General features: G+C 38.1%; 17 protein-coding genes and 4 long non-coding RNA genes across 31 annotated transcripts; 12 read left to right on the top strand and 9 right to left on the bottom strand.

Annotated features, from left to right (window-relative positions):
* Positions 1–318: 318 nt before the first annotated feature.
* On the bottom strand, positions 319–8439 carry LOC692795 (chaperonin subunit 4 delta). Its single transcript, NM_001046642.1, is given in 11 exon segments — positions 319–920; positions 1450–1649; positions 2493–2775; positions 4586–4790; positions 5203–5342; positions 5428–5636; positions 6009–6150; positions 6768–6935; positions 7471–7560; positions 7669–7721; positions 8228–8439. Coding segments are annotated over 11 exon segments (1614 nt in total). The 5' UTR covers positions 8334–8439; the 3' UTR covers positions 319–902.
* A 4564-nt stretch (positions 8440–13003) lies between these two features.
* On the bottom strand, positions 13004–27071 carry LOC101735375 (rab3 GTPase-activating protein non-catalytic subunit). Of its 2 annotated transcripts, XR_009974509.1 has the most exons (10): positions 26594–27071; positions 25594–25805; positions 24255–24504; positions 23739–23910; positions 23430–23579; positions 22366–22618; positions 18917–21436; positions 18058–18255; positions 14415–16554; positions 13004–13811 (listed from the first exon to the last, which is right to left on the bottom strand). XR_009974509.1 is itself a non-coding variant. In XM_004925533.5 (9 exons), exons 1-9 carry the CDS (start codon positions 26673–26675, stop codon positions 16381–16383), a joined length of 4011 nt encoding a protein of 1336 aa, XP_004925590.1. In that variant the 5' UTR covers positions 26676–27051; the 3' UTR covers positions 13004–16380. The 2 variants fall into 2 exon arrangements, 1 of the variants encoding a protein (XP_004925590.1); XM_004925533.5 differs by having other exon boundaries at positions 13004–16554; positions 26594–27051.
* Positions 27072–27499: 428 nt separating this feature from the next.
* LOC134199853 (uncharacterized) lies at positions 27500–28706 on the top strand. Its single transcript, XR_009974502.1, has 2 exons — positions 27500–27860; positions 28353–28706. It is a non-coding gene; the product is annotated as an uncharacterized LOC134199853 (long non-coding RNA).
* Positions 28707–29764: 1058 nt separating this feature from the next.
* Positions 29765–32089, bottom strand: LOC134199852 (uncharacterized). The gene is made up of 2 exons (XR_009974499.1): positions 31288–32089; positions 29765–31200 (listed from the first exon to the last, which is right to left on the bottom strand). It is a non-coding gene; the product is annotated as an uncharacterized LOC134199852 (long non-coding RNA).
* Positions 32090–33212: 1123 nt separating this feature from the next.
* Positions 33213–34948, top strand: LOC101741347 (transcription initiation factor TFIID subunit 7). Its single transcript, XM_004925492.5, has one exon. It carries the CDS (start codon positions 33358–33360, stop codon positions 34495–34497), a length of 1140 nt encoding a protein of 379 aa, XP_004925549.2. The 5' UTR covers positions 33213–33357; the 3' UTR covers positions 34498–34948.
* A 2677-nt stretch (positions 34949–37625) lies between these two features.
* On the top strand, positions 37626–41023 carry LOC101741206 (cytoplasmic dynein 2 light intermediate chain 1). 3 transcript variants are annotated; one of them, XM_004925491.3, is made up of 4 exons: positions 37626–37870; positions 38467–38821; positions 39922–40172; positions 40765–41023. In XM_004925491.3, the coding sequence occupies exons 1-4, from the start codon at positions 37766–37768 to the stop codon at positions 40951–40953; spliced, it is 900 nt and encodes a 299-aa protein (XP_004925548.1). In that variant the 5' UTR covers positions 37626–37765; the 3' UTR covers positions 40954–41023. The 3 variants fall into 3 exon arrangements, with proteins under 3 accessions (XP_004925548.1, XP_062527509.1, XP_021203243.1); XM_062671525.1 differs by having other exon boundaries at positions 37632–37870; positions 38507–38821; XM_021347568.2 differs by having other exon boundaries at positions 37632–37874.
* On the bottom strand, positions 41006–50080 carry LOC110385074 (tetratricopeptide repeat protein 8). 2 transcript variants are annotated; one of them, XM_021347565.3, is made up of 5 exons: positions 49683–50080; positions 44387–44635; positions 43329–43753; positions 41694–41868; positions 41006–41189 (listed from the first exon to the last, which is right to left on the bottom strand). In XM_021347565.3, exons 1-5 carry the CDS (start codon positions 49968–49970, stop codon positions 41034–41036), a joined length of 1293 nt encoding a protein of 430 aa, XP_021203240.1. In that variant the 5' UTR covers positions 49971–50080; the 3' UTR covers positions 41006–41033. The 2 variants fall into 2 exon arrangements, with proteins under 2 accessions (XP_021203240.1, XP_021203241.1); XM_021347566.3 differs by having other exon boundaries at positions 41006–41182; positions 49683–50058.
* Positions 50081–53969: 3889 nt separating this feature from the next.
* GPA2 (glycoprotein hormone alpha 2) lies at positions 53970–56001 on the top strand. The gene is made up of 3 exons (NM_001130903.2): positions 53970–54092; positions 54236–54402; positions 55812–56001. Exons 1-3 carry the CDS (start codon positions 54005–54007, stop codon positions 55902–55904), a joined length of 348 nt encoding a protein of 115 aa, NP_001124375.1. The 5' UTR covers positions 53970–54004; the 3' UTR covers positions 55905–56001.
* A 3568-nt stretch (positions 56002–59569) lies between these two features.
* Positions 59570–63034, top strand: LOC101747031 (vacuolar protein sorting-associated protein 54). 2 transcript variants are annotated; one of them, XM_062671517.1, is made up of 3 exons: positions 59570–59824; positions 60105–60325; positions 61454–63034. In XM_062671517.1, the coding sequence occupies exons 1-3, from the start codon at positions 59730–59732 to the stop codon at positions 62662–62664; spliced, it is 1527 nt and encodes a 508-aa protein (XP_062527501.1). In that variant the 5' UTR covers positions 59570–59729; the 3' UTR covers positions 62665–63034. The 2 variants fall into 2 exon arrangements, with proteins under 2 accessions (XP_062527501.1, XP_037870221.1); XM_038014293.2 differs by having other exon boundaries at positions 59571–59824; positions 60105–63034.
* Positions 63035–66426: 3392 nt separating this feature from the next.
* On the bottom strand, positions 66427–78335 carry LOC101740964 (UDP-N-acetylglucosamine--dolichyl-phosphate N-acetylglucosaminephosphotransferase). 4 transcript variants are annotated; one of them, XM_004925490.5, is made up of 7 exons: positions 72627–73600; positions 71228–72296; positions 70773–71110; positions 70565–70611; positions 69079–69292; positions 68532–68763; positions 66427–66948 (listed from the first exon to the last, which is right to left on the bottom strand). In XM_004925490.5, the coding sequence occupies exons 3-7, from the start codon at positions 70807–70809 to the stop codon at positions 66462–66464; spliced, it is 1017 nt and encodes a 338-aa protein (XP_004925547.1). In that variant the 5' UTR covers positions 70810–71110; positions 71228–72296; positions 72627–73600; the 3' UTR covers positions 66427–66461. The 4 variants fall into 4 exon arrangements, with proteins under 4 accessions (XP_004925547.1, XP_004925546.1, XP_062527498.1 ...); XM_004925489.5 differs by lacking the exon at positions 72627–73600 and having other exon boundaries at positions 70565–70679; XM_062671514.1 differs by lacking the exons at positions 66427–66948; positions 68532–68763; positions 69079–69292; positions 70565–70611; positions 70773–71110 and having other exon boundaries at positions 71327–72296; positions 72627–78335.
* Positions 78336–78596: 261 nt separating this feature from the next.
* Positions 78597–93439, top strand: LOC101740819 (exocyst complex component 3). Its single transcript, XM_038014291.1, has 11 exons — positions 78597–78766; positions 79409–79557; positions 83188–83383; positions 85561–85815; positions 86447–86728; positions 86825–87007; positions 88029–88187; positions 88960–89067; positions 90084–90263; positions 91046–91438; positions 93101–93439. Exons 1-11 carry the CDS (start codon positions 78674–78676, stop codon positions 93347–93349), a joined length of 2247 nt encoding a protein of 748 aa, XP_037870219.1. The 5' UTR covers positions 78597–78673; the 3' UTR covers positions 93350–93439.
* Positions 93440–93861: 422 nt separating this feature from the next.
* On the top strand, positions 93862–105365 carry LOC101740585 (uncharacterized). Of its 2 annotated transcripts, XM_004925486.5 has the most exons (7): positions 93869–94050; positions 99984–100196; positions 100601–100726; positions 101481–101616; positions 102063–102247; positions 103155–103232; positions 105218–105365. In XM_004925486.5, exons 1-7 carry the CDS (start codon positions 94011–94013, stop codon positions 105298–105300), a joined length of 861 nt encoding a protein of 286 aa, XP_004925543.1. In that variant the 5' UTR covers positions 93869–94010; the 3' UTR covers positions 105301–105365. The 2 variants fall into 2 exon arrangements, with proteins under 2 accessions (XP_004925544.1, XP_004925543.1); XM_004925487.5 differs by lacking the exon at positions 103155–103232 and having other exon boundaries at positions 93862–94050.
* A 1643-nt stretch (positions 105366–107008) lies between these two features.
* On the bottom strand, positions 107009–111091 carry LOC101740452 (uncharacterized). Its single transcript, XM_004925485.5, has 2 exons — positions 110494–111091; positions 107009–109125 (listed from the first exon to the last, which is right to left on the bottom strand). Exons 1-2 carry the CDS (start codon positions 110741–110743, stop codon positions 107843–107845), a joined length of 1533 nt encoding a protein of 510 aa, XP_004925542.3. The 5' UTR covers positions 110744–111091; the 3' UTR covers positions 107009–107842.
* Positions 111092–114330: 3239 nt separating this feature from the next.
* LOC101746756 (E3 ubiquitin-protein ligase Ufd4) lies at positions 114331–152070 on the top strand. 2 transcript variants are annotated; one of them, XM_062671511.1, is made up of 45 exons: positions 114331–114539; positions 115645–115670; positions 117130–117269; positions 117349–117464; positions 117544–117662; positions 117749–117888; positions 118010–118185; positions 123519–123649; positions 123990–124123; positions 124508–124749; positions 126050–126214; positions 126302–126437; positions 126798–126972; positions 128552–128717; positions 129556–129774; positions 130541–130673; positions 130744–130874; positions 131482–131594; positions 132199–132328; positions 132571–132711; positions 133079–133274; positions 133988–134204; positions 134544–134843; positions 135186–135383; positions 135545–135822; positions 136189–136342; positions 136439–136577; positions 137448–137629; positions 137703–137807; positions 138739–138851; positions 140069–140204; positions 141049–141189; positions 141573–141762; positions 142193–142430; positions 143046–143125; positions 143507–143696; positions 144045–144185; positions 144863–144986; positions 145213–145411; positions 146323–146447; positions 146627–146742; positions 147270–147483; positions 148279–148520; positions 148845–148989; positions 150126–152070. In XM_062671511.1, the coding sequence occupies exons 3-45, from the start codon at positions 117130–117132 to the stop codon at positions 150261–150263; spliced, it is 7008 nt and encodes a 2335-aa protein (XP_062527495.1). In that variant the 5' UTR covers positions 114331–114539; positions 115645–115670; the 3' UTR covers positions 150264–152070. The 2 variants fall into 2 exon arrangements, with proteins under 2 accessions (XP_062527495.1, XP_062527494.1); XM_062671510.1 differs by having other exon boundaries at positions 135545–135837.
* A 7816-nt stretch (positions 152071–159886) lies between these two features.
* LOC101746472 (histidine-rich glycoprotein) lies at positions 159887–160663 on the top strand. Its single transcript, XM_004925528.3, has one exon. The coding sequence runs from the start codon at positions 159887–159889 to the stop codon at positions 160661–160663; it is 777 nt and encodes a 258-aa protein (XP_004925585.2).
* A 5866-nt stretch (positions 160664–166529) lies between these two features.
* LOC101746334 (histidine-rich glycoprotein) lies at positions 166530–167261 on the bottom strand. The gene has a single exon (XM_004925527.1). It carries the CDS (start codon positions 167259–167261, stop codon positions 166530–166532), a length of 732 nt encoding a protein of 243 aa, XP_004925584.1.
* A 4656-nt stretch (positions 167262–171917) lies between these two features.
* LOC119629278 (uncharacterized) lies at positions 171918–172847 on the top strand. Its single transcript, XM_038014521.2, has one exon. It carries the CDS (start codon positions 172023–172025, stop codon positions 172644–172646), a length of 624 nt encoding a protein of 207 aa, XP_037870449.1. The 5' UTR covers positions 171918–172022; the 3' UTR covers positions 172647–172847.
* Positions 172848–175132: 2285 nt separating this feature from the next.
* On the bottom strand, positions 175133–175858 carry LOC101746045 (histidine-rich glycoprotein). The gene has a single exon (XM_004925525.1). The coding sequence runs from the start codon at positions 175856–175858 to the stop codon at positions 175133–175135; it is 726 nt and encodes a 241-aa protein (XP_004925582.1).
* Positions 175859–202038: 26180 nt separating this feature from the next.
* LOC105841542 (uncharacterized) lies at positions 202039–230724 on the top strand. The gene is made up of 6 exons (XR_005245302.2): positions 202039–202279; positions 203180–203361; positions 205264–205345; positions 206002–206122; positions 206376–206529; positions 230189–230724. It is a non-coding gene; the product is annotated as an uncharacterized LOC105841542 (long non-coding RNA).
* On the top strand, positions 211091–219935 carry LOC134199850 (uncharacterized). Its single transcript, XM_062671522.1, has 2 exons — positions 211091–211888; positions 217521–219935. Exons 1-2 carry the CDS (start codon positions 211860–211862, stop codon positions 219412–219414), a joined length of 1923 nt encoding a protein of 640 aa, XP_062527506.1. The 5' UTR covers positions 211091–211859; the 3' UTR covers positions 219415–219935.
* On the bottom strand, positions 228056–229988 carry LOC105841543 (uncharacterized). Its single transcript, XR_001139619.4, has 4 exons — positions 229756–229988; positions 229241–229530; positions 228789–228934; positions 228056–228715 (listed from the first exon to the last, which is right to left on the bottom strand). It is a non-coding gene; the product is annotated as an uncharacterized LOC105841543 (long non-coding RNA).
* Positions 230725–232995: the final 2271 nt, after the last annotated feature.

Genomic DNA, 232995 nt, shown 5'->3' with positions numbered 1-232995 from the left:
CTTACCACAGCTCGTCCATTGCCGATCTCCCGACAGCCACTAGCCTTTTAATTTCGTTAATGCATCTGCTATTGTTAGAGATTAAAGCCCGGAGATATATGTAACATCGGATCACGTTGCAGCTTCCTATTTGAGTGGAAGTGTCAAGCAATTTATTTTTAACGTGATCGACAATATATAAATACTTCTCTATTCAAGGACTATATTAGAAACATACTGCTTGTGTCATGCACTTCGAGTAGTCTGACATCATTGAATAAATTATATTTTTTTCTTACCTTTAGAACTTGAAAAGATAATAAAGAAATAAAAAAACCATTAATTTTCAGAATTTTATTTTTAAGTATTTATTAATGGCCTAATAAATTATGTAGCATGTACATGTGAATTATAAGTAAAGAACTAAAGAAAGAAATTTGAAACAAACTGCATCATAATGTAAATAATCAATTGAAAAGGGTTTTAAATTTTATTGTTTACTTGCTATTTGAAAATGCGAAATAATACTATTTATCCAATAATAGAAGCAGTTGCCCAGAAAAGGACATCTTTGTGGAATACCGGTAGCCAATCGCCTACGAAGTTCCTAACTACATGATTAGACAAACTAATATTTCCCACTCAGTAGATGAGTAAGATGGATTTATTCCCCTTACTATGCGATAAATACGTGCTTTTCGATAGAGAACACCCTGCTGGACGTTTATGCGTCGCCAATATTGGTTGATCACATCGTATCTTGCTGAATATCTTAGAAATATCTTCTCATGCTTCATTTTATTGGTGGCAGATTGGTGTGTTACTTCCTACTTAAATATCAAGCTAAGTTAAAATAATTATGTTGTGGATTAGCAAAGATTAATACTTTGTTAAAATACATTTCCTCGTCTTCACCTTTTTGGCTAATTCATTGTATTTATCTGTAATATTAAAGCATTAAGAAATTAAGTTTGGTGAAATAAATATTTCTGAGTAATGTATATTATACTTCAATAAAATATATTTAAACAACACTTCTGGTGATTTGAAAATATCCATCAATTTTTTAGTACTTTAATGGGAACTTGAATTTTCATTGAATCTTAAGAGCAGGTGGTTACACAATAATTATAATTGATGAGAATAATAATATTCCTCTCTCTGAAGTTCCTACTGCTTCTTCCCCATCACCCATTAGCAATTTATCTTCATATTACGTTCCTATGTAACTTCCTCTACTTTTTCCACCAATCCCAATAATAATAGGCAATAGGACATCTCGTCAGACTTTATATTTTGGTACCACCAACTGGACATGAGTGCAATGACAACTCTTTAAAGGTGGATGGCGACACCGTTTTCGATGAAGAGTTTTTAAATGTTCGTGGACTAAAGTAAATAGTCTCACAAAGGCCAGACAGTTGTTTAGCAGTCTATATTCATTAAACTCTACTATAGTAGTATACTCACAATGTCATCAATTTTGAGTATAGCACGCACAGTTTCGGTTGCGAGTGCGAGCGCGGAAGCTGTAACATGAAGCGGTTGCAGCACATGCTCCGTGCGCATATCTGTAACTCGTCCGCGGCGTACGTTGACACCGGCGCCACCGCCAGCGCCAGCAGCGTGAGCGGCTCGTAGCTCAGTTACGGTCTCAATTGGGTTCAAACCTAAAACAAAATCATTATTTCATCACATTCTTTTTATTCAATAAGACTTGATTCTTGTTGAAGTTATACTTTTTTAGGCGCGTTATGAAAAATTGATGAGTGAAATTTTACGATGCGCGCGCACCGTGACACAAAATTAACAGAAATGAAGTTGCCCACTAAATTGCTCATTACAATACGACCGACGTAACTTGGCGCAGTCTGAATATAGCCGCAGGTGAACTTTCCGAGGACCGTACTGAGAATTACCGAATTTATACGATGTTAAGAAAAGGGATGTCCAATGCGTGTTTGGGGATGTTGTTTATTGTTTTTTTTTTCAAATTGATTAAAATTTCAATAAGAAAAAAATAATAATAATAAAAATAAAGTATAACTTCTTACGCGCGTACATAAGTACACGCACCCTTTTTTTCTAATATTTCAATGATAACAATGTAGACTTGTACTATATAAAAGGGTATTTTGCAACAACAAACCCATTTTAATATGTTCATATACTAAGTGGTCGGTATATAATATGATTGGTTTAAATTCATTTTGGGTTTACTGTATTTGATGAGCTATATTATTAAGTTATTAGTTTTATTGTTTCAATTTCAGTAAACATTACTTCACATTTTATCTTTTTTCACACAGTAATGATATTATATGGATAAATATGGTAATTTTTAATAGTTCAAAAAGGCGCAGGTAACATTATACTACACTATAAACATGCAGGTTAACATTTTATCAAACTTGGTGGTTCTTTTGGTACGGTCAATTTTTGACTACATGAATAACTTTAAAATATTATTCTTGATCAAGTAGGGTATTGATGAGTGTAATTGTTCTTGGTACCTGCATTCTCGGCAAGCGTGGAGGGTATGACTTCGAGAGCATCGGCGTAGGCACGTAGACAATAGTGATCGGCTCCGGGTGCTGCGAGAGAAGCACGCGCGAGACTGGCCGCCGCTGCAGCCTCGGGAGCGCCGCCGCCGGCCAACAATGCAGGGCGGCGCGCCACACAGCGCACGGCACATAAGGCGTCGTGAAGAGATCGCGCTGCCTCTGCCACCACGGCGCCACTCGATCCGCGAACCAATACGCTCACTGTGCGACCGCCCTGACCGCAACCCGTCATCTGCACGAAAATATAATATAATATGCTTCTTGAACTGTATTCGATTGCCTTGAACGCAACCCTCGACTGTAATGTCAAATTTAAATTCGACTTTAATCTGTTTAGATACCTAAAAATACCTAAAAATTTAAATGACTTAATTTAATAATTAACCTAGTGGTTAACCTTATCCTATTTAAACATATCGGTGACTGTCACGCTCAATGTTAGCCCATACACATTTTTTTTCTCGCGCCATTATCCGAACCTCTTACGAGGTCCCCACACCTAGGGGGCGCGCGGTGTATGTGGGACTTGAGAATCTGTAGATGCGGGCGCAAGTATATTTTTAGGGACCCACCGCATCAAACGACTCCTCTGCACTCTAGACAACCGATGTCCGATCTCCACCCCGGGTCAGCACTCAGTCGGAGTAGGGGAGTTCCCGCTGTTGGTGTTAACTAGACTGCCAGACCAGTCACATACACACACACACGCCACATTACAGTACCATGGATAGCTCATCCTTCATACTGAAACTTTTGCTACTTCATGGAAAATATAAGCATGGTAGTGGTGGTACCTACTCTTTCAGGCTCATAAGAGGCCGCAAGAGCATCCGTAATTATGCGAATTATAATTTTTGGGAATAAGCACCGGCACAATCGTATCGCTCAATACGAATGTACCAGGCATGATCCTTTAGTTTAGGCCATGACAGTGCCGATTCGGTTTCTTGAAAATGTCTGTTTTTTAATGCAGTAGTTTTTTATAGTCAATAAGTTGCAAAAATAGCTAATTTACTTAAAAAGTTCTATTATATATAAATTTGATTATTCCCGCGACTTCGTCCGCGTGGAACAGCTACTTTGGGATAACGCTAAATTTTACCCGTGACTTCATTTACATAGAAGGTGAAAATGTTTTTGAATAATAGAATGTTAAGAAGCTATTTAAGGTACGAAAATCACGCTTTTTAGCCGACTTCAAAAGAGGAGATTTTCCTCCACCGATTTCTCGATCTAAAAGGGTAGCTGTTTCGCAACATCATTAGTGGCTCCTTATACCAACTACTTTTATTATAAACTACTAAAATTAATGTATTTGAGTTTCATGGTAATATTCTCTGATGGTTGAAGATAAAATTAGAAAACATTTTTAAGGTAGTTTTGAAATGGTTGGTTTTTTCTTTGCAAATACTATAATATATTATTGCATTATCAATATTTATCTTTTTTTAACTGGACAAGACTGGATACACATGTCTCTATCACTCATCTGTTATCAACTGCATTGAAGTTTGGCCTTGATCTTTCCAAGACCAATGAATTGTGTAAATTATTACAAAACCTATTTCCCTTTAAAGTTTTGTTCGAGCAAAGAAGAGAAGTTTTTAGAAGTCGTCGTGGCCTAAAGGATAAGACTTCCGGTGCATTCGTATGAAGCGATGCACCGGTGTTCGAATCCCGCAGGCGGATACCAATTTTTCTAATGAAATACGTACTCAACAAATGTTCACGATTGACTACCACGGTGAAGGAATAACATCGTGTAATAAAAATCAAACCCGCAAAATTATAATTTGCGTAATCACTGGTGGTAGGACCTCTTGGGAGTCCGCACAGGTAGGTACCACCACCCCGCCTATTTCCGCCGTGAAGCAGTAATGCGTTTCGGTTTGAAGGGTGGGGTAGCCGTTGTAACTATACTAAGACCTTAGAACTTATAACTCGAGGTGGGTGGCATCTAAGCAATAAAAAAAAAAGTTGATTAAAATATATTTGAGAAGAGATATTTAAAGCAAAGGCCACCTTTAACCACCTTAATTTACCTTTATATATTTTCCACCAGGTTCATTTATTTCTTCAACCAAATCAACATTGACTAAATTTTCAGCTGTAAAATGATCCAAAGAAGCAATTGGCCTGCATCCTAAGGTTTTGCAAACAAATTCAATGTCTTCACGTTCAATATCTTTAATGACCATTGTTTTAATTTTGTCTAAGAAATGTACAGCCAAGTCACTCAGGGCATCTCTGAAAAAAATAATTATATAAGATACTGTTTGATGAAGACAAACATGACATTTTAGGTTCATTAAGTTACTGTTTAAAAATTGTGTTCTCGGTCCTCATCTTGAAAGATAAATTGGTGCATTCTTATTTTTGTATCATTGTCTTTATATTAGTGGCAATAGTATTAATTATCAAAACCAAAATGAAAGAATGCCAAAGTAAATGCAAGAGCTATATTACCTCTTGCACAGATAGATACTACCACCATGATGTTGATATGTTCAAGTTAAGTGAAGACTTATTTAAAAAGGTGACATCTATCCATATAGTGCAATAACAACATGGTAAATATTATGGTGAGAATTTCATAATAGCAGACTAATCCTAATTCAAAACTTGAGAAGAAAGGTTTATAACATCTCGATGAACTCACCTTAATATAGATTTTTGAACTAAAAGTACATTACAACCAGCTTTTTTGATCTGTTTTACAATATTCAAAATATATTGGCGTTCTTCCTTCAACACACGATCCATTGCTGCATAATCTGATACAATAACATTGTGGTCCATCTGATTAAAATTAAATGTAAATTATGTAACATTTTTAAAAATTTGACATAAGTAAGTAGTCTTTGACATATCTATGTATACATACATCAGTTTTGGGAGGCGAAATGCAAAATTGTATAAGACCAACTTTAGCCTTTTCAATGCGATGAGGGCCATTCACATTGGCTGCACGATGCGGAATGACCAATCCTTGGATTAGCTCAGCATCTTCTACAGTTCCACCTATACGCTCAATGACTTTCACATCTCTGAGGTCAACTCTTGCACCAACACCACTAACAATAGGTTCCATTACTAGAACAAAAAAATTATTTTTATAAAATAAAGCACTATGGTAATCTTTACACAACACAGTACTGTGGTTTTTCTCTAGATAATAACACAAAATAATTTATCAGACTTTTTTCATAATATAAGACCAATATCTGTTGTAAACAGAAATAAAGAAATTTAAATTAAAAACTTTTAAGTATTACAAACGAAATTATAAACTTTTATTGAATGGGATATTAACACAATTTTCACATTTATATAACAAGTTCCTCATATTTAGCAAAATATTACTTTCAGTTCTGATGAAATTAATCAGAGGAAGTGAATGGCTACATTTATAAAGTTTAAGCTCTACTCTCATCAATTGAGATAACTATTAAAAATGAACTCTACCTGCTCGAATTGCTTGCACTGCAATGGGTGCCAAAATAGTTGAGTGTTGTGAAACTACTTTGGAATTTAGTGATGTTGCAGCTGCCTTGAGCAAAGCATCTTCATTATTCAAGTCCACTGGAGTTGACATATTTTCGACCACCTTAGGAAATGTAAAAACACAAAGTTTGAAATATATTCTTAGTACGCTTTTATTAGCTTCATGAGTATGTTATTATGTATATAACGGAATCTTTGATCGTGATTTTGACCCCCTTCAAAACCCTAGTTAGGTCAGTTATTTACTTTCAGCAGTCAAAACAACAAATTCATTTGAGCACTTTCTTTTTTTCACTTAGCAAATTGGAAATTGTTATATTTGTGTGAATGTACTGAATAATTTATGATTCATAATGCTACTTTAACTAATCTGTGAAAAATAAAATATACTTTAAAAAAAAATACAAAACAGGCTTTTATAGAAAAAGAACCTAAAAAATAGAAAATAAAGTTAATTTTAAAAGTGTGGGGTGTTTTTTTAAAGATATTATCAATGAAAATGATATGATAATCAATCTACTCAAAACTGTCAATAAAATATTTATAACTATTGACAGCATGCACCCACCCTATAAAAGTTTGATTTACATTTTTGTTACTAAAGTGTACTGTGGATGCCAATGCTCTCTACTTGAACTTTCAAATATGTTTTTTTTTAAAGTCTAAAAATTACTTTAATTTTTTTAATGTTTTAGATTAGATATTTGAAATTATGTTTACCTGTAAAGCCAATTGAAGGGCTTTTTGGAAACCATCAGAAATTACAGTTGGATGTATGCCTTTCTGAAGAAGTTTCTCAGCAGAATCCAACAACGCACCAGCAATAACAACTACTGATGTTGTTCCATCACCAGCTTCAATATCTTGAGCACGAGATAATTCTACCAACTAAATCCGAATACAAGATGTGGTCATTTAATATCAGGAAATTAGAGAAACACATTAACATTTCATCAGTATGCAGTTTTAAAAGAGTAATGCAAAATAAGAGTTAACTTAAAAACATATATAGTATATATGAATCGTCTATTATCAAAGGTGGCAATCTGTGCATTTGGACAAAAATTTTTTATTGATATGTCAATACAGATTGATTTGAATTTATTCGTCTCCTTCAAAGAATACGGTTCAAAACCTGCGTTAATTAAATAAAGGTTAACAGTTAACCTGTTATTTATCTAAGATGTCGTTCCGAAGAGTTTTGTGACTGCCAATGGAATACAAAGTCAATAATTCGTTTTTCTGATTTACCAATAATTGTCCAAAAGTCAGATTGCCGGCTTTGATAATAGTCGACTCATATATATTTTTCAGCTCTTTGAAACCATTTACAAATTTTTTTTACAGAATTCCCATTGAGATTTTGACACCTATGACAATGAGACCCTTATTACTACTGTTTTAAACCAATGTATGCACTGACCATTTTTGCAGCTGGATGAATAACACTCATTTGTTTCAAAATTGTTGCTCCATCATTAGTTATTGTAACTTCTCCATTGGCTGCTTGAATCTGTAATTATTATAAAATTAATTGACAAGCAAAGCAGTGAGTGATTGCTCTTTTTTGAAACTTTATTCTTTTGTTTTCTTATGGAACTCCAAGCATTAAAACACTTACCATCTTATCCATTCCACGAGGCCCTAAGCTTGTGCGGATGGCATCAGCAACAGCTGAAAAAAGGAAAGTTAGTTTTAAAAAACTTAATTAATATTTTGTTAATTGATACTCATTTAAAAAACAAGTACACAGCAAAAGCAAAAGCAATTTTTAATACACTGAAACAATGCTAACATTCCAAAGTTTGTAATTCAGCAATTCCAAAAACAATCATTGCATTGCAATTTCAAATTAGTGATTTTCTTTCAAAGATTGAATGGAAAGTGTTAAGAAAAAATTATACAACATACAGAGGTACTTTAACTTTATAGAATACTTGGATTTGAATAATGTATTAATTAAATCGATTCGTATAATCACTGTAAAGAAAACGCGAGTAAAATTGTATGAGAGAAGAGTTGTTTTAGAAAGTTTTTTGTATTATATTAAAGAAAAAAACATATGAAAATTAACAAAATATAAACAATTTTCAACTAGAAGGAAGCAAAGAAAAAGTTTGTGGTACATTTTCGCCGGATTCAATAGACAAATCCTGGTTGAAATATCAGATGTATCGTACCTTTTGCGGCATTTATGTTGCTCAGTCTGATGTCTGTAGGTTTACTTTTATCTTTATATACTGAAGAATTAGCTTTAATAGCATCACCGCCAGCTTTCGGAGCCATTATGTTAATATTTAGGCGTTCAAAATATTACAGTAAAGGTATTGATTAAATTCGATTTCTCTAATAATCAGTATTAGCAAGTAAACACAATTGCCTAGAAACTTTCAATTAGACAGCTGTCAAAAAGTCAAGTGACTTATGTAGTCAAACTAAACGACTTCTATAGTTTATGACTCGCTTTTTGAAAATAGGAAAGGCGACGGCATTCTACCTTAAAAAGTTAATGACGTTATGCCAATAATGTGAGAAATAAAATTGCAGCGAATGAGATTAATATATCTCAAGTTAATTGAATTTGTGGCGGTAGCTAACATAGTAAACAAGATACTTGACAAATGCCTGAATCTCGCTAGCGAAATTTTTAGCGATAAACTTACATATATATAAGTTCTAAATAACATTCGGATCCTCCGGTCCGAATCGGTTTACCATGGAATTTCACCCTCTCGATATAAGATTTTGTTGTTAACCCCTAAAATTATTTTTTATATTATTTTGACGTGACAACGTCTTATAATTCGATGGAGCCGGCTGCACGCACGAAAAAACATGACTCATGCGGCGTTACCTCGCTCTGAGGCGTATTTTTTTATGACGTTGTCACGTTCAACTATCGTCAGTAAACAGACTTTACAGACAACCGATTTTTTTCCCTTATTATTATTCTTTCCTTATTCAATTGACTGATGGATCAATCACGTTCGTGACCCACTGACCTACGTGAACCATGAACCGTGCAACCGAACCAAAACAAACACGTTTCTCTATTTTGAGAGTTACCGCTTCCCTTGGAGATTATGACGTTCATAACCAAGTGCGGTTGGGGTTTCGTTTCCAGAGATCATTTCTGCAACGTACCAACCGACCTTGGAATGAGCTCCTCTCCTTCAAACGAGGCATGTGGGGTACTTAACGCCAGGCGGTGGCTTGGATCTACTCTAGGCATTGCTGACGTCCATGAGCGAAGGTAACCACTAACCATCAGGCGGGCCGTATTATCGTTTGCTTACAAGGGCTATAATATAAAAAAATAAAGCTACGGTTTACATTTTATTTTAGTATCATAGATATCACTTAGTATTTAAGATTTTATATGGTCCTAAAACTCATTGCAATACGGATCGAACCAATGTTAATCGATCAAATTTGACCGACACAGTCTTAAACGAATTGTAAAAGTTAAAGTACATCTTTGTAGTACAAATTTAAATCTGAAAAAATACTTAATTTTCGAAACGAATGGTACAGCTTGTCTTCTGATCTGATTCATAGATATAGGTACACTGACTGACTCCCACCACAAGCTGATCTCGTTAACAACAGCGTCAGGTGACTTGATTTTCAGTATGGCAAGATTGGCAAGCGTTTCAATGCTATTGTTGTCAGCCTAAAGTTTATAAAATCGTGTCGTTAACTGACTTACATTATAAGTACATATTCCTTCGATCAACAATAGTAACTAGATAAAGGGACACGTACAAAATCAAAGCAAAAACTGTCCGCGTGAATATACACATACATAGCTATATTGGTTTACAACAAACGGAGAAAAAAGTTTTGAAACAGTTTTAAGTTCAAACTAATTACAACTATGGCACTTGGTAATAAAGTCACAAATCTCCAAAACATTATCTAATACTTACGATTTTTCGTCACAAAGCAATAAATTACTCCTGTCACTTAAAAATGAAAAGACATATGTTAAATAACTTTTAATGTTAAATCAACCTTAAATGTCTACAAATAAAGTAATTTTTCCCGTTATAGCTTTGAGAACTAACATGATTTTTTTAATTTTTATTTGCTACTTGAAATTTCGACTCCTATTTACTACAGGAGGTAAGGGAGTCGCGTCGAACACTAAAATAATTTATTAAATGAATAAAAGTACAAGTTTAGTTGTTTACTTTTTATGTTTTGAGAATTTATGTTTGTTAGTATCTATACATTACTTATTATTTTATTAGCGCTACGTTTTGTGTAATACATATTTTTATAGTATATTTTTAGTTTTCGCGACTAGTACACATAATAAAAAAACGTTTAAACGGTTTTAAGCGCGATATTTTTATTACAATGCTTCGGCCACGTTTAGTAGCCGTGAGCACGGAAGGCAAAGATTTCCAGTGTCATCCAATGAGTCGAGTTCTTAGCTTGGTTATAAAAGTAATCTCTTCTTTCTCTGGCGACAATCGAGATCCATTCCGGACACGTGATTGCTAGGAAAGCTAAGTATCTAATAAGAGTCCAACAAACAGACAAAAAAGCAGCATTAACCAATTTTAACTAACCAATTTTGAAGTACTGCTAACAAATTTTTAAAAATGATTACAACACAAATCTACTCCATGCACTTACTCTTCTGTTAAATAAAAGTTTGTCCAAGTGTTGGCGAGCCTTGGCCAACTTTTGTAGCGGTGGTTAAAAATCGGTAATTTTGTTTAAAATTTAATATTATTTATTAACTTAAAGCTTAAAATATAACTTATACTTCATGTACTTACCGAAAGTAAGATACTCCGGCCGTTAAATTGCTATTTCGAGCATTTTTTTGCAACTTTTGAATATACACTGCGGCATTGTGAGACGGGTTAACATTGGCTGTCTGAAGTGAACTAAACAAAATAAGAGCTCACATTTGAAGTGCGCTGTTATTTAACGAGACGGATTTTTGCGCCGACCCGTGATCTAGTTACTATTGTTGATCGAAAACATATTCCCACAATTTGTTTTGTTTATTCAAATATGTCATTCAAACTTCAAAGGGAACATGAGCTATGTCTTTAAACAACCAAGTCTTTTTTATATATTAAGTTTTACGAAAAGTTAAATAAGGTTGATTAATCTGAACTCCAAAGACACAACCCACTGAGTTTCTCGCCAGATTTCCTCAGTGGGTCATTATTCCGATTTGAGACCTGTGTGCTCATCCACCAATCTGGGCGTAATTAGAATAGCCCTAGGCTAGCTAGCTATTAGGCTATCAACGATTAGGTTGAGGAAAAACAAATTCTGAAATTGCTAGTGAGATGTAGTTTCAATGAATGGAATTAATAAATAATAAATTGAATCAAATGAGCAGAAGTGAAATCTAATGTTATAAGGCCTAGATAAAATAAAATCCTCATCCTCAAAACTAAGGTCATCGTACCCTACCTCAGAGTGTCGGCAAGCTAAAGTAGCAATGGGGTAGACAATAGACATATTAGGTTTTTACCCTTGAAGTTGCTGTTTAGTATTTAGATAGTTTAGTAGCCATTTTAGTTAGATACTACTTAAAGACTGTTGAACCAAGGGTCGTGGGTTCGATACCACATCGGGCAAACATGATTAACAGGATTGTTTGCTCAAGCCTGGGTGTTTATTATCAACATACATAAATATGTATATATTTAAACGTATATAAATATTTTTGTCAGTCTTTGGTACCCGCCCTAAGCACGTCATTACGGATCCTCCTGATCCATTAACGGTGCTTTTAGGTACCACAAGCACCGGTTACCGTGCTCGCCGAACCCGTCGCTTGCGACGAAGGGCTCGACGAGTAAATGCACCCATAGACACAGCCCACTGAGTTGCTCGCCGGATCTTCTCAGTGGGTCGCGTTTCCGATCCGGTGGTAGATTTTGCGAAGCACTGCCCTCGCTAGGGCCAGTGTTAGCAACACTCCGGTTTGAGCCCCGTGAGCTCATCTACACGTCAAGGAGAAGCTGAAATAGCCAGAAAAGAAATAAATTTGGTACCCATAATACACGAAATCGTAAATTGGAGGCGGCCGACCCTGCATCATTTAATTTTGTTCCTAGTTATTTATTTTTTATTTTATCAATCAAATTATGGACCCATGTTACCGATGCATTTCTTCTAGTGGAGTGGTAATTTTTATTGCCCTTCTTGACGAACCCAGGTGCACGGGAGCTAACAGTGTTTAAAGGCATTTTGTACTGTTTCTCGGGTATTGAATATTTTCCCTGTCAAAAAGTTAAGCAAGCTTTGGAATAAGTAGAAGACTGTCCACACAATTAGATGGATGACGTAAAATTTCCGACCCTAGCTTTTGTAGCTTAGAGACCGTCTGTTGTGCTGTATGAGGTCGAGCATTGTCCTTCAGGAGCAGCGCATTAACCAAGTTTGCCCGCAGATTCGTGAGTTTCTCCATTATTGTATCCGGTTCCTCTTAGCATGTAATACTTTAAGTAATGCTGTTACCATTTGTTAAGAAGCAGTGATTAATTATAACTGTATTAGACCACTAAACAGTCACCATGATTTTTGGGATTAAATTTTCGTTTGAGGCATTGCCTAGGTCCAAGGGCGGATCCAGCTTTGGTGCCAGGAGGGGGTCACATAAATTAAATAAATAAATAAATAAATTTTAAATAAATAAAAGTAGGTATTTTATTAATGTACGTAAGTACTGAACTTAAAAGTATTTATTCTTTATTGTACACTTGAAAAACTTAACACAATAACTTGTACATATACACGTACATATTGTCATCTTTCTTGAAGACATCCAGAGAAGCACTATCACGCCCGGAATGAGGCAGCTTATTTATATTCCATAACCGTGGTGAATGGTTTGTCATAACAGCTAGAGGTATAGAGGGGTATGACGCAAAACTCCGCAAAAGTGGTACGACGAAAAGGGGTTTCCAACAAACAAAATAGAAACGACAAAATACATATATTTAAATAACAAAATAAATTTTTCTTTTACGTCTTCTCCCGAAACCCGTTATTACGTCATTTACGTCAATGGGTACGTTTTTATGAACGTGGAGAAGTGCCAGCCCGGTTAGGCGATCTTCAACCATTGAAGATCTTAGCCACGATTTAATTCTGCGCAACGTAGAGAAAGACCTTTCTGCTGTCGCTAGCCTGACAGGTAGTGTGGCCATAATACATAAAAAAAATATTATATTAGGATACATATTGATGTCACAATTTAAAATAAGATCAGAAATCGATTGCGGTATGTCCTGGCTCTGCTGCCCCTTCATCATCGAAAGCCGATATTCATTTACAATGACAGAAACTTGAGTATTATCTAGTAATAATGTATAGTCGGTAGCTAGTTGTTTCACAGTTTCAATGTCTTCATTACTATATTCGCTTTTTGGCATGAAAACGCATAGCTGAAAGAAATTGAGTACATCAGGAAACAGGCGGTCCTGGAGATCACTTATTATTGAATCTAGAAGAGGGATGTATATAGCTCTGCGGAAATACTCTTCAGTAGATTGAGCAGGTTGAATATTGGTCCTATGTATTTGTTGGTACTATTCTGGGGCATTTAATTTCTACATCTACCTGCTCAGCTACTTCTTTAGCTTCTTCAAAAAGCTGATGAAAGATTACGTCCACATTTTCTCTTTTATTTTGTAACACACTTAAAGTATCATTAATAGCGTTCGTAGCTTTTTTTTAAATCAATTGAGTTCGATTGCAATATTCTGCTTAAAGATACAGTAGTACCTGAGAAATAAAAAGTAAGTAGGTAGTTTTACAGTCCACTGCATTTTCCATAAAGACCTTACTTAAGTTTAGGCCCCTACACGATTTTTTATTACCTAGGTAGGTACTTACGTCAAATATGTAATACCTACTTACTTTAGGTAAGTATAGTGTTAAACAAGCAAAACAACTTCAGGTTCTCTAATATTTTATAGTTTTTAAAAATCTGAAATATACAAATAAAGTAAAAAGTAGTAGGTAGGTAGATTACTATTTACTTGTTGTAAATGCATGCCTGTTAATGAAGCGCAATTTTTTTGTGTCGCGCAACAGTTTGTATCGAAGTTTTCGCTAGGTGCTTTTAAAAACTTTAACGAAGATTATTTTTAAGTTTATGCACGCTATATTCATTCTGTAGGTTGCTCTCTTATTTTATATTTAAAAGCATTAAAATCAATGTGGTCACGACTATACACTTGATTTCATTGTGTGATTTTACGATGGGTCAGTAACCTTATGCTCTTCAATCTCTCTCGTCCGATGTCGTGTCATGATCGTTTTAACTTAATTTGATAGACAAAGAAATATCGTTTCATATTCAGAAAACGATTTTTATATTCTCACCCAGGTTTAAGAGAAATCTGTTGTTTCTGCAGCTAAAATTAAGCTGTTAATTGTTTTCTTCGAAATCAATAATCGCTCTCATCATTATTTACAGTATTAAATAAGTTAATTGTGGTTAATATTGCTGGAAATAAGCCCTTATGTACATTTTATTATTATTATATCCTCATAATAATAATAAAATGAAATGAAAATCCGGAAGCCGGCAACGATATGGTTGTTGTTGTTTTTAAATTCGCCAATAAGCAGGCAAAGAGCGTAGCCTATAGAGCCTAGTCTGTCGTAGTTATATTTTTTTATGTCAATAAAAAGCCGGTGTATCTCTTTTTATTGCTTTTTGGGAGTTTTCATGTCAACTCGATGAATAGCACATTGAGTGAGCGTGAATTTCCGCAGACCTATTATCTTGAAAAAAAAAAAAAAACAGTCACTGCTATGTTAGCCACAGTTTTATTCCAATGCCTCAATAATCATTCACGACATTTAATACACAAAACAATACCCAATTTATATATTATACATCACAATATATAAATATTGAATTGAACAAAAATAAACTAAGAAGTCTGTGAATTATAACCTTTAGCTATTTTTTTTTATTTGTTGTTCAAGTCACAGACATCTCTTTCGTTTGGCAGCATATAGGCTTACTATAAGGCTGTATGAGCTAAGGCCTTTGCCTATCGGCGGATTTAAAAACTATGGCACTCAGTTTTGGGATGTTATCAAATAAGTAATTTATTTTTTTCTAAAACAATGCCAGGTTGAAAGAAATGTTGATACATAAACTAAACAACTTGAAAAAATAAGGCATAGTTTTTCAAGTACAAATAGTTTTGACACAAAGTTGGCCCACTATTGGGCATTGTCCTTTTCAATGCGTTCGTTCCCAAACATTTGCCATCATACAAAGTTATTATATTAATTAATTAATGAGCAATATAAGGAGCAACAATATATTGTGTCCTAATCATTATGTTCAATATGTGGTCCACCTAGGTCCTGGAACCAGCTCGGGGGGGGGGGGGGTCATGACCCCCATGACCCCCCCCCTGGATCCGCCCTTGCCTAGGTCCTGAACCAAGGTCTGAACAATATAATAACCACTTAGGATTCAAAAATTTCAATACTTTTCATAGCAAGTGTATCAAATAAGTAATTTATTTTTTTGTAAAACAATGCCAGGTTGAAAGAAATGTTGATACATAAACTAAACAACTTGAAAAAATAAGGCATAGTTTTTCAAGTACAAATAGTTTTGACACAAAGTTGGCCCACTATTGGGCATTGTCCTTTTCAATGCGTTCGTTCCCAAACATTTGCCATCATACAAAGTTATTATATTAATTAATTAATGAGCAATATAAGGAGCAACAATATATTGTGTCCTAATCATTATGTTCAATATGTGGTCCACCTAGGTCCTGGAACCAGCTCGGGGGGGGGGGGGGGTCATGACCCCCATGACCCCCCCCCCTGGATCCGCCCTTGCCAAGGTCCTGAACCAAGGTCTGAACAATATAATAACCACTTAGGATTCAAAAATTTCAATACTTTTCATAGCAAGTGTCAATGCGGTTCAAAATCCTCTCGTTTCTATCTGTTATGCAACGCAAAGCAAATCTTAAAGAGTTTGTCGCATTCAGTTCGTGCGGCACCCTCACAAAAAGTTTTTTTACTTTGCTATTTTGACGCAAATAGACCAATATTTTTTATTAGTTTATAATTGTCAGACCAATAACAAGTCGTGCGTTTGTTTGTAGTGCTCCATTTTATTCGAATTTTATTTCGATTTATGAGAATAATTAATTAAATGCAAAAAATCTGTTGAATATATGTACATGTACATGCATACTAAATTTATCCTATATTTACAATTTAATCGAAAATTCAACATTATATTTTATAAGATGTCTGATTGGTTTGGGTAAATATTTTTTGCTTATTTTATTTAATTCAGAAATTTTTACAATTTTCTTCTAATAATAATTTCACAGTTTTCTATAATCAGCTCTATTAATTTTATATCCTGAAGATGAGCCGGATCAGGAGATTTTTTGTTTAATTGAAACAGCAACTTTTGGAGTACTAATATTGTGGTGGAAAGTGACGGATGTGCTGGAATTGATGTGTCCAGGACCTGAAAGTAATAACTTTTTTTGAAGTCATGCTGACGAAGACTGTGTAATAGACAAAAGTATGCGATATGAAAGTGATTCTTGATTAGTGTGTAGCAACATAACAAGCTTATATTGGGTTCCCAAATTCTACAGTAGACAATACTATCATGACTAGCTAGCAACTAAACGTTTCCGAACTGCAATATAATTTTTCTGCTACCTACGCCGAAAGTTCGGTTTTCCTCCCGCTGTACAGGGAAGAAAGTGTAACTTTTCCTCCCTGGGTACTAACAAGTGCACATGCGCGTTAGTGTCTACGTCAGCTCTCACGCACCTAACATTCTCCGCCATTGTTGTCCTCGGGTAATTTGCAATATTGTGTTTAGTGTAAAAGTGAAATAAACAAAAGGCAATAAAATTTAGTAGTGAAGTATTAAACAAAGATGAGTTCATCAGACAATTCTTATTCAATTAGTAGTAGTTTATTTAAAAATTAAAGAACAGTTATATTGTTTTTTTATGAGTATAGGGCGCTCTGCCCCTCCCTACCCCCGGCCAGGTACTTCACGAACTTTCGGCCTGGTAGGAGAAAAATAATATGTGTACCGCGGGAATAAAGTAGGGCATCTCATCAATTTTACACTCGGGAGAAAATGTCCTACTTTTCTTGATTCGACTCGATCGCAATTCGACAGCTAATATATTTTGATGGTTCCACGTGTTATATGTTGCATTTTTAAGAGTTCCCCAATCGTTCCCCTCCTAATTTTAACAGACTTGTACCGGTACATTTAAATAAAATCTGTAGAAGTAGAGATTTTCTTACTGTAGTATGCTATCCCATACTCATCTCAATTCGAAATTGATGGGACATTGCTGAAAGTTTTTCGCCGTATTTGTGGTATAACGGTACCACTCTATGGTTTTTTGACAGTAACTCTTTGATATGAGTCGTCTATTATCAAAGGCGGCAATCTGACTTTTGGACAATGATTGGTAAATCAGAAAAACGAATTATTGACTTTGTATTCCATTGGCAGTCACAAAACTCTTCGGAACGACATCTTAGATAAATAACAGGTTAACTATTAACCTTTATTTAATGCAGGTTTTGAACCGTATTCTTTGAAGGAGACGATTATATTCAAATCAATCTGTATTGACATATCAATAAAAATTTTTTGTCCAAATGCACAGATTGCCACCTTTGATAATAGACGACTCATATATGAAGGTAGTCTACATTACCTTTGATAGTTATTAAAATTATGAAAATGATATCGAAGGATGGTATATGCGACATTTTTGCCAATTTACAGGAGAGCCATTTAAAGTTTAAAATTTTGGAAAAAAAATGATAACAAAAAACTTCTTGAGCTATTTGACTGGGGTAAACTTAATTGAAGTTCAATTAAAAATATCGAATTGTTTATGCTAATACCAAATAAAACTACAACTTACAAAGGTAAATGTCGCTTAAACCAAATCGCCTTTCACTCCTCGAATTGAAATAAGTTACTTACAGTATTTTGCAAACGTTTGTAGAGTTGTGGTGGAATACTGACAATCCATTCGGCTTGATTATTAGAATGTTCTAGGCTTCGTTTAAGACGTTGGATCGTAATAGCCAAAATTGGAGCAAGCACTGGCACAGGATTACGGATCGAGTTCATTGTATTTTCTGCTAGTGTATCGTAACCCACGTGATATAAAGCGATTACCTAAGAAATAAAAAAACTTGGCATGACAATTTTCAATTTTCATTAAATTTCAACAATAATTCTCGATGTTAGGCTAGTTAAGTTTTAACAACATTTGAGATTATGAGTACGCACTACGCAGTAGTTAGTCCTCAACTGTTTTGCAATATATTTTATTGATTATTAGGAATCATTTTTTTTACATCTTAAACAGCTATAGCGCATATAGCGCGCATAGGAAAATTAGAACTACTGGGTAAAATATTCGAAAATCTCTCTATTGTTCCCTTCGCTACAGTTGCTGTATGTAATGCAATTGAAACTTTAATCTTAGATCTCAGAGCGCATATTGTCAATCACGTTGCAGTACCTACTTAAAGACGCGCTGAAAACAGATTAACATCACATACTCAATCATATCACTCACTATCAATCATACTCGTAGTTAACAATTATAAAAGATGAAAAATAATATATAATAATAGTTTAAAAAAACTAAAAAAATACGCTTTTATTGTAAAACAGCGAGGGTGCTTTTCAAGATATTATAAAAATAATCTTCTACTTATATCTGTTCATAAAATATTTATAGCTACTGATACCATGCTGATGCATGATGATTTTCTATAAAAGCGTAATTTTTTTTTAGTTTTTTTAAACTATTTTTTTTTTGTAGACAGACCTGCTGCCTCTTTATGAATTCGTCGTCTATGCTCCACAGGTTCGCTAGAATGGAAATTTTTTCAATCCACATTTGACAGTCACCACTATCATATGTTCTGTATGATTCGTGACCATCAGAACAACTTATAGTTTCTACAGATGCTCTTATAAGTTTGGTTAGAAACTTCATTCGTGGATTCCGGAGTTTTTCAGACGGTTTCATATTAATTTCTCTATTCACAACATTACCAGTAAGTGCTTCCAGAATATAATGATAGTCGATGTCGAACAATACATCGAGGGGTTTCGACAATTTGATATTGAAGTGACATTGATAGTACAGAGTGCAAGATACTTGGTAATTTAAAGTTAATATACAATCGTTTACATTCTTTGTGTGTTGTGTTACTTCAACTAAAGAAGGCATACTTTCTTCCCAAATCTTTTCAAATTCCACCTTCTTTTTATTATGACTGTATGACAGTTTCAAACAATTTTGAAAATCATTCAAGTACAATGTTGTTAAACGGAAGAAGTTGATTAAGGTTGTATTGTCGAAACTGATATCTTGTAAGCAAAGAGGGTCTTTTGGCAAACGTCCGACTTTGTTAACTAAACGGCAACTAATTTCAAATATTTGTTTGATGTAGGTTGCCCAAATAATTGAAAACAACCCTAACCGTATATGAATGTCAGATATACTAGAAAGACAGTGAATAACAGCATCAAGAAGCAATGTATTCTTCATACATTTCTGCCATGCCATTGCGTATTCCCAACACATATTGGTAATTATATAATTTGCGGACGTACTGAGAGGGAATTGACGGCGCAGAAGCGAGAGCCATTTAAATATTCTTGTATTTTCGTCAACGGCATAACGATTATTTTCAACAAACAGGAGATCAGTGGTGTTGTCATCATTGTCGTCCTCATCAGTTAGTTCAGAGTTAGCTGCTATCGTTTCCATTAGCTCGTTAGCCACTATCGCCGCAGGAGTCGCTCCCATGCTGCATAGCCACTTGGCAATCAGTTCAGTAATTGATCCCTTTCCCCTTGTATAAATGTATTTTAGGTTGATATTGAAATCATCCATTTCCAGGGAAGGAAGAGAATTGCCATTAAATGTGTCTTTACACATTAATACGATACTGAGTATAGAAATATCTTCAAGTTTTCCAATTAAAATACCCCATTTGGCGTTTTCTTTGGTCACAGATTCCCACACATCGTCGCTTTCAGCATTGTTACTTTCCAAAATCCTACTGATTACTTTACAAGCCATTGCAACTATCATGCTTCGTAAGGGACAAGGCATTTCAACCAAAACGTTCCGGATGTCTTCCCACCAATGAGAAATTTCATTATAAATAATATTAGTAGCGTCTTTTGTGACCGTACACACGTGGTATACGGCCATTGTCCATTTCTCGACTAAGTCAATGGTTATCTCTTCCAAAGACATATTCATGAAATGTGTTATTAAAAGCTTCACAATCTCTTTCGGGTCGATATTGCATTTGTTGACATAACTAGCCAACATTGAAAAGTTTTTTAATTTGAATATTGACGTGAACGTTATTGTGGCTAAGTTATTTAGCTTGTCCACCGAAGCATTGGCCTTTAAGGATATATATTTAGATTTTTCTTCTAAATTAAAACAGGAAATGAATTTTTTATAGGTAGTCATACTTGTATCGGCAAAAGTTACCCGTGCGTGGTGTTTATAATTGTTTTCGTGTGCTAAAACCAGTAATCTTTCCAAAATACAACTGTCATCCTCTAGTAGATGAAACAAACTGTTGTCTTCATTCTGGTTGTCTATTGTTTTTTCCAAACAACTTTCATTTACCTCTAAGCCAAGGAAATTACGCAATTCAGTTGCAAATTCTATTTCATCTCTTTCACAATCGTCATTTATGCACATATAAAATATAGTAAGCAAACCTAGATTGGCAAAATAGTGTTGAGTTTCACGTTGCTGACTGCTCACGGATTCCTCTTTTGTGCTATCCCAGAATATTTGCAAACATGAGATAATAATTGTTGGAGACGTATCATAATTTCTAATGAGCATTTCTAGAAAATGTTTCTTTAATTCTAATGTTTTAATTTCGGATACTTTACTAAATAGCTTTTGCTCATAATCTTCAAAGTTACTTGTATTGTTTTTAATGAGATCACGTAATTCTTTCAAAGTGTTCAAATCTTTCGATCTTTCGGAATGTACACCATCTAATGCGTAAAAAAATGGAATACTGAATTTTTTGAGCTTGCCATCTGGATCTAATAAAACACACTGAAATTCTGGTAAATTTAGTTTTTTTTGGGTATAATTTTTATCAGCTCCAACTAGACCACAAGTATTGTATAAAAGTTGGCCGTTTTTCGTAGCCGTAAAAACGGCTACTCTGTTCCCTCTTTGCATTAGACGAATATCAATTAATCCTTTCTTGGGATTATAGATAATTAAAAAAATTGCCCTTCTTATTTCTTTAACAAAAGATAATTGAGGTTTCTTGTTATCTAATTCAAAAATCTGAAAAAAGAAACCATCATTTTCTGCAATATTTTATGAATATATTTTGTTACAGAAATCATGCGACCGGTGTTTAGAGATCATCTTTATTATTATTATTAGTCTGATAAAAGATTACCAAGGGTCGAATTTTCTGGCAATCAACACTTTTCTTGGTGCTATTTTTTTACAAGGTTCTTTATTAAATATCCATACTCTATACAGTCGCAGAGTACTTATAAGTACTACTAATTGGGAGTAGACTGGACTGAAATTGCGGAGCACAGATCGGCTGTCCGGTAGAGCTTGGGCGCGAGTTCGTAATGTCTAGCTACAGCACTATTCCTCCTCGTACTTTCCAATGATAACATGTTATCATATAGATTTTGTTAAGAATTCGTTAATTTTCTTTAAGCTACTAATACGCCGACCTACATTTTTATTTATTTATTGCGTATATGGGTGAAGAAGCTCACAGACTAATTGATGTTAAGTGGCCACCGAAACTTATTGATAACACGTGAAGGCCGCCATCGATATGGAGAGACAAAATCGAAGTCTCAAGGCTGTTCCTTCCAACTAACTGAAACGCATTACTGCTTCGCGGCAGAAATAGACAGGATGGTGGAACCAACTCACTACCAGTAATTATGCAAGTGTATAAATTCTACGAGTTTGTTATAACAAGAATTTTTATGCCTTCGTCGTGGAAGTTGATCGTGAACATGTGTTGAGTACTTATGTCCCTGGGTGTGGAATTTGAACACCGGGATAGTCGCTCGATAAGACGACAGACCCGGCGTCTTATCCATCCGACCATGGCGACTCCTAGACACTTTCATTGGTTAATATAAAAAGGTATGGTATAAAGATATACTGAACCCATCAAACATATACACTTGTCCTGTTTTTTTTTGGATGTGTTCAATAAAAAGAGATGAAAAACTAACTTGGACGAATGCACACTGTGCGTCTCTGCAACCTTTTATTAGTCTAATTAGATGTCCTCTGTTAACGTCCAGTACGGCGACTCGGCCGAAGCTGTCGACGACCGCAGCCAGGCGGCGGTCCGGCGAGACGGTGACGGAGGTGCCGTGCCTCTGCGCGTCGTGCAGGCCGCTGCGCAGGGACAGGGGCTCCGAACGTATCCGTGGCTCGGCCGCGCTCACACTGCCCTCTGTCGAGGCCCCGCCTAGCCAGCCTCTGCAAAATAAATAATAGTACATTGTAGGACGTTGTTTACACGCGGGTGGAAATTTTAATTTTTAAATAAACTACTACTAATTCAATAAGAACTGTCTGATGAACTTATCTTTGTTTAATACTTCACTATTAAATTTTATTGCCTTTTGTTTATTTCACTTTTACACTAAACACAATATTGCAAATTACCTGAGCACAACAATGGAGGAGAATTTTAGGTGCATGAGAGCAGACGTAGACATTAACGCACATGCGCACTTGTCAGTACCCAGGGAGGAAAAGTTACACTTTGTTACAGTTACCTGTACAGCGGGAGGGAAATCGAACTTTCGGCGTAGGTAGCAGAAATATATTATTACCACACGTTTTTTTAAGTTTAATATATTATGTAAATGTTCTATCAATTAAAAAAGTATTTAATAAATCATTAATTTTAACTTTTTTTAAACAATTTTTTTTTCTTTGTCTTCGCGAGTCGTAGGTATAATTAAAATTACTATTCGAAACGGGTGATTAAACCGAATAAGTAATGTTAATTAAGTTCTTGATACTATTTAGTTAAATTTTTTTTACCTACCTAAGCTGATAGCCTTGAGAGGCTATTTCAGCGAAACCTTAACTAGTAGGTTAGCTCACGGGACTCAAACCTGAGGACGTTGCTAACACGAACCCTAGCAAGAGCCGTGCTTCGCAAAATCTACCACCGGATCGGAAACGCGACCCACTAAGAAGATCCGACGAGAAACTCAGTGGGCTGTGTCTGAGGGTATTTAGTTAAATGAAATACGATATATTTGGTACAATTACTTACGGTAGAGCAGATTTGATTTTATGTGCAACAGCTCTGGCTACATCTTGTAAAGGGGGCGCAGTGCCACCCTCCAGAGCATAATGGAAACCTACATATGGTTTCTGCCCAGCTCCTAATATTAACGTATTCACTGGAGGGACTGAACGGTACCTTGAAAAGATTGAATTTTGTTAATAAGATTAAGATTAAATTTAATATTTAAATTCATTTCATGAACACATTTCCCAAAACATCTATTTTTAAAATTGATTTAATATGAAATTAATTTATCAGTTTTGAATAGGAAAATAAATAGAAACATTTTCTTACCATACATCATAACCACCATATGTTGAAGCTGCTAGTAAATGATCGTAGGCATTTTTTAATTCTAATCCCACAACTGCAGCATCATTTACAACTTCTTGTTCAGTATACAACCATTTCTTTATGCTAATGCTACGATTATCCACACTATAATAGTCTTGAATACCAGCTTGCACTAAACACAACCATGTTCTTTATAGATTGTAATCAAATAGTTTGTTTGTTATGACTTCATGTTATTATTTAATCACAGTAAGACTATTAAAAGCAAATTGCCTTATTTATAGCTCATGAATTAAATATGATGTCTGTGGGCCTGATAACCACTTAACGTCAAACGCGTCGTAAGCTCGCCTGTCCACCTACGTCAATAAAAAAGAACATTATGCTCCACTAATTAAGCAATGTTTAGTTTGATCACTGTTTTGCTTACTTGAGCAATTGTGCATTCCCATTGGAATTATAAAAGATAGTTGTTATTCTAATCGCAATTAACCTTTGCAAGAGATACAAAATTACCTTTTGCTAATTGTGCCTTTGCGTTTCGCAGTGTTGGAAATAGCGTTGCTCCTGATATAATACATTCACAAGTATGAAACAATACATGAACATCATCAGGTAATGTGCCATATGTTCCAGTATGACAAGATATTTTCAATACTGGTTTTTCATCAATTTTTTCAGATAATAATAAATGGCCTGTATTTGTATGGAAAGCAATGTTTCCGTTTTTGAATCCAACTACAATGCAAAACCAGTCCGGGCCATTCTAAAATAAATTAAAAACAGATTAATTTTCTGATGAAAGTTCACTTTTTATATTTGTGATCAGACAGGCCTGAGCTCCATCTAATGATATGTGGGTAAGACAATCCTCCCGTCACAACAAAGTTAATACTTAGAATTTATATACATTTTAATGAATTGTTTTGTTCAATAATCCTGTTTGAAATTACATTCCAAAATTTTACAAAGTATAAAAATTGCTCAGAGATCTTTTGTGAAGAACAAGACATCCGTTGAACAGTCTGGGAACAATTTTTTTTCATCACATAGACAAGTAAACCAGCTCACACCAAATCTGAACACTGCCACCCGGCTTGACACTTGATGTCTGTCTCAATTATAGTTTAATTACGCAAATTCATATTATTTGTGTAGGTTTGACCTATATTATTCCTTCATTGTGGAAGTAATTTGTGAATATGAGCAAAGTAAAGATTTACACTTATACACAGCCTGGCAGTGAGATTTGAAAAGTGGCACAGTTATTACATTTGGCTTAGCCAATAAATAGTGTGTGGTGGTATTCAAGTCTATGGATCCTGAGAGCTTATAAAATTTTATACCACGGTAGGCACTTTGTTTAACACTTACAGGAACCAGCATTACTTGATCTATGTTGTAGTAGAAGATTATTTGCAAGTGTCAAACATACCATTTAAACGTAAAAAGACAGACTGCAAGCTAAGTACTTGGGCAATTTACTTCTGGCTCTTATTATCTGATTATTCACATACAGCTTTAAATTATTATATGAGTCGTCGAGGCTTAAAGGATAAGACGTCTAGTGCATTTGTATCTAGCAATGCACCGGTGTTCGAATCACGCTGGCATATCACCAATTTTTCTAATTAAATTTGTAGTTACCAAATATTCGTATATACATTGTAGATGTCTATAGGCTGCAGGAACTACTCAATATCAAGTGAGCCGTGAGCTTGCCCATCTATCTAAGCAATAAAAAAATATATATATAAACATTATGGTATAAAAAGAGCCCAAGTCTCTACTGTGATCTTTTGTCATTGGACTGTCAGTGTTTTACTAATTTATAAAGTTTAGTTTTTACAGGTACCTGGAAAGAATGATGAGATGGGCAAATTGGCAATACCAATACTGTTGATATATCTGCAGGTAAAGTTCCACTCCAAGATATCAAAAAAGTATTGCTTTGTGTCGAACTAATCCATTGTGTGGTGAGTATACAAAGACGATTGCGATAGCCAACAGCAAGCAAGTTACCACAAGATGATAGAGAAACACAACATTGGGACAACCAATTTTGTTCTGAAATCAAACCATTGATTGAAGTATAATTTAAATTCTAAGAAGGGTATCAACGATATTACTGTAAATATTAAGACGCATGTATAATATTCATCCATCATCAAACATCATCAACAATACGTTTTCATCCACTGCTGGACATAAGCCTCTCCCAAAATGCTTGACAGAACTTAGTCTTGTGTCTGGGAGATTTTGGTACTCATCGCAACATGTGAGTGCGGGCGCTCCACACCCATGATTAGATTTATTCATCACTTAAGAACTTGAACTTTTATAGTCTATCTAAGCTAGATGTATTAGTTGATTATATTCTTCAGACTTCTTTATTACCTACCTTACTTTTTTCTTATTTGATTCGACATTCAAATTGAATCATTCAAAAATTTCAATTGTACACTTGACAAGTTAAAAAGTTAAAAGTTAAAAGTAAAAATGTAAAAAGAAGGTCACAACTCGTAGTAAGAATCCATTGAATTGTTTGATAATGAACACTTCTAAAGAATTGGATATAAATCAAAGGAGTAGTTTTTAACCACTTTAGGGCATTTCTTAGTATGAATGACCATATCATGTTGTAGTTTTATTAGGACTGCTTGTACATATAATTTAGAAGTGAAATTAGTCTGTAAAAGTAGTTAGTGGCAATAAAGAGAACAATAAAAAGAACAATTTCAATACATAAGGTGTAAGGTGATGACGATATCAAGTGCCCTGTAAGACAGGTCTATATAACTATTAGTACTATTACTAATAGTAACTATTTTCTAATAATATGGCTTCATAATTACCTTCATTACTGCTTAAAAACAGTGCTCGTGCTAAACTAGATAAATCACCACAGTCAGCAATTTGTTCTATTTGACAAGACATGATCAATTAATTACATTCTTTGCCACCATTGATACAATCAAGCTGTTGTTATTGTTCTTCGTACATATTTAGTAGGTTCTTATGTTTTTAGTTAATTATTATTAAATTCCACATCATAAGGTTTTAAAAATTGAGAAAAGTAGAGAATTTAATAGGTACGAATTTTAATCTATAAGATGGACATATCACCGTTCCTATTAAAATTAAAGATATTATTTTTATTTTAATGCCTGCCTCTCTCAAATATTAATTAATTTAATTTTTTTTAAGGGATTTTATGACCTGGTAACTGAGACCTTTAAGTCATGTCTTATTTTAATATTTATTCATATTTTTGAAAAATGATATTAAGGAGTGAAATGAAATGAAGATGATTAATTTGAGACATTAATCAACTGGGATGAATGTATAATCCTCGAATTTAATAAGTGTATAATCTATGGTTTAATCTATGCTCTGCATCATGGGAGACTTTTTGGCGGGAACGCGAGGAGTGAAGTTGTGTAGGTGAATGAAGTTAGCCCCTCAAAAAAAATTTTTTTTCCTGTTTTCTACTTATTTTCTATTAATTCGTTTGTTCATCCTTTGTTCTTCATTGTTCACTGTTAATAATTGTTTGTTCCCCATTTATTTATTTTAAAAAAAATATTAAAAATATATCTACAAGTTAGCCCCTCAATTGCAATTTTTAATATTTTTTCGTCCTTAATTACTCGTAAATATTCATTTTCGATTGTTCTTATATAAAATACGTTTGTTCTCTTTCGAAATTACTCATTTTTTGTTTAATTAACTATTTGTATTAGTTGAATAAATGTATACAAAATATGTGTACTGCGCATGCCATAAGTGTATAATCTATGGCGCATGCGTCAACTTTATTGCCTAAACTTTCTACGCGATTTTAATCGTGAAAAAAAAACAATTATAAATCGTGAAGGATCAATTAATTGGTATACAGTTTAATTAAAAAAATTAAAAAATAAATAAATGAAATAATGTGCAATCCAAACTGTTTACCATCCACATTTGATTATCGGGCAGATAGAAAACGAAAATTCACTCATAGTGAACCTCGGCCTGCATTTGTGAAACGGCAAAGACTCACTATTATCAAGGAAATTGAAGAGACTACTAAAAATGAGATGTGTCGTATTATTATACCTTTGCCATCTTGTAGTCAAGGTAGGTGTAACTGTCAATAATTAGTTACACTCACAGATCTCCTAATCAAATAACAATATCAGAAAAAATGAGAATAGTTAGTTAGTTAGTGGAAGTAGCCAAAATGGGCAAGTGGACCTCAGTTCCTATTACATAAGGTACTAGGAAGTTTGTGATAATGAAAATTTATCACAGTGTAATATCACTTACTTACTTTAACAGTGAAGGAAAACATTGTGATGAAACCTGCACACCTAAATGTTCTTAGGATTTTCTTAGGCGTGTAATCCACCAACCAGCACTAGGCCAGCGTGGTGGACTAAGGCCTAAAAACCCTCTCAATGATAGCGAAGGCCAGTGTCCAGGAAGGGGATATATTATATGGGCTGATGATGATGACTAGGAAGTTAAATACTACTACTACTACTACTACTACGACAGTACACATATAATCCTATATATTTACAAACTATAAGTTTGTTGGAAATTGCTAACATTATTTCATATTTCCAGATATCCAGCCACTTGAAAATAGGTGTAGTAATGACAAAACTATCCAAGTAGCTCCAGCACAGGAACACAAAGGCAAGGCAAGTGTGTATTGCCACATCACCCCTTAATATATCTGAAGCAAGTATAAGTAAACAATCAGAACCAGCAAAAAAAAAACTGTTGTTCCCGAGGACAAATTTGACAGTGATGAGTCAAATGCACCAGCAACAGAAGGATCAACTGTTGACTATGAGTTATAGAAGAAGATTAATTCATATATATTTAAATTAATATTAATGAATATTAATTTAAATTATCGTGCAAAATTCGTGGTCAAAACATGTGTATTTTATAAATAAATATTCATTCTCAGTATTAATGTTCTTTTAATCATCGATTGAAAAATTGGTTCTTAATGAATTTAGTTGGAGCTAAATGCTGCTTGGAGCTTAATACTTTCGAATAACATAAACACGTGACTTTAAGCATAAACATATTTTTTAGGTAAATACTTTATTTAGCTTTGCTGGATTTATCCAAGATTTCGACATACCAAAATTTCATACAGGACCGACAGATAGATAGCTATCTGATTGAATACCCTTGTAGAATTGAGCTTCGAAGAAAAGTTTATTCTTATTCTTTATTAGACTTTATTCTAGTTGCAGTATCGGTTAGAGAAGCTTGCACAGCTTCTCTAACCGATACTGCATGGAATAAATAGTCATTATAATTATAAAATATATTTCTGTTTACATCCCATACAATTTTCATAGTTCAAATATGAATTAAACATTTATATTTCCTCAAAATTTCTATTTTTATAATAATGACTGTGACCACCCCATAAATCACAAAATTAAAAATATTAAAGATAACTTATTTTTAAATCATATATTAAAATTATAAACAAAGATAGCGAATTAAAATATTATATTATGCCTATCATTCTTAAATAATTCAGTAATGAATTTTCGCATCGCCGCGCCGTATATAATTAATATGAATAATAGGGTATTGCCCACTGTGCTAAAAAAAACATAAATTATGTTTTTTTGATAGATCTACAAACAAGCAAGTGAGTAATGCTATGTTTCCATAAATAAAAAGGCAAAAAAAATTAAAGCAACATATTATGCACAAGTTCAAATGCATATGTATTGTGCTAAAAGTTAAACTTGCTACTTCTGTGTAGCATCCAGCAACTTTGAAAAAAATAATCAGGTCACTATAATTAGTAGGTATTGATTTTGATTCCGAGTAAGTTGCACAGTTGTTAGATAATGTAGTTTTTTTTTGGAAGAATAACAATTTTCTAATCTTACACAAAAATGTAATGTTAAATATTTAAAAAAAACTTCATACCTATTTTCCTTTTAGGGAGTACAAAATATTGATGTGTACAAAGTGAATGTGATTTAATAAAAATAATATTTCAATTTAAATTATGTTTTATTTAAAAATTATTCTTAACTTACAGGTACAACGGTTACATAACATTAATATTTATTCCTTTTCATATATATAAGCCCATATTTAGCACATTTGTGGAAAACAGAATTAAAATAATAATGACTTGCTAGCCATAGAAGACCAGCATAGAAGTCTTATTAAAATTTGTTCAGTAGTTTTTGAATGAAGAGTGAAAATACTTACAAAAATTCCTATTTATAAGTAAGTATTACTTATTTAATTAAAGAGTTTTGTAGGTGGCAAACTATCTAAAAACTTTCTATTTTCCACCAAGTTGACATCAATTATCCTTCCTGCATATATATTTATTGTATTGTTTTTTTTATAGTCTAACAAGGGGTGATATTACATTTGCAATTTCTGGGAGTTTGTTGAAAAATATATTGCTTGCTTGACTTACAGATAAATCGAAATCATCAGCCAATTGAGAGAATTTTCTATTTAATTTTATTCTCATCAAACATAATATAATATTTTGTTCAGAAACATTTGTATGTTTCTCAATCAAGCCTATTATGAAATATAATTCTTGTGGAAGACCAATATATAAACGTTGTTTATTTTTCACTTTAGATAAAGTTGTTAACACATTCATTTTTTCAACTTTTTCAGTCTTCTTGAGAGCTATAGTCTGAAGTGCACAAGTCTTTGATGGAGTGGAGATATAGAGAGATAACTCATAGTCAACAGTTGATCCTTCTGTTGCTGGTGCATTGACTTTTTGACTCATCACTGTCAAATTTGTCCTCAGGAACAACAGTTTTTTTTTGCTGGTTCTGATTGTTTACTTATTCTTGCTTCAGATATATTAAGGGGTGATGTGGCAATACACACTTGCCTTGCCTTTGTGTTCCTGTGCTGGAGCTACTTGGATAGCTTTGTCATTACTACACCTATTTTCAAGTGGCTGGACATCTGGAAATATGAAATAATGTTAGCAATTTCCAACAAACTTATAGTTTGTAAATATATAGGATTATATGTGTACTGTCGTAGTAGTAGTAGTATTTAACTTCCTAGTCATCATCATCAGCCCATATAATATATCCCCTTGCTGGACACTGGCCTTCGCTATCATTGAGAGGGTTTTTAGGCCTTAGTCCACCACGCTGACTACAAGATGGCAAAGGTATAATAATACGACACATCTCATTTTTAGTAGTCTCTTCAATTTCCTTGATAATAGTGAGTCTTTGCCGTTTCACAAATGCAGGCCGAGGTTCACTATGAGTGAATTTTCGTTTTCTATCTGCCCGACAATTGAATTTGGATGGTAAACAGTTTGGTTTCATTCGATTTCATTTGATGGAGCTCATTATCATGTATTGCATATAATTCTCTATGTCGTTTTCCAGCTAAAACATGAAATAATTTTCCAACAATTTCAATACATAACCTATAAAAAAAATATTAAAATGTTATTTTACTAATGTTAGGAATATAATTTCGACTGTGTCAAAATGTTATTATAATGTATACCTACATTATCTCTTGAAAGATAAATAATGAACATATTTACTTATTTGTTTATATTACATATGTGAACTCTTAACCTATCTTTTTTATACCTTCATAGCGATAGGTATATAGGAGGATGGAAAAAATGTATTTGGTCTAACTTTACGCGAATGCACATTATTTTATTTTTTAATTTTTTTAATTAAACTGTATACCAATTAATTGATCCTTCAGGATTTATAATTGTTTTTTTTTCACGATTAAAATCGCGTAGAAGGTTTAGGCATTATATTTTTTTTTTTAAGAGATTTTATGACCTGGTAACTAAGACCTTTAAGTCATATCTTATTTTACTTTATATTCTTAATTTTATGAAAAATGATAATATGGAGTGAAATGAAATGAAGATGATTAATTTGAGACATTAATCAACTGGGATGAAATTTAATGAAATGAGATGATATGGGATGAAATATAATCGCAGTAAAATGGTGGTCATTTACTGAGATTTTTTCAGTGGACTTTTTGGAGGAACTCGAGAAGTTACGTCCAGCAGCTTTGTTTCATTTTCCCACATTTGTGCACTTTCACAGATATTAAACAGTTAATAAACCACCATTATTACACATTTAAACCTGAAGAAACACTAAATAGACAAAATAAAACAAATCACACAACTTCACTCCTCGCGTTCCCGCCAAAAAGTCTTAGGCATTATAGTTGACGCATGCGCCATAGATTATACACTTATGGCATGCGCAGTACACATATTTTGTATACATTTATTCAACTAATACAAATAGTTAATTAAACAAAAAATGAGTAATTTCGAAAGAGAACAAACGTATTTTATATAAGAACAATCGAAAATGAATATTTACGAGTAATTGAGGACGAAAAAATATTAAAAATTGCAATCGAGGGGCTAACTTGTAGATATATATTTAATATTTTTTTTAAAATAAATAAATGGGGAACAAACAATTATTAACAGTGAACAATCAAGAACAAAGGATGAACAAACGAATTAATAGAAAATAAGTAGAAAACAGGAAAAAAAATTTTTTTTGAGGGGCTAACTTCATTCACCCAAGTTGTGTGATTTGTTTTATCCATAAACCTAAGAGATAGATTTGTTTTATTTATCTATTCCGTGTTTCTTCGGGTTTAAATGTGTAATAATGGTGGTTTATTAACTGTTTAATATCTGTGAAAGTGCACAAATGTGGCAAAATGAAACAAAGCTGCTGGACGTAACTTCTCGGGATCCTCCAAAAAGTCCACTGAAACAATCTTAGTAAATGACCACCATTTTACTGAGATTATATTTCATTCCATTTCATTTCATTTAATTTCATCCCTGTTGATTAATGTCTCAAATTAATCATCTTCATTTCATTTCACTCCATAATATCATTTTTCATAAAAATATGAATATAAATTAAAATAAGACATGACTTAAAGGTCTCAGTTACCAGGTCATAAAATCCTTAAAAAAAAATCTGCATCATTGGAGAGTTTTGGCGGGAACGCGAGGAGTGAAGTTGTGTGATTTGTTTTATCCATAAACCTAAGAGATAGATTTGTTTTATTTATCTATTCAGTGTTTCTTCGGGTTTAAATGTGTAATAATGGTGGTTTATTAACTGTTTAATATCTGTGAAAGTGCACAAATGTGGGAAAATGAAACAAAGCCGCTGGACGTAACTTCTCGGGATCCTCCAAAAAGTCCACTGAAAAATCTTAGTAAATGACCGCCATTTTACTGAGATCTCATATCATCTCATTTATTTCATCTCAGTTGATTAATATCTCAAATTAATCATCTTCATTTCATTTCACTCCATAATATAATTTTTCTTAAAAAGAATATAGGTACATTAAAATAAGACATGACTTAAAGGTCTCAGTTACCAGGTCATAAAATCCCTTATAAAAAAACCACCTATTGTCACTGTCAGTTGTCACTACGTAATTCGTGCACTACCCTAAATAGGTTTCATGTGTTTCAGACTTCAGTGTGCATTACATTGTTATTGTAGCATTTGTAGCTCAAAGCATTCATTGTTTAAATTAATTCAATTAATAACTGAAAATGAATAGAGACAAAAGAGATCCTGATTTTCCAGTTGAGTTAGAATCTCAATTTCTATTGAGACTACCAGAAGAACCGGCCAAAGCTCTCAGAGAAGCCTTACAAACAGGAGAAAATTTCAAAAACAGGTTGACAATACAAATGGATAATGATATGAGAAATGGAGAAGTACGATTAGATCATTGGTTACTTCATGGGAAAGTATACGACTTACCAACTATTGTCGAGTCGCTCAAAACGATTGACAGAAAAAGTGTTTACAAAACCGCAGACATTTGTCAAATAATGATTTGTAAAGATGAAATCGACCCATCGTCCACCGAAGAAGAATCTCCAGCAAAAAACAAAAAAAAAGATTCTTTCAAAGTTGATAAAAAATTCTTGTGGCCTCATGGTATAACTCCGCCAACAAAAAATGTCCGTAAAAGGCGTTTTAGGAAAACTTTAAAAAAGAAATGTGTAGAAGCTCCTGAAATTGAAAAAGAAGTTAAAAGACTTTTAAGAGCCGATAATGAAGCAGTAAGTTTTACATGGGAAGTGATTCAGGAGGAGGATGATCATTCTTCTAAACCAGAAACAGTCAATATTACAAAAACGGAGAAAGCAAAAACAAAGAAAGGACACAATGTAAAAGCAGAAATCGCTAATCAATCATCTTCAAAAGTTGAAGATATATTTGGTGGAGCTTTAAGTGATAGTGATTTAGAAGATGAAAATATCAATGTAGATGTTGAAGACAGTAGAATGTCTTCATATGATGACCAATACTCTGAAGCTTCAGTCCAAGGTTCAGATCGTTTTGCAACACAGTTTAATTCTGACATGTTTTACTACTCACAAATGTTAAACCCTGAACGAGCTGATAATGACACTGCTGAAAAACGAAAAGTTGTAGCTCATAAAAGTGGTCTGCAGTACTCTGTTGATGATTATTTAAAAGCACCAAGTGAAACTGGGGTAAAAATGCAACAGTTGGCAACTGAATTGGAAGAACTGAAACAACGCCGCCAAAGAACGCAACTGGAGATAGCTGGAATGGAAAATATGACTTTAAGACAAAGATTTCAAGAGATACTCCTCACTATCAACAAGGAAATAATTTATAAAGAAATGGAATACCAAAAATTACTTAAACAGTAGTAATTAATGCTTCTTAAATTGTATTATGCATATATTAAACATCCATATTTATTAAACACTAGTGAAACCTTGTTATGTTCGGCTGTGACTATTCATAAATGAATGAAAAGAATTATTGGTTAAGATTACTAGGATGTCAACTGCCATACATTGTTGGTACTTTATAAAACAAACATAAATTGCAATAACCACATTTGATGCATCAATTATGAAAATAGGTTAATATCATATTAGCAATAAAATAATGAAACTGTAGCAAACCTATCACAATATTATTAAAATGAATTGTAAATATAAAGTAAGATAAATTCTATATCAATTCATGTTAATTTACGAATTTTAAATATAATTTCAAATAATTTTTAAAAGACCAGTACTCAGTGTATACTGTGATTTTCATTTGATGTAACATAAATAATAATAAACTTTGAATGGTCAACTTTAAAAAAAATGGTTTTACTGTCACATCACTGGTTCTCCTGCCTTGGCTACTATTTGCAAGGTATAAATTACATAAATATTTAGGTTTAATCTGAGAGTTATACGCTCCCATTATGACTGATTCTGTGCTTTTTGAATCACTTAGAAATTCCACTTCAGGAGATTCCATAAGTTCGATTGTTCGCATGGCTAACTCTAATAATCTGCTGTACCTGGTGAAGAAATCCAGCAAGGATGCTGGTCTCGATTTTTTCTAAAACGGTGGCAAGCCAATAGTCAACGATTTTGGAGTGACTGTCGAGGCCTTGTGCATTTCTATTGAGGATGCGAGTGTGTCCCAGTTCGAATCCCGCTGTCAGGTTCTTAAGTTAGGTATTTTTGTAATGAAATATGTACATTAACACGGGTTTACGAATTTTATTAGTTCCACAATGAAGAAATATCATCTTGTCTTCTTCTCAATTGTTTCACCTGTGACGGAGTGGTCGTCATTTAATGTAGAGGGAACAGAATTGACGTGTCTCACGATGTCTTGCTTTCTCTCTGGTCAAGGCCATCTTACTGCACTCTGGTAGAGCGTCGTGTGAGCCCACGGATAGGTACAACCGCACTGTCTATTTCTGCCGCGAAGCAGGTTGTCGATTTATACTAGCGGATTTCGAGCGTTTTCGAAGCGGACCGGGCGCGTAACGAATTCGTTGCGGACGTGCAACGAGATCGCTGCGAATAGTAACTTAAACGCCATTTTGTAGTGTTTCTTACAAACGCCAACCCGTCCGCCCTGCCTCACTTCTGTCCGTGTGTCGTCATGTCTTAAGTCAGCTTTTATCAGATGCAACAATTCATAAAATGTAGATTAAGACATTTGCAGGTAGGAGCGCAATTATTTTGGATAATTTTTAGTTATTTAAATTATTAGTTTTAATTATTAGTCGCTCTCTTCCATTCGATTAATTGATAATGGACCCTCCCAAATTCGTCGATGCTTTCGTATTAGCCTCCGGCTTCTTCGAAGTAACAAAACCAACAGCAGTGTTTCCTAATTGGAATCCATTCCATCCCGACAGGAGCTCTCTTCTTCGATATAGCGAAGGCGTTCGACAAAGTCTGGCACAACGGTTTGATATACAAACTGTATAACATGGGAGTGCCAGACAGACTCGTGCTCACCACACGAGACTACTTGTCGAACCGTTCGTTCTGATATCGAGTCGAGGGAACGCGTTCCCGTCCCCGTCACGTCACAGCCGGAGTCCCGCAAGGCTTCGCCCTCTCCCCGTTACTATTCAGTTTGTATCTGGCACTCTTCGCCGATGACACCGCCATCTACTACTCGTGTAGGAAGAAGGCGTTGTTTCATCGACGACTTCAGACCGCAGCTACCACCATGGGACAGTGGTTCCGGAAGTGGCGCATCGACATCAACCCCACAAAAACCACAGCGGTGCTCTTCAAAAGGTGTCGCCCTCCGAACACCACGCTGAGCATCCCTCTCCCGACTAGGCGCGTCGACACCTCCGCCATTCGCCCAATCACGATGTTCGACCAGCCCATACCGTGGGCCCCGAAGGTCAAATATTTAGGCGTCACCCTCGACAGTAGGATGACATTCCGCCCTCACATCAAGACGGTACGCGACCGTGCCGCCTTCATTCTAGGACGTCTCTACCCGATGATATGCAGGCGAAGTAAAATGTCCCTTAGAAATAAGGTGACACTCTACAAAACTTGCATACGCCCCGTCATGACCTATGCAAGTGTAGTGTTCGCTCACGCGGCCCGCACTCACTTAAAATCTTTCCAAATTATTCAATCCCGTTTTTACACGATAGCCGTCGGAGCCCCGTGGTTCGTCAGGAACGTCGACCTCCATGACGACCTGGACTTAGAGTCCATCAGTAAGTATCTTCAGTCGGCGTCGATGCGCCACTTCGATAAAGCGGCACGACACGAGAACCCTCTCATCGTGGCCGCCGGTAACTACATTCCCGATCCTGCGGACAGAATGGAAAGCAGTCGACGTCGCCCAAAACACGTCATCTCGGATCCTCCCGATCCACTAACGGTGCTTTTAGGTACTTCAAGCACCGGTCACCGTTCTCGTCGAACCCGTCGCTTGCGACGAAGGGCTCGACGAGTAAATTAACTCTCAGATACAGACCACTGAGTTTCTCGCCGGATCTTCTCAGTGGGTCGCGTTTCCGATCCGGTGGTAGATTCTGCGAAGCACGGCTCTTGCTAGGGTTCGTGTTAGCATCGTCGTCGTCGTCAGGTTTAAGCCCCGTGAGCTCACCTACTAGCCACGGTTACGCTGAAATAGCCTCTCAAGGCTTATCAGCTTAAGTAGAAAAAAAAAAAAGGAATCCATTTTATTACTGAGTGTATTGTACGTCGTCAATTCGCTACAAAATTTTGCGTATCCCCCACGCGTCCGCGACGTTCTCGATGTGCCGTCGCGGCGGGTTCACGGCGCATCCGCTCCGCCCCGCAGTCGCTCGCAAACCGCTACTATGGATAAGGCCCTTAAGGGTGGAGCAGCCGTTGTACCTGATACAGCGTTTAGGTTGTTGATGTCTATGGGCTCTATGGTAACCACTTAACACCAGTTGGGCCGTGAGACTGTCTGCCATTTTATTGATTTAAAACCTTTATACTCGAGCATAGATTATACACTTAATTGTACTCGAGTCTCATTGCTTAGCAACAACATAACAACAAATATATTTTCAACAAGCAATCAATATAAATAATTGGGTGTACCGTGATATCTTTAGAAGTAAAGCAACAAATAGGAAATCAAATATATTTTAAATAAATTCGTTATAAAATGTTGTCTATACCGGAGAGAGCAGCACAAATTATAGACACACAGGAGCAGCAATTAGACGAAATCAATTCTCGGACTATTTTCTTAGCAGGCAGTAAAAACGTGGTGGGTAAGCTGAATAGTATGAAATTTTATTTTTGGTGCGTCTTATTTTCTCTCGCCCGCTATTTATCGATAGCGTTACCGTACGTAATAACAGAACCTTCCTTAAAGTAACAACTCCAAGGCACCAAGTTTAGAGTCAATCACACATGTATTGATCTTTATTTAATATATACTATATTAATTACATGATATTATGTACATCGAACTGCCTTAAAAAATTTGTTTGTAGTTACATTAAGTAAACACTATAAATGTTGAACATTCACACGTTTAGAAATGAATATCAATAAATTAATGATTTTTTCATAAGCTAAGAATATGCTTTTATTTAGGATAGAAAGGAGATTACAAAATGATATTACAAAATACTACTATACACTACTAAATACACTACTGATATTACAAAATACTTTCTTCAAACGAGGCTTATGGAGAGTATTAAACGGTAGGGGCAGCGGCTTGGCTCTGCCCCTGGCATTGCTGACGTCCATGAGCGACGGTAACCACGAACCATCAGGCGGGCCGTATGCTCGTCTGCCTACATGGGCAATAAAAAAACCTTAGGTAAATAGTGTACGTTTACAATACTATTCTAGGGTAAATCAACACTGCTTCATATGTTTTTGGAAAAATTAGAAACTCCACGGAACACTCTTGTGTTAGAATATTCATTTGGAAGAAAAACAAATCTTAAGCAAGCAATTGATAAAAACGTGTGTCATATTTGGGAATACGGTGGAAAATTAGACATGTTAAAGAATGTTTTGCCTGTGCTGCCTAAAACGAAGAATTACTATTATTGTATAATGGTTGATCTGAGTAAACCGAAGACCTTATTGCAAACCATCGAAATATGTCTTCATGCAATTAATGAAACACAATCTATATCCGATAACTGTGTAACAAATTTGATTATTTTGTGTGGAAAATATGACCTGTTTAAGAATTTTGGTTAGTGCACTTTATTCTAATATTAACCATTTTTTTAAATATTTTTTTAATTGGTGGATGAGCTCACGGACCTCCTCGTGTTAAGTGGTTACCGGGAGTCTATAGACATTTACAATATAAATTCCGTCACCTCCCTTTAGATATTATTTCTAAGGTGTCAGTTTTTATAGTACAACGGCTGCCCCACCCTTCAAATCGAAACGCATTACTGCTTCACGGCAGAAATAGGCAGGTGGTGGCAATAGGTGGTGGTACCTACCCGCGCGGACTCACAAGACGTCCTACCACCAGTAATTACGCAAATTATAATTTTGCGGGTTAGATTTTTATCACACGATGTTATTCCCTCACCGCGGAAGTCAATCGTGAACATATGTTATGTATGTATTTCATTAGAAAAATTGGTACCTGCCGCGGAATTCGGTGCATTGCAAGATACAAATGCACCGGCTTATCCTTTAGGCTACAACGACTTCATAGTGAACTTTATAGTTCAACGACATAATTTCGCCTCAAGTCAAGGTTAATGTCATTATACTACAATAAACTGGGTCTTGTTTCCTGGGACAGTCCACTAATTTAAATAAATTTCTTTAATATTGTAGAAACCTTTTTTCCTTAAAATAATACTTCACTTCTACTGGACAAAGTTTTGATAACACGCAAAAGGATCGATACCTATAGGTACCTATAAAGAAGATTAGTGGGAATATATCGCTATCGCTCTTGCATGCCATTAAGTTATGTTTGTGATGTCATAAACCATTCTGTATGTCCCGTGTATATTATTTGACCATAATTATTTAAGAAACGTTACTATTTCACTAATTAACTTTTGAACATTATTTTTGCGTTACAGCATTCAGTGGCTATACGAACAGCTAAACGGCACGCACGATGTTAAATAGTTACCGGATCCTATAGACATTACAATGCCATTGCAGTCACCCACTTGGATTTGGGTAGTCAGTCTCAAAAGAGTTTAATATTGTTTCTAGCTAAGGAATCAAGAACATTATACACTTTTTTGGCTTCGAAAACAGCTGGAATATACCAAGCCACAAAAAAGACTGAATTTTTAAAAATAATTATGTTTTTAGATACAGAAGCTAAAAAGATTGTCTGCAGTACTCTTAGAAGTGTGGCACTACTTAATGACGCGCATTTAATGTTTTATTCATCCAAAGAATCGATGTTAGTTAAACGAGCTAAAGACATTTTTAACAGTATTGGTTTTGAGAATGGGATTTCTATCAAAGACAAACAAACAAATCCTACAAAACCACTTTTTATAAATAAAGGGGCAGATACCTGGGAAAATATTGGGGTGGCAAGATCGACTTTCGATGAGGTTAGTCAATAATTTCATATTTAGAGTACTTTGCGTTATAGATGTTTATGGGCTCCGGTAACCATTTAATACCAGGTGGGCCGTGAACTCGTCCAGCCAACATGTGGAAAAAAAAGACGAGTTTAAATGAGCGAAAGGCATAATTCAAAAAGCTTTGTTAACAAAACATTGGGTTTGAATACAGATTTTTTACGAGTACCTAAATGTACTTAACAATTAGAATAGAGCAAAAGTGTATAAAAACTACGGAACCCTGAAAATGTTCGTTTATCATAAAGAGATTGGTACTTTTGCAATAGCCTAAGGAGGCTCCCCTAAACCATCACTCTTTCACTGCACTATAATAGGTGGTTGGACATTTTTAGGGTCTATGTAAGATATAATGGGCTGCTCACATTCAGATATGAGGTCGAAGTCTCAATTTTATTCCTTATCGAATGATTTAAATAAGGGTCTCTTTAAATATTCCCACAATTTTAATGTACTGAACATTATGATAGAACCATAACGATAAGAAGGTTATTAGTTCGAACAGTTCAGTTATTTCACGCTATATGATGATACATTTACAAATCCAACGTTCTTTTTACAGATAAAGCAAAGGTATTACTCTAAAATACCTCTTGATTCGTCGGGTGATGTTACGACTGTTAAAACAGGACTAAAGAAGACGCACCCTGAGGCCGACATCGATAAACTCATCGCTCTCAAGTACGATGAATTACGTGAAATGGAAACACTCGAAATCGACATAATGTCCATTGTTGACTATTTATGTTAAATAAGCCTATGAAAATAACGTAAATTTATAGTAAGAATAGTAAAAATATATATACTTTCAAGTGATTTAATTAATTGTTATCATTTATGTGCATTCACATTTTCTGAATTTAATGTATTACGACAATGAAGTATCTTATTCAATGCGTGTAGCGCGTGCACCGAAGCATTATTTCCAGAATTTGTAGCCAGGCTCACTTGTAAACAGCGTCGAGCCAAGATTATATCACCTGTGGACTAAAATATATTTTTTAACGATCTATTCCCTGGTGCCTAAGCGGTTATTCTAGCTTCGTGTGGGCGTGTAGGTGACTTCAAAGACACAACCTGAGAGAATTCGCTAGCACTAGCCCTATCCAGAACAGTGCTTCGCAGAATCTGTCAACGCATCGGAATCACGATCCAATGAGAAGAGAAACTCAGTGGGTTGTCTCTATGGGCTAGTTCACTCGACGAACTCTTCGTCGTAATTCAAGAGTTCCACGACTACGGTGACCGGTGCTTGAGCATCCTAGAAGCACCGAAAATTAATCCGAGTGATTCAAAAAGACGTGTTTCGGGCGAGGGCGTCTTTTCGATGCCCCGTCGCCTGGGTCTGTTCAATGAAACATATTGAAACGAATGTATTGACAAAATTTTTTAACTAAAATAATCTGTATGATTTTAAATTTCATTTCTTAAAGCTACGTCATCATAAATAAAGGCTACATGCATTGTAATTCTTTTACAAAATATACATACCAAAGCCACATGAGCAAGGTTATACCAAATATTTGAACGTGTCTCTGGATCCGTACTGAAATACAACGATTGTCTAAAACAGGGAATCGTTAGATCCCACTGATTGCAATATAGGCAACAAAGGCCAAGGTTATTGTATATTTCAGCTCCTGGACTCTGGGTAGCTAATAGTCTCCTGTAATAATAATAAATGTATTAGGTAATAAATCGCGTTCGTGGCCTATACTGCTCGTGTCATGCGTACTTCATTCAAAGGATCGTGAAACTGATTACATGCTTAGCATGTACGAAACGAAAAATTACCAACCTGCTTGCGAGGTACAGATGATAATGTTTTAGTGTGACATAACAATAAATTGTTTTCTTGAACTTTGTTAACACGTTGACTGCCATGTAGGTCACCGGTGCCTTGCGTGGCGCACTCAAGTACTTATGTCGATTTCTGTCATTAAGCGCCTGGATTGTCTAACTTTGATTTTTTTTTAAGTTATACTTTTTTAGGCGCGTTATGAAAAATTGATGGGAGTGAAATTTTACGATGCGCGCGCACCGTGACACAAAATTAACAGAATGAAGTTGCCCACTAAATCGCTCATTACAATACGACCGACGTAACTTGGGGAATCTGAATATAGCCGCAGGTGAACTTTCCGAACCGTACCGAGAATTACCGAATTTATACGATGTCAAGAAAAGGGATGTCCAATATGCATTTTTGAGGATGTTGTTTAATTGTTTTTTTTTCAAATTGATTAAAATTTAAATTCAAAAAAAGAAATAAATTTAATAAAAATAAAGTGTAACTTCTTACGCGCGTACATAAGTACACGCACCCTTTTTTTAAATGTATGTTTTAGTCTTTTAAGTCTCTAAAAAATAGATTAATTCTCAGTATCGTTCGGATTCGTCTTTCCCAGAGCCTACAAGATATTCCGGCGTCTTAATGAGAACGTCGAAGAGAGAAATCGACATAATTATTTCAGTACGCCACGTAGGGCACCGATGAGTTTTATGGCAGTCAACGTGTTAACTAGTTCAGTTTTCAATAATAATATGCAAAATATTATGTGCTTCGCCCTCTTTGCCAAAAGTACAGTGCGATCGCGTATCAGCATAAAGAGCACCAAATCCCTGAGCCTTATTGGTAGCTTCCTAGGATAGGCGTTACAATCCTGGTTATTTATTGCCAGAAGCAGTCCTGCGTTCCTTTGAAGTTTGAAGAATGGGACAGTTGTCATGCTATACAAATGAGACTTGGGTCTGATTTCTCAATAAGGTTGACGGCATTCATTCATTAAGATATACCTAGAGAGATCTGTTTAAATAACGTAAAACCAAGTAGAGCGGTGAGTTCGTTCACCCGTCTGTGCAACACAAACATATTATTATGTACGTAAATACATTTCTGAAAAAATACTTCTGTGTTACAATTTTGTTAGAAGTATGGGTACATAGTGACTATTTTAAGTCGCCTGCGCCTTAATTCTCTATATTAAAATAAAACACAAAACGTACTAATATAGTAGTTAACTCCTCATTGTGTCCAAAAGAACAACGTATTTTCTGTAAAGCTTAAGTAACGAGACATCTAATTATGCCGCGTAATAGTTATACCTAGATTAAATCTATAAATACCTGTAATACCGTAGGGCTATTTCAGGCTGATCGTTATAAAAGTTAAACATGGCGATATATGCAACAGCTTCCATGTTAGATGGGTCTTCGATAGCGACCATTCGATACTCTTTCACAGCCAATGCCGATAAATCCATTTCTTCATGAATTCTAGCTTGTTCAATAAGTAAAGGTGCGTAGTCGTGGAAATACGACAAGCCTTGTTTACAAACATCCAACGCGGTCAACGGTTGGTTCATTCCAACATACATTGCGATTAATCGTAGATAAATGCTAACGTGTTTATTTTGTCTAAGAGCTTGACGTAGGCATTCTTCAGTGTTTCGATACATTCCAAGAACAGAATAACAACGAGCTAATGAAAAATTCCACCACCAGCTTACTGTATTGTCGGCTTTTTGGGCTTGGAAAGCTACATCCATTGCCTGTTCGGAGTAAAATAGTTCTGGTTATATTCTATTCTTCTATACCTACATACATACACATATATATACAGATACGATACCACAATAATATTCTATGCAATAAAAATAATTTTATAGTACTTAGTGTCTTATCTTATTTTTCCTTATTGCTTAGATGGGTGGACGAGCTCACAGCCCACCTGATGTTAAGTGGTTACTGGAGCCCATAGACATTCAGAACGTAAATGCGCCACCCACCTTGAGATATAAGTTCAAAGGTCTCAAGTATAGTTACATGTTATTTTATTTTTATTTTATTTTAAATTCAAATTACTTCTGAAGGTATCGCCGATTAGAGATTACCTATACAAAACACTGTGAAAGATGAGTATTCCCGTAAAAGAAAATGGGGAGCCGCTCTAGTTTAGTCCGATATTCAGAAACAGAGTTATAATTTTTCACACAAATACAATTTATTACGGTAGTTTTAAAGTCAATCGCGCATCTTTAACTACTCTTCTGTAAGATCTAAATATCTGATGTCTACAACTGAAGAACGGGTAAAAAGTTTCTGATCATAAGCGCAAGAATAAAAACTACATGTAGGTAATTAAGTAATTTATGCATACATATATTCCATAAATCTTATCTTACCTTACGTATGTTACCTTCACAATAATAGATATACTCAAATAATGTTTTTGATGCTGGTATAAACAATTTATCGTCTTTTTCAAGAAATCGTAATGTGACCGGCATGCCCGGAATAATGGAATTTCCTGCGACTGCCGTAGCCGCCCTTGACAATCGTGACGCAGTGTGTAATGCTGTTCTTGCACTCCGGGTTCTGATTGTTGTAGTTGCAAGTCGAGATCTTGACACAGCTGTTGCTGTTACTCTTTTCTGAAATAAAAAGTTTTATTTTGTCAGTCTCTATTGAAGAATTTTTAATGTTAAATAATATAAATGCTATTTATTGTAGCTTTGATGGTTGATCGAGCTCACGGCGCGGCGTACCTGTAATACCCCTTAGGAAAGTGGTTATAACTACTGGCGGGGAGTGTTGTTAGCTTGCCTCCACTAGTAGCATCCTCAATACCGTCCTGCTTATTTCTGCCGCAAAGCATTATGCAATTCGGTTTGAATGATAGGATAGGTGTAGGTCCTATTTGTTGTAACCTTCTTTTCCATATTCCATTATTTGAAATATACTTCGAACACATTGTCATTTTTACCATCTATCATTATTATATTTTATGCTATGTCTTGAAAACATTGTTTTATTATATTGGCGACGAGTTAAAAGAAATTAAGATGAACGATGAACAATTCGCATTATTTTTACATGCACAACAAAACCAGCAAGAACAGATTTTACAAATCTTGAAGTTGTTGGTACCAGCAGCTTGCAATACAACAGCCAAGAGCGTGACGAACGACTCTTTTACAAAACATGATACGGATAACAAGATAAGTATAATAAAAAATTTCAATATGGATAAATACAACCCAGATACATTCAGAATTGACGATTACATTGATTTTTTCGAAAACAAATGCAAAATTCTTGATATCAATAACAGCGACTTACAGAAAGATTTGCTTCTGAATTTACTAACACCAGAGATATTCCACGAATTAAAAGTACTTAGCTTTAACGCCTGATTTCGATATAGCTACATACAGCGAAATTTGTAACAAATTATTAGACCTCTATCGCATAAAAACGACGAGATATAGAGCCTTAACAGAATTTTGGAATTGCACTAGAGAACAAAATGAAACGATGGAGCACTATGCAAACAGATTAAAAAGTCTTAGTCGGGATTGTGGCTATGCTAATGACTTCCTGGAACGACAATTACGTGACCGCTTTGCCACTGGATTGAATCATCCAGATTTAGAAACCGACTTGAAACAAAAATGATTTAATTCAAATGGTAGACGGAATACCAAGAGAAGTAACCTTTCAACAAATTTTTACAATCTCTCAATCAAGAGAACAGGCCGAACAAGACACACCACGAACAAGTATTAAAAAAATAAATAGGAGCAAAACCAAAACCGTACCATTACATCAAAATACAACACGAAAATTAAATCCAATGCATTGTTTACGCTGTGGAAAGAAAGAACGGCACAGCCTATCACAGTGTTCAGCCAAGGACCATATTTGTAAAGAATGTAACACGAAGGCACACTTTGAGAGTTGTTGCATTAAGTCTGGACGGGCATACATCAGCTATACAAAAGGGAGCCGAAAATCAGTTAAAAAAATAACAAGACATCATAAGTCCTCAACTTCATCATCATCTATCAGTAATAACGAGGAAGAGAGCGATGATGAAGTTATCTGCAGCGTCTTGGGTACACGTAAGAGAGAATGCAAACAAATCGATGTACGCATCAATGACATACCTTGCACTATGGATTGGGACCCCGGCTCTGCGTATTCAATAATAAACACGACATTATGGAAAAAATTAGGATCACCATCTTTACAACCCGCCCCGAAACTTAAGGCCTACGGTAACACCAACTTAAAAACAAAGGGAATTACAAAAGTAACAGTCGAAGTCGACGGACTGCAAAAACTTCTACCTGTGGTCGTAATGAAAAATGCTAAACCAATGTTATTTGGTTTACATTGGAGTGAAGTTTTTGAAATGGAATTTCCAAAACCAGTATACTCCATCAAACCTATGACTCTTAAACAAATATTGGATAATAATGTACAACTCTTTGATGGAAAACTAGGAAAAGTTAACAATTATTACGTAAACATACATGTCAAACCAGAAGCTGAACCGATCCACCTTCCTGCACGGCCTATAAAATTCAGCATGAAAAAGAATATAGAAAGGGAGTTAGATCGTCTGATCTCAGAAGGGATTGTGGAAAAAGTAGATCCTAATGTTACACCTATTGAATGGGCTACACCCACAGTTAACATTTTGAAATCTACAGGGGAAGTTAGGATATGTGGAGACTACAGAACTACACTTAATCCAGTACTTATTAAACATCTACACCCAGTTCCAATTTTCGATCAACTACGCCAAAATCTCGCAAACGGTAAATTATTTTCAAAAATAGACCTTAAAGACGCATACTTACAATTTGAAATAGCACCAGGTTCGAAAAAGTACTTGACGTTGTCAACCCATAAAGGGTATTTCCAATACAATAGAATGCCTTTTGGAATATCGACTGCTCCTTCAATTTTTCAACATTTTCTGGATCAACTGCTTGGCGATATCACCAATGTAGCTGTATATTTTGACGACATAGCTATAGCAGGGAAAGATCTTTCAGAACATTTACAAACTTTATCTATTGTATTCGATCGCTTACAAAACGCTGGCCTAAAAGTTAACTTAAAGAAATGTAATTTCTTACAGAATCAGATTGAATACCTAGGTCACATAATAGATAAACATGGCATCCACCCAACCAAATCTAAAATTGATGCCATAACTAAGGCCCCAGCACCGTGTAATGCAAAAGAACTACGATCATTTTTAGGGCTAGTTAACTTTTACGAACGGTTTGTACCACATCTTCACGGGATTTGTTCGGATCTTCACGATCTAACTAGTGAAAAAAATAGATGGCGTTGGACTGATCATGAAAACATAATATTTGAAGATACAAAGAAATGCATAGCTTCTTCACAACCATTAATTGCATTTGACGAGAAACGTCCCCTTTATTTAGCATGTGACGCTTCCGAAAAGGGATTGGGTGCAGTATTATTCCACAAGGACTCGAACATAGAACAACCAATTGCTTTTGCTTCAAGGAAACTACGACCAGCGGAAATGAAATATTCCGTTATTGATCGTGAAGCTTTAGCAATAGTATTTGGTATAAAAAAAATTGATCAGTACTTGAGAGGAACGAAATTTAATCTAGTTACGGACCATAAGCCTCTTATACATATTATGGGTGCACACCGCAACCTTCCTAAACTAGCCAATAACCGATTGGTAAGATGGGCCCTAGTAGTGGGAAGTTATCAATATGACATTTACTACAGGAAAGGTGAAAATAACACATTAGCTGATTGCCTTTCCAGATTACCAAACCCTGAAACTGAACCCTCCGAGACAGAAGGGCTTGTACATAAAATAGATCTACGTCTTTTGAGCACTCGAATGACTGACCTTAATCTATCAGAACAGTTACTTATGAAAACAACTTCAAAGGATCATATACTCACAAAAGTTTGTCAAAATTTAAAAACCGGCTGGAGAGAATCAGAATACAATCCAGAAATGAAACCATTCTACAGAAACCGGACTGAATTATCTGTTGAGAATAAGATACTCATGAGGCAAGGACGCATCGTTATACCTACAGCACTCCGAAAAGCCATTCTTACATACCTTCATCGAGGACATCCTGGCATTTCTGCTATGAAAGCACTTTCACGTTACTATGTTTGGTGGCCTAACCTTGACGAAGACATAGAATTATTTGTCAAGAAATGTACCAGATGCCAACAGAACCGCCCTTGTAATCCTGAACTTCCTGTATTTTCCTGGTCCATACCAGAAGAAGTATGGGAGAGAATCCATATCGACTTTGCTGGACCGTTCGAAGGATCGTATTGGTTGGTATTGTGCGACGCTCTCTCCAAATGGGTGGAAATACGACCGATGAAACACATCAACACCAGATCACTTTGTCTTACATTAGATAACATATTTTGTACATTTGGTTTACCAAAAATGATTATATCCGATAATGGACCTCAATTTACATCTTATGAATTTAAAGAATATTGCACAAAACAATCTATTTTACATGTCACATCATCTCCATATCATCCTCGGACAAATGGGCTGGCAGAACGTTTAGTCAGAACATTCAAAAATAGAATGGCATCGGTAGACAACACAAATCTCGAGCGCCGACTATTAGAATTTTTGTTTACATACAGAAACACTCCGCACTCGTCCACTGGTAAATCTCCAGCTGAGATGATGTTTGGACGACAATTGAATTGCATACTTTCCAACATTCGGCCAGACAAAAGAAGATTAATGCAGTATTTACAAGTAAAAGAAAACATTCGTACCACATCACCGAGTTACCGACCAAGTGACCAAGTATATATTAAAACACGCAATGATAAAATATGGGAACCAGCGGTAATTACATCCCGAAAACAAAAATATTCATATATTGTTTCAACACCAGGAGGACTAGAAAAACGAAGACACGCTGATCACATCAGGCCACGCGAGTCCTCCACCTTAGAAACCCCGAGGAATGAAAGGGCGCATTCTTCTATGCTGCCGGCGACTGCTTCTCCAGACATTGGAATGGAAACAACAATTAACAAAAGGCTAACTAAAAACAAGAATTCGGCAGCAGTACCATTACATACACCGCGGTCGCCTACAAATGTACAAATTTCTCCAAATTCACCTCCACAGCATTCGAAGTTATACTCCTCACCTGCTCCGGTCTCCACTCCTGTGCCATTTGCTCCGCGTCGAAGTAATCGACGTATACAGGCACCCCGCCGTCTGATCAACGAGATGTAGATGGGGAGGAATGTTGTAACCTTCTTTTCCATATTCCATTATTTGAAATATACTTCGAACACATTGTCATTTTTACCATCTATCATTATTATATTTTATGCTATGTCTTGAAAACATTGTTTTATTATACTATTGACTTTAAATTTCGAAATCAATTCTGAAGATACGCCACGGTATTCACGTTGTGATATTTACGATTTCCAGTACAACGTGGACAGCATGTTTGTTATAAAATAAAATAACAAGTTTATTAAAAATTGTTGCATAATCACTTTTCGCTTTGCAAATTATGGGTTAACAGGAAACTTCGAAGAGAAGAGAAAGAAAAACACGAACGAATTGAAAACCTCGTTTTTCTTAAGAAAGATAATAAATGTTAGTATCACATAAATTACCTTTGTTATCTCCGAAGGGTTGGTAGTAGTTTTGGTCTTTTGTTGGAACGATGTGCCCGGTCGGGGTGTTTTGGCCACTGCAGTAGCAGTAAGCTCATCTTGGTTCGGAAAATATGAAACTTCATCATAACCATTTCCAGCTACTTTTGCTTGAATTGTCATTGATCTCATTCGTATGAAGTCAATCATACGATCATCTTTGTATTGTAGCGCGTTTGCACAAAGCTTTAGACAATCATCGTATTGTTTTGTTTTAAATAAATTTAATATTCTATATTCAACATCCATATTAAGCAGGTTTTAACACCATAAAATTCTATTATATTGAATTTTTTTACTGTTAACCTTTATGTTAACTGTTATGTTTTGATTTTCTGTAAGTTAATTTGCGTAACTAGGCAACGAAAAATTGCAAACAATTCTAAACGAAATGCAATACGAGATTTAGGTATTGTAGGTATGTGCCGAATGTATTGTTATTTACTTCAACATTAAAAGGGGTTCTAGATATATTTTATTGTTTCTTTTTGTTGTTTTTATTGCACGCACGAGTGAACGAATTTACGGCCAACCTGGTCTTAAGTGTTTACCGTGACTTAGTGATTATAGAGTCCAACTTAAGAACATATAGCGATTGCTATATGTTTTTAAAAATTATAACTATTATGGGTGTTGCTGATAATAAAAATTCGTAGATCCGTACTAATGCTACTAATGGCAAACACTTTTTTCCCACCTGTGCTGGTAACCAAGTGGGTTACGTTAGCGTAACCGGACGAGTAGGTGAACTCACAGGACTTTAATCTGAGGACGTTGTTAACACTAGCCCTAGCAAGAGCAGTGTTTCGCAGAATCTACCACCGAATCGGTAACGCAAATCACTGAAAAGACCCGGCGAGGAACTCAGTGGGCTGTGGGCTGGGTTAAGGGCTAGTACTGCTAATGGTATGGCGCATTTTGAGCCCATGGGAAACCACCATTGTACATATTTCTGCCATGAATCAGACTTTCCGGAGGGAAGACTGCCGCTTCTGTAATCACTAAACACATAACGATTCTAGCCTCGTATCAGATCGTTCACTTTAAGTCAAAAAATTTTGCATTGCAAAAGAACATAGGAAAATTAGACCTCTAATAAGTCGCATCAAGCATAAAACACGAACAAACAAACAAAAATGATCATATTTATAACACAAGTACAGTACTTTAAGATACTATACTAATTTTTAAATAATTAAATTTTTTTGTCTACAGAGCACATTGATCTTGATTATAGTATACTCATATGTAAGAAGTATACTGACTAATGTTTAATCGTGTCCAATGTTTTTTTTTATTTACTCCTATTACCGGGGTTCTCAAAATAAACATTTGCTGTGTGGTTCTTTATGTTAATGTAAATTTATTTAAATTTAAACAAAATGTAATAGAACAACAAAGATGGGAGAAATTAATATTCATAATTTTATGGTTCGCATACTTTTGTTTTCACACCATTACTCTACATTAATGATCGTAAGCTCGAATTTATGAGATGAACAAATCCTTATCTTTATTTAATTCAAGGAGGAGTTGAAAACTTTTCGGACTTTAAAATAAGAAAGTGAAATTTAAATTGTTTTATTTTTATTTTAGTGCCTTTACATTGAAATATTTAAGCTAATGAAGTTATAAGCATACAATTACTCCCTGTCACACATTGTGTTCATTATTACTAAATGTTTGCAGTAATTAACTACATCATAGGTTTTATTTTCCTGTTTAACTTTCTTAACTGCTAAAACATTTATCAAGCGATGTGACTGTGCCGGTGAATTTTTTGGTATATGTTACCCACAAACGACGATCACGATGAAAGAATAATGACGAGAAGTAATTGCATCGAACCCCAAAATTTATAAAAATATGTAATTACTGGTTATAACATTAACTGTACGGATACGTACCATCGTCCTGCCACGAATCTGACACGAAGAAATCATGCGTTGCAGTTTGCGACATAGAATACCTAGTCATTATTTCAAAATAACTGAAAGTTAGGTCTATAGCTTGTTAATATCGAGTTAAGGAGACCTAAATGAGTCGCGAGCTCGTCATCAATATAAGTAACTAGAAGGAAGTACTGTCAACATTGTTCACCACACATCAGCATTGAAATTTTTTTTTATTTTTTTTATTGCCCTTGTAGGCAGACGAGCATACGGCCCACCTGATGGTGAGTGGTTACCGTTGCCCATGGACTTCAGCAATGCCAGGGGCAGAACCAAGCCGCTGCCTACCGCTTAATACTCTCCACAAGCCTCGTTTGAAGAAGGACATGTCATAGCGCTCGGGAAACACCGTGGAGGGGAGCTCATTCCATAGCCGGATGGTACGTGGCAAAAAAGATCTCTGGAAACGCACTGTGGATGACCGCAGTGGCTCCAGATAGTACGGATGAACTCTACTCCGGTGGCGGGCGGTGCGATGGTAAAAACGAGATGCCGGTATCATCTCGAACAATTCCTCAGAGCACTCCCCATGGAACATACGGTACAAAATACAGAGGGAACCGAAGTCCCTCCGCAGACCCAGAGGTTCCAAACGATCCGTGAGATTGGGATTATCGACAATCCGAACGGCCCTCCTCTGTATGGAGTCAAATGGAAGAAGCTGGTATTTGGGAGCCCCGGCCCAGAGATGGGAGCAGTACTCCACGCGAGGCCGGACTTGTGTTTTATAAAGCAGAAGCCTTTGTCCAGACGTGAAGTACCGCTTCGCTCTGTTGAGGACTCCCAGCATTTTGGACGCCAACTTGGCTTTGCCTTCCAAATGACTCCGAAACTGGACATCGCTCGAAATGTCGACCCCAAGTATCCCAATACTCTCGGAAGATTGCAGGGATACTCCTTGGAATTGCGGCGCCATGACAAAGGGTGCATGACAAAGCCTTCTTCGCAGTGAACGCGCAAACTTGTGTCTTTAACGGGTTGAATTGAACCAAGTTCTATTCACCCCATTTGGAGACTCGCCCCAGAGAGCTCTCCACTTCAGACACAAGTTTTGATCGTCTCTCTTGCACCACGCTTCGAGAGAGACTCTGATGGCCGATATATCGCGCATCCCCCGTGCTGTTATCCGCATAGCAATGCATGCCATCAATAGACAGCATGTCATTGATATACAGGATGAAAAGCGTGGGGGAGAGCACCGAACCTTGTGGAACGCCAGCGTTAATGGTCATGGTATCAGAACAGTCACCGTCTACAACGACCGTGATGCTCCGCCCATCCAAAAAGCTAGCGATCCACTTGCAGAGACCCTCGGGGATTCCGTAAGATGGTAGCTTCGACAGAAGTGCCCTATGCCAGACCCTGTCGAAGGCCTTCGCGATATCAAGGCTCACAGCAAGAGCCTCGCCCTTGCTCTCCAAGGCTTCAGCCCACCTGTGAGTAAGGTATACAAGAAGATCGCCAGCTGAGCGACCGTGACGGAAACCGTACTGTCGGTCACTGATCAGCTGGCGATCTTCAAGATACTTCAGGAGTTGTATATTTATAATTCGCTCCATCACCTTGGAAAGCAAGGAAGTTATCGCGATAGGCCTATAGCTCGATGGGTCCGACCGGTCACCCTTCTTGGGGATAGGGTGGACGTGGGCGTTCTTCCATGAAGACGGAACCCTGTTAGTGCAATAAGAGAGGCGATACAAACGCGTTAGCGCAGGCGTCAGCTCAGGGGCGCACCTTTTCAGAACCACAGCAGGAATGCCGTCCGGCCCACTCGACTTATGGACGTCCAGGAGTCGGAGTTCCCGCCTGACTGCACACTGTGTAAAGCAGATCTCCGGCAGGAAACTATCACACCGGGGGATGTTCGGTGGTGTGGCACCCCCGTCGTCCACAGTCGAGTTCGAGGCGAAGAGTTTGACCAGAAGGTCAGCCTTCTCTTTCGCAATATGGGCCAGACTGTCATCGGACTTGCGTAGTGGTGGGAGACTAGACCTGCAGAAGTTACCTTCCGCAGCCTTAGCGAGCGACCAGAAAGCACGGCTCCCGGCGGGATAGCTCTTCAGTCGCTCGCCAATTCTGGCAACGTGCTCCGACTTCGCCCTGGCAATAGCCCTCTTATAGGACCTAGAAGCGGCGTTAAATTTCCGCCTATTGTGACTATTCTATTATGTTTCAGCTAATAAATGCCTACATTTATTAGTTTGATAGAAATAGTTTAAAATTAAAATGTCATATCTTTTGTGAAACCTCTGACACATCTACGTATAAAAGCAAATCGACATGGGTTTACTTCATCATTCGCAGAGTTGATTCCACGGGAATTTCATCAACATGCTTCTTAGATTTATTGTTACCCTCATGTTTTTATGCCAAATTTTTGCCGCTGAATCGTGGAGAAAACCAGGCTGTCATAGAATTGGTTCGTATTTATTTATAAAAAATAATTTAACAACACAAATTGCAGTTTTAATATACTTTGGTAAACTCCATTGATACTGTAAAATAATATGGAAAATAATTATCCACTTATGTTTCTGAGAATGATTCATTCATGTGTTTCAGGTCACACAAGAAATATAAGCATCCCAGATTGCGTAGAATTTAAAATAACAACGAATGCATGCCGCGGGTATTGTGAGTCCTGGTCCCTTCCCAGTATTATGCTTGGGTTTAAGAGACATCCCGTAACTTCATTAGGACAATGCTGTAACATAATGGAAGCTGAAGATGTACGTAAATATACTTCTTGTTTGAAGCGTCCGTGGCGAAATATTTAAGACGCCAGGTTTCTTAGACTTAAAACTTTTGAACTTGAACTGATCAAAGATATTCAATAATCGCTAAAGAAGTTTTACTACTATCTTTGCTATTGTGAACAATGTGGCACTTAACAGATTTTTTCAAAATAGATCTTATCGATACATATTAAGTTGCACGTTGGGATGTTTGTTACATATTCAGAAAAAATTGGCTAAACGAAGACATCTTTTAACCTAGTTTAATACTTTCTAAATAATGTAATAATAATCGTTTCTATCTTGGCAAATATTAATGATTTCTTTACCACGGGACACACCGGATACATCTGCTAAAATAAATACGACAGTACCTATATATACCTACACTTTTATTTAGTATCTTTTATTGCATATGGGTGGATCAGCTCACAGCCCACGTGGTATTCAGTGGTTACCGCAGCCCATAGACATGTACAACGTAAATGCTGACACCCACCTTGCGATATGAGTTCAAGGTCTCCGTATAGTTACAGCGGCTGCCCCACTCTTCAAACCGAAACGCATTACTGCTTCACGGCAGAAATAGGCAGGGTGGTGGTATCTACCCGTGCGGATTGACACGCCCTTCCACCAGTAATTACGCAAATTATAATTTTGCGCGTTTGATTTTTATTACACGATGTTATTCCTTCACCGTGGAAGTCAATGGTGAACATTTGATAAGTATGTATTTCATTAGGAAAATTAGTATGCGCTTGCGGGATTCGAAAACCGTTGCATCACTCGACACGAATGCACTGGACGTTTTATCCTTTAGGCCACGACGACTTAAACTCAGTTTTTGGTGAGCCAAATATTCTGAGGGAGGTCAAGGCGTGGAAACTCGGATGGCTCAGGCATGTAGTGCGTATGGAACAAGTTCGAGCTGTGAAACGGGTGTACCGGAAGGACGCCACCCCGCAGGGAGGCCCAAGTACCGTTGGTCTGACACTGTAGAAGGAAATTTACGTGAGCTCCAAGTGTCGGACTGGCAAGATATTGCGCAGCGCCGGGATAAATGGCGACGTTTATCGTCGGAGGCCAAGACCCACTACGGGGTGATAGCGCCAGCGCAGCAGCAGCAGTAGTAGTAGTAGTAGTAGTATTTTTTGTTGGCACGCTATTTAACGTACCGACGGATCCTCAAATGCGGATTTGCTTAAAGACCAGCAAGTCGGACGATTTTTTTTTTCCTAGGACAATAATATAACGTATTACATTCTTTTTTACAAATTTAATGTAATATGTAGATATATTTTGTAACATAAAACTTAATGCGTTACACGCCACGTATTATTATTTTCTTTTTATAAATTATAAACACATATATCTATCTACTTATGTAAAAAATACTTTTTCAGGTACCTGTCAAAGTCCTGTGCTTGGATGGAGAAAGAAATTTAATATTTAAATCTGCGGTTTCATGCGCATGTTACCATTGCCAAAAAGAATGAAAATAATATTTTTAACTTAACATTTTTAACTAAATCTAATCAATTTATTTGGAGTAACTTGTTGAATGTTACATCAGTATGCTGCGAAGTAAGCTGGTACCACCTAAATGACTAGTCTATGAAAATAAAATTCGGTGTTCGTTATTTAATTACAAAAAGAATTATCAAAAAATTTAATAAATGAATCTGAATATAGTAATACCCCTTTTCATTATCTTCCTCATTGGGATTTTGGTCAAAATTTTACCAATTTCTTTGGAAAAAAATAGCGTCACGTCATTTCATACTGAATAAGTGTTTTAAAAGGTGCCTAAGGTTGGTGATTGGGCAGCAGCATTCTCTAAGTATTAAACTAGCATTTTCCCACGGCCAACTGGAATTTACCAAACGTATTGTGAGTTCGAACGGGTGGCTGCTACCATCATGCGTATTTCTACCACGAATCTGAAAATATGAGTCAGGCGTAATTTCATACAATTGAGACTTCAACCTCATGTCATTATGAAGGTAACATTTACACTGTGATATCGTATGAGTTTCGGTAGCTACTAAATTACGAGTACTAAATACCATGTTGGCGCAACGACAATAAAAAAAACCTCTCAAACTATGATACTTAGGTTATAACTAAACCGTTCCCGAAATCAAAACTGTAAAACAATTATTTATTAACTAAATATATGATGGGTAGTCGTATATTGTCACTGAAGTATAGGTCTATGTATATTGTTGGTATATTGTGCGCTGGATGGCAGCTGCGACAAACTACTTTTAGATGGCGGTAGTGTCACGTAGATGAAACACAAAAGTTTTGACAGTTGAGACGGCGAATAGCCGGATGCGGAATTAGTTATAAGCCGTTGCTCGGAGTGCTCTGCACGCATTTGAACGGGAAAAATAATTTAAGCAAGTAAAATAAAGAAAACCACAATTCTACACACCGCAAATGAAGTTTCACTTCTTTCATATGCACCAAGTTGCACGCGTACCGTTTTTTTTTTGCTTATCAGACTGAACTCTTTTTCATTGTATTATATTGTGTTATAAATAACTCGATCGATTTTGTTATTATTTATTTATTCTTTATTACTATAGTTAGATTCATAAGCCAGGAATCTGACTCAAATAAAAAATCTAAATGTTTGTTTGGATTCCAAATTTACCCTTTTTATACTTAAGTAGAAAGTAACATAATAAGCTACCTTAAATACTTTTCACATAGATCAAGGAAAATTAAACAATACCTATCCTAAATTATTTCCTAGCAATAATCATGGTTACCTGACAAACACCAGTATTACATGTATTTACTCAGCGCCTAAGTTACATTCAAAGCTCCCTGAATAGAGTTTAAATAAGACCTAGAATTAGATTCAATTAGTAAGTATCTGAAGACAGCGTCGGAACGTTACTTCGAAAAAACGGCGCGGAAATATGAAACAAAACCGCTGGACTTGGTGATAAAGCGTGTTGTGAACACGCACGGGTAGGTACTACCACCCTGCCTATGTCTTCCTTGAAGCAGTAATGCGTTTCAGTTTGAAGGGTGGGGCAGCCGAGACTTCGAACTAATGTCTCAAAGTGAGTGACGGCATTTTCGTCGATGGTTTCTAGGTGCTCCAGTAACGACTTAATACCAAGTGGGTTGTGAGCTCGTCCACCAATTTAACAATAATAAAAAAAACAAAATAAAAAACTTCACTTCTTTTGAAGAGTAATTAAACTTTCTGTAAATTACCACTATTTTAATCAAGAGTTATTTCATTTCATCTCATACAATACCTAAAGTTCACTTAGTTCATCTCGTTTTCCTTTGTCACCTTCTCATTTCATTCCGAAATCTCATTTCAAAAGAAATCTTTTATTGGACACCATTCAAAGTAAAGGCTAAATAAAGTCTTTCGATTTTTTTTCCTAAGAGGCTCAAACCTGACTATGTTGCTAACACGAACCCTAGCAAGAGCCGTGCTTTGCAGAATCTACCACCGATTCGGAAACGCGACCCAGTGAGAAGATCCGGCGAGAAACTCAGTGGGCTGTGTCTGTGGGTTAATTTACTCGTCGAGCCCTTCGTCGCAAATGACGGGATCGACGAGAACGATGGCCGGTGCTTGAGGTACCTAAAAGGACCGTTAGTGGATCGGGAGGATCCGAAATGACGTGTTTCGTTGACTGCTTTCCATTCTGTCCGCAGGATCGGGAATGTAGTTACCAGCGGCCACGATGAGAGGGTTGTCGTGTTGTGCCGCTTTGTCGAAGTGGCGCATCGATGTCGACTGTAGATACTTACTGATGGACTCTAAGTCCAAGTCGTCATGGAGGTCGATGTTCCTGACGAACCATGGGGTTCCGACGGCTATGCTGCAAAAACGGGATTGAATAATTTGGAGTGATTTTAAGTTAGTGCGGGCCGCGTGAGCGAACACTACACTTGCATAGGTCACGACGGGGCGTATGCAAGTTTTGTAGAGTGTCACCTTATTTATAAGGAACAATTTACTTCGCCTGCAAATCATCGGGTAGAGGCGTCCTAGTATGAAGGTGGCACGGTCGAATACCGTCTTTAAGTGGGGGCGGACTGTCATCCATCTGTCGAGGGTGACGCCTAAGTATTTGACCTTCGGGGCCCACGGTATGAGTTAGTCGTACATTTTTTTATGATTGAGAGATTACTGGTAGCCCGGAGGCCTTTCCAGTTTCACCAGGGGGGCGAGCAAAGGCTCAGCCAGGAGGGGTGGGATTTGCTAACAGCTGCCCAAGCGCCTCCAAAGGAGACCTAACAACTCTAGGGCAGCAGCTTCGCGAATGAATCTACTACCGGATCGGAACCGTGACCCGCTGAGAAGATCCGGCGAGAAAGACAGCGGGCTGATGCATGGGTTAGGTTGCCCGTCGACCTCCTTGTCGAGTTCGACGAGTGCGGTTACCGGGGTCCCTAAGCCTGCTCCTAGTGTTAGAGCTGAAGGCGTCTAATGCAAAGGTTATTGGATCTGATGGATCCGCAAGGACGTGTCTAGGGCGTCGACGGTGACTAGATCCTGCATGATCAGGATTCGGTAATGGTCGTACATCATGATTGGCCGAATGGCAGAGGCGGAGGTGTTGACGCGTCTGGTCGGGAGCGGGATGCTCAATGTGGTATTCGGAGGGCGACCCCTTCTGAAGAGCACCACTGTGCTTTTCGTGGGGTTGATGTCGATGCTCCACTTCCGGAACCACTGTCCCAAGGTGGTAGCTGCTGTCTGTAGTCGCCGATGCAATAACGACTTCTTCCTACACAAGTAGTAGATAGCCGTGTCATCGGCGAAGAGCGCCAAATGGGTCTCCGGAGACCGGGGTACATCATTGATATACAAATTGAACAATAACGGAAGAGGGCGGAGCCTTGCGGGACTCCGGCTGTTACGTGACGGGGGCGAGAGCGCGTTCCCTCGACTCGATATCGGAACGGTCATTCGATGGTTAAGGTTTTTGACAATTAACAAAAATGTTGCAATATGCTTCCTTTCCGCTTAAAGTGATATTTTCCAGGTAGCCTTCCAAATGCGGTTCCCTTTCACTTTTGATGTTAGGCTTCAAATGTTCCTTTTAGAGATTTTAAACGTATGGGCTATATTTTCTTTGCCTCCAAAAACAAAAAACGGGACAACAATTCAAATGTCAATGTCACTTTAACATTTATCAAACGAGATGTCATGTCATCAGTTTTTAAAAAAAATGTAGCTATTTTTTTGCCTAAGTTCAAGTTTTCTTAGAGTCAATATTCGAAATTCATAAAGAAAAGTGTACTTATACATACAGAAATCAATCTATACTAAAAATGTTATGGAGGAAAATTCATCATCAAGCACGAATCCAGCATGGCAAAACTGTTCACACTGCCCCAGCCTTGTTTTCAGCACAGCAGCAGAATTTGAAAGGTTTAAAATTAAGACTTATTTTATAAATTAAGTGATCTTCATCTTATTCAATTAAGCGACGTCGGCACCTATAGCTATGCTCTATGATTTGGTATTTAGTTAATGACTCGGCGCTCGCTGAACGTAAAAGCAAATACATTAAGTATATATGGCTAATACAGATGAATGATATGGATGTTCACAAAAGTTGCTGTTTGAAATGGCTAGCGATATACCCTTCTATAGATATTCCTAAATGTTTTGTAAGCCCAATACTTATATGCTAATATTTATTTTACAGACATATACTAGATAAGCACTCCATAAAAGAGGGAACCATAATCCTTTGTCAATATGGACAAAATGGGATGTGCTCTGCATTACAATTTGGAGATTTACGGAAAGCTGGTTTTAAGTACCACATCCGAGAATATCATACATATACCAGGACACCTAATGAGTCTTGGACATTCTATTCTTCTTCACAAAATCTCCCTGCAGTACTGAATGATCCGAATAGAGGTAAGCAGAGCAATTTCTTCACGAAAACATGGGGTGACAGCTTTGTGGATAAAATTGATATACTTCCTAGTCCTTATTTACCAGATGTAACATTGACACATTTTGAATCTTATTGTAAAAAAATTGCTAAGAGGTACCGAAGACATTTAAGACTAAAAGAAAATTTGCCAGTTAAAAATAAAACTGCAATCATAGAAAATGATTGTGAAATACCAGATATATTCTATGAACCAGGTTTGCCATTAAATGATCCAGTGGTTTTCAGTAAAGTTTTTCCAAACCTTTGTAGTTCTGTAGATAATGATGTAGCTATAAGATCTCTGCAAGAAACATTGAGCACTTATCTGGATGTAATAGAAATGAATATTTCAAAGCAAGTAGCACAAAGATCAGATGCATTTTTTCATGCTATGCTTTCACATGATACAATAATGGAACAGATGGCAAAAGCTGTCAATACTGTTCAGAAAACAAGAAAACATATTAACCAAGTTAAAAAGAATCTGACTGAATGTCCATTGAAATTAAAAAGCTTAACTAGGATAAATTGTAATCTTGGTCATGTTCATGAAATTCTTAAGCTAATGTCAACAGTACAACAGACTCAACCTATGATTCAGCTATTACTCAGTACATCGGACTATGTTGCTGCATTGGATTTAATAGGCTCTACACAAAAAGTATTGTCAACTCGACTTACAGGCATACAGGCATTTAGACACTTATCTCCACAATTAACTGAAATGAAAAGGTTAATTCATAAAATGTTAAGTAATGAATTCCTAAAATTCATTGTATGTGACTTAAATAGACCACTAATAGATGAAAGTGACATTCCTGAAAAAGATAAAATTATATCAATTGTTTCTGGCATTCTTCGTCTCAAAGAATTTGATTTTCTAGACACATTTAAAATGGAAGCTATGACATCTATTCAAGCTACAATAAAACAATCAGTAATTGAAATTATTTCACAGCGAGATGGTTGTTTTGAAATTGTTTTAAGAGGATCAAATGCAGATAACATGTGGCTATTGTGCAACGAAGGCATTTTATTTTTGCAAAAAGTGACTCCAAACTTAGTTATGTTATTTAAAAGAATACTATCATTAACAAATTTGATTATAGATGTAAGTCAAATGGAAGATGTTAATGGGAGTGATAATGAAGAGATTTGGTCAGCTGAAGAATTGACATCTATTGAAGACAAATTGAAAAAAATGATTGTTTCATTGTCAGATTACTGCAATGAAAGATGTGCTAACCTAATTGTAACTAAAACAGACAAAGATTATGTGTGTTCTGATATGTCACAGTTATCTCTCCTATCAAATTTGATTAAAGAATTTTGCACCAAATGTGAGGATGTAACCGGATATTGTAGTAATGCCATGAATTTGGCTCTAAGGAGCTTTGCTATGAAGTATATACAGACACTTCACACTGAACGCAGATCTCAATTAACAGCTTCTCTAAATGCTGAACGATGGAAAACTGCAGATGTTCCATATGAATTGCAAAGTGCAATCACAAAAATATGTGAAATTCAAGAAATACCTCCTAATTTACTGTATGAAAGTGGGAAACCAGACGGAAAATATCTTTTTATAAACAAAGAAAGCTATGCTCTGGTAGGGACAGTTCAACTACTTATAAAAATTTTATTGGAATACTGTGATGCAACCAGACAATCTCCCATTATAGTTCAGTATTTAGTTCATTGTATGTTAGAATTATTAAGATTGTTTAATTCTCGGTGCTGCCAACTTGTTCTCGGTGCAGGGGCAATACAAAGTGCTGGACTTAAAACTATTTCTACATCCAATTTAGCTCTAGTATCTCGATCTTTACAGGTTATATTATGGTTTTTACCTATGATAAAACAGCTGTTAGAGAAAATACATTCTTCTGAGGTATCATTGAGCGGTTTTGTTGCTATTGAGAGTGATATTGCTAGCCATAAACAGGAAATAGAAAATAAGATTTGCTTAATTGTAAGTAATATGTTATGTTCTCAATTAACAGGGTGGGATGCAAAGCCCCCAGTTCCTTCTCAAACATTCCGCAATATTTCAAAACATTTAGTGAAGTTACATGAAGCATTAATTGATATTTTGCCACCTGAACAAATAAAGTTTATATACAAACGAGTACATGATAATTTTAAAGATAAATTAAGAGAACAACTAATTAAAATGAATATAGTTGCTAATGGAAGCCCCCAACATGGTGTAGTGACTTCTGAATTGACATTTTACTTACAAACTCTAAAGACACTCAGAGTTATAAACGATAATGATGCAGAAGACAATATACTATATGACGTTTGGTTAAATTAACTTTTCCAATATTTTATGTAAAGAAAACTATCTATTTATAAATATTACATTAAGTCATCACTTCTACTTAAAATACTTTATGATGATGAAATATTGTTCTCAAATGCAATTGTAGAAACAAACCAAAAAGGTATTTTTATTTCAGAACTAGTTAGCAAAATAAATAAAAATTATCGGTTTTGAAAAAATCGATGATTAAGCTATTGTCATTTTTTATTAGAATCTTTAGAGGCGATCATATTATGTACTATAGATAACCAATCTGAACATGGAGATGCGATTGATAGGTATTTAATCTAAAGTTTAAATTATTAATCTAACATGTATTTATTTCAAGTGTTTTAAGTTTTAATATAAATATTTATTTTAATTCAGATGTGTTTTTTCGAGTATATTTAAACAAAAAAAGGATAAAATAGCTGACAATCCTAAACGAATCCAAGTAAAGATTTTCTGAGATTTTTGCTTTCAACACACGACGGCTATTGGTATAGCTTAACTATGGAGGGTAGAGGTAAGGAATACCATCTTGTACAGGAAACAGGTTTAAAAAGTGCCCACCTGTAAACATCAAAATTATTGTTGGTAGACTGACCGAAATAGTGCTAGTATGGAACAAGGGCGGATCCACCTTTGGCGCCAGGAGGGGGTCACATAGTCGTGGGCAAGTTAAGAACTTATAATTTAATTTTGGTAACAATAGATAATAAATAAATCATGACGTTCTTCAATTAGTCCAAGTTAGTTCAAGTCCTGGAACTAGCTCAGGGGGGGGGTCATGACCCCCATGACCGCCCCCCCCTGGATCCGCCGTTGGTGTGGAAATTGGAAATTATATGATTGAAGTAGTGTGGTAGTTTATGGCGCTACTTAAATTTGCTCCCTTACAGCGGACACTTTTGAATAGGTACATTGAGATGGTGTCCTTTCCAGAGAGTTTTAAATCAATGGCCCTTTCTACTATGGAGAGTAAGCATAACGATCTTTTTTTATATCCCATATATTTCGTTTATCAATCTTTTTGCCCTTAGTTCCTTTTCAACCTGTCTACAAAAGCGTTCCGATAGAGCGATAATTTATAGGGTACCCACCTAAGTGTGTCTAAATTAACATATATGCCAAATTTCTTTTTCAAATACGTTTTAGCGAAAAACTTTAACACAACCAACAACCGCATCAAACTTTAGGATTTTTAATATTAATCGGATTCTATATAAACTTTGTTCAATTTAAGGAAAAGGATAAACTGAAACTGCGAATTGTAGGTACATCAAACGTTATCGAACTTTTAGTTTCTGCAATTGTTACTAGGGAAGTAAACGATAACAAAAATTTGGAAAAAAATACTGTTCCTTCGGTTTACAAAGAAATTGTCAATGCTGTGATTGAAGTCGGATCTTCGGTTTTAAACAAATGATTACCGAGATCAATCAAATCTCGGATGTATAATAAAAATAAAATATCAATTAAAAAAATATAAAGTTTTTAACTGAATGCTATCAGTCAATAGCAAAAACCATACTACAGTACCATATAGAACTATTAGGATAAAATTTGAAAGCATGGTGGCATATCCCAACAGTTCTATAGAACTATATACAGGTATGGAGTACTACTGGGATGCACCTAACAAGCTCATGGCTCGTCAAAGTTTGAGTGGTTCCAGAGACCGTAATAATGTACATCACAACGTGAATGCTGCCATCCACTTTAAGACCATCATTATCATCAGCCTGTATCTCTCCACTGCTGGATGTAGGCCTCTCCCATAGTCCGCCACAATGAACGGTCCTCCGCCTTCCGCATCCAATCTTTATGGTAGCCATACACGTAACGATATACTTGTGCAAGTTTAGACTTGTACAAGTATGCAGTAACGTGTGTTGGAAAAATATTGCGCAAATTTCTAGACTTGTACATGTTTAAAAAAGTTTCAATTTTCGATTTCGAACTTGTGCAAATTCCTGTTTGCGCAAGTTTACTTGAACGTGTGTGGCATGCCGGCGTTCAAAGTTACAGTACTATAGTGACCGCCTGCTTGTGCGCACGTACTGCGGTCGGTTTAAGCGCACTAAAATGACGAGTGAGAGACATGGAGTTCGAGAAAATTTAGAGGAATTTATTAATATTTACAGAAATGAAGTCGGTCTATGCAAAATATTATTTCATTTAAGATTATTTTTTTTGTTTACAATCACGCCACGTTAACTGGTCCCGTGCTAAGTTCGTAAAGAACTTGTGTTACAAGTACCAGATAACGGAAATAAATATAATATTTTTATTATACACACATATATTTAATATACACCCATAACCCTGGAAAGACATTTATATTTATCATACAAATATCTTCCCTTAGCGGGATTCGAACCCGCGACCCCCTTATGTAGTGACCATGTCACTTACCACTACACCAGACGGCCGTTTAAAATTTGTTTAAAATTTTAAAATTGATGTGCGCATAATGCTCTCTTTTTTTAACCAGTCTTTACACCATATATTTCGATTTCTTTTAAGTCTTTTCAGTTTTTTGGTAGCGAATATTAAGCCAACTATTGCCAAAGCTTTGTCCATCGACACACCCGGATGCTCTGCTCACTTTCATAAAAATGATATCGTTCAATCATATTGGAGCCGTCTGTGGTCACTCAGGGGTGACAATATACTTGTGCAAGTCTAAACTTGCACAAGTATATTTTTACGTGTATGGCTACCATTACCAACACATCACCGCAAGTCATCTGTCAAAAAATCTGTCCACCGGGCAGGGGCCACCCAACGTGTCCAACTATAAGATACGGAATCTTAATTGTATTATGTAACGACTATCTCACTCTAGCCCGGAACGCACGACTGCTATGGCGGCAAATAGACAAGTTCCATGTTGAACGTTTCTTTTATTTAGTAGATTCGTAGATACCTGTGGTAGGATAATGTTAGTGATTGATAGTGGTTTTCAATTTTTCGTCACAGAATCATGGTGAAAACTGGTTCAATATTTGAAATTTTAGTTTAGTCGTCGTGGCCTAAAGGATAAGACGTCCGGTGCATTCGTATCTAACAATGCACCGGTGTTCGAATCTCGCAGGCGGGTACCAATTTTTCTAATGAAATACGTACTTAACAAATGTTTACTTCTACGGTGAGGGAATAACATCGTGTAATAAAAATCAAACCCGCAAAATTATAAGTTGCATAATTACTGGTGTTAGGACCTCTTGTGAGTCCGCACGCGTAGGTACCACCGCCCCGCCTGTTTCTGCCGTGAAGCAGTAATGCGTTTCGGTTTGAAGGGGCAGCTGTTGTAATTACACTGAGACCTTAGAACTTATATCTCAAGGTGTGTGGCGCAGTTACGTTGTAGATGTCTATAGGCTCCAGTAACCATTTAACACCAGGTGGGCTGTGAGCTCGTCCACACATCTAAGTAATAAAAAAAAATGTTTTCATGAGTTTACTCAATTATTTATAAAACATGGTCTCTTGAACTAACACCCACGTTACGGTTTTTATTATGACATATTTTACCATATCGGAATTTCATTTTTCAGAAGATTTACGATACGGCAAGTGGCTATAGACGATTAATTTTGTAGGTGAAATTCTCAAATATTTTTATGCATTACTGTGAAGATTATCAGTACAAATTAAAGGTATTTTGTGTAACAAAACACATGTATTGTACACATGTATCTTGACTTTAACTAACATCTCCGAACACAGTGAAAGCAATAGGTTAAAGTTAAAAGTTAGTAAAAATAATTTATCTTAATATTTCTTTGTTTTTCGTCTTAATTTTATTTATCATAAAAATAAGTTGCTAAGGGATATCTGATAACGAAAGCAACACAACTACATAAAATTTGAAATAACAAAATTTTTTTGGTGAGCATTACTTCAGACATTGGTCCGAGCTTAATTAAAAATAAATTGATAAGAGTCATATTATTTATAGTTATACTTTCATTATCTTCCGTAAAGTCAACTAGGCGTAATAAAGTTAAAATTTGAAGCATTACTTTGGTAAAAACATTCATATCTTTTTTTATTATAATAGATCTACTGGCATGGAGTAAATTTGTTTCGGCGCTAAATTTTGGTAACCTGTGCCTTGGACATGGAATAAAATGAAATAATTGAGGGACAGAATATATGAAGTTAATAATCTGAGGCAAGAAAAAAAGTAAAACAGTTTTACTGAAATGACTTAGAATGCCTACAACTGCAAAGGTCATCCCTGACACATAGCAAAACGTATCACCAACAAAAACTCTTGATGGATACCTGAAACAACAAAATATACTTAACATGTACTATGTAGTAATTAATATCGGCCGAATACAAATACGGGCCGAAGGAGGTGACAGTTTTTAACAATTACGGTAGGTATTTTATAAAAGCAGACGATAAATCATTCTTTTTCAAGTGAAAGGACTAAATATTGGAAATAGCTAATGTAAAATTTATATGTGAGCGTCGAAGATTCATTAAGCCTTAGGTCGCTTTTCTGCCCAAGGGTTCGAAAAAGCCGAGAGAACTATGATCGTGGTAGAAGGTCACGGCAGGCGTCATCTCGCACAAGTTATGCCCCCACTCTATCAGTAGCAAGCCAGCATTCGTGAACGATAGGATCGCCAGATTTCTACCGGCTATCCGAATTTATCTAGACCATTTCACATGTGTTCAGAAACATCCCACCGCCTACTCTGGCAGGAGCCGAATGGAATATCCGCAGAGCGGGGAGCTGAATATTTTGACTGGTGAGCAAGGCGATTGCCAACAAAGCTTTCTCTAAACGTGACGTTGCCCATTTCTGCCGTGAATTTTATTTTTTTTACTTTTTTAATGGCCATTATCTATGTCTTCCTCTTCCATACAGAGCAAACAGTAAGCGAAAGTTTTGTAATGATCACGTCGTTGCCGAGAATGTGGCACTTTTCCAGTCAGTTTTCGGCCCCTGATTCATATTCAAATATGCCCGGTAAGCACCTTAGTAAGTCGGAAGGTGAAGCGTCCGCCATCAGGGTTCACCTAGTACATGCAGATGGCACCTTGACGGTTGGCAAACCTGCAAGGGGCTCGACATCTGTGCACCGTGATCCCAGTATGGCCAAGAGTCACGTTTTCCAAGTAACATTAAGGCCCAAAGACGCCTTTTCCTTATTTTAGTCACGAGTCCGCTCAATCTCAGCGGAATCATATCACGTCTAGATCCCAGGGTCTTTTCTTGGCCAACATATACGCAGCATTGATTAAGATGGGACGGTAACCTTGAATCGTAGTTGTCCACCCGGTTGTACTCCCGGTACATTCGTATCGGTGCATTTGTGCCGGTGTTCAAATTTCGCAGGCCGGTATCTATTTTTCTAATGAAATATGTACTTAACAAATGTTCACGATTGACTTCCATGGCAAAGGAATAGCATCGTGTAATAAAAATCAAACCCGCAAAATTATAATTTGCGTAATTACTGCTTGTGGGACGATTTGTGAGTCCGCACAGGTAGGTACTGCCTACTACCCTGCCTATTTCTGTCGTGAAGCAGTAATGTGTTTCAGTTTTAAAGGTGAAGCATCCATTTTACTGTAAAAACTCAAATCTTAGAACTTATGCCTCAAGATGAGTGTCGGCATTTACGTTATAGGTGTGTATGGGCTCCAGTAAACACTTAACCTCAGGTGGGCCGTGGACTCGTCCACCCACCTAGGGAAAAAATTAAAGAGAAATAATCGCCCTGAAAGTGGCGAGAACATTTCCCATTATAATCTCTACACATGTAATAAACAAGTTACATCATATTGGAAAAAATAAAATACATTTAAAGTGTGTGTTTAAAAGAAAGATCTGAAGAAAATAAAATACTTACCAATTATGTTTTAACAGTCCTAGTGTTGTTGCCAAATAAGGTATCATTATATGCAGAGAAAATGTATGGGCCTTGTATTGGTCTCCTTGAAGTTCTATAATATCAAATACCACAATGGAAAGTGCAATGACAAATGATTGTCCTACTTCTATACCATTAATTCCAGCTAAGATATTGATTGCATTTGTACAGAAGACAGCAAGCATACCCATATAGATATAATACAAAAAGCCTGGAATGAGAACGGTAAAGACATTGTCAGTTTTCTGTTTACTACCATTCTACCTATTGCTGTTAGCAAACAGTTATACATATTATTATAAAGGTTATACTAATGACAGCTGTTTTACAATATTGAAATTTTGACATCATATTTCCAGAAATTTGTCAAATTTGTACAGTTAACATGAAGAGGCATGGTGGTAGCAATGTCTATAGTAGGTTTAAATTAAAACTACTACAAAAAATGTTGGTGTAAATAGAAGAATCAATCTTTTTTAGTAGTAAAACTATAAAAAATTCAATTAGTGCTGCTTTTAAATCTTACCAATATTCACAGAAACTCCGAACCACGATCTAAATGGTATAGGTATTATGAATGTTGTTGAATTAAAGTTGACATAGTACACCACAAGTAATGGCAATGATGCCACTGTTGGAAGCACAAGTTTATACCTCCATCTAAGATCTAACACATCATCAGCAAATCCAAGAAGTAGCATGCAGCAAATTGATAACAATGCTGCCAGAAATTCTGCAAACTAAAATTAACAAGTATTTTATTAAAGTATTACCAAACATTGCCTTTGAGCACAATCTTATTCTACATATTTCTCCATATTTTTTTTTTAATTTGTTTCTCCTCTAGACTTCTTGATTAAAGATTTTTAAATCTTATTACTGGGTTAAAAATGAAAAACACTGTCTCTTATTTTTCAAATATTAAATAATCATTATAATAAATGAAACATTTTCTAATGCAGGATTTGAAATGGACACTTTTATGTCACGGCTTGAAAATTTTTCTCCCTTATATCTCATATACAACATAGACTATCAGCTCATAGCCAAAGTTGAATATTAATATTAATATGAATTACTATTACTATCACTGTAATGATAAACATTAGGTATGTGTAAATAATATATTATTTTGATGAGATATATACATATTATATTGTGGAGGATAATATCACTTTAGAAGGAAAAAGTGATTAGGTAAAATACAATTATATTTGTGTCAATGTAGTAAATAAAGCCAACGCCTTGGTGGTTTTTAATTATTAACTTTGATTGAAATGTTCATAGGATTTTAGAATATTAAATCTAGAAATGTATGTATGAGCATTGCAAATTTTAGCAATGAACAATAAGGTGTTAGAATATAAATATAATGATGGAATACTTGTTAAATATTCATGGAAATAAATTAAATAAATAACATAAAAAGTGTTGAATGGAATGGAAGGCAATAAAGGAATAATGGGTAATTACAATCAAACCAGCAAAATTATAATATGCATAATTACTAAACAATTTAGAGAGATCTTAAGTTTTGAGGTCAGATGGCAGTCACATCATGATGTCTATGGGCTTTGAACATTTAATACCAAATATGAGCTTATTCACCTGTCTACATGATAAATTAAAAAAATCTATAAGATAGATGTTTTACTTCATTTGAGAAATGAATGAAAGATGCAGCTATTTATCATACATTCATTTTCATGTTTATTCACCTGAGGCTGTTTCTCATATCAATCTGATTATAACTATAAAACAGAAACATGACAAAACTATAATATTTTAGAGATGATCTATAAAAAAATTAGATATTTTTGTCCAATGACAACCGCCCAATTGCATAAATAACATCTGTAGTTACCATCATTGTACTTTAGTAATGCGCAAGAGAATTTAAATAAGTTACTATAAAAATGTATTTATACAACATAATACTAATATTTCATAAAATATTTGTTTTTTAAATTGATGATTATTTATATATTGTTTATTACATCTGTTGAACTTACTTCATTGTGAGGAAAATGTTGTGTATCCATTAATCCATTTCCAAACGCTATGGGAATAAATAAAAAACATGTTATTAGGAAGACACATCCTGATACAACACCTAAGGCCTCTGGTCTGCAAGATTGAAATATTGGTTAATTAATATTTTTAGATCACATTTTGTAATAAATGTTATTTCTTTATTTGAAAAAAATTACAGAAACTTACATTTTATTTTTATCAGTCTTGCATAAATCGATCCCATATAAGCCGGCGTTTATGAATAAATTCTTTAACTTATGAATAAGTTCATCAGTGATTAAAAAAGCTATCAATGAAAGAATCATCAATAATATCAATGATAACATTTTTAAAACATTTCAATACGCAGTTTTTGTCTTAATGTGTATTTTTTTAGGAAAGTCCTGCACCGCACACAGCTAAATAAATAACATGAGTCGTTTTGTCGTGTCACTGTACTCACTGTCATCCATTACACAGGCAAAGAGGCCACAGTACATACATACTTAACGTGACCATTTATTTTGTTTGTCAAAGCGGGAAATCTGCGGAATTAGAGAATTAAAAAAAAGTATTTAGTGTTTTACAAGTATTTTCTTATAGAAGATAGAATAACACAAAATAATCAAAGCACTAAATACAAAATAGTAGGTATGACTTACTAAGCCTCAGTAATGGTTTGAGTTTTATGTCGTATTTTTGTATTTGTCGGCCGAACAATTTTGTTTCAAAACTACGGGTCTTGTTCTTAGATACGTGTGGAGCTCAGTAGATGATTTATTTATATTTGTTTTCGTAATCAAAATAGCTTTCATTACTGCGACACATTACTGTGTAATTCAACTCAACGGTTTTCAGTAGAAAAATTCTCGGTATTCCAGTCAGAGAGTTTTGCATCCATCGCAAAGTGGGAAATAACTGGAAACTCATCAAAGACTCTTAACTTGGCTGCTGCTAATAAACTCTTGTGTGATCAGTAGATCCAGCACTTTCTGTACCTCTTCCCACGTAGACACTTGTTAAATTAGCCCATTCAAAAACTTTTAATTTTTTTATTTCCTAAGTGGGTGGACAAGCTCACAGCCCACATGGTGTTAAGTGGTTACTGGGGCCCACAGACATTTACAACGTAAATGCCACCGCCCATCTTGAGATATAAATTCTAAAGTCTCGGTATAGTAGCAACGACTGCCCCACCCTTCAAACAGAAACGCATTACTGCTTAATGGTAGAAATAGGCAGGGTGTGGTACCTATCTGTGCGGATTCAGGCGACTGCGGTGTAGGTAATGGTACTGTTGCCGAATTCTTGTTTTTAGTTAGCCTTTCGCTAATTGTTGTTTCCATTCCAATGTCTGGAGAAGCAGTCGCCGCCAGCATAGAAGAATGCGCCCTTTCATTCCTCGGGGTTTCTGAGGTGGAGGACTCGCGTGGCCTGATGTGATCAGCATGTCTTCGTTTTTCTAGTCCTCCTGGTGTTGAAACAATATATGAATATTTATGTTTTCGGGATGTAATTACCGCTGGTTCCCATATTTTATCATTGCGTGTTTTAATATATACTCGGTCACTTGGTCGGTAACTCGGTGATGTGGTACGAATATTTTCTTTTACTTGTAAATACTGCATTAATCTTCTTTTGTCTGGCCGAATGTTGGAAAGTATGCAATTCAATTGTCTTCCAAACATCATCTCAGCTGGAGATTTACCAGTGGACGAGTGCGGAGTGTTTCTGTATGTAAACAAAAATTCTAATAGTCGGCGCTCGATATTTGTGTTGTCTACCGATGCCATTCTATTTTTGAATGTTCTGACTAAACGTTCTACCAGCCCATTTGTCCGAGGATGATACGGAGATGATGTGACATGTAAAATAGACTGTTTTGTGCAATATTCTTTAAATTCATAAGATGTAAATTGAGGTCCATTATCGGATATAATCATTTTAGGTAAGCCAAATGTACAAAATATGTTATCTAATGTAAGACAAAGTGATCTGGTGTTGATGTGTTTCATCGGTCGTATTTCCACCCATTTGGAGAGAGCGTCGCACAATACCAACCAATACGATCCTTCGAACGGTCCAGCAAAGTCGATATGGATTCTCTCCCATACTTCTTCTGGTATGGACCAGGAAAATACAGGAAGTTCAGGATTACAAGGGCGGTTCTGTTGGCATCTGGTACATTTCTTGATAAATAATTCTATGTCTTCGTCAAGGTTAGGCCACCAAACATAGTAACGTGAAAGTGCTTTCATAGCAGAAATGCCAGGATGTCCTCGATGAAGGTATGTAAGAATGGCTTTTCGGAGTGCTGTAGGTATAACGATGCGTCCTTGCCTCATAAGTATCAATCTGATTCTGTAAGAAATTACATTTCTTTAAATTAACTTTTAGGCCAGCGTTTTGTAAGCGATCGAATACAATAGATAAAGTTTGTAAATGTTCTGAAAGATCTTTCCCTGCTATAGCTATGTCGTCAAAATATACAGCTACATTGCTGATATCGCCTAGCAGTTGATCCAGAAAATGTTGGAAAATTGAAGGAGCAGTCGATATTCCAAAAGGCATTCTATTGTATTGGAAATACCCTTTATGTGTTGACAACGTCAAGTACTTTTTCGAATCCGGTGCTATTTCAAATTGTAAGTATGCGTCTTTAAGGTCTATTTTTGAAAATAATTTACCGTTTGCGAGATTTTGGCGTAGTTGATCGAAAATTGGAACTGGGTGGCTACCAAGAAATTGTTCGATTCGAACCCAGCGACCTCGTGGCAGCCTAGGGCTACGGAAACCAGCACGAGGTGCGCGTCGAACATGTGCCGCGATTCGCGGCGCCGTGTGTACTATTTTAACAAAATATCATGCAATCACTCACCGGAACCGATGCCTTCGTCTTCTCACGCCGTATCACTTAGGGAGAAGGGTATGGGGCAGGAATGGATAAGGATTAGCGATGATACACAACTTTAGCGTAGACCGTCAATATACAGGTACCGTCCCGTTCGAGAAGCAAGACAAAGTGCCAGATGTCAAATCGCGACGGCACCGTCAAATCGCGACCCGTGTTGCCGTGGTAAGAATTCAAAAACTAACGGATTGGTTTCGAACAGTCACCCGCCCGGACAGGTCCCCTACCTGTCCCTAATCAACTGGCAGCCGGGACAACGTTGTGACCGCTCGTTTGAGAACCGAGTCCCCGACCAGAACCTCTGCAGACCGAGGGGTCCCATCCTTACCGGGAAACAGATTAACAATGCGCCCCCTACGCCAACGCAGTGGCGGCAGGTTAGCATCCTTAACCAACACAAGGTCACCGACGTGAGGGGGACTGGTTCTATCCGTCCACTTAAAGCGCTGCTGGAGCAGATGTAAATACTCAAGGGACCAACGTTTCCAAAAATCTTGGGACATCTGCTGCAACATCTGGTATCGCCTCAACCGTCCAGGCTTGATATCCGAGAGGGGATACTCCGGCAACGCATTGAGTGGCTGTCCTATCAAGAAATGGCCTGGAGTTAACGACTCCAAGTCATTCGGGTCTGAACTGAGCGGGCACAACGGCCGTGAATTAAGTACCGCTTCAATTTTACAAAATACCGTAGTTAACTCCTCAAAGGTGAGCGAGGTTTGCCCTATCACGCGCATCAAGTGAGTCTTAGCCGATTTTACTACTGCCTCGAAAATTCCACCCCAGTGGGGGCATCCTGGAGGACTGAAGGTCCACCGAATACCGCGACGAGCGAGGGCCGTTTCAATATCCACCTGGTTATTGTTCAAGAAATTTACTACATCCCGCAAGTAACGGTCCGCACCTACAAAATTCGTTCCGTTATCGGAGCGTATCAATTCGGGTAAGCCTCGACGGGACACAAATCTATCCAAGCTCGCAATAAAGGCTTCAGTTGTAAGGTCGGCAACAACTTCAAGATGTACAGCTTTGGTTGAAAGGCAGACAAAGACGCACAGATAAGCCTTAATTAACCTAACATTCCGCAAACGTGAAGCCTTGATCATGAAGGGCCCAGCGAAGTCCGTACCAACTCCAGAAAACGGCCTCATCTTCTTCACTCTGTCTGGAGGCAGATCTCCCATCTGAGGCTGCATCGTAGACGCCTTAAGCCGATAACAGGGTAAACACCGGAAAAGGACGCTCCGAACCGTACGACGCCCTGACAGAATCCAAAATTCCCTCTGGAGGGATGCCAGCAGCGCATTGCAACCGGAATGCGAATTTGCGATGTGGCGATCCATCACCAACAGGTCAACTAACTGGCTCTTCTTGGGAAGTAAAAGAGGATGGCGCGCCGAATAAGGTAAATTGGAGTTACTTAATCTACCTCCCACTCGAATCAGCCCCTGGCCGTCTACAAAGGGGCTAAGACGAGCGATAGCTCCACGAAGCTTAGGGCGCTTAGTCCTTAGCGCCTTCAATTCTGAATGAAAGCTGGTGGCTTGCACAACTTCAATTAATTTCAGCAGCGCCTTCTTCCGCTCGATGGGACACACAACAGGTGTCATATTGCGTTGAGACACCGACAAACGACAATTCCGAATAAACCTCAAAATCCAGGCGGTAACCTTAACCAGCTTGTCCAAGGAGCTATAACGGTTGATGAGCAGATCCAAATCCAACCCCTGAATCACTCCTCGATCCTCGAACTGCGCCGGTGCAGCCACGAGACCTGGAGGGACTTCTATGCGAGAGGGAGGCCACTGAGAAGCTTTCTTGGTGAGCCACTGGGGACCCCACCATAACTGATGATCAACTATTTCCGATGCTAAGCATCCCCGAGAAGCGCAGTCCGCCGGATTGAGCTCACCAGGCACGTGTCTCCATGTTAGAGGGACCTCAGAACCTTGAATCTGGGAGACACGGTTGGCCACGAAAACTTCAAGTGTATGAACCGAAGCCTTCAACCAGCACAACACTATCTGGCTGTCTGTCCAAGCATAGACAGTGTTTTCTAAATCAATAACCGACCGTAAACTAGTAGCTGAATGATTTAACAACCTAGTCAACAGAGCGGCACCAGACAACTCGAGCTTCGGAATCGTCATGCGTGTCCGAAGCGGAGCGACCTTACTCTTAGCTAACACCAACCGTATATCAACCCTTCCAGTTGAAGAAACCGTTCGCAAGTATACCGCAGCTGCGAATCCGCGTTCCGAGGCATCCGAAAACCCGTGGAGAGACGCCTTGTATTTGCCCGCAGGAACCAGCTTCCGAGGTATTGACACGTGGTTAATATCAGGGAGAGACGAGAAAAAGTTCAACCAATCCTTCAATAGGTCACCAGCAATCCCCTCGTCCCATGACAGGTTAGCAGACCACAGTCGCTGCATGAAGCACTTTAAGAGAAAAGTGACAGGAGCGATCCAACCGTTTGGATCGAAGGTTCGAGCAATTGTGGAAAGCACCGTTCGCTTAGACCATACCTTTGGATTTTCCAACTCCACCCGATAGGTAAATTCGTCTTGAATCGGACGATATTGAATCCCTAGGACCGACAGCATGTTAGGGTTATCGACATTCTCGAAAAGATGGGGATCCTGTTGAAACTCCGTTGGCAAACCAGTCAACAACTCAGGACAGTTAGACAGCCATTTTCTCAACTCGTACCCGCCCCTGCTCAAAAGGCGGATCAGTTCATCCTTGCGTGATAAGGCCTCTTCGACACTGTCGGCGCCCGTACATACGTCATCGACATATAGGTCCCGTTCCAAAATGTCCGCAGCACGAGGGTAGTGCAACCGTTCCCTCACTGCCAGCTCCCGCAAAGAACGAACCGCCAAATATGGACTCGACCGCAACCCGTAAGTGTTCCTGTTCAGTTCATAAATTTTTATGGGCTCATCTGAGCTTTCACGCCAGAGAATGAGTTGATACCGCCTATCCTCCGGATGTTTAATAAGTACTGGATTAAGTGTAGTTCTGTAGTCTCCACATATCCTAACTTCCCCTGTAGATTTCAGAATGTTAACTGTGGGTGTAGCCCATTCAATAGGTGTAATATTAGGATCTACTTTTTCCACTATCCCTTCTGAGATCAGACGATCTATCTCCCTTTCTATATTCTTTTTCATGCTGAATTTTATAGGCCGTGCAGGAAGGTGGATCGGTTCAGCTTCTGGTTTGACATGTATGTTTACGTAATAATTGTTAACTTTTCCTAGTTTTCCATCAAAGAGTTGTGAATGTTTATCCAGTATTTGTTTAAGAGTAATCGGTATTGATGTTTTGATGGAGTATACTGGTTTTGGAAATTCCATTTCAAAAACTTCACTCCAATGTAAACCAAATAACATTGGTTTGGCATTTTTCATTACGACCACAGGTAGAAGTTTTTGCAGTCCGTCGACTTCGACTGTCACTTTTGTAATTCCCTTTGTTTTTAAGTTTGTGTTGCCGTAGGCCTTAAGTTTCGGGGCGGGTTGTAAAGATGGTGATCCTAATTTTTTCCACAATGTCGTGTTTATAATTGAATACGCAGAGCCGGGGTCCCAATCCATAGTGCAAGGTATGTCATTGATCCGTACATCGATTTGTTTGCATTCTCTCTTACGTGTACCCAAGACGCTGCAGATAACTTCATCATCGCTTTCTTCCTCGTTATTACTGATAAATGATGATGATGATGTTGAGGACTTATGAGGTCTTGTTATTTTTTTAATTGATTTTCGGCTCCCTTCTGAATAGCTGATGTATGCCCGTCCAGACTTAATGCAACAACTCTCAAAGTGTGCTTTCGTGTTACATTCTTTACAAATATGGTCCTTGGCTGAACACTGTGATAGGCTGTGCCGTTCTTTCTTTCCACAGCGTAAACAATGCATTGGATTTAATTTTCGTGTTGTATTTTGATGTAATGGTACGGTTTTGGTTTTGCTCCTATTTATTTTTTTAATACTTGTTCGTGGTGTGTCTTGTTCTGCTTGTTCTCTTGATTGAGAGATTGTAAAAATTTGTTGGAAGGTTACTTCTCTTGGTATTCCGTCTACCATTTGAACTAAATCAGGCCATTTTTGTTTCAAGTCAGTTTCTAAATCTGGATGATTCAATCCAGTGGCAAAGCGGTCACGTAATTGTCGTTCCAGGAAGTCATTAGTGTAGCCACAATCCCGACTAAGACCTTTTAATCTGTTTGCATAGTGTTCCATCGTTTCATTTTGTTCTCTAGTGCAATTCCAAAATTCTGTTAAGGCTCTATACCTCGTCGTTTTTATGCGATAGAGGTCTAATAATTTGTTACAAATTTCGCTGTATGTAGCTATATCGAAATCAGGCGTTAAAGCTACTTTTAATTCGTGGAATATCTCTGGTGTTAGTAAATTCAGAAGCAAATCTTTCTGTAAGTCGCTGTTATCGATATCAAGAATTTTGCATTTGTTTTCGAAAAAATCAATGTAATCGTCAATTCTGAATGTATCTGGATTGTATTTATCCATATTGAAATGTTTGATTATACTTATCTTGTTATCCGTATCATGTTTTGTAAAAGAGTCGTTCGTCACGCTCTTGGCTGTTGTATTGCAAGCTGCTGGTACCAACAACTTCAAGATTTGTAAAATCTGTTCTTGCTGATTTTGTTGTGCATGTAAAAATAATGCGAATTGTTCATCGTTCATCTTAATTTTTTTTTTAACTCGTCGCCAATATAATAAAACAATGTTTTCAAGACATAGCATAAAATATAATAATGATAGGTGGTAAAAATGACAATGTGTTCGAAGTATATTTCAAAATAATGGAATATAGAAAAGAAGGTTACAACAGTGGGAGAATAAAACAAAGCCGTTAGATGTAACTTGGGATCCTCCAAAAAATCCACTGAAAAAGTCTCAGTAAATGACTACTATTTTACCGAGATTATATCTCGTCTCGTCTCGTCTCATCTTATCTTATCTCATTTCATACCATGTTTCTAATCAACTTCATTTCATTTCATATTATAGCTTTTCATATATTAAATAAAATGTATATATATACAAAAGATTAGATTGTATGGTATAACACCTTTGCCTTTCCAGTTGGAAAAATAAAACTAATAAAATTTTCTAAATTTGTATTTGTGTAAACACTGTAAACAGCAAATCTTGTTTACATCATGAGTTCCATGGATGAAATAGAGGAAGAAGCTAAAGCAGCTGCAGAAAAAATGGTCATGAACATGATGCAAAGACCTGGACAGCTTGAGAAAGTAAGCAATAAACTATCTGCTGTGCAAAAAAAATGTTAACCCTCCCACTATAATTAACTCATTCTGCGATTGTCTTATCGGCAACACTTTCAACTCTGTTTTAATTCTTTATCTTATATGAAAGTAAAATAAAAATAGATACCTAAATTAATAAAATAGGACGTGCATCTCACTTGATAGTTTGTGGGCTTTGAAAGTGTTATTTAATGTTATAAATGTGCAAGCAATCATCTGTGCTCTTCCCAGTTTGCGTTAATGTGGATCATTGCTATAGTCTTATTTAAAATGATGTGTGATGTAAATGTTTATTTAGAAGTGATTTTCAAACAGAAAATTTTACAGAACAGAAAATGTTAGCATTGAATGTTAACAGTTTAAAAAATACATTGAAAAACCTATGTGAAATGTAATATAGCTTAGCAAATATGCATAAATCTAAACATATTTTTTTAAAGTGTGTTACACATTGATATGTCTATCATACTTTTTTTTACCTCAAAATCCTTCAGTATTGTTCACTTTTAAAAAGTGGATGAAAGACCTATATTTTGTGTTTAAATGTATTAGATTTATATGTTCTACTTCCTATTTTATGTGTACTCAAAATTGTTATCTTTTGTATTAAAATTATTTTTACTTAAGGTAGAGCATTACAAGAAAAGAATCACACACAAAAAGGCTTCCATAGAAGCACAGTTAAAATCTGCAGTGCAGGGGAAGTTAGATGGAGTAAGTGTCGGGTTAAAACAACTTCAGGAATGTCTTGATGATGTGCAAGAAATCAGTAAAAAGTATGTATGATTTGTAGATATTTTATACTTTATTCATAGCTGTTAATATTCATTAAAGTAACTGAAAATAGAAGGATTCACAAATAGGTGTGTGACATGTTGGGTGACAACAGTCACATTGGGATGTACTCCAGGTATGGTAGGGTAAGCTCGGTCACCCATCTACGTATAAAATAATAATAATTACACTACCAAAAAAAAAAAAATTACTGAAAATTGATTTTACAGTGATTATTCACACATTCTTTTCAAAATTTCTGGAAATTAGACGGTTGTCAAGAAGAGATCTCTTTTACCAATAAGACCGCCTATTGTACAAAAGTATTTGCTTGTTGACTGTTTTTGAATGAAAATTGTGTTTTGGTATGCAATAAAGTATATTCTCTCTCTCTCTCTCTCTCTCTCACTGTTGAATATGTGTTGAGGGCAGGAGTACAACTAGTCTTTAGCTGTATTTTCTTTATAATATCGTCGGCTTATTGCAAGAACTCATTAACTGCAAAAAGTCACTAAATGCATTTTTATCTATAATGGGCTCATTTTTGCATACTCTACAAAATGCAAAAACACACTAATTTCTAACTGGCCAACTTTGGCCGTTACGTCTTTGGCAGAAAGTTGATAATTGCAACTTTGGAAGTCAGGCATTTACAAAGGTTCACTAAGCAGCACTAGTTATTTTTATTAAATGGATAATTATTTGAAAACAGCATACATTACATTACAGAACTCATTTGCAGCATCTAATTAATTTTATCAAAACAATGTAGTATAATATAGCTTAAAATTGTATTTCGATAAAATTCATTATTTACATTTAGTTAGTTTCCGTAATGAATCATTTCATCACAAATGCACAATAAGTAATCTTAATGATTTTTATCGATATTAATATAATATAAATCATAATATTAAGATTTCCATAAAATCATTTATTCTTTTACATTATTTTTTCATTTTGTTGATGGCATGATTTTAATAAGTTAACATCGATTAAAAGAACATAGTAACTTCTTGCAGGCTATGTGGTTCCTCGATTGTAGTTTAGTCAGTTATATAGGGTTTGGTGAAATGCGACAAAAGAGCGTTTCTAGGGAACATGGGGCATAGGACGAACCCGGGCGAGGGTGGGTTTGCGCGGGACGAAAGAGTACTGCTTCGCTCGGTCAGTTTGCGGTGAGATACGTTGATTACCACGCCTGTTATACAAGTTAATGATTTCTGACAAAATGCAACGAAATCAATGTTTCAAACAAGGACGAGGAAGCAATATGTTGGAACAATTGAAGTTCCGAACAACCTTCGCACAACCTAGCAAGCAAACGCCTGACCTACAATAATATCATTCTTTCCACGCCTGTAAAAGACGTTAAATGATACACTGGAGAACGGGCAACATCGTTATCTGAGAATCATACCAATGGACTACGATTGCCAACTTGTATTTACTGATAGGATGGTTGGTATGGCGTAGGGCAAGCCCGTACGAGCTGGTTGGTACCACCATCGAAGAGAAGCAGCCGTGCGGTTTGATTTGAAGCGTGGAGCAGCCGTTATATGGAACAATTTAGATTTAGATTTCGGGTCTCAAGGTGGTGGCATTCACATTAACACCAGCCTTTTTTATATTTTTTTAGAATTGAAGGGTTACTGGTGGCCCGGAGGCCTTTCCAGTTTCACCAGAACATGTGGGGTAGCAGAGGCTCAGCCAAGAGGGGTGGGATTTGCTAACAGCCGTCCAAGCGCCTCCGAAGAAGAACTAACAACTCAAGAGCAGCTGCTTCGCGAATGAATCTACTACCCGATCGGAATCACGACCCACTAAGAAGATCCGGCGAGAAACTCAACGAGCTGATGATGCAAAAGCGTAATCAGTTTCTGTTATGCTTAATGCTATACTTAGTTCAAGTTATCCACCTTGAGGTGATTGAACATAAGTATTTAGAATTGGGCCACACACATATTATTATGGAGGTCGATAGTATGCATAGTGCTATCGAGAATGAAATGCGTCTTATGCTAATTTTTTCTCTAATAGACCTCTGTAATGTTTTAAGATTGGCTAGATCGAACAGAAAGCTAAACAAGAAAAAAACAGCAATGAAGCCGTATGAACCTATGTAATGAGCCACCTTGATATCTTGAACCTAAAAGAGTTGAGAAACAAATTAATGTTTAATAAGTCAATTGTAGGACAGAAGCTACAGTGGTTGAAGGTTAAATGCTTCAAGTTTGGAAAAACCGGCCTAACATTATTCAATTTAGGTATGACTACCTTTCCAATTTTAAAGACCTAGCCTGCAGAGCTACACCATTGATATAATAATATACCTGATAAAGAAGGTCCAAATTATCTTAATGAAGAAGAAACCTCTGATACATATTTTTTTTTACCTAGATGTTTTTTTATTTGTTTTATATTTTTGTATGGTGTTTAAGCTCAGTTCCCAATTTTCATTAAAAAATACATGATTGACTGATTGACTAACAGGGAGAAGAAAATTATTTTAAGTTTATTATTGAAGCCGTCGAGGCCTAAAGGATAAGACGTCCGGTGCATTCGTATATAGCGATGCACCGGTGTTCGAATCCCGCAGGCGGGTATCAATTTTTCTGATGAAATACGTACTTAACCAAATATGTTCACGATCGTCTTCCACGGTAAAGGAATAACATCATGTAATAAAAATCAAACTCGCAAAATTATAATTTGCGTAATTACTGGTGGTAGGACCTCTTGTGAGTCCGTACGGGTGGGTACCACCACCCCGCCTATTTCTGCCGTGAAGCAGTAATGTGTTTCGGCTTGAAGCGTGGGGCAGCCGTTGTAACTATACTTGAGACCGGCGGGTTTGATTTTTATACACGATGTTATTCCTTCACCGTAGAAGTCAATCGTGAACATTTGTTGAGTACGTATTTCATTAGAAAAATTGGTACCCGCCTGAGATTCGAATACCGGTGAATCGCTCAACACGAATGCACCGGACGTCTTATCCTTTAGGCCACGACGATTTCAAACTTAGAACTTATATCTCAAGGTGGGTGGCGCATTTACGTTGTAGATGTCTATGGGCTCCAGTATCCACTTAACACCAGGTGGGCTGTGAGCTCGTACACCCATTTGAGCAATAAAATAAAAAAAAATATGGAAAACTTTTGAGACTGCGAAGTTGTCGTGAGTACTTGGCAATATTAGCTATTGCAAGTTTTTACGTCAACTGTTATGAAAAAATTGTTTTTTATTGTTATGTAATTATTCGTTTTTGTTTGTTTCAATAAGGTTTGATAAGTATTTTGTTGTTTTATTTTAATTTAAGAAATAATTAATTCACATATCAAACCGACTTACAGTAGCCAGAAGTCATTAACTTTTAGTTTTGGTTTATAAATAATATATAACTTTATATGACTACCGACTCTCACTTGTTTTAATTAATATACATATTAAGCAAATCCAAAACATTCAGTTTTTCTCACTTAATAATGTATTAAGAAAAATATGGGCTAATCAACGTAACCACTAACTCATTCCAACTAAAATGCCGTTTTCCCAAAATAATGAATATGTCACATAATGACTTCTTGCAATAAGCCGACGATATATTAAATATCATATATTTCAAACAGAATGGATGAACTAGAGGAATTACTGAAAGGAGTGCCTCCACTTGTTGCTACTCTCCAAGCAGTTCGAGAGGAAGACTTACGACACTCCCAGTATGTCACTGCCATGGATAGCTTGAAACACATTTTTACTGTGCCTGAAAGTGTAGCCAAAACTAAACAATGGATAGGAGAAGGGAAACTTTTACATGCACATCAGGTAAATTACTTAAATATTTTTCTTTCTTTAAGAGATTGATTTTTTTTGATTGAAGTACAAACTGAAGCACACATGTTGGGTAACATAATTTCATCAATGTATCTACAGTTAGTGACATAGAATATGGCCCAAACATAAACAGACTGATATAACAGTCGATTTTTATAATGCGTATGAGAATTCTGAGTGGCAGTTAGTGTTAGTGGCCCAAATGGCCCTTTTTTTGTTAATTTAAGAAACTAAGCGCTCAAAAATTTTCATTTGTTTAATTTCTGTGAGACTTTACATTAGTTCGTTAATGAAACGCACAAAAGACGGGTGAGTTAAAATTCGATATTCCAATAGTCGTGCATTTATAATTTTTTTATTAATCGGTAGTAATTTACGCTTCTACAATTGGAAAACAATGACCCTAACACCTGTTCAAGTTGCTCAGGCTGTGTTACTTCGAAGTCAGGGGCGAACTCAGCGAGAAATTGCTGAAACTTTAAATGTACCACGTACAACTCTTAGGTCCGCCTTAACAAGGTACGACCAGACCGGTCTATACACAAGGAGACCAGGTAGTGGCGGTATTAGGTGTACATCAGTGCGAGACCACCGATTTATCACTCTCGCAATTTTGCAAAATCGATTCCATACTGCGGTCGAAATTCGGCAGCGGCTACAAATTGCAAGAGGAATCAACGTAAGTGAGCGAACAATAAGAAGGAGAATGGAGGAACAAGACCTGCGTGCTCGAAGACCAGCTCGTGGTCTAGAATTGCTACGACACCGTCGCGTAGCTCGACTACGGTTCGCTCGCGAACACGAAAATTGGACTCGCGAGCAGTGGAGTAAAGTTTTGTGGACTGACGAATGCCACACTACTGCCTTAAGAGCTCCAGACGGACGCGAACGTGTGTGGATAAGGCATGGGGAGAGGTTTCTGCCAATCACTACCAGGCAAACCGTCAGTTTCTACGGTGGGTACTTTAGGGTTTATGGAGGTATCTGTTCAGACACACGCACAGAGTTGGTAGTTGTTGAAGGTCGTCTAACAGCAGTGTGATACATTGAAGAGATCCTCCATTCGTGGGAATCATCGGCGGCGATGATTTCATCCTCATGTAAGATAATGCCTGACCTCACACAGCACAAAGTGTCGATGATTAAATGTCGGAGGTGAGCATTAGAAAATTGGAATGGCCAGCACGAAGTTCAGACATGAATGCCATAGAACATGTCTGGGATATGCTTAAAAGGCGAATTGGATCCAGTCCCAACCCTCCAGAGACCATCAGTCAATCGACAACAGCCCTGTTGGCCGCCTGGGACGAAATACCCCAGGTCGACTTTAAAAACATTATCCATAGCATGCCTGATCGTATGCAGGCATCTATCAGGGCCAGAGTTGGAAATACCCATTATTAATTTTAAGTAACATACCCTAATTTTGTAAAAAAAAATCAATAGATTTTCTAAACATAGAGCATAACCTTTTTGTAATTTTCACAAATTTTAACAAATTTAACTCGCTTTTTGTTAATTTTAGTCATTTGATTTTAAGTTCCAAATAAAGATTTAATTTTCACCATAATAAAGAACTTTGTGTCGCGTTTATTTTCATAATAAACCACTTAATGCGCTTGGGACACATGCCGCGCCGCTGAGTTTATTTTATACCACCTGCACTTAGTAATACTTTTATGAAAAAGAGAATAAGTACCCTCACTTATAAACTACTGGCTTTTATGAATTATTGTCATTATTTTTTTATTGCTTAGATGGGTGTAAGAGCTCACGGCTCATCTGATTTTAAATGATTATCGGAGCTTATGGATAACATAACGAGAATGCCGCCACCCACCTTTAGTTAAAAGGCTTCACCTTTAGTTACCAATATTTAAGAGTTTTGTCACTAAGAATTTAATGATTCAATGATGACCCAGATGATGCATATTTTTTCATCATATTTTTATGATCATATATAGATAATCTTATGAATTTTTTGGATAGATAATAATTTTAAATGTTCATAATATAGAATTTTTTCTCAAATAAATCAGTTGTAAATTATATTTTAACATTTTAGTTAAAAAAAAATTCTGATCTTACTTTTTCAGATTTTATTCTGTTAATTAATTTACTTATGTCTTAGTTACAGTCATAAATGTTTCTTTGGGTTTCTTTTACAGTGTTTGAATGACTTAGAAAATTCTAGAGATGATCTGTTGCATGAGCTACATAGACTGCCCAACCAATCATCTCATGACAAAATTATGTTGAAAGCATATTTTGAAGATGTCGAAATAGTTTCTAACTTACTGGAGAAACAGATTAAACTAATCTTAGCTAGAACACTGAATACTGTTAGGAAAGAGCCTACTGTTATCGTGACTGCATTGAGAATTATAGAACGAGAAGAGAAAAGGGATCGAATGGCATTAGAGGTGAATATAATAACTTATTTACATGTTAAAATAACAGTCTATGAGCCGGGTCGTCGTGATAAGATGCCTGGTATACTTGTATCATACAATGTGTCTATGCTGGCATTAGAATATGGCAGGTACCATACTTTCCAAAGTAATATGTAAGTTAACTTTAAATTAAATTGAGTTAAATCCTGTGAACCGGCTCATTCTATGTAAATAATACGTATTCACGAAATATTTGTTTTCAAGATGTAAGAATCTCAATCAATCTCAAGAATCTCATACAATATTATTATTCTACACTTTACCTAAATTCAAAGGCGGGCTTCTTCTTAATTGGTGGTTAGTTTTTGTCTAATTTCTGAAAGGGCTGAACCGCCTTTGAAAGTTAATGAGCTTTATGAGTTGGACAGCCATTATTGATACTTTAATTGAAACTTCGACCTCTAGTCCCAATGAAATTCACTTTAACGACAACTGAAACACTGATCAAATGGTTCGCGAGCTCGTCTGTCGATCTGATGACCTAAAAAGAATTAAGTTTGTTTGAATGTTTTTTCTTAGTAATAGATAAATCTTATTTAAATTTGGTTATCCTATTTACTGTGCATTATATACTGTTCATTTGGTCCATTGTATTTGACAGCAACAAGTACAGTCTGGCTTCCTACCGCCGGGACGACCGAAAAATTGGAAAAACAAAGCATTCGAAGTGCTAGAATGTGCTGTAGCCCAACGGATCGAAGGGACTCGTGTGGACGAGCGGGAAGACAACAAGCTATGGCTCGTTCGCTACTTAGAGTTAACGCGACAACTAATTTTAGAAGATTTGAGGGTAGTCAAAACTTTGTGCGTGCCTTGTTTCCCCCCACATTATGACATCGTTACTAACTATGTCAACATGTATCACACATGTTTATCAGCCAGTGTAAGTGCTTTTTTTCTGTTTTCTAAATACTTGATTTTACGAAGTTTAGCGAGTTTTAGAAGCAAAGAGATGTACAAAATCATAATAATGTTTTAGTTACAAGACGTAGTACAAAGTGGCATCGAAGGCAATGAATATGTTACACTATTATCTTGGGTTCTAAACACGTACCCAGGACATGAGTTGATGGGCAGCCCAGAATTGAAAATAGATGTGACAACGCTGCCTCCCTTGCTGAGTGATGATGTGATGCAAAGACTTCAAGACGAGTATCTTCGGGTAAGCCTTTTGGTAGCAAAAGAGGCTCATAAATAGTATAGGGCAAGGAATCTGCTACAAGAGCAATAACTATCATCAATCCGGTCATCGTTCTCGTCGAACCCGTCGCTTGCGACGAAGGGCTCGGCGAGTAAATTAGACACAGCCCACTGAGTTTCGCGCCGGATCTCAGTAGGTCCGGTGGTAGATTCTGCGAAACACTGCTCTTGCTAGGGTTAGTGTTAACAACGACGTCAAGTTTGAGCCCCGTGAGCTCACCTACTAGTTAAGGTTACGCTGAAATGGTCTCTCAAGACCATCAGCTTAGGTAGAAAAAAAAACATCAAATAAATAGACAACAAATTTAGTTGCTAACTGCATGAAGTATTCTCATAAAGCATCACTGCATGCTGACCGCGTTCACATTGAGCCGCGGATAAATTGAATCATTTTTACTTAATCGCCTCACCGATGTGTCACAATGGACTTAGGCTACAAAAAATTATCGCGCAACAGAAATCTATGTTACGTATCTAGTCAGAAAAAAAAACCTCCAGGACATAGATTCTCGTATAACTGCATAACTCAATCAATACTGGTATAGTGGACACCAACCGGCTACTCAGCCACAACGGCATAATCATGGATTTCATGCACTTTCAAACCTTGATATAATAAAAATTGACATAAAGATATAAATGAGCAATACAATATCAAATAGAAGGAATGATATTATTATTACGGGTGGTAGGATATCGTGTCTTTTTCTGCCTAGAAGCAGTAATGCGTTTCGGTTAGAACGGTGGGGCAACCATTACACTGTAGAAACCGAGACTTAGAACTCATGTCTCAAGAAAGGTGGTGACATTAACATGGTTTCATGCCTGTGTGCTCGGATGGCCACATAACACCAGGCGAGCCGTAAACTCGTCCGCCCATGTTAGCAATAAATAAAAAATAATAATGAAACTTAAGTAAATCACACCACCAACACACACACTTATTGTATTTGATCTAAAAAACTAAATGAATATCTGCACAGAAAATGGAAAGTAACTATATGGAGTGGATGGAGAAGACATTGGAGTCTGAGCGCGCCGAGTGGAGCGCCAACCGCGCGCCCGACGTGGAGCCGCACTCCAACGCGTACCACACGCACGCGCCCGTCATCATCTTCCAGATGATCGACCAGAACTTGCAGGTCAACAGCTTTTCAGTAACTGTGACGGATCTTTTTTTTTTATAGCCCTTGTAGGCAGACGAGCATACGGCCCACCTGATGGTGAGTGGTTACCGTTGCCCATGGACCTCAGCAATGCCAGGGGCGGAGCCAGGCCGCTGCCTACCGTTTAAATTGATCTTGCGATCTTGAGGGAAAATACTTGTTATCGATTAATACGACATTTTCATCCATATAACCGTGTATTTACTACATTTACAATACTTAAGTAAAACTAAAATGCTACGACCGGTTCGTTTCACGTATTTTTGACAAGTCTTTTTTTTTTATTAAGACCATGTTGCCAGACTAAGATCTCAAAAGCTACGTTATGCGACAGTAACTTTGTATTAGAAGAGATCGGTAGACGGGCTTGCGGACCGCTTTGTGTCGATCGGTTAAAGATCACAAACCGTCGCTTGAGACACAATAGGCATGGTGGAATATCTTGCCTCATTCTCCTAGATTGTAGTGATAGTATCTTGACATCACTTTATGTGCAACAGTAGTTGTGTGAGCTCCAGTAGCTGTAGAGCTTCCAATTAATCTGGAGCAGCAACAACAACTGACTATATTTAAACCTATTTAATTTTTTATTTATAATAAATACAATATTATGGTAATAAGTAAAATGTCTGCTGAGATTAGAGAAATAAATACATTGCATACCAATTTTTTTAGAATAAAACCGATTTAACTGAAAGCATTAAATGGGCAAACTTATTTGAATACTATGCTTGTGTTAAATCATCAGGTGACGGAGACTATCAGTAAAGATATTACATTCAAGGCTTTACTGTTGAGCATCGATCAAGTGACGCGCTATGGCAACATGTACAGGGAAGGTGTGATACAATTCAAGGTATCTAAATATCTAAAAACCTGTTCTTTCTTGTTCTTATATATATAATAATATATATTCTTATAATATATATTTATAATATTGTTCTTCTATATATTTATAAACCGTCCATAAATACAAAAAACACACAGAAATAGAATCTATGATGACTTGCATCATTAATGTAAAATTATCTCTTATTTTATTATCACCAAGGTGTGACAAGGTGTGTGGAGGTGTGTCCATACATTGAAAATATTTACAAAAAGCGCTAACAGCATTATTGATTCAATCCCAAAAACTGTTTTATTGTCTTTCTTTTTCAAATAAACTACTAGAAATATTTTAACTGCATTTAGAAGCTTACAAAATTAAAGCATACTTAAAAAATGTTTTGCTATGGTGACTGACTAAGATGATTATAAAACCAATTCTTTTGGTAATTAAACACAGACAATGTCAGATGCTCGTCCGTTTCAAATAACTTTATGTTATGTTTTGAAGTCGTCGTGGCCTAAAAGATAAGACGTCCGGTGCATTCGTGTTGAGCGATGCACCAGTGTTCGAATCTTACCAACCGGGTACCAATTTTTCTATTGAAATACGTATTCCACAAATGTTCACGATTGACTTCCACGGTGAAGGAATAACATCGTGTAATAAAAATCAAACCCGCCAAATTATAATTTGCGTAATAACTAGTAGGACCTTTTGTGAGTCCGCGAGGGTAGGTACCACGACCCCGCCTATTTCTGCCGTGAAGCAGTAATACGTTTCGGTTTGAAGGTGGGGCAGCCGTTGTAACTACATATATTGAGACCTTTTTTTTTTTATTGCTTATATGGGTGGACGAGCTCACAGCCCACCTGTTGTTAAGTGGTTACTGGAGCCCATAGACATCTACAACGTAAATGCGCCACCCACCTTGAGATATAAGTTCTAAGGTTATCTAACTATACTTGAGACTTGACTATATATAAAAAACTTATTAATCGAGGGCCTCGTCAATTTTACGTGTAAATATGTGTTGCAAGTAGAACGCGCATTTCTCGGACCGTTCCCGCGTGGTGTACTTCACGCACCACATGATCACGATCGTGAACAACAGCGAGCAGATGGCGCGCCTGGCGCAGCAGACGCAGGCCCGCCACTGGCCGCCCGCCCTGCACGACCCCGCCGCCGAGGCCAAGTTCGACAACATGCTCGCCACCTTCAACGTAAGTCTGTTTCCCCTCTATCACCAACCCACATCTACCAACCGTAGTCAAACCCATAGACCTTAAAAAGATGCGTGGTGTCGTGGGACACCGGATAGGAATGAATGTCATTATTATAAAAATATTAATTTTAAGTTCTATTCGAGGTAAAAAGAAAATAAAACTGGAGATTTCGCGACAAACCACGGTCATTCGGTAACGTGCGAACTTATTGTGGTACACTTCATTCTCGCTTGTTTGCATTAGAGTTAGTGTATTGCGCAAACGAACGCTCTGAGATCGTGGTCAATGAATGATAAAAAAATACGTTATTTTTTGTACGTTATCGCAAAGTTAAGTGGTACACTGTGTGCATTACTAATAAAAATCTTACGTTACGAACGCGTTTTCCCTGTTAGGGTACCTCTCCGCATCGTCCCATAAGGAACTTCATTCCAAAAACCTTATAATTTAAATCAGTTATACTTCTAAAGTCACATTAGTAAAATTTAGAACTGTAGTAGAGAACAGAAATTTTCAACGAAAATTTGTTTGAACGAAATGTATTGTCTGCTTTTGTCGAATTTACCGACAAAAACTATATATTTAATAAATTTATTTTTTAAATTTAATGTGCTGCGTGGTGTTTCAGGTTTTACCAATTCATTGAAGATACGAGTTTTTTTTTTCTCTGCTTTTAAGTAATATTTTGAAGTACAGAAACGATCACAAGTCAAATAAAATTGAACTAATTGTTACTAGCACACCTAATATGTGTACTATTTGTTTGTCCTCCGACACAGAATTTGCGAGACGAAGCTGCTAAATTTCTTCTTGAAGAAGCATTCCTCGACCTTGAAGTTCATTTTGATGACCTGTTCACTTCCAAATGGCTGCCTTCCAGCATTCCAGTAGATACCATCTGCATTACACTCGATGACTATTTCCAAGATTACAACCATTTGAGAGAGAAAAATTTCGAATATGTGATAAACGAAGCTCAGAACTTAGTTTATAGGAAGTACATAACGGCAATGTTGTCCAAGAAAATGGCATTCAAAACTGTTGAGGAAGCACAACAAGCTGCCAATAAGATATTGAAAGAAGGAAAACAAATACGGTCCTTCTTCAAGAAGATAGCGCCCGAGGGTGTTAATGTAGATTGGCCATTTGAAGTCATCTCTATGCTTGCTGAGGTAATTCTTTTGTCAAAAACTTCTCTTTTTAACTTAATTACTTACTTAAATTATGAAATAATATGAATAATTATGAAAGTTAAAAAAATATAAGCGGAGACATAAAGAGGTGGAACTCTACGAATAAATAACGGTAGAAGCAGCGGCTTGGCGTTGCCTCTGGCATTGTTGAAGGCCATGTGCGACGGTAACCACTCACCATCAGGTGTGCCTTTTTTTTCCTACTTAAGCTGATAGACTTGAGAGGTTATTTTACCGTAACCTTAACTAGTAGGTGAGCTCACGGGGCTCAAACCTGACGAAGTTGCTAACACGAACCCTAGCAAGAGCCGTGCTTCGCCGAAATCTACCACCAGATCGGAAACGCGACCCACTGAGAAGATCCGGCGGTGAAACTCAGTGGGCTGTGTCTGTGGGTGAATTTACTCGTCGAGCCCTTCGTCGCAAGCGACTGGTTCGACGAGAACGATGATCGGTGCTTGAGGTACCTAGAAGCACCCAGGTGTGCCGTATGCTCGTCTGTCTACAAGGACAATAAATAAGAAAAGGCTAATAAACCAGTTGTCGGAACCCATAGACAGCCCATCATAAATATACTCGCTCACCTTGGGACATGCGGTCGAAATCTCCCGCAACTCAGACTGGATTGTAGATACTTCTTTTTAATAGTAAATAATTAAATCGCAATTTTGATTTGATTCATCACAGTTTGGGATTAGTAATATCCATGAGGGACAATAACGACATACCATCGGGTATACATGTTCATTTGGGTTGCACTACAGAGATTCTTATCAGATACTATGTGTACTTCATGGTTTTTTAGTCATCCTGTTATATAAAATAAAGGAAAAAACCTGATAAAGGTCTCGCAAAAATATTAATATTATAATCTCTGCATTTGGAGATCAAAATTATCGTTTGTTCTTTGGCCTAAAAGCTAAGCTTGCTTTAATATTTTGTGACGTCACCTTTTAGTAAAATATGGTATACATATTATATTAAGTGCACTGAATTTCTCACCGGATCTTCTCAGCGGGTCGTGATTCCGATCCTGGCTAGTGTTAGCAAATTCTCTCAGGTTGAGCCCGTGAGCTTACTAACCCGTTCGGTCGTAGCTGGAATAGCCTCTTAGGCTACCAGCGAATAGGTAGGGGGGAAAACAACAGTAATTACTATTCATTACTATACTAGTAATTACTATTCCCACTCAATCAGTTCGTCGCCATCCTTCGCCGCGCTCGCGCGTATCACTTTTTAATTAAATCCAGCGCGAATTATAATTTAGTTTAAAAAAAAAAGGTTCATAGAATCACGTATAACATTGGTGGCAGCGGTGGGATACGAACCCACGTCTCCGAAGAGACTGGTTTTAAAATAAATAAATAAAACGGTATGGATAAGGTTACGGAAAAGCTGATGCAGCAGAAATATGGTAGGGTCTGCATATCTCGTAGTCTCCTGTGAGAAATTGGGGGCGGTGAAGAACCTCGGCCCTGCTCTTCTCCCCTCTCAGGAGGCCCTGGAGTCCGACATTACCGGTCCGTTACCCCCCTCGACCGGGTATCCGTAAATGGATTCCCCAGCGTTAAAAAAAAAGGTCTGCATATCTAGGGTACTGAAGCCCGGATATAACAGAGTAATACAGTGTGAGTCGTGCAGGTGCTGCGGTGTCAAGACATCGAGATGTTGTCGCTGGACCTGCACAGCGTGGTGTCGAAGTGCGCGGACATGTCGGAGGAGCAGCTGGCGCGGCTGGTGTGGCTGCGCGGGGACGTGCCGCGGGCGCGCCTGCGGGACACCGTGGCCGTCGCGCTCGCCTCCCGCCCCGCGCCGCGCCCCACCGCGCACCCCGCACTCTTCGCGCACATCACCTTCAACGACAGCCTGCTCTCACACTTCGCGCGCTGACCTTATGTCTTCGCGCATTTTGTCGCACCTTATACCCTATACACCCATTTAAATTATATTATTTAATATGAATAAATACTTTAATAATAACGTTTGGTATTTATTTTGGCGTTGGTTTTGGAAGGAACTGCAAAGATTTACTAAATAAAAAAATCCATTTTATTTTAAACGACCCTTATTTTTGAGTTAGTATGTTTTAATACATCACTGCTAATTTATTTTTGGATTTTTTTTGTTAATATTGATTATCTAAGTTTGTCGCATTAATACGATATTTATTAATATAATGTAATAAGTAAATATTACTTTTCGTTTACATTAGAATCTATTATCGTGCCGATGTAATGGTCTATTTACACCATGCACCACAAGTTTGAATAAAACATAAACATCAAAAACCTACGAATCGCAAACAGATGTCTCTCGTTCGGTAGGTACTTAGAAAATATAAAAATAATAATTAGGACATTCTTCGGGTTAATGACTCTGGAACATAGGATCACAATGATCGGTATTATTTAGTGTGACTACCTCCGTACCTCGCACGGACTCAAGGCCGGTGTGTAGTCCGAAGGGCGGGCGGCGAGTCTCGCAGTCAGTCGCGTCCAACGCGCCTCGCTCTCGTATCCTCGTCACGCCGAAGTACGCTCCTGGCGTCGATATGTTTCGCGTGTGTTGCTTAATCTTGTTCTTAGTGGCAGGTGAGCAACTGTGTTTACAAAAATTGCGATACCGACTTATCTGACCTTAAACGTTTCTATTCTATACAACACCCGAGTAAATTTGACTTGAATAATAACAATATATTTAATTAATTTAAAGTATTTTAATTGACATCTTCTTTGGTAACTGGCTTTCTCAAGAGAGCGTACGCTCAGAAACCGAATTCGTTTACTAAAAGTCTACATTTCTTTTTAAAGAAACAAAGTATACGTAGCCATGTTAATCAATTGAAACATTTTCAAAATTACTCGCTTCCTATTTTAGTAACGCATAGATTAAGAAGAATTTTCAATTGATTTTGAAATTCTATTTAACCGGCACCTAACAAATTCCATTTATATTTTATATATGTATGTAATACTTAAATTTAATATTAAATATTTTTTGCGATATTGCAAATTTTACATTAGCGTACTATTAAGTGACAAGCAAACTTGTCGTTATTAATTTCATAATATTTACTATTTTTTGATGAAATACATCGAATTTGTTAGTTTTAATATAAAAATCCAACTACATTTGTATTGTAGAAAAATAGGGAATAGTTGTTAAATAGTAGAAAACATTTGATAGCGTCTTGCGTGTTAGTTCCACAGAACGTTCGTTCTACTCGCGGTGGTATTTTTAACATTCCCGGACCGCCTCAAGGTTAGCCAAGATAGTCGCTTATTCATTCGGATATGACCTAATTTTCCACAATAAATTGTTTATAGAATCCAAAACCAAATGCCAAACCATAAATAATCTCCATGCTGCGACATTTTTGGCTCTTTGACGAAAATCGCTATACCATTTGGTGGATTTATGGCGGGAAACTGCTACATACTGTAGATAATATTTACTTCTTTTACTAATTGCCAATGCAGTTCAGGACTGTACTGTCTTCGCAATTTTTGTCGTCAGTAATCATACGTTCGGGCTTGAAGACTAGTGAGATGTAAAATTGTATGCGTAGGTATATAGGATAATGTAGAGAGAGGAGAGGAGAGAGAGACTCAGACTGGAAAGACTCATAGTGATGGGTAAAGTGGATGGAAGACGATCCAAAGGTCGGAGCCAAAAAAAATGGAGTGGCCAAGTGTCCGAGCATCTTTTTATTTATTTATTTTTTATTGCTTAGATGGGTGGACGAGCTCACAGCCCGCCTGGTGTTAAGTGGTTACTGGAGCCTATAGACATCTACAACGTAAATGCGCCACCCACCTTGAGATATAAGTTCTAAGGTCTCAAGTATAGTTACAACGGCTGCCCTACCCTTCAAACCGAAACGCATTACTACTTCATGGCAGAAATAGGCAGGGCGGTGGTATCGTCATTATGGCGGGATCGCTGCAGGACCTACAAGAAATGGTGCACAGCCTTAATACTGCATCCCAACGGGTTGGCCTCGGAATGAACTTGGATAAAACCAAGGTAATGTTTAACGGAAACGTCATTCCGAGACCAATCGATGTTGATGGTACACCTCTCGAAGTTGTTCAAGAGTATGTCTACCTGGGACAGACCCTACAACTAGGTAGAAACAACTTTGAGAAGGAAGTGACCAGAAAAATTCAGTTGGGCTGGGCAGCGTTCGGGAAGCTTCGTCAGGTCTTTTCGTCGCCCATACCACAATGTCTGGAGACAAAGGTCTATAATCAGTGCGTCCTACCCGTGCTTACCTACGGAGCCGAAACGTGGACACTGACTGTGCGACTAGTCCACCAACTAAAAGTTACTCAGCGAGCTATGGAGCGAGCTATGCTTGGTTTGTCATTGCGAGACCGAATACGCAATGAGGTCATTCGGGCAAAAACCAAAGTAATCGATATAGCTCGCAGAGTTAGTAAGTGTGGCACGACACGAGAACCCTCTCATCGTGGCCGCCGGTAACTACATTCCCGATCCTGCGGACAGAATGGAAAGCAGTCGACGTCGCCCAAAACACGTCATCTCGGATCCTCCCGATCCACTAACGGTGCTTTTAGGTACTTCAAGCACCGGTCACCGTTCTCGTCGAACCCGTCGCTTGCGACGAAGGGCTCGACGAGTAAATTAACTCTCAGACACAGCCCACTGAGTTTCTCGCCGGATCTTCTCAGTGGGTCGCGTTTCCGATCCGGTGGTAGATTCTGCGAAGCACGGCTCTTGCTAGGGTTCGTGTTAGCAACGTCATCAGGTTTGAGCTCCGTGAGCTCACCTACTAGCCACGGTTACGCTGAAATAGCCTCTCAAGGCTATCAGCTTAGGGAGGTAATAAAAAAAAAAAAAGCAGAAATAGGCAGGGTGGTGGTACCTACCCGTGCGGACTCACAAGAGGTCCTACCACCAGTGTAAGAAATCTGGACACGAGACTGAGCCACGCACTTCACTGTGCCACTGACCGACATAAATGGCTACAAACTACAAAAAAAGGTCACAGGCGGGCGCCTCACGATGCTCAGCAATCAGTGATCGACTGCAAGAGGAGGGGAGGAGGATAATATAATGTAATATCCTATGTGCCGATTAATATCTTCTTAAATTTCTAAATTCTTGCCAAATTTTTCAACCCTTGGTATTATGCTTTGTATAGTAGTACAAAACAGTAGCGGGCTGGTGGCACCATTGTGTTCATATTTTCAGCAAAGCGAGGGTAGGGCAATAGGGATTCTATAATATAATAAACTGCGCGTTGTATTCGTGACAAGTGATGCGGTTAAGCCAGAGTTCACATTTTACTAACGATCACGAACTATTTCTACGATGAAGAAATAGCATCGTGTAAAAATGACACTCGCAATAGCTGTGGCTAAATTGATGGTAGGGCGTAATGTAGTCAATAATGTACCCACATGGATACGTACCACTAGAGAATTGAGATACAACAGCTTTTGCAGTCACGATCAACTGTGCTAAACTTATCTTAACACTGCTCTAGTTTGCTGCTCAAATCTCCGGGCCGCATTGGTGGAAATAAATTGCCTGCCACAATCTAGCCACCATTTTGATCGAGACGCAATTGAGACTCCGACCTCATGTTTCAATGTTTCAACGTCATAATGCCTAAGGTCTAGTTGTTGCACGAAATCCTAGTAGATTACGAGGCCATAAACCTGTAAAAAAAAATAGTCATTAGAGATCGCTCAAGAACATCGTAAAGCTTCGTGTTTTTTATGCTAGTGAAATCTTGAACATCAGAAGAAATAGCATGTACATCATCTGTTAATTCAATAATTGGATCCGCATTAGAAACATTGAATTGAAAGTTTTTTGCGTTTCGTAACTACAGGAATGTTGTGGGTGTTGATGGAATCCCCATATATTTTAGGTCGCAGTCTTCGCAATGCTCATTGCAATCTGCACTACAACTAACAATCATAACAAACACCGGAAGATATAGATCATGAATCATCTTCCTCCTATTTAGCTTTTGACTTAATATAAAAATTACTAGCGTGGGTAGAGCTACACCAAAATGATGTCCGATAAAAAAATTATTTTAAATCCAGAACGAGAATTATTGCTGCGAATTGAATGTGAACAACAGATTGATACAGTAGGCAGTGAAGATAGGATAGGAAGAAGATTACCACCTAATTAAGCTCTGAATTTAATAGTTCCTAAATGTATTTAAGAGGCCAGAGGGGGCTTGCGTCGAGGCCCGATCATCCTCCGCAAGGGCACGCAAGGACCCGACGAGTTTAAATATTAGTTGCAAAAAATTTACTTGGATATAGAACAACATACAGACTAAAATGATTTGCACAGTAGAAGAACGCAGCTACGGCAGGTTATAAGGAGGTGACGGAATCCTTTTAATTATTCCTCAGAGCCGTACTCTCCATGTAATTAGACACAACCATGTTTTTTTGGACTCAAATCTCATGAGAAGAATTAATACGTCTAGCTGCCATACTTACTTTTGTGTTCATGATTTATATTAGAACCAAGCTATAAACAGATTATTAGGTAAACCCGTTCAAGAGCGGCCTAAAGCACGTCCAACTTTTAGTTTATGACAGCATTCGCTATTATACTCGTATACCTACTTCTATTTTAGTTGTGCTCTAAACAAAGTAGTATACTTTTATTTATTTATTCTATTAGTAATATACCTATTAGCTGCTATTGGATTTTTCGCTCGAAAAAAGTTGACGAGCCCTTTCAATTATACGTGTATAATTTATTGAGAGTGCACCCAATCTCCACCGGTAGATAATTTGTTATAGTACGTATTTTATCACGATTCAGAAAGTTGTTTCTGGATTTTCCGATTAATTTACGTTTTGATCCATCTTAAGTGGCTTAAGCAGCCTAAATACAATGTCGAAGTCATCGCTTACTTTGAAAAGTGACGTCGAAGTCTCAATCGTATCGTAAAACCGGCCAGATAAACTTAAAACTGGAAAGCAAAAGTACCTACCTTACCGCAGAAATAGAAATGTTATACCAATATGAACTAGCCCTGATAATCCTGGATAAGGTACAAAATTATCAAAATATGTAATCAATTAAATCAATTACTTTCCTTTCATTTTCGGTAGGCCACGACTTAACTGTGCCCTTGGCATTGCTGAATTCCATCAGCGCTGATTACCACTTTCACCATCAGATGAGCCGTATGCTCGTTTACCTGTAATGACTAAAAAAAATGGTGTATCTACTTGTGTGTGTGCACTCGGGTAGATACGCTGGTGAGTGGAGCAATAGGTTCTAATGTGTAGAATGCACTTGTTGTACCCGATAACAATAAAATTCATACTGTTGCAATGAAGTACCTAGCCTAGTAGATATCCCGCGATACTTGAACGAACAAGTAAACAAATAGACAATAAATTCAGAAATTAAATTTCTGATCTGATATATTATGATTTTATTAATGACGCATTATGTAAATACCTATATGTAAACAGACACCAATACATAAGAGACGTACTGGTCATTTCTTAACTGATAATTTAAAAGAGAATAGAGTGGTAAAATCGAAACAACTACTGAAGCGGTATGTAAAGGGTGGTCATAGAAAAATTTTGTTTACGGATGAGAAAATTTTTACAATTGAGCAACATTTTAACAAATAAAATGACCGTGTTTATGCTCAAAGCTCTAAGGAAGCTTCCCAATTAGTCGACAGAGTGCAACGTGGGCACTATCCGACTTCAGTGATGGTTTGGTGGGGTATTAGCTATGAAGGAGTGACTGAGCCATACTTTTGTGAAAAAAGGTATCAAAACATCGGCACAAGTGTATCAAGATACCATTCTTGAGAAGGTAGTGAAGCCCCTTAACAACACTATGTTCAATAATCAAGAATGGTCCTTCCAGCAAGACTTGGCGCCAGGTCATAAAGCTCGGTCTACGCAGTCTTGGTTGGAAACGAACGTTTCGGACTTCATCAGAGCTGAAGACTGGCCGTCGTCTAGTCCCGATCTTAATCCGCTGGATTATGATTTATGATCAGTTTTAGAGAGTACGGCTTGCTCTAAGCGCCATGATAATTTGGAGTCCCTAAAATAATCCGTACGATTGGCAGTGAAAATTTTTCCCATGGAAAGAGTGCGTGCTTCTATTGATAACTGGCCTCAACGTTTAAAGGACTGTATTGCAGCCAATGGAGACCACTTCGAATAAGCTTTTTATACTTTAAATTGTTTTATATTTATGTATTAAACTAACACACTGTAAAAGTAATAAATGTTATTTGCAATATTTTTTTTTTTCCTTTGTCTCAGTATTTATGGCAAGACATTAACAGGTAGGTGATGTCACAAATAATTTTAGATAACAGGTGATGCTTATACCTATTTCTTTAGATTTTTAATCAGGGAATTCGGTGAACTGCCTCGAGAGCCATCTCAGCTAAACTACATCACTTCAGCTTAGTGACACTTGATCCCGAAATAAGCCTGGTTTCTATCATAAATTTTAAGTTCTCTTCGATATATTTCAGATACCCGACAACTATCCATAACAAAATTCTCCGTTCCACAATCAGTAGAAGTAGGACATAATGCTGAATTGCGATGTGAATACGATTTAAAACCAGAAGAGTTAAAAAAAGTGATATTTGTAAAATGGTGGTGGAGACCTTTTGGAGAAGATAAACAACAGATATACCAACGAACTGTTGGCCAGCCTGCAAAATCTACACAGCATACAATAGGTATGTAAGTAGGTTTTCTTTGGCATAACTTGTAATTGGAGAGTTGCCAAACAGGTAGCCCATAACGTGATTTTATGCTCAATTTTCGTTATCTTGCTTAAAATACCAGTACTTGATTTTTCATGAATAATTGAGAAAGGATCAGTGGTTCATGGTAAATTACGTATTTCACTTGATAAAGTCTGTCAGGGGGTGATCATCTTCAATTCACTGCGAAAAGCTTTTGACTTCATCCTGCATTAGGTGTACAAACTAGTTTTTTGGCAATATATATGTACACACATGTGTCCCTAAGTATTCAGTTGATGAATTTAGAATTGGAACTGTAACACTATTTCGCAAAACTCAATAAAGCTCATTTGTAGCAGAACTAACTAATATTAAGCGCTCACCCTGGATTTCAGATATGCAAATCAAGGAGAACGATACTCTGGTGCTATTGAACATACACCCTAACGCTTCCGGAATCTATGAATGTGAAGTATCAAACATAGAAGAGGTTCGTAAAGAACAGGAGTTAATTGTGTACGGTAAGATAACTAGATATCTATTGTGCTTTATTTCTTGGTATAGACGATTTGTCAAGTTTACGGCCTAACTGGTGTTAGGCAGTTAATCTATTTCAAAAACATCTCGCTTAAATTCTTGACATATGCAATCAAAGTCTCAGGTATATTGAAATATGTAGCTTAAACTTTACATACATACACATACACAGTGCGGTGACGCCGAACCGTGTGGGCTCTACACACACACTAGCCATGCGATATCAAGGGTAGAAGTTGATTAAATAAGGCAAATAGAACTAAAATTTGTACTTTCTTGAAGTTACCAGTAGAAGGGAGTAAATTGCGAGTCCGCTCGGGTACGAATCCCTATTCTGGCTATTTCTGCCGCAAAGAAGCCTTGTGTTCCGATAGAGCAGTAGAAAAATAAATTTTAACGCTATTTAGGTTTTAAAAGTGACCAGTTCTTTATTTCGCAACGTAGGTAAACTAAATCACTGCCCACCTGACTGTCGTTACCCATATACATCACCAAGGTACCTACCGCCATAGTCATTGGGTCGAATTTCACAGGTTTAATGTTTTCTTGTGATAAAATACCTATGACATCTTAATATCTTGCCAAACATATGATCAATAATTCGGTAAAAAAAAACGTAACTTTATAATTTTTAGCACCTTAGGTTCGCCGCACCTCGCAGTTTTTTATTCCTGCTTGTCCGTTAATGAAAAGCAACATTTTGTCAACTTCTCGTGAAAATATCTATTTGAATTTCAGCTAAAGGTACTGGACCTAGGTTAGACATAACCGATGTTGCAGTCGGTCCCGGAGAAGAAAGCGTCGAAAGGAGTTTATTGGAATGCGCAGCGTCACATGTAGCTCCACTACCGGACTTAAAAATAACAATTAACGAGTATGTACCTTTTATATTTCGTAAAAAGATATTATTTTTAAAGAATTATTTTCCTTGTTCCTCGTTATGTGTATAAATATCAAAGACCAAGCCATAACTCCAAACACTATTAGTTCTTTCAGAGGAAATATAAGACATAAAAGACAAAAAATATTTTTCCGTTTTCCTACACTGAAGGAATAAAATTTTAAATCAGTGAAATCAAACAAGAATTGAGACGTTCTCGCATAATAGATAAAATTATCTAGTTATATATCAGGAGATGACTCATCCCACTACAGCCGTAGTGGGAGACCTCTCTATCGAATAATAGGATGTCTACTCTTGTTCCTAATTCCTATCTTGAATGACTTTCATATTCTGTGCTCGTGTGGGTGGATATCATTGACACCTTATTTTTGATTTAATACTATTCAAATTTATTAGAACTAATTATTTTTTTTCAGAAAAGAGATAAACGTAACCAAAAATATTAAAAAGAGTGACGACGATGGATTGTATGACATTTTTGCTAATACAACAATAGAAAAGAATTTAGTTGTTGGTGCATTATTAGCATGCCAGCTTTCTTATACAGATCTCAATATTACGGGCGATGATTTTGTAGACTTCATACTTTATGATAAAACAGGTATGTTGATCAGGAGTGCTCTGAAAGAATGTACCAACTTCAATGTTGGGTTGAACTTTCACAACTAATGTAAACTCTAGGTAAGATAAGCTTATTTAAGACAATTTCGATAAAGATACGTGGTACCTAATTTTTTTTAATAATCGAACGAATGAGACAGTAAAATTACGTGACTGCTATGAGAATGGCACCGATACAAATTGTTTTAAACTTTCGCGGCTAACTTAGGCCGTTTTCCAATTACAGCACAAGAGCGCATTATGCGGCATAAAGCTCACCAGAGCTGCTAATTGGAAAACTACCATTAAGTAATGGTTAATTACAGAGCATAATGCGACTCAGTGACGCACAATGCCGAATTATGCTGAAGCTTAGTTGAGCATTATGCCGCATAATGCGCTCTTGTGCTGTAATTGGAAAACGGCCTTAGGTATACACACTATGAGTATTATGGGGTTCCTACTACGATTTTTACATTAGCGTGTTATATTTTATTATAAACCCACAGTACAAATAAGCAATTTGGCTGTCGCACGTGCAATTGAATGTGAAAGATAACTAATTTTATAATTACCTAATCTTCATGAATTAAAATAATTTGTCAAGCACCGTAGTCTGAAAAAGTATGTTTGTTGTGTAACGCTTTATAGTATTACACAAACAAAAACTATGCATAAGTATTAAATAATAATCAGAACTGAGTTACATTTAAGAAAAAATAAAGTTGCATTAAACGGCTTGTGAATTTTAACTGATTAGCTTTACAATTCTATCTGCGTTTAATAAGTATTTAGGCGACATTTTTGTTGATTGTTGTTTTATGTGTGTGTTCGTCAACGCTTCTGTGTGTGCCTGTGTATGTATGTGGACTAAGGTAGCATTGGTTGTCGGTTTTGGTCGGCGGCAGGTGAGCTGACATCCACGGAGATGCCCGAGGACAGTACCGACCTGAGCGCCAGTAAGCCAGTATCATTGCAAAATGCCTGTAAGTTTAATGACAAACACCAACTGACACAAAATAAACATATGGAAAAATGAATAAATGTAAAATTTAATACATTGCATAACGATAATAAAGTATATGTAATGAATGATTGAATGTCAATCTGTCATATGACAATTGATAGTTGTTTAAATAATTTTTCGGTTAATGGACGTTGTGAAATGTGTGTTAAAGAATTATTGAAGAAAGGGCATTAAATGTTGTTTCTTGTTGTTTAGAAGAAACGCAATTTCGTCTTTTCTTATTTAAACACCGTAGATACCATTATAAAACAACATTTAATGCCCTTTCTTCAATAATTCTTTAACACACATTTCACAACGTCCATTAACCGAAAAATTATTTAAACAACTATCAATTGTCATATGACAGATTGACATTCAATCATTCATTACATATATATTTACTTTAAATATTATATGCATACTATATATTACCTAATAAATACTAGACATGTAATAAAACATATTATAATATTATTTTAAAATGTTTAAATTTTTTACAAAATTTTTTTTTTTTCGGTATCCATTGTGCCTCGTGGTTCCTTGTTACTAATGAGATGTAGTATGAAAAAGAGTTATAGTTTGAGCTACTGCTCAAGCAAGCCATAGCTGGATTAGTCCACTAGGCTACCAGCGAATAGGTAGGGAAAAAAGTACATAAGCCAGGGTCACGAACCCATGTTTTCTAATAAGTAAGCAATCAGACAAACTTATCATGTAGAACTTTCATTCTTTTATTATTGGGTATTAATGGAATTTTATTTATTACTCTTCAGTGCAGTCTAGGAATTATTCCTCCATTCAAATTGCTAAGTGTGCGTAGGTACCGGTTTAGTTTGGGCCTTGTTTTGTCGGTTAGTCAGTCAGTCACTCAATACGTGTAAGTTGTCGAAATTCCTGAAATGGAGATTCGAGATCGAGTATCTACAAATTCATATAGTTTTCATGTCGTTTGATTTATTCTTTACCTTCCAACTATTACTTACATGTGTACCTATATGAATCAGTTTTAGTTTTTAAGCGTTATGTACTTAGCAGTCCTAATTAATTCTAGAAATTAATTTAACATAGTAAATTCCTTAAGGTATTTTATGCCTTTTAAGAAAACCTTAGTGTGAAAGATGTTTCTGTAAATACGTGAATTACAAAACTGTGGGCCTTGTTGCTCTGTGATCCAGCCTGCTTGAAATTTTGCTTGTAGCCCACCTCAGCTCTTAAACATTTTTTGTATGTAATCTGCAACAGCATTACCCAAACAATTAAATACAGCATTATAGTAGTGCATTAAGCACATTCTTTATTACACAATAAAACGAACATATAGTCGCTTACTTAAAATTTTCAACCATAAAAATTACGATAATACCTAAGTACATATTATTTATATGAGTAATCAAAAGTTATTAATGTACAGAAACAGTTGCTTAAGCTCTTACCCTTTTGAACATATAGTCGCTTACTTTAAATTTTCAACCATAAAATACCCATTGCGATAATACATATTATTTACTTATATGGTAATCAAAAGTTATTAATGTACAGAAACAATTGTTTAAGCTCTTACCCTCTTGAACAAAGTAAGAAACTAAATTTTCAAATCGCATTTGCATTGCTCCAGTACAATCTACAATTACATCGTCTTCCATTCATTCACAGCATGGACTCGTGTATATTTTATATGCATTATAAGTAGTAGTATTAAGTAGTAACTTATTTCATTGAATTTTTTGAAAAAACCACATTAGATTTTGTAATTAACACTTTAATTTTAATATTGATTAACCAAATCATTTAATTACCTTGTTTTTGTGTTGTTTTGTGCCATTTTGAGCTAGTATTATTATATTAATAATCCTTAATATGTGGATAACTTATTATAAAGATAATAAGGGTTTATACCGGCCGTACTTGTAAGTACTAACATTATTGGTTTATGTTACCTAATTTTATTTTTTTCATTTTCAGCTGATGACGCTAGCCAACTCTGCACATCGGGGATTTTCCTATTTTGTGTACTTATTTTAAGTAATTTATTATCTACCAAATAATTAATGTAAATATACAAATTAATGATACTTTTTTTAAATATTTAATAAATTTATTGTACATTAAAGGTTTTAAATTTAATAGTTATTCCTTTTATATTTCCCTTGTGAAGCTTCGTACAACTTTACAGCTTGAGTTTTCTTCTGTTACGGTTGAGGAAACACACTTACGAGACAAGAAAAAGTACATCAACGCCATAAAAATTACCAGGCGATCAAATAGTATCAAGCTCAGTATGTAGTCTACAATGAAATAATCATGAGAAAGCCTTTAAACTTAAAATAAAAGTGTCTCGTCAAAGTGTACCGTCATAGCCAGGGATTATTATCGGAATTTATATTTATAGGTTTTCTTATGGCTTCGATGGGTGGACGAGCTGACGGCTCGCTAGTGTTAGGTGGTTACCGGAGCCCATAGACATCTCCAACGTAAATGCTGCCACCCACCTTGAGACATGAGTTCTAGGTATCAGTTTTACAGTACAACGCTTGCCCCGCCCTTCAAAGCGAAACACATTACTGCTTATGGCAGGAAATAAACAGGGTGGTGGTACTTATCTGTGCGGCCTCACAAGACGTCCTACCACCAGTAATTACGAAAATTATTATTTTGGGGGTTTCATTTTTATTACACGATGTTATTCCTTCACCGTGGAAGTCTATCGTGCATTTGATAATTCACGTATTTCATTGGAAAAAATTGGCACCTGCCGGCGGGATTCGAACACCGATGCACCGTTGCATACGAATGCACCGAGCGCCTTATCCCTTAGGCCACGAAGACTTCGTTTTGATGATGGTCCTCAGACGTGCAGAACTTGTAATTGCTACGAGCGCTAGCTTTACTGCGTGAAGTTCCATGCGTTAGTGTTATGAAAAATTTACAAAGCAGACATATATCGGAAATGTAATCGCAAGCAAGATTGTAATATATACCTAACATAATAAAATCATACAGATTCCCCGAAAATGAAGTTTAATGTAAGAAACAAACAGCATCAGTTTATTAAGGCGACTGATTAAAATTCCTTTATTAAATTAGAATATCACTTATGGATAAACATAAGCCCGCTGAGCTTATAGATAGAGAGATCAGTACCGACCTTCGTCTGTACTGCTCTAGAAATAGTTTTTAAGACAGAGAGAGCATTGAATAAATTCAGTTAAGTTCTTTTTTGATACCGACTGATGGGCGAACGAGCTCATTATGAATCTGAGCTTAGTGCGACTTTGTTAACGTTCTCCATAGCGTAAAAATTGACCCAATTTTGTAAGCAGTTGGAACAGCGCCCCTAGCGGCAATCGTACGCAAACGATCCCATTCCATACAAATATGAGCTAACTTTTACGCTATCGAGAACGTTAAATTACTCGCACTAAGCACACTGGTATTAATTATAATAGTAGTTACCGGAGTCCATACACGTGACATGAATTCCGCACCCAATATTGAGAGATCAATTCTCAAATGTATGGTATAGTAACGGCTGTCCTGTCCCTGGAATCTAGAAGTGACCGTTCCTGGGCAGGTAGGAAGTTGATGCCTTTGCGGGCTCATTACGTCCTACCACCAGTGAATCACTATCATTGTGCAAATATCTTTTCTGATTAATTCTGATATTTTTTCCGCGGTTACTGTTTGTATTAAATAAATAATAATATATATAATAACGGTACTCTTAAAATAGGTTTTATAAAAAAACGCTTGCACTATTTTTTCTATAAATATATTTGGTAAAACTACTTTGGTATATTTTTTACTTAATTTACTATTTACACATTTAACAATACAAAATAGCGATGGGCGTTTCCGAGTTATAAACTATGTTTTTGATTAATGAATTGACTGTCTGACGTTGAATCAACGTCGGTATACCTTAAACTCTTAACTGTCTCATACACGGGGGATAAAATTATCGAAATGCTTTTACAGGCAAAATAATCGACTTACGTATCTTGGAAACGCACATCGCTAATACGGAGCGTAAAGGAATAATTAACCATACCATTTATGGAAAACGAATCATGATTATAATAACATAAACATCAGAATATCTTGGTCATACTAGTAAGTTGATGTTTCATTTCTTGTAAAGGTAATTGTAAAGTATAACAAGCATTTACAATTATAATTACATACTACCTGCTTTCTAGGCCTGTCCTCTTCCTATTCACCGTATTAATTCAATTAATAATTTAGGAACTATGTCTATAACTTAATATCAATCATTCATAGCTATTTAGGGCAGATTTTTTCATAAATTAAACAGACTTGCCATTCCTCAGTTATGTAGCGTGCGATTCTCTTCAACGGATGCGTACTTTTCAAATATCTAGCGATTTACATCGAACAGTGATATTGATTCACTAACACACCATAAAACTTATATATTATTATAGTTAATTTGTAATAAAAACTAAAAACATTGCATTTGGCACCACAAGACTATTTAAACCAAAACATTTGATTTGATTTATTTTATATGTAACACCCGATTATTTCTTCTTCTACATGAAAGCTGCCTAAAAAATATATACGTTTATGCTACTTATTTTTATCCATACTTGGACTTCCACATATTAGGTTTATAGAGTTATGCCGCGTTTTACGATTTCCATCAATATCAATTACATCAGTGCATGCCGCTACTGAAGTTAATGCAACAGTCTTATCAAAATCTATGGTAGTATATCCTATTGCTGCAGGCGGTACATTTGTTGGTATATTTTTCTCAACGCTGCACTGTGACATGAGACGTCCGTGTGGTTGAGACGAACCGGAAAAAATACTTTCATTTTTCGAACTAGTATTTGAATTATTTTCAGAAGTTATTAAGTTATCTTTGGTTGTTCTTGCATTATTTTTGTTGGATTCAATATCTAAAATAGCATAATTAACTTCTAATTCTTCCACGGGAGAAATGGAGGTTATTGTATCGGATTCAGAAAATTTTTGCTTACGATCTGTCGAAAAAGTTAATTTAATATTTTTAACGATGTCTCCCAAGTCTCCTAAAGCTAAGTTAGCATATGTGTTAAGTTCCGGTTTACCACTCATGGCCAAATTACAATATTCTACTTGTTTATGAATAGCGTTAATAAGTTCATTCTTATTTCCCTCAATGTTTGCCTCATTAGGTGCAATGTTCATATAAAGTCGACCTGCCTCTTGTCGCTCTAGGCTAAGCTGGGCATAATGTTCACTGCTAACACTTAAAGTTGGAGATAAATGTTTCTCCTTTTGGTTGTTATTCATATACCTATTTTCAAGAAAAAGAGTTTCATCTTCTATTTCTTTCATTGTATTTAAAGCTGATGTCTGTTTTAGAGTACTTCTAAGTACTGCTAAATCTCTGTTCAAATCATTACAATATACATGTCGAGAATCAACAGCTGTTTCATTTTGGTTGTTGTTGTGTTCTCTTTTGAATTCACTGAATTGATAAACATTTGTTACATGACTACTGCTCGATTGGGGTCGGGGATATAAAGGCGTGACCTCTAATATGTCAGCATTCGAAGGAGATCTAGGTGTAGTATTTAGATTTACGTGTCTTAGGACATCAGAATTAGAAGTAATGTTTGAAAGATTATGGATTATTGCAGACTGTGCTTCTGGTTGTCCATTGTCTATGGAGGAGCGATGAATAACTGTGGCTTGTAGAGTTTGTCGCCCTTGAGGTGGTGGCGTTAGTCTTGATCCTGGATATGCAACCGAATCATGGACAATATTTCGTAGTTGAATTTGTTGCTGTAATTTTCGAAACAGTAAAGATGCTCTTCTACATTTAAAAGCATATATTCCTTCACCAGTTTCACATCTTCTGCCTGTAACAAAGGTGCATTTCTATGTATTTGGCATCTGTAAGCAGTAGATTAAATGTTCTGGTAAGATTCTTTATTGGTGGTAAAGTTTATTGTAAGCTCATGTGGATGGTAGGAGTCATTGAGTCCAGTTTGGAAGGTCATAGAGTCATTATGGATTGCAATAGACTTTGACTTTATGTCTGATGATCGGTGGCAGTATTAACACAATGTGGGCTGTGAGGTTATTCAAGTATTGTGTATAATTTATATTTATAGTAATAGGTCTTTATTCATGTGGTATATGCTCTGTGAATATGCTGCGAGTGCAGAAACCGTGCATATGGAAAAGAGACTTTACATAGGATATTCCATAGGATAATTAGATTTGTGAATAAAGAAATCTCTATTTGCAACCTTAGGAATTGAATCACATTTTTTTAATCCGCTAATAGTGAAAACGCAAGTGAAAGAGGCACAAATAAGGAGCTTTTATTGAACATATTCATAGCTATTATTGTATTTCCAAGAAAACTTTATGATTAAAATGGAAATAGATAATCTTGTCATAATAATGAATTCAACATTTCATACAAACATTAGTAGTGTTGTTCAAGGTTCACAATTTCTAATATGTTTTTTAATAATTTAAGTGATATATCATGTTAGTAATAAGACTACCAACTGTCATTCTTTTTAGGAGGGTTTCAATAGACCTGAGTCAAAATAAATTAAAAGCTTATGGGATTTTATTTCCCTCACACATTTGATGCACTGTTAACTATAATTTCATATACTGTAAGCACCATATTACTGGTGGTAGGGCTCCTTGTGAGCCTGCATGGGTAGGTGCCACCACCCTGCCTATTTCTGCAGTAAAGCTGTAATATGTTACAGTTTGAAAGGTGGGCAGCCGTTGTGCTATAAAACTGAGACTTAAAACTCATCTCTGAAGTTGGATCCCATCTAAATAATAAATATAAAATGAAGCACCAATAAAAAACAGGGCTTGCTAATCCTAGACAAGAGGTAACAAGAAATGCAGAACATTGAAGCTTACTGTCTGTGAGTCTGTTTTTAATTGACTGCTTTGTCACTCGTTTAGAGAACTTTGCCACTGTGTTGAATGGCTTAGAAACAGAGATTGAGAAACAAAGTGCAAATATTATAAGCAAAAGAATATTACAAACTTGTTAATAAATGCAACCATTTCTTACATGTTTGTAATTCCTTATATGTACCTTTGATTATACATATTTTGTATGTCACTTGTGTTTTATTCAGTTGCCTTATTTGGTTGCATTTCTATTTTCCCCCAATTCATGTTCAAAATGTACAGACATGGAACATGACAAATATTTTTTTTCTATTTTATGAAAAACATTAAAATACCTGATTCGAAACTAAATAAATCTCCTTCAAATCCATATCTTCTAAGAGAATGTAGTGGCCATACTGTAGAATCTCTTCCAACTCTGTACAATATGATGTCAGATTCTGTTATCTCCAGCTGACCGGAACATAAGTCGTCACCGTTTTCATCAATGTTTACAACGCGAAAAACATTAGGGTGTAATTCTGAAGGTTCTTTTTTGCTATGCAAGCACCCCATCACAAATATACAGAATTGCACAATGGTCATGTAAACTAAAATTTTATTTTGTGAAAGCCCTCTTTTGAGAAATCACAACAGTCGACTTCGCTCCATTGTTATAGATATTTTAATTAAGTAAACTATTAAGATTTTTCGGCGATAAGTACCTATTTATAGTTCGTATTCTCCGTTTACTACATAATTTATTAGCATTGCATGCTTAGTACAAGCTTATTCACTCAATTAAGTTTATATTTAGTAATTTAGTTCTTTAAATTATGTATTTCTTCCATCTTTACTATGTACACAGTCATACAAATCAATTTTAGAAGTTCATTATTAACTTCAATAAATTTTAATTTTTTTGACTTGACATGTCTTGTCAGTATCTATTCTGTAGTAGTTTTATTTTCCAACTGGAAAGACAAAGGTGTCATACCATACGGCTTAATCTTTTATGTAATATATGTCGGAGACGGCCATTAAATTATAAATCATACAAGTCTATATTAGTTATAGACAAATTGCTTAAATTTTATATATAAATTTACTAAATCCTTTATTAAAAATAAAATACAGGATAGGTAATATGCTACTGTCATCTATAATAGCAATAATAAACTAATCAGAGTGAAATGTCATGAAATGAGATGAGATGAGATGATATGGGATGAAATATAATCTTAGTAAAATGGTGGTCATTTACTGAGACTTTTTCAGTAGACTTTTTGGAGGATCCCGAGAAGTTACGTCCAGCAGCTTTGTTTTATTTTCCCATATTTGTACACTTTCACAGATACTAAGCAGTTAATAAATAACCATTATTACGTATTTAAGCTTGAAGAAACACTAAATAGACAAAATAAAACAAATCACACAACTTCACTCCTCGCGTTCCCGTCTAAAAGTCCATGTCTTGACAGTTCATTCTTTAGTTCATCCATTAATAGGCAAAAGAAATTTAACTGAATATAGAAAACGCAGCCGTCTAATAAAGTCTACGCTTCGACCCAGCCTACATCACATGGCTGTAGATCCGGAGCAATTCCAGCTAGATCTCCACAACCGATTCGCTGCCTTGGAAACCACTACAGACGTAGACGAGGCCTTAGATGGCGTGGTGAGGACACTGAGATAACAGGGACAGAGATTGTGTCCAAAGGGTCGTACAGGCAGAAAATCAAAATTATCATCCGAGACTCTCCGGTTAATGGAAGAAAGGCGGGAAAACACACAGGCCACACAATCAGAGAAGGTGGCTCTTAGTAAGAAAATCAGGACGCTGATACGACGCGATCTCCGACGGTACAGTACTCAGCGGATCAATGACGCAATTGAGCAAAACCGAGGAGCCAAGGTGTTCGTGCAGCGTCTTGGTAGAAGCCACCTTACAAAACTGACCACAAGGGATGGCCAAATTCTCGCCTCCAAACCGGAGATTCTCAAGGAAGTTGAGGACTTCTACGGACGTTTCTATACTTCCAAAACCACCAAGTCTGCCTTCAGAGGCAGACTTGGTGGTTTTGGAAGTATAGAAGCAGCAGATGTCCGAGCCACACTATCCCGCCACTACACCGACGAGCTGCCACAGATTAGTGTGGACGAGATCGGGATGGCTCTTGAAAATCTTAAAAACGGAAAAGCCCCGGGCGAGGATTGTGTTACTTCTGAGCTCTTGAAAGCAGGAGGTCTTCCTGTTATTAGGGAGCTCCACAAGCTTTTTAACACTGTTCTCAGGAGCAGGAGCATAGTTGTCCTTTTCTTTAAAAAAGGAGATAAAACACTTTTAAAGAATTATCGCCCATCTCGCTCCTGAGCCACGTCTACAAATTGTTTTCGAGAGTCATAACGAATCGTCTTGCTCAGAGACTTGACGACTTCCAGCCTCCGCAGCAGGCAAGATTCCGAAGAGGATTTGGTACCGTGGACCACATTCACACAGTTCGGCAGATTATACAGAAGACTGAAGAGTATAATCTGCCACTATGTCTGGCGTTTGTGGACTACGAGAAAGCCTTTGACTCGATCGAGACCTGGGCTGTTCTGGAATCTTTGCAGCGGTGTCAAGCTGACTGGCGATAGATCGATGCACTAAGATGCCTGTACGATGCCGCTACAATGACCGTCCAAGTACAGAAAGACCAGACGAGACCAATCCAGTTGCGCAGAGGTGTAAGACAGGGGGATATCATATCCCCGAAACTTTTACAAACGCACTGGAGGACGTCTTCAAGACTCTGGACTGGAACGGACGTGGCATTAAGATAAACGGCGAGTACATCTCACATCTTCGCTTTGCCAATGATATCGTCATTATGGCGGGATCGCTGCAGGACCTACAAGAAATGGTGCACAGCCTTAATACTGCATCCCAACGGGTTGGCCTCGGAATGAACTTGGATAAAACCAAGGTAATGTTTAACGGAAACGTCATTCCGAGACCAATCGATGTTGATGGTACACCTCTCGAAGTTGTTCAAGAGTATGTCTACCTGGGACAGACCCTACAACTAGGTAGAAACAACTTTGAGAAGGAAGTGACCAGAAAAATTCAGTTGGGCTGGGCAGCGTTCGGGAAGCTTCGTCAGGTCTTTTCGTCGCCCATACCACAATGTCTGGAGACAAAGGTCTATAATCAGTGCGTCCTACCCGTGCTTACCTACGGAGCCAAAACGTGGACACTGACTGTGCGACTAGTCCATCAACTAAAAGTTACTCAGCGAGCTATGGAGCGAGCTATGCTTGGTTTGTCATTGCGAGACCGAATACGCAATGAGGGCATTCGGGCAAAAACCAAAGTAATCGATATAGCTCGCAGAGTTAGTAAGTGTGGCACGACACGAGAACCCTCTCATCGTGGCCGCCGGTAACTACATTCCCGATCCTGCGGACAGAATGGAAAGCAGTCGACGTCGCCCAAAACACGTCATCTCGGATCCTCCCGATCCACTAACGGTGCTTTTAGGTACTTCAAGCACCGGTCACCGTTCTCGTCCAACCCGTCGCTTGCGACGAAGGACTCGACGAGTAAATTAACTCTCAGACACAGCCCACTGAGTTTCTCGCTGGATCTTCTCAGTGGGTCGCGTTTCCGATCCGGTGGTAGATTCTGCGAAGCACGGCTCTTGCTAGGGTTCGTGTTAGCAACGTCATCAGGTTTGAGCTTCGTGAGCTCACCTACAAACGTTAGGGTTACGCTGAAATAGCCCCTAAGGCTATCAGCTTAGGTAGGAAAAAAAAAAAAACAAAGCTAGATGGACCGACGACCTGCGCAAGGCAGCTGGCAGTAACTGGATGCGTAGAACCGAAGATCGGGTTCAGTGGCGAGCTTTGGGGGAGGCCTTTGTCCAGCAGTGGACTGCCGCAGGCTGATGATGATAGAAAATCCCGTAGACAGGTATCAATATTACTAAGGAGATCCGTACTTAATACAATGTCATGAATGACTTCCATAATGAGGAATAATATCGTGTATTATTAATCTAATCCGCAAAGCATTTAACTACTTTTGAAGATGCCTTTAATAGGCTTGAATTTAAACTATGAATTTTTATTTCAAACACAGAATCGTTATTATTGTTACATTGACTTAACAAGGCTAATAATACGCCTGTATGCGCTATGTTCCCTTTGACTGTCTAAGTAGACAAAAGTCTTCAAAAAAGTGTGTTTTCGATTGATACTGCAATTTGATGGTTTGGTGACAAAAAATTGTAAAGAATTAAAATCTGTGTTAATTTTTGCTGCGTAGTAATAATTTACAGTCTTAAAAACATATTTTTCATCTAGGGTGCAGCGGTAGTTACGAGAAAGATCGATGAATAAAATCAATTAATTTCGAGTGGTAAGTTATTTTCATTACCTTCAACAATGTCTTCATCACTTTTGTTAAATTTGTTGTGAAATGAGTGAAAATAATTTTTAATCTTTAAATAAATCCATTAACGTGTCTATTGAGTTGATCACCTTTCTTCTTTAAATTGATAATTAAATAGTGAAATAAATTGTGTTTGTATGACAAAAGAGAAAGGAATAGTGTCAGCTTAGTCCACATTGAAATAATGTAACCTACATAAGATTTTAAAATACTAGACCGTTCTTATGTACCTTCGTTTCAAATAAGTTCAATAATAAATTGTTAAAAGAAAGGAAATGTCAAATTAGTATTAAACAAGGCTTTAGCTAGTAATGACAATGAGACCAAAAACATAAAAATATAAACAATATGCAGTTGAAAAGTGTTTTTTTTACTAATGGGTACATTGGTAAGTTGTGTACATTATTGTGTACATTGTGCACATTCCTTATGTTACTGTGTTTTAAGGAACAAACTGTATTATTGATTATTGTTGTATTTAATTGTGTTTGCATCATGTAATTAATGCCGTACCCATTATGTTTGCAAACATGTTGACATGATTATTACAAAGTTTATATTCCTTGATATAAAAAATACTGCATGTCATTATAATCATAATCCTGTAAGTACTGTGAACTAAATAGGATACATAAAAGAGTGGCAAAATTTTGTGATACTATATAAGTCTGTCTATCTCAAGCAACAAGAAGACTACAACATTCTTTTAGTTTTACCCATATGAAATGCATTGCTTTGTATTAGTAATCACACATGAATTTTATTAATGATGATAATGTGATGTAGATGATAAAGTATGTTTGCTTTTTTTTTATTTTCAATATATGGACAAGTTCCAATTTTTAAGGTAATCTGATATTTTGTCTGGCTATTCATGAGACTATACTTATATGAGACTCCAGAAAGCTTTTACTACTATATTCCCTTGCCACTGTTAGCTGTTGTGCAATATCTAATCATAGTAACCTACTGCTTTCCAAATTCATTGTATCACTTCCCATAATTCCCTGCTAATGTTACTGATGGTAGAATATTTTAACTAGACAAACTAAAATAAAATTATCTGTTTCAGGTGATCCATACCACTAAACTGTAAAGGTATGTGTACTAGTGTATAATCTATTGATTTATAGGTATAGTAACCGGCAAACTTCTTGAGCAAATGACCTTGACTGCGCAGAACCGAATTTTAGATCACTTTGGTGGTGAGGGTGAGGCGCGACGGCAGGGGAAATCGTATCGAGCGCGTTATTGGTAGATCAGTCGAACCTTGCGCCCCGCACCGCGCCCTTTTTCCGCTTGCTCCCAAAAGTACGCTTGCGTACAGTAAAAAGTCTATCGTTATTAATTGTTAAGTTATTTGTTATAATTGCTTGTTGACTTTGTTGCCATTGCTATATGTTGAGTGTTTGTTGATTTTTTATAAAAAATACACTATGCCGCGACAAACTGGTGTAGTATTCAAAAGAAAGGGTACAAAAATTGTGTACGACGTATATTGCTTCATTATAAAACAGGGGAAGAATGATATGGAAAAAGTAAAACAGACTTTGGAAGCAAGAAAAACATCAGTGAGTACTGTTAGGTGCATTATTAACGAAGCTAAAGGCTCTGGCTTGCTTGCCGTGTTTCGGACTCTGGTTAAGAAAAGATCAGGGAAGAAAAAAGTTACCGGAATGGATAGTTTCGTTCAATCTGTAATAAAAAAATGTAATCATAATAACTACATAACAAGCAGCGAAACTCCGTATCGTAGAAAGGCTTCGAAAAATTTAAAGAAGATATAAATTTTAATGGCTCGGAATGAAGCTTACGACGAATTATGAAAGAGCTAGGCTTCAGATGCAAAAAAAAAAAACAGAAAGTAATCGGAAGCTGGTAATTGAAAAAAGTAACATTCGATTGCTACGAATCGAATATCTTCAAAAAATATAGACAAAAAAGAAGACCGAACCGACCGAGTTGTAAACTACACCGATGAGCCCTATGTCGACTCATCACGATGATAGCGACTCGGGTGATGAAAACAGTGATGATGATGATGGTCAAGATTATGATAACGAAAAAAAATTACAAATACCTACCAGCTTCGCTTCAACTGAACGAAGACCTGGCAACAGCTCTAGTTTTGACTTAATAGAAGGAATATCTATTTTACCCCAAGATTAAATTATTACCATTATTAACCTATATTTTTTGTTGACGTTCTAATAAATATATAAATAAATACATAATGTTGATTTTAATAATTTAATAGCATTATGACGCAGAGTAAATAATGTTTTTGCACGTGAGTGTACTATGCGCGAACTTACCCCCACTACGTCGACAAATGCTCAAGAAGTTTGCCGGCTATTATACTACCTAAAGCACATAAATAATCTAATTTCTTTTTTTAACTGTTGTGCAGTTTTTTAAGTTTCTGAATTTTTTTTAAATTGAATAAAGTTTTGTAAAGAAAGACTAATTGCTTTGAAAAAAAAAATTGAAGCGAAAAAAGTGAAAATATACCTAAATTAAAAATAAAATAAGTTTTTTTATTCTAATTGAATTGTAGATGGCAGAAGTGGATCCAGAGACATTACTGGAGTGGCTGCTGACTGGGCAGGGTGATGAACGTGATATGCAACTCATTGCTCTTGAACAGCTGTGTATGCTTCTACTAATGTCTGATAATGTTGACAGGTGTTTTGAAAGGTAATGTTAAACTAGATTTGTTAAAAGTTGTTGTTTGTGTTTTTCTCTGCAATTTCTATAAGGTGTTTAATAATTTCAGCTGTCCACCAAGAACATTTCTTCCAGCTTTGTGCAAGATTTTTTTGGATGAATGTGCACCTGATAATGTTTTAGAAGTTACTGCAAGAGCTATCACATATTATCTGGACGTGTCTGGTAAATCAATGTGTAGTAAAATTTGGTATACAACAAAAAAAAGAAAACGATTTGTTTCAATTTGGTTTTATCTTTGTAGCTGAGTGTACAAGGCGCATTGTAGCAATTGAGGGAGCTGTGAAGGCTATATGCAACAGACTGTTGACAGTTGACCCCAATAATCGGACAAGTAAAGATCTAGCAGAGCAATGTATAAAGGTAAAACAATTATATTGCTAAATAGAAAACAAACTATTTAAAAATATAACTCTAATAACTCATATTAATTTAAATTTGATTGATAGGTCTTGGAACTTGTTTGCACTCGAGAAGCCGGTGCTGTATGGGAAGGTGGTGGTTTACCTGCTGTTTTGCATTTTATTACAAACCATGGTACCTCAGTGCATAAGGATACACTACATTCAGCCATGGCTGTGGTTTCCAGGTATAAAAAAATGTTTTTTAACATTAAACTGTAACATTAAAACATATTATACATATTCATTGTTGTTACCCCAGAACCCAGCCTTAGAGATTGTTGTTAGTTACGTTGTAACGTGTTATAGGGTGTGCGGTAAGATGGAGCCCGGTGACGCTCGCGTAGGTGACGCGGTGTCGTCGTTGTCAATGCTCCTGCGTCACAGCGACGCGCGGGTGGCGGACGCAGCGCTGCGCTGCTTCGCCTCGCTCGCCGACAGGTTTGCACGCGCCCATGCCGACCCGGCGCCGTTGGCTGAACACGGTAAGAGTTACACACCATTCTAATATTCTGAAAACTAACTGTAACACCGATTGTGAAAAGAAATGTGAATGTAAATTATATACATATGTATACATATGTTATTGTATGTACTGGTGGATCATAATAAAATTAAAGACTAGCGAGTCCGTAATCATTGCATTCAGAAGTTTTTACACTTATTGCAGTCTTTCTCAAAGTGGGCGATAACGCCCCCTGGGGGGCGTTTGAAACCTAGAGGGGGGCGTTAAGGGGCCCAGGAAAAAATGGGGGGCGTTGATGTGGATTAGGGGGGCGCTGTAAAATTTGTAATTTCATTTACTTAATTTACCCATTACCGTCCAATGTCAAATAGTATAGTAAGCCTAAACAGCTCACTTATTGTAAACATTGTTTACTATTTTATTTCTATATAATAACTGGTTGGGGAAAAAGCTTCTTCGCATTTTTTAAGAACATTCACAACATTTTTTAATATAGTTTCTTCGCATTTAAGTAAAGTATGTCGTTACCATTTTGTTCGATAACTTTTTGCCATCTTGTAGGTAGGGACATGATCCCATTGCTATAGAAAATTTGGGGCTTCTGATCAAAATACCGCGACAATTGGTTTTGGCAGTCCTCTCGTGATGTTAAGCTGACACTGCCTAAAGAATTCTGAAGAGACCGAAACAGGTAGAAATCTGAAGGTGCAAGGTAACACCTCCCAGCCAAGCTCTCTTAATTTTTGCTGAGTGGCTAAAGATGTGTGAGGTCTAGCGTTATCGTGATGAAAAACCACATCTCTTCTGTTGATTATTTCCGGCCGCTTTCTCTCAACTTCTTGCTTTAATCTCATCAGTTGCTCGCAGTAGAGTTCAGAATCGATGGTCCTGCCTGGTGGTAACAGCTCATAATGTATAATGCCCTTCCAATCCCACCACACACACAGCATCACCTTGTTGCGAGTTAACCCGGGTTTTGCCAGAGTCTGTGAAGCCTAACCGGCCTTTGACCACAACCTTTCTCGTACGTTCTTGTCGTACGTGATCCACTTTTCATCACTAGTTATCAGCTTCTTCAAAAATGGTTCAGTTTCATTACGTCGTAATAAGGAATCACAAATGAGTACACGGTTCATTAGGTTTCTTTCAGTGAGCTTTTTTGTGTACCCAGTTTTTTTCAAATGTGCCATAACTATTTTGTGGTCAATTCCCAGTTCTTCAGTTACGTCGTAACTACTGATATGCCGATCTTGCCCCACTTTTTCAAAAATGGCATCGATTTTATCCGTAATAGGGCGACCAGAGCGACGTGCATTTTTGACATCAAAATTTTCGGATTGAAAACGCTTAGACCAAATTTGTGCTACTCTCACAGACACTGCACTAGGTCCATAAACATCGCAATATTTTTTCTCGGCTGGCGTTGCTTTTTTACCTTTTTTGAAGTAAAATTTTAAAATGTATCGAATATCTTCATTAGATTCACTCATCTTCACAGTACGAAAAATAAATGAAATCACACATCTTCCTAATTTTAATTTGGAATTATCTTCTTTCGAACTTAAACTTTTAATGATACCAAAACCAGCCAGATACAAATAGTATAGCCAAGGAGATTTTATTACAAGTTCATACATTTTTAAGCTATTGCATAGCTTTTATCGCGGGCCTTGAGCGCGGCGACCGAATCATGAAATTCCGTAACGAAAAAACCTAACATCCCTCACTCCGCCTACCATGTAACTCGCGTTTAACACATTCACACGTTGCGCTTGTGTAGTGTTTGTGAATAAGCGCGTGGCGTGACGTCACACTGCGTGCGCATCATGAAAATTCTCCTCATCTCTCACTCGCGCGGTCCCTCCCCCTCGGGACGCCGGACTGGTGGTCGTCAGCGCCACGACCACCAGCCCTCTCGATCGGCAGGCTGTCCGAAGCCCGCCTAGATGGCGCCGGTTAGAATGGTCTATCCTACGGAATACCCCGCTGGGTCAGAACCGGCGTGGGTTGAGGATAGCCAGCCTTCCATTACCCGGATGCTCATGCGTAAAACGTGTGCAGAGCTTGCACGTCGTCTTCTTAGGCCCCCTTCGCCGGTCCCCAGGCCGACATGTGAGGGAGATCCGAAACACTTAGAGGGCCAGGGCTTGGGCGAGATTCGCCTCCCTGGACCCCGCTCGATGGCGGCGGGCCTATGCATCTCTCACGCGCCCCGCCGCCTCCTTTAGCGAGATGGTGCACTCGCAGAAGTCGAGCATCGCCTTTCACGACTCGTCGTCACCGAGCATCGATGCCAGAACACTCGGCAACGACAAGTCGTTTCCTATTTTTGCGACGAGGACACGCCGCCGCCCCTCCCATGCGGGGCAGGCGACGAGCGTATGCTCTGCCGTGTCCAAGTCGCAACCACAATGGTGGCACTCTGCCGTCGGCTCGGCTTCGATCCGGTGCAGGAACTCACCGAAGCAACCATGCCCAGTGAGTACCTGCGTGAGCCGGAAAGTGAGGCGTCCTCTGTCACGATTTACCGCGACGGTCCTACGACCAGCCGAAGGATCGACCAGCCGCCTGGACCATGACTCCAGCACGGACCGCCGAGATTGGGCCCTCCGCGCTCTGACCACACCGGGGCTGGGACGCGCCACGCCCCGGGCACGAAGGTTAGCCCGCCACTGATAGTCAGCGGCGGGCGCCTCTGCCTCCAGGACCCAAGGTGGCGTCCCAGCCAGTACACACGCCGCCTCGAAAGAGATGGTGCGATAACCACGGATGATCCTGACCGCGATGGTGCGTTGCGGCCGTTGCAGCAACTTCGCTACCCCCACGGCCAGTGACTGGCCCCACGCGGGCGCCTCGTATAAGGCGCGTCACCTGGTCAGGCCCCCCGATGTTGGGAAGAAGCCGGCTTAACGCGCCGGCCACCCCCAACAAACGAGGGACCAGGTTCTGAAAGTGAACACGGAAGGTCCAACGACTGTCCAGAATGAGGCCGAGGTACTTCAACTGCACCCCGACCCGATACGGACGCCTCCAACCACGATGGGCATCGACAGGTGGCACTCTCCGCGGCCTGTGGAACCACATGGCCTCGGTTTTACTGAGTGTCACGTCGAGGCCTAATCTCCTGATTTTGCCAATGACATGCGCCACCCCAGCGGTGGCAAGACGAGCAAACTCAGCAAAACTCCCCCCCGGGACATGCCCAGCGTGTCGTCTGCGTAACAGATTACGCTTAGGCCCGGGAGGAGGGCACCTCTCAGTACCAAGTCATACCCGATATTCCACAAAAGGGGGCCGAACACCGACCCCTGTGGAACATCGCGCACGACCGGGAACCTGTGCACGATCCCACCGTGCTCAGTACACGTGACCGATCTGTCCTCCAAGTAGGAAAAGGCATTTTTTTAAATAAAAGAATACTTATTGCGGCATAACTATAATAGTTAGACATATGCTGTCGCGACACTTTTTGTAAATAATAATGTTTTTTACAAAGTCGTAGTACATTATTTTATTCTATCATGAATAGTTGTCGTACGGCACGCGACGTAAAGAATATTATAGGTAAATTTTTTTTACACCTTGGGTTATTGGAGTTTTAGTAAGGATACCTAATTTTTTTCAAAAAAGAATATAGCCTATGTCACTCGGGAATAGTGAAGCTTCCAAATAGTGAAAGAATTTTTCAAATCGGTTTAGTAGTTTCGGAGCCTATTGAATACAAACAAACAAATCTTTCCTCTTTATAATATTAGTATAGATATTAACTATTACAAACGCTGACTTAGGCGGCGGTTTTTATTTGAACCAGTTCTAAATTATAAACTAAAATTCTATGAAAAATTACCCATATTTATCTATAATACGAAATGATATTAATTTATTTTTCGTAGTTTCCTTCCTTCTTGCGTCGATAATCCTCAGTGCTGAGGGTCGTGGCCTTCTCTAATAACTTTCTCCTGCATCATCTTGCGCCATTCCTGCCTGTCCTCGGCTGTGTGGATAGCAATGTGGACTGAGGTATTGAGAGTGGAGCGTATTTGGTCCGACCAGCGCATTGGATTTCTGCCTCTGTGCCTTCTTCCGCATACCTTGCCTGTTACCAGCAGCTTTTTCATATTGTCACCTCTCTTTCTGGCGATATGTCCAAAGATCTCGAAACTCCTCCGGGCGCATGTAGTGCGGAGGTGCATTGGAATCTTGAGCTCGGTAAGAATGGATTCGTTGGTTCTGTGTTCTGTCCAACGAATCCCGAGCATTTTCCTCCAGCACCACATCTCAAACGCGTCGATGCGTTGGCGGTCGGCTTTCTTGAGGGTCCAAGTCTCTGCGCCGTAGAGAAAAATGCCACCCAAACACGGTCCATTTGGGACATAGCTCTCTTTACCATACTGATTCGCCTTCTGAGGTCCTTTTCGGAGGATCCATTACTAGCTATGACGGAGCCCAGATAAATGAAATCCTCTACGACTTCCAGGTTTAGCTTATTCGTACTTTAATAAGTTATTATTGTTAGAAGTATTATTTACTAGTCGAAATATAAATTTTTAATTATCTTATGATGAGAATCTTATATTAATGAGAAAGATATTCAACAAAAATAGTTTCGTTCTAATAAATTAGCATAGTAATAGTACAGTGAACTAGCAATTTATTTTGGTAATTCTGAATTTAAACAAACATATTGATGAGAAGAATTCATTTTTACTTTGTAAATTTGTAAATACAGGCTCTGTAGCAATGTACGGACATATAATAATATGAAGAAACAATAATAGCATCTACAAATATATATGTACTACATTTACTAAAATTAATACAACATTTATTAATTAAATTAATGAAATTGTGGTTTTAAAGTTTTAGGGGTGTATAAAAAATGGGGGGCGCTGAAAAATAATTGATTTTCAAAGGGGGCGGTAAAAGAAATAAGTTTGATAATCACTGACTTATTGGAACATTGCGAATTTATTATGTTGGAAAATGGTTAAGTTAGTAAATTAATAAAACTTCTTCTCTGTTAATTCTGTCTATTATAAAAGCATTCATTCATTAGGACGGCTCTTGTCACATTTTGGACAATAATCAGTCTGAAATAATTATTATATTATACAAATTTTAAACTGCCATGACTTTTACGAGTTCTTCTTATAAAAATCCACATGCCGTCTCTTATACGGTAATGAAATTATCACTGGAGCTCCAACAACAGTAAACAAAAGGGTTTTGTCTGAATTGCAAGATTCGGTCGCAACGAACTGAAGATAAACTTATAACAAAATAAACAATTCATTATAAAAAATATTGTGATAATGATGAAATTAATTAAAAAATAATATTCAAAATTGTTAGGCCTAATTGAAGAATTAGTACGACGTTTGGGAAGCACAGAGAGTGGAGATGATAAATGTCTCACTTCAGCCGTATCCACTACAGTCAGTCTCCTTTCGACGCTATGTCGCGGATCGGCGCAGATCACCCATGTGAGTTGATTGTTTCGATTTCCTTCATATTTCTCTAGCTTCGTTTTTCGTTTTGATACTGTACAAGTAAAAACTCAAGAGTAGTTGAGTAGTAGAGTTGGAGCTTGTTTATTTTATAAGTAAAAACTCAAGAATAGTTGAGTAGTAGAGTTGGAGCATGTTTATTTACCTGCCTTTTTATATTCCATCAGAATAATCATGTAGAGAATTAGACTCCCACTTCAGTCTTAGCAAAAATATCTATTACTGAATAGTAAAGTACAAAATTGGAGGTTTGTGAAATTATTTACAAATAATTTGGATACTCTTAGGTGTTCTAGAAATATTATTTCTATTACAGGATTTAGTTCGTTTGGAATTATGTTCAGCCATTGAAAAGGCAGTTCAAGCAGATGAGCGTTGGTGCTTAGAATGTATGCGATTGGTCGACTTGTTACTAGTACTGCTCTGTGAAGGAAGGCACGCCATAGCAACGTGAGTATTACCGTAGTTTTATCCTGCCCTTAAATAGAGCACTGCTTGGTGAAAAGTAATAATAACATGAAATACACAGTAATTAGAACAGCGTAATTAGGATAATTAATAAAATTTGTGAGATTTAGTTTTAAATAATTTTATTATTATTCATTCATCGTTGAAATCGTACCTAAATATTTGCTACGAAATATTAAAGATTAATGTGTATTGTATTTTTTATTTAGGAAAATGATAATATACTGAAATGCGATTGAGATAATTCGCGATTTTACAATTTTTGACGTTTAGTCTTGTCTGATAACTGACTTTTTTATGAGTGCCTCCGTCACTTGGTCAGGGATACAGTGGTTACACGGTCATTGATATATGCAAGTAACCTAGGGGTGCGAACCGTAATGTCGGTTCATCATCGGGCGCGCGGTCCACGGAGGCGAGTCGCGGCGGAGAGCGCTCGCACCGGCAGCTCATCGACTGCATCCGCGGGAAGGACACGGACGCGCTGCTGTCGGCCGTGTCCAGCGGCGCCGTGGATGTTAACTTCACCGACGACGTCGGCCAGACGCTGCTCAACTGGGCCGCCGCCTTCGGCACCAAGGAGATGGTCGAGTTCCTGTGTGAGAAAGGTGATCCATTCTTACTTTCTTGTAACAACTGCACTGAAAAAAAAGGGGGGGGGAAGATTAATTTTGTAATTTAGACTATAGTCTAGTTATCTGTCGGTGGTGGCTATATCGAGCTGCTGCTACTGCTTCCATTGGGGAAGGTTCCATGGTAGTAGTAGCATTTTATTTTCCCACTTATCTACTTTTTTTATTAGATAGACATAGATGGGTGGGCGAGCTCACAGCCCACCTGGTGTTAAGTAATTACTGGAGCCCATAGACATCTACGACGTAAATGCACCACCCACCTTGAGATATAAGTTCTAAGGCCTCAAGTATAGTTGCAGCAGCCGCCCCACCCTTTAAACCAAAACGCATTACTGCTTCACGGCAGAAATAGGCAGGGTGGTGGTACCTACCCGCGCGGACTCACAAAGAGGTCCTACCACCAGTAATTACGCAATTTATAATTTTGCGGCTTTGATTTTTATTACACAATGTTATTCCATTCACCATAGAAGACAATCGTGAACATTTGTTGAGTACGCATTTCATTAGAAAAAATTGGTACCCGCCTGGGATTCGAACACCGGTGCATTTCTCAACAAGAATGCACCGGACGTCTTATCCCTCAGGACACAACGACTTCAACTACTACTAGTGTACTACTAAATTCTTATGTTGAATATTAGGGGGCGTCCATTAATTACGTGAGGTGTTCTAGGGGGGGGAGGGGATCGAGCTAAATCTTTCCAAATCTCACTTTTGGGGTCTTGACAAATATCACGTAATTATATTTCTCGCCGAAAACGGTTTAAGATTGCGTGAAAAACTATTGAATACTAATGAAATATGGCCAAATCTAAGAAAATAGTATTTTTCGTATTCGTCCTAACTTTGCAGAGCAGCGAAGTAGCTCTCGATTGTTTAGCTCTATCGACAAATGCGAGTCGACAAACATCGCAACGTAATGAGCTCAATAACAGCGACGCGCCGACACGTTCTAGCCTGCTTTGTTTTGAAGAATCTGGCGTGAGATTAGAGGAGGGGGAGGAGTTGAGAAAAATCTCAAAAACGCCTCACGTAATAATTAATGGACGCCCCCTTAGTCGGTAAGGTATATACTGTCAGGCCACGCCTATCTGGTTCCGGTTAAACACAAAATGTATCGTGAAATTGTTTGCACGCTTAAAGTACTGAAACTGTTGAGTTGCATAATCGATTTTGTCTGCGGATTCTAGTAACTGTTTAAGAACGAATAGGCTTTAGATCTGCTGTCAGTGTATTCCGATAAAATAATTTCGTATTTGACGTTGAACAGGAGCGGACGTAAATCGAGGACAGCGTAGTTCATCCCTTCATTATGCGGCTTGTTTTGGTCGTCCCGCGATTGCCAAGGTACTGCTTCGGTATGGCGCCAATGCGGATTTGCGTGACGAGGACGGTAAAACCCCATTAGACAAAGCGAGAGAGCGACACGATCAAGGTATCGCTTCGAATATAATATAATTTGAAATATGATTTAGTAAGTGTGAAAGTGTTTAATTGGTTTTGTTTTATTTTTACATTATAGGGCACAGGGAAGTGGCAGCAATATTGCAATGTCCCGGAGAGTGGTTGGTTGTCGGCAACAGCGAGTCCCCGTCTCCGTCGACTGATGATGACTTTCCAGAGACGGGCGACAAAGAAATGGCTGAGTTTTACCTAGAGTATGTAATTTTGTGTTTGTGAATCCAATCGATTTCATAGAAAATTATTCGTTGAAAAGGGACATTACCCTAACCAAAAAAAAGGGATTTGATTTTTTTTTGCTTACATGGGTGGACGAGCTCATAGCCCACTTGGTGTTAAGTGGTTACTGGAGCCCATAGACATTCACAACGTAAATACGCCACCCACCTCGAGATATAAGTTCTAAGGTCTTAAGTTTTAAGGTCTTTAGTTCACATTTATGAAAATTATATTCTGTAAGTCTTCTCAATAGGTAGTTTTTTTAGATTAAAGTTTAGTTTTTCGTACATTGAACTCGGCACTAGATGGTATGCTAAGTGTAAGCGCGGTGTGTGCAGACGGCTGGTGCCGCTGTTCTGCGCGCGGTACGTGGGCGCGGGCGGCGGCGGCGTGCGGCGCGCCTGCCTGTCGCTGGTGCGCAAGATGGTGCACTACGCGCCGCCGCGCCTGCTGCGGGACGCGCACCCCGCCGCGCTGCTCACCAACCTCGTCGCCGCCGTGCTCGACAACCAGGTCACTGACAACATACACACATCTGAAAGAAATCTTATTAACCCTTTGACTGCCGTATAGGTCACTGGTGCCCTACGTGGCGCACTGAATTATGTCGAACTAGCGACCCTTCCTCGCTTCGCTTCGGAAACTAATTTATTATTGATTTCTCCACTATTTAATGGATGTTATTATACATATAAAGCTTCCTCTTCAATCACTCTATCTATTAAAAAAAAACCGCATCAAAATCCGTTGCCTAGTTTTAATGATTTAAGCATACATAGAGACAGATATAGGGACAGAGAAAGTGACTTTGTTTTTTACTATGTAGTGATTACGTTACTGAGACGCCGGAATATCTAGTAGGCTCTGAGAAAGGCGAATCCGAAGATACTAAGAATGAATATATTTCTAAAACATACATTAAAAACAAACGAAGGTATAGTTAGGCATTGGTAACAGAAATCGATATAATTACTTCAGTGCGCCGCGTAGGGCACCGGTGACCGGCATGGCAGTCAAGGAGTTAAACGACAATCTAATAAACAGTTCATTTATCAAGAAACAAACAGAATCCCTGTTAATTGTATGGAGTTGAAACAGTTTACCTTCGTTTTCCGTTAGGGGCGCTGTTCCAACTCGATACAAATTTGAGTTAACTTTTACGCAATCAAGAAGTTAAAAACCTCGCACTAAACACACTGATCTTTGCTTAGGTAATCAATAACATATTATATCTGTTATATAAAATGCTGCCTGCCATCTATTGGAAAATGTGTAAGGTGTCTTCGTCAAATATATTTTTGGTTATTCTGGTTTCAAACTGGTAATGAAACATAACCGTGTGTGTTTAATCAGGACGAGTACCCCGTCCGGAGGCCGCACCCGCGGTACCTGCGCAGTCGTTACATTCGGCCGCCGGCGGTAATGTTCCGATGGTGTGATTGAACCCGCCCCCGCTCCTCTCTAAACCCGGCTCTAAAACTTTACAAATAATTACTTATAATAATATAACTTGGTTTACATTTTTAGAACCTTTTGATAACGCAACTACACGCACGAACATCTCATTGTACCACATATCGAGCCGTGCTGTGGGTCCGTTAATAATTATCTTGTATTTAGCTAAAACGAGAATGTTTTGAATAGCTGTCATCGAACTAAATTGTTCTTACTAATAAATTTACTTTTCATGTATCATAATAAAATTATGTTATAACATTCACACTGTAAAGGCATCACACCATCGAAACTTACTTGCATTCAATACCTTTGTTGTTGTGTTTAATTCCTGGTGTGCAACTCATGACATAGCATACGAAATTATCTTTGGAGTTACTTGAGTAGCATATGTGTGTGTGTATGTTGTACATATTGTAAATTACAGTAATATTAATCAAATTAATGTTAATGTAATAAATTTTTAAATTATAATAAAATAATATAAAATTAAAAATATTTAATTAAAAAAAGAAAACTATATTTTAAATTAACTTATATGTATATGATTCTTAAAAAAACAAATATTATTTTGTACATTTTAATTGACTAATTATTAAAGCATACAAAAAAATTTATGCAATTGAAATTCCTACAGGATGACGACGATGGACATTTGACAGTTTTGGGCATATCCGAAGAGTTGATGGCCAAGGCCGCCGACGTGTACTTGGAACAGTTCGCTCGGCTCGGCGTCTTCAGCAAAGTCGAAGCACTCGCCATCACACCCATTCAGTACGACAGCGATGGCAGCTCGACTCCAGGTACTGTTGGGTATAATCTATACTAATACTAATCTACGGTGGTTTTTACGGATGCTCCGTTATAACTACTAAACCATGCATCCGATTGACTTGAAACTTGGTATCCATGTAGAAAATATATATGTACTTAATGGATAGGCTAATATTTATCTGAGTGTTGGACTCCCTACACCAGTTGCGAGGGCGTTAATGATGAGTATCTTTGTGGGGGTGAGAAATAATAATGTTAATTTTAAATGCACAGCGAAGCAGACGGGTACAGCTAGTTAAAAAATAAATCATTACACGTATCAAAAGCATTGAAGGTGCACTTTCTATAATTTTTGTGTTCATAAAAAAAATCAGGAAAAAAACACAATTCAATCCGTTCATTTGATTGATTGAGTTCAGGCGTTTTGGTATGAAGCATGTTAGGGTTGTCTTGAATTAAGTAATGTAATTACTAATTACTATTGTAATTACTATTGTAATTGTAATCGAATAGATATTGTATGGTGGTGTCCAAGAACTGTATTAATTTCTTAAGACGCTGTGCTCAAAAGTTGAGTAGGTGCCTGTAAGATACATTATCACTGATTAGTAAATACCCAACTAATATTAATTCATTTGTTTGCCCGTTTGATTCCCTATTCATTTAGACCTCATCTGAAATAAACGACCTGAATAAAATTAGAGTACTTAACGATAGACCGTGGCTTGGCTCTGCCCCTGGCATTGCTGACGTCCATGGGCGACGTTAACCTCTCACCATGCCGTATGCTCGTCTGCCTACAAAGCAGGCGGGCAGGAGCTCTGTAACAACGAAAGCGCGGGTCGTGACCGTGCTGTGTGTCTCCAGAGCTGAGCGGCGAGGACGCGTCGTGCTTGTCGAGCGGCGTCGCGTACTCGTGGGGCGAGTGGTCGCTGTGCCGCGGCCGCGACGCGCTGTACGCGTGGAGTGACGCCGCCGCGCTCGAGCTCAGCACCGGCAGCAACGGCTGGTTCCGCTTCCTACTCGACGGCAAGCTGGCCACCATGTACTCCAGCGGCAGTCCCGAGCACCAGACCGACAACACTGGCGAGTCAACTCTCCTTCTTTTTTCGTCTAAATTAGATCCTTTTGCGTTACTTGTCGCAGTAGTGCCCTTCAAATTCGTTTTGAAGTTAAAACATCTTGTATGTAATATTGAATCTCTAGGAAATGAAAAAAGCGTCACTAAAAAGGGACAAACGAATAGGATATGTCTTGTGAGGGAATTGGGTATAATACTTGTTAAGAATAACACTTACATTCGCAAGTCATCTGTGACCATGAAAACAGTAAAGATTTCGAAACGTCGGAAATAATGTTATATTGAAGGCTGAAAGGCTGTTTAGCCTAATCAACATTTCGCTTAATACGCAACATTTATCTTTGCAATTAAATGTGTGTTTTATTTGGTATTAGCATCAACAGTTCGAAGTTTTTAATTGAACTTTAATTAAGTTTACTCCATTGAAATAGCTTTTTGGGTAAGGTTTTTTTTCTATTTTTATTTTATTTTAAATGACTTGCAAATTTACAAAAATGTCGCTTAAATCAAATAACCTCTCACCACTCGATATAATGACATTAAAAACGCGAGATTAAATTGTAAAAGTAGCTTTTATTATGTTTACAACTCTCGCAAATCGTGGAGATACGGAAGGGTTGCTTCTACCACGTGCAAACAGATCAATCGCGAAATCTGCAATTCCCAATCTAACTAAATATTCTTGATATTATATATATTATTATATTAATAATAAATTAAAAAATAAGTTAGTCCCAATAGAACTTTACAATAAAAATCCTTCCACTACAGAAAATCGCGGAGAGTTCATTGAAAAACTACAAAAGGCAAAAGCTTCGGTGAGAAACTTTATCCCGCAGCCGATCCTGTCGAAACCCGGTCCCAATAAACTAGTTCTCGGGAATTGGTCCTTAACATGTGAAAAGTAAGTTCCAATTCATACTGAAAAATTCTACACTTTAAAAAGACGTGGATACATATTTTTGAACTTGCAGGGAAAAGGAGCTGCATATATACAATATAGATGGGCAGCAACAGACCACAATATTGAAAGAGGATTTGCCGGGATTTATTTTTGAATCAAATAGAGGAACCAAACATACATTTACTGCAGAAACATTTTTAGGTTTGTACATTATTTTTATATATGTAATTTTTTTATGTTTTCTTTCGAATTAGTTTTCAAGTACCAGGAATAATGTCTGTCGTACTATTTTTTATTTCCCCGGAGCAGCAGAAAATGTTCCCCTAAAATAGTTTGCAATATACACACATTTGTATAAAATAACCACTAAGATTTAGTGCCATTAAAATTAAATTTACTTGAAACGTCACCAGATCAAGAGAGAAGAAAGAACCTTTATTACTTGGTACTGAGTATAAAGATAAGGACGGGTACAACCTTTGGTTTAGTTGTTAAAAGAAGTAAATATGTAAGCCTCTTTATTGAAATATGTTGGTGATAGGGTGGCATATTTAGCTCGCACGGATACCGTTATCCAGCTTGTTTCTACTGTGGGGGCAGTCATATGTTTGGGTCCGTTATACTATATGATTAAGACAAAGACCTCATGTCTACTTAACACGAACCAGACGGGGCATGATTGTCTTTGTATGCATTAAAAATATCTGGACATTACTTTGACAGATTTTCAAATTTTATCTTAGTCAGAGGTCCAGTGGCAGGTTAATTAATTATAATTTTTTTTAACCCAAATTAATACACCATATAGGTCCTGACATCGCCAGTGGCTGGGCTGACAGAAGGTCATTGCTTACCAATAATTCAACACCAACAAAACCTCGTTCTCGAATATCAGCAAAAACCGAAGCTCTTAAAGCACAAGTGAGTATTTTTTATTTATTAAATACAGTTTATAAGAGGACCTCTCTCAAAGAAGAAAATATAACAATAAACTATTAAACCGGAATAATGTCCGTTTTCTTAGTGTGTGTATGTTTAAATGTCTTTTTTAATAATGTTCGAATAATAATAAACGAAACTTAAAAGATGATTTACCAGACTCGCCAGAGATAGATAGCAGATATCTGTAACTGTGATACCAATAAACTGTGATCGTCAACCGTAACCCACTGGGAGTAGCGGTAGGCAGCGGCTTGGCTCTGCCCCTAGCATTGCTGAAGTCCATGGGCGACGGTAACCACTCACCATCAGGTGGGCCGTATGCTCGTCTGCCTACAAGGGCAATAAAAAAAAAGAGTAAGGCGTATTGGGGGTCTACAAGGGTGGATACCACCATCCGGTCTATTTCGGCCGCGGATCAATAATTATGAGTTCTGGTAAGACCGCCGGTATGCTAAACAATTGATACTTAGACCACACCCTCAAGGTGCGTCTGAGTCCACGTTGTGATGTTTGGGGACTTCGGTAACTATTTAATACATGGAGGTCACGTTCGCGCACCTATACAGATGTGTGTGGTTTGTAGGTATGTGAGCGAGCGCGTGCGCTGTACTCGCGGCACCTCGCGAGCGCAGTGACGCGCCAGCCGCGCCCGCCCGTCGCCCGCCTGCGCGCGCTGCTCGCCAGGATGCAACGCATCGCCACCCAGCCTTCCAGTCAGTCATGCACAATATACATGCACTCTATAAAATATTCATTATATTTACAACAAACTTACGTTTATTTGTGGATTATTTCCCATAGTGACAGGATCCTGATTAAAGGTGTTATGTAATTTTCGTTGAGAGTCATTGTAGCCGCATATATGCTTAAAAGTTTATCATTTATTACATTGACATGAAAATATGTTAATTATATTTGTAAAATTGGTTTATAAAATGTCTGTTTTGTCGAGCAGAAGATTGGCAACGAGAGCTCAACGAATCGCTGGATCAGCTGACCGAGTTGCTGTGTGGAGATGAGCATCTGTCTGCGTATGAGTTACAGTCGTCTGGGTTAGCGCCTGCTCTACTACAGGTCCTCTCCCCACAGGTTAACGGTCAGTCACTTCATAAAAATTAATATATAGGTACAGAACGCTTTTTATAACTTTTTTCGAATTCTTGGGACACTGGCGACCGCATTATCACGAACGAGCACATGACTTCACAATGAATAATTCAGTGACGAAACTTAAGTGTTGTTGGTTTCTAAACCTTTTAGACGTTCAAACTGGAGTGATATGTTTGCTTGTTTCGTGGCAGAAATGAGCAGGACGGTTCTTAATTAAGTAAATTAAAATCAGATAGGTAAGTTATTCTTATTATAAACCTGTCGATTTGATCAATTTATTTGATGATTTCTACGTGTTAAGCTGTAAACTAGTAAGCAGATAGAAGGTTAATAAAACGAGTTTCCAAACGTAGACGGTCCGGGCCACCTGTCGGAGCGCAGCCGCGTTGTGAGCGCGTGGATGTGCCGGGCGTCGGGCGCGGCTGGCGCGGCGCTGGCCGAGCGGCTGGTGGCCGTGCTGGAGTCAGTGGAGCGGCTGCCGGTGCTCGCGCCGCACGACGCGCCGCCCGCCCCCGCCTCTGCCTTGCACCACCTCACTAAGCGCATACGGTATGAGTCTGAACCTATTCTAGTAACCTCGAGGGGTTATTCTAGATTCACCGAACTAGTAGGTGAGCTCGCGGGGCTCAAACCTGACGTTGTTGCTAACACGAACCCTAGCAAGAGCCGTGCTTTGCAGAATCTACCACTGGATCGGAAATGCGACCCACTGGGAAGAACCAGCGAGAATCTCCGTGGGCTGTGCCTTTATGTTAATTTACTCGCCGAGTCCTTCGTTGCAAGCGACAGGTTCGACGAGAACGATGACCGGTGCTTGGGGTACATAGAAGCAACGATAGTGGATCGGAAGGATCCGAAATGACGTGTTTTGGACGACGTCGATTGTTTACCATTCGGTCCGCAGGATCGGGAAGGTTGCATCGCAGTTTAAACGCAGTTTTAACAAGTGAACTATTATTCTGTATCCTATGAAAGTCATAGGGAATTTCGAAGGACCTTTCATATGTGAATTCCAAATTGAAGAAGATTGATCATTTAATTGCCAACGGATGTCTAAGTTGCTTCTTGAAATAATTAGGGTTTGTGGCAACCAACGTAGCTGCTATATTCGAAAACGTTTCTGTTTCCCTCTAAAGTTATTATCATATTCCAATTACTGCATTCAGATGGTGGTGGAGTATGCAAAAAAAGTTGTCGATTTAAAATAGTAATAATTACTTTTTTAATCGAACTGTATTAAACAAAATCTTCCTTGTGTACAGCTTGCGCGTCGAACGTGAAAGTGATGAAATCAGCGAAGACAGCAATGCTAATAATAACAGCGGCCGTAACCTGAAAGTGGAAGCCCTCACTACCGTCCGTCAGCTAGAACGGTTCTTGGCCAAGTCCGTAGCGCGGCAGTGGTACGACATGGAGCGGTCCACCTTCCTCTTCGTGCAAAAAATAAAAACTGAAGCTCCTTTAAGCTTCACCTACGACGTAAGCCTTTAACGATAGCTATTTCATATTCAGAGTTAATCAAAGAGCTAAGATACTGGTGATATCTGGTGATACTATTTTTTCTTGTGAGTCCGCACGGGTTGGTACCACCGCCCTGCCTATTTCTGCCATGAAGCAGTAATGCGTTTCGGCTTGTAGGGCAGGGCAGCCGTAGTAACTATACTGAGACCTTAGAACTTATATCTCAAGGTGGGTAGCGCATTTACGTCATAGATGTCTATGGGCTCCAGTAACCACTTAACACCAGGTGGGCTGTGAGCTCGTCCACCAATGTAAGCAATAAAAAAATTATAAAATTAATATGATTTTTACCTTTAGCACGATTTCGATGAAAACGGCGTTCTGTACTTCATCGGAACCAATGCTGGCACTTGTGAGTGGGTGAACCCTGGCGCTCACGGGCTAGTCTACGTGTGGTCATCAGACGGTAAACAGTTACCGTATGGACGACCCGAAGATGTGCTGTCGAGATCTCCAGAACCACTCAACGTGCACACTAATGACGACAGACGCGCTTTCATTGCATTGGACTTAGGCGTTCATATTGTACCAACCGCATACACCTTACGTCACGCCCGTGGCTACGGGCAATCAGCATTGCGGAATTGGCTTTTTCAAGTAAGTTTCATAATCTTTATTCATAACCTGAGTGTTTTTTTTGATAGGGAAGTTGAATCTCCAATCAATCAAGATAAAATATCAATGAATTGGGTGCATTCATAGTACCACTAGTAATAATTCACAAAATTTCTCTGTGTATACTTGTAATTTTGAAATTTGAACGAACAAACACCTCGATATGTTATGTTTATTATTGGTTTATTGTTCATTTTGTCTAACAAATGCCAAGCAAGATTTCACAGAGTTCATGTGACAACGGTAGGAAATAAACAATTTTGAATATTTTATAAAAAGGACTGAATTTCAAATGATTGATGCTTATTGACGATTTATCTCCAGATGTCAGTAGACGGCTTGACGTGGTGTACGTTGGTGGCACACACGGACGAGCAGGCGCTGCAGGAGCCGGGCAGCACGGCCACCTGGCGCCTCCGCACGGATTCATCCTATCGATATCTTCGCATACAGCAAAACGGAAAAAATGCGAGCGGTCAAAAATACTACCTTTCACTCTCCGGGCTAGAGATCTACGGAAAGGTAATAGTTATGTTTAACTGAATTTCTCATCAAACAGATGCAAACAAAAATTTCCACGAATTCGATTTATATGACTGGTTATAAAATGACTAAATGGTTAATTAAATCAAGGATATATATTATACGCTCGAAATGTGATGTTTTGAAAAATAATTATTCAGGTGACAGGAGTGGTGGAGACGGCGCCACGACAAAGCGGTGCCCCGCATCAGACCACGGGCACGACGGCGAGCAGCGCATGTAACAACGCTACCGCGGCGAACAACACGAACAACGCCGGCATGGCGGGCGGCGGCGGCGGCGCGCGGGCGCGGCGGTGGTCGCGCGGCCGCGGCGTGTGTGCGGGCGCGCGCGTCTCCCGCGGCCCCGACTGGAAGTGGCGCGACCAGGACGGGCCGCACCCCGCACTCGGCACTCTCACTTCCGAACTGCACAACGGGTGGGTCGATGTCAGGTATGCCCTCACTTTTGATGATTCTCCCGGCGCTACCAGACATCGCGGATAGGTAGAGTAGTAATCGATGCTCAACAACCCAAAACCAGCTAATACTGTCGACTTGCTCGAGTAATTGACAATGCGTTTCTATGGACGTATGTAGATTCTAATTATTTGGCAAATAGCGCACACTGTACTTGGTGAGTATTCAATGTTCTCCGAATTTTGCGTGCCTGTAGCATTTTGTACATGATCGTTGATTTCGCTGAGTTAGGCGTAATCGACTTTACCGTCCTTAAATCGTGAATTTGAACTATAATCAGAAATGTCTGTATAAAACACGTTGTGAACAGATTTTGTTTAATTCAGGTGGGACCACGGAGTTCGCAATTCGTATCGCATGGGTGCAGAGGGAAAGTTCGACTTGAAAGTTGTGAGCGGTGGTACTGTCATCGAAAGTTCAAAAGCCAGCCGGAAGAGTCACTCAACTCCCAGTTTGCCTGACGCCACTTCTGTCGATCAGGTAATTATGAATAAGTAATACTGTTGATATATATCACTATATTTTCGGGTTCATTCGTTTATTATTGTCTAATTTTATTTTTATGGATCAATTTAGGTATCAGTAGCGTCGACGGAACAGGCCTCGTCAGCGGACAATATATCGAGTGAAGAGATGGTCAGTAATATGTCAAGACCCCGTACGCACGCCACAGATCTCTCTGCCATTAATAATTCGACGCATCATATAAACTCTGGTATGTTATTTAAGAGATACTTGTAGACAAAAGAAAATAGGAATTAGATTAATATTAAAGTATAACTGGATGCGTGAATAATAATATCTAAAAATAACGAATTTTCATGGTGGTAGGCCCTCTTGTGAGTCCGCGCGGGTGGGTGCCACCGCCCTGCCTGTTTCTGCCGTGAAGCAGTAATTCGCTTTGAAGGGTGGGGCAGCCGTTGTAACTATACTGAGATCTTAGAATTTATATCTCAAGGTGGGTGGCGCATTTGCTTTGTAGATGTCTATATGCTCCAGTAACCACTTAACACCAGGTGGGCTGTGAGCTCGTCCACCCATGTAAGCAATAAATAAAAAAAATGTATTTATTGTGACCTAGTGTTGTCATGTGTAATTCACATGAAGTGCACTAGATCTTCAGTTTACATTTAAATATAACACTGAAGCGTATTCACGCGTGCTCATGTTGCCTTCTTTAGTTAATTTAATGGCATAGATAGATGATTTAGTTCACGACCCAGCTAGTGCTAAATGAAGCTTATAGAAATCACAATTGTATGCCACCCACCCTGAGACGAGGTCGGAGTCTTACGTTTATTATTTGTAAATATCCTTTTTGCGTGTGAATAAAGGCTTTTTTGTTATTAGTACAAAAGTTAACTATAGGGAAGTAGCAACTATAATAAATTACATCCACAACCAGTAATATTTGATTTTTTGCTTATTTAAACTGATTCGATGGCGCAGTAGTTAGCGCCCTTGACTACTACTAGGCTGGGGTCGTAGGTTCGATTCCCACTTCGGCTGCCATCTGTGATCGGTCCCCGGATATTTGAATCAAAAGCAATGGTTTGTGAACATGATTCAATAGTAAAATTTAAAGTGTTTGACATAGATCTCGCGACAATAGTGGAGTCATTGACGTTGGGCGCCGAAAGTAACAATTGCATCACCGAGTTGGGGAATACATCGTTTACCAACATGGAAATGGGACCTACGAGCATTACGGATATCACCAAACCTTATCCCGCCAAAGAGCCGTTACCCGAATCCAGTGCACACGAGGTAAGAATTCTTAAATATCTTAGATCAAGTAGAATATTACAACAATGTAGTAATGTTTGTTCCGAAATTTCAGTGCGACGAAAATGAAGCCGGGGAAAGTCAATACGGTGATAATAAGAAGGAAAGTCAGTCCGGTTCGGGCACCATGAGCGCTAGCGAACCTGATTTGACGCAGCAGGTGAATATTAACTTTAACGCTTTGAGATCTAGAGTCCACACGTATTGAACATATAGTTTAGTCTAAAGACCGCAAAGGGTTGAAATAATAATATAATAAATGCACAACACAGACAGTTCACAAAAAGTGATTGTAATTTGTACGCTACTAATAATTTCTTTTTTGAATCTTCGATGCCGAGTAATGTACCGGATGTAAAGAAACTGCTCTCGAAGTTGAAATAGTGTTATAATAAAAAAATAAAAAAATTTCAACGCAATTATGAATATATATATTTGTTTTTTTATCCTACTGTATAAAAACAATTAATTTGCGAAGCAAAAATGATAATTGTATTGATGAATTATATAACTTGATGTTATTTTTCGAATTAACAAAATTGACATTTTACCATTATTCAAGTTTTCAATATTATATTAGTTTTAGTGGTCACAGAGAACAAAAGTGTTTTTTTAAATATATACCTTAGCACAATTTAAAATGACAAACCCAATATCAAATTTTAAAATAGTTTTAATCATAATCACAAATCTTTTTTGTCTGAATAATCTTTTAATTGATCTGTCCGTACATGATGAATGAAAAGTTAAATTTTCGATCACGGTCTCGGATTATCCTTTCCTATATTGATTACTTATATTATTTACTCCACCCGAATATTTCAGCCGTGGGAGTATCTCCCGTTAATTTTCTTAGGGCACGGATTATTATTATTAAAATGCAACGGAGTCTTCGCCTTACCGCATTTGACTAGTGTCAAAGATTCTAATGATCGAGGTTTTGTAAAAAAAGCAAGATGAGTAGAATTATAAAAAATGTTTTACAGCAGCTAGTGACATTTACATTATGTCCATTGGCTCCCGGAATCATTAGACATCAACTGTGAGCTCGTTTGCTTAAATAATCAAATTAATATAAATATGTATTAAAGGGCACAGGACGCCTGTTGGAGTCGCTGGGCGTGGGCCGCGGCAACAGTGCAGGACGAGGCAGCAACGTGCCGCGCTCGAACCGTAACAATCATTCCTCTGGTCTCCTACCTAGGTATTTATTATTTTATTTTATTTATTGGATGTCAACATGTTATACATCAGCACAGGACATTACAGGTAATACATATATTGGTCTCACACTAAATGCTAGCACAATTACAGGTACCGACTGCATGCATTGGTAAAAAAAAGCGGTTCATTGTATAATATTAGAAAAAAAAAAATAGTACATTGTGTACCAAGAGAGAAAAGTAGGACATTTCCTCCCGCGTGTAAAATTGCCAACACGCGGGATGAGATGTCCTACTTTTTTCCCGCGGTTCACATACTATTTTTTCTCCTACCCGGCCGAAAGTACGTGGAGTACCTAGCCGAGGTCCAGGGGCGAAGCCCTGGCTGCGGGTAGGGTGAGCGGAGCCCCCCCTCATACTCATAAAAAAAACAATTTAACTGTTTTTTAATTTTTAAATAAACTACTACTAATTGAATAAGAACTGTCTGATGAACTCATCTTTGTTTAATACTTCACTATTAAATTTTATTGCCTTTTGTTTATTTCACTTTTACACTAAACACAATATTGCAATTACCCGAGCACAACAATGGCGGAGAATTTTAGGTGCGTGAGAGTAGACGTAGACAATAACGCGCATACGCACTTGTCAGTACCCAGGGAGGAAAAGTTAGACTTTCTTCCCAGTAGAGCGGGAGGAAAACCGAACTTTCGGCGTAGGTAGAAGAAAAACATTATCACACATTTACTACCAAATACGCTATTACTTAACTGAAAAAGCTCATTTAGCCAGGATGTGTGCCGTGTGCTGGATGAAGCATTATGAAATGTTGTTAAATGAGACTCGCAATTCGTTGCATCTATGAATACTTCCATATATCATCATCATACTCGCCTCTATTAAATACTAGAACGAAACCGAGAATTTTTATAAATTGAATTTTGTGTGTCAGTAAACATTACGAAGGGCGCTTTGTTGTGACGTTAAACGTGCTTACGGTTGAGTTACAACTCAAGTGTTTTAACCCATACACACAGCCCACTTGAGTTTCTCGCTAGATCTTCTCAGTGGGTCGCGTTTCCGATCCGGTGGTAGATTCTGCAAAGCACTGCTCTTGCCAGAGCTAGTGCCCCCTGAGCTCACTTACACGTCAAGGAGAAGCTGAAATAGCCTCTCAAGACTATCAGCATAGGTAGGGAATTAGAAAAAAAAGTAAGTTTTACAAGACCGCGATAACGCCTATGATGTTCCACAGTTTGGTGCGTTTAGCGTTGTCGAGCAACTTCCCCGGCGGGCTGCTGTCGGCGGCGCAGAGCTACCCCTCGCTGTCGTCCAACGCGCAGAACGCGCTCACGCTGTCGCTCACATCCACGTCCAGCGAAAGCGAACAGGTCAGATCGACGCGCTCTTGTCTCCTTTACTTTTCAAAATACGGATTTTTTTATTGCTTAGATGGGTGGACGAGCTCACAGCCCACCTGGTGTTAAGTGGTTACTGGAGCTCATAGATCTACGACGTAAATGACCACCCACCTTGAGATATAAGTTCTAAGGTCTCAAGTATAGTTAAAACGGCTGCCCCATTCTTCAAACCGAAACGCATTACTGCTTCACGTCAGAAATAGGCGGGGTGGTGGTACGTACCCGCGTGGACTCAAAAAAGGTCCTACCACCAGTAATTACGCAAATTAAAATGTGCGGGTTTGATTTTTATTACACGATGTTATTCCTTCATCGTGAAAGTCAATCGTGAACATTTGTTTAGGACGTATTTCATTAGAAAAATTGGTACCCGCCTGGAATTCGAACACCGATGCATCGCTCAACACGAATGCACCGGACGTCGTATCCTTTAGGCGACGACGACTTCCTAATTTGATTATAATTTTTAAAGTACTATTTGATTGATGGTTAGAAAAATGTGAAATTTGCATGAGGGTAGACTGTTTTTATTTAACAATCCATGCTATTGTAAAATTTCAAATGATGTATGTGAAGATGATAGAATTGGTTTTTAAATGAATTATGTTTGCAAACACGAGTCTTTACCGATCATAGCATAGATATTCCGTTTATTTGTACACTTATTCGTAGGAATTGCATGGTTTTGGTAACAGGGGTGTAACACATGAAACAAATAAAAAAGTTAGTTGTTGGAAATCGGCGATAGTCCCGCTCCCGCATTTCAATAACTAAGATAAAACAAGAGGTGAAGTAAACTTTGAAAATTTTATAGGTCTCATTAGAAGACTTTTTGGAGTCTTGTCGTGCTCCCGCGTTGTTGACAGAGTTGGAAGATGATGAAGACGGTGATGAGGCGCTGGACAGCGACAAAGAGAACGAACCCACTTACCAGGAGGTAGTCAGTAAACTTTTGGTGATTATTGTTTTTTGTTTTTTTTCACTAACAGAACTAAAAATCTATTCATATGTTTTATTTTGTATGTCTAGTTTAGAAGTGTTTCAACACTGCTTAGTTTTTCTAGTAGCTTGTTTTTCTTCACTCTTATAACAAATATATTAATTTTTTTAAAGATAATATAAGCTTTAGTAAAATAATCTAAATACCTGTTTATAGAACATAAAATATTTGTAGCATAGAGAGATAATTTAAGTGTAAATAATTTATAGTTGTATTTGTGCTTAGGAAGCGAAGCAATTATAGTAATTGATTAAATAAGTTATTTATAAGCTGAATTATCTTGTAAATAAATAGTATTGAAGTTGACTAATTTTCTAGAAGTAAAATATTATTTACAGGTATCTCGTAATTTGCTCTCTCTGATGGAGGAAGAAGCTTTAGAGGCTCTACGTGGCAGCTCGGGATCTGGACAAAACAATCGCTCGCGCCGACCCTGGGACGACGACTTCGTGCTCAAGCGACAGTTCTCAGCGCTCATACCGGCCTTCGATCCTCGCCCGGGAAGAACGAATCTCAACCAAACTGTCGGTACGTCTACATTTATTAATACTACACAATAATCAACAAAAAAAATTAAAATTAAAACAATTGGTATGATGAGTACCTAGAGCTGATACTCTAATTACACATGCACATAAAAAACACATATAATGAAAAAGTGAAAATTGATTACCTAATGTTATTGTCCATTTGAGCTGGTAAGATTGTTATTTTGTAAATAACGGCAAATTCTGGTGCTACTATTACATAGCGCCTACGGTTAACTTTATTCAAGTTTTCAGTAACTAACTCAATGTAATGTTGTCACAAATTCATACTATACGTTTACAATCGGGTCTATCATGCCTCTTGATGTGTATGTTTGTTAATTAAAATCGAGCGATGTAAGTGAAACAATGCAGATGGTCAATAAATAAAGTGACGTTTGTAAAACAGGTCAGAACTTAATTGTTAACAGATCTCGAAATACCTCTGAACGAGGAGTCCGAAGAGGAGGAGAGTTGGGAAGAAGTGCCAGAGAACGTCGGCGGCGGCGCGACTAGCGAGACCGGTCGCGCCCCGGCGCTGCGCCTGGTACTGAGCGCGGGCGGGGCCTCGCTGCCGCTGGCGCGCGGCTCCTGGACGCTGTACCGCGCCGTGCTGCTGCTGCACGCCCGCCTGCCGCACGCAGACCTCCATCGAGATACCACATACACGTAACTAGCGCATACTAAATCTCCAACTCGCAATTTGCTTTTATTGGTGGTAGGACCTCTTGTGAGTCCGCGCGGGTAGGTACCACCACTCTGCCTATTTATGCCGTGAAGCGGTTTGGAGGGCGGGGCAGCCGTTGTAACTATACTTGAGACCTTAGTACTTATATCTCAAGGTGGGTGGCGCATTTACATCGTAGATGCCTATGGGCTCCAGTCACCACTTAACACCAGGTGGGCCGTGAGCACATCCACACACATAAACAAAAAAAAATTGTATCACACCGTACTACGTTCGCCGCTGAACGTACTGTCTAACTCTTAAAAAACATGTGGTAGTTTCTTACGTTATTAATATTTCATTAGTCGCTGATATATTACTATATCGTAAAATGAATATTTCTAATTTAGTTTTTAACAAAAAAAAAAATATTAATTGTTGTCTAAATAATTATTATTACTTGTCACGATCCTCTAAATAATAATAAAAAATTATCATAATATGCTTTTAATACATTGTAAGGCATGTAGAATTTTTTTATTACCTTAATATAACATACTGTTTTTACTTATTACGAAAATGAGTTCTATTGTAATATATTTTTTTGTTTTTATTAGTTTAACATACAAGGAGGTGGAGGGTTCAGAGGGCGCATTTGCTTCGAGTGACACTGAAGATGATGAACCTAATGATCCAGGTAAATTACATTTCAACAACTAACAAAAAGCTACATATTGTATTTAAGCATCAAAAAGTAGTGACTGTCTTTAATGGTGGTAGGACCTCTTGTGAGTCCGCATGGGTAGGTACCACCGCTCTGCCTATTTCTGCCGTGAAGCAGTAATACGTTTCAGTTTGAAGGGCGGGGCAGCCGTTGTAACTATATTGAGACCTTAAAACTTATCTCAAGGTGGGTGGCGCATTTACGTTGTAGATGTCTATGGGTTCCAGTAACCACTTAACACCAGGTGGGCTATGAGCTCGTCCACCCATCTAAGCAATAAATAAAAAAAAACTTGTAACTAAGACGATTGTTTTTGGTTTGTGCACGGTGTTATAATCGCTTTCCGCATTGCAGAAGGCGGTATAGTGGGTGCAGAGGGGAGCGAGGGCGGCATGGCCACGAGCTGCGTGCGCGTGCTGCGGCGCCTGCGAGCGGCCGCGCCCGAGCTGCCCGCCGAGCCCTTCCTCTCCACCAAGCTCACCAACAAGCTGCATCTCCAGCTGCAGGAGCCGCTCGCGCTCGCCGCCGCCGCCACTCCGCATTGGTGATCACCTTTTTTGTGTTTTCTTGCTGAACCTTCCGATTTAATTTTAACTTGTGACTCCTCGTGAATAATGTCTCCATTAAAAATTAACACATAAAACCAATTTTAAAATGTTCTTATTCTTGACTTGAATCTATCCTATGGAACAAACTCTTACAACGTAACTTTCGAAAAGTTCAAAATACAAGAATAAACTAACTCGAAAATTTATACATATATCAAGGACCGATTACAATAAAATATTTGTTAATATTTTGGCCTAGTATAGTAGTAACTAAGTAGTAATAAGTCGAGTTGCTTATGTGTGGGCTCTATTAATTCTATATATATCTATTTATTGTCCTGTAGGTGTCAGCAACTGATCGATTGGTGTCCATTTCTGTTTCCACTCGAAACAAGACAAATGTTTTTCGCATGCACCGCGTTTGGAACGTCCCGGACCATCGTCTGGCTGCAAGCGCAACGTGACCGTGCTTTGGACAGACAGAGGTGAAATACAGTTTATTTTTATAGTAATCAATAACAATAAAATGCGTAATAATGTTTGGAGAGTCAGATTCATAATTTTAGAATATAAACATAATATTCCTGTAATCAGAGGCACACATTTACTCTATCATAAATACAAAGGTATCTATACACATTTGTTTTGATACTGAGTGACCTATAAACAGCGCAGTATAACATAAAAATATATAGTGTAATGGGATTGTTTACAACACGAAGCGAAAGTAACCGGCAGACTGCTCGCCATGTAAAAATGTGTTACATTGCTTACTGAAAAAAACCATTCGGTTTTTTTTGTCAACTTAACTGACAGCAAAATCGAGGGGCTATTCGGATTTTACTTTGATTGGTGGGCGAGCTCACGGGGCTCAGTCTGAGAATATTAGCTAACAGTCTGAGCAAAGGCAGTGCTACGCTGAATCTACCACCAGATCGGAATCGCGACCCACTGAGAAGATTCGCCGAAAAAATCAGTCCGTGGTTTAGGTTGAACGTCGAGCGAAAAATAACACGTGATTTATTGTTTGTATTTTAAATATAATTCAACTAACACCAGAAATAGCATCTATTTGTTTTCAAAGTAATTACTTACGATGAAGGAAATAATCATAAATAAAAACCTAATTAATTAATTATTAATTATAAATTTGTATATTTAGAGCGACCAACACGGTGTCACCGCGCCGAGCGGAGCTGGAAGCGACTGAATTCCGCATGGGTCGCCTCAGACACGAGCGCGTTCGGATTCCGAGAGATCCCGACATGCTGCGTTCTGCTATTCAGGTAATAACTCCCATAGCAGTAGCTTAAGGAAGCCACGGTCGCTTACCTATTTCATGTCATTAATGATAAATAGTTTTATTTTGCTCAATTGATTATTTATTTAATTTATTTATCTGATCAAACGTTACTTAAGTACTTTATGTTTTGTGTAACTAATTTCTAAATTCTTATTGCTGTAAACAAATGTTAGATTGGATTTGTTGACATTATGTATGGCGTGCGGCAGGTGATGCGAGTGCACGCGAGTCGCAAGTCTGTATTAGAGGTGGAATTCGCGGGCGAGGAGGGCACTGGTCTCGGGCCCACGCTGGAGTTCTACGCGCTGGTGGCGGCCGAGCTGCAGCGCGCCGACCTCGCCCTGTGGCTGCACGACGCGCCGCTGCACGTCGATGACGACGCGCCGCTGCACCTCATGCAGCCCACAGGTACTAACCAACTAACTATACGTAGACGCAGTAGACGTAGACTTAGTGTGGTCTCATTTAAATTAGTTTTGTCTTTTTACTTTTTATTGATTATATGGGTGGATGAGCTCACAGCCCACCTGGTGTTAAGTGGTTACTGGAGCCCATAGACATGTACAACGTAAATGCGCCACCCACCTTAAGATATAAGTTCTAAGGTCTCAGTATAGTTACAACGGCTGCCCCGCCCTTCAAACCGAAACGGATTACTGCTTCACGGCAGAAATACGCAGGGCGGTGGTACCTACCCGTGCGGACTAACTAGAGGTCCTGCCACCAGTAATTTATAATTTTACGGGTTTGATTTTTATTCGACACGATGTTAGTCCTTCACCGTGGAAGTCGATCGTGAACATTTGTTAAGTACGTATTTCATTATAAAAAATTGGTACCCACCTGCAGTATTCGAACACCGGTGCATCGCTCGATACGAATGCACCAGACGTCTTATCCTTTAGGCCACGACGACATCAATCAAGATGTCAATAAGATTAAACGATTTTCTCTAAAAGAAAAACAAAATTCGTAGTTTAAACGTTAATAATGCAGCGATGATTTAAAATAGAATGGTAATGTGGAAACTGCTCTTAGTAGCTACCGTTGTTAATATCATAAATAAAAAAATCCAATTTTCTGCTTCATGCCATCCCTACTGTTTAGTTGTAAATAATATTAAGCTATGTCTCCTGTCCATAATTGAAGTCTATCAGTCGAACCCGTCGTCATTCTGAAATGGCGTGTCAGATTTGTATGATGTTTTCCTGACGATCATTTAGTGCAAATTTAGCTTTATATCGTTTTCGTTGTGAATTGATGATAATTCCTAACTTTTCTTAAAAAAAATAATTCACTTAAAAACGTTTTAATTTCAGAAAAGCCACCCGGTTACTACGTGAGCCGGCCCGGTGGCCTGTTTCCGGCTCCACTTCCGCAAGAATCCCCTATCTGTGATAAAGTGTGCAAATATTTCTGGTTTTTAGGAGTATTTTTAGCTAAGGTAAGATTTCCATGACAACATAATTTGAGAAACAAAATCAAGATGAATGTAAAATTGTGTAAAACAGTTCGTAATTATAATTCATTTACCTTGTGTACCAATAATTATAATATATTTAAAAAAGAAACCGGTTATTTTATGCTAAGAAATGTTTTGAATTATGAACACGCCATTTTTAGGTATTACAAGACGGCCGACTAGTTGACTTGCCTCTGTCAGAGCCGTTCTTACGTATAATGTGTGGTGAAGAGTTAACGAAAGAGAATTTACAAGAAATCGATCCCATTAGACATAGGTGAGTGTTCTCATAACCATATCTAACTTAGAATAAGTTTTTATTGAATGTAAAAATGTCTCTAATCGTGATGTTATGTATCTTTTTGCATTAATTTTTACTCTCATAAATAGAACTACGTCAAATGATATTTTTACTGTACTATTTTTTTAATATATTACGCTATTAATAATGTTGCTATTAATAATGTAGAAAAATTTAAGTATAAGTTTCACACCGTTGTATCTCAAGTGTTGACCTGTAAACTTGTATTTTGACTTCATATCGACGCTTGAAAGGCAAACGTGACTAAGCGACAATAACTGCTTTGTACATAAATGATAGGCAATAACCGTATTCGATGCACAAAAAAAATATTTCTAGGTCAATTAAAATAATTTCAATCCTACAGCTAGATTCGTTAAAATATAATTTTTTCCAGGTATTTCAACTTTAAATTAGTCTACTGTAAAGTTCACGCATAGTCGCTTAGTCATGTTTGCCTTTCAAGCGTCGATATGTTAATTATTATTTTAAATTGACTACAGATTCTTAGAGAAGATGCTCGAAGCAGCCGAGGGGTACGACAAAATAATGCGTGATGAATCCTTGGACGAGAACGAGAAGCAGAAACGTGTCAGTGAGTTAAATGTAGACGGCGCCGCTTTTGAAGAATTGTCTTTAACTATGACGCACATCGCACCCAACGTCGACCCCGCTGTCGCCGTGCAACCGCTCTGTGATGGCGGAGAACATATCGAGGTCAGTTTCTGAATAAATATTTTTCTTCCTACTAGTTAAATTAAGACAAACAAGGCACAACACATATATATTAACTAGCTGTACGCGTCCGCTTCGCTGGGCATTTAAAATTAATATTATTATTTCTCACCCCCACAAAGATTCTCATCATTAACTCCCCCGCAACTGGTGTAGGGAGTCCAACACTCATATAAATATTAGCCTATCCATTAACCATTATCCATTAACTACATGTATTTTCTACATGGATACCAAGTTTCAAGTCATATTGTATAATAGTTTTATTTGGCTTTTTTTTATTGCTTAGATGGGTGGATGAGTTCACTTCCCACTTGGTATTAAGTGGTTACTGGAGCCCATAGACATCTACAACGTAAATGCGCCACCCACCTTGAGATATAAGTTCTAAGGTCTCAGTAAAGTTAGTCGTTTTACAACCAGATGCCTGCTCAACGTCATTAAACTCTGGCAAGTAATTTGTGTGAGGGTGGGTTCATTTAAAAAATAAACGACGGCTCGAAACAATTAATAGACTAATATCACGTAATATCCTCTATTTCATGTTAAACTACTTAATAAATATTGTTGTAGACGGTGCATAGTTATGAGGTGAATATTTCCAAAACACATTCGGGTGTTTCGGTATTTTTGGAAACCGTATAGGTTTAAATCGTTTAATAAACTTTTTATTGTATGAGTAAATATTTATAAATATAAAATTGAAAGGTCTGACCTCAATGTGGGGGAACAATGAGTTTGAGACAAAAAAAACCATTATAATGTCGGTTGTGACAGGTGGGCGCGCACAACGCTCGTCTGTACGCGGAGTGGAGCGCGCGCTGGATGGTGTCGGCGGGCGTGCGGCGCCAGGTGGCGTGGTTCAAGCGCGGGTTCGCACGCGTGTTCCCGCCGCGACGCCTGCGGGCCTTCTCTCCTTCCGAGCTGCGCCTGCTGCTCTGCGGGGAACGCGGCCCCGTCTGGACCAGGGAACATCTGCTGCAGTATACCGAGCCTAAACTCGGATACACCAGAGATAGGTATACTAACACTGTCACTGTTTCGATGTCACGAGTTCCAGACAGCTAGTTATTTAGTTTTTTTTTTTTTTTTAATTAAAGCTATGTGTATTATATAACTTAACTTATACATACATACGTACGTACTTTAAATGGTATTCAAGATTGTTTGAAGTTAGCACTCTATTAAAACGATTGACAAGGATAATAATACTTTAAATCAAGTCGGTGCCACGTCTGCCAGCGTAATCAAATCAGAATTGTAGAATTTCAAACTAAGGTGTTCTATATTTTATAGAGAATTATCGATGAGCTTAATCGCATTTGTTATTTGATCGTTAACAGTCCGGGATTCCTTCGTCTGGTTGACGTTCTGGTTGAGATGTCGATCTGCGAGCGTAAAGCATTCCTGCAGTTCGCGACGGGATGCAGCAGCCTGCCGCCCGGCGGACTCGCCAACCTGCATCCTCGACTCACGGTCGTACGGAAGGTGAGTAAATGACGATTAAAATTTGTACTCGGTTTATCAAAGATAGTCGGAATTAAAGGAAGTAATAATTTGATATTCAGTAACAAAAACAAATGATTTACAGTAGATTGGGAGAAATAGGAACTAGAGAATAGGGACAAATATTTTTTTTTATTTTTTTTTATTACTTAGATGGGTGGCTGAGCTCACAGCCCACCTGGTGTTAAGTGGTTACTGGAGCCCATAGACATCTACAAAGTAAATGCGCCACCCACCTTGAGATATAAGTTCTAAGGTTTCGGTATAGTTACAAAGGCTGCCCCACCCTTCAAACCGAAACGCATTACTGCTTCACGGCAAAAATAGGCAGGGTGGTGGTATCTACCCGTGCGGATTCACAAGACGCCCTTCCACCAGTAATTACGCAAATTATAATTTTGCGGGTTTGATTTTTACTACACGATGTTATTCCTTCACCGTGGAAGTCAATCGTGAACTTTTGTTGAGTACGAATGTCACCATATTTGGTCTAGTTATTAGAGATTTAACTTTGTTGAACTGAAAATTACTTTTATTTAGTGTTTAAGAATATTGAATATTTTAATTTGGTCATCAAAGTTTTGTAACTCATTAAAGATGTTAAAAAGTTAACTACCTAAGGGTACCTATCTAACAACTAAATAGTGCCAGCCCTATCGAAAAACTGTTGTCCCCATACGTAACCCGATTCACCCAAACACCTGGGTGAATAGGGACAAGTGAGTTTTTGTAACTTTTTCTGATTATTCTTTAATAAACTGTATCTTAATGCATTATAAATAAAAATTTAAACTACCGGAACCATTATGATCCTCGTTTTATTACCATAACTACAAAAAAAAAAACCATAAAAATCAATATCGAACTTAAAAAGTGTCCCGATTTTACGGTATAATTATAGTTAGTTATAGTAACTACAATAAGAAAACTATAAAAATCAATGTAGCGGTAGGCAGCGGCTTGGCTCTGCCCTTGGCATTGCTGAAGTCCATGGGCGACGGTAACCACTCACCATCAGGTGGGCCGTATGCTCGTCTGCCTACAAAGGCAATAAAAAAAAAATTCGAACTTAAAAAGTGTCCCGTTTCCCTCGCATTTTACGGTATTGTAATTTTCAGGTCGACGCCGGAGATGGATCGTACCCTTCAGTGAACACCTGCGTGCACTACCTGAAGTTGCCCGAGTATTCGTGTAAGGAAGTGCTACGCGAACGTTTGCTGGCCGCGACCAACGAGCGCGGCTTTCATTTAAATTAATTCCTAATAATATAATCGTGTTTATATCAAAATATATTGTAACTATATTTGAACATTTACACGCATCAATGCTGCACTTTGCCTTTATATACTCTTGATTTTTAAGTAATGTCGAAAATTAATTCAAAGCTGTCCCGTTTTGTTACTCTTACTGAAATAATGTGCTTGAATATAATACAATTGTATTTAATAGTTCAAATTCTTTAAATTAAGCTGCTATTACATTTTATCCAAATTAAAATACACAAATATGTGAGTAAGATGACTAAAGATTGAATTGATTAAATGAGTAAAATTCAATTTAATTAACAACAATTTGTAACATGCCTACAAGAAATGTTTTCAATATATCGATTCTGGAAATAGTATGTATTTAAATGAAAGTTGTTTACTATCATTAAATTCGTGTTAGTAAATCGGAAACACCAATTATCTAAAATAAATAATATCTAGGCGTAGATTTAGTTAATAAGTAAATTTATTGATCGTGCTTAAATTCTAATCTTCGTTTAATTTTCATGGAGGCGCTGTATAATCAATAACAAATTCTAGTATTACAATAATGCTATAGGTGAGATACGACCGGTACATAATTCCGAAAAGTATTCTGTCCCCAATAAAATATAAACATTTTAGAAACTCAGTCTAAAAAAATAAAAATAGTATTATGATTGATGTATTATAAAAAAATCGAAAATTAATACGATACCATCAGATATGTATGGTAATACGATTTGCAACTTTCCATAAATGCTTTCAGCCTTCAAGCAGATGCGAAACTCATTGCATCTAGCTATCAGACAGCGCCTAGTTTAATAAATAATCAAGATTGATAGAAGAACTAGAGCACTTTGTAATTTAAAACGATATTTTGACAGCTAATAGCTCTGGAGCTCTTGATTAATATACAAACATACAAGAACCAATATAAGGTCTTACAGTTTTTTAAATAATAAAAAAAAAACAGCTATTAAGTCATACGTTTTAAATTAAGTAAATAAAACCATGAAATGTTCCTTTGTGTAGGAATGTTTGTTATTTTTGATTGAATTTTATAGGCAAGAAATATCCATGAAAATAAGTAATGGTGAAAAAATGTTGTAAAATGACAAATATTAATGTTTTAAAGATGAAAGGAAGAGAGTAGCAGTAATGACATGAAACGTTTTATGTTATTTGGTTTCAAATTTCTAACTTTTCATATCTGGACGTATTTTAAATTTATTTTAATTTTAGATCTCATTAAAAACTGATTATATGAAGTAGAATGTATAAAAACCCATTTAGAAAAGTCAAATTTCATTTTGTAAGCTTTTGCGTTTCGACAACTATAGATTAATTTAAAAAGTATCCCCTTTAACTCTACCAATATGATACAATTTGGTGTTTTTTTGTAAATGAATAACACATTAAGCGCCTGATGCGGTCATTCTGTATTTGTACATATATTGATCTACAGTGGATTTGATGAAATCATATTGATGATATTTAGACCAAAAAGAACAGGAGACTCGAGTGTCGCATTAATCAATGCTTGTAAGGGTCTCCGACGTTAAGGTGTGAAACACTAATAATATCGCGTGTTTATGAAATTTAACTGATTAGCTGTGTTCCTTTATTTCAATCATATTATTTTGTCAACTGAAAGTTGATATACTATTGTGATTTATTCTAGAAATATTTTATCAATTAAAATGTATTAAGTTTAAATTTAATAGATATTTAGAATTTAATGATTAACATTACATAACAAATTGTAGCGTTCTTGTAATTGTTGAAGATTGTCTCAATAAATAATTCGAAAATATTTTTTTTGTGTTAATAATTTTATTCCTCTTTCCATCATACGACTGCAAAACCTTATGGTGCTTGTTGAATTCGAATTCAATTGACTTCTAGATTAACAGGAGTTGATAAACAAAATACGTAGATGCTTATTGTAAGTGTTCACGATATGGGAAGCAACGTTGGAGACTCGTATGTTGGGTGGTAGCATTTACGTTGTGATGTATGTGGGATTCGGTAACTTATTTTCACTAGATCGGTGTGTTAATCAGCTCAAATAGTAACATAATATAATTAATAAATCGATTGAAATAAAAAAAATAGTACATTGTGCACCAAGGGAGAAAAGTTGGACATTTCCTCCAGCGTGTTTGCCACGCGATCCGAAGGCGAGGGTGGCAATTTTACACGCGGGAGGAAATGTCCAACTTTTCTCCCTTGGTGCACATACTATTTTTTCACCTACAAGGCCGAAAGTTCGTGGAGTACCGAGCCGGGGTCCAGGGGCGAAGCCCCGGTGGGGTCTAGGGGCGAAGCCCTGGCTGAGGGTAGGAGGGGCGGAGCCCCCCCGTCCTCATATAAAAACAATTAACTGTTTTTTAATTTTTAAATAAACTACTACTAATTGAATAAGAACTGTCTGATGAACTTATCTTTGTTTACTACTTCACTATTAAATTTTATTGCCTTTTGTTTATTTCACTTTTACACTAAACACAATATTGTAAATTACCCGAGCACAACAATGGCGGAGTAATTTTAGGTGCGTGAGAGCAGACGTAGACACTAACGCGCATGCGCACTTGTACCCAGGGAGGAAAAATACACTTTCTTTCCTGTACAGCGGAAGGAAAAGTTACACTTTCTTCCCTGTACAGCGGGACGAAAACCGAACTTTCGGGGTAGGTAGGAGAAAAAAGTAATATCGTATAATAAATCCAGTTTTTTTTTATTGCTTAATGGGTGGACGAGTTCACAGCCCACCTGGTGTTAAGTGGTTACTGGAGCCCATAGACATCCATAACGTCAAATGCGCCACCCACCTTGAGATACAAGTTCTAAGGTCTCAAGTATAGTTACAACGGCTGCCCCACCCTTCAAACCGAAACGCATTACTGCTTCACGGCAGAGATAGGCAGGGTGGTGGTACCCACCCGCGCGGACTCACAAGAGGTCCTACCACCAGTTAAAAGGGTGCGATAGCCCTTATCTTTTTATTGAGGTTTCAAGGTAGACAGTAGTATTTGTTATGTGGCGTCTGTGGCTTCTCTCCAGCAGAATGTTAATGTTAGGTGGTCTGCAAGTTCGTTTGCCCATCTTATCTAATACAAATCTTTTAGGATTTCATGAATTAAAAAAAGAGAAGATTTAAGCAGAATATAACATATTATTTCCGTACTAACCTAAGCGTCCATTCACAAAATTAAATGGCCTTTCATTTGAATAAATTCACTCGAGAACCCGTACTTCAACCGGTTACGTGCATTTTTTTATTGCTCTTGTAAGAAAACGAGCTTTCGTCCCACCTGATGGTAAATGGTTACTGTCGCTCATGATCGTCAGAAATGCCAGGTGTAAAACAAAGCCACTACCTTCCGCTTCTGATTTTTATTGCATTGAATTGCGTGTTATGTGCGTTAAAATAATTTCCGATCACTATATGGTTTGTGTTATCCTAGGGTAGGTAACACATGGCCCCCGGCGGTGACGGTGTTCACGGTCGGGTTTGGGATTTGGCCTTCGGTGCCCTTGGGGACCGGCTCGTGCGGCTCTTTGAAGCCTGCCTCGAGTCGGGGCGGTTTCCAAAGCAGTGGAAGACGGGCAGACTTGTTCTGCTAAGGAAGGAGAGACGCCCTGCGGACTCACCTGCGGGGTATCGTCCCATCGTGTTGCTGGACGAAGCCGGAAAACTGCTCGAGCGAGTGGTGGCCGCCCGCATCGTCCAGCACCTAACGGGAGTGGGTCCTGATCTGTCAGCGGAGCAGTTCGGATTCAGGGAGGGCCGCTCGACCATTGACGCGGTGATGCGCGTGCGCGCCCTCTCTGATGAGGCTGTCGGCCGGGGCGGGGTTGCACTTGCGGTGTCCCTAGACATCGCCAATGCGTTCAACACCCTGTCCTGGTCGGTGATCGCGGGGGCGCTGCAGTATCACGGCGTCCCTGCGTATCTCCGTCGGCTGATCGGGTCCTACCTCGAGGATAGGTCGGTCGTGTGCACTGGGCACGGTGGGACGGTGCTCCGCTTCCCCGTCCAGCGCGGTGTTCCACAGGGGTCGGTCCTTGGCCCTCTCTTGTGGAACATCGGCTACGACTGGGTCTTGCGTGGCGCCCTAAGCACTACTCTCCCGGGTCTGAGCGTAGTTTGCTACGCGGACGACACTTTGGTCGTGGCCCGGGGGAGGGACTTGCGAGAGTCTGCCCGTCTTTCCTGCGCGGGGGTGGCCTTCGTCATCGGCAGGATCCGACGGTTGGGTCTGGAGGTGGCGCTTGATAAATCTCAGGCCCTGTTGTTTCACGGGGCCCGGAGAGCGCCGCCTCAGGGGGCCCACCTCGTGATCGGAGGCGTTCGCGTCGAGATCGAGGCAACCGGGTTGCGGTACCTCGGTCTCGTACTGGACGGTCGTTGGAGCTTTCGCGCTCACTTTGAAAGATTAGGTCCCCGACTGATGGCGGCCGCCGGCTCGCTGAGTCGGCTGTTGCCGAACGTCGGGGGGCCTGACGTGGTGGTGCGCCGCCTCTATACGGGGGTGGTGCGGTCGATGGCACTGTACGGGGCTCCCGTGTGGTGCCACGCCCTGACCCGCGACAACGTTGCGGCGTTGCGACGTCCGTAGCGCGCGATTGCGGTCAGGGCGGTTCGTGGATACCGCACCGTCTCGTTCGAGGCGGCGTGCTTGCTAGCTGGGACGCCTCCCTGGGACCTGGAAGCGGAGGCGCTCGCTGCGGATTACGCGTGGCGATGCGATCTCCGCTCCAGGGGGGAGCCGCGTCCCGGCGCGGCGGAAGTTCGAGCGCGGAAGCTTCAATCTCGGCGTGCCGTGCTCGAGGCGTGGTCTCGCCGCCTGGCGGACCCCGCCTACGGGCGACGGACCGTCGAGGCGATCCGCCCGGTCCTCTCGGACTGGGTGAATCGCGACCGAGGACGTCTCACCTTCCGAGCGACGCAGGTGCTCACGGGACACGGCTGTTTCGGTCGCTACCTACACCTCGTCGCCCGGAGGGAGCCGACGCCGAAGTGCCACCACTGCAGTGGCTGCAACGAGGACACGGCGGAGCACACGCTCGCGTACTGCACCGCTTTCGCGGAGCAGCGCCGCGTCCTCGTTGCAAAAATAGGACCGGACTTGTCGCTTCCGACCATCGTGGCTACGATGCTCGGCAGCGACGAGTCCTGGCAGGCGATGCTCGACTTCTGCGAGTCCACCATCTCGCAGAAGGAGGCGGCGGAACGGGAGAGGGAGAGCTCTTCTTCCCTCTCGGCGCCGTGCCGCCGCCGTCGAGCCGCGTGCGTTTGTCCAGCTCCAGCCCCTATGAGGAGGCAGTCTCCTCCCGGTGATGGTCACGAGGCGACCTAAGGGGGTTGAGGCTGCGCCGCACGCTACCGTCACTCTAGCGCGCTGGCACCAGGAGGACGGGACGCCGCGTCGGCGGCTGCGGACTGCGATGCGGTCCGCATTTTCGTCGTCGCTGTCGTCGCCGAACATACTGTTGAAGAGCAACCCGGTCGGCGGTGTATCGCGTTCCGACCTGGCAGGCTGGTTCTGGCCCAGCGGGGTGTCCCGGAACACCAGCGGCACCGCCCGGGCGGCCTGGTAGGGCCGCCGTACCGCGGAGACCGACGTCGTTGGTCGTCGACTATCGCCTCGACGACCCGTCGGTCGGGCGTCCTCGGGGTGGCGCCGCGTGTCTGGTTGTAGTGTTGACCGCGGGAACCCCCCTACTCTGTCCAGGTTCTGACCCCGGACGGAGATCGGACGTCGGGTGTAAGAGTGCAGGGGAGTCGTTTAGTGGGTGGACCCTAAAATCCTTGGGCCCGCGATCTGCTCTCAACACCTGCAGATCGTTAAGTCTTACAGGAGTAGGAGGTTCGGCCCTCTAACCGAAAAAAAAAAAAGGGTAGGTAACACATCAAATATCAAAACGGTATTACTGAATCTAAAAGGTTTATCTCTAGAAACTAGTGATAACTATTTATGGACAAAAGCATACTGTGTGAAAGGGAAATTATGACTATGATTTTTTATTCAACTCGATTTTTCACATTGAGACATAGTATTCCGCAACGAACTTGCTTCGCTGCTTGAATACTTGCAACCTTGGTCTTTTACACAATTTTCATACAATACAAACTAAACGAACCAGGAGTATAAAAACTAAACAACTATTGGGATTGTCATCAGTCAGCTGTCTCGATCATATCCGAATCGGTTCGCTGGAACAATGAGAGTTTTACTATTTTCTTGCGTCGCGCTTGCGGCTCTGACATATGTCAGTTGTCGGGCGACAAGGGAGCGACGCGATGCCGACCTAGAGGTTGCGGCCAGTCATCATGGGGGCAAGTGGGACAAAGGAGGTGGACACGAAGACCACGCTCATCATCATCACGATCATGGAGAAAAGGGCCATAAAGGATATAAAGGGCATCATCATCACGAGCACGGGAAGAAGGGACATCATCATCATGAAGGGCACAAAGGACACCACGATGAGCACGGTGGACATAAAAAATATCATCATCACGATGATGGATACCATCATGAGCACCACCATGGTGAAAAGGGTGACAAAGGTCATGGTCATCACGAGGAAGGGCACTATCACAAGGGTCATTCCACAAAAGGACACCATGGTGTCCACAAACATGATGAGTTCAAGAAAGAAAAGCATTTCCATGATCACCATCATGATGGTGGTCATCATGAGCATCACGGTGGACATCACGAGGAGCATGGTCACAAGAAGGGCGGCGGTTTCCATAAAGGACATAAGCACGATGGTCACCATCATCATGAACATGGCAAGAAGGGTCATCACGAGAAGGGTGGACATCATCACGATCATAAGGGCCATCATGACGAAGGTGGCCACCACGAGCATCACCACCATCACCATGATCATGGGGACAAGGGAGGCCATGAACACCACAAGCACTGGGGCCACAAGAAGGGACATTAAGCCACTTGTTTTTGTGACTCCAAATCGAAATGAATTAATTCCTTTTTCTAGATTTTTAAAGATAAGCTTAATTTTCCTATAACTATAGGTTATTTTATGTTGACTGTGATGTTATGTTTTATTAAAACAAGTTTGTTGATACAATGTAGCACTTGTTTTTGTTCCAAATCATCCAATTTCCAAATAAGTTCAAAGTCAAGTGAGAAAAAAACCTCAGCAATCATTGCAGGTACAAAAACAAACTTATCAATTTCACGGCACGTTTCGACAACTAAGTTACATAAAATTGTTGGCGGTAGACCGTTGGCAACGAATCCCGGCGAGATAAGTAACTCAGCGTTGAGAAACTAGAGCAGTGCCCGTGATTGTTCTACGTTTCAGTGGACAGAGAATTAGTTGTGGCTGTAATCAACTTTTGTTTATCTATAAAAAGGTAGTCACTGATATTGTCAAGTCGTTGGGCAAGAATGGAAACATTTATCGAAAACTGAGGCAGCAATCAGAAAGTGTAAGAAAAATATTTACAGAAATTAGGCATACAGTACAATATTTTAGAATTTCTAATAGAGAAACTAAAACGTGTCTGTCTATAATTAGCTGAAGAAGCTTTTCAGAGAGTTAAAAAAACTATCACATTTTGTTGGATCTACATTGTTTTAGAATAATAATTTCATGAAAATCATTGAAGTACAGGAAAGTGAGGCTGATTTTGATTTTATGATTTATCTCAGTTTGTATTTCGGGATATATGTACTTTAGCTTGTATTTTTAGCATGTCCTGTTTTTAAGTAAATATATTAATATGTAAGTTGTTGCTGCCATATTTTTCCTATTTGTGCGATATTGTGCATCCACAGTAGACACTCTACACTAGTAATCGATGAAATTTTGTACAAGTCGTACTTGGATTCATGCCATGCATATTGTTCAAAAATTGAGTTTAGTTTCTGTTCTTCCATTTGTAGTTTTAAAAGTATATTTTGATAAAATTTGAAAGTATATTTTGTGAATAGCTTAAGTATATTATAATTTTGGATTAGATCTTATTATTACTTACACTCAATTCAACTAAATAAAATAAATACTTTAATGTTAATCGTATATTTTATCGTTACAACTCTTATAGGTACAACAAGGCAAGATGATTTAAATTAAATTTTATTAATAATTAATTCGGTTCCGCGCGTTACAATACTAAATAAAAATTTTGAACTAGCACGGAAGGCTTTTATGTAGATTTGAGCTAGTTCTTTAAACGTCGAATTATTTGCAAACCTGAACTCTTTAATATACTCGTATATGAACCCTCCGTTCCTTAACAATTGTATGTTACACAAACTCGCGTATGTACTAAGTAAGAATACTCTAATTAGTATAACCGTTTTATTATTAAGAATAGACGCAACATGAACAATTTCATGCTTGTAGTTATTTAAAATTAATGTAATAGGGTGCTTCAAATAGGTAGTATCTACCGCGAATTTTTTTAATAACCAAAATTAGCTACATCGTACTTCAGAAAAGGTTACAGGTGGTAAGTTGTAAGCGTTAGGTTTTTAATGAATAATGTGGATGGATGCAAGTCTCTGTTATTGTGGCCTAATGTATAAAATACCCGGTGTGCTCGTGTCGAGTAATGTGACTATGCCGGTGTTAAAACCCTGAAGGCGGTGCCAATCTTTTTAACACGCTTTTATTACATTCCTTTTTATATATAATTATGTTTGTATGTCAGAATCCTTGAATGTGATTTTCATCTATATATACTCACACACTACTCACCCACCACAGTCCACAAAGATTTGAATAGATGTCCTATTATTCTATAGGACACCGTTTACCATCACAAACAAGTATAAAATTCAGTTATTATGTTAAGTAAGTTTAAATCAATATTATAAACTAAAAAATATTAGTGTTTACGGATATTAAAATGAAAATTATGATGAGTGATTAATAGGTATAGTATCATACAATGAAAATCACCAAATTAATGAATATGTGTGAATACTGGTGAACCTGCACAGGTAGACCTCATCATCTTTATTTTTATTTGTACGGCAAATCAGGCTCGCGTTGGGGGCTTAAAGGTGAGAGTCTCACCGTGAGATATCATCATACAATGCATTTGAGATTTGGACCCCATTTTCAAAGTGGATGAGTCGTCTTTCCATTTAGAGCTAAAATGTAAGTACAGGATATCGTACATACAGGGTCAAAATCTCATAATTTCACCTAAATTTGGTTATGTGGTTCGGAATCCCTCCGCAACAAGTGTGTGAATCTTGAGGCGATTGCGGTTAACCATTCTCGATGCTCACTACCTACGGCTTGTGTACTAGTATAGTTGGCAAGTGAAATATTGAATTAATTTTCATTTTGTAGATGATTTAATAATATAATAAATTTCATACTGTAAATAACTTTTTAATTTTTTTTACAACACTGTTGGTTTCATAAAGATAAAATGATTTATTTTCCAGATGTTTCTATGTCCGTAAGTACATCTCGGAGTGAGTTTGGCGCAAGAGCCGGCGCTGTACCTGACGTCGATTAGCAAAGCTTACACAATTACTTATATAAAACTGCTGCACTATCAGTGTTCTTGTCAATTTTAGGTCCGACCATACAGTATAGACGCCGCGTTGAAGTGAAATCATAATATGAGGGCCACCCTGGCGTTAGGATTTTTAATAGTCCTTGTGTTAGTGGAAAGTCGTCGTCTACCTTCTAAAAATCATGAACAGCCGAAAGATAAATCAGAAATAAGCGATCAAGCTCCAGCCGCTTCTGGCGATAAAAAAGAGGAGCATAAAGACCAAAGTTTTAAAAAAGGCGGTGGCAAGGAACATCATGCTCATCATGATAACGAACATGAAGAGAAGGGACATAAAGGTTACAAAGGACACCATCATCATGAAAAGGGAAAGAAAGGTCATCGCGACGAGGAACATCACAAAGGTGAGTATGATGATCACGGTGGACATAAAAAAGAACATCATCATCAGGATGGCCACTATGATGAACATCACAAAGGCGAAAAAGGCGAAAAAGGTCATAAATATGAAGAAAAAGGACATTATAACAAAGGTCATTCTACTAAAGGCCACCATGAAATTCATAAACTTGATGAATTTAAAAAGGATAAGCATTTCTTCGATGAAGAAGGTGATTCGGGACATGAAGAGAAACATGGTGGTTTCCATGAAGAGCACGGTCACAAGAAAGGTGGTAAGTTTCATAAAGGTCATCATCATGGTGATCATCATGAGCATGAACATGGCGAGAAAGGCCACCATGAAAAAGGTGGACACCATCATGAGCACAAGGGGCACAAAGAAACCGGCGGTCACGACCAGCACTACAATCACCACCATGATCACGGACACAAGGGTGATCAAGCACATCACAAGAAATGGGGTTACAAAAAAGGACACTAAAACCACATTGTCTAGGGTGGCACGGCTGTACAAAGGTCTAAAGGATGCTGTGGAAAACGGCATTGTTACATTTACTTCTATTTATTTATTGTTGAGACTTAAATTGTTAGATGAGATTCTCTTTATATTTAAATACTGAGTCGAGGTGGTCGAAACATAAATTATTCATTATTATTTAGGTAGCCATTAAAATTTGTAATCATATCACAGTTGTTTTATTTATTGATTTCAAACGAACACGAATTATGCACATGCCATTCTGGAGCACGAAGATTGTAAAGTAATGGAAACGTTGGAAATTTTAAAACAAATAATACAAGCGTAAGATTATATCGTAAAAGTGTTTTTAATCAAGATGTAACGGTTAATAGCGTTTTTTTAGATCATAAAACCATAACGACCCGTAAAAGGGAAATTTTACGGAACAGGGAATGAATTTGAATTTTACACAACGCATATGCTTATATTCTATTCTCGGGTATTATAAAGTGCGAGAATCCAGTGCCGCTTCTACATGCTTTTAAACTAATTACCGTTCAAAGCCACCACTCAAAACTGTGTGGCTTTCAGGTCGATATTATGCTTTTGTTATCTTATGTTTCAGCGCACCAAGCATTAACATAGTTAAGTACATTAAGTTTATTTAACTTTGCTTAATGATCGTAATACATCCGTACTAAAGTACATTAGAGCCTATCTAGTCACAAAGCTGTGAACCCTTTGAGAGGTACGCTTAATGATGCTGTTCCAAGAGTGCCCTATTTTTCAAATAAATGTTTTACTTAATATATACATATATGTAAGAAGTTCTTAAGTATCGAATTACCTTATATACCTTATATACAGAACATTTACTTAGGATTTCCTAAAGTATTGGTCGAATTACGAAAAATACAAGGATTAACTGTCAAGCTTGTAATTTAGAGTTCATATCGCACATACGGTGCGATAACGTCACTTATGCAAATCATGTAATTTTTCAGGAGAAATTTTGGAAATTTCAACATCTTATTGTATAGTTGTAGTATAGTTCTGCTAGGCCAAAGAAATAAAATGATAATATTTAAACTCCATGAGTAAAAGCAAATATCTCTCTCGTCTCACTAATAACTATTAAAAAATTTATTTTCTCATACTCAGTTCAGTGTTAACAAAAATTGCATAAATGACTTTATAGCACAGTATATGCGATATGTAAAATTAACGTGTAAGAAAAAACCCTGTTCTAAAAACTAGATACTCAAAATTTTCTTTTTTAAACGAACTTCCCTTGATACTAGCAAGATTTCAGAGTTTTCTCACATTTGAATTGAGTGAAAATTTACTGAGTTTGTACACACGCATTTCACGACTCTATTATTTAGTGTCAACATTCTGAATAAAGTGGTCATGGCAGACAGAGTTACGAACTATACTAGGAGAAGTTATAAAGGTTCCATTTTTTTCCATTCCGATCCCTAAAAATGTCTATTGAACTATCAGAAAATATACTGTTGTAGACAAGGTCGTTAGTTGAGTCAATCAAGACTATTGAGAGCAATATCAATCTGTTAGTAATGGTAGGTAAACATGAGTCGAATTGAACTTTGTTAACCTAATTTATTTGTAAGCAATTGCGGTCAATGTAATTATTTGCTAATTTCACAGACTGTTCGACTTGATTAATTTTAGCTAATGTTGCAGTAAGCCTGCAATTTCTAGTTTTGTACTAATGGAAATTTATTTAACAAAGCCTGACCCACTTTCAGCTTGTATGATGCTATTGTGGTGAGTTTCTTCTCGATAATCGATCGGTTTAATTAAAATGTGGAATAGTAAATTTTCTGTTCATGTAGCTACAAGAACAAGACTCATTAGCTGAAATAAGGTGTTGGGTTACTTTAAGAACTAAATTATTTGCGTAATTACTGGTGTTAGGACGTCTTGTGATTCCACACGGGTAGGTACCCACCATCCTGACTCTTTCTGCCGTGAAGCAGTAACGAGTTTCGGTTTGAAGGGTAGGGCAGCCGTTGTACTGTAAAAATCTTGACCTTAGAATTCATATCTCAAGGTAGGTGGCGGCATTTACGTTCTAGATGTCTATCGGCTGTAACCACTTAGCGTTAGGTGGGCCGTGAACTCGTCCACGCACCCAAGCTATAAAAAAATAGTACATTGTGCACCAAGGGATGAGATGTTCTACTTTCTTCACGCGGTGCACATACTATTTTTTCTGCTACCAGGCTGAAAGTTCGTGGAGTACCGAGACGGGGTCCAGGGCTGAAGCCCTGGCGGGGGTTAGGGGGGGCGAAGCCCCCCCCCCATACTCATAAAAAAACAATTTACTTAACTGTTTTTTAATTTTTAAATAAACTACTACTAATTGAATAAGTTTCTTAATTTCTTAATTTTTTTCTAAAAAAAGTGTTTTTTTCCTCCCTGGGTACTGACAAGTGCGCATGCGCGTTAGTGTCTACGTCTTCTCTCACGCACCTAAAATTCTCCGCCATTGTTGTGCTCGGGTAATTTGCATTGTTTAGTGTAAAAGTGAAATAAACAAAAGGCAATAAAATTTAATAGTGAAGTATAATAAACAAAGATGAGTTCATCAGACAGTTCTTATTCAATTAGTAGTAGTTTATTTAAAAATAAAAAAAACAGTTAAATTGTTTTTTTATGAGAATGCGGGCTCCGCCCCCCCTACCTCCACCAGGGCTTCGCCCCTGGACTCCAGCTCCGTACTCCATGAACTTTCGGCCTGGTAGGAGAAAAAATAGTATGTGCACCGCGGGAAAAATTTAGGACATCTCATCCCGCGTAAAGTGGCAAGCACGCGGGATGAGATGTCCTACTTTTTTCCCGCGGTGCACAATGTACTATTTTTTTTTATTTTCGTGTGTCGTATACATAGACATATTTAAAATAATCTCCAAAAGTTTAATCTAGGATTTATTATTTTCGTTTACCAATATCCAACGTTTCCAATTCTTAAATATTAAGTTATTGCTTAAAACATTATCTATCCGGTGTGCCACGACACCACACATCTTTTTTTTATATTTATCAGAACAAAAATAACTGGAATTTTATTAGAAAAATTGTTTTAAAATATTTAGTGTTAACCATCCATCCATCTTTCTGTCTCATGTCGGCGCTTTTACGCTATTCATACTAAAATTTATAATTCTTGTTCATAGCTTCTAGTGTGAAATCATTTTATTCTCATATTTCTTTCAGATACCCTGAAATCTTTATTGATCTGATGATTTGAGAATAGTATAATATAATTTGATTTATTGATTTCATTCCATATTCAGAATTCTTTATTTAGAAATAAATTGAAAAATCAAATACAATGCCTTCCACTGATAAGTAATCGCCCGAATAAATATATAAATATACGCAAATTTATCGAGAAAAAATGCTAAAATGAGGCGTTTTTTAAAAAACCGAATTTAACTTTTTTATTGATAATTTCATAACATAGGTATCCTTGGACGGCATTGCTTAGATTTATATTATCAAAAGACTAGATTGTAATTGGCTGTGACACAAAAAAAATATTTAGTTTTGTACATCATGTTATTTTTACTGTTGTTGTCAGCTTGCTCGAGTTGTTACCATAATTTTGTTTATACTTACTGTAATTTTCGTTAGTCTTTCAGAAAGAGTACAGCCGTTATTTCAGGCCACTTAAGAATACAACCTCATTTACATCCTGTGGGCTCCGGTAGCCGCTTAATAATAGAAGAGTCGTGAGATCACCTGTTTGTGTTTACTAAAAAATGTCACGATTCGTAGTTAAAATTTGAAAATGTTACTACCCCAGTTCTGAACGTTGCTTTTATAAGCTGCGATGCGTGACTGGGACATTATAATCCGTTGATAACGCTTTTACACAAATTAGCGAGTGAGTATAGAGCTTAGTGACGTCACACATCCTACGAGATTTATGGCTCCCAGCGCTGTCACCGAGTAATCCTTACCAAGTGAGCGTTAAGTGATGGAGCTGCTTGAATTTTGTTGATTTAAAATTCGAAAAATGCTCTTTGCGGGCCGATGTTAACGGTACTTCTATATGCAAGTTTACGGAAGAAGCCTAACCGAATTCAGTAACTGTTGCACTTGGATGAAACAATGTGTGGATTCTACACCACACATCCGAAATTAGTTTAAAGCTAAGCTTAATTTTTGTTTGATTTGTTGAAAGATTGGATTATTTTGAATGGCATTGTGTTCTTTTGAATTATGTATGGCTTTTATTTTACTTTATGTAAATAAACGATATTCGAACAAAATTTAAAACATAATAAAAACGCCTGCTGGAACCGAGCAGCAACGCGAAAGTTTATTAATTTAACGTTATGGTGATCGAGTGATCGTTATCGTTTACACTTTGCGACCGAAAATGAAATCTGATTTTGATTACCGCATCAAATGTAATGGTCTTTAGCTATTTTGGTCATCAGCTGTTAGTATAACAAATAAAAAGTTCGTACGTAGCTTAACGAATTCTTTTGAATGAAAATTTTCACTCTGCGAAAATGATTACGATCGCAAGAGTACACCATGACAATAATTAACCCCCTGTTCAACTCGGCTGCGATCAGGTCGTGAAAGTTCCTCACTTAAAACTTTGCGTGCCTCTCTCAAATTACGTTTGTAACTTTGTTTTTGATGTCAAATCTTAATGCTTTTGAAACTTTAGTTATTGTTTGTTACTAATTATTGCTCACTGAAAAGACTAGAAAATTTTAGTTTTCTTTTGAAGATAAAACAGATTATAGCATGACGAAACAATTAAATTTAGTGCGCATTGTTTTCTTAATGAAATAATAGAAAATAAGTTTTCATGTATTGAAGATCTGCATTCAGATTATAAATCATTCCATTAATTTAAATTAAAAAAAACAAGAAAAAAACTCGCTTTAATAGTTAACAAAACAAACAATTAAATTCTTTTTTTTAAATCTTGAGTTACGTAAATCTTGATACATTTCTTGAGTAACGATTGCATATCGGAAGAAGGGTAAAGCCTCTCACAAGATGGGCCTTATTAGATACCTTAATAAAATCTGTAACAAATATTGAGCATTAGTTTTAAATAAGATGGTATCCTGCGCATATCGCAATTTTACAATCCTGTATCAAGCTTACAATATTTTATTGCCTGTTTAGATAAACGAGCATACGGCCTACCTGATGGTAAGTAGTTCCTCCTAGACCGTCTGCTCAGTTCTTTAAAGTGTTGTGCAGTAGTTAACTCGGTGTATGCATTGATTAAAAGCCGTGATATAACGCCACGCTGGCGCACTTACACACTTTTGATGGAAATTACCAGATGAAACGTCATCTTTGCGCTGTCTTCCTCACGTTGTAATCGTGACATGATATCCCCTATATCAAGCGTGGTCTTTCACAAAACTGGCCATTTCATTGAGTTCAAAGTTTTGAAGGACTCAACTATATAAGTGTATGTCGGCTTGTCGTTGTGCACTTTCTCAATGAATTGACGCATGGCAAGAATATACTCGAGAGCGCTTTTACCCTTACAAAACTATGTAGTTTTTTTGAAGTAGTCCTTTGAACAGGCAAACCTTCAATCGCTCGTTTAGAATATGTGGCATTCTTTTGTTATCGGCCAAACTCCTGTCTGCCATACTTTGTTGCATACGTTGCGAAATATGTGATCAAGGTATGGATGGATTCTTCTTAAGTTTGAGTATCGGGTATTCATGTTTGATTTGAAGTTATACAGAATATTTTAATTTAAGTAATAGTTTTTCATGAAAAAGTTTTATAAAACAGTGTTTATTTACAAAGTGTTACAAACAATAACAAGTAAAAAACGTAGGTATTTATAAATTAATCAGAGATCTATAATTTAATGTCCTTTCTTAAAGCCCCAGTGCTTGTGGTCTTCGTGTCCGTCCTTCTTTCCATGACCATGGTGGTGGTGATGATGTTCATGGTGACCGCCTTCATCATGGTGGCCCTTGTGCTCGTGATGATGTCCGCCTTTCTCGTGATGTCCCTTCTTTCCATGGTGGTGCTCGTGGTGGCCGTCATGTTTGTGTCCATTATGGAAGTGACCTCCCTTCTTGTGTCCATGCTCATGATGGTGTCCACCATGGCCTTCTTCATATCCAGACTCCCCGTGTTTGTGGTGGAAGTGCTTATCCTTCTTGAACTCATCTACCTTATGAACTCCATGATGGCCTTTCGTTGAGTGTCCCTTATGGTAATGGCCCTTCTCTTCGAAGCCATGCCCCTTCTCCCCTTTTTCACCGTGGTGGTGCTCGTCATGATGGCCTTCATCGTGGTGGTGATGCTTCTTGTGTCCCCCGTGGTCGTCGTGGTGGCCTTTGTGGCCGTCGTGGTGATGATGTCCCTTTTTGCCATGTTCATGGTGATGATGCCCTTTGTAACCCTTGTGTCCTTTGCCACCGTGGTCGTGATGATGATGGGCATGGAAGTCTTTGCCTCCACCCTTTTCGTGATGATGAGACGCGGCGGATTCAAGATCAGCGTCGCGCTTTTCTCGCAAATCGCGAGTTTGTGTCAGTGCTATAAGCGCGACGAGGACACCACAGCTCAGGAGTAGAGCCGAATTCATTGTAATTGTTTACGGCTCTGTTGTACAATGTGCTATGGTAGGTGTTATTGTTAACGACTACGTTTTATAGAAGTGACTGAATTTCTCGGCACCAGCATTGAGCAATAGTTGCAGTAGGGTTCTTGCACTTCTCGACTTCTGTCAAGGTTACTGGCCAATGTGCTTAGAAAAGATTCTGACTTCGTTTTATTATATTTAATTACATTTCTAAGCATTTCTGATAAATAAAAAATAATAGAACAGAACAAATATACTTTTTTTAAATAATATTTAACAAAAAGTGAAAGCTAGTACAACAATGAACCGCTTTATCGCTGTAATTGATTGAGATTGATCTGGTCTAGTCTAGGTGTATACAATTTTTTTTTGGTAAATCGGTATTTTCCAATGGTGTCATAAAATAGTGTATAATTTCTATTGAACTGAGCGTGTAAAACTTGACGTTAGGTACCATTTCTTAATGGTACTTTTAGCCAATAGCTGTGGAAAAACACAGAGAGGATCAAAGTCACCGCTAACATGTTTCAGTGCCGCAATGTCACCTATTCAGAGGAGGAGGATCTTTTGGCTCTCGTACCCTCATAATTTTGGAGGCATTTAGGGCCTCGTTACATCATAGCATTACTAAAAGCTGAAAATTAAAATTTGCGTAATTACTAATAGTAGGGCGTCTTGTAACAAGATCTTATCGCGGTGCTGGGGAAGGACCTCTCCTTGCCGGGCTGTCGTTGCCCACATTTTAGAGGACCAGAATTCGTGGGAGTTCATGGCCGGGTTTTGTGACCTGGTCATGGTGTTCCGTGAGGCTGAGGACTGCGAAAGGGAGTGGGATCCCTCTTTGGCTCCTCAGCGCAAATGGCGGGGTAGGCGGCGCGGGTGTGAAGCTTCCACTCAGCTCCCGTAGAAGCTGTCGGATACCGGGTACGGGGGCGCCCGGTACCCGATTGCCGGTCCGGTGATGACGCGGTGCAAGGTGGTTCCTGTGCGCCGCCCACGGTGTGTCTCCCGAGTCCTTCGGGGTATTCCCGAAGATGAAATCCGGTCGTATCATTAGGACGGGTACCGGCGAAGGCGGACTCTCGGCGCGCACTGCAGTTTGGTGTAGCTGGTGTGGTGGAGCTCGATGGGGTTTAGTCGGTAGTTAGTTTTGCGGGGCGAGCGCCCCGCGCGCCTGTTTCAAGGCGTAGTCTCCTGCGAGGAATTGAGGGAGTTGGAGGGCCTTGGCCCTCCTCGTCTCCCTCTTCCTCTCTGGAGGCATCGGTCCGTTACCCCCCTCGACCGAGTATATGTAAATGGAATCCCCAGCGTTAAAAAAGAAAAAAGAACGTCTTGTGAGCCAGTTTTTTTTCTTTTTTTTCTTAGAAGTGTGAACGACCTCACAGCCACCTGGTGTTAAGTGGTTACTGGGGCTCATAGACATCTACAACGTAAATGCGCCACCCACATCCGTACGGGTGGGTAGCTATTTCTTCCATGCTTCCTATTTCTGCCGTGAAACAGTAATGTATTTCGGTTTCAAAAGTGGGCAGCCGTTGGAATGTAAAACTGAGACTTGGAACTTATGTCCCAAGTTACGCCTAAATGGCTTGGCTTTCTGCACTCTAGGTTAAAGTTACGCGAAAAGAAAATCGTTCTGTGAAAATTTAAATAAATAATATTATTTCTTAAAAACATTCTTGTTTTTGATATGAAAAAGACTTATCAATGAGTAAAGTAATTATTCACGAATAATTTGATGTAAAAAAAATACTAGTAGGTAAAAGGAATTTTTAATTACGAGATGCTTAAAAATCTGTTTCAAGGTAGAGAGAGAGATTTTTCGATATTTCGGAAACATTTCTGTAAATCCGTAAGATTTTGCTGAACAATTATATTGTGTTGTTTTGGTAGGTATTGACCCAAGCTACCACCCCCGGGAGTATCTCGTGCTATTTACTGGACACCCTGTATATAAACAGCACTGAAATAATGAAATACGTATTTTCTTACAATAAAGAGTCTCTTGTTTCAATGTCTTGTCCACCAAATGATTTGTAGATCCGTTAGTACATAAAATTATGAAAGGAGCGAATGCAATCGTATTTTATAGCATTTGATATTTATACTTTACATAATGTATTTTATTCATACGTTTTTCATGTTGTATTTACTAGCAGATGTGCTCGATGTAGCGTGAGAAAAATACTTTACATGATTAAAAGTATCCTAGGTGATAATCCAGCTCATTAGTAATTTTTGTGTACGATTTTATTACAACCCGTTCGTAGTTTGACACGATCGACTAACATAATCTAACCATACAAATTTTAGTATTATAAGATTAGAATGGATATATTTTTATCTCCTCGTTGATTGAGCGGTTCGTGATCCTGAGTTCTATACTGCTGAGTGTAGGTTGTATTTCAAGTTGAAGTCAGTGTTTTTATGACAGATGTTTGATATTTTCGGACTAAATATTGGCGGACTTGTTCTTGGTTCAAATGAGTTTCCGATATCCATTGCACTAAAATATATAATATCTTCTTGTTCAATGTGCAAAGTTTCTTTGTTACTTACGTTATTTATTATAAAATATAGAGTAATAATATAACCCAGAAGAATTTCAAGCGTCTATGTGACCTGTTCATTGTTTTAAACTCAAAATTTATGTTACGGATCGTACTGCAGGCAAGTGTCACTTCATGTACAACAAAATTCTGCCTTTTTCTGCCTGGAAGCAGTCACCCGTTCCTGTTTGAAATATAGGAAAGCCGATATACTACAATCGAAACTTCTATCTCATGTCCAAAGTGACAGGATAATCACTGAGCCAGCACCAAGTAGGCCGTGAGCTTGTTTACCAGTCAATGTAATAAAAAATTAATTAAATTTTCCATTAATTTAGTATAAGCTACATATAAATTTATATAGGCAGTAGCATAATATAGCTTATCAATATAAAGTGCTTTATTAGATGGTAAATGGGATTAGCGAGAATGTAATCTTGGAAAACGTTAGATTTGATGTTTGGACCTTTCCGTCTTATTGCTTGCTTACTTTTGGTCAGAAGCTATCATATGATCTAGTTAGGTATTTATTAGACTTTATTCGTGTTATGTGTTTATTCGGGTCTCGTGGTGGCATTCATGTTGTCGTGCCTATAGGTTCGAAAAAACATTTAACACTAGATACCCTAATAAGACACGAAATAAAAATACATCAAACGACCTGAAGTTAGAAAAAAATTAGGTCTATTTGAATTGTTGCTTGCGCAGTCAGACGAGATTTCCATCCAGTTTATCGTCCCTCTAATCGGAAATATGTTGTGAACCAAACTCATAGTCAAACATAGACTGAAATTTACGTTTGCTTTGTGTATTGGTAATATTTTTGGCATAATTGATAACGCAATATTAATTATGCTTGTTTTTTTTGGAATGAATAAAAACTATAAAAACTCGAATATTAATGAGCTAGCTTTTGTCCGGGACTTCGTCCGCGTGGAAAAGTTACTTTGGCATAACGCAAAATTTTACCAGCCTCTTCATTTACGTAGAAAGTGAAAATATTTTTGAATAATAGAGAATGTTAAGGAGCTATTTAAGGTACCAAAATCACGCTTTTTAACCGACTTCAAAAGAGGTTGCTATCAATTCGACCATAATTTTTTATCGATGTATGTTCACCGATTTCTCGAGAATGCCTCAACCGATTCTGATAATTCTTTTTTCTTTTTTTTGTTCGAAAGGGTAGACTTCTCGAATGGTCCTGTAACCATTAAGATTTGATGATGGGATCCTGGAGAAATCCAGAAAAATCTATAATTGTCAAAGCCTATCTTGAAGTGATTTGGGTGTTTCAATGTTGTAATGAGTAACCTTTTTATTTGGATAGGGATTAATATCATCTTTATAAAAACAACTTCACAAATAATGCTTTATTTTAGAACAAATTTGGTTAGCATAAAAACGTTTTAGTGAGCCAACCTTTAAATATAGACATATGCTGTTGGGGACGTTTTTTTTAACTTTTAAAGGGGAACAATTTTGTCATACATTATTTTAGCGTAACTTTAACCGTTTCCGCAGCGCACGCAGCGGAACCTCTCAAAAGGGAAAAATACCCCGATTTTGAAACATTCTTTATTGGTGCTCCGCTTGCATTGGTCTTAGCGTGATGTTATATAGCCTTCCTCAATAAATGAGCTATCTGACACTGAAAGATTTTTTTAAATCGGACTGGTAGTTCCTGAGTTTAGCGCCTTCAAACAAACAAACAAACTCTTCAGCTTGATATAATTACTAGTATAGAATCTATACTAATATTATTATATAAAGCTGAAGAGTTAGTTAGGTACTATAGATTATCTGTCGATCGTTATTATCGGCGACCAGGATTATAAATACTTCTGGAGAGATCGATCTAACAATTCTCAGTGACTTCAAATATTTAAGCTTTAAATATATTTTTATAACAAAACTGAGTAAATTTCGTTTCAAGTTGTCGATGAATTGAGAGATCATGATTTGGGATTATAAAGGTTTGAGTGTAAATTAATTGGCTATTTTAAAATGAATTTGCTGTGGCTATGATATGAGTGCAAAAACAAAAAAAAATGTGTTTGAGAGTATTAATTGTTAATGAGTAAAAAAAAAAAAAAACAAAACAAAATATCATTTTCTATAAAATATATTTTTTTCCTGTAAAAACATAACAAATAAACATGTTTGTAAAAAGTCAACAAATAACAAGATTCGACTAGAACCAGCTAGCCTCAGATTAATGACCCTTCTTGTGTCCCCAGTGCTTGTGGTCCTCGTGACCGCCCTTCTTGCCATGATCGTGATGGTGGTGCCAGTGCTCGTGGTGTCCACCCTCGCCATGGTGTCCTTTATGATCGTGGTGATGACCACCATCCTCATGATGACCCTTCTTGCCGTGGTGATGTTCATGATGGCCGCCGTGCTTGTGTCCCTTGTGGAAGTGACCACCCTTCTTGTAGCCGTCTTCGTGGTGATGACCGCCATGGTGTTCATGGAATCCTTTCTCACCATGGTGGTCATGGAAGTGTTTGTCCTTTTTGAATTCATCGTGCTTTTCGATTCCGTGGTGTCCCTTCGTGTCGTGTCCTTTGTGCCAGTGGCCGTGCTCTTCATGTCCGTGTCCATGGTCGCCTTTCTCGCCATGATGGTGGTGATGATGGTAGCCGTCATCATGGTGATGATGCTTCTTGTGACCGCCGTGCTCTCCGTGGTGTCCTTTGTGGCCTTCGTGGTGGTGATGTCCATGTTTGCCATGGTGGTGCTCGTGATGTCCCTTGTGATCCTTGTGGCCATGGTCGCCGTGCTCGTGGTGGTGGTGCCCGTGGTGCTCATGGCCACCTCCTTTGTCCCAGTGATGGCCTGAAGCAGCAGTTTCGAGGTCAGCATCCCTCTTCTCCCTAATCTCCCTAGCGGAGACAACGGCTGCTAAGGCCATAAGGCCAAGTGCCACAAGCAGGCTGCTTCTCATGGTTGGTTGAGCTGTTTCAGTTGCTGAATGTTAATTTCATCGGTGGCAATGATTTTATATACTAAAAGTTGCAGCGGTTAGGTAAGTCAATGTTCGAGTGACTCAAGGTTGTTCGTACTGAACGCCGGAGATTTCCACTTCCTTCCACTTTTGTACACGTTGGAACATTTCCAATTTTAAACAAACGTGATTTATTTTAGTTAGAGCTCAAACTATTTACGTTTTGTTTTACTTATTTTTTCGAAATTTCTGTTCAGATATATAGTGCAAGAATATTAAAAATAAGACATGCTCCCATCGCGTTTTATTTAATAAAAATATTTTCATATGAATACTTCGTATTTTAAAGTAAAATTATTTCAATAGTTAAAAGTAATAACTGAGAGTGAAAACAATACCCGGAATGTTTTTTGGTAACTACGTTATTTGATATTTTATGCAAAAACTTATATAACAGAATTCATTTTTAAGTACGGGTAAAAATAACGATACAACGATATCCTCAAATTATTTTCAGTGATTTTTTATGTTCGTTTGTGCATTTATTTGTGTTATATGTTCATTTATAAATATATTATTGATTGAGCTCTCGTCCCGTTTGGTGTGATGTGGTTATCGAAGCCCATAGTCATTTCAACGGGGTTGCTGCTTCTCACCTTAAGACGTCGAAGTCTCAATAGTATTATGTGCATAATGGCTATTTCACCCTTCCAACCGGATAACGTCACTGCTTCGCGGCAGGAATTGCCAGTTTGGGTTAGCCCCTGTGCCCTGCCATCATTAAAAACTGTCTAAAATATTTGTTTTAGAAATGTAATTATTAAATACTACATTATGTCCTTTATAGACAGAATTTCAGACAGGGACTGTCCACGAACGCTGAGGATCCAGATAGTCTGAATGAACTTTGCTCGGGTGGTCAAAGGCACGATGGTAAAAAGGAGATGGAGAAACCATCTCGATTTTTCAAAGTATTTCCCATTTAATATACGCCGTAGACCAGAGGTTCCAAGCGATCCGTGAGAACGGGATTATCGACAATCGAGAGTGGCACTCTCCTTTTTTTTTCCAATATAGATTAAAACGGAAGTAGCTGATATTTAGGAGCCTCAGCCCAAAGATGGGAACAGCATTCCATGCGAGGCCGGTCCAGGCATAAAGCATAAAATAAAGGCATAGCAGGCATAAAATAAAGTACCTATCGCTTCGTTCTGTTGATGACTCTCAAATTTTTAGAAGCAATAATTGCTAATTAAAATGACTTAATCAGTTGTCTCGTTATTAGCGTTTCGGCAGTCTCTAACACTTTTAATGGTCAGTAGTGAGCACAGAAATTAGCGTTTTTTGATAAATTCCTTGTGTTCGCCTAAATCGGAGCCTATTTTAGCAAAAATGGAAATGCTAGAATTGGATTTAGTCGCTCTTGTTCCAGACTCATTACGAGAGTAAAAAATGGAAACTTGTTAGTAATACTTAGATACATATATTCAAACTAAATCTTTCAAAATTTCGAACCGTTCGTCCAAATTCCGTTCGAACAAAAACCTATCTCGTATCTTTGTAGTAAGTTGTGAGTTTAGCGAACAGATTGATGGCCAAATAAGTAAGATAAGGCAGAAGAGTAATGATGCTCATTATTGTCTCGATTGCTCTTTCATCCGCGTTGCCAATATATTACAGGCGTCCATCTCTTTTCACGTTTCCGCAGGCCTATTGTACACCGCAGTTATTAATGTTTTTTGATCTTGTACCGTTCAATTATGATAAACTTTTACCAAGATTGAGATGAATTAAATACGCAATACGTATGCAATTAATAAATATAATACCTATTTTTTGACTTTGTACATGTGGAATAAAAAGTTAAAAGTTAATAAACTTTAATGTAGTCATTATCTTTTATCTTTCTTCATTTTGATGTCAGTTAACATAATAATAACATGGTCATATATGCATCTTTTATGTGAAATATAATAGAAATATATTTAAGGAATGCATTGGAGAAAAACTTGTAATATTTTTATTTAAGCACATTAACGTTATGCAGCCATTATTAAAGCTGTCGGCTCAGTGACGATCTAATTTTAGGAAAAATATATTCGAAAAAGTTACGGTGTAAATATGTTCTTACTTTTCATTAAAATGACATTATACTATAATGTTTATCTAATGTAGAAAAGCGAGGTAGTTAGTTTGTAATTTCATTTGTAGTATTTGCTAATGGAATCAATATAGATATTGTTCATTAATCAAAATAAATAAAGATGTTACAAGAGCAATAAAACAGTTTATTTACGTATTACAAATCATTAACAAAAACAAAAAAAAACTTCATAAATATAAATTATCAATCATATCACGTTTTAAGCTGTTGATTTATTTCATTTATGTCCTTTTTTCCATCCCCAGCCCTTGTGATCTTCGTGACCTCCTTTGCTACCATGGTCGCTGTGGTGGCCCCAGTGTTCATCGTGTCCACCTTCGTCGTGGTGACCTTTGTGATCGTGGTGATGTCCTCCCTTTTCGTGATGTCCTTTCTCACCATGCTCGTGTTCGTGGAAGCCACCTAGATCATGACCTTTGTGGAAGTGACCTCCCTTTTTGTATCCTCCTTCATGATGGTGTCCACCATATTCTTCTTCAAAACCAGATTCACCGTGTTTGTCATGGAAGTGCTTGTCTTTCTTGAACTCATCTATTTTGTGGATTCCATGATGGCCCTTGGTATCGTGACCTTTATGAAAGTGGCCCTTTTCTTCGAAGCTATGGCCCTTTTCACCTTTCTCGCCGTGATTATGTTCATCGTAGTATCCGTCGTCATGATTATGGTGCTTTTTGTGTCCTCCATGTTCTCCATAATATCCTTTATGGCCTTCGTGATCTGAGTGTCCTTTCTTTCCATGTTCATGTTCATGGAATCCTTTGTATCCTTTTTCGTCATGATCACCGTCTTCCTGATGATGGTCTCCATGATGTTCGTCTCCACCGCCTTTCTCCCAATGATGAGAGGCTGCAGATTCTAAATCGGCATCTCTTTTGTACCTTGAATTCCTTGCGTGTGCTACTGCAACTACCGCCAAAAGACAGATTACGACGACAGCTCTCATCCTGTCCAATTGTCCAGGTTGTATTGGGTAACGATTGCTAAATGATGCCTGTTACTGATTTCAATCAGCTTTTATAGTATTGGCAATAATAAAGTAGCTTTTGATGTCAGGGTAATAACCGAATGGCGGTCACAGGTGCAAGGTTGACCTGAATTAGATTTTAAATCACATTACTGAATTCAGTGAAAATGTATTTATCATGTAACTAAGTAAGGACAGATAGCATTTTTTTTTTAACTCACAAATCGAATGTAAGCAACCAAAGCGTTTGATATTTGCTTTTTACGAAAAGTATGTAGCTAATGTATTTGCATTATTTATTTTAGAGCTTGATAAAGTACTTAGCATTTTGAATTACGAAAGAAAAGCACATGCGTTAAAGAAAATATTTTCATTTATTTTTATTTTATTTATTTATATTTTTTATTTATTTATTTATTTATGTACACACAGAAAACAAGACACAGTACAGAGTAATAGGAAAATTATGTACAAAGGCACTGTTTATTTCTTTGAGAAATCTCTTCCAGCAGACCTGCGAGAGGATAATGAGAATAATAATGAGAATAATTATTTGATTTGATTGATTCAAATTACAATATTTAAAGTTTTTCAGAAAAAATCAACGATATGGTGCTACTTTAAAATTTCTTTGACCTTTAGACTTTTTTTCGGCTTCAAATAAATAGTTAATCCAAAAAAGAGGTACTTACAGGTTACTGAGCTAAAGACATACCTTTGCGCTTTGGAAATATGTAGTATGTCTCTATCCTATGATGACCTGTAAGCGGAGTAAAATGTCCCTTTGGAACAAGGTGAGACTTTACAAAGCTTGCGTTAGGCTCGTCATGACTTACGCGAGTGTTGTGTTCGCTCACGGGGCCCGCACACGCATAGACGCCCTCCAATTCTTACAATCCCGCTTTTGCAGCTTAGACGTTGGAGCCCCGTGGCTCGCGAGGAACGTCGACCTACACGACGACTTGTGCCTCGAATCAATTCGAAAAGACATGAAGCTAGTGTCAGAACGGCACTTCGACTTCGATAAGCCTATGTGTCATGATAATCGCTTTATCGTTGCCACCACTGACTACTCCTCAAATCCTGCCCACGCAGGAGCCAGTCACCGTCGACGCCCTAGATACGTCCTTACAGATCTATCAGAGCCAATAACTCTTGCATTAGACGCCTCTTTAGCTCTAACACTGAGAGCAGGCTTTGGGACCGCGGTAACCGTGCTCATCGAACTCGGCAAAGAGTTCGACGTGCAATCTAACTCATGCATAAGTCCGCTGAATTTCTCGCCGGATCTTCTCAGCGGGCCGCGATTACGATCAGATAGTAGAATTAATTCGCGAACTGGTGGTAGGACCTCTTGTGAGTCCGCACGGGTAAGTACCACCGCCCCGCCTATTTCTGCCGTGAAGCAGTAATGCGTTTCGGTTTGAAGGGTTGGGCAGCCGTTGTAAGTATACTGAGACCTTAGAACTTATATCTCAAGGTGTGTGGCGCATTTACATTGTAGGTGTCTATGGGTTCCAGTAACCACTTAACACCAGGTGGGCTGTGAGCTCGTCCACACACCTAGGCAATAAAAAAAAAAAAAAAAAGCAGCTGCTCTTAAGCTGTTAGATCTCCTTGGAGGCGCTCGGGCAGCTCTTAGCAGCAAATCCCACCCCTCCTGGCTGAGCTCGTGCTCACCCACATGCCCTGGTGAAACTGGAAAGGCCTCCGGGTCACTAGTAATCCATCAATTATTAAAAAAAATAGTTTAAAAAAACTAAAAAACACGCTTTATATAAAATTCAACTAAACAATAGAAAATAAATTTAAATTGAAAATAGTGTAAAATACTTGTTGTAAAATACCGGTACTTGCACAAGATAGCCGGAAGGGAACCGACGGCGCAGTGCCACCACTGCGCGGACCGCGACGAGGAAGACACAGCGGAACATACATTGGCGCGTTGCTCTGGATTCGACGAGCAACGCGCCGCCCTCGTCGCGGTCATAGGAGAGGACCTCTCGCTGCCGCGCGTCGTGGCTACGATGCTCGGCAGCGACGCGTCCTGGAAGGCGATGCTCGACTTCTGCGAGTCCACCATCTCGCAGAAGGAGGCGGCGGAGCGAGAGAGGGAGAGCTCTTCCCTTTCCGCACCGATCCGTCGCCGTCGAGCCGGGGGTCGGAGGCGGGAATAAGGCCGTACGTCCCGGCCCCTGTAGGTAGCGGCCTCCTCCCGGTGAAGGTCAATGGGCGACCTGAGGGGGTGAGGCCGCGCGGCGCGCTACCAGCACTCTAGCGCGCTGCCGTGGAGTGAATAGAGCGACCGGTCGACGGTGTATCGCGTCCCGACCCGGCAGGCTGGTTCTAGTCCAGCGGGGTATTCCGGGACACCAGCGGCACCGTCTGGGTGGCCCGACGGGCTGCCGTACCGAGACGGCCGACGTTTCAAAGCCTTCGATTCGCCTCCGTCGGCTGGGCGTCCTTGGGGTGAGCCGCGCCTTCTGGTTGTAGTGTTGACCCTACCTCATCCGGGTTCTGACCTCGGAGGGGATCGGACGTCGGGTGTAAGAGTGCAGGGGAGTCATTTAGTGGGTGGGTCCTAAAATCCTTGGGCCCGCGGTCTGCTCACAACACAATGCAGACCGTTGAGTCTCACATACCCCGCGCGCCCCTTTTGCGCGGGGACCTCGTAGGAGGTTCGGCCCTCTACGCGAAAAAAAAAAAAAAAAAAAAAGAAAAAATAAGGTACAATGAAATGCTCTCGGTCATATAAGGTTCGTTTATTAAAAACCTTTCTGATATAGGGGTTGCTATGTACCTGTATAACCAAACCGATCCCGTGCATGTACTGGTCGGTGCTACGTTCTGCCATTTTTAATTTTAATTACTTTCATATTTCTGTATTTAATAATAAATTTTTTCATGTTTTGAAAAGTTATTGATCCGTTTTGAGGAGTTCAATTAACTATGATGAGACGCTAGAAGTTAGCGCTGTTTTCACCGAAGTCAAGGGCGTCTCGTGTCAAGGTGATATTGCGAAGGCATCGCCCCGATTTATGTTCAGATTTTCTTCTCGGCGATTTATTTCGTCATAGTTTCCGGTCCATTGCGCTCTCGGTGACCGCGCCCCGTCAACTTACTGACAATCATTGTGTATCAGCGAAGGAAGCAACACTTCGACACGGCTGCGAAATTCTTGTTTCAATTAATTCTGAACTCAATTTTAATTTAAAATTTGTAACAATGTTAAGGTTGGTATTGCTGTTGACATTTAAAGTAAGAATGGTTTTTATTATAGGTAGCTGAAACAATTCTATAATTGTTAAAATAATTTTGACAACGAAATTTCGAAGTTTCAGGCCTTGTAAGCCCTGGACAACGAATAATTCAATTCAAGAAAGCTTTAATCGTGATGAGTACTTCTGGATTACGTGTGCAAAGCCAAGGTAACGTCAATGCTGGGAGTCCTCCACAGGGCGAAGCGTGACTTCACGCCTGGACAAAGACTTTTGCTATACAAAACACGGGTCTAACCTCGTGTGGAGTACTGTTCTCATCACTGGGCCAGGACACCCAAATACCAGCTAATTCCATTTGACTCCATACAGAAGAGAGCAGTTTGGATTGTCGATAATAATATTTTCACAGGTCTTTGAGAGCCCCTGGGTCTATGGAAGGACTTCGTTTCTTCCTATGTTTTGTACCGTATGTTCCCTGGAGAGTGCTCTGAGGAAAGGTTTGAGATTATTCTGAAATCTGGTTTCTACGATCGCACTGTCGACTAGCGGAGAAGAGTTCATCCATACTAGCTAGAATCACTGCTTTAATTCATAGTGCGTTTTCAGATAACTATTTTTCCACGTACTATCCGGCTTTCCAACTTACCCCCTCGTTGTTTCCTGAGCGCTATTATACGTCTTTGTTTAAGCAAAGTTCGGGGAGAAAACACAAGCAGAGTGCAATAAAAAAAATCTGTAAATTTCTGAATGTTCTTCAATAGTAAATCTCGTTGAAAAACTTTTGAATAGTTTGCTTGAATCAGGCGTGAGGCATAAATATTGTGTAGCTGTGTTACACGATAAACTAATTGCGTCGTGATACTTAAGTCTTATATACGATTTACGAAAAATTCCCATTTGGAATTACGGATAGAAAAAAATGGATAAAACAATAATATGCTATAAACATCTGAGATACATTATGGAACTGTAACTAGACTGAGACCTTAGAACTTATATTTCAAGGTGGGTGGCGCATTTACGATGTCTATGGGCTCCAGTAACCACTTACACCAGGTGAGCTGTGAGCTCGTCCACCCATCTAAGCAAAAATAAGGAGCCTTGGGAGAAATATCAAACGATACTATAATATCCTATGTTTACCGCAATTACCCGCAGGTTGGTTCGCTACAGTACAGATTAAATGTTTTTGTTTAAAAAGTAGATTACATACATGGGTCATATAAATACTTGTTAGAGCTATAGCGGTATTCAATTCAAGAAAGATCAGTATCATCAGTTTTCGCTTTGAGAGTTCACAATTAAAATTCAAAGTAAACAATCGATGGTTGCTGAATTCTAAGCGGTTAATTTACATTGAATTTAAATTACGGTTTAAAACATTCGTATGTGCTGGTATATTAATTCGTAGCAGAGGCGGTATTGTGAGTCCACGACCGTCTTGTTTCTGTCTCCAAAACAATCATATCTTTCGGTTTGAAGGATGAGACAGTTCAATTTCGACCTTCATGTTTCAAGATGAGTGGTATTCCTGTAGCATGGGTTTACAAACACTGAATATCAGGTTGGCCATTAGGCCATCTACGAATTTAGCATAATGAAAACTTATAATATATTTACGGTGTAAAATTAATTGAAAATTACGGCGGTTACATCCAAAGCATTGTGAGTCGTGTCTCAAATACGAATTATGTGTATTCAAGAAAGAGCTCCAGCGATCCCATAGGGTTCGAGTTTATAGTTTATGTTAAACACACTAACAATGTTTATTTATTATTATAGGTTGAATTAATTATTCTTTGATGTATTGAAATAGAAACTATGTATGAGGTTTTGATAATTCAAAAAATAGACAAATGCCACGATTGAATTAAAAGTTTACTTTAACAGAATCATCATTACAAATTGTAGGATTGACTTAATTAACGCTATTCTAAATTGCAGATATATATCTAACTTTGGAGAGCACTTTTTATTAACATGAAAAATCTTACCTTCAAAACTAAAGTTGTAACTCAAACATTACAACACATTTATTTAGCACTATTACGAGTATTAATTACCTGTTTTTTTTATTGCTTAGATGGGTGGACGAGCTCACAGCCCACCTGGTGTTAAGTGGTTACTGAAGTCCATGGACATCTACAACGTAAATGCGCCACCCTCCTTGAGATATAAGTTCTAAGATCTCAGTATAGTTACAACGGCTGCCCCACCCTTCAAACCGAAACGCATTACTGCTTCACGGCAGAAATAGGCAGGGCGGTGGTACCTACCCGCGCGGACTCACAAGAGGTCCTACCACCAGTTAACATTGAAGACGAAATTTCATAATTATAATAGCATAGATGACAGTAAGAAGAAAGCTATACATATATGTAGATATTACAATAATTATAGTTAACTCTGTGCAAGATGTCGGTTAATAGGGTTCGGTGAATGGGGACGTGGGTATGTGAATGCCAGGAGGCGGTATTCGCAAGAGGCGGACGCGTCGGAAGCCATTAATGAAATTGGAATTGTCGGCGACCTCGGAGCTCTCCGATCTCCCCAATTGATTTTCATAGACAAGAATTGTCATTCCGCCAGAGAGCCGATTCCTTGGGGTTGGCAATTGTCGTGATATGAAAAGCAGGTGGATCGACCTTTCGTGACTTGAATACTAAACGACTTGTTATCATCTCATTTTAGTCAAACGAAGTTAAAATATCTCTTATCTTCCTTTTGATATTCTTTTCGAAGCGCTTTTCATTTTAGATTTTTAATTTACTACGGGGTCTCCGGGGAACCGAGCTGTAATTGCGCAGTGCTTCTGTTGTGAGTTTTCAAACGTTTTCTTTTGATTGTGTTAGCTGAGAAATATTTAAATTATGTTAGTTAAATAATATTAATCTGGGAGTTAAAAAATGCTTTTGCTTTGATGAAGTGATGACTCCACAACCCATGTGGTTATAAATATTTACTGAAGCCCACGTATATACCACAATGTGAATGCCATTAGACTCTTTAAAAATATGAGGACATTCTCAAGTTTATTATATTACGGCTGCGATCAAACCGGAGGGGTTGATCGCCTACTCAAACTATGTGGATTGGTGAAATATGGCTCAGGTAGCCCCTTAACATCAGGCAAGCCGTGAGCTAGTCTGCTCATCTAAAATAATAAAAAATAGGGTTCAGTTTTGACATGCCAAATAAGGGGCCATACGACCTCTTTCTATCCACCTGTCACAGCCATTTTAATCGGAGACGATTGCTGGAGTTTCGACAGTAATATGTTTTCTGTGTTCTATTTGTCTAATTAAAAAAAAACAATTAGTGACGGTATTCCGTACATAAAAGGGAGAGATGAGAAGGAACGCCAGTGCGCATTGGTGTTTGGAATGTCTTTTAGTAAGGCTGGTTTTATTATTTAAAAGCCATTCATTACATGCTTTGTAAAAAAAATTGATGTTACTGTAAGTTTGCGAGAAGACTCAGAAGTTTTTGAAATAAACAGTTAAAAAATAAATAATTTTATAGGTGTGCAATCTTAGAGCCGTTCCAATTTATAATTTATTGATTCGATGTTGTGTTTCCGACGGTTGAGTTCAGTTTACGGCGAGGCAACATTTTTTAAGTAAGCGCTGTATATTCGTTTTATTTTTTTTGTATTTTGTATTAATTTGTTGTTATAAGGGAATACGATGATCTTAAACAACACAATTGAAACTTTGATCGAATATTTCAGGGTGGGTGACGACATTCATGTTTTTAATATTTTTAGAATTTTGCAACCACTACTGGATAGTTTAGTTTAGTCGTGAGTTTTTTCAATAGCTTTATAACAATAAACAACCAAAAAAATTTCTGTTGGTAACCCTGTACGGTCATTAATGTGCGAAGTAGTTGAAAGTGCAATTGGCGAAGTGGGTGTACTGCAGCCCGGCCGCACCGAACACAGACTATGCATTTCTCAGTCCGCTGACCCGGAATGTATATTTAATTGATTTCACTATTGCCTATTGCGGTTCGTGCGCTAACGAAACCTGAATTTCAGTGGTAAATTTAATCCTTAGCTCGGGAAATAATCGCGTAGGCGGATTTTGATTTGTTCTGATGATTCTCTGTTGAAATAAATTTAGCTTAACGTAATGTAATGAGCTATGCTTTTGTAGTAATTTCATGCAAAATGTATGTTCAATTTTGTTTAAACTTAAACTTAAAATTACAAAGTAGTTGAAGTCGTCGTGGCCTAACGGATAAGACGTCCGGTGCATTCGTGTTGAGCGATGCAACGGTATTCGAATCTCAGGCGGGTACCAATTTTTCTAATGAAATACGTACTCAACAAATGTTCACGATTTACTTCCACGGTGAAGGAATAGCATCGTGTAATAAAAATCAAACCCGCAAAATTATAATGTGCGTAATTACTGGAGGTAGGACCTCTTGTGAGTCCGCACGGGTAGGTACCACCACCCCTCTTCCTATTTCTGCCGTGAAGCAGTAATGCGTTTCGGTTTGAAGGGTAGAAAGGGTAGAAGGTAGGTAGGGAAGGGTAGGAAGGGCAGCCATTGTAACTATACGTGAGACCTTAGAACTTATATCTCAAGGTGGGTGGCGCATTTACGTTGTGGATGTCTATGGGCTCCAGTAACCACTTAACACCAGGTGGGCTGTGAGCTCGTCCACCCATCTAAGCAATAAAAAATAAAAAGTTCCTTGTAATATTGGTAAATTTCCCAGAGTTCCTGATTCGAAAAATCTGAATACTCGAAGCCAACACAAGCACATTCATTCCGATAGAGGCACCCGTCACGCGCGGACGTGCTCATCGACCACTCGATCGCCCGGCCTTTGTTCGCCCGGCTTTTGTTAGCCCGGCCATTGTTCGCGCGGCCTGTGTTCGTGGTACATCTGCCGACTAAGTGCTCTTCCTGGAAGTTTTTATTTGTTTTGTTTCCTTTTGTTATTTCTGTGTTCGTGGTACATCTGCCGACAAACTGTCTTCCTGGAAGTGTTTAATTGTTTTGTTTCTTTTTGTTATTTCCGTTTTGTTGTGATTTTTCTTTGTCCTGCAGTAATCGTGCCGCATCGCCACCTGTGTTCAATAGAACCGCTCAGGTCCGAGAAGTTGGGGCCTCGCCGCAAGGCGAGTGTTTTCTAAGACCCAGGGTAGCCCCACCTGGGCACGTAGACATCATGGACGCTGTATTTGCGGAATTTCTCCGGCTTCGCTACCCAAAGCTCACTTCCGAGTTTCAGGCCTTCAAGGCCGATCACACTGCGAGCCCTCTCGTGGACTCCACCGAGCTCGCTGCTCCTGCGTCGCCTGTACCTGCGTGCAAAGCTTCTGCATCGAGCACCGCAGCCTCCGTCGTGCCTGCCGTTCCCGCGTCGCCTATACTGGCGAGTAAAACTGCTGCGTCGTCCGCCGTGGTCACCGTTCCAGCAGCGCGATCATCCGCGGCCTCCGTCGCGCCGTCCAAAACACCTACTCGTAGGTCACCTGCGCCCGCCTCCTCGTCCTCCGACTCTGACTCGGAGATGGAGGTCGACCTCGCTCCCGCCTCATCGACGGATGGATTCACCCTGGTGCAAAAGGGTAAGAAGCGTGCCGCGGAGTCTCGAGCTCCCGCGGCCGCTAAAATTAGCAAAGCCGCGAACGCGTCGCGCCCCCGCCCTCAGACTCCCGTTGCGCCTCCAGCCCGTGCCACTCTGTCGCCGCGTCCGGTGGCACAAAATAAAGCCCAGACCCCTCCCCCGGTAATCCTTCAAGAGAAGGCAGCTTGGGAACGAGTTTCCCTGGCCCTTAAGGCCAAAAATATCAATTTTACGAATGCCCGTAACCTCGCGAACGGCATTCAAATTAAGGTTCGAACATCCGACGACCATAGGGCCCTCTCTTCTTACCTCCGTAAGGAGCGTATAAGTTTCCACACATATACGCTCCAGGAGGAGCGCGAACTCCGTGCCGTTATACGTGGCATCCCTAAAGAGTTGGATGCCGAGCTCGTCAAGGCCGACCTTCTCGAACAAGGCCTACCGGTTAACTCCGTACACCGCATGCACACAGGCCGCGGAAGGGAGCCATATAATATGGTTCTCGTCGCCCTCCAGCCTACCCCCGAGGGTAAGCAAATATTCAACATCCGAACGGTCTGTAGCCTTTCCGGAATCGCAGTCGAAACCCCACACAAGAAAGGCACACCTAGCCAGTGCCATAACTGCCAATTATACGGGCATTCTTCCCGTAACTGTCACGCGCGCCCCCGATGCGTCAAGTGCTTAGGCGATCACGCCACGGCCCTATGCACTCGCGATCAAAAAACCGCGACAGAACCGCCTAGCTGCGTCCTGTGTCGAACACAGGGTCACCCCGCAAATTACCGCGGATGCCCCCGAGCCCCGAAAATAAATCGCCGCGTCGCCCGCCAAAACCGCCTCCGAGCTTCCGGCCCAGACATCAAAGCCTCGGCACCCTCTGTGTCGCAGGCTAAGCCAGCGTTCGTTCCGGCGCCGGTGCCCAGTGTCTCGGCCTGGGCGAAACCGCTGCCGTACATGAACACGGCTACAACTCCCTCCTCCGCGATTCGTCCCGCCCCCGCGACTCGTCCCTCTCCCGCGACTTGCCCTCCGACCGCGTCCGACAATCTCGCTTTAGCGATCGACTTCTTTCAGTCGATCAACTTTGAGCGCGTTAACGCTTTGGGCGACGCCATTCGCTCTGCCTCCACTGCACAACACTTTATCGCCGTTGTGCAAGAATACGCCGACGTATACGCGTCATTAAATACGTACGTCCTCCCCTCACTCCGCCGGTAATCAATGGCGTATATAAGTAGAATAAAGCCCCTATCCGTAACGATAGGATTTTTTAACGCTTACGGTCTCGCAAATCAGCGTGATCAGGTTTCTGACTTTTTGCGTGACCATCAAATTGATATCTTTTTAGTGCAGGAGACCCTACTTAAGCCCGCGCGCCGTGACCCTAAAATCGCGAACTATAACATGGTCAGGAACGACAGGCTCTCTGCTCGTGGTGGTGGTACCGTCATTTACTATAGAAGAGCCCTGCATTGCGTCCCACTCGATCCTCCCGCGCTCGCTAATATCGAAGCATCAGTGTGCCGAATCTCACTGACGGGACACGCGCCGATCGTTATCGCGTCCGTTTATCTTCCACCGGATAAGATCGTTCTAAGCAGTGATATCGAGGCGCTGCTCGGCATGGGGAGCTCTGTCATTCTGGCGGGCGACCTAAATTGTAAACACATTAGGTGGAACTCACACACCACAACCCCGAATGGCAGGCGGCTTGACGCGTTAGTCGATAATCTCGCCTTCGATATCGTCGCTCCGCTAATCCCGACTCACTACCCGCTAAATATCGCGCATCGCCCGGATATACTCGACATAGCGTTATTAAAAAACGTAACTCTGCGCTTACACTCGATCGAAGTAGTTTCAGAGTTAGATTCAGACCACCGTCCCGTCGTTATGAAGCTCGGTCGCGCTCCCGATTCCGTTCCCGTCACGAGGACTGTGGTGGATTGGCACACGCTGGGCATCAGCCTGGCTGAATCTGATCCATCATCGCTACCGTTTAGCCCGGACTCTACCCCGTCTCCCCAGGATACCGCTGAAGCCATAGACATCTTAACGTCACACATCACCTCGACATTAGATAGGTCATCGAAACAAGTTGTAGCGGAGGACTTCCTTCACCGCTTCAAATTGTCCGACGATATTAGGGAACTCCTTAGAGCTAAGAACGCCTCGATACGCGCCTACGACAGGTATCCTACCGCGGAAAATCGTATTCGAATGCGTGCCCTACAACGCGACGTAAAGTCTCGCATCGCCGAAGTCCGAGATGCCAGATGGTCTGATTTCTTAGAAGGACTCGCGCCCTCCCAAAGGTCTTACTACCGCTTAGCTCGTACTCTCAAATCGGATACGGTAGTAACTATGCCCCCCCTCGTAGGCCCCTCAGGCCGACTCACGGCGTTCGATGATGACGAAAAAGCAGAGCTGCTGGCCGATACATTGCAAACCCAGTGCACGCCCAGCACTCAATCCGTGGACCCTGTGCATGTAGAATTAGTAGACAGTGAGGTAGAACGCAGAGCCTCCTTGCCACCCTCTGATGTGTTACCACCCGTCACCCCGATGGAAGTTAAAGACTTGATCAAAGACCTACGTCCTCGCAAGGCTCCCGGTTCCGACGGTATATCCAACCGCGTTATTAAACTTCTACCCGTCCAACTCATCGTGATGTTGGCATCTATTTTCAATGCCGCTATGGCGAACTGTATCTTTCCCGCGGTGTGGAAAGAAGCGGACGTTATCGGCATACATAAACCCGGTAAACCAAAAAATCATCCGACGAGCTACCGCCCGATTAGCCTCCTCATGTCTCTAGGCAAACTGTATGAGCGTCTGCTCTACAAACGCCTCAGAGACTTCGTCTCATCCAAGGGCATTCTCATCGATGAACAATTCGGATTCCGTACAAATCACTCATGCGTTCAACAGGTGCACCGCCTCACGGAGCACATTCTTGTGGGGCTTAATCGACCAAAACCGTTATACACGGGAGCTCTCTTCTTCGACGTCGCAAAAGCGTTCGACAAAGTCTGGCACAACGGTTTGATTTTCAAACTATTCAACATGGGTGTGCCGGATAGTCTCGTGCTCATCATACGGGACTTCTTGTCGAACCGCTCTTTTCGATATCGAGTCGAGGGAACCCGCTCCTCCCCACGACCTCTCTCAGCTGGAGTCCCGCAAGGCTCTGTCCTCTCACCCCTCCTATTTAGCTTATTCGTCAACGATATTCCCCGGTCGCCGCCGACCCATTTAGCTTTATTCGCCGACGACACGACTGTTTACTATTCCAGTAGAAACAAGTCCCTAATCGCGAAGAAGCTTCAGAGCGCAGCCCTAGCCCTAGGACAGTGGTTCCGAAAATGGCGCATAGACATCAACCCAGCGAAAAGTACTGCGGTGCTCTTTCAGAGGGGAAGCTCCACACGGATTTCCTCCCGTATTAGGAGGAGGAATCTCACACCCCCGATTACTCTCTTTAGTCAATCCATACCCTGGGCCAGGAAGGTCAAGTACCTGGGCGTTACCCTGGATGCATCGATGACATTCCGCCCGCATATAAAATCAGTCCGTGACCGTGCCGCGTTTATTCTCGGTAGACTCTACCCCATGATTTGTAAGCGGAGTAAAATGTCCCTTCGGAACAAGGTGACACTTTACAAAACTTGCATAAGGCCCGTCATGACTTACGCGAGTGTGGTGTTCGCTTACGCGGCCCGCACGCACATAGACACCCTTCAATCTCTACAATCCCGCTTTTGCAGGTTAGCCGTCGGAGCTCCGTGGTTCGTGAGGAACGTTGACCTACACGACGACCTGGGCCTCGAATCTATACAGAAATACATGAAGTCAGCGTCGGAACGGTACTTCGATAAGGCTATGCGTCATGATAATCGCCTTATCGTAGCCGCCGCTGACTACTCCCCGAATCCTGATCATGCAGGAGCCAGTCACCGTCGACGCCCTAGACACGTCCTTACGGATCCATCAGATCCAATAACCTTCGCACTAGACGCCTTCAGCTCTAGGAGCAGGCTTAGGGACCTCGGTAACCGTACTCGTCGAACTCGACAAAGAGTTCGCCGTGCAACCTAACCCATGAATCAGCTCGCTGAGTTTCTCGCCGGATCTTCTCAGCGGGTCGCGATTTCGATCCGGTAGTAGATTCATTCGCGAAGCAGCTGCTCTTGAGCTGTTAGGTCTCCTTCGGAGGCGCTCGGGTAGCTGTTAGCAAATCCCACCCCTCCTGGCTGAGCCTTTGCTCGCCCACCTGTCCTGGTGAAACTGGAAAGGCCTCCGGGCCACCAGTAATCCTACAATCATAAAAAAAAAAAAAAAAAAAAAAAAAACAAGCACATTGCCAGTAGTTCGGATTTAAAGAAAACGTAAACTTTTAGGTGGCTGTGTACTATCTTTTGCATAAGATCCCATAAAACAAACGGATGCTCATTTACATAGGTTTAAGAACACTTTCAAGAAATTGTCATGTCTGTGCCTTGATGTATATTTTAAAACTAATAATTATCATAAGACGCTACGGATACGCAGTAATATACTCTTACAATTCAAGAGTACCTTAAGAATCACACATGCTTCATAAATTGGTTTACTTATGTGCTGAATCTTCTACTAATCAACAGGCCATAAACCTGGCTGAGCCTTTGCTCGCCCACCTGTCCTGGTGAAACTGGAAAGGCCTCCGGGCCACCAGTAATCCTTCAATCATAAAAAAAAACATAAAATATGCGCACGTTTAATTACAAAAAAGGAAGACGCAAATATCAGTAAATTATTTCGTACTTAAATTATCCACGTCCAGATAGCTCCATTCGATCCACTGTCAATTATGTTGGACGTTTCCAATTCTAACGCTATTAACAGACATAGTACAATAGCACTCGGGACTCATTAAAAAAAAAAATATACATATATTTTTTTGCAAGATGCTTCGTCAAAAAGTACAATACTTACTTTCAGCTGTAAGCGTCGTCATAAAAAAATTAACATTATTAGTTTTAATGTCAGCCTGTGCTTTTAATCGGATTTTCTTGGCGGGTCGCGTACGACACTGTAGTAGATGCTGCACTTCGGGCCAGGGAGGTCCAGCTGTTAGTTATTAGCAAACCCCACCACTCCCGGCTGAGTTTGTGCGTGCTCTTCTCTTGCTCTGAAGCTGGAAAAGCCTCCAGATCAACAGCAATCCATTCATTCTAAAACAGCAGTGTTAAAATCTATATATTAATACGTGAAGCAAAAACTTTGTATCCCTTTTTACGAAAATTGCACGGACGGAGGAGTATGAAATTTTCCACACTTATAGAGAATATAGAGAAGAAGTGCACAATACTAAGCTAATGCTGGAAAAACTACATAAAAAATTTTGCAGGTTCCTATTCAAGAAAATGTATGGATACTATCCGTTCTTGTATCCATCACTTTATGTGACTGGTATGGTCGGATTAGATACTCTTGAGCTCAGACGGAAGATGACTCTTGTGGTGCATTATTATCAGCTATTGCATAACAAAATTGATAACTCCACTGCACTGGAATCAGTGTCGTTATATGTGCCTGATGGCTACATGCGCGGATGTATGTGTGGAGGGGTGCGTCGCCGGCGGCAGCTTCTTAGTACTACGCACGCGCGTACGCAGCACACCGCTAACTCCCCGACGCATCGTGCTGTCTCGTTACTCAATGGCTTGCTAGCCTATGCTCCGGAAATGGATATATTCCATGATGGTTTGCAGCGATTTATTGTTGTTGTTAGAAATTACTTAAGCTAATTATTAATACCTTACAAATGTTTTGGTTTATACTGTTAATTTGTAAGTAGACTAATTAAATAAATAAATAATTAAATAAAATAAATAAATAAATTAATAAATAAATAAATAAATAAATAAATAAATAAATAAATAAAATAAATAAATAAATACTAATCTTTTTTTTAAATAATGCATAAAAGGTACAACAAATCAATAAAGAAAACATTACACACCCTGCCATGTATTTGACACACACATATGTATATATACTCTGTTTATTGTCAAACTTTAGTTATTGCTTAGTCTGTGGCAAATTTAAAATAGATTAATATTGTTTATCTTTAATATTATTTGTCTATAGTGTAGTCTTGGCGAAATCTGTGATTATAGAAGTATAATAGTCTTTGACAATATAACCAAAATAATGTTCAAACTTATAATTTCAATTTATTATAGTCGAATTTCGACTACTGCGGGACCACTAGTATTTAATAAATCATTAAGTTATTATATAATATTCAAGGAAAAATGGTTGCTGCGTTTTATGATTGTTCATTGTGCTGTGGCTGTGATACGTTGCGGTCAATCCATTTGGCAACAGTCGATCGGTATCTTGTTACAGAATACGGTCATTCGTAGTAACCGTAGCAAACGTAGCCAACAATTGTACAGACTTGTTTGTTGCATATTGCAACGAAGGAATTTCGATCGTTTGGGAAAAAAGGATCCGATTCTAGCAGAACTTTTTATAATTATTACGTTAGATACATGGACGAGCTTACACCCGTCTGACTAGAGCCAGAGCTTCATTTTCTTTGAGACGTGAGATCGAAATCTCAATTACAATCGATGTTTTGTTATTCTATATAATTTGTTGTAGTTTAGTAGGTCCACTGCAGAGTACTACAATAGCAATCAACCAGAAGATACGGCACCGGCCTCCTCGAGTTCCTACTGTTTATCTGTTATTTAGTTTTTTTCTTACTTACTTTCTATATTCCTTCCTTAATTCCTGCATTGAGTGCTAGTATCACGTACAGCTAATGTTAAAGCTTGCATAGTTTGTCATTTTTTTTGATAATTCGGACCCCTTACATATCTACGGTGGTAAAAAGTTTTGTATTTTTGGCACAATTATTATGTGTGTAATTATCACAGAGGCCGGACGTCATTTGGTGAAGCAGAAGGTACCTTGAAGACCAGAAGAGAGAGTGAGTATGAGTACTTCATCGTGTTGAAACAAACGGTTTCTTTCTTTTAATTCACGGTGTAACTGTACACATGGCTGATGAGTTTTGTACATTTTATTTAATTGGCACTTATCGAAATTATTGCTTTAGTACAAAATACTATTAGATATGTCTGATTTGGAATAGCAAATACAATGTCTTGCCTTGTAGCGTATCGGTTTCATAAAAAGCATGTTCTTCGAATTGCATTTCAAGAGCCGTTATAGATTGTTTAATGAATTTTTCGTAATGTCCCAAAAATTTTCTTAGTAAGTAGTAAGTCATGCTCCATTTTTATAGAGCGTAAAGAGTGTCACCGGCACCAGGGTTGGTATTAATGGAGGCTTAAATGGAGGTGAAACTTTAACCAAGTCCCGTTACCGCGGCAATTTGTCAAACAAAAAATATGACTAAACTTTCAGGCCAGAAGCGTTGTATGACATGACTTATATAAATAACCTGTTCCCGCCGACCGACGGTTAGTTTCAGTTTTATTTTATGGGACTTTTTATTTGATAGGGCTCAGACTGTTGGTAAACTTTGATATTCTCGATTCAATTTTTGCACCAATTGTTTGGGTGACTCGGTTGAATTGGCTTTTCAGCGATTTCCTTCACTTTTTATTGGAAATTTATTTTTGTTAAGCTGTTTCAGAGAATTTTTTACTTTGAGTTAGGATCATTAAAGAAACAATTAAACGTATCATAGATTATCTATTACATGGCCTCATTCACGACAGTCTTATCATGGCCAATTCCAATGGATTATATTTCTATTATGATTGTAATTTGAATGGAAACATGAGCGGTACAGTGTAGCCATTGTCAAGTTTCGCAGTGCTAGTACCATTAAACAGTTAACAACTAACAGTCGCAGTGATACAAGTGTAGACGAACTGTTGATGTAGTTAAGGTTGTAATTAAGCCAGCAAACAACCACTGTGGGAGATCTCTCGAACTAGTATCTATCGCACAAACATTTAACGAATTACTCGTGGATTACTAACTTATTTCATTAAGAACTTCGCGCAGCCCAAATGTTATTTTGGTTTAATCCCTCAAGTGTTATCTAGACGATTGCAGGAGAAATCTGGTTAGATAACAGCAAATATTACGCTCTTACAGTAACTTATATGACTGATAAAAATATAAAAGTTCAAGTTTACTCGTCTGAGAATCAATTTTATGGTCAAATTGATTCTAGATATTAACGAGTTTGGAATGTATATTAATTTCGATAGGGATTATTGGAGCGTCTTCATATTTATTAAGTTTTATACATCATTTTGAATGGTTTTGTTGTTGTATGCTTGCCTATTAACCTTTTACAAAAAATATTCTAGTAGTTTTAGGAAACATCAATACAAGATAGTTATCTTTTCACCAGTTTTTTTTTGTATTTGCAAACAAATTAAGTATCAATTAAGTAAGTAATAATGGAACTGAAATGTTAAATTCGATCTGAAACAAAAAGCGGATAATCAATGTCTTATTCAATATTTCATTACAATCAACTTCGCAAAGAGAAACCGTAAAATACCATTTGAATTTAAGTCGCATTAAAAGTTTGCGTGAGCAGAGTTCGCGGCACAATGGGGCCATTGGAAAAATTCTAATTACTTTGGAGAGTTCGCTTGGAATTTAAAAAAGTTACGCTTGCCGGTGGGCCCGTCTTAGCGTAGTTCGATTTCAGTTATATAAACGTTGGAAGCTAACGAAATTAAGATCTCTAGTAAGTGAACCTGTTATAATTTAATTACGATTTAAGTTTTGTTACTAATGTATTTCTCAATTGATTTTACGAGAGCGAAATGTATAAGTGAGTGTTTGATTAAACAAAAATATAGTTTTCTGTGTTTGTCTGTGTTTTAATTGAGCCTAGTAAATAAAAAATAGTACGGAGTAGCCTATTTTAATATGTTCACCTATATTGTAAAATAACCTTCCACCCACAGCTTCGCCTGCAGGATTACGTTTTATATTACATCGGCAGAGATCCGTGTTCAGTAGTGGGATGAAACGTTGCTTGTATTCTTTCCCAGACCTTATGCTATTTCAGTCCTGAATCTCGTGAAAATCTGTTCATTGATTTAGACGTGAAAACGTTATAAGTAGACAGAGGTACTTTCCTTTTAAAAATGTTATTTGCTATGTAACTTCTCACTTCTAGCAATATTAAATGAAATTCCAAAAATCTTTGAAAGACAATTTGTAGCTTGATCTTAGAATTGCATTTCAAGAGGTGTTGACAATAGTATAGATTTGAAACAGAACTTAACACAAGCTTTTGAAAAATCTGATTTTAATGACGCAAAACTAAAAGGCAAAAGTGATTTTCTGTCTAAACAGAAAAAAACGGTTTTTGTTATGTTATTCTTCTTTAGTTACCCACTTTCTATTTTTATTACTTTTCTATATGTATAATAAACAGACACATGAGATTCTAATGTTTTATTATATGTATTATGTATTGTTAATGATATTATTATGTGAGTTTTTTTACCAAGTTTTCACAAGGACTGACGATATTGAGTTTGTAATGACCATAAAGAGTCAATAAAAAAATTTAAAGGTACATTTTGTTATAGGTATCTATTATGAATCTACTAATTATCATTTTCCATGTTGTGTCTTGGTTAAGTGAGTATGTTAATTTAAAATATCAAATTGATCGTTTAAAATTAGTTACTTTAACTCAATGACATTCAAGCAAAACGAAAAACTTACCACGGAAGTAACGATAACTTACTGTTTCCCAGAATTCGACAACGTACTTAAGAAATTCTCAATTTAGATGTGAGATCACGTCGACCATTTTCTTTTTATCGGACTAAAATTTTTCAGATCCCATTATATAACACTTCTTGAGATCCGAGATCAATGCAATGTTACAAATAATGAACTAGAGTGAACTCGAACAAACGCCTAAGGCTCAGAAGTGTTGGAAATTTAGAGCAGCCGGCGCTGCTTGTTGATGTCGTTTTTCTTCCCGCTTTTTCCAATAAATGTACGGACTGGAATGCCTTTCTCACAACGTTGGTCCCATATTACACGATCATAATTACTGACATTATTTTTGCAATAAAGTCGCTAAAAGTGATTTTATTTCGAGGGTTGGAGGAGATCGTTAAGTAAAGTGCTCGGGCATAAGATTAATTTAATTTAATATATTGTTTTAGTTGGTGTAAAGCGGTTACAGGAGTTCTTCAACACCACGAAGCTGAATCTGGTGTCATATCTAACTCAGAATTTATAACAATTGGCAGAAATTTCGGATAATAACGTGTACACCGCTATCTCGAGACTAATGCTGGCAGCCTAATGGTCGAAGTCTTAACTACATTGGAATAATAATAATTCCGTTATCAAAACCAGAAAGCAAGATGGCTTCGCATGAAAGCAAGATGCTAACCTGTGTGAGCTCAATCCATCACCACATCACGCCAACAGTTATCAATATAAGAATTAGGGAGACGAAGCTAGGGTATTGGGCAAGAACATAAGTTGAGGATCCCACTATCGAGATTGGATGTTGAGAGCGCTGTCGTAGCACCACAGGAAGGCCGGGGGACCTCGCATCTTCTGATGCATAAACTATTGTCATTTTAGATTTTCTGCTCTGAGAATTAATGATAGTATTGTGAATTAATAGTACAGTAAATGTTTGGATAGCTTACGAACACGATGCTTTTTAATATTAAATAAAAAGTAGTTTGGCAGTTTAAATCACGTTTGCATTTTTGTCTATTTCTAAAAATACTACTGCACTAGGTAGAATGTTACAAAAAATGTTATATAGTTATCATTTGAATAAAAATTATGGATGTTTATTACATAATGCTATTTATATAGACGCAATCGACTGATGATAGCAGTCCCTGTAATCATAAACACGCTTTTGCACTTGGAAATTTAATGTAAGAGTTTCCGAAGTTTTTGAAGGATGTTGGAAAGAACCCGCGGGCTCAGCTAACAAGGGAAGCACTGGCGGACGAGTAGAGAATATACTTTGAACGGGATGATAATCGATTGCTTACATAGTTCTCTAGATAGCATAAAGAAAATCTAACAATAACCAGTTGCATAAGAGTTTACGATATGTTCGCGTTCGGGGTCTTAAAATTACCTAATATCGTTTTTGTAAATCCATTTACAGATTTAGATCATATATCTATGTATAATAAACTATAATATATGTATTTAAGGAGTAAAATATATGGTAAATAAAGGTACAAGCAGCTATACAAGTAGCTCAACGACGCTGCTACTTACCTCGAGCGAATTTAAATCATTACAATACCTCTCCGGGCAGGTGTTTTACGTGTGTTGTGTTTTATATCTATTATCCTGTAACATCCGTCCGTACCTACTTTCAGACCGTTTCATCTTGGGCCCGAACGGGTCAGCGTAATTTATTACCTATTGTGCGGATATTTCATTTATCACGGTGAATTCAATTTACAGAACAATTAATCATTCCACAATACTTACTTGCCGACAGCGGACTGGTTGCCGGGCGTTGGAGACGGCGTCGCGTCGGAGCGAAAAAAATTGTTCACTCTCGGATATAAGTGGATTGCATAAAATGTTTTCACGCTTGTTACAGCTGTTCACTCGCCTCTTTAAATATGATTAATCACATTATATTCGTGTCTATATAATGCGGACCACATCATCGAGAATAAAAGATAAAACAAACAAAAGATATACAAAGCTCCATCCATTTTCACATATTTTGTACAAAAAAATATTTCGCCAAACGCTCGCTCATCGTCGTGGAAAAAATATATTTAAATCATTATTTCAGTTGAAATCATAACGGATGTATTGGTGTATGCTATTTTTATTACAAAACCTACAGTTTTTGTTCATATGAGTGACGGTGACATTTTTAATAACTGAGATACAAGAATATGTTCCTGTTTCTCGGAAAATTGTGATGAAAATACCTTAACGCAAGTTTCAGCATGTTTCAGAATTATTTCAAAACAAGCGATATAATTTTAATTTAATCACGCCAGTAACACAATTTATACAAATCTCATCATATGTCATTTGTGTACTATGCGATATCGGAATGATACCATTAAGAAAATTTATTCAGTAGTTAATAAGTTTATAAAATTTTTTTTACCTAATGCAATCTCTGTTCGACAAGTATTGTCTTTTTTGCTGCAAAGCAATGAATTGCTCTATTGATATAGGTTAATCAAATACTTACACGACTTTAACCTTATACCTCAATTCACGGTGTATTATTATCCGAATAATGTTTCAGCGTATTTATAGCCGATATAAATAACCAATAAAGAGCTTAATATTAAAATAGTAGTCAATGATTAAAATGTACAACCTAACACGGCTTCTGTTAAAATATTTAATAGAAAAATCTTTGCACAGGTACAATAAAGAATAGAAAACGATTTCGTTATTTTTGCCCGTGAAAGCGAATTAATGGAGTATCTCGAGCTAACCTTTGCTGGTGGGTGTCGACAGATGTCACACAACGGCACAGATGTGACGATGCTTACCGTTGACGTCGTCGCCGTCTCCCGTCAATTACTTAATCAATCTCTTAAATTAAATTAAAAAGCTAAGTAGCAGACATGTCGTCGTCGTAGAGAGAGATAGTAATAGCTAAGTGATTACCGGTGCCGACGGATACTATTAACTACAGCGTGATTTTCGTGGTTTATCTTGAGTCGAATTTCTTTATAATCCGCTTGAAAAAGTAGAAAGCTATCCCGTCGCTTGCGACGAAGGGTTCGGCTAGTAAATTAACACACAGACACAGCCCTCTGAGTTCCTCGCCGGATCTTCTCAGTGTGTCGCGTTTCCGATCGGGTGGTAGATTCTGCGAAACACGGCTCTTGCTAGGATTCGTGTTAGTAACAACATCAGGTTTGAGCCCCGTGAGCTCGCCTACTAACCCGATGACGCTGATATGTTCTCTCTAGACCATCAGCTTAGGTAGCAAATAAAAAAAGAAATCTAGGAGGAATCCTTTTAGAGCGTTAGCCTTTTACAGCGAACTTTGGTGAAAAGTAATTTTATAATTATATAGTTGGCTGAGCAAACGAACATAGTTTTCCTTTTTTGGCTTGAGGTACCCGTAACACTTATTTTTTTTTTCCTTTTTCTCTCTATCTATTCTCAGGGTTCTAGTTAACTTAGTCTCTTATATTTTTTACTCTTTTAACCTACTATACTACATATTATGTATATAATAACATGTGGAGATAGGACATCAGGATGATTGTGGGAGTTTTAGATTGATTATATCTAATCCTGCGCGAATTAACTTTGAAAACATTTCAGATCCTATATTTGTGAGCTTACAGTTTCTCTTTCTCCTCTTACTTTTTATTTATATAAACCTATGAAAAAATATGTATCTATTTGTATTTATAAAATATTATATAAAATATGACAGGAGTCACTTAGTTACTGTATATTACTTATACTGTGTAGATTAAATCTGGTGTTCAAGTGTCAAAGGAGAAAGCCTTGGTTGAGATCTAGGCTGAATTGTAGTCTCTAGAACGGTGTTAAGTTAACTACAGGTGCACGTAGTGATACACGAGTAAATAGTTCACTTTCATGAGCTCATCACAGTTAAAGATCTCAGTACAAAGCTCAATGACCTCAGCCCGGTCTTCTATTGAAATCTATATATTAATACGTGAAGCAAAAACTTTGTATCCCTTTTTACGAAAATTGCGCCGACGGAGGAGTATGAAATTTTCCACACTTATAGAAAGTATAGAGAAGAAGTGCACAATGCCAATATTTTTTTAAAATAATGCATAAAAGATACATCAAATCAATAAAGAAAACATTACACACACTACATACCGTGTATTTGACGCACACACGCATGCATACTATTTATTGTCAAACTTTTTTTCTTGACGTCTGTTGTCAAATTGAGAATAGAATATGGTTTGTCTTTGTTAATATTTTTTATAGTGTAGTCTTGGCGAAATTTGTGATTATAGAAGTATAAAATACAATCATAATAGTGTACAAACTTACAATTCCAATTAATTATAGTCGAATTTAGACTACTGCGGGACCTCTAGTATGTCTAAATACTTGACACACGGACAAGATGAAAGCTATGTTAAATCCTATGTAGTGCCCACTAAAGTAAAGATAACTTAGAACGTAGACTCTAAGTTCTAAGTTATCGCCGAGTACGTTTACCTTTAAAACATACAAAAATGACAGTGCATTTGTAAAGGCAACCAACCAGTGGTAATATTAGTAATAGTGCTATAAATACATACAATGTAAACTAAACAATATACAGTTTAAATATTTATGATTTATAACCAGCAAAAACACAAGGATAAGTTTCTCTATACGGACGTTTTTATGTATGTTTTTTAATTCTAGCCCAGATAAAAATATCAGCCCCTAAGTACCTACCAAGAACGAAGAAATATAAACCATTTATAAGAAAGCCCGCTCGTTCGAATTTAGGTGCTTACTCTCCCTTAAACAGAATCCTTTGGGACTACAATAATGTCCACGGTAGCGCGGTCTCCGTCAATGTTCCTTCGGAGTTGTCCGATTGCGCTGAACTTATTTTAAGTGAAATAGATGTTTTTTCAAATTGTCTCACTACTTACAGGAAAAATCTGTCGCGGATCATCTCCCAATTAAATTAATCTTAAGCAATGAATGAAATGTATCCAATTCTTAGCTGTATATTTTATTTTTATTTTTGATGTTAATGCAATGTCGATTGCACCTATAATTGAGGTGACATCTGCCATGAACTTTTGTCAATTCGTCAATGTTTTGTATTGATGATCACTTTGTTGGTGCAACTTATTAAATAAATAAATAAATAAATAAATTCTTTGCTGTAAGTACATCGATTATGTTGATTGCAGATTTGATCGTTTGGATTCAATTCTAAAATGTTCCCGTTTTTTTAGCTAAGACTTAGTTGATTTTCGTTGTTGTTGTTCTATTTAGTATTTATAGCTTAAAAATCTAAAACATTGTTACGAGCAAAAAGCACGTCTTTTAAATCAATGGAGCAATATGTTTGAGATAAATACTTTCACCTCTTTAAGATGGATTTTCAATGATTATTAATTAAAGTTAATATTTAGATAGTGGATATTCAAATAAAAGTGATCTGTATTTTAGGTCGGTTTAATCTGTCATTGATTAATTTATTATTTATTGAAGGAAGTAAATATTAGATTTAGATTGTTGGCAAGTTAGCGGTGGCCGCTGATAGGGAGGGGAAGGGTACCTCGCCTGTCTTACTCAGTGCGTAGGCGATTTGAATTTGACATTGGCGACTTTTATACTGAAAATTTTGAAATACAAACAAATTCAAATATGTTAAAACGAACTTCAATTAATTAAACGAATTTCGGAAGTTCGGAAGCGTAACGATATATGTCGAAAAAAAATTCACCCACCCAAAAGTTGCCCAATCAAAAAAATGTTATGCTCAATAATAAAACAATCGAATCGGAATTAGTTCTTGCCTGAAAGTTAATGAAACCGAAAATGTGGTAGTGTAATGATAATGTGTTTTACAACAGGCTGTGTTTGCTTGCGACTTTAATTGTAGTTATAGGTAATAAATAAAACCATTGACAACATAATTTTTTTCAAATTAAATTTCTTTTCGAGATTTATTTTTTATTAGAATTTTTTAGAATTAGAATTTTTAGATTATTAGAATTAGAATTTTAGATAGGATAAAAATGGCTAGTCACATCTGTTACAAACGTGTCACAGAACGTCATGAGCGCGAATTATTTCACGCTTAAGGTGTTATTTACCCATGTTCTAGCTGAGTATTCAAGAACGCGCTCGAATATGTTATTTCAGTATACGTGGTACGCGCTAAGCCCGTAGTTAGCATTCAGTTCGTTTTCTCCGAATTGAATTAAGTCTCTTCACTACCTTATGTATGGATGGATGTTTGGTATGAGTTGATATCGTATTGAGTCTTATTGAGAGGTATACTGACTACGATGTTAGCTAATTGGAATTAATCAGAAGTTAGTACGCTAGCGGTTTTAAATAGAATGCACGTGCAGCACATGAAAGACAGCCTAATTCATCTTATTGTAAGTAACATAGCATTACTAATTTCATACAATTTAAAACAGGTTTAAGCGCAACCATTATTAATATAATTAACAGAAGTCTTAAGACGTCCATGGGCGCTCTTAAAAATCGAGAATAAGAATATCGCGTTAAGAGGATAATTAAAAATAAAACAATGGAACATGCTGATTTTTAAACAGGTTTTTTATAAATTATTAGATGAACAATTGAGCGAATAGAGCTCACGTAATGCCTGCTTACCGGAGGAGGAAGAGGAGGTTAACACTGAATAGTGTTTTAATACAGCTTTCGCTCTGACAAGAATGCATGACGCATGCAAAAAAATTGGCTAGACTTTGATGTCTGTTTTGAAGATTTAAATTACAGTGGAAAAGTTTTGTATATCAAACCTTGAATTGAATTGGAACACGAATATCGCTGGTAGTAAGGAGTGGCTCCGTCAACCAAAAGTGTCGTTAAGTGCTGGGGCCGCTACGCCTCTGACAATTACTGCTCCGAGCCCATCGGTAATGACCCAGAGAGACCCTTACTAAAACTTACCTCACCTTACTCTAGTTCATTTTAAAGTAACGATGCATATCATTATTGATCCGATAGAGGTTTGTGATGTCTGTTTTTTTTTTATTTGTTTTTTATTGCCGTATAAGAAGACGAACATTCGGCCCACCTGATGGTGAGGTGACGGTACCGTCGCTCATGGACGTCAGCAATGCCAGGGGCAGAGCCAAGCCGCTGCCTAATATGTCTGGCGCACGATGTCGACTTATTGAAAACATTTTTATAGCTGAAACAATTGTTTAATAAAGTTTTCTATTGTAGCTTTTCAATTTGCATAGAACAACTCTTCAACTGATTCGTCGAATGCAGCAAGTGCTTTGTACGGCTAAGAAAGCTGTTTTCCTTTATTTTTTTTATTTCTTTATTTTCTAAAATCCCAAGGTTATCGTATCGTGATTTGTCTTGATTGCCTTGGATGGGTAGACGGACTCACGGTCCATTATTAGTTACCGAAGCCCGTCGATATCCAAACATGAATATTGTCACCCTCGCTAAGACATGAAGGCGAATTGGAAGGGTGTTCCATAATTCAACTCATGAGTGATTCAAGGGAGAAATTTGTTGGAGGGGGCATCTTTTTCCCCGCGTAGGTTCACAATACGCTGAGTGTTGTTGTGAGTTTCATTACTCGATTCAAGTGTACAGCGCGTCTCATCCAGTAGGCCACGGATGCTTGGAGTTTGCATTGTTTTTATTGATGCTCTTTTGACCTCATGAAGTTTGTTATCCAAATTCAATCACCATTGGATGGACACGTTACAAAACCGGATTCCTGCTTAATCCGTTCTCCGTGTCCAAGGAAATAATAGGTTTTATTGGTCACCCACTCGAAACATTGAATAGGAAACTTTAATTGGGAAATGTGTGTTCTTTTAGAGTAATATCTCACAGAACGTTCAATTTTACATTGGTTTAAAGGAACTATCAAGTAAGTGTAGTACATTGTTATAAAATATTACCTAACATATAGTATGATGAGTCAATAAAGTATTTATTAGCTTCAGAAGGCTATAAAGATTGCGAGTCACCACTAACATATGGTTTGTTTTGTCTATTCACAGGCATTTGTATATAATTTGTATAAAACGGCCGTCTGGTGTAGTGGTAAGTGACATGGTCACTACACAAGGGGGTCGCGGGTTCGAATCCCGCCAAGGGAAGATATTTGTATGATAATATAAATGTCTTTTCCAGGGTTATGGATGTACATTAAATATATGTATGTGTATAATAAAAATCTTACATTTATATCCGTTATCTGGTACCTGTAACACAAGTTCTTTACGAGCTTATCACGGGACCAGTTATCGTGGCGTGATTGTTAGTAAATATTTATTTATTTATTTATTATTTATTTAATATTTCGTTGCAATAAACACTACATTAAGTGCTACTATTTTGGTGGAAATTAGCAAGGATCAAGAATCAAGGCGTGCATAAAAACAGCCGAGTAAAAGGAAGACAGAGAACTTTTGACACAAAAGTTCCCTGTCTTCGAATTATAGGGCCATTGTTTGCTCAACCCCAAAAATTAAGTTAATTACTAATGATAAGTAATTGCTGCTGTCTGTTAGGTGCTTACTAAAGCCCATAGACATCTACAACGTTAATGCCTCCACCCACATGAGTTCTAAGGTTATGAGCATATGAGTTCTAAGGTCTCAGTGTAGTTACAACGGCTGCCCCACCCTTCAAGCCGAAACGCGTAACTGCTTCACGGCAGAAATAGGCAGAATAGTGGTACCTACCCGCGCGGACTCACAAGAGGTCCTACCACCAGTAAATAAGGAACTAAGAGCGAGATCATAGAGATAAAACTGTTTTTCAGACGTAGGTCGTTCGCGAACCATTCAAGACTATAGCGGAGTCTATAAGTTATTGCTCAGTTTAGTACTTGAACTACAACTGCTGCCCTAGCCTTCAAAAGGTAAAACGTTGCGACGATACCGACCTTTGCGTGCTACAGCATCGGGACGTGGTATCACGAGTCACTTGCGAATACAATATTAGGTATATATGATGAAATTGAATAGATATATGTATTTTTTTGTAAATATAACAGTGACAAAAATACCGAATTTTTATCTTCAGTAAACAGGAGTAAAAAAAAACCGTTTAAAGTACAGAGGGTCACGAGAGAGAGAGCTGACAATAAAATAAAACTCCTTAGGCATATAAATTTTGAGTGTCACATAAAAGGAACGAATGTGTGATGCAGCCCAGTTTTATTGGTGTCATCGAATTGTGTGACCGTAAGCACCGTGTTTTATTGCATCCAGTGCTTAATATTATCCCAGTTTACTGCTAGCCCGGTGCGGCGGGGCTTTGGGCGTTTTCGATTCGATAAATTCTGATCGAAATTTATTACACAACAATGACAGTGCCAAACCTAATATTTTGAGAAGAGATCAACCGTGAACCACGTTTTCTGTTCTTTGTCGTATAATTTTGTCGTATAATATCTATAATATAGATAATTTACTATTAGTGTTGCCCTTTTTTGAATTGCGTTAAAATTATACAGTTGAATATAAAATTATAGAATGAGTTTCAAAACAATATATTTCGAGTATCTACAGGAAAATAAAATACATGAATTTACTGGTGGTAGGACATCTTGTGAGTCCGCGCGGATAGGTACCACCACCCTGCCTATTTCTGCCGTGAAGCAGTAATGCGTTTCGGTTTGAAGGGTGGGGCAGCCGTTGTAACTATACTGAGACCCTTAGAACTTATATCTCAAGGTGGGTGGCGCATTTACGTTGTAGACGTCTATGGGCTCCAGTAACCACTTAACACCAGGTGGGCTGTGAGCTCGTCCACAAATCTAAGCAATAAAAAAAAAAAGCATTCGTATAAAATCTTGTCAGCGATTATACGATTTTGCGGCGTATTTCAAGAAAATTTCTAAAACATTTATATGAATTCTGACAGGTATTCGTATTGAGTAAACACCGGAAGAGCTCTTTTCTTTGACAGCACTTCCTGACAAATAAGTACCATAATTGTGTATTTTTCTCATTAATATATGTTATCGAGCAACACTTCCGGCCTCACATAATAAATTATTTACGAACTTAGGAAATATATAGAGCTTATTTATTGTCTTATAATATAATTATTAATTTCATAATCAAGTAAATAGTTCATTCATATTCCTTTATACTTATAATATTTTATTGGCGCTTGACAGCTTCCGGCGCAATAAACCTTACGGCGCAATAAGCCTTGATGTTATTTATGTTACATAATTCGATATTATTAAATAATAATTGTACGTAAATAATCAGCAGAATAATTAAGATGAACAATGTTAAATACTAGCTACTAGTTTGTATTAAAATAGGCCAAGATGATTGTATATGTATTGTATGTATAAATACCGGCGGTTAGCATATCTCTGTTGCATTCGTATTCTACCCACCGTAACGTGTACTAAAGAGAATATATTATTTCGTGTGGATGTAAATTGTCTCAATTGTCGCCGCCACCCTGAGGATCCTTTTATATATATCAACGCATTCGGATCAAAGATTTTGATAGCTCGCAGAATATCACAGGCCTAATGTTATTCTTTCTAAGCCTGTTAAAATTACGAGTCCGATAGAGAAAGTCAAAAACTAAATAACTTTCCTTTGTTTGCTTTGAATATAGATATCAAAACGTTTATCCAGTGTTCGAAAATTATTAGTAAAGCTTTTGTTATCTATTGCATAATTGCTGGAGTGAGATAGTTTGGAGAGTTCTTAGAACTGACAAGCACAACCATTTAATAATTGTTTGTAATCTAAAGACCTTTTGATCTCATAATCGGATACTAAATTGGTAAACATAACAATATCAAAATAAAATTTGAAATTGCTTTGTTCAAATTAGTTATGAAATGATTTAAGTTTTTTTTTATTGTTTCAGAGCGGTCCACGAACGAGTTCACGCATCCTACGTTCTTAAATGGTTTCCGGAGTCCCTAGTTAATAGACCGAAGTGCTGCGAAGTGAGAAACTGCATAATATGTATTTTTCTTAAACTGGAATGCGTGACTACTAAATAAATATAGACAATAGTTGTCGCAACTGCGAGTTGGCTACAGATGAACTGGTGCTACCTAACCATTCGGACTCACAATACGCCATCAATGAAACTCAAAAAAATTTAAATTATATTGACTTTAATTTCAACTTAAAACAAAAAACGATTTCATGTTAAATACAAAATATTATTATATTTATTTTCAAATTAATCAAAGTCAACAGAAATTAATGTTGTATCTCGTTTATATTGTGGAGCAAAAACCGGGCTTCCTTTGGAAACACTAACCGGGCTGATAACTATCGTATAAATCACTCCAATCTGAAAATTTGCCACATCGATGGTTCAGGCACTAGAGCTTATTTAATCTCCCGGAAAATACCATTACTATTTCGGTTAAGATTTTATTGTGAAATTTTGGCATCGTTCAGTTTTCAAAATAGTGAAAACTAATTTGAATTTTGAAATTGGAAACTATTCTGTAAAAGCGTGTTTTTTAGTTTTTTAAGCTATTATTTTTTTGTTTTATCTTGTACAAGCTGTAACACATCACGGATCATTTAAAGGTCTGAGTCTACTTACAGATTTTGTTTTTATCTGTTTTTATCATATGTTCCACAGGTAGCGCTTGGAAAAATTATTCAAGATGATTTCCATTTTACCAACGCACCGGATTAAATATTTTAACTTGCGCCTCGTTTGCGAGCTCAATACTGGATTCAGTTAATTACAACAATATTATGTTAGTTCTTCTGAAGTAATAAAATACGTATGATTGTTATTTCAGTCTCAAGAGATCTAAGGTGCAGAAAATAAGCTCCTAGCGTCTGTGACGTATTAGATAAGACGTTCGGTATATCCATATGTAGCTTTACGATTTTGCCGCAGTTTGATCCATAATATTTGAAGAATATTATAGAGACTGGGTGAATCGAATTCGCAGATGCTTCACCTTCCGGCTGGAGTAAATGCTGATCGAGTAGGACTGCTTCCAGGAATATTTTGTCTGCATATTTGGACTGAGCTGGCGTCAGAGTGTCATCGCTGTACATGCAACAAGAACACGCCGAAGCGTACCGCACAAATAGGTACCGGTCATCACTGCTATGTTCAGCAGCGACATGTCGTGGCGGACGATGTTCGACTTTGGTGAGTACACCATCTTGTAGAAGCAGGTGACAGACCGCGAGAGAGATCGTTCTTCTCTGTCCGAACCAAGCTGTTGTTGGCGTGCTTAAGGTCAGGATAGAGATCTCGGCCCAATCCTGATCTCCTAAGAGCTTTGGGTCCCGAATTAGTAATTGACTATAAATAATAACTTCGTAATAACGTGACTTTCTACAAAGCTTGCATACATATGCATGTGCGCTGTTGTGGCTCGCATTCACATATACACCCTACGAGTCATTTAATCCCGTTTTTGCACCGTGGTACGTGTTACAGGGTACACCGCCGGCCGTCGGTAATTACCTACTCAATCCTGCGGACCTAGCTGTCGCCTGAACACTTCAGTTCGGATCCCTCCGATCCACTATCGGTACTTTTAGGTATTCCAAGCAGCGGTCACCGTTCTCGTTGTACCCGTCAATTGCAACGAAGGGTTCGTCGTGAAAATTAACTCACAGACCCAGCCTGCTGATTATCTGGCCGGATCTTCTCCGAGGGTCGCGATTCTGATCCGGTGGTAGATTCAGGGAAGCACTGCTAGGGCTAATGTTGGCCAATTTGCCAGGCTGAGCCCCGTAAGCTCGCTTACACATTCGGTGAAGTAAGTACAAGTCCTTGAGGTTACTAGCACATAGGTAGGTAAAAAAAAGAAGTTAATTAATTATAGGTACTATATCTGGATTATAACGTAACTGAGTACTAAATGCCTTTGTTTACTGTACTTTTGCAGCCCACTACACATTTTAGTATCAGGGTAGCAATAGATATGCAAGTACGGAAAGCTACGAGGCTCAAAAATAAAGGTTGATTTAATTTCACTCCAAATTGAAAAAGTTTTATCGTATTCACGCTCGACAAGCACCGGTAACATTTTCTGCAACTGAGACTTAATGGAGGCTTCTACATCGACGGAAGTACTCAATTATGTTATAATCAAGGCGTCCGACGCAGGGACCGACGCCGCTTCCCGCTACCCTCTTTTCCTCGAGGTAACTGAAATGTCGCGACTTAAAGCACCACCCATTCATTATTTAAATACAAACATTCTGAACAACGACCTCTCCGTAATAAATTCGTAGAAAAAACTTTGCGAAACAAAATAAAAGCGAAATAACACAATAAGCTCACACCAGACACACCTACTGAACTTGATCCGATAAAATTGTAAAGTAAACACAATGGGGCTTCAAAAATTAATTTATTTTCCTTTACTAAAACAGTCCGGGGAAAATTTTAGCTTTGCTTATTTTAGATGAAAAGAAAGTTTGGGGTAACATTGAAGCAGACGCGGAAGCAAATTGAATTTTTTAAATATAGAAAGGCAGTTATTGAAGGTTTGTTTGTCTTAGATCCTAATTTGGCCTTAGTTCCTGTTTTTATGTAATTTTGAAACATTTCATTCTAAGATCAATGGGAAGTATCGTTTTAGTTGAAATATAACTTATACGATTTACACGTCTGTTATTTTTTGGTATTTAAACCATAGAATAGTTATTTTACGCCGCCATGAAGTTTCTTTTTCTGAGAGCAAAGAAGTATTTTAGCAGAGACAGTAATTATAATTGTCTCCCAAAACAGCAATGAAAAATATTATTTGCATAGCTCGGACACAGGAAAATTAGGAAAAATTAAAATGCGTCGTCCATTTAAAACAGTGTACGAAATAAATTGAAGTTTAGATTTTGACAACCCACACATTTTTTCTTAGAATCCAAGAATAGCAATTCGCTTGTCAATTAATCTTTTAATGTCGTCAGTTATCAGACAATCTAGCTGGTCCGGCGGCTATTGATTGAAGGGCTGCTACCCTACTGAATTGTTGTATTTTGTGTTGGTATTTCATTTATCACGGCCTTTCAATTTTCGTATCGATTAATCATTAAACAACAGAGGTGGACAGTAGAAGGACGGTTTAGATCTGCATTTAAGTTTGGGTTGATATTTATTTGATGAAAGTAAAGTTAGTTTAGCAAAGATTGCAGTAGGTATATTTAAATCATATGATGCTCGGCAGGGATGAGTCCTGGCAGGGGACGCTCGACATCTACGAGTCCTCCATTTCGCAGAAGGAGGCAGCGGAACTGGAGAGGGAGAGCTCTTCTTCCCTCTCGGCGCTTTGCCGCCGCCGTCGAGTTGGGAGTCAGAGGAGGGCGTTCCGACCCGGCAGGCTGATTCTGACCCAGCGGGGTATCCCGGAACACCAACGGCATCGCCCGAGCGGCCTGGTAGGGCCGTCGTATCGCGGATACCGGCGCGGATATCGTTGGTCGTTGACTATCGCCTCGAAGACCCGTCGGTCGGGCATCCTCGGGGTGGCGCCGCCAGTCTGGTTGTAGTGTTGACAGCAGGAACCTCCGTACTCTGATCGGGATCTGACTCCGGACGGAGATCGTACGTTGGGTGTAAGAGGGCAGGGGAATCGCTTAGTGCGGTAGGGCCCTAAAATTTCCTTGGGCCCGCGGTCTTCTCTCAACATCAGCATATCGTCAAGTCCCACATACCCCGCGCGCCCCCCAGGCGCAGGGACATGGTAGGACGTTCTTGCCCTGGCCAGAAAAAAAAAGAAGGCATATTTAAATCATATAGTGGTTTTATCTGGGTTTACGAAGACATTTATATGCGATGCTCTCTGCATGATGCTGTTACAAATGCTTCTTTAGGCATCCTCACAGAAACTATTTGTGATGATACAGTCATTAGTTTTTGCCAGAGCAAAGATGATCCTGTTTCCTAGAATATCTGTGTTATCTGTTATTTGTTTATCTTATTTGTAATATTACAGTACATTTTGAAGCTCTTTTTTTGCTACGTGTTATCCGGCTTCCAGCAGTGTTTTCTGGCCGTAGGGACATATGCTTCTCCAAACTGATTTTAAGGGACAAGTTAAGGTTCTAGTTTGATCAGGACGTCGGGGATGGTTCCATGGTTCAATGTTTCATGCTAGATCGATAGCTGTTCAAGTGGCTTGCACGGCAATCTCGGAATAGGACTACGGACACGTTTCACTTTCCAATTGACACATGTGCTTACGGTGCAGACGGTTGGTTCCGTAAGCACTGGCAGTTATAAAATAGAATCAAATGTATTTTTACTAAATCGAAAACATTCAATTGAACGGAAGCGTCATGTACATTTACATATCGTAGTACGCGGGAAACAAAAACGTGACACTTCTGCTACGTAGGTACGTGTATTTACGCAATCAAGCTACAATGCGACGTGTGAATGTGAAACGTAAGAATGTATATTTATGATATTTTAGGAACATTCATTTCTCGGAAGCCATTCTCGATAGTACATAAAAATATGTTTTATTGTCGCTTTTAAGGAGCGACTTGCCAGTGTAAAATAGTCACCCACCGATTTCTCAATTAATCTGAAGTCTCAATTATTTGGGAATACCGTTTATTTTATCTTCGAAGCGGGATGTTTTAGTGTTTTATGTTAGATATAGGTATGACGGTGGAGCCAAGTCGTATTGGTTCTGGCCCAGCGTGGTATCTCGGAACACCAGCGGCACCGCCCGGGCGGCCTATCAGGGCCACCGTACCACTGAAACTGTCGTCGTTGGTCGTTGACTATCGCCTCGAAGACCCGTCGGTCGGGCTTCCTCGGGGTGGCGCCGCCAGTCTGGTTGTAGTGTTGACAGCAGGAACCTCCGTACTCTGATCGAGATCTGACTCCGGACGGAGATCGTACGTCGGGTGTAAGAGGGCAGGGGAATAGCTTAGTCCGGTAGGGCCCTAAAACATCCTCGGACTCGTGGTCTGCTCCTAACACCTGCAGATTGTCATGTCCACATACCCCGCGTGCCCCCTAGGCACGGGGACCTCGTAGGAGGTTCGGTACCAGGCGCGAAAAAAAAAAGTTAATTAATCGGTGTTAGATGTACTAATTAGAGCGATATTAAAATTTATCCTCAGCAATGCGAAAACGTAATCGAAAGAACGTGGGTTGTATTTTTGACACAACATATTACATACATATATGCAGTATTTTACTGACCTAATTGCACATATTTCAGACGAAGTTAGTGTAAAACATTTTTTTGCTTTGTACATTTTGAACGGAAATGAAAAACTTCTATGTGAAAATCAGAGCACCCGACTCGAATAATTTTCGCCTTGAATTTTTTCGAATAGAACTGGATCATTTTTTGCCCGCGTAAAATTTGCAGCAATGAATCTTTTCAAAGTTTTGATTGTACACATTCGTTACCTTGATGCTATCAGTCATCGTTTCAGATTTCTCTTCCATCTAAGTTTGGATTCCAAAGCGTCGCACTTGATAGCTATTCGAAATAGGAATTCGTATATTTAGATTGATTCCGCATATTTACTTGACAGAATACATAATTCTAAATCAAATAAGTAATTGTAACTTATTTTTCACAAAAACATATCGTATCGTATCGTAGGTCGTATCACTCTTGTCAGAGCGGTCGTGGTCGTCATCCAGCATCATTGCTGTGGGCAGATTTTATGCGCCTCACGAGCAATCGCCATTCCTCCCGGTTTGTGGTGAACCTGGTACTGTTACATATGCCCCTCAATAATAACGTAATATAAATAATAATGCCGACTAAGGCATTCTTGAATGCATTGTCTCTATATAAAGACGATATATTGCTAAAGCGCAGCAGAACAGATTTGGCTTGAGTAGCGGAAACACACATCATTTGTACTACTTCTTTAATAAAATAAACTCCGTGCCAGTCGCCGTGTCCTTTTTTAAAAAGAGCTCCTGGACCCACCCCGTAACAGTGGTGTCAGAAGTGGGATAGTCAGTACGTTACACTGGCTATCCGGATTGTCTTGAGCTCTTGATTCTACGTTGCGCTCATTGCCGCTGCTCTCATCATCAATATCGTAAAGGAAGAAAACCTGCAAAATATCTTCAACGCCATCTTCAACATCGTGAGAAAGAAAAACTTACAAAAATCTGCCACATCATACCCGCTCGTGCCGGTCAGTATTGATCGGCTGGTGTCAACCTGACAAAAACACGCAAAAACCAATAAGCCTGATATCGACGTCCTGCTGGTTCCTGTGAAACAAGCCCGAAGATTCGCCCGAAGCTCCAGTACCCGTGAAAATTCAAGCCGCTGATTCGTCCCTACTGCACCAGTTCCTGCTGACTCGTTCCTGCTAAGCCGTTTGCAACGTTCCTGCTGACTCGTTCCTGCTAAGCCGTTTGCAACGTTCCTGCTGACTCGTTCCTGCTAAGCCGGTTCCTGCCGTTTGCGACATTAAGACTTCCAGTATAAGCCTGCCAAACGCCTTGCTGCCATCCCATCATCCGTGCGTTCTCCGATGAAGTTAACAGCTCTGATATTCTTGCGGTGAGTGAATCATTACATTTTTTTAGTTGACCTTCTTTCTGCTAGTGTCTGTTTTGTTACTGTCAAAAGCGAATACTCGTAATAATGTCTACTAAAAGTGAAATAGTCTTGAGCGAACAATATCCTATTCAAGTACTATGTAATTTTATCAACCCATATAATGGAAGTCGGGAGACCCTTACGGCCTTCTTGACTAACTGCCAGGATGCGTTAGATCTTGCATCAGACAGTCAAAAAAGACTATTACTGAAATTTATAATTTCAAAGCTAGAAGGAAAAGCCAGAATAGCATGCTCAAATAAAATATTCGATAACTTCGAATCGTTGAGAGAATTTCTTCGTCAAAATTTTGGAGAAACTAAACACTACAGTCATCTATTTTTCGATTTGCAATCATGTAAACAACGTGCTGGCGAATCTGTGTCTGAATTTTCTTTACGAATCGATACGTGCCTAACCGAGATGCAGACCGAAATCCATAATTCTAATACATCAAAAAAAGACCTATCAGGTCGTATTGCCATGACAGAGGACCTGGCGATACACTCTTTTATGTTCGGACTGACTCCTCGTATTGGTAACATGGTGCGATGTCGTAACCCCAAAAATCTTAACGAAGCAATTAATATCGCCATTGAAGAGGAAAAAATCCAGAACTTCGTTGCTAAGTCTCATTCAACTCATCATCAACAGCCAAAATTATCATTACAAGCTAGTTCATTTAATTCAACAAAAATAGACACAAAACAAAAAATTCCACCTCAAATCGTTTGCAGTTACTGTAAAAACCCAGGTCATCACATTGCGAAATGTAAGAAACGCGAATACAATAACAACTTACGTAATAATTCGTATAATAAATATCGCCCGCTTAATCATATTCCACCTGACTCGGAATCTTCGCCTTTTAAATGTTGCGAAATCGAGAAAACCGACAGTAATTTAAACTAACGTGTCAGGTATCGCAAATGTGCCGGCGATTGCCTGCAAACCAAACAGGCACAAAATTACGTAACTCTACTAAATCGCAACAATGCAAAGAAATTATTAGGTCGTATGCACAAGCGTGCAAAACTACTTCTAGTTCGTTCACTAATTCCCCAATTATTTCGTCTTCTAATTCGTTTACTAATTCGTCTACTAATTCGTCTACTAATTCGTCTCCTAATTCGTCTACTAATTCGTCTCCTAATTCGTTCACTAATTCGTTTACTAATTCGTTTACTAATTCGTTTACTAATTCGTTTACTAATTCGTTTACTAATTCGTCTACTAATTCGTCTCCTAATTCGTCTACTAATTCGTCTACTAATCCGGTTACCAAGCCTTCTACTAAATCGTTTACAAAGTCACATGATAAGTCAACCCCGGTATCCGCTAAGCCAGATACTACTCGTAAATCAATCAGTCAACTTACCCCTCAAACGATGCCATCGGCGATATCTCAAGAATATTTGCCGACAGTGTACGATATTTCTCAGCATAAAAACACACCGTTACCTTACATACTTGTTCATACATCCCATACCACGAATCCTATTTCGTTATTAGTTGATACGGGAAGTTCAATATCTCTTATAAAAAGTACCAGTATTCCTTGTTTACCAGTTCTTGAAAATCACAAAATAAAATTCAAAGGCATCAATGACGTAAATTCACACTGTGAATCACTGGGCAAATTCCTTTTGTCAATAAAAACTAACCAATCGAATCTATCACCTTTTTATTTTCACGTAGTTAAAGATGTTAACCTGGATTACGATGGTATTATAGGATCAGATTTTTTAGACAAAAATAGTGCATTTATTAATTATTCAGAGAAATACCTGGGCATACTTAGCCCCTCTACGCAGCGTTTCAAGTTACATATGTCACAACCCTACTATATCGTTCCGCCAAGAAGCGAAATGTTTATTGAATGCGCTGTTACTAACCCGGAGTTAAAAGAAGGTTTAATTTTAAAAAACACGCATGTAGACTATCCTAGTGTGTATTTTTCTAAATGTCTAGTTAGTGTTAAACCAAATAACAAAATTAATTTGTCTGTCCTGAATACCTCTGAGTCGGAAGTAAGGTTACATGACCTATCTTTCACCCTCGAACCCGTGTCTCTGATTCTAGAAAATGACCCTCCGTCTAATACTTCCGACAGTACTCACGAGTCATGCTGTTACCAAATTAGCTTTAACTCAGTCCGGGAAAAACGAGTTCAAGATGCCATTCGGTGCGAACACTTAAATAAGGAGGAAGAAACATGTTTACGCAGTATCTGTTCCGAATTCTCAGACGTGTTTTTTCTTGAAGGCGACAGCCTCACGTGTACAAAAACTCTTGAACACGAAATACGCACTACATCTGACACACCGATCGCTGTTAAAAGTTACCGTTTCCCTGAGTGTCATAAAGAGGAAGTACATAGACAAATAAATGATATGCTACGTCAAAAAATCATTCAACCCTCTATCTCACCATGGTCAGCACCTATATGGGTAGTACCAAAAAAACAAGACTCCTCCGGTAAACCTAAGTGGCGTATTGTTATCGACTATAGGAAGTTAAATCAAGTAACAATTGGTGATGCCTATCCTATTCCGAACATCACGGATATCCTGGACCAGCTAGGCCACAGTAAATACTTTACCACTCTTGACCTCGCGTCTTCGTTTCATCAAGTCAAGGTGAAAGATACCGAAAAAACAGCATTTAGTGTGCCCTCGGGCCATTACGAGTTCACGCGTATGCCTTTTGGTCTTCGAAATGCTCCTTCCACATTTCAAAGACTCATGAATATAGTACTAAGCGGCCTTCAAGGCACTCATTGCTATACATATTTAGATGATATAGTCGCTTTCAACCACGATCTCTTGTCTCATTGTCAAAACCTCAGAAACATATTTCATAAGCTCCGTGAACACAACCTAAAATTACAACCGGACAAATGTGAGTTTTTTCGTCGAGAAGCACAGTATCTTGGACATATTATTTCAGATAAAGGAGTAATGCCTGACCCCAAGAAGGTTCTCTGTGTCACTAACTTCCCAGTTCCGAAGTCTCCACGTGATATAAAATCATTTCTAGGTTTAGTTGGTTATTATCGTCGCTTCATTGAAAATTTCTCCCATATTACTAAAGCTTTAACTAGCCTTCTAAAAAAGGACGCTACGTTTCAATGGGGTTGTGAACAACAAAAAGCCTTCGACGAACTGAAAAACAAAATAACCTCGGCTCCTATCCTTCAGTACCCAGATTTTACTAAACCCTTCGTACTAACAACAGACGCATCCAATTACGCTGTTTCTGCTATTCTCTCTCAAGGCGAAGTAGGTCAAGATCTCCCAATAGCCTTCGCATCTCGAACCCCGAACAAATCAGAAGGAAATTATTCTACAACCGAAAAAGAATGTTTAGCTATCATTTTCGGCACAAAAGTTTTCAGACCTTATCTGTATGGACACAAGTTTAAAATCGTGACCGATCATAAACCTTTGCAGTGGCTATTTAACTGCAAAGACCCGGGTTCTAAGTTAGTTAGATGGAGGTTAAAATTAGAAGAATTCGACTACGAGATTGAATACAAAAAGGGGAAGTTAAATTGTAACGCAGATTCCTTATCTCGCAACCTCGTTCATACTCTCGATGAACCAACCGTTTTACAACCACCCCCATACCTTGATGAACAGTCTCGAGTAGATGAGCCCCTTACGTTCGATGACTTGTCTCCGTTACCACCCCCCATAGACTTCAACGCCCCAGGTTCCGTCCCTTCAGAAACCCCTCTTGGACAAGAAATGCCTAGCCACCCTACTCAACCTCCTACAAAAGTCCCTTCTCCATCACTGCCCTCGCAACCGTCACCGTCAACTCCTGAAACCTATGAACAATATCTAAAAGTGTCCCGACAATCGAAAGATCCGTTTAACACAAATATTCAGGAATTTAACGACTCTCTACTTAAAGCTAAATGTAAGCTGATAGCCTACCCTACCTCAATTGACCTTGATGAGTCTGTACCATATTGTTCAGAAATCATAGAAATGTCCACAACTATACCTGACATACGTGAAGTGGAGAGAGAACTGTACTCATTTTATTCTACCGGTAACGCCAGTCATTTATTTACACATTTGTTTGTCCGTGTTCATTTTTACGATGAGTTTACGTATAAAGATATTTTTAATGTTTTACGTTGTTACCGTGATATGATAACTACATGGTATAGCGAGGAAAAAGAATGTGCTATATCAGATTTCTCAGACCCTTACACGAAATTGTCATTTACAAAAATTTACAATATCGTTGCGTTTCTATTTCATGACACTCAAATCAAAGTAAATATTTACCATAACAATATCCAATATCCTACGCCTTCCGAAATCAAAAAAATATTAAGAGATCACCATGATTCCACGACTGCAGGTCACCCCGGAGTCGCTCGTATGTTAGGACGAATAAAAGAACTATATTGGTGGAAAAATATGCGACAAGACATAGAAAACTATGTCAAAAATTGCAAATCGTGCCAAATAAACAAACCGCTGCGCCAAGTTAATCGCTCCCCAATGATAATCACGTCTACCGCCACTAGAGCTAATGAAAAGTTATTCCTAGATTTAGTGGGGCCATTACCCGAAACACACCATAACAAATTCAAATTCATTCTTACGTTACAAGACGATCTCACTAAATATTCTCAAGCATATCCCATGGTCACATGCTCCGCCGAAGAAACAGCTCGTTCATTAGTAAAGTATATCTCCCATATCGGTATCCCTAAGATCATTATTACAGATCAAGGTGCTAACTTCTCTTCCGAAGTAATGAAGCAGTTAGAGCGTTTATTCGGAATAAAACACATTTTTGCTTCTCCATATCACCCGCAGACTTGTGGCGCCCTAGAAAGAAGTCATTCGACTCTGAAAGAATATCTTAGGTCGTATATAGTTGAAAACCAACATACATGGGACTTATATCTTAGAACAGCAATGCTAGCGTACAATTCCAATATCCACTCTACCACAGGCTTTTCACCATTAGAACTGTTATTCGGGTTTAAACCCTACATCCCTAAAAGTATAGACTCTCTCGACCTTAATACATACAGCGATTATATAAGAGCACTTAATCACCGGTTATATTACAGCCGTCAAAAAGCTTTACAAAATATAGAGTCGTCAAAAGAAAGATCAAAAAAATACTACGACTCTCACTCGAAACCGATTACCTATAATATTGGTGACATGGTCTACGTCCGTTGCCATCATAAGCAAAACAAAGCCTTATCTCCTGTATGGAAGGGTCCATACAAAATCATAAAAATAAACGGCAACCACACGGTCACCTTATTAATGAACCGTAAACACGTGCGTCACCATTATGATGAAATAAAATTAGCAAATGACGACGCACTATAGTCTTATTAAAGCTAACTCGTTTAAATAATCCCTTTATTTTCGAACATACTTAATTCTTTTACTCAAAAAGAAAAAAAATTATATTATAATTATAATAATAATCTTACACTGAATAACTATTTGAAACTTTTACTATTTTATATGTTTACTATTTTACAATATTTGATTTAGTGGTGATAATAAACGAATGCTTACTTATTACTATTTCTGTTCCCTTTCAGGCCCATCTTAGTGCTATGTACAAGTCATCAAATCATAACCCAGATAACAGATAGTCCCGGTCTATACTACGATAGACTATCTGACGTCAAATTTACTAATGATAACTGGAATGTTGTAACTTATTTAAACACTAATAACATACAGTCTCATCTTGATAAAGTAGATCAATTATTTGAAAAAGTAAACTCTTTCTGTAAGGACTTCGAGTCCTCCAAAATCCAGTTCGATTGCATGAACGCCATTTCGTCATTACAAAGTCAACACGATAATAACATCAAAAAGTTTGCATCTGTATCCTATCTTACTAGTAGTCGACAAAGTAGATCAAAACGTGGGCTACTCGACTTTGGTGGCTCTGTTCTTAAAACATTCTTTGGCACTCTAGATTCCAACGACGGTGTCAAGTTCTCTGATGCTATCGACCAAGTACAGTCAGACGAAAAAGCTTTAGCGCATCTTATGCGTGATAATATACATGTGATAAAATCTACAATTTCCACATTTAATAATTCAATGTTAAAATTCAGTGAAAACGAGAAACGTCTAAATAAAAATCTAGAAATCATAAATTCGGCATTCGAATATATTATAAATTCTAACGATAAATTACAAATTAAAACAAAATTTAATTCTTTATTCCAGTCCTTAGAAAGTATAATCATTGCATTGTCTTTCGATATCGAAGACATAAACAACGCTATTTTATTTAGTAAAATGAATATTTTGCACCCGACTGTACTCAGCCCATATCAATTATATGTCGAGTTGGAGAAACATATAAATGACTTACCTAAGCATTGCGAACTTCCTATATCAATATCTTTACAGAACATTCACGAAGTTATCGATATTTCTAAACTAGTATGCTACTATCATAATAATCGTATTATCACTATAATCAAGATACCCCTCGTGTTACCTCAAGTCTATAATCTTTACCATATTGTTCCTATGCCAGTTCCTTATGACTTAACAAAACCAGACACTTATGCACTTATAGCACCAAACAAGCCATACATGGCATTAACAACAGATCGTATGCTTTACTCACTGTTAGAAGACTTAGACAAGTGCAAATTCGTGAGTGAAAAGTGTTATATTTGTGAATTAGGTAATGTGTATTCGACGCTTGCGAACCCAACGTGTGAGACAGTTATCTTAACCGAAGTTGTCAATAAGGTTCCAAGGTCATGTTCGGTAAAACTCTTAAGGGGTCACGTAGATTCCTTCTTTAAACTTAATAAAAATAGATGGATATTTGTTCAATCTGAGCCTGGAAAATTACATGTAACTTGTTCTAGTAATAGTCTCAACTATGATTATATTTTGTTAGGAACAGGAATAATGTCCCTGTTTAAAGACTGTAAAGCTTTCTTCAAAACTTTACAATTTTCGTCTAGTGAAACATTTATTTCTAATGTAACAACTCAAGTAGCTAACTTCAACATTTTGGAAGATGATTGTTGCGAACGTACAAAACTAAATAAAACTTTAGCTAGACTTCCCTTGTTAAAATTAAATAACCTTAATAATTTAGACTCATTGTTACACGCCAGTATTCATCTAGATACTCTAGAAAAAGAATTAAATCATTTGGAAAGTCCTTCGCACTTTCAAAAATATGCTGTTCATTATATGTCTATAAGTTATTCTCTTACTGTTCTGTTTTTCTTGTACCTTATATTTAGATTTCGTAGATGGTTTTGTTCAAGTAAACATAATTCTCATTGTTGTATACAAATCTTTAATCAATGCAACAAAGATCGTAAAAACGATCATAATAATGTTACACAAACTGTGCAAATAAATAGTGAAAAAGACTATTCATATCCTAGGCCTTTTAGGAGAAATCTTATGTTGTCAAATTCGTCTAATAATGTCGTCGTCGAGTAACGTTATAATACATTATATTCTTTTAAATAAATTGTATAAGTTTAATTAATAATTATAATTAAGACCTTTAATAATTATAGATTTACTTACTATATCCTGTTTTCGTATTTTACTTAATAATTACTTAAGTGTTTTTGATATTGTACTTAACGTTTATTTCTTTAAGATATAGTTACTATTTTATTTTAAGTACTTACTTGTTTTATCCTGTATCGTATGTTTTAGTTTTCCTATTTTGTTATCCAAAACAAAAGCCAAATTCTATACTTACCGCTCTAGTTTATCTCAACGTCAACGTCCGTGACCATTCATCGGTGACGATGAATCTTAAGGAGGGGGATGTTACATATGCCCCTCAATAATAACGTAATATAAATAATAATGCCGACTAAGGCATTCTTGAATGCATTGTCTCTATATAAAGACGATATATTGCTAAAGCGCAGCAGAACAGATTTGGCTTGAGTAGCGGAAACACACATCATTTGTACTACTTCTTTAATAAAATAAACTCCGTGCCAGTCGCCGTGTCCTTTTTTAAAAAGAGCTCCTGGACCCACCCCGTAACAGTACACTCATGCAAACAGCCGCCAACTGCTGACTTGATCTGGTTGGTCCATCGCATGAGCAACCTTCCACGCGGTCTGGTGCCTTCTACTTTGCCCTGAACGACAAGGCGCTCTATAGAGTCATTTCCTCGCCGGGAGACATGTCCAAATAATGATAGTATGCGTCCATGCACGAGCGCCGAAAGACGCAGCTTTGAAAGACTTTTCGGCAGGTCGAGAGAAAGAAGGTTGATGCTCTGGAGATGTGGTGCTGGAGACGAATGCTTGGTATTTCATGGACCGAACTTCGCACCAATATCTCCATTCTTCAAAAACATATAGATTGTTGTTAATTTCAATAGTACTAAAGTAGAGCTATACTTGTTGTGCCTTTTAAGAGGTAATTATTTTGTTGGTCTTTTTTGTTGTCGATTAACGTAATAATCGTTGTCATTAAATGGGTAGCCAAGTGGATGAGTCTTAATGTTCTACAACTTTGCAAAGTTAAATTCGCTTCACAATCATGATTTATAATTCTTTAAAGAGGTACCTATTAAAACTTTTTTCAGATTGCAACTCCTTTAACACTTTCAATTTCAAGTGCAATAAATCAGAGCTAACCGCGGCAGCTTTCACGTTATGACTTCCTCGTAAAATTTACATTTAAAAGTTAATTTTCTCGTTCCCCGGCTTAGGGCAATTGTTAATCTTGGATTCGCTCGTGTTGCCCTCCTTGTAAAAATTATGAACATTATTCCAAGTAGCCGGAGTTCACATCGACTCGCTTATCCTCGAGCTACGCTCTCACAGAGCCCCCGTTATTACCCTCAAAGGAATACAATGTGACTTTATCTTGTTTTGTTTTTAAGTATCTTATTCTTGTAAATTGAGACTCGAGGAAATGTATCACTGTTTTGATGTATGAAATTTGTTTGTGTTATCATATTGAGATCATGTCTTTGAACATATTGAAATAATTATAGGGATATTTTATTATTAAACATAATTTTTTAATTTATTCAAGTATTCCTTCCTTCATAAAAAAAGTAAGTATTGCTGCTGTTTGCTGTTTTCAACGTTGCTGTTTTCTTGGTCTGTGTTACGGACCTTTTTTTTCATTGTTATTTACCAGCCTTGGTCATGGTTGTTCATCGTTCATGGTGGTTCATTGTTCAGGTCACCTACACTGTGCATGCTTTAGTAATAGCCACTTCTTCGTAGTATTACATATAGTATCGTATAGTATAGAGCGTGTGTGATATTATGCAGGGTGATAATTATTAATAAGACACGACAGTTTGCAACCTGTTTATTGTGCGACGACTCGACACAGACTGTCTCAGCTATGTCGCTACACAGTCAAGCCCGAGCTACTGTGAGAAGTTTTCAACAGAATGCGGGTATCTACAGACGTTTGGCGTTTATATTTTTACTAGACTTTTTTTTTTTTTTTATGATTGAAGGATTACTGGTGGCCCGAAGGCCTTTCCAGTTTCACCAGGACAGGTGGGCGAGCAAAGGCTCAGCCAGGAGGGGTAGGATTTGCTAACAGCTACCCGAGCGCCTCCGAAGGAGACCTAACAGCTCAAGAGCAGCTGCTTCGCGAATGAATCTACTACCGGATCGGAATCGCGACCCGCTGAGAAGATCCGGCGAGAAACTCAGCGAGCTGATTCATGGGTTAGGTTGCACGGCGAACTCTTTGTCGAGTTCGACGAGTACGGTTACCGGGGTCCCTAAGCCTGCTCCTAGAGCTGAAGGCGTCTAGTGCAAAGGTTATTGGATCTGATGGATCCGTAAGGACGTGTCTAGGGCGTCGACGGTGACTGGCTCCTGCATGATCAGGATTCGGGGAGTAGTCAGCGGCGGCTACGATAAGGCGATTATCATGACGCATGGCCTTATCGAAGTACCGTTCTGACGCTAACTTCATGTATTTCTGGATAGATTCGAGATTTTACTAGACTCTGACCCTTAAGTAAAATTAATTATAATTTAAAAAAAAAACATTGTAGATCTACTTGAACAGTTAAAATGAAGTCATTAAGCAGTACGAAGTAACACTTTTGAACTTTTGTATTAAGTATATTATTTTAAGGATGTTATTTCCAGACTCGGTGTGAGGATTGCTATAAATGATATGTTATGCTATAATAAACTCAACAATGGAGGACTAGTCTTGGTAGTTCATTCGTGGAAAATTGTCGGCAACCGACTGATTTCAAACATAACTTTTTGGCACCTAATTATATTTTTGAAAATGGGGAAAATAAATTCTCATCAGAACAAAAAAAAATATGTTTAAATAAATAAATATACTATATATATAATAAATGAAACTTAATTAATTGAATATTCTTAATTAGTTTAATAGTTTAGTAAAATTAGTCTTCGTGGCCTAGGGATAAGACGCCCGGTGCATTCGTGTCGAGCGATGCAACGGTGTTTGAGTAATTACTGGTGGTAGGATATCTTGTGAGTCAGCACGGGTATATAGGTACTACCACCCCGCCTATTGTCTCGAGGTGGATGGCGACATTTACGTTGTAGATGTCTATGGGCTCTGGTTACCAGTTAACACCAGGTGGGCCGTGAGCTCGTCCACCCATATAAACTATAAAAAAAAACCGGACCACATTAGACTCGCACGATTTTATCGTACATAAATGAATCAACGTAATCGCCTTAGTTAAAAATGTAAAATGGTGTTTATTCATTTTAACAATGTGATAACTGAAGCCAAAAAAATCCATTTCATAAAAGTTATAACTTTAATACATTAAGCAAAATTGATTTCATTTGTAATTAAAATACACGATTATTGCAAGTATACGTCAAACATGTACCTACCTAATTCAGAGAAGAAAAAATATGAGACGAAATCGTCCAAACATCCAGAATCTAAATCTTAAACAGAGAAATCCGGTTACACAAAATACTTGGTTTAGTATTTCGTAGTCCGCAAACGAATTGCAAATGCGAGTGAATCGCTAGTTTGCTCACTAGGCAGCAAAACAGGCGGTCGTTCCCGTTACCCGTCTCTTCTTAACGCGCTGAATGGAATGCCAATGGACTACTAACAGATGCCACAATGTGAAATTATTTTGATCATTCATAGTTCGGAATGCACACGCCATGTTTACAGTGATTTGAAGTTGTGTGAGAAAATAATAAGACTTGGTATTATACTCTATACATTATACTCTTTATTGGCGGTAGGACCTCTTGTGAGTCCACACGGGTAGGTACCACCACCCTGCCTATTTCTGCCGTGAAGCAGTAATGCGTTTCGGCTTGAAGTGTGGAGCAGCCGTTGTAACTATACTGAGACCTTAGAACTTATATCTCAAGGTGGGTGGCGCATTTACGTTGTGCATGTCTATGGGCTCCAGTAACCACTTAACACCAGGCGGGCTGTGAGCTCGTCCACCCATCTAAGCAATAAAAAAAAACTCTACTCAGCGTCACGACCACAGGGTCACTTGGTCGGCGGGCTATCCTAATCCTATATGGCACCATTAACTCGTACCCACGTGATTCTCTATTGAATCAGATCTGGTTCTGATTCAGTTTATTTTTGTTTCTGATCCACTTTCGCCAGTTTCTGGCACTTGTGTTGGCATATGGATTGAACCCAAAACACTAAGGTTGGAAGAATTCAGAAAAATATGCTATCCTGGATCCCTTTAAGTAATTTTGTTTTGTAGTGACAGATATTTGACTTTCAGCAATGTATACTCATAAATATACACTCAAATTTTGGATTCGCCGTTGTATAAAGGATAAGAGGCCTGGTATGCTCAATCAAGTAATGCGGCGATCCCTGTGTTCAAAGCCCGTTGCAGGTACACCCATTTTTCTAAAGTAATACGTACTTAAAACGTGTTCACGAACGACTTCCATAAACTAGAAAAAAAGTTACGTAATTTTTGGTGACAAGACGTAGTTATTAGCATCCTACCTGTTTCTACCCGAAACACATTCCGTCATTCCGTTTTGAACAATTATTAATATGATTGTGGCCGCAGGTCTCCATGGCAGCATTGCCATTGTGACATATAGATATATAGATTGTAGATAGACATATAGACAATAGACATATAGATTGTGCATGAAAAATGGCTCATAGGAGCCGTTTCTCATCCACACAGTACAAAATGGTAATAAAAATAGTGACAATAAAAATGACTTGACATTGTGGCACTTTTCGATATTTGCGTGTTCTTATTAAACTTACCTGATGCTATCTACAGATAAAATTTTGCTTGGAGGTGTTCACTCAAGTTCTATGAATTATAATAATTAACTGAAAATGTACGGTACTCTAAATTCCTTATCGACAATAATGGGATTACGACACTAGAAACTGAAATTTAGCTTGTCTAATGACTCTCCGACGAGTCTTAAATTCAATTTGCGCTGCATCATAAAATTACTTACATGCAAAATTTTCCTTTTATCTGTGAAAGGGCGTATTTCATTATTAATATTGGCCTCAATTAGAGTGCGGAAGGCGTGTGGCGGAGCCTGTCGCCGTAACTGAGCCAAGTTAACCGCCTCTCCGAGAGTAATTACACTCAACTTCATTTAACTTCCGCAGCTCAGTCCAAATACCAGTACCACTAAGCACTGTACTTACTTTACTTAGCCCGTAACAAAACGATGCAATTTTAAGTAACGGTCCACAGGGATAAGTCGAATGCTTAATGTGTGTACTTGTTTGAGTAAATCCTTATATGTTGAGTTCACCCGCGAAGTAGACTTCGTTCTCGAACAGAATACCAGTAAACCGATAATACATATGTAACCTCTATACGATTAATCTTAAAAGAGGTTAATATGATATAAAGATGACATAAATAGAATTTCGAATATTGAAACATAAAAAACATTAGAATGAACATTAGACATATAAAAAGCATTTTTGCAATATTTAAATATAAAAAGATATAAAAATAGTGGTGAAGCAATAGCTTTAAATGTTGTTTCTCCTTATAAGAGCAACTCAATTTGTGCTATAGTTTTACGAAGCTAAACTGTATTTTTATATAAATAAATAAATAGATTATACATATTATATACATGGGTATAATAAGTAATAAGTATCTTCTTAATTATTAATGTTATTTTCGAATAAAATACTGCGTGTGGGAGTGAATGTTACTTAACGTTTTCATTATAAATGCGCCTGAAGCTATAATATTACTTACAGACACCCCAGGGTCGTATTACCTCCATAATCCGAGTGGGCCCTACAAGCTACTGACACGATATCCTGATAGCTGTGACAGATCATCCTGGGAAAATTAATTTAGAATTTTTTCCTGATTTGTTTCTCGTTAAAATATGTTTTTATTTTATTTTATCATTTCGAGGAAAAACAACTTTAATTATGTATGTCCACAGGTTCTGTGATAAATATTCTCAAATATTTTCCGTAAAGTGTAGACGTTATATTTTACATAAAACTGCTTGATTTGTAGTTATGTTTTTGTGAAGATATACTTAAGTCGAGTCGCTCGAAAATCACAGTAAAATCTTATAATGTTGTAGGGATTATAATATAATTTAAATACTGAGTAGTTTCAAATATATAAATGAAGTAACAGGCACAGTTTTAGTGCTATATATACAATATTATAATATATTATTATGTTTTATATTATATATAATATTTGTTATTGTTATAAATCAATACGATAGCACTAAAACTGTGTGTGTTACTTCATATGCGCAATTGGATCTTACTCGGCGTAATTGGCAATGACTAATCGAATTAATCTGTGATTTTAATTAGTTTTTAGAGTATACATACATATATACCAATTGAAGAAACTAATTAAAAAACATTAAATGTTAACTATAGTTATTTTTTAATAATTGTTTGAAAGTGTCATCGATTTTCAATGTGATTTCAATTCAATTTATTCTTATTTTTCTACGACCTAAGGATATATTACTGAAAACATGTTCGGATATAGTACACCGCAGTGATGAATGAGTCTTTAAAATATTCAAGTCAAGACTACCTTCACGGTTTGCGTTGAAATCTATACACTAATATTATAAAGCTGAAGAGTTTGTTTATTTGGTTGAACGCGCTATCTCAGGAACTACTGTACCGATTTGGAAAATTCTTTCGGTGTAAGATAGCCCATTTATTGAGGAAGGCTATAAACTATATAAGATCACGCACGTAAGACCAATACGAGCAGATCACTAATAAATAATGTTTCAAAATCGTTTTCTATGTAAATAAAGTCGCGGGTAAAATTTAGTGTTATCCCAAAGTAACTATTCCAGGCGCGAAGTCGCGGGCAAAACCTAGTTATATATAAAATTGTTTGGATTTATTAATAAAATTGAAACATAACTGAGATTTGAGTCGTACAGAATGTATATTAAGTATAGTATCTGTTTGAGTAAAACCATATCACGCAATTTGAGAAAAAGGGTGTCAACAAAATATATGGTTTTAAATATTGGAAATTAAAGGTTTTGCTAATACTTGCATAATCATCTATGTGATCACTTTAGCCGCTAGTTTACTTTACTTATAGGTTCGTACAAGGTTTTATTGTGCTCTGTACTTTTAGGCACTGCAGCAGTAAGGCTAGTACCGATTTTGTGATTTTTTTATTTGTACAGTTTTTCCAGGCTTCCATATGTTATGATAATGATAGCAACTATGATGACTTCAAAAAATATTTATTGATAAAATTAAACTAACTGATAGATGATGATATGGTACAAAATATCGTACTGTTATGATACCCTCTGGTTTCTAGCTTTGCTTTCATCATCACCTTTCCCGAATAGTATCAGCACTTATGATCCTTTATTAGAGAACAACCCCCTCCCTAGTCAGTCAGTCCTATTCCTAATTCCACACGGCACGGTTGCCGTCATTGTCGTCATGAAATCTTTATATGTCTATTTCATCAATAAAATCTTTTTAAAAAAGATATTTTCTCGATTCCGTATAACAGTACGCATCGCCTTGCTGATGGCGGTACACGAATTGATTCGAAAATGAATGAATTCGATGCAAAATGCGTCCGTATGTAATATAACGTGCGCGCTTGACCGTACAATATTATGTTTATCTCTCTATTGTTTGTATAATAGTACAATTGTTTAATACTTCACTATTAAATTTTATTGCCTTTTGTTTATTTTACTTTTACACTAAACACAATATTGCAAATTACCCGAGCACAACAATGGCGGAGATTTTTTGGTGCGTGAGAGCAGACGTAGACACTAACGCGCATACGCACTTGTCAGTATCCAGGGAGAAAAAGTTAGACTTTCTTCCCTATACAGCGGGAGGAAAACCGAACTTTTGGCGTAGGTAGGAGAAAAATTATATTGTGTTTTTTTATTGCCCTTGTAGGCAGATGAGGATACGGCCCACCTGATGGTGAGTACTTACCTTCGCCCATGGACCTAGTAATGACAGGGGCAGAGCCAAACTGCTGCCTACCGATACACTATTGTTAGGATTTTTTAACATCATATTATTTTCAGGTATAGAATAAGGCGTGCTGCCTTTTAGAGCTCTGATGAATTGCCTCATAAATTATAGCTTACACTAACGTTCGTGCGATGCTTTAGAACATTTGGTGGAAGAATGATGCCTTACAATTCTTGCACAATTTAGAAGAAAAAAAAATAGGGGACGTAGCGGACTTAAATTCGCTGTATTTTTAGTCAAAATATATCACAGTAAAACTTAGAATTTCTTTGCATCTTTTGCGTTCGTGTATGAGAATTTTTAAAAGTTGATAGGTATTATAATAATTTTAATTGTGGCATAAGTAAGCGCGATGATCCCCAGCCTAATTCACTGCATTTCATACAAAATATCTTATGTAGATTACGTGTTCCTATATTTTTTTTGGGTGGAATGTGAAAAAGTACGTTTAATCTACTTTATTATATCACGTTTTGACATTTAAAGAGGTTTGTAGGACAGAGATATTTTCTTCCACCACTTGTAGCAAGTAAGAAATGTCAGACAATTGTTAGCTAATAAACTTAACAAATTATATTAATATTTCAATACCGGTAAACAAATGAGTTACACAAAACAAATTTGAGGATTTATTTATTTATTGCTTAGATGTGTGGACGAGCTCAGAGCCCACCTGGTGTTAAGTGGTTACTTGAGCCCATAGACGTCTACAACGTAAATGTGCCACACACCTTGAGATATAGTTCTAAGGTCTCAGTATAGTCACAACGGCTGCCCCACCCTTCAAATCGAAACGCATTACTGCTTCACGGCAGAAATAGGCGGGGCGGTGGTACCTACCCGAGCGGACTCACAAGAGGTCCTACCACCAGTAAAAAATGTCCAGTTAAGGTTAAAATTCTTGACATAATTGAAATATGTATAAGATTTATGGAGTCAGTTATGGTTTATGGACAATTTAATTTTGGCGTTTATAATTAACTTCCTTACAATTTATTAAAAAAGGAATTTCAAATAAAAATTAAACAAAGGTGTTTTAAACACATACAAATCTCTTAATAGGGCGTCATTGGTTTTATAATTAAGACACCCTGGTGTAGCTGTTTCGAGGGAAGCGACCATTTTAATTAATTTATTACATCATGCACTGGAAAAGGAGTTTACGGCCCACTCTTGTTAAGTAGCAGCCATAACCTAAAGACATCACAATGTCAATGTCGAGCATTTGCTCATCGTGCAAATACCACTGAGGAATTTCAACTATATCATAAGTTTCCTGGAAATAAAATATCGTTGTTCTTCATTTGTTTCAGGATCAATAGCGTATTAGTATGACTAAATGGACGCACCTAATTATCTAGAGCCAAAAGAGACGCTCCGTGCCGTTGAGGGTATTCCGGCAATAAATTATGCGAGAAGGCCCCTTTGTACTAGGCTGGGCAGTTTTCGGGATTTTGGCTTGAGAGTGATAATGGGATCCTTCATATGGGTACCGCTATAAAGTATTACCTGTTGAGTGCTTAGATAAACCCTATTAAGTATATTAAGTTACATGAACATTACACGAATTTTTAAATTAAATGAAAAAGATTTTAGCCTACTTCAGTTTTCCGCTTAATTCAATAGTAGGTATGATATATCAATGAAAAGGAAATTCAAATTAGTTTGGCTATTGTGATGATTAGCGTCCATAAATGCAGAAGCGAATAAACAAGAATACTGTTTACTATTCAATTATTAAAAACAGAAAATGTAAGTGAAAATGTAAAGTATAGTGAAACCACGAAGCTCTGATACTTACTCGCTTTCCCTAGTAAGTCCTTAGATTCAAAAAGGACTCTTTTTTTTTTATTAAACCTGGGATTGTTTAATTCTAACCTAAGTTCTAGCCCGGGATGATAATAAATGTAAATACAATTGAAAGATACAAAAGTGACGTATGCATTAATTTAAAATTGTTTTGTATTTTTTTTCTGCATTGTTGTAGGTTTATTAATTTGAGAAAAAGAGTAAGCTCTGAGATTCTTGTCGATTATTCTCTATGAAACTGCACCGTCAATGGATGTTAAGGACATGATAATCTGAAAGAGCCTGTAAAGGAATAAAAAAGTTATGATTTTAATTACAATTAATATTATTTCAGAACGAGAAAACGCGTTCTTAAAAAAACATTAAAAATGATTTTGATTTTGTAAAATACAGTTAAAATCAACAATCAAGATAATTTGCATACAGTGATATTTTTGTTACTAATGTTTTAAAACTGTTTTCGTTTGCCACCCCAATTTATGTATTACCAAAGATAGCCTTACTGACCTTTTTAAGAATTTATATTATATTTTTTATTATCGAACGGAGTGAGGATGACCCTATCGTTGTTTATATGAAAACGTGGCATTTACTAGTTCTTACAAATCATATATTTTACCAACGTGTCACGTTAGCCTCAAAAACTAATTCTTTAAAAAAAGGTCACGGAAGTTCTGAACTATTTCACGTAGTATCTACTTACAATGAACGGTATAGTTTGATTAAACTTTTAAAGAGATAAAATGTGAAATATGTCAAATTAAAAAAAAATTGCCGTGATTAATCTACATAAACAATAATTAATGTTTGTTCTAAATAGGTTTCATACTTCAGTGTTCTAAATGCATTCCTAAACCATTATTTTGATTATAAGTGGGTAAGGACACCGAGCATCGCGAGTCCTATTGAATTTCGATATTGGTCCTCCTTTTTTTTACAGAAACGGCTTTGTTGGACTCCGGCGCCTCCAGAGAAGAAGAAAGAGAAAAGGAAGATCATTCGACATTAGTCCTCCTACTGCATACTGAAAGATGCATCTTTAGCGAGTTTCCCAGCATAAAATTTTTATATAAATTAATAATTGATTTATAATCGATGTATGCTTGAATGGGCTTATTTTAGAAGGTACCACTCCGATTTTAAAAGGGTTTTTTTGTATTAGATATTCTTTTATTGAGGATGAATTTAAGGTACATAGATAGCGCTACGGAAACTACTAAATTACATTTTTCACGTGGCGGAAACCGTGGGGCCCAGGTAGTACAGTAAAATTTTAGAATTCCTCCCCAGGTCTCAATAGAAAAGTGGTAAGGTTGTCCGTTTAATAGTGAATTTTTCTATTTAATTTGAAATTAAGTGCTGGTTAATGATGAATACGTCACTGGATAGATGCTGGAGCGGTCAGCATTTTTTTAAATATTTATTTGTATTGAATCGAACGGTAAAATAAAAATATTAAAAACTATCATAAGCAAATGTTTTGAGTTCTGAACAGTACAAGCCTACTTAGCTGGTCTGTAATATTTTTAAGGGATTATTTGAGAAGATATTTTTGATTGATTCTGATTCTACCACTACAGAAAATAGTTAATATTGTTGCGCGCTGGCGTTCGGGATAAATAAAATTTTACCAAAGTACAACTTAAAACTGTATTAACTGTTGTAACACTTAGAATACTTAAGCCCTACACAAACACTTTAAAACTCTCAATTCGCTTGAGGTGATCCGTTCGCTGTTTCGCTTCGAGTCGTTCCGATTACTGATTGACAGCGTGCCATCCCTGCAACGTTTTTATAGTCGATACCTCATCCCTAGAATTATCGAGAATATTCCACACATCTCTAGCAGTAGTTTCCGCTATCTGACAATAGATGGCGTTGTACTTCTCGAGCATTCTAGGTGCTACTAGATCCTTCGATATTCGTTCGACTATTCGGCGATAGATGGCGTTACTCTTACCGGCGTAACAATATGAATGGGGAGGTGTAAATGTGAAGAATTTTATATGATAAAATAAGTAAAAATAAAATTGAAATTGATAGTGGGTTTGTATACCTTTCGACACCCGTTAATAGAATCGAATTTTGTGAATAGAACATAATTGACGTTCACAGAATCAGTTAACGCCCACACAATATAATACTATGTATGTAAGCGGGTATTATTATACTTTAACTCATGCGAAGATTTAGAAATGCCTTGGGCTTCTTCTTGTTATCAAACTACATATGTGTTTGCGTTACTTGGTGTATAGAAGCATAACCACCCTACATACTAAAGATAATATTAGCTCATCAGGGAATACATACAGGAATTTATAATCATCCATAAGGTCCGGCATGTAAATTGATTTTGTATTTGTTGGTTCATCATCGCGTGTCTGTTATTATGATTAAGTCGAAACTATGAACAGTTGCTGTTAGTTAACGAATATTTTAATCAGAGTAACTAGGCACGGAAGCCTCTATAAGCTCCGCTTAATATCAGGTGAGTCGTGAGCTCTATTGTCTATAATAGCTACATATTTTAAAAAGGTTGCCAACTGTAGGCAACAACATTTTTTTCCACTAAGCAAAACTGAAAAACAAAGCAACAATTCAGTGGTCGGCAGCTATGTACCACTATTCATGTAAATCAGTTTTCTTGGAAGCTATCTAGTAAGACTTAGAATATTTAAAATTTTATCGTTGTAGGAATATTTGCTACAATATAAATTACTTTCGTATTTTTATTATTCAGTATTATTTATTATTCAGTATTATTTATTATTCAATATACCTATTCAGTAAATCTTAGACTTAGACGTTATTGAGAGGTCTGTTTTCATTAAACGTTAGACACGACCACTACTCGAAACTTATTGAAAAATACATCTTTTCTTATTTCTGAGAGCAAAAGTTTGGTCTTCTCATGTCGTGAGCGGACAGATTGACTTAAAGAACAAACACGAATGAATATCTATTGCGTCCCGAAATCTAGAGTTTGGACATTTATTATTTTAAAACTTTGACAAATATTTTGTTGAAACTAGTTTAGGCAAAAAGGTTGACTTTTTTATTGCCCTTGTAGGTAGACGAGCGTATGATGAGTATGGCGAGTGGTTACCGTCGCCCATGGACTTCAGCAATGCCAGGGGCAGAGCCAAACTGCTGCCTACTATTTTGCTCTGAGCAACTTGCTGTCGAGGTAGACTGCGGCGCGGACATGATCAACAGTGATCATTGGTTGCACGCTTGCACATATACTCATAGATTTATTTGAAGCCCTTGTTTGAATTACAATGTACATATTTTACTAGAAACGAATTCATTTACTTTAAAATATACACATCACATGTACGTATTCTAATTAATGTTTTTTAACCTTTTGATAATGAGGTCAATATTGTTCTCATTAATCTGCCTGTTCACATTACCGACAGGGTACGGACGTGAAAGTATATTTTATAATTTAATTGTGAGTATTACAGGTTGTATATTTAGTCTCTTTTACTCTTTAAATCCTAATTTATTTTATTAGACATATCTTATCCTAGTATTTTTTTTATTGCTTAGATGGGTGGACGAGCTCACAGACCACCTGGTGTTAAGTGGTTACTGGAGCCCATAGACATCTACAACGTAAATGCGCCACCTACCTTAAGATATACGTTTTGAAGTCTCAGTATAGTTACAACGACTGCCCCACTCTTCAAACCGAAACGCATTACTGCTTCACGGCAGAAATAGGCAGGGTGGTGGTATTTA

The sequence above is a fragment of the Bombyx mori genome, chromosome 12, assembly GCF_030269925.1.
Source record: "Bombyx mori chromosome 12, ASM3026992v2".
Classification (NCBI taxonomy): Eukaryota; Metazoa; Arthropoda; class Insecta; order Lepidoptera; family Bombycidae; genus Bombyx; species Bombyx mori.
The sequence above is the reverse complement of the archived record's forward strand: the minus strand, read 5'-3'. Positions and strand labels throughout refer to the sequence as shown.

What these genes read in the sequence shown, in the direction of transcription:
- LOC101735375 (XM_004925533.5), bottom strand. Translation starts at nt 26,675, where the DNA reads ATGTCTTGTCAAATAGAACAAATTGCTGACTGTGGTGATTTATCTAGT. An exon ending in AAAATCAAATCTGCTCTACC is followed by an intron (nt 22,619 to 23,429) that starts GTAAGTAATTGT and finishes TTTATTTTGCAG; the next exon opens with AGGCTGGCTAGGCGGGGCCT. An exon ending in AATTCATAAAGAGGCAGCAG is followed by an intron (nt 18,256 to 18,916) that starts GTCTGTCTACAA and finishes TTTATTTCTTAG; the next exon opens with GTAATCGCTTTATATCACGT.
- LOC101741347 (XM_004925492.5), top strand. Translation starts at nt 33,358, where the DNA reads ATGAATAGAGACAAAAGAGATCCTGATTTTCCAGTTGAGTTAGAATCT.
- LOC101741206 (XM_004925491.3), top strand. Translation starts at nt 37,766, where the DNA reads ATGTTGTCTATACCGGAGAGAGCAGCACAAATTATAGACACACAGGAG. An exon ending in TAGCAGGCAGTAAAAACGTG is followed by an intron (nt 37,871 to 38,466) that starts GTGGGTAAGCTG and finishes ATACTATTCTAG; the next exon opens with GGTAAATCAACACTGCTTCA. An exon ending in CAAGATCGACTTTCGATGAG is followed by an intron (nt 40,173 to 40,764) that starts GTTAGTCAATAA and finishes TTCTTTTTACAG; the next exon opens with ATAAAGCAAAGGTATTACTC.
- LOC110385074 (XM_021347565.3), bottom strand. Translation starts at nt 49,970, where the DNA reads ATGGATGTTGAATATAGAATATTAAATTTATTTAAAACAAAACAATAC. An exon ending in ATAGCCCTACGGTATTACAG is followed by an intron (nt 41,869 to 43,328) that starts GTATTTATAGAT and finishes TTATTATTACAG; the next exon opens with GAGACTATTAGCTACCCAGA. An exon ending in ACCTTGCTCATGTGGCTTTG is followed by an intron (nt 41,190 to 41,693) that starts GTATGTATATTT and finishes AATATATTTTAG; the next exon opens with TCCACAGGTGATATAATCTT.
- GPA2 (NM_001130903.2), top strand. Translation starts at nt 54,005, where the DNA reads ATGCTTCTTAGATTTATTGTTACCCTCATGTTTTTATGCCAAATTTTT. An exon ending in ACCAGGCTGTCATAGAATTG is followed by an intron (nt 54,093 to 54,235) that starts GTTCGTATTTAT and finishes CATGTGTTTCAG; the next exon opens with GTCACACAAGAAATATAAGC. An exon ending in ACATAATGGAAGCTGAAGAT is followed by an intron (nt 54,403 to 55,811) that starts GTACGTAAATAT and finishes ATACTTTTTCAG; the next exon opens with GTACCTGTCAAAGTCCTGTG.
- LOC101747031 (XM_038014293.2), top strand. Translation starts at nt 59,730, where the DNA reads ATGGAGGAAAATTCATCATCAAGCACGAATCCAGCATGGCAAAACTGT. An exon ending in ACAGCAGCAGAATTTGAAAG is followed by an intron (nt 59,825 to 60,104) that starts GTTTAAAATTAA and finishes TTTATTTTACAG; the next exon opens with ACATATACTAGATAAGCACT.
- LOC101740964 (XM_062671514.1), bottom strand. Translation starts at nt 78,254, where the DNA reads ATGCTATGTCTTGAAAACATTGTTTTATTATATTGGCGACGAGTTAAA.
- LOC101740819 (XM_038014291.1), top strand. Translation starts at nt 78,674, where the DNA reads ATGAGTTCCATGGATGAAATAGAGGAAGAAGCTAAAGCAGCTGCAGAA. An exon ending in GACCTGGACAGCTTGAGAAA is followed by an intron (nt 78,767 to 79,408) that starts GTAAGCAATAAA and finishes TTTTTACTTAAG; the next exon opens with GTAGAGCATTACAAGAAAAG. An exon ending in TGATCGACCAGAACTTGCAG is followed by an intron (nt 88,188 to 88,959) that starts GTCAACAGCTTT and finishes TTAAATCATCAG; the next exon opens with GTGACGGAGACTATCAGTAA.
- LOC101740585 (XM_004925486.5), top strand. Translation starts at nt 94,011, where the DNA reads ATGTTTCGCGTGTGTTGCTTAATCTTGTTCTTAGTGGCAG. An exon ending in AATCTTGTTCTTAGTGGCAG is followed by an intron (nt 94,051 to 99,983) that starts GTGAGCAACTGT and finishes GATATATTTCAG; the next exon opens with ATACCCGACAACTATCCATA. An exon ending in TTAAAAATAACAATTAACGA is followed by an intron (nt 101,617 to 102,062) that starts GTATGTACCTTT and finishes ATTTTTTTTCAG; the next exon opens with AAAAGAGATAAACGTAACCA.
- LOC101740452 (XM_004925485.5), bottom strand. Translation starts at nt 110,743, where the DNA reads ATGACCATTGTGCAATTCTGTATATTTGTGATGGGGTGCTTGCATAGC. An exon ending in TTTATTTAGTTTCGAATCAG is followed by an intron (nt 109,126 to 110,493) that starts GTATTTTAATGT and finishes CCTTTGTTACAG; the next exon opens with GCAGAAGATGTGAAACTGGT.
- LOC101746756 (XM_062671510.1), top strand. Translation starts at nt 117,130, where the DNA reads ATGGCAGAAGTGGATCCAGAGACATTACTGGAGTGGCTGCTGACTGGG. An exon ending in CCGAATCCAGTGCACACGAG is followed by an intron (nt 137,630 to 137,702) that starts GTAAGAATTCTT and finishes CCGAAATTTCAG; the next exon opens with TGCGACGAAAATGAAGCCGG. An exon ending in AACCTGATTTGACGCAGCAG is followed by an intron (nt 137,808 to 138,738) that starts GTGAATATTAAC and finishes TATGTATTAAAG; the next exon opens with GGCACAGGACGCCTGTTGGA.
- LOC101746472 (XM_004925528.3), top strand. Translation starts at nt 159,887, where the DNA reads ATGAGGGCCACCCTGGCGTTAGGATTTTTAATAGTCCTTGTGTTAGTG.
- LOC101746334 (XM_004925527.1), bottom strand. Translation starts at nt 167,261, where the DNA reads ATGAATTCGGCTCTACTCCTGAGCTGTGGTGTCCTCGTCGCGCTTATA.
- LOC119629278 (XM_038014521.2), top strand. Translation starts at nt 172,023, where the DNA reads ATGACCCTTCTTGTGTCCCCAGTGCTTGTGGTCCTCGTGACCGCCCTT.
- LOC101746045 (XM_004925525.1), bottom strand. Translation starts at nt 175,858, where the DNA reads ATGAGAGCTGTCGTCGTAATCTGTCTTTTGGCGGTAGTTGCAGTAGCA.
- LOC134199850 (XM_062671522.1), top strand. Translation starts at nt 211,860, where the DNA reads ATGAAGTTAACAGCTCTGATATTCTTGCG. An exon ending in ACAGCTCTGATATTCTTGCG is followed by an intron (nt 211,889 to 217,520) that starts GTGAGTGAATCA and finishes GTTCCCTTTCAG; the next exon opens with GCCCATCTTAGTGCTATGTA.